At 36.5% G+C, this 288,358-nt stretch overlaps 5 protein-coding genes across 18 annotated transcripts; 3 read left to right on the top strand and 2 right to left on the bottom strand.

Moving 5' to 3' along the window:
• Positions 1–4,564: 4,564 nt before the first annotated feature.
• Positions 4,565–5,230, top strand: LOC147406080 (uncharacterized). The gene has a single exon (XM_086432484.1). It carries the CDS (start codon positions 4,565–4,567, stop codon positions 5,228–5,230), a length of 666 nt encoding a protein of 221 aa, XP_086288610.1.
• Positions 5,231–131,305: 126,075 nt separating this feature from the next.
• On the top strand, positions 131,306–151,589 carry LOC147406079 (uncharacterized). Of its 2 annotated transcripts, none has more exons than XM_086433998.1 (15): positions 131,306–131,463; positions 131,558–131,763; positions 137,587–137,661; positions 137,772–137,879; positions 140,881–140,913; positions 141,001–141,090; positions 142,174–142,299; positions 143,535–143,678; positions 144,128–144,547; positions 145,227–145,361; positions 149,266–149,487; positions 149,641–149,919; positions 150,470–150,607; positions 150,772–151,080; positions 151,204–151,589. In XM_086433998.1, the coding sequence occupies exons 2-15, from the start codon at positions 131,575–131,577 to the stop codon at positions 151,423–151,425; spliced, it is 2,490 nt and encodes an 829-aa protein (XP_086290124.1). In that variant the 5' UTR covers positions 131,306–131,463; positions 131,558–131,574; the 3' UTR covers positions 151,426–151,589. The 2 variants fall into 2 exon arrangements, with proteins under 2 accessions (XP_086290124.1, XP_086290125.1); XM_086433999.1 differs by having other exon boundaries at positions 131,309–131,463; positions 131,564–131,763.
• A 5,840-nt stretch (positions 151,590–157,429) lies between these two features.
• LOC147406078 (uncharacterized) lies at positions 157,430–158,110 on the bottom strand. Its single transcript, XM_086432483.1, has one exon. It carries the CDS (start codon positions 158,108–158,110, stop codon positions 157,430–157,432), a length of 681 nt encoding a protein of 226 aa, XP_086288609.1.
• A 30,130-nt stretch (positions 158,111–188,240) lies between these two features.
• LOC147406076 (caffeoylshikimate esterase-like) lies at positions 188,241–270,511 on the bottom strand. Of its 12 annotated transcripts, XR_015176271.1 has the most exons (11): positions 270,152–270,507; positions 269,835–270,031; positions 246,095–246,124; positions 233,922–234,048; positions 233,678–233,824; positions 225,033–225,163; positions 224,818–224,955; positions 224,125–224,223; positions 214,559–214,700; positions 212,766–213,777; positions 211,399–212,432 (listed from the first exon to the last, which is right to left on the bottom strand). XR_015176271.1 is itself a non-coding variant. In XM_086433992.1 (10 exons), the coding sequence occupies exons 1-10, from the start codon at positions 270,207–270,209 to the stop codon at positions 188,487–188,489; spliced, it is 1,098 nt and encodes a 365-aa protein (XP_086290118.1). In that variant the 5' UTR covers positions 270,210–270,504; the 3' UTR covers positions 188,241–188,486. The 12 variants fall into 12 exon arrangements, 10 of the variants coding, with proteins under 10 accessions (XP_086290118.1, XP_086290117.1, XP_086290116.1 ...); XM_086433992.1 differs by lacking the exons at positions 211,399–212,432; positions 212,766–213,777 and adding an exon at positions 188,241–188,515 and having other exon boundaries at positions 270,152–270,504; XM_086433991.1 differs by lacking the exons at positions 211,399–212,432; positions 212,766–213,777 and adding an exon at positions 201,302–201,454 and having other exon boundaries at positions 270,152–270,504.
• LOC147406077 (alpha/beta-Hydrolases superfamily protein) lies at positions 193,032–197,284 on the top strand. 2 transcript variants are annotated; one of them, XM_086433996.1, is made up of 8 exons: positions 193,034–193,451; positions 194,161–194,190; positions 194,301–194,430; positions 194,514–194,660; positions 194,764–194,894; positions 195,095–195,232; positions 196,286–196,384; positions 196,973–197,284. In XM_086433996.1, the coding sequence occupies exons 1-8, from the start codon at positions 193,134–193,136 to the stop codon at positions 197,189–197,191; spliced, it is 1,212 nt and encodes a 403-aa protein (XP_086290122.1). In that variant the 5' UTR covers positions 193,034–193,133; the 3' UTR covers positions 197,192–197,284. The 2 variants fall into 2 exon arrangements, with proteins under 2 accessions (XP_086290123.1, XP_086290122.1); XM_086433997.1 differs by lacking the exon at positions 194,161–194,190 and having other exon boundaries at positions 193,032–193,451.
• Positions 270,512–288,358: the final 17,847 nt, after the last annotated feature.

The following is a 288,358-nucleotide window of genomic DNA, read 5'->3' as shown; positions in this document are numbered from 1 at the left end:
CCCAAAAAGGCTATGGTAACGGACATTGGCCACATGACCAGATCAGGAAGATGCTACAAGGTGCCAAAAAAAGAAAAAAAGAGGCAGAACGAGGAAGAAGAAAAAAAGAAAAGAAAAAGGGAAAGGAAAACTTGTAAAGGAGGAACAAGTACTGCAAAAGGAACTAGAGAAGAAGAAGAGCAGAGTAACCGATAAGAAAGCAGTCGATCTCCTCAAACTTATTAGAAAAAGTGAGTACAACATAGTAGAACAATTGAACCGGATGCTAGCTCAGATTAGTATATTGGACTTACTATTAAATTCAGAGCACAATCGGGAAGCATTACTCAAAGTCCTTAGTAGTGCACACGTACCTGAGACCACCTCACCAGAAGAGTTGGAAAAAATGGTGGGACAGATCATGACCCCCAATCCAATCACTTTCATAGAGGATGAATTTATCAATGGGGGGCATGCTCACATTGAGCCATTGCACATCGTAGTAATGTGTAAAGGTATGATGGTAGCTAGTATATTGATCGACAATGGCTCAGCTCTAAATGTCTGTACTTTACAAACTCTGCATAAGCTAAATACGGACTTGTCTCACCTTAGGCCGACTAAGAGGACCGTCAGAGCTTTTGACAGCAGAAATACTGAGTCGCTAGGGGAACTAGATCTTCTTGTCACCATCGGATCATGTACATTTGAAGTAACGTTTGAAATCTTGGACATACCCTTGGCATTCAATCTTCTCCTAGGAAGACCCTGGATTCATATCGTTGGAGCAATTCCTTCTTCCTTACATCAACATGTCAAATTCAATATGGGACAGAGGGTAATCTCCGTTCTCGCAGAGAATCTCATACCCATCGATCGATTGTTAGATGTACCTTATATCGATGTGGAAATAACCAGAGAAAATGAAGGGTACTATTCCTTTCAGTTCACATATGTTAATCATATCCCAAGAGGAAAAGAGAAGGCAAGGGCAGAGTTGTCAAAAACAAATTTAATTATCGGACGAGTGATGAAGAATGCAGGATATCGTCTAAAACAAGGGTTAGGGCCTAAAGGAAAAGAAAGGGCCACTTTAATCAATACCCAAAAATACACTTCCTACTTTAGGCTCGGGTTCAAGCTTATAAAGAAGAACATCTCCAACATTAATGATAAGAAGAGGGATCTCTGACTTGCACGAAGATAAAATCGTGAGCCTAACATATGAAACTTGGGCAAGGTACCACATATCAGTGTTAGTTTCCCACAGTCGCAGAAAAGACCAGAGGAGCTATCAGAACTGCCATCAGCAAACTGCATGAGAGAACCAAAAGTTGTAAGTATTAAGCCCATTCAAGTACAAGAAGACTCATTTGTTGAGTCCCCACAATCCTTCATAGGCGACATGGACATCTTGTTCAAAGGGGATTTTGAATGGAGTTAAGAGGAAGAAGAAGGAGTGCCCGCTAAGGCGGAAGTCGCAATATGCGAAGAAGAAGAACCATTGTTCCCCTTTCAAATCGATTGGGGATTTGTCGTAATTCCACCCACCCTACAAATGCCTGTGCTTGGACTTGACGACGGTCACCTAGAAGTGATGGTCATATCTGAACCGGCAAGGGAGCCACTTCCCCGACTTATTTATCATGTAGAAGAAATGAAAGTCCTCAAAAATTGGGAGGAGTACCCAATCACTTATGAGACAGCCATGGGGTCCAGAATCCCTATGACCTCCAAAAAAAATGTCATTAGTAAAATCCCATTTGCCTGAGGACCATAATAAGCCCTCATCCTCGGAGCAAGACTATTTTGGGGGCTCACCTTCATTGCTAATGAATTTGCATGATTTTTGTTTATCTTGTTTTAGGAATACAGATAATCCACAACATTCAAATAAAAAATCTTTCAAAATTCAAAAAAATAAAAAACTTTGCAAAATTCAAAAAAATCAAATATTGTCAAAATTTTTAAAAAATCAAAAATTTTCAAAATATCAAAGATTTTCAAAGAATTTTCTCAGTTGAATGAACATTGTGACAGAACAGAGTATGAAAGAGATGAATACGACTTTGACCTCGAGCTTGACTTTGATCTCATGGGGATCGATGAAGAGTCAGAGAAAGAGATTTAGTATCCTCCAAAAGAAATTAAAGAACTCATAGAGCGTCACGAGAAGGGTGTTCAGCCAAATATAGAAGATACAAACTCAGTAAACCTAGACACCGAAGATGACCCACAGATTGTCAAAATCGTAGCCTTATTGACGATTGAGCAGAAAGAGAAAATGACAAAGTTCTGACAACTGTACTAAGATGTATTCGCATGGTCCTATCAAGACATGCCTGGGTTAGACAAAGATCTAGTTGTCTATAAGTTACCTATCAAATCGGGAAGCAAATCAGTCAAGTAGAAATTATGAAGGTTAATACTAGAGTGGACACTTAAGGTCAAGGATGAAGTAATGAAGCAGTTCTGTGCAGGATTTCTCGCGGTATTCACCTACCCTGAATGGCTTGCTAACATCTTTCTTGTACTAAAGAAGGACAAAAAAGTGTGCATGTGTGTAGACTACCGAGATCTGAATAGAGCTAGCCCTAAAGTTGACTTTTCATTACCACACATCGATACCCTAGTTGATAATACAGTGGGACATGGTATGTTTTCATTCATGGATGGATTCTTGGGTTACAATCAGATAAAAATGACTGAGGAAGACCAAGAGAAGACTGCATTCATCACACCTTGGGGTACCTGTCGTTATAAGGTTATGCCATTCAGTCTCAAGAATGTTGGGACAACTTATCAACGAGCCATGACGGCTTTATTCTATGACATGATTCACAATGAGATAGAAGTATACGTGGATGACATGATAGCTAAATCGGATCTCGATGAGGAACCTCTGGTGAATCTAAAGAAATTATTCGATCAATTAAGGAAGTATAGCCTAAGAATTAATCTGGCAAAGTATGTATTGGGGGCCACCTCAGGAAAGTTATTGGGGTTCATTGTCAGTAGAAGAGGCATCGAAATCAATCCAGCTAAACTGAAGTATATTATAAATATGGAACCACCTAGATCAGAGAAAGAAATCAAAGGATTCCTTGGGAGAATTTAGTACATTAGTAGGTTCATCACACAACTCACGCCAATATGTGAGTCAGTATTCAAGCTATTAAATAAAACAATGAGCCGAAAGAATGGAATGAAGACTGTCAGGAAGCTTTCGACAATATCAATAAATATTTGCATAACCCGCCTATTCTAGTTCCTCCTACAATGGGTCGATCTCTGTTGATGTAGCTCTCCATGCAAGAAAACTCCATGGGCTGTGTACTGGGACAACATGATGAAACTGTTCGAAAAGAGTGAGCCATCTATTACCTTAGCAAGAGGTTCACAAGTTACGAGGTGAACTATTCGACCCTCAAAAAGATGTGTTGTACCCTCGTCTGGGAATCACAACGACTACGCCACTACTTGCTTAGTTATTCGACTATGCTCATTGCTCAATTGGATCCTTTAAAGTATCTCTTTGAGAAGCTGGCACTCATAGGATGCACTGCAAAATGGCAACTACTATTATTTGAGTTTGATATTACCTATGTCACTCAAAAGGTCATTAAAGGACAAGCCATTACTGATCACTTAGCGGAGCACCATTTACCCGACTATGAGCCGTTAAAGGTAAATTTTTCTGATTAAGCCATTTTGTTTGTCGAAGTCGAAGACGATAACGAAGACAAAAGCTGGAAGATGTATTTCGATGAAGTAGTAAATCAAAAGGAAAACGGAATTGGAATAATCCTAGTCAAGGCAGACGAAACTCATATCCCCATTGCAGTCAGATTAAGGTTTCGGTATTCCAACAACGAAGTTGAATATGAAGCGTGCATTGTGGGGTTGAAAGCAACGATCGACCTCGAAGTGGATGGAATGGAAGACCCGAAAGCAGAGACTAGTTCCTTACCATGAGTATCTTGAGGATTTAAGTTCAAACTTTACTCGAATCTCATTCACTTATATGTCAAGGGCTAAGAACTAATTTGCAGATGCATTAGCCACTTTTGCTTCAATGATCAACATCTTCGAAGATACCATCGTCGACCCCCTTGAGATTGGTATTCAAGATGAACCAACATATTGTTTGCCAGTGGAGATTGAAGAGCCTGAGGAAAAATAATGGTATGCAGATATCAAGGCATTCTTAGAGGACCGAACTTTCCCACCCGATGCCACAACAACCGACCGAAAGACTATTCAGAAATTGGCAGGACAAATTTTCTTGAGTAATGGTGTTTTATATAAAAAGTCACACCACGAGGTCCTCCTCAAGTGTGTAATGGAAGTAGAAGCACAACGTTTACTCGAGACCGTACACGGTGGAGTCTGTGGACCGCACATGAATGGACATATACTTGCAAAGAAGATAATGAGAATATGTTACTAGTGGATGACTATGGAGAGCGACGGGTACCAACATGTTAGAAGGTATCATTTGTCTCAAATCTATGCCAACAAAATCAATGCGCCACCTTTAGAGTTGTACAACATGACTTCTTCCTGGCCCTTTTCACTCTAGGGCATGGATGTCATCAGGCAAATTAATCCTCAAGTTTCTAATGGGCATCGCTTCATTTTGGTTGCCATTGACTACTTTACAAAATGGGTAAAAGTCGCATCCTATGCCAATGTTACGAGGGGCAACCTCTTGAAGTTTGTAAAGAACAACATCATATGTCATTATGGCCTGTCAAGCGGGATAGTAACTGATAACGCCAAGAATCTCAAGAACAAAGACATGTCCAAGACGTGTAAGGATTTTCAGATCACCCATCACAACTTAGTCATTTCTAGATCAAAGATGAATGGAGTAGTCGAAGCTACTAACAAAAATATCAAAAAGATCATCGAGAAAATAGCCATCACTTATAAGGATTGGCACGAGATGTTACCATTTGCTCTACACGCTTATCGAATGTCAATCCGAACTTCGATAGGGACAACGCCTTATTCATTGGTTTATGGAATGGAAGCAGTTTTGCCCATTAAGGTCGAGATCTCCTCCCTTCGGATCTTAAAAGAAATTGAATTAGATGAGGCAGAATGGGTCCAAACCCGATTTGATCAGTTAAATTTAATAAAGGAGAAACGACTTTCAGCAATCTATCATGGGCAAACTTATGAACGAAGAATAGCACGAGCTTATAATAAGAAGGTCCAGCCTAGAGAGTTCTCACAAGGGACCTAGTTCTGAAGAAGATTCTGTCAATACAAGAAGATGAAAGAGGAAATTTTCATTCAAATTATGAGGGGCCATTTGTCGTCAGAAAGGTATTGTCTAGGGGAGTACTGATTCTCACAGAGATGGATGGGGAGGTCTTTCCACAACCGATCAATGCCGACACCGTCAAGAAGTATTACGCCTAAAATCATCCTTTGAAATGAAGAGAGGCCATCTTTCTACTACCTGAATAATTATCTACTCTTAGTTAACCCTTTTTGAGCCATCACATTCATTTTTTAACCTAGGATCGGGGCAAGTCACTACCATAAAAATAAAAAAAAAATTCAATCAAAAGTCAAAACAAAAATACCAAAGAAATCCTGGCCCGTATGAGGATAAACTGTGAACGGCTAAAAGTACAAAAAAATCAAAAAATTCAAAAATCTCGAATACTTGATCTCAAGCTCCACCCAAATCTCCCTCTTAAACGAGTTTGTGAGATGCTAGGAGGAGACATAGATCATATTTCTGAAACAAAAATAGACAAACACCGTGTCCATTCTATCCTTCAATAAATCCAGATTCAACCTTTCTTATCCTTTCGCAACTTAGCCTAAGCCTATGTTTCATCCTACTTAAAGTCTTCTCAGATCTGGGAATGATTCAAGGCAACTCAATCACGGTAGAAGCATGTCATGAAAAACATCGTCAGGGTATAGTTGATTTTTAACTCGGATTTCAAACCACCAAAGTCGTTGGAAGATCCGAGAAGTCAGGTCAAGTTAAATATTTGAAAAAAAAAAGTGACTCGAAGTGTAGAGTCATTGATCTCGAAGCTTAACTTGAGTCACCGCACCATAAAAATCGTCGGAGGAACTCGAGAGGGGAGTCCAAATCTATAATTCAAGGAAAAGCGCTACTAAAAGAGTAGAGTATTCGATCTTGCAACTTAACTTGACTCACCAAGCCACAAGGGGCACAAAGAAATCAAGAAGATATTCAAAGTAAAAAATCTATAAAGTAAGCATAGACTGAAAGGGCATGGTGAAAACCCGCAAGGGTGCTATGAGTAAAAGAATCAGTATATGACAATATCAAAATCAGCGGCACGATGAAAACCCAAAAAAGGTGTCGATGCGCAAAAATGTGAAAATCAGATCTGGAGAAAATTGTAATTGGCACCAGGGGAAAAATGAAAAAATAATAAACAAAAAAAAATAAAAAATATAAACTCATGGCCCGTAAGAGTATAAACTGTGAACCGCAAAAATGTCAAAGTCCTCAATATTCCAACGGTTACAACAAAGATAACTTAGTCAAAATTCACAGTCTCGAGGATGAGTCTAAAGAGGCTAAGGATTAGCTGACACTTGTATCCTCGACACTTGGCAAAGGCACCATGATCATTGACATTTAGAGTCGTCAAATACTAGTCTGTCACAGATTATTCGATAAATTCAATCTTTTAAAACCTAAAATAAAAAAAAAAATAACGAAAAAAAATACATCATCAAAATTACTATTTTTGGCCTATGACGAAGAATCTATGACTTTGCTTAAAATCAAGAGTTTTCGAAAGCAGTAGATATATTTGAGGCCACTACGTAAAAAACTTATTTCATTCATTTCAAATAGTGCTATATTATTCTTTTGAAAAACAGGGTACAAAAAGGAATAACGGGCAAAAAACCACTCAAGCATTTCCCTAAGAAGTGTAGTAGGCATCAAGTTTATCCTCTAAGGCTTTAATCTGAGCAGCTTGGTTAATGATTATTCTCTCCACATCCGAGGCACGATGACACACCCAATATCATACCATCATGCTAGTCTCTCTCAAGGACGGTCACGCTACGCTAAGCTCTCTCAAGACAATCCCGTAACTTCCATTAAGAGGAAACTAAGTTAGAAATTCAAAATCAATGAGGGAAAAAGAAAAAAAAATATTCCATTACATGATTTGAAGCATCAATCATTTTCAAAAATTAAAAAAAAAATTATATCCAAGATTTCAAAAGAGCTCCGTGCCACGAAATCAAGGGTTCAAAAGGTTAACCCTATCAGACCCCATGCTTGGGTAGTCACATCCTACAAAAAATTCCTCAATCCATCTGACATTTTTAATCATCATGCAATAAATTATTTCAGATTCGCTCAAATAAAGGGTCTAATTTATTCTTTGCAATTCTTTGCAAACATTTCCTGCAAAGTGGGACAGTTGTTGACACCCCAATTTGCACGAACCCATTAGAAAAATCCAAATTTCTTCGAATTAATTTTGATTTAGAACTCAAGCTTTTCGATGGACCTACACTGCCACTTGACATCATTTTCAGGCATACATGCATCATGTCATATAATTTTGTATGCTCAACCTTATCCCTAATCCACTATAATTTCCTACCTCCTATCATGGACCAACCAGGATCCATATCCCTTCCCCATTAACAGATCCATCACCCATACCCTAATCATAGTTCACTTCCTAACCAAATCTAGGCCCAAGATAAAGTCTACCTTTTAACCTAAAATTCAAGCCCATTCTCTAAATCAATGCCATTCTAAACCCATAACCTAAATCCAATTCATAGTCCAACCTAACCCAAGATAAAGTCCATTCTCTAAACCCTAAACCAAATCCACTCTAAGCCCAACACCAAGCCCATTCTCTCACACCCCCTCAAAAGATGATATATGTTGATCTCTCATAAGACCTCAATACCCAATGCATTATTTAATTGAAGAGTCAACTCCCCTTGTGAAAATCTAAGAATGTCCTTCCCAAAAAGGTTGGTCAAACCGAAAAGGTTATTAGGTCTTTGGTAATAATCCATAAAGTTAAGAGAACTTCCCATCATACTCTCAAAAGGTGGGAATCTTCAAGTATATACATGGAGTTCTCCCATTAGTACATTTCAAAATTATACTCTACCCTTACTTTATGTGTTATTTACAAATGAACCAATGTCTACTTTTAACCTACCACTTCACCTTTATACATGTCATTCTTCTACTCACCTTCACAAAAGTACTTTTGTTCTCCAATTAGTCCATTTCAAAAATATACTTCTACCCTTATTTTATGAGTTAGCTACAAATGAACCAAGGTCTACTTTTCACCTACCACTCCACCTTTACACATGTAACTCCTCTATTCATCCTCCAAAAAGTACTTTTTGTTCTCTCATCTTTATTTACCAAAAAACCAAAGATCAAATAATATTTTAGGGTTTCTTTACAAATGTCATCTTTACCCTCATACAAATGAAAAATTCAAAAAGAAATAACGTAAACCTCATGTCTATTCTATTTATTTTTAGGGTTAGACCACTTTATCCTCAAATGTTTTCAAAAAAATTTATAAATACCCTCATTTTCTATGAATAATTCATGCTCTCCAAGCCCCATCTCTCAATCTAAAATTTTATCAAAATTTTTACTCATTTCTTATCTCTTAACCTTCAACTCTCAAATTCATCTCTCAAGCTCAAGTTCATTCAAGACTACCAAGGGGACAAGGTGTGTTAGATTTAATTTGCTTTTAAGTTGCATCTTCTTCTCCTATCTCTCTATTTTCTTTTCTTTTAGTATCTTTTAGGATATAATGGAGAACCCTCCTTCATCCCTAGTAGATTGAACCTCAACCTTGGGCATGGAATGCTTGAGGCCATTTGGTTGAAAGGATGGAGGTTGAAATCCCTTTTTAAACCCATCTTATCTCATGCATCATAATGTACACTATGCACACACACCACACATGGTTGGCAATGATGAAGAATTGTGTAGCTCTCTCGATGGGACTAAAGCACTAAGTTTCTAGCTAAGCATGCATGCATTAAGATTATGGATCTAAAGGAACTCTATTCATGAAATTTTTCTAAAATCTTAAACAACATTTTATCTCATGCAAAAAAAATGTATTGGTTTCATAGGATCCTCTTCTATAGGATATTCCTCATGCCAATACAAACATTAAATTCTTTTTCAAAGAAGAACATATTTACCATGTGCACACACCCACGTCATGCATTTTCCTTGTTATGTTAGTCTTTTAAAAAGTGGTCAAATCTAAAAGTAAACCACTTTAGGTGGAGAGAATGTGGTGCTTAACACCTTTTCCATTATCTAACCGAATCCCCTTACTAAGATTTTAGGTAGACTATACCTTTTTCATGAATGAGAGTCACTACAATGCCATGAAAAAATGGTTTTCAAAAAAATTGATTCGGGTGCCCACTCACTCATTTCTAAAAAAGAATGATGACGACTCCAAACATTGTAGCATTGAAATTCAAAAATGAATATCTCATGTCTACACTAGTCCTAGAGAAGGGTGAATAAGATAGTTGAAATTTCTTTCGATTTATCCAATTTTAACTTAAATTGAATCATTTGGCTATGTGTTCTAAGTCATTCACCTAGCCTCAATTTTGCGTTCATGTTTCTAATTTGCATTTAATGAAAATACCCTAGAGATAAAAGCATTCATTTCATCATGTCGTTTAATGGTCCATTCATATAAGATATACCTATTCGACATTCATGGTAATTCATGACATACAAAGCATTTAAGTGTAAATTGCAGAATCATAAAACATGCATGAGACATAAGATTATAATGGTTCGGCAATGTGCCTATATCTATTCTTACAGCTCATCTTTAGTTTGCAAAGCAATTTAGGTTTACTTAGAGTCTAAACATTCATGGCATGTCATATATATCATAATATCCATTCGTTTCATGCATTCATCTAAGTATAGATTGATAGAGGCATTTTTACAAATATAAGACAAGCAGTTTTATAGTGGTTCGGCAACGCGCCTACATCCACTCTCAAGGTTCTTATCTACGGACTTGGTGTTTACTATCAAAGAGGTTTATGGTTTACCTCGAACCTTTTACATAGAATTTTTATACTTAGGCTAAATTTCAAAACCTTAAGATCAAGAGAACGCATTCTCTCGAAATTGTGAGTTTTGTTCCTCGGAAACTCACGAACCTCTACTCTTGTCAAGAATCATCGATTCTAATAAGAACTTGATTTTTGAGGGTTGAACCAAGTAACCACATACATATGTTTTTAAAATTAAAAATAAAATCAAAGACTCACTCAACTCTATAAGATTTGAAGATGGAGATCTTGAGTTTTTCGAGTCCTTGAGTCCACGAGAGCTTTTTGACGATACGATATTCTAATCACATTTTCAAGTTCTTCGGCTCTTCGTGCTTCACTCTTTCCTTCAACATCAACTCCTTACTCATATAGATGTGACAATGTGTGTGCAAGGTGAGGTTTGATGGTTGGAGTGGGATCAAATGAGAAGTTTAGGAAGGTTGAAGGGGGTCACCTAAATTAGACTCTCATCAGAGTAGAAAAGACTTCAAGGTGTAAAGAGAACAGAGGCAATCTTCTCTAAGATTTATCCAAAGGAAGGGCATGGGTTGAGAAGATTTTCAACAAATTTAAGGGCCTTCTATGGCTAGAGAGAGGGTTAAAAGTGTGTGGAAATGGGAGATTTTCTTCTCTCTAGCTTCAACCAACTCAAAGGAATGAGGTGGAGTTGGTATATATGAGAAGGGGGCTAATTCGTGGCTCAACAGTAAAAATATTGACCATTTGAGTGCTTGTTGACGGTGGCACCGTTAGGTCTTTACGGTGGCGTCGTCAACCACAAGTGAGGCACATCAATAAATTATAAAAATGCCCCCGCAGAGTGTTTTGGTCATAACTTTCATACGGTAGCTCTGTTTCGCATGCCATTCAGGGAGCTGATACATATCACTATTTAGAATATCTCTAGACTGCCACCAAGATGTAGGATATGATAAAAGTAGGCAAAATGACAAAAATACTCATTTTACCTTTTCGATTCAAATCGAGCTTTCAGGAAAATCGGTGCTGAAAGGGTTCGAAGGTGTGCTAGATATTATCTATATAATGCCACCTATATAGCACCAAGGACAGAAAATGGGTTTAGGGTGGTTAAATCTCTAATGTCCCCTCTGTGACCATTTTCGATTCCTAAAAAGTCCGATAAGAGAACGGGTCGAAGAATGAGTTTTCGTAATCACTACAGGTCGACTTATCACTCATCTATATATTGAAAAAAGGTATGAGGTGATCTCATTACCTGTTAGGCCTCAAGTACACACATTGGAGGTTTTCATCGAGGCACGTGCCATTGAACAACTTAATCGGAGTCTTCAATGGTAAATTGATCTAATACTCAACATATGTCTTGTAATTGACAAAATATGGAATTAACAAAAATGAAGGTTGGTTTAATTGAAATGTTATTACTTCCTAAAACTGTCAAAGAAATTAGGTCATTCCTAGACCATGCAGGTTTCTATCATAGATTAATTAAAGATTTCGAGAAGATCTTGAACCTTTATCTAAACTCTTAGGCAAGAATGTTCCTCTTAACTTCTCTAAGCCATGTCTTTTTGCATTTTACAAGCTTAAGTTCGAGTAAACCTTAGCACCCATCATTCAACCTCCAAATTGGATTGTTCCATTTGAGGTTATGTGCGATACTTTGGATTATGCGATAAGCATTGTTTTGGGTCAGTGAATCCATAAACATCCTTACGTTATCCTGTACACCAGTAAAAATTTTAGTGATGGTCAACTTAATTACTCTACAATAGAAAAGGAAATGCTAGCAAAGGTCTGACAAGATCGAAAGTTGTGGTTTACATAGACCATGCTACATTGAAGTACCTTTTATCTAGAAAAGATGCTAAAGCAAGGTTAATCCGTTGGATTCTACTCTTGCAAGAGTTTTATCTCAAAATTCAAGACAAAAATGATGCAAAAAATGTCGTAGTAGGATTGTTATTGAGTCATCTGATGAATCTTTACCCACTTCTGAATCCTTTCCTAATAAGTAACTTATGCAAATCTCTAATTTTAACATTCTGTGGTATGCTTACATTGTTTACCTAGCTACAAGTTAATTACCAATCTCAATGACTAAGCAAGAGAAACTCTATTTCCTTTCAAAAGTCAAATGGTATTTTTAGGACGAACCATACTTATTCAAGTATTATCCCGACTAGATTATTAAACGTTGTGTTCCAACCTATGAGCAAGCCAATTTCTTAGAGTTTTGGCATAATCATGCATGAGGAAGGCACTTCAGTGGTAAGAAGACCACTGTAAAAGTCTTGTAGTACGGTTTCTTCTGGTCAACCATTTTTTGAGATGCCCACAAGTTTAGTAAATCTTGTAGTTGATGATAGAAAATAGGAAAATTTCCAAGAGATATGAAATGCCTCAAAACCCTATTCTGATCATTAAGATTCTTGACGTTATGGGCATAAATTTTATGGGACCCTTTCCTATCTCTCGGGGTTTCTAGTATATCCTCATTGTAGTTGATTACGTATTTAAATGGGTAGAAGATGTAGCATGTGAAACAAATGATCATAAAGTGGTAATCAACTTTGTCAAGGAAACCATCTTAGCAAGATTTAGTATTCCATGAGCTATTATAAGTAATGGTGGCTCGTATTTCTACAATAAAATCTTTGCATCGATGATGAGGAAATACCTCATAACTTATAAAATTTCAATACCTTACCATCCATAAACATGTGGACAGGTAGAGATTTCTAATAGGGAAATCAATACCATTTTGGAGAAAACAGTTAATCTTTCACGAAAAGATTAGTCTTTGAGATTAAATGACACATTATGGGCTTATCGAACTGTTTTTAAAACACCAATAGGGATGTCTCCCTACCGATTAGTTTTTGGCAAGGCATGTTATCTCCCTATAGAGCTTGAGCATGGAGCATAGTGGACGATGAAGCTCCTCAACTTTGATCTAAAAAAAATCGGTGAACATCACAAGTTACAACTTGATGAATTAAAAGAGATCAGAAATAACTTTTACGATTGTGCTAAATGCTACAAAGAGCATACCGAATTGTATCACAACAAGCACATTCTTCGACAAAATTTTGAATCTGGTCAAAGAGTTTTATTTTACAACAACAGACTCCACGTATTTTTAGGAAATCAATCTCGTTGGACTGGTCCTTCTATCATCCAAACAGTTTACCACCACAGTGCTGTTAAAATCTTTAATCATAAAGACGGATGCACTTTCAAAGTGAATGGCTAGTGTCTCAAACCATATCTCGAGTGTGTACCCCGAAAGAAGTTATTCTTCTCGATGAGCCAATTTATCTGGATTAATAAAACTTTCATATGCTTGAAGACGTCAAACTTAACGTTTTGGGAGGCAACCCATTCCTTTTGTTTTTGTTTTTAGTAGATTTTAAAAGTTTTTGGATGAGTACTATAGTTTTTTGATTCAGTTAGACCTAGAACTTAACTATTTCCCTCATCAGGAATAGTAATCGGTTCGAAACCAAAGTAGTAGGTTCTAAAAGAAAAAAATCATAATTGGTCTCATATGTTTAAGGTTGCACAAAACTTGGTAGAAAATAATGAATGGTCTACCTGTCGATAGGTTTCTCCCTTGCTGGTTCTTTTCAAATAGTCACCGACGAATTGGGATGGCATATTTGTTGCACCCAAGCTCTATATGCTAATCCCTTATCACGTCAAGCCATACTTTTAACTACCTTTCCATCCAAAACTGTAGGAATTAAAATTTTTCCTTAGTATTTTTGTTAGATTCTCTCTTGTAGTTAATTAGTGTTTATTTTAGGATTGTTTTCGTTGCAAAAATTAGGATTTTTTTATCTGAAGGGTAATTTGGTAATTTTTCATATACCCTAAATTCAAATAACATGCCTAATCTCTAACTCATTTTCTCTATTTTCATTTTAAAATTCATCCAAATCAACAACCTTCCAAAGATCCAATTTGTAGATCAACATTCTCAATTGTGTTTGTGCAAATCTGAAGTGATCAATGCAGTCTACATGCAATTGCGGTCAGATTGTAATTACTGGATTTGTAAAGTCATCACCTTTACTGCATCACAGTCAATATTCACTGCGTCGTAGTTATCCTATCACAAATCACCTTTAGATTTTTGACACTCAATCATTTTTCCTTCTTAATTGCAGTAATACCTATGACTTCTTCCAAACAAACTAATTTTGAGGAGCTTATTTTCAGTCCCCACTTTCAAGGCATCAATGAGTCATGGTTTCACGAGACCATCGTCGAGCAAGGGTGGAGCAATTTTCTATACACCGATTCCAAAGTTTATTGCATGGAATTGGTGAGAGAATTTTATGATTTTGTAGTTTCTGGTAATCCCACCGTTCCATCGCTTACAATTGAGTTTCGTGGCATCACGTTTGTCATTGGTTTTGAAGATATAAATGTGATCTTAAGAATTATGGAGGTCGATAATGAAATTTACCAGACATATCATCCGTTTGAATTCTTTGTCACATGATTGGGTCTTGAGTCACAAATGCATCAACAAGAGGAGTGGAGAACTATTATCGAAAAACTTTTGAGCTAATCAGTATCTTTGTTGGCGATAGGTGGCATTTAACATCTTGGGGATACAGAACAATACTTTTCTTTTTGCAAAGCACATGTATATCATGCATGCGATCTAGACCAAGGATCCAACTTTTTGCGTGTCCTGTCTTATCTTAGAGACTCTGATCGATGCCTGCGTCAAGCCGAAGAAGGGTCTCTCACTAATTTTTTCACACTTAGTTTGTCAGATTCTTGAGAAGCGAATGAGAGTGCCAATGGCAGTACTAGTGCCCCAAGGCGAGATGATCCAACTTTAGGAATTAAAGGGTGCATTGTCTTTTGTAGAGTATGCCCCGGTTAATGGCAACCGATACCAGATCACTTTGAGAAGTACGGAAGCCTTCATGGTTATGAGTACCCAAGAAAAAAATTTGATGAGGTTGGAGCGAGCAAAGCTAGATCGTCTAGTCCAAATTTTGAGAACACCTCCTTCTTGGATGATGTCAAGTCATGTCCTCTGCAAAAGGCATTAACAAAAATTTTCAAGGGGATGGGAAAGCTGTATAGAGGACAGTAGACTTTAAAGCGACGACTTGATGCAACTAAACGTTGTGAGAAAATGCAAGAATTCGAGACAACCACTACTAGAGGCAAATATTGTAGAGATTAAACGCTTGAGTAGATGTTTTCATTAGGAGTTTTTATTTAGTTTTTATGTTATTAGGTTTACTTTACCTTGTTAAGTAGTTGTTTTTGTTTTATCTGAATGTTGTACAATCCATGTATTGTTCCAAAAATAATTTCTTATTGCAGTATTTTTCAGAAATTATGTTCTTTTTTGTAATTATTTTTGTCTTGTGCTAGTTTACACATTGTAGGTTGAAAATACTGGTATGTGTTTTCAAATATAGCTTAGGAACCAATTATATAATCTATGATCACTGTATCTTTTGTGGTGCTTCTGGCATCATATAATATGATCACGATTAATATGGCCTATACAATCAATACTGCAATAGTAGTGAGTGGTGTGTTGTCTCATTTCAGGAGACATTGTGTAATATTACAAGAGTGTAGTATCATTTTTAGGTGCTATCCAACCCACTTCATTTTCTTTTGTCAATTTCAGTTTTGCATTTGCATATGCATGCTAAAATATTGAGGATAATATTATTTTATTTTCTATTCAAAAATCATAAAAATTGGAATATTTTAAAAAATATTTTGATAACTTTGTTGTATTTTGTTCAAGATCCTAGCTTGTATCTTTAAACACATTAAAATTACTAAATCAATTTTTGGTTGGAAGCTTTGATTTGGAATCTCTATTCGCATTTCTCTTAGGCAAAAGTTAGAGCAAAGTCACCTTTTGTTTATGGTTACTTCTAATAAAATTACCAAGAGTTTAAGTTGAATTGAGTGAGCTTGTTACCTTCTTTCTATCTAGAGTATAAGGAAAACCCGGGTTTGATGAACTTTGACTTCTTTATTCATTTGGTTGGTTGATTAGAAGAAAAATATAACTGATTTGAATATGTCTTTAGCAACAACAATTGAATTAAACTAGGTACCTTTAAAAGGACTGCCTGATTTTCTTAAAAAAGGTAAAAAATGAGTAGAAAATAAAAAGAGAAAGAGTAATAAAGAAAGAAAAAAATCCTTTAAAGTGAAAAAAAATAAAGATTCGAAAGAATCAAGTTAAAAAAGTTTAGAGTTTCAGAAGGATGAAAGCCATCAAGTGTAAAAACGTGAATATGTTGGAATATCACAGATAAATTCCCTTAGAGGTATTAAAGTGAACATCCACACTTTTCACTATCCCAGACATAATGTTCAGTTTAGAATTAAACCTTAAGTTAATCCAAGTATTCCGGATTAGTTAGATTGTAAAAATTCATTTCTAGGAAACCAAATCTCTAAAGTTTTTAAGTTAGAATCACTATATCTTAAAGGTAAGCTTAAGTCTAAGTTTGGTCATAGAGAAATAAAAGTTGAAACTCCATACCAAGTATTACTTCCAAATGATTGACAAATCTTAAAAGAACTTGTGTAGATATAACTGTTGATTTTGACCATTATTACTTCAAAAGTTATTTCGAATTTTGTGGGTATATTTTCTACAAACCCTCACGTGTCAAACTCGTCTATTAGGGGTAACCTAAAGGTTTAAGGGCTTGCTACATTCACTAAATGTAGTCAAGATTCCTGCGAAAGTGATAAATTTATTTTCTAAGGGATTAGAAAAAGGTAAGTTTGGGAGTGTGATTAGTGTTTCAAAACACTAAATTATCTGTACTTTTTAAAGATATTTATCTCAATTTTTATTCTTATTTCATTAGTTGAGATGAATAAGTATGTTAAGTATCAAATTATCACATTTCATGTTATACCATGTTAATTAGGCTTAATTGCACAAAATAATTGTAAATATCGAAAAACTGATTACATATATTCATTGTATAGATCAATGATCAACTCATCTAGATGGACACCACATCACTTAAGCAAGAGTGCACTACAATCAAGAAGTCAAATCAAGCATCTAGTCAAAAGATGAGATCTTAATGTTTCCAAAGCAATGCGATGCAGTCAACTCTCAATGTAGTGTAGTCTACCTTGGTTGAATCACCCTAGAATTTCTCCATGTTGCTTCACTCATGAGATTATATGAAAGGGTGATAGCGATTATATTTGGATCATTCGAGAACACCTCAAGTCTATAAATAGATCATTTTACCAATTTATAAAGAGTCATTGGACTTTTATCTCTTCTCTTCTTCTCTCCCAATGCCCTTGGTATTTTCTCTATAATTTTCATTTTGTAGTTAGATTTTAATTCAATAACTTCTGTAATTTCTCAAAGAGATAGTGTATCTTGGTTATCATGAATACAAGTGTTGTTTCTCTTTTTTTCTTTTATATCTTAGTCATGACAATAAGCTACTCCTTCTATTAGTGAGAGAAGAAAATCTAGGAGTAAGCTTTAATTCTGTATTATTTCTCTAGCCTTCCATGTTCTTTATAATGTTTATAAGATTAACTTCAAGATTTTATCCAATTCTAATAGACCAAAGTTTTAGTTGAATCTCTACACTTTATATGCTTGACTTAGATGTTCTATGCTTAGATAAGATCAATATAGAATATACTTAAATTAGATATTTGGTGGTAGGGACTTCACACATTAGTGACTGAAGGAATCCTAACTATAGTGTTTTCTCAAAACCTTCATGTCATATCTTATAACTCAAGGAGTTTACACCAAGCCCTTGTGATTGAGTGCAAAGAAGGATAAACTCAAATACAAATTTATGTGCTAATCCTACATTACTATAATCACTAATGGATGTTTTATTTCTTCTGTTTACTCAGTATAATTTCCTCTTCTATTGTTTTAATTTCCAACAACATTCTACTTTCATTTTATTTCACAAAAATACAAAAATAGGTTTGAATTACAACTTAGATTAACTTCATTTCTCTCTAACTTGATAACATCTCCCCTTTCTATTAGGTTCAATCCCTCACTTGCCCAAGAGTTAAGGAGAGTATACATATTAATTTGATGACAACGACGACATCACTAACCGAGGATTAGAATCGTGCATTGACCATGAGTTGTTTGTATGATATCGTGGCACATCACAACAAGGTTCCCCGCAGTAGTTTCTATGTTCGATATCTTGAAATTTTCTCGTAATACTAGGTTAGCATTAGAAATAGCTTTGGTCGAAGTTTTGATCAAGAATAATGAGACACAACTTCTATTTACTAAGGAACTTTTGCAACCCTCAAAGCCAAAAGAGGTGGTTTTGTTGGTCGAGGTTAATTAAAGATTATATGAACTCGTGTCACGATCAACCAAATAATAGGTTTACACTGTTAATAGTTGAAAAGATAGGTGGAGTTTTATTTGTTTATCTGATAATGATCTCACAATGAAATTCTCGCATAGTAGACTATGGACACCCCATTTTTGTACTCACCTGATTAATCAATTTGTCAACCCGATCGCGACAATTCCCAATGATGGATGATTATTCCAATGCTCTATTTTATTGCTAGATATGTTTAAGAAATTTGGATGAGGTATCTCAAACTAACAAAACTGTAGAAACCACGTTACATTAGAAAAATATAACCCTAAAAACATAGAAATCATCATTTTGCAGATAAAAAGAAGCTTTACGATAAAAATCACTCAAAAATGACTAAATTATCAAAATACCCCTAACATCAAAACATCGTTAGAGCCCCCTTATGCTTAGGAAAACCTTTCGAACACATAAAATAACAAATTGAAATTAAATAAATCATTACGCCAATTTTCACCAAATTCAGTAAAATTATGAAAATGCCCCTCACAGGGTTCACAATCGTTTCATGCAAAAAATACGTAAATGACACAAACCCATAATCCCATTGAATTTCTTATAAAAAATCGATTCCAAAACATCCTAGAACAACGAAAAATGACTTGAAACGCAAAAGTTCTCTTCAGGGACAAAACAATAATTTTTCAATTTTAAAATTTTAAAATTTTAAAATTAATAAATTAAACATTAATTAACATAAAGTGAAACTATAATAAAATTAATTTAAAAATCTGAACTAAGAAAATTAATCAATCAAGCCCTCAAGCAAAATTGTTGATGGTTGCCCACTTATTTTAGTGGAGCCCCCTTAATATTTATTAAAAGACCCTTCCATCTGAGGGTTCAAATAATTAAAGATATAATTTGGGGGTTCTCTATAAAACTTAAAAATATATTCTTTCATTGTACACAAGATTAAAAAATATAATTTAAAAGAAACATAGTCAATCAAATAAGACTTAAGTCAAAACCCTAATTAAACAACCTTATCTTATATGAAAGGAAACCTAGTCAAACCCTAATTCTTCCAAAAAATTCTATAAATAGGAGCCTCCACAACCTAATTTCGCAGGTCAAAATAAATTTTAGAAAAAGTAAGTCAAAAAGTCTCCCTAGCCTTCTCCAAACCCTAATTTTGAAGTCCTAACTCCTTACATATCATCCAAATCCCAGCTTTTACTCAAAAAATACCTGGAAACCCTTCAAAAACACCTAGAAATCCATCACAAAATCGAGAAACACTCAAATCTAAGAAGAAGATACTTCATCTTGGAGATCAGAAGCGGATCTAGTAACAGAACAAAGTAAGGAATCTCATACGAGGAGTCTCTCCATCAGTTTTGAGGGAACAAATTATTGTGATCATCTAGGTATATTTTTTTTATTATTTATTTTATTTATTTAATGTCTTTGAACAATGTAATCCTTTTTTGAGAATTAGTAGAGACCGGCGTTTGCTGGGCGGGTTGGTGCCTAACACTTTCCAACCCCGTAACGTGATCCCCGAACCATAGTTTCTTTTTATTCATAGATTAGTTGTTTTTATTTATTTAGAGTTAATGCTCAGTTCGTAGACCGTAATAACTAGGTGGTGACTCCCAAATCTCAAAAATAAAAAACGGATCCGCACACCCCGTGGATCTAGGGCGCTTTCAATGGCCATTCCACTGGGGATTATTGAGGATCAGACTTGAAAAGTCTCAAGTATGGAAAGCATTGCCAGAACGATTTTTATTTTATATTTAGTTGTTTGTTTCTTTGTTTATTTTTTTTTTATCATTCTTTTTTGGCTCGATTGTTGATTACTTGTTTGAATGGTGAATATTTTATTTTAGCACATTTTTTTATGGTTCAATCTAGGGTCACTCAGAATGACCTTAAATAATGCAAGATATCAAGAGGATAATGATATGAAATAATGATTGTTGACCTATTTTTTTATCTAGTTTATTAAATATTTTTGGGTTATATTATCTTCTCTTGGTAATATTTGGATTGATTTTGTGTATGTTATTTTGGAGTATCACTTTCTATTATTTAATCTAGGGTCATTTGGGATGACCCTAAACAATGAAATATTCAAATTGACATATGAATTGAGGATAGAATGATGGTTGGGATGAGGAGCCATAGACTTTTAAAAGAATTTTTTTTTATGACAATCTTTTTTTTAGCACGTTAATATGCATAGGTGATAAGTTGTGAAAATAAATTATTTGTGAGTGATGTACTAAGAAATAAAAAAAAAATTTTTTTTTTAATGTTGTTTGTGATGAGGAGAGAATTCTAAGAAAAAAATTGCAAAAAAAATATTTTTTTGCGTGGGGTGCCAATATTGAAAACGTTTTTTCTATTTCTATCTTCTTTTCCAATGAGACAGAAGAGGACGAAAAATAGCAAATAAGGAGACAACGTTTCTCCTTCATCTCTCTCTCTCTCTCTTTCGTTGTGATTCTTGTTTTCTTCCTTTGAAAATTCTTTTAATCATTATCGTAAAACAATGGCAACGGAGACGGAGAGATAAAGAACGAAGAACAGTCTAGGTCTCTGTTTGGGATTTCTCTATTTGATAAATCGATTTGGCAAAAATTTCTCATCTGTTTTGCTGGGTTCTACTTCGGTTACCTCGTAAATGGTGTCTGCGAGGAATACATGTATAATCAGGTTCAATTCAGCCATACTCATGTTCAAATCCGATAAGATTATGCCGGTAATGGTAATAGGATTCGTCCTTTACCAGAGGACTTAGTATGATTTTCAGTTATACAAAATCCGGTTTATGAATGCTATAAAATCATGGAGATGAACAAGCCAGAGATTGAACAACTTCGCTTTTGGTGCCAATATTGGATTTTAGTTGCAACGTTGACAGTCTTCGTAAAGGTTGGGGACACTTTTATCTCGTTGGTACCGATGTACAGTGAAGCTAAGTTGGCCTTTTTCATATACTTGTGGTATCCTAAAACAAAAGAAACGACATATGTTCATAATTCCTTTTTTCGACTATATCTTGCAAAGTATGGATAGAAACTAATCAAAATTTGTTGGAACTAAGGTTGCTGGTGACATTGCTGTTCTATATTGTCAAAGGGCTGCAAGCTATGGTTAGACTAGGGTTTTTGAGATGTTGCAGTACGTTTCTGCTCAGCCAACATCAAGGCCTCCCCATCCTCCTTAAAATCCAATCTAACTCGATCGCCAATGTTGCATTGTTTGCTCATCATGAGCCATGAATTTGCTAGTTCTCGTAACGTGTCAACTGTAGAGCTTGTGATGAATCTCTTAATCTCATTAAGGAGAAGGCATACCAAGGCAGCTATCGTTGAAAAGAAAAAAAAAATACTCTGTGTCGTTTGAGAGTGATATGGCCACACCAATTTTTGCTAGCGCTGGTTTATGATTTTTTTTTAAAAAAAAAAAAAAAAAAGAGAGAGAGAAAAGGCTGGTGCGAGCGTTGTGTGTGTGTGTTTTAAAAAAAAATCCATTTGGTTTTTTTTTTTTTTTTAAAGGGGGGACCAAGAAACGAAAATTTTAGAAAGTTGTTATTAACACGACAACTTTACTTGTAACACACCAATCTATGTGTAAACAATTATTTATTTTCAAAAGGATTGGTGTGTTGTAAGTAAGCAATAGGTGTGCCAATAATATATCTCAAATGTTGTCTGTAGCTAAAGAGAAAATAAATTTTTTCTATTATCACACCAATTTATACTTATAACACATCACATCAGGATGTTTGCTAATTTTTTATTTGATTGCAAATAAATTGGTGTGACAATAAGATCTTTTTGTTTTGGGCTGTGTTTTTAGTTTTTTTTAAATAGTTAAAAAAAAAATTTCCTCGCTCTTTACAACCATCATTCTATCATCAATTCCATCATCAATTCAATATTTGTTGGAATCTTGATTTATTGTGGGTCACCCAAAGTGATCTTTGATTAGACCATGAAAATAAGATAAACAATGGTTTTGGTTCAATTTTTTCAACAAAAAAAAAATCAAAAATCAAAAATCAAAATTCTATGCCTGTTTCAATGTTGGATTTGATTGAATATTCAGTGATTGTCCATCTAGAGTGCCATGATCTCGATAGATATTTTGATGTGCTTACTTTGATCTTAATGTTGATGTGATAGGATTTGTATTGTTTTGATTAATATATGTGATATCCTTGCTTGTATAGTTTGATCTGGCCCACGGGCCCATTTATCTGAAAAATGCCTTGGGCGCACCCCTACCTGTTTTGCAGACACACTAGCATGTCTATTTTGTTACATTGCACGCTTGCATGTCCCTTCTAGCCAACGTGGTACTAGTGCGTGGCCCAGTCTCTTCGGAGATGCGACGTCATTCATGAAAACCACAACTCTAGTCACATACCTTTATGGTATATAAAACTTGGTCATCAGTACCGTTCGATCAGGTGACATTGAAAGGTATATCGATGCATCTAAGTTGGAATAACCCTGAGCCTTTGTCCTATTGTAAGCCACAAAGTCACATGTCTCGATCACTAACCCTAGACTCGTACCTATATGGTATATCAAAGTTAATGTAAGTTCACCAACTGCTCTTCTTGGTTAAAATCAGTGCCTAAGCAAAATCTTGCCCCGATATACTACGGTACAAAGGGGATAGACTACGTCTATTCTAGACAAGTGGTGATTTAAGAGTGCCCTTGCTCAGCATCGTGCACCACCTCTCAACTGGGGATTAAACTTGCTGCTTTTGACTTTAGAGATTTAAATTGAAGTCTTAAATTATCACCTATACGGTATATCAAACCAAGTCACCACGTACCGTCTGATTAAGTACACTCGAGAGGTATATAGGTGCACTTGGGCAAGGGTGGCCAGATAAATTGCATTGCACGTATTAAACCTCGAGTCTAGAAGCCTCCCAATAGGTCACGACTCAAACTTATCGTGGGTATTCCAGGGTTGCTTTTGAAAATGGAGATAACAAATTGTTGAGATCAGGAAGTTACCGTTTTGTTCTCAAGATAACCAAACTTTTTATTTAACCTGATTCAAAGCTATTATGCCAATGGGTGCACCAACCTAATAAAGAATCCATTTTAAATGTGGTAATGATCCATAATGATCCAGTCCATCTCGGTCCAACAACCGTGATGGGTCAGACCATTCAAATCAAAATGGTATTTAAACATTTTTCTAATTCAGGTCCCAACCCATTTTGAAAGAAGAAAAATGTTTTCCAAAAGAAAAGAAAATGAAGGAAAATTTATTTACAAAAGATCTATTTTTTGCATGGAGCTTGGAAAATTTCTAAAATATGTTTTTCTAAAGAAAAAAAAAAGATTTTTACAAAAAATCTATTTTTTGCATGGACCTTGAAAAATTATTAAAATATGTTTTTCTAAAAAGAAAATGATTGTAAAAAATAATAAGATTTGTGAAAGTTTTTATTCAATGAAAATATTATTTGTCAATAATTTTCAAGAATGCAATAGAACTATTTTCCTTCTGAATTTTCATTGTATGAATGGATTGTTTAATGGATTAGTGCACAGAATTTAATAAAACCTTAAGATTCATTAAAATGTTTTCAAGGGGGTAACACTGGAATTGATTAAACTATACGAAACTCAACTCAATGACTCCCTAAGATCATTTTCTGCTACCTTTCATTGACCAAATGTTAGAATATCTAGCAGGACATTCTCATTATTGCTTCTTAGATAGTTACTCTAGGTACAAACAAATACCCATTCCTCCCATCGATCAGGAAAAAATAACTTTTACTCGTCGTATGTCCTTTGGGTTGGACAATGCATCAGCTACTTTTCAACTGTATATGATGAGTATATTCTCAAACATGATAGAAAGATATCTCAAAGTGTTCATGAATGATTTTTCAGTATTAGGATCAAATTTTGAGGAATATCTCCATCACTTGACTTTGGTTCTCGTGTACTATAAAAAAGTTAACCTAGTTCTCAATTGGAAAAAATGTTATTTTATAGTAACATCCAGAATTGTGGTAGATCACATTGTTTCTGCTAGAGGAATTGAAGTAGATAAAACGAAGGTAGGTTTAATTGAAAAGTTATCACTTCCTAGAACTGTCAAAGAAATTAAGTCATTCCTAGGCCATATAAGTTTCTACCGTCAATTCATTAAAGACTTTGGGAATATCTCTAAGTCTCTATATGAACTCTTAGGCAATAATGTTCCTTTCAATTTCTTAGAATCATGTCATTTTGTGTTTAACAAGCTTAAGTCCAAGTTAACCTCGGCACCGATTATTCAACCTCTAAATTGCAACAGTCCATTTGAGGTTATGTGCGATGTTTCGGATTATGTGAAAGGTGTTGTTTTGGGTTAGCAAATCAATAAACATCTTCACGTTATCTAGTATGCCAGTAAAACCCTCAGCGATACTCAGCTTAACTACTCTACAATAGAGAAGGAAATGCTAGCAATAGTCTATGCCGTAGATAAATTCCACCCCTACCTAATAGGATAAAAAGTCATGGTCTACACAGACTATACTACATTGAAGTACCTTCTATCTAAAAAAGATGTTAAAACAAGGTAAATCCATTGGATTTTACTCTTGTAAGAGTTTGATCTCGAAATCCGAGATAAAAGGATGTAAAGAATGTCATAGTTGATCACGTATTTAGGATATTTACTAAGTCATTTGAGGAATCTTTAAATCTCCAATTTTAATATTTCGTGGTATGCTGACATTGTCAACTACCAAGTTATAGGTCAATTGTCAGTCTCAATGATTAAGAAAGAGAAACTATGTCTTTTTTTGAAAGTCAAATGGTATTTTTAGGACGAACCATACTTATTCAAGTATTATCCCGATCAGATCATTAGATATTGTATTCCAACCTGTGAGCAAGCCAATATCTTAGAGTTTTTTCATAATCATGTTTGCGGAAGGCACTTTAGTGGTAAGAAAACTACTACAAAAATTTTGCAGTGTGACTTCTTCTGGCCGTTCACTTTCCAAGATGCCCACAAGTTTACCAAATCTTGTAATCAATGTTAGAAATTAAAAACAAAATTGAAAATAAATAAAATGCCTCAAAATCCTATTATTATCAGTGAGATTTTTGATGTTTGGGGCATAGATTTTATGAGACCATTTCCTAGCTCCCAAGGTCACGAATATATCCTATTGTAGTTGACTACATATCCAAATAGGTAGAAGTTGTGGCATGTAAAACGAATGATCATAAGGTGGTAATCAACTTTGTCAAGGAGACCATCTTATCAAGATTTAGTACTCTATAAGTTATCATAAGTGATGGTGGCTTGTATTTTTGCAATAAAATATTTACATCAATAATGAGAAAATACCTCATAACTCATAAAATTGTAACTCCTTATCATCTACAAACATGTGGACAGGTAGAGATTTCTAACAAGAAAATCATGATCATTATAGAGAAAATAATTAATCCTTAAAGGAAAGATTGGTCTGTGAGATTAAATGATTCATCATGGGCCTACCGAACTATTTTAAAAATATCAATAGGGATGTCCCCCTGCTGGTTAGTTTTTGGCAAAGCCTGTCATTTCCCTGTACAACTTGAGCATCATGCATATTGGGCGATCAAGCGCCTCAACTTTGATCTAAATAAAGTCGATGAACATCACAAATTACAACTTGACAAATTAGAAGAGATTAGAAATGACTCTTATGATTGTGCTAAACACTACAAAGAGCATACACAATTTTATCATGATAAACACATTTTTTGACAAAATTTCAAACCTAATCAAAGAGTTTTGTTGTTCAACAACAGACTCCACATTTTTTCAAGAAAACTCAAGTCTCGTTGGACTTGTCATTTTATTATCCAAACAGTCTACCCCATGGTGATGTTGAAGTCTTTAATCCTAAGACCGGATCCACTTTTAAAGAGAATGGCCTATATTTCAAATCGTATCTCTAATGTGTACCTCCAGAGGAAGTTTTTATCCTCGATGAACCGATTTATCAAGGCTAATAGAGTTTTCATTTGGCTGAAGACACTAAACTTAGTGCTTCTAGGAGGTAAACCTTTCTTTTTTTCTTTTTGATAGATGTAGAAATTTTTAAATGAGTATTGTAGTTTTTCTCTTTAGTTAGGCCTAAAACTCGATCATTTCTCTCATCGGGAAAAGTTACCGGTTTGGAAGCAAAGTGATAGATTCTAAAAGAAAAATCATAATTGATTTTATATATTTAGGATTGCACAAAACTTAGTAGAAATGAATGATCTACCTATTAATAGGTTTCCCCCTTGCTGGCCCTTTTCAAATAGTCACAGACGAATCGAGATGACATACCTGATGCACCCAAGCTCTACATGCTAAAAGGTGACGAGCTGGTCCCTTATCACGTTAAACAATATTTTTAGCTACCTTCCCATCCAAAATTGTAGGAATTTGTATTTTTCCTTAGTATTTCTTTTCTTTCAATTTTTTAGATTCTTTCATTTAGCTTAATTAGTGTTTCTTTCATTTTTAGGATTTTTTCTTAAAATTTTAGGATATTCTTTAGACTTAAAGGGTATTTTGGAAAGTTTACATCAACCTTAAAATCAAATAATTAGCCCTAATCTCTATCTATTCTTCTCTCTCTCCATTTCCAAATTCGTCCAAATCCATAACCATCAAGAATCCAATTTGCAGATCTTTTTCTTCAATTGTGTTTATGCAAATCTAAAGTGATCAATGCAGTCAACATCAAATTACGATCAGGTCGTAGTTACTACGTTTGTAGATTCATCACATTTACTGCGTCGTTGTAGACACCCCATTTTTTCATATGCCTAATTCGACAATTCGTCATTCGATTGCGGTGAATTCCTAATAATGAGCACGAAAGACCCGAAGGCTTGAGAGTATTGTCCCCGATCTTTCAATTTCTAATCCTTCCAGTTCTTTTACTCGTCATGACGCAACATAGAAAATTACGCACGCTTAGGATTGTTCACCATACACTCGATTTAGCAAGTACGCACGATTAGGTTCGCCATGTATTTTGATAACTTAGAGGCCTTGCAACACTAGGAAAATGGGATCGTAAGACTTAAAAATAAATATATTGGGACTAAAATAAGCGTCACGCCAAAATTCACAAAAATTGATAAAAATCAAGAAAATGATGAAAATATCTCTCATGAATTTTAGACTTCTAAAAAGCCTTGAACGTACCTTCATTTCCTTCAAAATATGATTTTAAGTCAAACGAGACCCAAATTGATGAAAACGGAGAAATTTGCAAAAAATTAAGAAAATGACCAAAATACCCCTTGATGTTCAATTTAGAAACCTCACACTTAGGGAAATTAAAAATTTTCATGTGAAATGATGGAAAGTCCGAAAATCTTTAACTTCAATAAAACAACTAACTTGAAAATTTTTAAATCAAAATTAAAATTAAAATTTAACTGATCAACTAAAATGAAAATTAAAAATTACTTAACCAATCGAATTCAAGTTAAGATTCAATCAATAGATCAAATCTAAATTAAAAATTCAAACAATCAATTACTTCAAAAAATTAAAAATCAAATTGAAATTGAAATCCAATCAAGTTGAAATTAAAATTAAATTGATTAATCAAATTAAAACTTATTTCAAAATTTAAATTGCAATTCAATTGACTAATCAAATTCAATCTAAAATTTAATTGACCAATAAAATTGAATTTAGAACCCAATCGACAATCAAATTAAAATTAAAGCTTAATTGACCAATCAATGTGCAAATTAAAACACAATCGACCAATCGAATAAAAGTTTTAGCTTAATCAACTAATCAAAATCGTAAATTAAAATCAATTAACCCATCAAATTAATATTTTAACTTAATCAACGAGCCCAAATTGAAATCTTAACTAAATGGATCAATCAAAATCAAAAATCAAAAATTAATTATCATTCCAACTATTCAAAATCAATCGATAATAAAAAGGATTTGAATTAATCACCAATCACCCACCAACGTGCCATGAGTTGAGAAGTATGGGATCATACTACGGTTTTCTTTTAATTTTCGGTTAAAGAAGAAATCGATAAAGGAAATAATCAATAAAAGAAACATGTGAAATATAAATAAAAAAGGCTACAAGAAAAAACTATAAAAACTAATGTTTAGGGCCTTCTTTTGGCAATCATTCTCTAAGAAAGGGAATGGAAAGAAACATAAGAAGAGAGGAGGAAGAAGAAAGAAAAAATAGCAACTTTCTTTTTTTCCTCCACAACTGCCACGTACAACAACATCTTCTTTTCTTTCCAACACCTCACAGTAGCCCATCAACCCTCTCTTCTCCTCTTTCCAATGCCCCAAAGCAGTAACCTTTCTGCTTTATTTTTTCCAACACCCACAGCAACCCCTCAACCCTCTCTTCTCCTCTTTCTAACACCCCAAAGCAGCAATTTCTCCTCTTTCTTTTTTTAACATCAAGCAACAACCCTTCAGCCCTCTATTCTCGTTTTTTCAACACCCTAGCACAACCATATTTAACTCTTATTTTTAGACAACCATTGTTTTCTTTTTTATTTCTTCTCTTGAATACCAAATAGCAATAACTTTAGCCTTATCTTTTCTTCTTTGGGACGTCCCCAATAGCAGTGACTTCAGCGTCATCTCTTCTTCTTTTGGAATAGTCCACAAACCAGCAGCCATTCCTTCATTCTAAGCCTTCCTCTTCTTTCTTCAAAATAGCAATCATTCCTTCATGCGAAAGCTCTTGCTTATTTCTTCTCAGCTCCTAAAATAGCCCCCACTAATAGTACCTTCATTAGTGTTTCATTTTTGCATTTCATCACATCTTACTTCTTCATCTTTTTATCTATTTATTTATTTTTTATGATTACTATATAAGTGTTCTTTGTTATCTTTTTATTTTTTTCTCGAGATTACCACGCTTGCGATCTAGATTTTCTTTTCGCGAATTTATGAGTCCTATATTGATAATTCGTTGGTTTTAGGATTCATCAATCTTTATTTTGAAATCCATGCTCATACTTGCATATTGCTAATTTGGTGGTTTTATGGGTTATTGATTTCGTTTATTTGTTTGGAACTTCTTATTCATGATTTTGTAATTGGAAAACTCATGATTTTTTAATTTTGAAATTTCTTTTTTATTGTTTTATAAGTGGGAAATTTCTAAATTTCTAATTTAGACGTTTCACATGTTTCAGAATTTTATAACTTGGGAGTTTTGCAATTTTCTAATTTGACAATTTCATGTTCATGATTTTATAAGTTGGAAATTTATGTCTTTCTAACTCGAGAATTTCACTTTTTTTGTATAATCTCCTAATTTGGGAATTTATCATGTGTTCATGATTTTTCGATTTAAAAGTTTCACATTTCTTCATAATTCTTAAATTTGAAAATTTTGTGTTATTTGTTACTTCACAATTTGGGAACTTTGTGTTTATGATATGATTTGCTGATTTTGGGGATTGTGTATGTGTTTATCACTCTCCCATTTAGAAATATTGTGTCGCTAATTTTATTTGTTGAGTTGTTGTATTCATATTTTTAGTTAGTTGGTAATTTTATGCATGAATTTCCAATTCACTAATTTGCCACGTAAACTTTAGAACATGGGATGAATTAGGGTTTTTTCAAAATTTTCCCTTTTTGTAAGGAGTTCGAGAAATCATGTAATATTTGAGAAAATATTAGCCATAAGATTCGTTTATCACGTTCGATATAAATTGGTGATGATCGGACCTTAGCTTGACTTTAGTTTTTGCTCGTTGACCGTAGATAATTTTGGATCGGTCATCTCGATAGGACGAGTTCGTTCAGTGCCTAACACCTTTCGAAATTCGTAATCTAACCCCTTACTTATTTCACTTCCTTGTGGGCCAATCCGACCCATTTTTGGAGTTATCTATGGTTCCTAAACTTAAACTAGGTGGTGACTCCCAATTTCCTAAAAATCTCCTATTTATCAATCAGACTCCTTTTGTTAATTATTGAAAAAGGGTTGATGCAATTTCAGTGACGACTCCACTGGGGATTTTAGGGTCAAATTTGACCCAATCCAAGACTATCCCTAGGTTGACTTTTCACTCGAGTCAATCCAGTTGACTCAATGAGACTTTACATTAGGCTAGATTTTGTCATTTCTTTCATGGGTATATGATTGGATGTGATTGATTGTTTATTTCTCTTGATTGATTTGATGATTAGATGTATGTGACTTGTATAGTTAGATATTCTTGAAAAATGCCTCGGGCACACCCCACTCTATTTGCACACACCACTTCATGTTTAATTTATGATGCATTGCACGCTTGCATGTCCTTAAAGCAAACGTGGTACTAGTGCGTGGCTCGATCTCCTTGTGGGATGTGACGTCATTCATGAAAACTACAAGTCCAGTCACATACCTTTATGGTATATAAAACTGGAACATCAGTACCGTTTGATCAGGTGACCCTGAAAGGTATATTGATGCACTTACGCTGGAGTGACCTAAGCCATTGTTCTATTGTAAGCCGCAAAGTCACATGTCCCAATTGCCAATGTAGTACTAGTACGTAGTTGGTCCCCTTGTAGGACGCTAATCCATTTACGAAAGTTACAACCCTAGCCTCGTACCTATACAGTATATCAAACTAAGTCACCATGTATCGTCTAATTGGGTATGCCCGAGAGGTATATAGGTGTATTTGAGCAAGGGTAACTAGGGAAATTGCATTACATGTAATAAACCTAGAGTCTAAGAGCCTTCCCATAGGTTATGACTTGAACTGACTATGAGTGTTACCAGGTTGCTTTATTCAATTTAATCAATCGGTAAGTGGGTGGATTGACCTATGCCGTTCAAATTAAATCTACAATATCAGTCTGACCTAATTGCTAAAATATACCAATCAATTTAAATCAATTAAACCAATTGCCCCAATTGGCAAATTGATGTAACTGACTAATACTAAACCGGTTGGACCAATTGATTTTACTTTCAAATATTCAAATCATTTCAAACAAAAAATATTCGATCCTAGGGTCAAATTAATTTATCTGATCAAAGGTTCAACCCCAATTAGGGGTAGACCCGTGACTAACATTTCTCATCCTTATGATCACTATAAACTTATAATGCATTTTGATTCGATATTTGCCATCAAACTTGGGCTAATTTATATCAAAATTTTAATCATGTGGTTAAAATTCAAACCTTCAGAATAATAGTTAATCTTGGTTTACTTTGATCAGGTAATAATTGCTCTTAAACGTTCTAAACCACCACCTGTGTCACTTTGAGTACATGAAAAGAGTCATCTTGTCAAAGTACCATTGTTAAGCCCAAGTAGTTTACCCTTATCACAAGAAGAAACAAGTACCATGGATGAAATAACACTCCATCAAATTTTGGAATTATTTTAAGCACAAATTATTGTTTATATTCAAATGCAATTGATGCCCTAAAAAATGAAAAGAAAAAGGATAAAGCTATTGAACCTCAAGTTGTGTTTGACTTTTTCGAAGACTAAGAAGATAATTAATTACCCATCGACCATATCTTAACCCATCGAATAACTCAGGTTGAAAGTGTTTTGAAGAATTTCAAGGACCCCGATGATCATGCCCTTGGATTTGGGGTAATGACATTATTCCCTACACTCCGTCTACTAGAGAAATTTACAATGCCAAACATGGATAAATTTGATGGGATTGAATGCCTTAGGACTCACTTGAAAGTATATATCGACATCATACAATCTTAGGGTCTGAGCGAAGAATAGATGGCTCAACCTTTTCAGAGAACTCTAAGAGAACCTGTTTTATGATGATTAATGTTATTGAACTCATCTCGTGTAAGAACATGGCACAAATTGATAAAGAAGTTTATTGTTCGACATTCATTCAACACGGACATTGAACTCACAAGAAGAGATTTAGAAACGACCAAGTAGAAACTCAAGAAAACCTTCAATGAGTTCATTGCTCGATAGAGAGCGCTAAAGTCGCTCAATTATGAGAATGACCTCAAGAGAAGGAACAAGTCAAGATCATCCTCAAGAATCTTACTCCAAATTATGCCAAGTACTTGATGCCTCAATACATTCCTACCTTTTAGTCCCTCCTTGACATTGGGAATTAAATTGAGGGTGCCTACTCTTCGTGACTTTTTGGTAACTTTTGTCTGAGTCAAAACCTAAGAATTTCAAACTGTAGACACCCCATTTTTGCATTCGCCTGATTAATCAACTCGTCAATCCGATTGCAACGGTTCACAATGATGGATGTTTATTCCAATGCATTATTTTGTTACCAGATATGTTTCAGAAATTCGTATGAGGTATCTTAAACAAATAAAATTGTAGAAACCACGCTACGCTAGGAAAATATAACCCCAAAAACATAGAAATCATCATTTCTCAGACAAAAAGAAGCTTCACGATAAAAATCATTAAAATATGACCAAATTACAAAAGTACCCCTAACCTTAAAACATCCCTAGAGCCTACGTTACGCTTAGGAAAATCCTTTCAAACAAATAAAACAACAAATCGAAATCAAAAAAATAATTTTGTCAATTTTCATATAATTTGACAAAATTACGAAAATGCCCCTCATAACGTTCACGACCATTTTGCACAAAAAATTTCATAAATGATAAAAATCTACATTCCCATTGAATTCTTTATGAAAAACCGATTCCAAAATACCATGGAACATTGAAAATCGACTTAAAACGGAAAAAGTCCTCTTTGAGGGTAAAATGGTAATTTTACAATTTTAATAATTAAAATTTCTGAAATTAATAATTAAAACATTAATTTATGTAAAGTAAAATCTTAATTAAAATCTTAAAGTCAATCAAGTAAGACTAAAGTCAAGATCTTAAAGTCAATCAAGTAAGACTAAAGTCAATCAATTAAGACTAAAGTTAAGATCTTAAAGTCAATTAAGTAAGACTAAAGTCAAAATCTTAAAGTCAATCAAGTGAGACTTAAAGTCAAAATCCTAATAAAGTTCTAATTAAATAATAACTCTATTTAAAACAATCCTAATTAAATAATAACTCTAGTTAAAACAATTCTAATTAAAATATAACTCTACTTAAAATAATTATAATTAAACAATAACTCTCTCTAAAAGAATTATAATTAAACATTAACTCTATCAAAATAAATACTTAAAAAAATCTATAAATAGGGGTCTCTACAACTTATTTTCGTATCCAAGAATAAACCCTAAGAAAAGTAGGTCAAAAAGCTTTCCTATCCTTCCATAAACCCTAATTTTGAAGTCCCAACTCCTTACTTAACATCCATACCTCAACTTTAGCTCAAAAAACACCCAAAAACCCTTTTAACACACCTTAAAATCTATAAAAAATCAGAAAACTCACAGATCCAAGAAGAAGATATCGCAACTTGGAGATCAGAAATCAGATCTGACAACAAAACGAAGCGAGGAATACTGTACAAAGAGTTGTTCTATCAGATCTGAGAAAACAAAGCCGTTGCATTCGAAAAAGGTGACTATTTTTATTTTTTATTATTATTTAGGTCTTGTTAGTAATGTAGTTTTATTTGAAAATTAGTAGAGACCGACGTTTGCCAAGCGGGGTTGGTACCTAACACCTTCCAACCTTGTAACGTGATCCCCGGACCCGTATTTTTTAGTAGATTAGTTGTTTATCTATCCGTTTCGAGTTAATGTTCGGTTCCTAGACCGTAATAACTAGGTGGCGACTCCCAAACCTCAAAGGTCAAAAGCAGATCCGCCCACCCCGCGGATCGAGGGCGCTTTCAGTGGTGACTCCACTTGGGAGTATTGAGCATCAGACTTGAAAAACCCCAAGTATGGGAGCATTGCCAGGATGACTTAGTTTTTTTTTATATTATTTAGTTCGATTTATTTTATTTATTTATTTATTTTTGTGGCTTGATTGTAGATGATTTTGGGTATTGTATTTTTGTCTAATTAAGGGTCACTTTTTGATGACCCCTAAATAATGAAAGATTCAAATTGAAATATGAAAATGATGGAATGATGGAGGTTGGGATAGCAATGTTAAAATATTTTTACAGAACATTCTAGTGAGAATTAAGTTTAGGCACCTATTAATAAAACGTAGATCTCATTGAGTAGATTAATTTAAAACCTGAATTCATTCAATTTCGTTATCACGAGCCTTGGATATCATCGATGCAAGTTCAATCTGTAAATCTGGAATTGTTGCTGAATAAAGGTTGGGACAGCAATATTAAAATATTCTTACAGAAGATTCTAGTGAGAATTAAGTCTGGACACCCATTAATAAAACATAGATCTCACCGAGTAGATTAATTTAGAACCTGAGTTCACTCAATTTTTTTATCGGAAGCCTTAAATATCATCGATGCAAGTTCAATCTGTAAATCTGGAATTGTTGCTGAATGAAGGTTGGGACAGCAATATTAAAACGTTTTTACAGAACATTCTAGAGAGAATTAAGTCTGGGCACCTATTAATAAAACGTAGATCTCATCGAGTAGATTACTTTAGAACCTGAATTCACTCAATTTCGTTATCGAAAGCCTTAGATATCATCGATGCATGTTCAATCTGTAAATCTAGAATTGTTGTTGAATAAAGGTTGAGACAACAATGTTAAAACGTTTTTACAGAATATTCTAGTTAGAATTAGGTCTGAGTACCTGTTAATAAAACATGGATCCCGTCGAGTAGATTAATTAAAAACCTGAATTCACTCGATTTCGTTATCCGGAGCCTTAGATATCATCGATGCAAGTTCAGATTGTATTTTCCTAATTCACAGAAAATCTGAATTTATCTAGCGTTAATACAGTTAATGTTCCTGAAAGTGAGCTCATTTGACACTAAGATCTTTCTCTTTGATTTTTTTTTTTGGGATGTATTTCTAGTTTTTTCTTTATAATTAAAAAAAAGAAAGGGTTTTTCGCTCCTCATCTCAATAATTATAATTCTATCATCAATGTAACATCTATTGGAATCTCGATTTATTTTGGATCACCCAAAAGTGATCATTGATTGGACATTAAAAATTATAAAAATTATGCCTATTACAATATTTGGGTTTAATCAATTATTATATGCCATGCTCATTAATTAATTTGCCATTGATCTTGATCAGATATATAGTTGATGTGCTTATTGGTGATCTTAATGATGTTATTAGATTGGTATTTATTTTGGTTAATATTCATATGGTATCAATGTGTGATGGTATGATCAGGGCCATGGGCCCATTTATTTGAATAAGTCCCAGGCACACCCCACCTGTTTTGCACACACCACATGCACGTTTACTGTTTTGCTCGCTTGGATGTCCCAATATAGCCAACGTGACACTAGTGAGTGGCCCGGTCTCTTCGGAGATGCGACGTCATTCATGAAAACCACAACTCCAGTCACGTACCTTAGGGTATATTAAACTGGGGCATCAGTACCGTCTGATCAGGTGACTCTTAAAGGTATATTGATGCACCCAGGCTAGAGCGACCTAAACCTTTGACCTGGTGTAAGCCATACAGTCACATGTCCCGTTTGCCAACGTAGTACTAGTACGTGGTCGGTCCCCTCATGGGATTCCAAACCATTTATGAAAGCTACAACTCTTAACTCGTACCCATAGGTATATCAAAGATGATCGAAGTACATCAGTTGCACTTTTTGGTCAAAACCAGTGCCTAAGCAAGATCCTGCTTCGATGTACTACGGTACTAGGAGGATAGACTACGTCTATTCTAGAAAAGATGTGATTTAATAGTGCCTTTGCTCAAGCATCGCGCGCCACCTCTGATTTGGGGATTAAACTGGCTGCTTTTGACTTCAGAGAAGTGAGTTGAAGTTTTAGATTATCATCTATACGATATATCAAACAAAGTCACCACGTACCGTGTGATTGAGTACGCTCGAGAGGTATATATGTATACTTAGGCAAGAGTGGCCAGATAAATTACATTGCACGTAGTAAACTGGAGTCTAGAAGCCTTCCTATAGGTCACAATTCGAACTTACCGCGGGTGTTCCCGGGTTGCTCTAATTAATCCAACCAACAGGTAAGTGGGCGGACTGATCCAGACTGTTCAAACTAGACCTGCAATATCGGTCCGACCCAATCGGTGAAATGTACCGATCAATTTGAACCAATTAAACCAATTGGCCCAATTGACAAATAGATCAAACTGATCAATACCAAATCAGTTGGACTAATTGGTTTCACTTTTAAAGATCCAGACCACTTTATTATGTTTTAACCTGATCCCAAAAGAGTAAAGAAAAATTCGGGGTACATAAGCAACCTGAGAAGTTACTTCAAGCCCGGTTACGCCAAAATATATATATATATATATCCTCTTAAGGAAAATGTCATCCGGAAAGGAAAATCTCTTATTGAAAGGTTCGAAAGAATCCCTAACAAGGGGCATTAGAAAAATAGAGAATAAAAAAAATTGATAGAAAAAAAAATGCCTAACTAAGGACATTAAAAAAAGAGATTTAAAAGAATTGACAGAAAGAAGAGAATATTAGATTAAGAATATTTTGGGAAGTTGAGTCTTATACCTTTTCTTGCTAATTGATTTGGTGATGGTGCAAGGAGCCGAAAGGTTGTCGACTTGAATATTCGACACCATCAAAAAGAAAGAGAAGCTCGCTAAGTTTAAAATCAGAAAGAATAACTTGGGTAAAAATTAAGGCATAAATGAAAAAAAGAGCCTATTAGGTTGAAAACATGAAAGGCAACCTAGGCAAAAATTAAGGTACCTAAAAAAAAGCAAAGCCCGCTAGCTTAAAAACTCAAAAGGAAGCTTACGCAGAAACAAAGAAATTATTTAGGTCACAATATTCGATTTTTAGCCAAGAGCTCACATTCAACGAAGACAATATTGATGTCGAAGAAACTCAGAAGTCATCTTAAATATGTTGAATTATTCTCTGAAGGAAAATATAGAACCATCAACCACTTTGAAGAAAAAGATCTTTTATTCCAATAATTATGAAGATTTAAGTCTAGCTCAAGCATTTCTCAAAAGAAGTTCTTGAGTAACAAATAGCCGTGTGGATCCATTCGGGATCTGGACTTACGTAGGTCTTCTCTGCCCTCGTTGGCAAAGCAAGATGGCTGGTTGGGTCTTACTCTGTCATGAGCTTCGTGAATGTCTTAGTAGAATCTAGCTAGGATTCAAGCCTACGAGGGTCTTCTCTGTCTTCATTGGCAAAGCAAGATTGTTGGTCGGGACTCAGCTTTAGTATAAGTAACAATAGTCGTGTGGATCCAACTAGGGTCCAGACCTATGTGGGTCTGCTCTGCCCTCGTTGGTAGAGTAGAAGCTGGTCGGGGTCCTACTCTACCACGAGTTTACTAGTCGAAAAGTTAGTCGAATGATTATAACTGAAAGTATAAGCAGAATCAAAGCCTTTTTCAATGACAGTGACTCAGATAGTTGTTTGCAAGGTTAGCTCAGTACAGATTGTCTTACAGTTGCAAGTACGAGCATAGTCAGAGCCTTTTTCAAGGACAGTGACTTAGATAGCTGTTTGTAGGGTTAGCTCAGTATAGATTGTCTTACAGTTGCAAGTATGAGCAGAGTCAGAGCCTTCTTTAAGGATAATGACTTAGATAGCTGTTTGTAGGGTTAGGTTAGTACATATTATCTTACAGTTGCAAGTATGAGTAGAGTTAGAGCCTTCTTCAAAGACAGTGACTCAGATAGCTGTTTGTAGGGTTAGCCCAGTACAGATTGTCTTATAATTCCGAATATGAGCAGAGTCAGAGCCTTATTCAAGGACAGTGACTCGGATAGCCATTTGTAGGGTTAGCTCAGCATAGATTGTTTATAGTTGCGAATATGAGAAGAACCAAAGCCTTCTTCAAGGACAGTGGCTCAAATAGCTATTTGTAGAGTTAGCTCGCAATCAGGAACGTAAGTAGAATCAGAGCCTTCTTCAATAGCAGTGGCTCGAGAACCATTGACAACATTAGACTGAAAAGGTTCCACCAAAAGTAAACTTTACTTTAGATAAAACTTGGGGGGAAGTAAAGTAGAAGGGAAGTGTACTTGAGCAGTTTGTGGTGTACAAGTTTGTTTGAAATAATTAGCAGTATGCTTGGGCAATGTATAGTGTACAGAGTAGTTTGAGCAATTTGCAGTGTGCAAGTATGTTTGAAACAGTTTGCAGTTTACAGTATGCTTGAGTAGTATATAGTGTACATAGCAGTTTGAGTAATTTGTAGTGTGCAAGTATGTTTGAAACAGTTTGCAGTTTATAGTATGCTTGAGCAGTGTACAGTGTACAAAGCAGCATGCATAAGCAGTTTTGCAGTTGAATAGGCTAATCATTAAAGCAAAACAGTAGTAAGGTTCGTAAAAGCTTTATTATATAAGGGTTGTTTCAACCAGCATGCACACAAGCAGTATAGTCAGCAGAACAGATGTGATAAGACAAAGAAGAAATGGCAAAAGTCACCGTAAGTGCAAAATATTTTTCCATTAATAGTTAAGAGAAAGTAGAATAGAGAGATCCCAAAATAAGGGATAAGTACAGGGGGCACAAGTACAACAATAGAAAACAAGTTATCATTCAGAGGAAGGTAGTAGATTAGTAGAAGGCTGAGTAGGGCCAGCAGAAGGATCTGCTTCAACAGTGGTGCTAAAGGGACCAGTGGCTCCGTCTTGCTCCACATCAATGACAGGAATGGACGGTTGGACAGTTTAGACACCCAATTTTTGCATCTGCCTAATTCGACAATTCGTCACCCGATTGTTGTGGATTCCTAATGATGGGCATAAGGAACTCGAAGGCTGGTGAGTACTATTCTTAATTCCTTTTGTTTTTAGTTTTTTTTTCATCCCCCTACTCGTCACGACTAGACATTGAAATTTACGCACGCTTAGGATCGCTATATTTTACGTCCGACTTAGCAAGCACGTATGCTTAGGTTCGATACATAGTCCGATAACTTAGAGACTTCGCTACCCTAGGAAAATATGACTTTTAGAATTAGAAATAATAAGATAAAAACTGAAAGAAACCTCACGCTAAGATTTTTTAAAATCTGTAAAATCACTAAAATGATGAAAATACCCCTCATAAATTTTGGATCTCTGAAAATCTCGAAAGTACCTCCATTGCACTTAGAATGTAATTTCAAGTTTAACAAGATCCAACTCGACAAAAACAGAGAAATTCAAGAAAGATCATCAAAAAAATAAACAAAATGGTGAAAATACCCCTCATAAATTTCGGACTACCGAAAAATCTCAAAAGTACCGCCATTTCACTCAGAATGTAATTTTGAGTCTAATGGGACCCAAATTGACAAAAATAGAGAAATTTAGGAAAAATCATGGAAATGACCAAAATGCCCTCCAATATCCAACTCTAACATAGAGACCCTAATCCCTAGGAAAATCAAATTCAAACTGAAAATCAAAATAAAATTCAAATCGAAAATTAAACTAAAATTTAACTCAAAAACCAATTTAAAATTCATATCAAATTCAAACTGAAAATCAAAATAAAATTCAAATCGAAAATTAAACTAAAATTTAATCAAGAAATCAATTTAAAATTCAAATTAAATTCAAATCGAAAATCAAATTAAAATGTAAAATCAAATCGTAAATCAAAATTAAAATTATTCAACCAATTAAATTAAAAATAAAAATAACCAACCAATAAATTCAAATCGGAATTAAATAAATTCAAAATAAAAAATCGAGCGCAATTGATCAAACCAAACTGAAATTAAATCTTAATTAAACCACCAAAATTTAAAATTAAGTAAAAATTTAAATTTAAAATATCAAATTAAAAGTTAAATCAAAATGTCGACTCAAATAAATTTCTCTAATCATAGTCAACCAATCGAAATCAAAATCAAATTATCAACCAACGGCAACTCATCGACGAGGAACCATTAGTGAGGCAAGTAGCATGGAATCTCCAGCCCCCATTCAATAAAAATATTTAAAAAAAAAAGAGAAAAAAATGGGCATCTTCTCCTCAACGTCTCCAACTCCCCAATCTTCTTCTCCTCAATGTCTCCAACTCCCTCATCAACATCTCCACGTTCTTTCCCCTCTCTCTGATTTCTCCCCAATCTCCCCCTCTCACATTTTATGGAAAAACCAGCATAAAATAGTAAGGGAAGCTACCATTAAAAAAAACATTTTTTGGCAACCCTCCATTAAAAAAAACAACACCCCATCTTTTCCAACAAAAAAAAAAAAACAACAGCCAATGCAACCTCTTTCCATCTCTAAAAACATCCAAAAACATTAGCTATCGGGCTCTCCTCTCTCTCACAATCTACTCCCCTCTCAGCCCACATTTTTTTAAAGAAGAAATGGGAGAGTTTCATCTCTCACAGAGGCTAAACATCCCCCCCTTTCAGCCCCCTCTCAGCCCTCCTCTCTCTTCACTAAATCCTAAACGACCTCTTTGCCCCTCCACTCATATTCTACTCCATAACATTTATTTTTCTCTCCAAGAAGAGCCACATAACACAGTCCCAGTCCCTTCACCTTCTCCATTAACTTGCGGCAACACTTTTATCATGTTTTTCTACCATTGAACCTTCTTCTCCAGCAGCCCCATTCAGCGCATCATTTTTTTCATTTTTTTCACCATTAAACTCTTCTCCAACAGACATCATTCATCACTTTTTTTATGCCATTAAATTCTTCTCCAATAGCCACACCATCATCAGGTTGTCTATCATTAAACCTTGTTGCGCCCATCTCCATTATAATACATATACACAACCAACCTTCCAACGTCCCCACATTATTTTCGCAGCCTCTTTCTCAAATTCAGTCTCTCATAAACCATGGGGACAACAACCATGTTTTTATCTTCCTTTTCCTTGTGTATAGCTCGTAGGATCACGACACTACTTACAAGCTATTTCAGGTTTTTTTTAAGGGATCCAAGCATCCGAAATTATTCAGCAAATGTAATTTTCCTTTGTTCTTTTTATTTTTTATTTATTTATTTATTTTTTGTTTCTTGATTTTGTTTGCATTTGAACTAATTCGTCGATTTTTGGTATACGTGGCATAAATAGCAATATTTGAGTTTCTGAAGTATTAGTGGATCAATTTGTTGATTTTTAATGTCGATAGATCGATCAAGTTAAATTATATACAAAATTAAAGAGTCGATTTGTTGATTTTGTGTACATTAGAAATTTAAAATCGAAATTTTACATAAAATGGGCATGTGAGTCGACTCACTGATTTTTGTATGCATTAGAAGTTCCAAATCAAAATTTTCTATGAAATTGGGCATGTGAGTGAACTCACTGATTTTAATACACATGACGATTCAAAAAACCACATTTTTCTAATTAAAAATATGTGGACAAATCTCTTTGATTTTGATGCACGTGGCGATTTAAAAATCAAATTTCATTGATTAAGATTGTTGAGTCGACTCACTGATTTTGATGCACATGGTGGTTCAAAATCAAACTTCTTTGATTAAAAATGTGTGGGTTAACTCATTGATTTTGACGCATGTAGTGATTTAAGAAAATCAAATTTCTTTAATTAAAATTGATGAGTCAACTCACTAATTTTTGTATACGTGGCATTGAAAATCGATTCATATTCTTCAAAATGTGATCGAATTGATCCATTAATTTTGGTGCCATGTAAGCCTTATTAAATCGTGGGATTTCATTATGCAAAATTCGAGAAATAATGTAATTATTTTAGTCGTAAGATTTGCTTAGTAAATCTGGTGCAATTTAATGATGATTGGACCTTAGTTTGACCTTTAGTCTTTGAATGTTGACCATAGGATATTTTTGGATTGTAGTAGAGACTGTTCATCTTGATCAGGCGGATTCTGTACTTAACACCTTCCGAAACCTGTAATCTGACCCTTTGTCCGTTATTCGTGAACCAACCCGATCCATTTTGAAATTATCTATGGTTCCTAGACCTAAACTAGGTGGCGACTCCCTATTTTTAAAAAATCTCTGATTGGCGTAAGTGGACCCCTATTCACTATTTATCGAATGGTCGGGTTGAGGCAATTTAAGTGGTGACTCCACTGGGGACTAATTAGGGTCAAACTTGACCCGATCCAAAATTATCCTTAGTTTGACTTTTTCCTCGAGTCAACCTAGTTGACTCAATGAGACTCTTAGATTAGGTTTGTTATTTCTTTCATTAACATGTGATTAGATATATTAAATTGTTTATCTCTGTTGATTTGTTTGATGATTGAATATATTTAATTTGTATGGATGGATATTCGCGAAAATGTCCCGGTGTATTTTGTCCCTTTACATACACTCATGAGCATGCAAACTCATATTTGCATCATGTCATGTGCTTATAAACCCAGTAATCAGATCTAAGCTAACCTGGTCCTTCGGGACACGGGGGATAATCGTGAACGCTACAACTTTAGTACAATACCTTCGGGTATATCAAACTGGAATACCACGTACTGCTTAACCAAGTAAAACTAGGATAGTATATCGGTGTTTCAGGCGGAAGTGACCTATGCTTTCTCCTAACCTAGTCTCAATCATATAGTAAGCCTAGAACTTAAGTGCGTTCCCATTAGGCCATGACTTGAATTGACTATAAGTACTCCCGGATTGCCTTTCTTTAATCTAACCAAAAAGTAAGTGAGTGGACTGGTCCACATCGCTCAAATTAAACCTGTAATACCGATCCAACCCAATAAATGTAACTGATGAAACATGCCGATCAATGTCAAGTTAAACTTAACCCAATTGGTAAATGGATCTTATGGATCAACGCATGGACTGGTTGGACTAATTGGCTTAAAAATAATGGATGAAATGATTCAAGTAGAACATTCAGATCCGTTGGGTTGAATCGGCCCAAACTCAAATGGATATATAGTCCCAGTCATTTTTATTGGTTAATTTAATTCAATGGATTAAGTATTTTATAATCAACAAGATCGAGATTAGTAAAAAATTATATTAAAGACTGTACCAATTAATATAATTTGGATCTTACTTTTTGAAGGTCGTGCAATCCTTAATTATGATTTGAATTTGTTTTAAGATTCTTGATCAGCCAGCAAATCATCTTCATGCAATTCCTTGCTCATAATGTTTCATCAGTTAGAGACTTTGAATCTAGGTGGTTAATTTAATAAATGTTCTCAAGAGGGACATTTAGTTCTAATTGTTAAAACCTACCATCGGGTTTACAACGAATAATCCACTTTTGATGGGGTTTTAGGATACCATTATTCCTAAGCTTAAGCGTCCACCACCTAGCTGGAGTTGTGAGTCAGGTTGGTTAGGGTGGACATCAGTACCAAGTGAACCATCAGAAATAACCTCTAAATCTGAACTCGTGGAAATTTGTAAGATTTTGACGGTCTTTGAAATGGATATGAACAGCATAAAAAACAAAGTAGAAGTACTAGAACAGATCTCTGAGTCAACAAGAAACCACCCTGACAATCAAAGGGGCAAGGGACCGGAAGGTAGCATGGTCAGGAATCTGGATGAGGTCTATGAGCTTGATGAAAATGAGAAATCGATGTTAGCCAATAGAATGACTCAGTTAGAAATAGTCGTGAAGAACATAAAAGGCATTGATGAAATCGCGGCACGAATAGAGGCCTTTAATCAAATCCCTAAGATCCGTTTGCTCGAGAAGTTTGTAATGCCAGAAATGAAAAATTTCAATAAAGCAGGCTGCGCAAAAATGCATCTTTAGGTATATGTTACCAACATGCGCACAATGTGCCTCAATGACGAACAAATGACATTGTTGTTCCAAAATACTCTATCAGAATCTGCGCTACGATGGTTGATGTCCCAAGATCCAACTGTAATAGGGAAATGGAAAAATATGCCAAGGTTATTTTAGCACTAGTACAAGTATAGCACTGAGATAGAAACTTCTCGAAGGGATTTGAAATAAACTAAGAAGAAGAATTGAGAAACATTTACTGATTTCATTAGTCGTTAGAGAGCCAAGGCTGCACAAATGTGTGACAGACCATCAGAAAAGAACAAGTGGCTATCATATTGAAAAACCTCTCACAAGGGTACGCTTAGCATTTAGTCACCCAATACCTCCCCATATTCGAATCCCTATTACAAGCCGGAAGCCAATTTGAGGATGCTTTTACCTCCGGGATTTTGTCAACCCTTCCGACAACAAGTCTAAGAAGTCCTTCACTAATCCTAAACCTAACATCGACCATGCCTATATAGCCAAAACTTTCACCACCCCAGTTCAACCCCCAGCTAGGACCAATAATCAGGGAAATTCAGGTAGAGCCCTCCCTTGATAATTCACAAATCTAGGGATGACCCTCACCGTAGCCTTATAGAAACTACTGACAAAAGGGCTTCTCACCCCATCCAACCTCGACCTCTGCCAAACCCCCTACCAGCTTCACATAACTCCAACCTTATCCCCACCTCATCTTGATAACCCTACTTTCATCACCCATGTTTCAACTCAAAAGGACCTGGAAGAATCCAATTCCTTAAAAGATGAAAGTCCTTATATGTTAGACCAAGAATATGAACCTTTTTCCCTTTATTGCAATGAACGTGAACATACGACTGGGGAAAAAGAATTCTCAAAATATCTAGGCTTGATGTTGATAATCATACAACGTTGGTCAAGGAAGAGAAATCAAGTCTGCATAAGAAAATGGTAGAAAATGATAAAGAATCTGAAGAAGAAGTTCAAGACTGGCAAACTACCACAGAGCCTTTTAACATTGCCCAATTGTTCCTTGAAAATTACTATGCTTCAGTCCTACCGGTTGAAAGCGATGTCCTGAGTCCTCACTTTGTAATCAAACCCATTGTGGGTACTTGTCTTTAATTTTTCACGAGTCATGTGATTCAGTTTGAGTCTAGCTTTTTTATTAATTTCGTAGTATCTAGCCTTTTTATTCCTGTTGAGTCGAGTTAGTTTGTCAAGTCTGCAATGGTATCTGTCACTCCATCTGAATTTAATTGAATAAAAGAAATTTTTGAATGCCTCGAGCGTATTAACGAATTAACTAATAATCTTACTTTAGGAGAAGATTCTCTAATAAGGAATCCACTCCCGAATCAATCAAATTATTTGAACAAGAAGACAAAGGTCAGGTCATTGACCTCGAAGCAAAAAATAATTCCTGAGAAATTCAGATTGGAACTAACTTATCGTCAGAGGAATACGAGGAGCTGATGAATCTGTTCAAAAAATTCAAAAGACTTATTTGCATGGTCTTATGAGGATATGTTGGGTAAGCTTGGGTATTGTCCAACACGAGATAGATATTTGTCATTTATAAAGCCAGAACGTAATTACATAATTAGAGGACAAGTTATGAAATATATCAACATTGGATTTCTCGAAATAGCTAGACACCCAGAATAGATTACTGTTGAGGCAGCCATCACCATGAAAAGGTATAAGACACATCGAGATCGGATCGAGAAATTATCGTCCACACCTTCGACATGTCAAACTTCGACTCAATTTTCTATGCGGACTACTCAGGATTCTATGTTATGTGGCATGAAAGGAAGTTTTTGAAATGGAAAGTTCATTCCTTAAAGTGTGAATATAAAAAAATAATCATCAGAAGCAAATTTGATTTATCGTCATAAATCATTTGTGTTTTGATAAGAAAGTGAAGATGCAGGACATGCAAGACGAAGATTTAGCCTTCAAAGAAAATCGAGTAGTATCTCAAATCCGAAGAAAGAAAATTATAAATCCAACAGGGAGGTCCTTTCATCACCAAGATAAAACTGTTTGTAAAAGCTGTCATACTTCAAAGATCGTAATGTCGCCAAAATGCTGGAATCATTCAACCTTGGCCAAATCGAGCGGTACTATATTTAAGGAGGCCATCTTTGGCCGAACCAATTTTTCAGTTACCCGTCTTAATATCTCCTTCTTTAGCCCTTTGCAGCCTTTTTTTATAAAAAAAATTACCTTTTTTTTTCTCAACATGATCATCCAACTTAGGGAAAAGAATGTGTTCGAACTACGATTTGGTCTAACCCCAAAATTCTAGGGTACGTAGGCAACCTGAGATGTTACTTTAGGCCCGGCTAGTTCAAAAATTAAAAAATATATTACCCTGTAAAGAAAAAAATTCAAAAAAAAAAAAAAAAAAAATTATTGTCAAAATGGGGAAGAAAATCCAAAGAAAAATACAAAAAAATTTTTAATGCCACATAAAGAGCATTTGGGTTTTGAGCCTCAAGTCTCCTTTTTTTCTTAGCCTACTCCTAAGCCCTATGGAAGTCCTCCTAAGTAATGTACGGAAAAGTCGAAAAAAATAGCAAGCAAAATTAGGCACCCGCTTCAGAAGTACAGAAGGAAAGAAAAAAAAAGCTTGCTAGGTCGAAAATCCGAAAGGACGAGTTAGGCAAAAATTAAGGCAAGCTCGCAAGGTTGAAAATCTGAAAGGACGGTCTTGACAATAATTAGAGCAAAACAAAAAAAAATGATAAGCTCACTAGATCGAAAACCTGAAGAAGCGATCTAGGCAAAGGCTAAAGAACACTCGCTATATTGAAAACTTGAAATAGCGATTTAGGCAAAAACCATCAATCAAAAGGAAATCTCCGTCACATTGAGAATTTAAGAGGCGGTCCGAGCCAAAATATTGAAAGTCCGAATGGCTAAGCTGCATCGACTTCGGGACAAATAATTAATCATTGAACAGTCAATACCCAGTTCGAACCAAATATAGACTCAGTGGATACAAGTATCTCATCTATGATTAATCTGAAGAGCTTCACGTCTTTAAGTGAACCAACGGAGAGAAAGAACAGATTCTGTGATGAATTTCAAAAAGAAATATTGTGTTCCAATTTTTTTGAGCCTAATTCAAAATCTTCAATTAAAAGTTAAATCTTTATTGCGTTTGCGGTAATCAAAGATTTCAAACTTTCATAGCAGGGACACTTCCCTTTTTTAAAGAGTGCAGTTTCTCCCTTACACTAGGGGAATTATTTTTCAAACCTGTTCAATTATCCCCCATGCGACGTTCCCTATCAAACTAGGGGCATTTTGTTTTGAAGCTTGGTCAATTTCAACCCCAAAGGATAAAGTTAACTCTGAATTAAAGATTACCCTCTTGATAGCAAATTTTGAAAACCTCTGAGGTTCAAAGAAAGTTAAAATGTTGACCTGACCTTCATATAAAAAAAATGGTTCCTGTGGAGTGGGATTTTACTCCAAAATTTTGCTCAGACCCGTTAAGATTCTTTCTTGGATTTTGCTCAGACCCGTTGAGCTTCTTTCTTGGATTTTTCTCAGACTCGCCGAGATTCTTTCTCGAATTTTTGCTCAGACTTGCTCAGATTTTTTCTCGGATTTTGCTCAGACCCGTCGAGATTCGTCTGAGATTATACTTAGACCCACCTTATATTTTACTTAGACCTACTGAAATTATTTATCAAATTTTGCTTAAACCCACTGAGATTCTTTCTCAAATTTTTACTCAGACCTGTCGAGATTCTTTCTCGGATTTTGCTTAGACCCGTTGAGACTCGTCTTGGATTATACTCAAACCTGCCTCAGATTTTGCTTAAACCTGTCGAGATTCTTTATCGGATTTTGCTCAGACTCGCCGAGATCTTTATCGGATTATGCTTAGATTTTGCTCAAACCCATTGAGGTTTTTTTCAAATTTTTCTCAGACCCGTCGAGAATTTTCTCGGATTATGCTCAGATTTTTCTTAGACCTATTGTGATTTTTTCAAATTATTCTCAGATTGTTGCTCAGATCAGTTGAGATTCTTTCTCGAACTTTGCTCAAACCCGCTGAGATCTTTCTAGTATTATGCTCAGACCCTCCTAAGATTTTTTTTTAGAATATGTTCAGACCTTATGCTCAGTTTTTCTCAGATTATGCTCAGACCTTATGCTCATATTTTACTCAATTTTTTTTGATTTTTTTGAAATGTTGCTCAAATCTTATGTAACATTACACAGTTTTTTATTATTGAGTTTGCTATCCTCCCAGCATGAATGCGTAGAATGGAGGTGCACCTTTTCGAAATCATCACTACACAATGGCACACACGTGCACTCGCATTGCATTTGCGTTAGTCAAAGAGAATTTTTCAAAATCTAAGGATTTGACATTTTTAGTCTAAGGAAAGGTTACCCTCAAGGATCTGGACACTTCGACTAATTGTCGAATCAGGCTACAAAATGAGCTGTCACTAGCTTTGGCAATTGGATGTCGCACTATCTATCACAATAGATTGGGCGTCTAGTTTGCTTTCACCCTCTGCTAAAGAGGGGCATCTGTAGACACCCCCATACAGATGCCCCTATTCGTCACCCAGTTGTTATGGATTCCTAATGATGAGCATAAAGAACTTGAAAGCTTGTGAGTATTATTCTTGATTCCTTTTGTTTTTAATTTTTTTCATCCCCCTACTCGTCACGACTCGACATAGAAATTTATGCATGTTTAGGATCACTACATTTTACGCCCGACTTAGTAAGCACGTATGCTTAGGTTTTATACAAATTCCGATAACTTAGAGACTTCGCTACGCTAGGAAAATATAACTTTGAGACGTAGAAATAATCAGATAGAGACTGAAAGAAACCTCACACTAAGATTTGTAAAAATCTATAAAAATCACCAAAATGATGAAAATACCCTTCATAAATTTTGAATCTCCAAAAAACTTTGAAAGTACATCCATTACACTCAGAATGTGATTTCGAGTCTAACGGGACCCAAAACGACAAAAATAAAGAAATTAAAGAAAGATCATTAAAAAAATTAATAAAATAATGAAAATATCCCTCATAAATTTTGGACCTCCAAAAAATCTCGAAAGTACCTCCATTGCACTTAAAATGTGATTTCGAGTCTAATGGGACTCAAATCGATAAAAACAGAGAAATTTAGAAAAAATCATAAAAATGACCAAAGTACCCTCTATGTCAAACTCTAACATAGATGATGAGTATCTCGAAATACTGAATTATACGCACGTTTCCCAGACATTTATCTTGATTTTTGTCCTTATTTTTTCGTATTAAAGAAATAATCATGAGAAGCCTCGAAACACCATGTTACATGTAAATTAGGCTTAATTCTACATAAATAAATTAATTTACTAGATAAATATAATTATATGTGTTTCTTTTGCTGAAAATCAACATTTTGGAATCAAAATCTCAAGGCAAAAGCATTTGGACACACTTTGGAATGCTCTAATACTTAACTCATGTTCTCCTTTTTTGTCTTTTTGTGCAAAAAAAGTGGAGGCTACTTTTAGATTCTTTTACACACATTTTTCTTTATAAATAAAACTTCAATTTCTAGAGAAACTCTCCCTCCCTTCTTGGTTCTCTCATCCAAGACTCTTTTCATCTAAGGCTCTTAGCCTCTTCTCTTATATTTTTGTATTTTTATCTTCTAGTTTTTTTCTTTTTAGCTAAATAGTCTTGTAAGAAGTAGAAGAAGAAGAATTTGTAAGTTTCTCCATAAAATGAAGAAAAGTTCTTTCATCTCTTATCTTCCCTCTCTTGCAATGACATTAGGCTAAGCTCTCCTCCATTGGAGAGTAGAAAAGTCTAGAGCAAATTCTTGTGTAGTTTCTAGTTTCATGTCTTTCTTTTATCTAAAATGCTCATGAGTTCTCTTTAAGATTTCTTGCACTTTTTATTCTTAATGTAGATACTTTATGATTAGATTAGATCAATATAAAGTATGCTTAAACTAGATAATTGGTAGTAGGAAGTTCAAGGAATTCTACTTTGTTTATGTTCCCTTATTTGATTTCATTTGCTAAACTTTTCGATCTAAGGAGCTAATACCAAGCCCTTACGATTGAGTTATAAAAAGGCTAGAGACTAGAAATTGCTCATCAACATGTTCTAGGCAGAGATTAGAAATTGCTCATCAACATGTTCTAGGTAGATCCACTTCCAATGGTATTTTAATTTCATAAGTTTACTTACTTTTAACTTCATTTACTTTGGTTAATTTTCTACTAACTTTAAATCTTCTTGATAAGTTCAAAAATACAAAGAAAAATAATTTTAATTCTTTTTGGTTAATTCAAATTTTATCCTCTTAGTTTAATCTACTCCCCCTTTCTCTTGGGTTCGATCTCCTACTTACCCCACAAGTAAGGTAAAAGTAAGATTAATATTAACTCTGATGGGAAGAATAACGATAGTCCCACTAGAATTTTGGCGCTGCTACTGAGGAAAGGTAAAGGTAGTAGTGGTAAGTTTTGATTTAAAATTTAATTCTTTAATTTTTATTATTATTTTTTTATTTTGGTTTCTTTCTGTAAGTTCAAGTGTTCTTGAGGGTTTAAGAGAAAAGAAAGAAGAAAAAAAAATTGAAAAAAAAAATAAAGTCATTCTCATTTTTTTTCACCCCAGACAGTAGAACTTAACTTGATTGTAACTTTCTGCTCCGATCTCTGATTAACTATTATAGTATATCGATTTGGGGTAGAACAAAATTTTCTATAAAATATGACAAAGTCAATAAGATTTTGATAAGTCAGAATCAATTTTTGAATTCGTTTAGTATCATTTCTGCTAATATTTATGTCTTGCTCTTTGTAGGTGTATATATATTTTTTTCTTTTCTTTTAATTTCCTTTAATCTTTAGTTAGGTTTATTTTTCTGTTTTAGAAACTCTTGTATAGGATTCCTTTTAATTTTTTTAATTATCCAAGAAGGCTTGGATTGTAATAGACTAAGGAAGGACGACGGGTAGATAATACCGTCACAATTCCTTAGGTTCGCACACCAAAATTAGAATTGGTGGCCTAAGATGACTCAAACTGTTTTCACCCTGTCTAGTACGGCAGGTAATCCCGAAACACCCATACTTCTCTATGCTAGTGGGTTACTCCTTGCCTTTGTGTGTTATTTTTCTGATTTGACACACGTGGAATAGTTAATTTAATAGTAAAGAGCACCCTTCTCCTAAGGATGGCATGATAAGATAAGGATTGGAAGTCATTACCAATTCCTTGCTCTGATTAGGATAATCAACTCACTAGTCATCCAATCAAATTAAATAAAATCAATTGGACTTGACTATAGGGCCCACGAGCTCAATAGGAGAAATTCCGCTTCAAGTTGTGCCAATTGCGCTTCTTGGTCATCTTTTGTATTTAGTAAGATCTTTCCCTTTGAGGGGATAGACTCAGTCTATTTAAGAAAGGGAGGTGATTTAAGAGTGCTCTTGGTTATACATTGTGCACCACCTTCGATCTAGAGATCCGAATGATTCAAAATTGACTTCATAGAATCGAGTTGGAAGGCTGATAGCCTTATTTCTACCTAGTTAGGAGTTGTCTAGCTTTAGACAACCTATTTAGATCCAATATTTTCTTTTCGTGATTGTTTGATCGACTGTGTGATTTGCATGCTTGGTAGATGTTCAAAGAACAACGATAATGTCTAGTCCTAAGTACCCAATATCACATGCGAATTCCTCCCTCTATTGTGTGCAAATTAATAGTGTATAGATACAGAACCCCGAGGAAATTTTGCATCGTCATGAAGTTTAGGAGAGAATCTTGGAGCCCATGCGTCCTATGTGATAATTATAGTCATCCTCCTGAGTGTTGTCCGAGTCTACCCATGTTTTGTGCTACATAGGCCAATATGCATAATTTTCAACCAACTATACCACATAAATAATTGGTTTTTCTCGGATACCATACCTAATCAGAACGAGTTCACTCAGGATAGTTATTTTGGTAACCATGAGGATTTTTATATGCACGACACCTCGATGATGAATCCAACCATAATTCCCCAACAATCCTATGATTCTCAACATTTTTCGCATATAGAACTGTAGAGCTAGAGTCAACATTCAATGACTCATTTTTGTCCTCTTCTCCAACTTTATCATTAGAGTCCTTGATGATTGAGTTGTTAAATCAACAACAACAACAGTTTATCCAACAACAACAGACATAAGTCAAGCCTTAGCCAGCATAAGAATTCAATTGAGTCATATAGTGCTATCTTTAGAAGAAAGAAATTTTGATAAATTTTAAAATGAGAATATCTCCATCCTAGAAAATCCACCATTCTTTCAAAATAACTTTAGTGACCAGTTCTACTCTTTTGAAGATTTCGATGATTGTCCATCAATAATTGATAATCCCGTCTCAATTGAAGTTCACCAATGAGGTTACAGTTCCAACTGAAGCAATGATTGAAGTCCAACTAAGTCAGTTTACTGTGCCCTTAAAAAAAAGAATGGTAAATTTTCAAATAAGATGACCCCCGAGAGCCAACCAATGTTTCAAATTCCCAATGAGCTAACCAATTGTACAAATTTGACTAAGGAAATTGATCCAGCATTAGAGAAAACTATTGTTTAGGAAGAACCAAGGATGAACGCTAATTTGTTAGTTACACCAATTCTGACCACTACTGATCTAACCTTGTACCCTATCAAGCCTATCCGTTCACAAGATTGTAAAGACTCTACATGTCTTACAACTTCCTTTCTCTTGGGAAATACGATGGTTGAGAACTATTTCTAAAAGGTGATGACACTAAGAACTGAGGATAAACGAGGGATGTTGATCATTTTAAAAAATCATTTTCATATCCCAACGATGATCATAATCTGTCTGTTTATCATTTGGGGTGGGAAATCGATTGCCATGTCTGTCAAATTAGATGTTAGGAAAATTCTTATAAATTAGACCTTTTGATAGGTCTGACTGAAGACGTTAAGCTTAGTACTGCTTGGGAGGCAACTCATGTGCTTTTGTTTTAATAAGTAATGTAGTTAGGAAACAAATTTTCTCAAAAAAAAACTCCAACCATAACCCCTTTCTTATTTTCTGCCCTTTCAAGACAACTCTCAACCAAACCAATCAATCAACGCTACTAGGACTGTAGATTGGTCAGCAATTGTTGATTGAGTAATAGAGATAGATGTTGGCCTATATTGGGAGAAGAAGACATAGGTCACTGAAAGTTCGAATTCAAATTAAGATGAATTTCATTCTTAAATTAGGACATTTTTAGATTGTTTCTTAACTCTTAGGTAGGCTTTTATTTATGCAAAACTATTTCGAAAATTATAATTGTTATAATTTTCAATTTTTTCAGATCAGTTGTAACAAGATTTTGCACATTAATGCCCAATCCGTTTCAGGTGTGATCTAACATTTTTCTCTTTCCTTACTACGTGTATATGTTCATTTAGGTTTGAGGGTATTAGGTCAGCTCACAATTGCATTGCATATCATTCTAGTTTAGTTTCAAGTTTTTAGAAAAAAAATTTGAAAAAAAAAATATTTAACACTTTCAAAATATTTTCTTCAAAATCTTTGTATGTACTTTTTACATATGAATTTCGAATCTCAGGCTTATGTCCTAAAATTTGATCAAAAGTTCTTTTTTGTTGTTCGTCATTAAGAAAATCATGACAAAATTATTTTGAAAAATTCAGTTTTGATTGAGTACTTAGAAAAATAAGATTTTATGGAAAAAAAATTGACCCTCTTCTTTGTCTAGAGTGTTAGGGGAAACCTAGTCTAGTTAACTATGACTTCCTTGGCCTTTGATTGGCTGGTTAGAAGAAAAACAAAATTGGGGTTAATATTACTTGGACAGTAACCATAGGATTAGATTGGATACCTTGAAAATGACTACTTGCGTTTTCTAAAAAAAAAAATAGAAAATGGTGAAGTATGAAAAAGTTGAGAAAATAAAAAGCAGAAAGATGTGAAAAAGACCAAAGTAAAGCAAAAATGTTAAAACTGAAAGAATACAAAAATGAAAAGAGTCCAATGAGACAAATTAATCTAGTAGTGTGAAAGCCTTCAATGATAAAAACGCGAGTAAACTAGAATATCACAGATAAAACCCCTTAGAGGTATTAAAGTGAACATTCACACCTCTCACAATCCCAGACAGGATGCCTAGTTTCGAATTAGAACTTAGGAAGAACCGACCATTCTTAACAATTAGGAGGTGAAATCTTGTTCATAAAAAAATGTTATTTTATAAAGAAAAAAATCTAAAAAACGCACAAGCACTCAAGTTATCTTTGAAATCTTTTTAAATGAGGAATAAAAACCTAGAACTTTGTTCAAACGTAAATGATTTTTGACTTATTTGGGAAATATCATTATGTTTGCCTTACATACTTTGATCTTGATTTTGATATTTTTGTAAAGTGTTGGAATTTTGTAGGTATATTCTCTATAAACCCTCACGAGTCAAACTCGTCCATTAAGGGTAACCTAAGCGTTCAAGGGCTTGTTGTATTCGCTAAATGCAGTCAAGATGCTTGCGAAAGTGGTAATTTTATTTTCTAAAGAGTAGAAAAAAGATAAGTTTGGGCGGTGTGATGAGTGTCTTGAAACACTAAATTATACGCATGTTTCCCAAATATTTATTTTGATATTTTTTCCTATTTCTCCGTATTAAGGTAATAATCATGATAAGCCACGAAACACCATGTTGCATGTTAATTATGCTTAATTCTACATAAATAAATTTATTTATTAGATAAATCTAATTACGTGTGTTTCTTGTGTAGAAAATCGATATTTTGAAATCAAAATCTCAAGGTAAAAACATTTGGGCCCACTTTGGAATGTCCTAATCCTTAACTCATGTTCTCTTCTTTGTCTTTTTGTGCAAAGAAAAGTGAAGGCTACTTTTAGACTCTTCTACACACATTTTCTCTATAAGTAGAACTTCAATCTCTACCCTTCCTCCCCTCTTAGTTCTCTCATCCAAGACTCCTTTAATTTAAGGTTCTTAGCCTCTTCTCTTATACTTTTGTATTTTTATCTTCTAGTTATTTTCTTTTTGGCTAAATAGTTTTGTAAGAAGTAGAAGAAGAAGAATATGTAAGTTTCTCCATGAAATGAAAAAAAGTTCTTTCATCTCTTATTTTCCCTCTCTTGCAATGACATTAGGCTAAGCTCCCCTCCATTGGAGAGTTGAAAAGCCTAGAGCAAGTTCTTGTATTGTTTCTAGTTTCATTCCTTTCTTTTATATAAAATGCTTATGAGTTCTCTTTAAGATTTCTTGCACCTTTTATTCTTAATATAGATATTTTATACTTAGATTAGATAAAGATAAAGTATGCTTAATCTAGATAATTGGTAGTATAAAGTTCAAAGAATTCTATTTTGTTTATGTTCCCTCATTTGATTTCATTTGCTAAACTTTCCAATCTAAGGAGCTAACACTGAGCCCTTACGATTGAGTAATAAAAAATCTAAAGACTAGGAATTGCTCATCAACATGTTCTAAGTAGATCCACCTCTAATGGTGCTTTCATTTCATAAGTTTACTTGCTTTTAACTTCATTTAGTTTGGTTAATTTTCTAGCAACTTTAAATCTTCTTGATAAGTTCAAAAGTACAAAGAAAAACAGTTTTAATTCCTTTTGGTTAATTTGAATTTTATCCTATTAGCTTAACTCTACTCCCCCTTTCTCTTGGTTCGATCCCCTACTTGCCCCACAAGTAAGGTAAAAGTAAGATTAATATTAACTCCAATGGGAAGAACAACGATAGTCCCACCAATAGAGACCCTAATCCCTAGGAAAATCAAATTCAAACTGAAAATCAAAATAAAATTCAAATCGAAAATTAAACTAATATTTAACTCAAAAACCAATTTAAAATTCAAACTGAAAATCAAGATAAAATTCAAATTGAAAATTAAACTAAAATTTAATCAAGAAACCAATTTAAAATTCAAATCAAAAATCAAATTCTAATCTAACCAAAAATCAAATTAAAATGCAAAATCAAATCAAAAATCAAAAATCAAAAATAAAATTATTCAACCAATTAAATTAAAAATAAAAATAACCAACCAATAAATTCAAATTGGAATCAAACAAATTTGAAATCCAAAATTGAACTCAATCGATCAAACCAAACTGAAATTAAATCTTAATTAAACCATCAAAATTTAAAATTAAGTACAAATTTAAATTTAAAACATCAAATTAAAAGTTAAATCAAAATGTCGACTCAAATAAATTTTTTTAATCAAAATCAACCAATTGGAATCAAAACAAATTATCAACCAATGACAACTCATTGACAATGAACCATTAGTGAGGCGGGTAGCGTGGGATCTCCAACCCCCATTCTTAAAAAAAAAAGAAAAAAAAAAACGTGGTCATCTTCTCCTAACGTTTCCAACTCCCCCATCTTCTTATCCTCAACGTCTCCAACTCCCCCATCAACATCTCCATGTTCTCTCCCCTCTCTCTAATCTCTCCTCACTCTCCCTCTCTCACGTTTTATGGAACAACCACCATATAACAGCAAAGGAAGCTACCATTAAAAAAGATGTTTTTTGGCGGCCCTCCATTAAAAAACAACACCCCTACTTCTCCAACAAAAAAATAACAATCTAGCACACTTTTTTCTCCATTAAAAAAAAATAGCAGCCATTGCAGCCTCTCTCCATCTTTAAAAATGTCAAAAAACAGCAGCTATCAGGCTCTCCTCTCTCTCACAATCTGCTCCCCTCTCAGCCCATATTTTTAAAGAAGCAATGGGAGAGCTTCATCTCTCACAGAGGCTGAACGTCCCCCCTTTCAGCCCCCTCTCTGCCCTCCTCTCTCTTCACTAAATCCTAAACCAGTAGTCTCTTTTTGCCCCTCCACTCATATTCTATTCCATCACATTTATTTTTCTCTCCAAGAACAGCTACATAACATAGCCCCAATCCCCTCACCTTCTCTATTAACTTGCAACAACACTTTTATCATGTTCTTCTACCATTGAACCTTCTTCTCCAATAGCCCCAGTCAGTGCATCATTTTTTTTCACCATTAAACTCTTCTCCAGCAAACATCATTCATCACATTTTTTTACGCCATTAAATTCTTTTCCAATAGCCACACCATCATCAGGTTGTCTGTCATTAAACCTTGCTGCGCCCATCTCCGTTATAATACATACACATAGCCAACCTTCCAACATCCCCACATTATTTTCACAGCCACTTTCTTACATTCAGTCTCTCATAAATCATGGGGATAACAGCCATGTTTTTATCTTTTTTTCCTTGTGTATAGCTCGCAGGATCACGACACTACTTACAAGCTATTTCAAGTTCTTTTTGAAGGGATCCAAGCATTCGAAATTATTCGGTAAAGGTAATTTTCCTTTGTTATTTTTACTTCTTTTATTTTATTTATTTATTTATTTTTGTTTCTTGATTTCGTATGCATTTGAACTAATTCGTCGATTTTTGGTATACGTCGAAGTATTAGTGGATCAATTTATTGATTTTTAATGTCGATAGATTGATCAAGTTAAATTATATACAAAATTAAATAACCGACTCGCTCATTTTGTGTACATTAAAAATTTAAAATCAAAATTTTCCATGAAATGGGCATGTGAGTCGACTCACTGATTTTTTTGTGCATTGGAAGTTCCAAATTAAAATTTTCTATGAAATTTAGCATGTGAGTCAACTCACTGATTTTAGTACACATGGCGATTCAAAAATTCACATTTTTCTATTTAAAAATGTGTGGACAAATCTCATTGATTTTGATGCATGTGACGATTTAAAAAATCAAATTTCATTGACTAAGATTGTTTAGTCGATTCACTGATTTTGGTGCACATGGTGGTTCAAAGTCAAACTTTTTTGATTAAAAATATGTGGGTTAACTTATCAATTTTGGCGCACATGGTGATTTAAAAAAATCAAATTTCTTTGATTAAAATTGATGAGTCAACTCACTAATTTTTGTATACATGGCATTGAAAATCGATTTCATTCTCTTCAAAATGTGACCGAATTGATCCATTAATTTTGGTGCCACGTAATCCTTATTAAATCGTGGGATTCCATTATGTGAAATTCGAGAAACAATTTAATTATTTTAGTCGTAAGATTTGTTTAGTAAATTCGGTGCAATTTGATGATGATTGGACTCTAGTTTGACCTTTAGTTTTTGTATGTTGACCATAAGATATTTTTGGATCGTAGTAGAGATTTATCATCTTGAGGTGCCTAACACCTTCCGAAACCCGTAATCTGACCCCTTACCTGTTATTTGTGGACCAACCTGATCTATTTTTGAGTTATTTATGGTTCATAGACCTAAATTAGGTGGCGACTCCCTATTCTTTAAAAATCCCCGATTGGTGTAAGTGACCCCTATCCGCTATTTAGCGGACGACTAGGTCGAGGTTATTTCAGACAGGAGGTGGATCAATAGGCTGAGATGAAAAACTCGCTACTTGAGCAAGGTTCAATTCTAAGGTAGTACTAGCCTCCATGAGATCATCGGGGGCTCGAGTGAGGATGGTGATGGAATTCCCTTCCTCGTCCAATTGGAAGGGGGAGCACGCCCATAGCATCCAATCCAAGGAGTGTTTCGGGTAGGAAATACTACGGGAGCATCAACTAGGTCATCCTCGTCATCCCTATCTTCCTCTTCATCCTTATACTGAAACCGAGCAACCACGAAGCCTGAAAAAGACTCTTCCACTAGTCGGGAATATTGGGCCTACAGATGCCCCAGTAACTTCCTAGTCTCGACCTCATCCACTTTAGCCTGAGCAGCTCTGACTGAATTAGCACTTGTGCTCAGGGAGTTCAGCCCAAGTTCTTGTTGCTGAACCTTGTCTTGGAGCTCTGTTAACTCTACATCTCACCGTTGCACTCTCTCTTTGTAGCTGGCTAACTCCAGTTGTAGAATATCCTAGAGGTTTGTCAGCCTCTTATTGGATGTCTCCAAATCTAGGTTGGCCGTGAAGAATTGAGCTAGGTTAGCCTCCATCTCCTCTCTAGCCTCTTGGAAAAATTATTTAGAAGAGGCCAGCTCAACTTGGAGGACAATTATTTTCTCGTGTTGTTCTCTAATTATGGTAGTTGCCTGATTTTCAACCTCACGCCACTCAGGAAGGTCAAGGTTCCATAAACGTGAGCCTACGAAATAAGAAACAGTATATTAGAGCATAGATATTGAAAAGTAGTTGAATAGGATAGTTAGAGCAGTAGTTACCTGAAGCCCAGGTCAACGTTAGCCCGATTGGCAACGTCCCAATCCATAGGGGAAATGGACTAGGAGAGCAGGGAAGCAGCGGTTACAGGATCCTTAATCTCGTAACCTTTATTGTGGATGTTGCAAGGGGGTCGAAAGAGATTGCCTTCATTCCCGTCCGGGAGATAGGCTCCACGGCCCATCCAAGCAAAGGCAGCATCTTCCAAAGGGGTCTTGCGCAGTAGGGGGCACTCACCCTCAGATCCTTCAGAAGGGGAAGGGCTCCTCAGACTCTTCCTAATCAGTCGGCATTTTTTTGCTATCGAAGAGGAAGAACAGGGCTATCCTCCTTGGTGGTGGTAAAACTCTACACAGCCTCTGCCTGAGTTTCCTCAGAAAGACCTACAGAAATAGCAACAATGCCAGCAGTAGCCTTGGTAGTAACCGTAGTAGAGGCAGAACCAAAGACGGGAGCATGGGTAATAGGCTCCCCAGACGGCACAACCTCCCCAAAAAGGCCAGTACCATGGGAGGAGTGGCTTCTCTTCTTTATCCGTACCTTAGTTGGGACAGGTGGCAGGGCAACCTTGATGGTAGAGGAAAGAGGGAACTCCGAGAGGTCGATGTTCATGATGTTGAAGGGCCTAGGCAGAACCTCAAAAGTAGAACCGTGCCATTTAGAATAGGTCAAACGACCCGAGCCCTGTATTCTGGAGGGAGGAACCGGATGATTGGAATCCCTTTGTCGTGAAGCTAACAAAAGTGGATCAAGACCCTCCATGGCACAACCTGAAGGAGCTCGTCGACTTAGAAGATCGTCCACCACCATTCTCTCAGCAACCTTGATTCAGATATCCACCACCCCTAGCCTCCGATCTTCGGATGCTCTACAAAAGTGGATCAAGACCCTCCATGGTACAACCTGAAGGAGCTCGTCGTGCAAGTGGTTGAGGGACTTCACCTAGAAGATCGTCCACCACCATTCTCTCAGCAACCTTGATTCAGAGATCCACTACCTCTAGCCTCCGATCTTCAGATGTTCTACGCTGTATCTTCCTAGCCTCCGCAACCACTAAAGAAGAAGATTATGCACGAGAAGAAGAAAGGTAGTCGAGAAAGTAGTACTGAGTATGGATATAGTAAATGAAAGAGGTAACTTCAGCCAATAACCTAAAAGCAACATTACCCTGAAAGGTTTGATGGACTCTGAATCTCTCACGGGGAGTGCCAAGGGCCAATTCCTAGTCCCCAAAAATGTAGAAGGGATCTTTGTGCCACCCTTTATCAGAACTTGGGAGATAAGGGGTCAAAGCCACTACTGCACTCTTGGAGGACAGCGAGTAGAATCCTGGCCGATTAAGAATCGCTTTCAGGTTATACCAGAAGAGGAAGTCGTTCGGGGTTACACCCATTTTCTCCACAGCCTCCACCAGAGGGTAGAAGTTCCCGAATATTTGTCCAAGGGACCAGTTTATCTTACTCAATACATCTCTAAGGAAAATAGAGGGAGGGAAGCTAAGACTGGCCTTGATTTGGTCGGCATAGACAAAGATTTCTCCCTGACAATAGTCGTTAGGGGTATTAGAGCCACTACCAACCCGAAGTAGGAATGTACAGACTTCGTAGGAATTGGGATGCAGTGGCGGCTATGGGAAGGCCAATTGTGGAAAAGGAAGAGAGGAAATATAAATATGAAGAAATTACCTCGAAGAGAAGAGGTAACTATTGCGACAAAGTAAAATGAAAAAGGGAAAGAACTTTCGTAGAAAAGCATAAAAATAAATTTACAGAATTTCAGTACAATAGTAACGAAAAATGCATTAAGTCCCCTATTTATAAGAAAGAACGGAGGACTACATACACCCGAGAGGATGGCTTGAATCCAGTCGAAGCGTCGCAGATTGGGGGTAGTGCAAGGAGGCGAAGGGATACGTGGGCAGATACAGATGAAGAGGAATCCATCTAAGCCGTCAGTAGAGATTCAAAGCGACATTGCATTGAATGTGTCGATTTGGAAATAACAGTCGTAATCATAAAAGGTCAAATTAGCTAGTAGAAAAGTAGCGTTGCGTCTCGAGGAGACGAAGAGACCTTGTGCCTCCTCGAGAGGAGGTAGTTGTAAAAGAAAATAATTGCACATTAATCTTAGCCGTACACATGTCCATTCCACCCAGGAGGTACCTATCACAGACCAGTTGATAAGGCGCTATCCAGCAGGCAGGGCAGGTTAAAGTAGAGACCTCCCTAATCTGACAAGCAGGGTAGCACAACACTAAGAGGCCGACCCAACCAAGCAGGGCAGGTTAGGCCTCGAGAAAACTGCAATATTGTTGCATGCACGTCAATCTTGGAAATTCTGGAAGGGATATCTGTAGATAAGTTCGATCGATCCAGAATATCTTGATTAGGTAAACAACCTCGCTGAACCAGCAGAAATCCCATGATTGCAGCCTATAGAGGAAGAAACCCTAGGGTGAGGTACGGGGGTTAAATAACACAGTAAGCACTATTGAGAGGGGGATTGGAGAGATCGAGAGCCAACCAATACTGAATACTATTCCTATGTCGATCTAACTTGAGCATCAGAGTGTTTGTGGTAGGTACTGCGCCCCCGTGAGGGGGGAGGCACGATGAGCAACTATGGAACGGTGTGGGTTGGGGCACTCAAAGCCTACCACCGGATTCTGACCCACACAAGCTTGAAGCAGTCGAGGAGAAGATTAGAAGAACGAAGGGAAAGGACTTTGCAAACGGAATGAGGTTCAAAGATCTCTACCTATACTCGAATGCACCATTACCGCCAAAGATCAAGTGTCCTAACTTCGAGAAATATAACAGCATTGGATGCCCTCTGTCCCACTTGAAGCTTTATTGAGGATCCAGGTGCCAGTTTAGGGATGGTGATAGTCTAGCTCTTCCAAAGAAGTTTAATGGGGACTGCCCTCTCATAGTTCTCTTAATTAGATCACTTTTGAATTAAGAACTAGCAAGATCTGGCTACGATTTTCTCAAACGACTATAGATTTAACACAAATATGAGGTTCGACAGGAATGACATGGCGAAGATGACTCGGAAGCCAAAAGAAAGCGTGAAAGAATATGCCCAAAGGTGACAAGAATCAGCATTGAAGGTAAAACCACCTATGATGGAACAAGAGATGAATACTATATTCATTTCAACTCTGGGGCACTCCTTCTACATGCATCTGGTGAGTCATATCACTGTTAGTTTCTAGTCATTAGTCCAAGTGGCAGACCGAGTAGAAGATAGTATCCGGTTAGGAATGATCTATGACTTGTCCAATCTAAGGACGTTGACAGGGGGAACCACCCAACGAAAGTCGGTAATCGTAAACAAGAAAAAGGATGAAGCACACGTTAACAATGTGCAACCTATTCGTTCTTCTTTTCATCTCGATACCAATAATAAACCAGAGGCCACCAACTCTTCAAGTTCCTTTCAGAGTTAACCCACTTCAAACAATACCTATCCTACAAGCATTTCAATTTGGCCAGAACCCAGCATTGGGTCAAAACTCATAGTTCGCCCAAAATCATCAAGTCGAGCAATGCAAACCCAATATGGTACCTCGAGTCTTCACTCATCTACTTATGACTTATTAGAACTACTCCCAGCATTACTCATGGGAAAATATCTCACCAAGAAGGAACCAAACCCAGAGGTGATTAAGGAATCAGGGTATAATCCCAATCAGTTCTGTGAATTTCAATGGGTGCATCGGGGCATGCCACCAACCAATGTTGGCAACTCAAGTACCAAGTTTAGAATCTAATTGACAGGAAAACGATCATCTTGTATGGTTCGACAGCCCAAGTACCTCAATAGAACATCAACCAGAATCCATTAACAATGCACAACGTGGGAGGCAAAGGGCCTACAATGAATGCCATAAAAAGGATGAACCAAGCTTTGACCTTTCAGTTCTGATAACACCTCTATTGGCTCAAGGGTTAGAGTCAATTTAAGGAAGGAATCAACATCCTCAAGCATCAACGCTCTACCTCAAGACACAACCAACCAATCACGTCCCAACTGCCAAACAGAATGGCCAATCTCACTATTCATTCAAATCGCCCAGCCTCAAATCCTTCACGACCACCACTCATCATACCCTACAACCTTGCACTATACCAACTTCAGGCTCTTCATCTCGACCACCTCTTATCATACTCTACTTTGCACTGACCTCTCAAATTTCAAACTTTTCTCCCCGACCACCTCTCATCCTATCCTATACCAACCCACAAATCCCCGACGTCACTACACCAACCATCAAGCCTAATCCACCACCTCTTATCCTTCATTTAAAGTCGGAGCCTCAACCCATGACCATCATATCTCCTAAACCATTTTTGTACCATTCACATCAAACCGTCCCATTGAGTTATGAGACGATGATTGTGACATCAACAAGGATTGAAAAGTCGAAAGAGGCTATGGTCACGGACATTGGCCATATGACAGATTAGGGAGATGTTACAAAGTACCAGAAAGGGAGTAAAATAAAATTGATAAAGGAGGAGGAAAAAAAGAAATAAAAGAGAAAAAATTGGTAGAAGAAGAACGAACACCGCAAAGAGAGCCATAGAAGAAGAGTCGATTGACCAACAAAGAAGCAACTGACCTCCTCAAATTCATTTGGAGTGAGTACAACATAGTAGGGCAATTGAATAGCATGCCAGCTCAAATCAGTATCTTTGACTTATTATTAAATTTAGAGCACCATCGAGAAGTATTATTCAAAGTCCTTAGTAGTGCATATATACCAGAGACCACCTCACCAGAAGAGTTGGAAAAGATAGTGGGATAGATCATGACCCCCAATTCGATCACCATCATAGAAGATGAATTTATTAGTGGAAAGCGTGGACACATTGAGCCATTGCACATTATGGTAATATGCAAAGGCATGATGGTGGTATGGGTTTGATCGATAATGGCTCGACTCTTAATGTCTATCCTTTACAAATTATTTTGCACAAGCTAAATGCAGATTTGTCTCACTTCAGGCCAACTAGAAGGACCATCAAGGCTTTAGATAGTAGAAAAATTGAGTTGCAAGGGGAACTAGACCTCCTTGTCACCATCGGATCATACACATTTGAAGTGACATTTGAGATCTTGGACATGCCCATGATATTCAATCTTCTTCTAGGAAGACCCTGGATCCACATTGTAGGGGCAGACCACTCCTCCTTATACCAACGGGTCAAATTCATTATGGAACAGATGGTGATTTCCGTCCATGCAGAGAATCTCATACCAATGGATCGATCACCGAATGTGCCTTATATCGATGTAGAGATGACCAGGGATAAAGAAGGGTATCATGCTTTTCAATTCACATCTGTCAATCATATCCCAAAAGGAAAAGAAAATATAAAGGCAGAGTTGTCGAAAGCAAATCTGATGATCGGACGAGTAATAAAGAAGGCAGGTATTGTCTGAAGCAAGGTTTGGGACCTAAAGGAAAAGGCAGAGCAACTCTGGTTAATGCAAAAAAACACACTCCTTACTTTGGTCTAGGATTCAAGCCTACGAAGAAGGACATCTCTTTCATGAATGATAAGAAGAGGGAGCTCCAACTTGCACGAAGACAGAACTGAGAGCCTAATGCATGAAACTTGGGAAAGGTACCACACATCAACGTCAGCTTCCCTCAATCATTAAAGATGATGATCTGTCAACCATCGTCAACAAATCACATGAGAGAGCCAAGAGTTGTAACTATTGAGCCTATTCAAGTGCAAGAAGACTCATTTGTTGAGTCCCTATATTCCTTTACAGATGGCATGGACATCTTGTTCGGAGGGGATTCCGAAGAAAGTTAAAAAGAATAAAAAGAGCCCGCCAAGGCAAAAGTTGCAATAGGTGAAGGATCAAAATTTCTATTCCCATTCAAAATAGATTAGGGATTGTCACAATTCCACCCACCCTAAAAAGGTCTATACCCAATTTTGACTACAATCAATCGAAAGTGATGGTCATATCTGAACCATCAAGGGAGCCACTCTCCCGACTTACCTACCATGCTATGAAGGGAAAGTCTTCATGAATTGAGAGGAATACCCAATCACTTATGAGGCCGCAATGAGGTCTAGAATCTTTACGGCATCCAAAAAAATGCCATTAGTAGAATCTCATTTGCCTGAGGACCATAATGAGCCTTTGTTCTCGGAGCAAGACTATTTTGGGGGCTCACCTTTGTTGCTAATTAATTTACTAATTTACATGATTTCTTTTTATCTTGTTTCAGGAGTTTAGATAATTTACAAAACTCAAAAAAACAAAAAATCTTTCAAAATCCAAAAAAAAATCAAAAACTCTACAAAATTCAAAAAAAAAAAAAATTTAATTCAAAAAAATCAGAAATCTTCAAAATAAGGAAGGTCTTCAAAGAATTTCTTCAGTGTAATGATGCTTGTGATAAAACAGAGTATGAAAGGAATGAATACGACTTTGACCTCGAACTCGACTTTGATCTTATTGAGATTGAAGAAGAGTAAGAGGAAGAGGTTGAATATCCTCCAAAAGAAAGTAAAGAACTCTTGGAGTGTCATGAAAATGGTGTTTAGCCAAATATAGAAAATACAAACTTAGTAAACCTAGACACCGAAGATGACTCACGGATCGTTAAGATTGGAGTCCTATTGACAATTGAGTAGAAAGAAGAGATGACAAAGTTCTTACAACAGTACCAAGACATTTTCACATGGTCCTATCAGGACATGCCTAGTTTAGACACAGATCTAGTCGTTCACTACTTACCTATCAAATCGGGAAGCAAGCCAGTCAAGTAGAAATTGCGAAGTTTGAAACTAGAATGGATACTTAAGATCAATGATGAAGTAATGAAGCAATTCTAAGTAAGGTTTCTCACGGTAACCACCTACCCTGAATGGCTCGCTAACGTCATTCCTGTCTTCAAGAATGATGGGAAGGTATGCATGTGTGTTGACTACCGTGACCTTAATAAAGCCAGTTCTAAGGGCGATTTTCCATTATCACACATCAACATGATAGTCGATAATACAGTATGGCATGGTATGTTCTCATTAATGGATGAATTCTCAGGGTATAATCAGATAAAAATGTTGGAAGAAGTCTAAGAAAAGACTACGTTCATCATACCTTGGGGCACCTTTCACTATAAAGTCATGCCATTCGATCTTAAAAATACTAATGCAACTTATCAGCGTCCACAACTATTTTATTAAGCGACATGATTCACAAAGAGATAAAAGTATACGTGGACGATATTATAGCTAAATCAAATCTCAATAAAGATCATTTAGTAAATCTGAAGAAATTGTTTGATCGATTAAGGAAGTACAATCTAAGACTTAATCCAAGAAAGTGCATATTTGGGACAATGTTAGGTAAGCTGTTAGGGTTCATTGTTAGTAGAAGAGGCATTGAAATCGATCCAGCCAAGAAGAAATACATTATATATATGGAGTCGCCCAAATAAAAGAAAGAGATCAGAGGATTCCTAGGAAAAATTCAGTACATTAGTCGGTTCATCGCACAACTTACACTGATCTGTGAGTCAGTATTCAAACTACTGAAGAAGAATGAGCCGAAAGAATGAAATGAAGACTATCAGGAAGCTTTCAACAAGATCAAGAAATACTTGCTTAATCCGCTCATCTTGGTTCCTCCTACATCGGGTTGACCGTTGTTGATGTATTTCTTCGTGCAAGAAAATTTCATAGGTCATGTACTGGGGCAACATGATGAAATTAGTCGAAAAGAGCGAGCCATCTACTATCATAGCAAAAAGTTCACAAGTTATGAGGTGAATTATTTAATTTTTGAAAAAACATGTTGTGCCCTTGTATGGGCATCACAACGGCTACGCCACTACTTGCTTAGCTACTCAGCCATGCTCATTGATTGAATGGACCCATTGAAGTATCTATTTGAGAAGTCGTTATTAACGGGACGCACTGCACAATGGTAACTACTGGTATCTGAGTTCAACATCACTTATGTCACTCAAAAAATCATTAAAGGACAAGCCATTGTTAACCACTTAGAGGAGTACCCTCTACCCGACTATGAGCCATTGAAGACAAATTTTATTGATAAAGTCATTTTGTTTGCCGAAGCCGAGGATGATGACGAAGATGAAAGCTAGAAAATGTACTTTGATGAAGTAGTAAATCAAAAAGGAAATGGAATTAGGGTAGTCTTAATTAGGCCAAATGGAGCTCATATCCCCATTGCAGTCAGACTAAGGTTTCAGTGTTCCAACAACGAAGCCGTGTATGAAGTATGCATTATGGGGTTGAAAGCAGTATTCGACCTTAAAATAAATGAAATAGATGTATTCGGAGATTTGAGTCTAGTAGTCTACCAGACGACGGGAGAATGAAAGATTAGAGAGTAAAGATTAATTCCTTATCATGAGTATGTCAAAGTTTTAAGCTTAAATTTCACTCGAATCTCATTCACTTATATCCCGAGGGCTAAGAATCAGTTTGTAGACACATTGGCCACTTTTGCTTCAATGATCAATATTTCTAAAGACACCATTGTCGACCCTATTGAAATTGATATTCAAGATGAACCCGTATATTGCCTGTCTGTGAAAATTGAAGAACCTAATGAGAAACCATGGTATGCAAAGACAGTTCTTCTTGAGTAGTGGAGTCTTGTACAAGAAGTCACACCATGAGGTTCTCTTCAAGTGTGTAATAGAAGCAGAAGTTCAACTTCTAATCGAAACTGTACACGGTGGAATCTATGGACCTCACATGAATAGAGACATGCTCACAAAGAAGATAATGAGAATGGATTACTACTGGATGACTATGGAGAGCAACGGGTACCAACATGTTCAGAAATGTCATTTGTGTCAAATCTACGCCAATAAGATCAACGCGCTACCTTCAGAATTGCACAACATAACTTCTCCTTGGCCCTTCTCATTCTGGGGCATAGACATCATTGAACAAATCAATCGTCAAGCTTCTAATAGACATCACTTCATCTTGGTTGCCATAAACTACTTTACGAAATGGGTAAAAACTGCATCTTACTCCAATATTACAAAGGGCAATGTATTGAAGTTCGGGAATAACAATATCATATGTTGGTACGGCTTCCCAATAGGGATAGTAACTGATAATGCCAAGAATCTCAAGAACAAAGACATCTCCAAAATTTACATAGACTTTCAGATCACCCATCACAACTCAGTTATTTACAAACCAAAAATGAATAGAGCAGTCGAAGCCGCCTACAAAATATCTAAAAGATCATCAAAAAAATGACTGTCACTTACAAGGATTGGCATGAGATGTTACCATTCGCTCTTCATGCTTATTGAACGTCAATTAGAACTTTGACTGGAGCAACACCTTATTCATTGGTCTACGGAATGGAAGCAGTCTTGACAGTTGAAGTCAAGATTCCTTCCCTCCAAATCTTGAAAGAACTTGAACTAGACCAACCAAGAATGGGTCCAAGCCCGATTTGATCAGTTGAACTTAATAAAAGAGAAATGTCTTTTAGCAATCCGTCATAGTCAAACTTATCAGTGGAGAATAACACAAGCTTATAACAAGAAGGTTCAACCTAGAGAGTTCTCACCAGGAGACCTTGTCTTGAAGAAGATTCTACCAATCCAAGAAGACACTAGCGTAAAGTTTCGACCAAATTACGAAGGACCATTTGTCGTCCAAAAGGTACTATTTGGGGGAGCACTAATCCTTAAAGAGATGGACGGAGAAGTTTTTCCACAACCGTTCAATGCCAATATCGTCAAGAAATACTACACCTAAAGTCATACCTTGAAATGAAGAGTAGCCATCCTTCTAAACAATTGTCCACCCTTAGTAAACCCCTTTTGAGCCATCACATTCATTTCTTAACCTAAGACTAGGTCAAATCACCATTGTTGAGAAAAACGAAAAAAAGATTTAAAGTCAAAAGTAAATACCAAAGTATACTTTTGGCCTTCATGAGGATAAACTGTAAACGGCTAAAAATACAAAAAAAAATTAAAAACCTCAAATGTTTGATTTTAAGCTCGACCCGAATCTCCTACCTAAACAAGTTTGTGAGACGCTAGGAGGAAACATAGATCATATTTTCAAAACAAAAATAGACAAACCTCGTGTCCATTCTATTCCTCAATAAATCTAGATTCAGCCTTTCTTATCATTTCACAAACCTAGTCTAAGCCTACGTTTCATCCTACTTAAAGCCCATTCAGATCAGGGAATGGTTTAAGACAACTTAACAACTATGGAAACATGTCATGAGAAATATCATCAAGGTATATTTGATCCTGCTATTCAATTCGGATTTCAAGCTGTTAAAGTCATTGGAAGACCCGAGAGGAGAGGTCAGTCAAATATTTGAAAAAAAAAAGTGACTTGAAGTGTAGAGTCATTAATCTAGAAGTTCAACTTGAGTCACCAAACCATGAAAATCTTTGGAGGAACTCGAGAGGGGAGTCAATATCTGGTACTTAATAAAAAACACCACTAGAAGAGTTTCATTATCCACAATAGTATCCACAATAGATGTAGAAAAGTTAGTTTCATTATTAACTCTCCTAGGAAACAAGACAGTGCCACATCGTGTATGGTAGAAAAGTTAGAATTATCCACAATAGATGTAGAAAAGACAGTTTCATTATTAACTCTCCTAGGAAACAAGACAGTGCCACATCGTGTAAGTAAATCTTATGTTCTTAAGATAGGCAATAGTTTTTTTGAACTAGATTTGAAAATCTTAGACCTTTAGGATTTCGACATCATCCTAGGTATGAACTAGTTAGCAACGTACCATGCAGTTATAGATTATTATGCAAAAACAGTTCGGTTTGGTGCATCGGGCATTCAGAATTGAAGTTCAAAGGACTCCAAAATAGTATGGTCTGAATGATGGAACAATCTCGGAATGGTACTGATTTGGGTAGGATGTATAGCATGAATGTTACAGTTAGTGAGATGAACGAAGAATTACAAAAGATAGAGGCAATTCGAGTAGTATGTGAATATCCCGATGTCTTTTCAAAAAAGTTACTTAGGTTACCCCCAATTAAGAAGATTGATTTCTCAATCAAATTGATCCCAGGAACTAGACTCATATCAATTCCACCTTACCGAATGGCGCTAATAGAAATGAAGGAGTTGAAAAGCCAATTGGAAGAATTGATAGATTTGGGTTTCATTCATCCTACTAGATCAACTTGGGATGCTCCAATTTTGTTCGTGAAGAAGAAAGACGGGTTAATGAGGTTATGCATTGACTATCGAAAACTAAACCAGACGACTATAAAGAACAAGTACCCATTTTCCAAGATTAATGACCTATTTGATAAACTATGAGGTGAAAAATACTTCTCTAAGAGTGATCTAAGATTGGGATACCATCAATTGAGGATCAAGGAGGAATATATTTCGAAGACAGCATTCATAACGCAGTTAGGATACTTAGAATACCTAACAATGCCATTCGGTCTGACTAATATGCTTGCAGTGTTTATGGACCTCATAGAACGAGTGTTTTGGGATTTCCTAAATGCCTTTATTATTGTCTTCATTATGATATTTTGATCTGTTCAAAAATGGAGTTTGAACATGAGGATCACTTGAATATCACACTTCACGGGTTAGGCAAAGAAAAACTTTATACGAAATTCTCCAAGTATGAATTATGGTTAGATGAAATGAAATTCTTGGGGGATGTAGTTTTCAAGAATGGGATATCTGTGGATCCGTCGAAGATTGAAGTGTTCATGAACTGGCAAAAATCGACCACAGTTATTGAGATCAAGAATTTCCTTGGACTTGCAGGATACTACCGTAGGTTTGTAAAAGATTTCTCTAAGATAGTTTTGCCATTAACGAAGTTAACTTTGAAAGGGGTCAAGTTTGAATGGACCGACAATTGTGAAATAACATTCTAGAAGTTGAAGACGCGACTAACCACAACACCCATTTTGATAGTCCCTAAGCCAGGAAAGAAATATATCATTTATGTCGACGCTTTTCATACGGAACTTGGGTGTTTACTAATGCAGGGTAGTCGGATAATTGCTTATGCTTCAAAATAGTTGAAGATCCACGAGAAGAACTATTGGACCCATGATTTAGAGTTTGCGGCTATAGTGCAGTCACTCAAGGTTTGGAGACACTACTTGTATGGCTACCTTTGAAGTGTATTCAGATCACAAGAACCTCAGATATTTATTCTCGTAGAAAGATTTAAACATGAGACAAAAGCGATGGATAAAGTACTTGAAGGATTACGACTTGACATTGCATTACCATCCTGGTAAGGCTAATGTAGTGTAAATACTTTAAGTTGTAAGAAATAGGGGGTGCTTGCTCACATAAGAATTGAGGATTGGAAAATATTGGAAACCGCAACTAATTATGCATTTCACATTCCCTCAAAAACCAATGAATACAAATCTTATGTAGCTCAGATGTGAGTACAACCCCAGATCATTGAGAAGGTCATTGAAACACAGAAGATAGATACAGAATTGGAAATATATTAGAAAAAGATCAAGGACCTCGATGATCCAAGTTGGAGAATTCATGATGATGGTGGCATAAGATTCAAGAATAAACTTTGGGTTCCTCGTGATGTTTTATTAAGGGAAGACATAATGGATGAAGCCCATGAGTCCCATTTTTCTATTCATCCACGGAGTACCATGATGTATCAAGACGTGAAGAGGATCTTTTGGTATCCAGGGATGAAGAAGCATATTGTCCAGTATGTGAGTTGTTGTATGACATGTCAGCAAGTAAAAACTGAGCATAAGAAGTATGCAGGGTTGTTACAACCACTTCATATTCTGGAATGGAAATGGGAGCACGTGACTATGGATTTTGTTTGTGGATTGTCAAATGCCAGTGATGGGATTGATGTAGTTTGGGTGATTGTGGATAGACTTATAAATCCGCTCATTTTTATCAATCAAGATGACCTGCACTATAGATATATTGAGCAGGATTTATGTCTCAGAGATTGTAAAGTTACATGGAATCCCAGTTTTAATTGTATCTGATAGGGAACTACGTTTTACATCTCAATTATGGCAAAGTTTTCAAGTTGCAATTGGTACGAAGCTGAAGATGAGTATCGCATTCCATCCATAGACTAATGGGCAGTCGGAACATGTTATACAGATACTGGAGGATATCTTAAGGGCTTGTGTGCTAGATTTTCAAGGCAATTGGAAAATCACTTAGTCTTCGTCGAATTTACCAATAACAATAGTTACCAATCTAGTATAGGCATGGCACCATTTGAGGAATTGTATGGCAAGCCATGTAGATCATTGAATTGTTGGGCAAAAGTCAGGGACAATATTATATTGGGACCCAACATCGTCTCAGAGACTACTGTGAAGATTAGAACTATTCGAGAGAAATTGCAAGTCGCACAAAGTTGACAGAAAAGCTATGCAAATCACCGTCGACGACCATTAGAATTTGTGGTGAGTGACTTTGTATTTTTGAAGGTTTATCCTAGGAGAGGAATCAACAGGTTTGGGATTAAGGGTAAACTAAAGCCGAGATATGTGGGATCGTTTGAGATTATGGACAGAGTTGGCATGGTTGCATGCAAGTTGGCATCACCCACTCAGTTGGAAAAGATTCACAAAGTATTTTATGTATCAATGTTGATGAAGTATGAACTGGACCCATCCCTTGTTATTGATTGGCAATCTTTGAACCTAGAGGAAGACATATCATATAAGGAAGGGCTAGAGCAAATTCTTGATCGTAAGGAGAAGATGTTGAGATCGCGAGCTATCCCGTTAGTAAAAGTACTTTGGAGACATCATAATGTCGAGGAGGTGACTTAGGAGAAAGAAATGGAGATACGGACTAAATTTTCGAACTTATTCTTGGATTGAGGTATGTCTTAATTTCGAGGACAGAATTTTATTTAAGGGGGGATAATGTAATACCTCAAGTTACAATTCATATCTCGAGGAAACCAAATATTAAAATTTTGAGAAAAATTCTAATAGAAGAACTAAGGATAAATACTCATAATTTACTCTGTTCATTTTTAACAAAATTTGACTTCGTCATTGAACTCATAAGGGTCGAAAAACATACTTTAGCCTGCAAGCATGCTCAAATTCGAGTTCAAAAAGTCAAGTTATCATCAAAAATAAAAATAAAAATAAATGAGAAATACCAACTTTGCCCCTCAAGCCTTTAAATAAAAGAAATATGATTTCTTTTACTTTACTTTTATTTCTCTTTAATAACCCCCAAATCTTAGCTAATTGAGAACTAAGGGTTTCCACTCTTTTCCTTTCTAGATCCATCGAGGTCGAGGGATCGTTGAACTTCGACAATAAAAAAGAAGTTGGAGATGACGTCGGACTCTACAATCTCACGGTCTTGGAGCCTATTTTCTCTTTCGTTCTCTCTGTCCCTTACCAAAAATCAACGAATGGGTGTTGATACATCTCACTCGGGGTTTCATTTACTTGGGAAAAGATTCGTACTTCGTCATAGGAAAGAAAGGGACTGTCGTCACCAAGAGTATCGCAACCACCCGATCATATTGCATCTGAGACCACCAACCTCGTCCTTCGTGCCATTTCACCACCAATCAATCATTAAGATTTATCCAAGTAACATGTTTTCGTTTCAATCCTCAAATTATATAAGATTTTCAGAGAAAATGCATTAAATCTTGATTATAATAGTTTTTCTCACATTTAAAGTTTATTTCACTGAATTTATACATGTTTGAATGGATTGAATAGTAATGTTGTAGTTTCTTTCAATAGATTTTAGTTTATTAGGTGTGATTTAAATTTTTTAGGAATTGTATGATGTTTGAGAAACAATTCAATGCCTTATTTAATGATTTTGACATTTTTCAACGAAAAAAATTTGAAAACAAGAAAAAAGTTCGAAACCTACCGTCAGACCCAAAAACTTTCAGAATAGGAAAAATAGTTTCAGCACTATTTCCCCCACAACAAATACACTATTTTCATACCTTTATTTCATTAAAAAATGTCTTCTTTATTTTTATTTTTTTTCCATTTACTTTAATTCTTTAATGAAATTATGATTTTACCCCCCATTTGGAAACTTTGGAAATGGTTTTGAAATCCAAATCTCATCATATTAAAATGTAATTTCTGGTTTCAAGAACAAAACGTAAATTTCGATGCTTTTGTCCAATTTTCAAAACGTGATATCTTTAGCATTACTTGAAATTAAGGTATAAAAATTACATGGTGTTTCTTACTTTCGAGAGCTTTCATTTATAAAAACCCATTTTCAATTTCAACAACATTGAAAAATCACTTTTTCCAACACTTAGTCAAATTTTGACTATTTTTCCAATTTTTACGTTTTATGGTTTTTTATCATATTTTTTCAAGTCTTTCGACTCAACCAAAATCGTCAACTAGAATTGATTGATGTCCTATGGGTCTCGAATAACTTTTAAAAATAAAGATACTTTGATAGATATGTAGGAAGTTAGACAATGGATTGATCGATTGATTGATGAATGGATAGAGAGAACGTATGTTCTCAACTGAATGATGAGACAGTGCCTTTAGTCTTATGCAGTGGTCATGCCACGTAAGACATGATAGATAGATAGATGGATGGATTATAGATTGATAAAAAGACAGATGGATGTTACTGGAAGACACTACCGAACTTGCTAGTATTTTCTATAAAAAGAAACTAGTATATACTATACAAAACAAAATATTTTGTTTATCAGAAAAGAGTTGTAGAAAAGCTACAAAGAGTCATGCGTTGCTATATTTTTAGAAATAGTGGGTCAATATAGGATTAGCACTAGATGTCATATTCTCTTCGGTAGTATGGGATACCTTAGAGTATATTACAGCTTTTGAGATCTGGGAATTTCTCCTACTTCTTTTCTGGGGAACATTGTGTGTGTAAAGGTGGTTTTTGTATAGTATAAAGGTAGACAGGGTTTACATGCATTGCCTCTTGATAGGCGTCAATACAAGGGGTCTCCTAGGTTAGTTAGTGATCAATGTTAGTCTGTAGTCGTCAAATGGTCAATCTTACCGATAGTTGAACTCAATATTGGGTTCTTAGTCAATGACCAGTCTAAGCTAGATAAATGGTCACCTGACCGTGGTATCCTAGATCGGCCACATAATTAGATTATAATGACGGGATTTCACGTCAGATTTGAAGTTTAAAATATTAAATTTTCCAAAGTCGAGGCGGTTATATCGGCATGATCTTTCGCTCTCTTAGCGACCACATTGTCGTGTTCGTATTATGTACATTTTCATTATTTGCAATGCTGATAGACGATTTCCATTTGGAAGTTGTATATGCTACTTTAAATGATAAATTGAAGTTTATTACAATTTCTTACTAATTATGCTTAAACTATTCTCATATATTATATTATGAAAATTCTACATTATTTAACTGTTTAGATGATTACTCGGGCATATATGACTCATTGTTAGAACGGCATTCATCCTACTGAGTAACATCCCCCTATTACTTACCCTATCCTTCACCCTTTCAGATTGCCCAACTTTTGAGGAGCCTACTTACAAGGAACCATTTGAGGAGGTTCCCGTAGAAGATTATGTTGACGTTCTGCATCCCCCATCAATTTAAGGATCACTTTAGGGGTTTAGATCTTGTATTTAAATTTTGAATGATGGGAGATGATTATTTTTTTAGGAGTTGTATTTTGGGATATGGATATGATGTTGAGGATTATCATGGATTATGATTATGACTATTTAGCTTCCGCTACTTTGATTTAAGGTTATTCAATATAGTTTCCTCTACGTATATTTTTATCTCTTAGTATTATGTTTCTTGACTGCTTTATCAGGTTGTGTGTAAGTTTACCTCACACTACTACATTCTTACTGGTGAATCCTCGGGATTTGTGTTGGTATTTCGAGGCTTGACAACCTCTCTCTAGGTTACTTTCTCTCTCCATTTCATTCATTTTTTCCTTCTCCCTCATCTCTTTAACACCATGTTCGTCATGTTGTTCCTCCTTGCCTTTTTTCCTATCACCCTAGTAGCCATTTTAATGGCCAAAGGAGGCACCAATCCACCTCCTCGGAGCTCATCACGTGCTAAGAAAGCCAAGCATGCTACTTCTTCTACTCACTATTCTCCGTCTTCGCCTTCATCTTCCCAATCACTTGACGACGATTCAACTTCTAAAAAGGACTTACCAGTGGAGCATGCCAGTTATGTCTCTCATTGTGCTGTCTTCAAGAAATGTACTGTCATATGCGAATGTAACGTTCAAGAATCTATTGCCCTCAAATATGGCGTACTTGATATGCTTCATCGGATGGGGTGGGAAGAGTTGATCAACTTCGGTGGTGACACCAACGCAATGTGAGTGACAAACTTCTATGCCAGCGTAACGAAATCCACAACTAATCCTTTGTTCCTAGTAGTCACCGCGTTCCATCTTCGACCTCTCTTTCACATTTTGGTGACTCCTCACACCATTGGTCGCATTTTAGGGATTCTTGACACCGATGAGCCTATGCCTATGCCAGACCCCGACTACTCAATTCACCATGATCAACTTCAACAAGTGCTTGGTAGCCCTAAAAATCGGCTACGTTGGTCTACTGATGGTGCCATTCGCGCAACAAGTCTGCGTACTCCATTGCGTATTCTACATCAGATTTTTTTACGCAACCTATACCCTCGTGTTGGCAACTTCACCGAATTGGCCTCCAACCAATATGACATCCTATACTGTGTGACTTCATGTATGCCTGTATGCTTACCCACTCTTATCCTTCAGCATATTGTCACTACACTCCAGCTTAACTCCAAGAGAGGTTTAGGTTTTGGTCACCTTATTTTGTGTCTTGCCCTTGAATGTCAACTCAATACCAATCTTCCTCGTATGATTCTGGCTAAAACTTTTGGCAACACCAACCTGACCAAATTGCTCAGAACAACTTCAAATACACCTCTACCACCTTCACCTCTGGCAGATGCGGAGCCCCAACCTCATCATGATACTTCGGGGCCTCTACTAGATGACCTTGGGCAGGAATTTGACATAGAGGCTTTCTTGTCTAGTATTGAGCACCAGCAATAGGTACTTGGTGAGCAACAACATCGTATGCTTCGGAACCAAGAATGGATAGAACGTAACTTTGAGTCCCGCATGAAGAAAATCTAGCGCTATCTTCGTCGTCTCATCCAGTCGTGCAGACCAATGGCTCCTTTTCCCCAATGCGAACCCTGCTACCTTGAGTGACTCGGGTAACTTCTAGGTCACCCCAATGATGTTAGACTTTGGTTTGGTGTGTTTTGAGGTATAGTAGGAGTGCCTGTCTGTTTTGAGTCTTGTTCATGTAACTTCCGCTCACATTTTGTAAATCCAGACAGTTAGATATATGTTCAATAGTAAAATATTTGGTTTATGCTTCGTATACAATGGCTCGATTATTTGCATATCATTTAGTTTGTGCATGCTTATATGCATGTTCTAACACTGTTCTATTTATTTATTTCTTGTGTCATTTATCATGCCATGCTCATGCTTAATAGTCGTTCTATATTTGGCATGTTTCTATTTTCTTCCGTCATACATGTCGCTCTAATAGTCATATTAATTGCATGCATGTCTCTTTATCCCCTGCGCTTATTTGTATATATCTTGCATTGACATTGGGTTGATTATGTCATTTGTCAACTACTAACAAAAAGGGGGAGAATGTTGTTTCCCCCCATGTGCACTGTCTCAATTGACTTTTACAGGTAAAACATTCAGGGAAAGTAGTACCAAATGGGGTGTGAAGCAATTAAAATCTTAGGTTTTTATTTTTAAATAATTTTATAACATTATATTCAGGAATAAATTGTATTGGTCAGTCTGGGAATGTTTTCCAATCCTTTTGATCTAGTTTAGGGTTTTGTCTCATAATTGACAAATGGGGAGATTGTTAATTCCATATTTTGTCAATCTCAAGACATATATTGAGTGTCGGATCAATTTACCATTGAAGACTGATGAAGACTCCAGCAAAGTTGCTCTACCGCACGTGTCTCGACAAAAACCTCCAATGTGTGTACACGAAGTCCAAAAGGTATTGAGACCACCTAAGACCATTTTCCAATACTTAGATGACTGATAGGTCGACCCGTAGTGATTAGAGAAACTCCATCCTTGACCAATTCTCTCATCGAACTTTTCGATAATTGAAAATGGTCACAGAGGGTACATTAGAGATTTGACTATCCTAAAATCATTTTATGTCCTTGGAGTCTCTTTGGTAACATTATATAGGTAATATCTAGCTCACCTTCAACCCGTTTTAACATTAACCTTCCCGATAACTCAATTTGACTCGAAAAGGTAAAAAAGGTATTTTGTCATTTTACCCATTTATTCCATGATTCACCCTTTGGTGGCCATTTGGGTATGTTCCACATAGTAAGATGTATCATATCCTCAAACGGCATGCAAAACAGAGTAAAATGTGTGGGTTGACTCACTGATTTTAATACGCGTAGCAATTCAAAAATCAAAATTTCTTTGATCAATAAATGTGTGGGTTGACTAATTGATTTTAGGATGCACGTGGCCATTCCGAAATCAAATTTCTTTGATAAAATGTCGTCACGTGGCAATTCAAAAAATCGAATTTCTTTAATAAAATTTTGTCAATGAGCCAATTCACTCATGTTGTATACATGGCATTGAGAATCGATTTCATATTATTCAAAATGCGATCGATTTGATCCATTAATTTTTGGTGTCACGTAAGTCTTATTAAATCGTGGGATTCCTTTTATGCTAAATTCGAGAATCTATGTAATTATCTTAACTATAAGATTCGTTTGGCAAACCAGACATAAACTGATAATGATGATTGGACCATGGTCTTGATCCTAGTCTTATCCCGTTGACCATAGATTAGTTTTGAATCATAGTAAAGACCGATCATCTTGATCGGACGGGTTCGGTGCCTAACACCTTCTGAAACCCGTAACCTGACCCCTTACCTATCTCTCTGATCCGTAGACCGACCCATATCCATTTGGAGTTAATTTTGGTTCCTAGACCTAAACTAGGTGGCGACTCCCTATTCTTTTAAAATTCTCGAGATACGTATATCGGACCCCTATCCAGTATTTAGCGGACGGCTGGGGGTCAGGGACGATTTCAGTGGCAAATCCGCTGGGGATAATTTAGGGTCAAACATGATCCGATCCAAGACTACCCTTAGGTTGACTTTTTCCTCGAGTCAACCCAGTTGACTAAATGAGACTCTTAGATCTGGTTAGATTTTATCATTTCTTTCATTGGCATGTGATTAGATATATTCAATTATTTATCTCTATTGATTAATTTGATGATTGGATATATTTAATTTGAATGGTTGGATATTTATGAAAAACGCCTTGGGCGCACTTTGTCCCTTTGCACACACTCACGAGCATGCATACGCATATTTACGTTATGTCATGTCCTTATAAATCCAGTAGTCGGATTTAAGCTAACCTGGTCCTTCAGGACACAAGGGACGCCCGTGAATGCTATAACTTCAGTACTGTACCTTCGGGCATATCAAACTGGAGCACCACATACTGCTTGACCAGGTAAAATTGGAATAGTATATCGGTATTTCGGGCTGAAGTGACCTAAGTTTTATCCTAACCTAGCCTCAATCATATAGAAAGCCTAGAACTTAGGTGCGGTCCTATTAGGCCATGACTCGAATCGACCATAAGTGGTCTCGGGTTGCTTTTCTCTAAACTAATCAAAAAGTAAGTGGGTGGACCAATCCACACCGCTCAAATGGAACCCGCAATATCGGTCCAACCCAATAAATGTAATTAAAAAAGTTGTATTGGCCAATCATTTTCCAACCCATTAGCCCAATTGGTAAGTTGATCTTTTGGATCAATATACGAGCCGATCGAGTTAATTGGTTCAATTCAATGTCAAGAGGTGATATATTATTTTTTTGAATCCATTGGATAGAATCGGTCCGAATGTGGTAACTGAACTTCTTTTTCTGATCAATTCTATTCAATAGATCGGACCTTTCTTTAAATCAAAATGATTGAATCACATTAAAGATCGTACCAAAAAATAGATGTGGCTTGTTTTTAAATGTGCCAGTAATGAGAGTTAGTTTTTTTGTTAGATGGCTCATGATGATGTACAATTGTTGATGGAAAGAGCTTTAGATGCGTTCACTACTATCGAGAAGTACAATTTTGGTGCATATGGACTTTAAAGCGTATTCTCTCTCAAGTCAGTGACTGTCAATTGGAACCTCTTATGTGCCGCGGTCAATTTTTGGGACCCGAATTAGCACGTATTCCGTTTTGGTTCAGTCACACTTTGTCCAACTCATGAAGATTATTGTAATATTATGGGGATAAGCACATCGGGTCCAATGATTCGCCTTCCATCGAAATCCAAATTCATAAAAGAACTCTCAAAAGGATTAGGAGTTAAGCCAAAAAAAGCAAGAAGATTCACAGATCACGGTTTACTGAACATGCGGAGACTCCTAGAAGTACACCAAACTCCTGAACAAGAAAATCCTGGGGATTTCTCTTAAAAACCTCACAGGAAGGTCAGGGATTTTACTTTATGTCTGGGGTATTGTCAACATATTTTCTGGTTTCATTTAATATGGGTCATCAGTTGCCGGGCTTCTTCACAGATATTGCCGGACAATTTAAAAACAAGGTTAACCCAGTCCCCACAATACTCGTCGAGACTTTTGAGGGATTATCAAATGAGAATGCACCAGGAGGGACAGGATTTTGAGGAAGTCCACATTTGCTTTATCTGTGGTTATGTATCCGACTTCGCATCGCAGAGTTCTCGTAAATCAAGAAAAGTAAATGGGAAAAATTTACAAGAAAGGAAACATTGGTGGACTTTGCATCCATAGAAGACTGGAAGGACTGGCTCTCAAATTTGACTATACAATATGTAAATTGGGATAGATTGGGATCAAGAATGGATGAAGGCACCATGCTTGCTTCAAAAGGGTCTGATCATGTAATGCTCACTAGTCTATTGAATACATCTTTTTATTGCCCAAGGATGATACTAAGACAGATAGGATTCCCTTCATGGATCCCAATGCTCCCGAGGAATCGACATCCTATTAAGGAGCTGACTGTGCACTTGGTAGAACACATAGCTACCGCTTAGGACTATCGGTTACTTATTGAATCAAAAGATCAATAAGCATTTAAGAAACAGAAGAAAGAAGTAGAAGAGCATGTAGGGTCCTAGATCGAGTCATCTTTGCTTTAAGAGGAGAGTCTCCTCATTGCTTTTGTGTTAGCATTTGTCTCATTGGTACGATTTTTAATGAGAAGTCTCTTTCAATAAGGCCCTAATTAACAATAAATCATCTCATCAGACATAAGCTTGACTTGCACAATTCATCAATTATAATAAAATAATAAAAACAAATGCTATCAAAAGGGATCACTTACCTACCACCAATTCTTAATTTACCTTTGATGGGGTTTCAAGATATAATTGCTCCCAAACTTAAGCGTCTACCACCTAGTTGGAGTCGAGAGTCAGATCGTTTGGAAAGAACATCTGCGCCAAGCAAACCAGTAAAAATGGCTTCTAAATCTGAACTCGCGAAAATTCATAAGATCCTAGCTGTCTTTGCAATGGATATGAACAGCATAAAGAGCAAGGTAGAAGTGCTAGAATAGATCTCTGAGTCAACAAGACACCATCTTGACAATCAAAGAGGCAAGGGACCGGAAGGTAGCATGGCTAAGAATCTGGATGAGATTTATGAGCTTGATGGAAATGAGAAGCATTATAATGAGAATCCAATGTTAGCCAACAGAATGACTCAGTTGGAAACAGTCGTGAAGAACATAAAAGGGATTGACGAAATCACAGCAGGAATAGGGGCTTTTAATCAAATCCCTAAGATTCGTCTATCCGAGAAGTTTGTCATCCCAGAAATGGAAAAATTCAATAAAGTAGGCTGCGCAAAAACGCATCTCAAGGTATATGTCACCAACATGTGCACAAGGGGCCTCAGTGACGAACAAATGACATTGTTGTTCCAGCGTATTCTATCAGGATCAGCGCTACGATGGTTGATGTCCCAAGATTCATCTATAATAGGGACATGGAAAAATATGTCAAGGATGTTTTGGCACCAGTACAAGTACAACACTGAAATCGAAACTTCTTGAAGGGATTTGGAATCCACAAAGCAAAAGAATGGGGAAACATTTACTGATTTCATTAGTCGTTGGAGGGCTAAGGCTGCACAGATATGGGATAGACCATCAGAAAAGGAACAAGTGGCAATCATCTTGAAAAACCTCTTGCAGGGGTATGCTCAGCATTTAGTTGCTCAATATCTCCCTATATTCGCATCCCTTTTACACGCTGAAAGCCAACTTGAGGATGTTTTTGCCTCTATGATCCTTTCCAACGCTACTGACAACAAAGCCAAAAAACCCTTCATTAATTCCAAACCCAACGTCAACCATGTTTATATAGCCAACAATTCTACCACCCCAGTTCAACCCCCAGCTCGAACCAATAATCAGGCAAATTTGGGTAGAGTCCCCCCTCGATAGTTCACAAATCTAGGGATGACCCTCACTGTATCCTTCCAGAAACTATTGAAAAAATGGCTTCTCACCCCTCTCCAACCTCGACCTTTGCCAAATCCCCTACCAACTTCACATAACCCTAACGTCTTTTGCGAATTCCATCAAAGCCCTGGTCATCATACTGATCGATGCATCTCTCTCCGCCATGCCATCCAAAATCTCATCGATGAAAAAAAAGTCATCATTCCTACCCCAACACCGCCAAATGTCACTACCAATCCACTACCTGCATATCAACCTCCGCCAACACTGAATATGGTTTCAAACACCCAACTATCATTCAACCCAATCTCTCTCATCCATCCAATCTACGTCAAACCACCCAGTTATCCCTTTATCGGAATAGCTTTCAATGATGAGGTCTATGCCACAAGCCATGAGCCATTTGATCTAACTGAAGATGAATCATATTGTCTATCCCCACCTCGCTACGATAGCCCATCATATACTAGCTACCTCTTGGCACAAATGATCTCGAAAAACTTATTCTCCGTAACAGATGAAGATCCTTACCTATTGGCCGAAGAAGAGAGCCATTTTCACTCTCTTGTGATGAAGTCAAGCACATGACACAAGGAGGGAGAGTCTTTAAGCCACCGAAACTTAGCGTTGACAATCTAGCTACCTTAGCAAGGAAGAAAAAATGGATCCCATCAAAGAAACCATTGAAAAGGATGATGTTGTGATCAAACAGCTAAAAAAGACAGGTGCCAACATTTCAGTTTGGGGTTTGCTTATGGCCTCCACAGCCCACAGGGAAGCTGTTCCCAAAGCATTAAACGTAGCCCAAGTTTCGCTTGACACTTCCCCTGATCAACTGGCTAGTATAGTAGGGGCAACCTATGCTAAAAATAGTCTATCTTTTTCGGACTCCGACCTCCGAAAGAAGGGCCGAGCCACACAAAGCCGTTACACATTACAATTGACTGCAATGGAATGAGAGTCCTTCTAATCTTGGTAGATAATGGAAGTGCATTAAATGTCCGTCCTTTGAAGACCGCAACTTGCCTCGGGTTTAAGACAGAAGACTTCAAACCAACTAGCTAAGGCGTCAGAGCTTATGATAATATGAAAAGGGATGTACTAGGGACTTTGTAGCTACGAATATCCACGGGTATAGCAGACTTTCCTGTGGAATTTCAAATCTTGGATATTCAATTATCATTCAACTTATTACTAGGGAGACCATGGCTGCATCAGATCAAGGCCGTACCTTCTACTTTGCATCAGAAGATTAAATTCATCAAGGACGATTTAGTGATCACATTTCATGGGGATGCCGAAATTATGGGGATTATGAAAGAAATAGAAACCAAGGATAAGTCGCTACCTGAAATTCAACCCGAACAAAAAAAAATACAACTCAACGGGTTTGAATTTGAAAATATTCATGCTGTTCAATGGGATGATTCTGCGAAAGAACTGGTACCTATCAATAATACATTCAGTTGTTGTATGGCCAGCATGTTCAAAAGCATGAGATTCTTCCCAGGCATGGGTTTGGGTCATAAACAACAGGGGATCAAAGCTACACCAGCCATTCAAGAAGTAGTTGGGACATTCGGATTCGGGTACGAACCTGCCAAAGAAGACTGCGCCCGATATTGGAAGATAAGGAAGGTTAAGAGGCAGGGGCATGTCATCGATCTAATCAACATGAAGCCTTATCGTAAAACCCTTAATGGACACTTCGTGAAAGTAGGGGAAGATTTTCCTTATTGTGGTTTTTCAGAACCCTTCATCGACCATGTCACGGGTACTCGCCAACCAGGATTTGAGATTTTCTTTGGGATGAATTGGCCTGACAAGGAAGAAGACAGAGTATCTGAAGAACTTGAAAGAGCAAATGATTGGCAAACAACCGTGGATTCATTCAATATTGCTCAAATGTTTCTCGAAGAAGGAAACGTGTCAGTCCTGTCAGTCAAAAGTGATATTCAAAACTCACAGTCTGTAATTAAACCTGCAGTCGATTCTCTTTCCAATTACCATGTAATGAGTTATTTGTTGTATGTCGGGTCTGGTCATGTTGAGTCTGTCGAGTCTGCAGTAAGTCCAGTTACCCCATCTATCTTTAATGAAATAGAAGAAGTTTCTGATTATCCCGAGTGCAATAATGATTTAACTGATAATCTGACTTCGAAGGACGAATCTTTTGATGAAGAAACTCCTATGGAATTAATTAAACTACTTGAACAAGAAAATAAACGTCGGGCTCAACCTGTAATGGAAGAAACAGAGCTAGTCAATCTCAGGACTAAAGATAATCCTCAAGATATTCAAATTGGAATCACCTTATCTCCCGAGGAACACGAAGGGATAGTGGATTTGCTCAAAAAGTTCAAGGACGTATTCGCGTGGTCGTATGAGGACATGCCAGGAGTAAGTACAGATATTGTTCAACATCAAATTTCATTATATCCAGATGCTCGTCCAGTAAAGCAGAAACTCCGACGTATGAAGCCAGAATGGACTTTGAAGATTGAGAAAAAGTTCACTAAGCAGATCAATGCCGGATTCTTTGAACTGATAGAGTACCCAGAATGGATCGCTAATATAGTTCTAGTTCCTAAAAAAGATGGGAAAGTGAGAATGTGCGTGGACTTCAAAGATTTAAATAAGGTCAGTCCAAAGGATAGCTTTCCGTTACCTCACATAGATGTATTGGTCGATAATACAACAGGGCACGCCATGCTTTCGTTTATGGATGGATTTTTGGGGTATAACCAAATAAAGATGGACCCTCGCGACATGCAAAAGACGTCATTCATCACGCAATGGGGAACCTTTTGCTATAAAGTCATGCCTTTTGGCTTGAAGAATGCTGGTGCTACCTATCAGAGAGCAGCTACGACCTTATTGCACGACATGATACACAAGGAGGTCGAGGTCTATGTGGATGACATGATAGTGAAATCCAAAGAACGATCGGGACACGTCGCTGCACTAGAGAAATTTCTCACAAGGATTCAAAAATACCAGTTACGCCTTAACCCATAAAAGTTCGTATTCGAAGTGACTTCTGGAAAATTGTTAGGATTCGTGGTCAGTCAAAGGGGGATCGAAGTAGACCCTGGAAAAATCAAAGCTATACAAGAAATGGCACCTCCTACGACTGAAAAGCAGATTCGAGGGGGTTCTTAAGCAGAATTCAGTATGTCAGCAGATTCATCGCTCAGCTCACCAATGTGTGAGAAACTATATTCAAGCTTCTCAAGAAGAACGAGCCGACAGTATGGAATGAGTAATGCCAAAAAACCTTCGACCAAGTTAAGGAGTACCTCTCAAATCCGCCCATTTTGGTTCCGCCTACCCCAAGTGAACCTCTTCTCCTTTACTTGTCAGTCACAAAAGAAGCTATGGGATGCATTCTGGCACAATACGACAAAGATAATAACAAATAAAGGGCTATCTACTATATCAGCAAGAAGATGTTAGAGTATGAACGAAAGTATTCAGCTCTAGAAAAGACTTGCCTGGCACTAGTATGGGCTACTCAAAGGCTTCGACACTACATGCTCTCTCATTCTATCATTCTGTTATCTCGGATGGACCCCCTAAAATATCTCTTTAAGAAGCCAGCATTGACAAGTAGAACTGCACGTTGGTTGTTGTTGTTATCAGAATTCGATATTACACATGTTACACAGAAGTCTATCAAGGGGAGAGCAGTAGCAAAATACTTGGCTGATCATCTAATAGCAGAAGGAACAAGACCTACTGATCAATTCTCAGATGAAAATATCCTAAACCTTGAAGAAGAATCGCGAGATAGAGTATGACAGTTATACTTTGATGGAGCGGCGAATTAGAACGGGTATGGAATAGGGACAGTCTTGTTCTCTCCCGAAGGATGCCACATTTCGATTGCTGTTAAGCTAGCTTTCTCCATTATTAATAATACGACTGAATACAAAGCGTGCATCGTCAGGCTCGAGGCTGCTTTGAATCTGGGTATCACAGAAATTGAAGTATTTGGAGATTCAGCTTTGGTTATACATCAGTCATTGGAAGAATGGAAAATTAAGGACGTGAAACTGAAATCCTATCACGAGTATCTACTAAATTTAGTAAGGAAGTTCAAAGCCATCTTGTTCCAACATATGTCAAGGGAAGAGAACAGGTTCGCTGACGCTCTAGCTACTCTTTCTTCGATGATCCATATGCCTTCAGGCATGGAACTAAGGCCCATCACCGTCGAAATCAAAGACAAACCTGCTTATTGCCATCAGGTCGATGTCGCTGCTTGACTCCCTGACGGAAAGCCATGGTATATTGACATCCAGAAAGTATTGGAAAAATAAGAGTTCCTAGTTGAAGCGTCAAGGAAAGAACGACAAACCCTACAAAGATTCGCATCCCAGTTCATCCTGTGCGCAGGAAACTTATATAAGAGGTCTTATGATGGAATTCATTTGTCATGTGTTGAAGAAAATCAAGCTGAACGGATAATGGAAGAGTTGCATTCTGGAGACTGCGGATTGCATATGAGTGGAAAAATGTTAGCCAAACGATCATGAGACAGGGGTATTATTGGCCAACAATAGAAACAGATTGTTATCACTTGGTCAAGACCTGCCATAAATGCCAAGTACATGCTCACCTCATACATGAACCTCCATCTCAGTTAGTTGGTTTGACTTCGCCATGGCCATTTTCTGTGTAGGGAATTGACATAATTGGCAAAATCACACCTAAAGCATCGAATGGACATGAGTACATTCTCGTGGCCATTGATTATTTTACAAAATAGGTGGAGGCCACTTCATATGCTGTTCTCACTGCATCTAAAGTTGTCAAGTTCATCCAAACACATATTATTAGTCGATATGAGGTACCTTCTGAACTGATATCTGATAACGGGTCACACTTCAAAGCTGAAGTTATTGCTTTATGTTCAAAGTTCAAGATCCGGCACCACAGATCATCACCCTACCGTCCCCAAACTAACGGGGCAGTTGAAGCAGCCAATAAGAATCTTAAGATGATTATCAGGAAGATGTGTCAATCGCATAGGGATTGATCTAAAAAATTACCATTTGTGCTATGGGCATACCGTACCTCGATACGATCTTCTATCGGAGCCACGTCTTATTCACTAGTGTACGGAATGGAAGCTATCTTATGAGTTGAAATGGAAATCCCGTCTCTTAGGATTCTAATGGAAAGCTAGTTATCAGAAGTAAACTGGGTTTATCACTGGTATGAAGAGTTGAATTTAATTGATGAAAAACGACTTAGAGCTCTGTACCATGTATAAGCTTATCAGAGAAGAGTCGCTCGGGTATTTGATATAAGGGTTAAAGTTCGCGACTTACAAATTAGGGACCTAGTACTCAAAGAAAATCGAGCACCCATCTTCGACCCTAAAGGTAAATTCAAGCCCAATTGGGGAGGTCCTTTTATTATCAAAGAAGTACTGCCTGGGAAAGTCATCAAACTCCAAGATCACGATGGCGTCGAATTACCAGAACCGACAAACCTTGACCAGATCAAGCGGTATTATATTTGAGGAAGCCATCTTCGGTCGAACCAATTTTCCTGTCACCCAGTTAAATATCTCCTTTCTCAGCCCCTTGCAGCCATTTTAAAAAAATAAAATAAAAAAATCATTTTCTTTCTCAACCCGATCACCTAACCCGGGGGAGGGAAATGTTCGAACTACGTTTAGGTCTAATCCCAAAATTCTGGGGTACGTAAGCAACCTGAGAAGTTACTTCAGGCCCGACTAGTTCAAAAAAATAAAAATATATGTTCCCCGCAAAGAAAAAATTGTCAAAATGGGGAAGGAAAAGAAAACTATTTTAAAGGAATGCCACACAAGGGGCATTCGGATTGTTGAGCCTCAGGTCTCATTTTCTTTCTTAGCCTACTCCTAAGCCCACCTATGGAAGTCCTCCTAAGTACCGCACGTAAAGGTCAAGGAAAATAGCAAGCGTAATCAGATAGTAACTCCAAAAAAAAAAAAAACAAAAACAAAAAAAAAAAAAAAATTTTAAAAAGATAGCCTACTAGGTTGAAAACCCGAAAGGGCGGCTTGGGCAAAAATTAAGGCAAGCTCGCAAGGTTGAAAATCCGAAAGGACGGCCTTGGCAACAATCAGAACAAAAGAAAAGAAAATTATAAGCTCGCTAGATCGAAAACTTGAAAAGGTGGTTTAGGCAAAAGTTAGAGCATGCTCGCTAGATTAAAAACCTGAAAGGGCAATCTAGGAAAAAGGTAGAGTAATCGAAAGAAATCTCCATCGAACCGAGAATTTGAAAAGACGAGCTGAGTCAGAACATCAGAAGTCTGAATGACCAAGCTTCAATACCCAGTTTAAGTCAGGCAAAGACTTAGAAGTCACATGTATCTCGTCTACGATTGATATGAAAAAGTTTACGTTCCCAAACGAGACAAAGGGGAAAGAACGTGATCTCCAAGATGAATCTCAGAAGTGAATATTTATTTCCAACAGATGAGCCTGACGTAGTTCGAACAAGTGCAATAAGAATATTTAAAAGTGAATCCTTATTGCACTTGTGGTAATCTAAAACTTCTAATTGGGGGGCACTTCTCATTTTATTCTAAAGTATACTTATTTTCCCCCTACATTAGGGGCATGTCTTTTCAAAATTTGTTCTATTATCCCCAGTGTAAGATCCTATCAAACTAGGGGTATTTTTTTTCTTAAGCCTGATTAAATCCTGCCGCAAAGGATAAGGAAAATCTAAAATTAAAGGTTACCTTTTCGATAGTATTTTTTGAAAACCCCTGAGGTTCAAAGAAAGTTAAAATGTAGATCTAACATTTTCTAAATAAATATATATATAAAAATTGTGGTTCCTATGGAATGAGATTTACTCAGACCTGTCGAGATTCCTTCTCGAATTTTGCTCAGATACCACCGAGGGTCTTCTCGGATTTTGCTCAGATACCGCCGTGGGTTTCTTGAATTTTGCTCAGATGTCGCCGAGGGCTTTCTCTTATTTTGCTTAGATACCATCGAGGGTCTTCTCGGATTTTGCTCAGATGTCGCCGAGGGCTTTCTCAGATTTTGCTCATATACCACAGAGGGTTTCTCGAATTTTGCTCAGATACCGTCGAGGGTTTTCTCAATTTTTCTCAGATACCGCCGAGGGTCTTCTCGAATCTTGCTCAGATACCACCGAGGGTCTTCTTGGATTTTGCTCAGATACCGTCGAGGGTCTTCTAAGATTTTGCTCAGATACCGTCGAGGGTTCTCGGATTTTACTCAGATGTCGTCGAGGGCTTTCTTGGATTTTGCTCAGATACCGTCGAGGGTCTTCTCGGATTTTGCTCAGATACCGCCGAGGGTTTCTCAGATTTTGCTTAGATACTGCCAAAGGTTTTCTCGGATTTTGCTCAGACGCCACCAAGGGTTTTCTCAGATTTTGCTCAGACACCGCAGAGGGTTTTCTCGGATTTTGCTCAAAGGTCGCCGAGGGTTTTCTCGGATTTTTCTCAAATACCGCCGAGGGTTTTCTCGGATTTTGCTCAGATACCGTCGAAGGTGTTCTCGGATTTTGCTCAGACGCCGCAGAGGGTTTTCTCAAATTTTGCTCAGATGCCGCCGAGGGACTTCTCGAATTTTGCTCAGACCCGCCGAGATTCATCTCGGATTATTCTCAGACTTACTCAGACCTGCCGAGATTTTTTCTCGGATTTTGCTCAGACGCCGCCGAGGGTTTTCTCGGATTTTGCTCAGATGCCGCTGAAGGTCTTCTCGGATTTTACTTAGACCCGTCGAGATTCGTCTCGGATTATTCTCAGACTTACTTAGACCTGTCGAGATTCTTTATCAAATTTTGCTCAGATACTGCCGAGGGTTTTCTTAGATTTTGATTAGATGCCGCCGAGGGTCTTCTCAGATTTTGCTTAGACCCGTCGATATTCGTCTTGGATTATTCTCAGACTTACTCAGACCTGCCGAGATTCTTTCTTGGATTTTGCTCAAATATCGTCAAGGGTTTTCTCCGATTTTACTCAGACTCTACTCAGATTTTACTCAGACCCGCCGAGATTCTTTCTCGAATTTTGCTCAGACCCATCGAGATTCGTCTTGGATTATTCTCAGACTTACTCAGACCTGCCGAGATTCTTTCTCGGATTTTGCTCAGATACCGTCGAGGGTTTTCTCGGATTTTACTCAGATGCCGTCGAGGGTCTTCTCAGATTTTGCTCAGACCCGCCGAGATTCGTCTCAGATTATTCTCAGACTTACTCATACCTGCTAAGATTCTTTCTCAGATTTTGCTTAGATATCGCCGAGGGTTTTCTCAGATTTTGCTCAGATGCCACCGAGGGTCTTCTCGGATTTTGCTCAAACTAGTTGAGATTCATCTCGGATTATTCTCAGACTTACTCAGATTTTACTCAGACTTACCGAGATTATTTCTCGAATTTTGCTAAGATGCCGTCGAGGGTTTTTTCGGATCTTGCTCAGACCTGTCGAGATTTATCTTAGATTTTACTCAGACCTGCTCAGTTTATGCTCAGATTTTTCTCAGATTTATCTGATTTTATGAAAAAACATGTTACACAAATTTTATGTTGACCTTACATAGTTTGCTATCCTCTTAGCATGAATGTGCAGAATGGAGATGCGCATTTTCAAAATTATCACTACACAATACCACACACGTGCACTCGCATTAGTCAAGGAAAATTTTCAAAATTCAAGGATCTGACATTTTTCCAAGGAAAGGTTACCCTCAAGGATCTGGACGCTTCGACAAATTGTCGAATCAGGCTGCAAAATGGACTGTCACTAGATTTGGCATTTGGATGTCGCACTATCTACCACAATAGATTGGGCATCTAGTTTGCTTCCACCCTTTGCCAAAGAGGGGCATCTGTAGACACCCCATTTTTGCCTCTGCCTAATTCAACAATTCGTCAGTCGACTGTTGTGGATTCCTAATGATGAGCATAAAAGAATTCGAAGGCTTGTGAGTACTGTTAGATTCCTTCTGTTTCTAGTCTTTTCGTCCCCCGTACTCGTCACGACTCGACATAAAAATTTACGCACGCTTAGGATCGCTACACCTTACACCCGATTTAGCAAGCACATACGCTTAGGTTCGCTACACAGTTCGAGAACTTAGAGACTTCGCTACACTAGAAAAATATAACTTTGGAATTTAGAAATACTCACACAGTGACTAAAAGAAACCTTACACTAAAATTCAAAAAAATCCGTAAAAAATCACCAAAATCACCAAGATGACCCTCAATATCCAACTCTAACATAGAGACCCTGATCTCTAGGAAAATAAAATTTAAATCGAAAATCAAACTAAAATTCAACCAAGAAATCAATTTAAAATTCAAATCAAATTTAAACCAAAAATCAAAATAAAATTCAAATTGAAAATTAAACTAAACCAAGATCAAATTAAAATTTAAAATTTAACAAAAATTTAAAATTGAAAATCAAATTAAATTTCAATTAAAATACAAAATAAAAATTAAGTTTAAATTAAAAATCAAGAAACCAATTAAAATACAAAATCAAAATCAAGTTAAAAATCATTTAACCAATTAAAAAGTAAAATTAAATCGAATTTATTAACCAATCAAAATAAAATCAAAATTAAATTAAAATTGAATCAACCAAATCAAATTTTAAAATCAAATTGAAATACAAAATCAAAATCAAAATTTAAACATCAAACTTAAATATTAAATTAAAGTATCGAAAAAAATCAATATTAATTCAATTCAAAATCAAATTGAAAATCAAGTTGAAAATCATTCGAATCAATCAAATCGATCAACCAATCAAAATAAAATTAAAATCAAATTAAAATTGAATCAACCAAATCAAATTTAAAAAAAAAAATCAAAATCAAATCATAATCAAACAAAAGTCAAATTAAAATTCAATCGATTAAGCAAAGTGAAAATTAAAATCCATCAAATTTTCAAATCAAAATCCCATCCATCAATTAACCTTAAAATTAAAATCTAATCGACCAATTAAAATCGATCAACTAAATTCAAAACTAAAATCGATCAATCGAATTCAAAATTAAATTAATCAACCAAAAATAAAATTCACTCGATCAAATTAAAATCAAAATCGGATTGAATTAAAATCGAATTCCAATCGACCAATCAATTTAATGATCTATGAGAGATCATTAAGGCGAGTAGCGTGGGATTACCACCCCCATTCTTCAAAAATAAAAAAATAAAAAATAAAAAAAGAGAGAAAGAAAATACGTGGACACACATTTTTTTCCCCATGTCCTCTATCTCCCTCTCTCCAACTTCTCATAACTACCCATGTCCTCCACCATCACTCCCATTTCTCCCTCTCTCATGTTTGATAGTAGAACCACCATAAAAGAAGATTAAAGGAATCATAAAAAAGGAGAAAAAACATTTTTGAGGCTACCATTTAAAAAAAAAATTAACATTTTTTTCACCATTAAACTTACAACCTTCTTCTTCCTTCTAAACAAAAAAAAAAGTCACACCTTCTTCTCTATTAACATCCTTAATTCCTCTCTCCTTCTCTCTTTACCATAAAAAAAAAAATTCAGTCATAGTCGTACCTCCATTAACGTCTTCTTCGTTACCCTCAAAGAAAAAAATTTGATTTAAGAGAAATATTCATATATCAAACTCGCAAGATCACGTCATTATTCATAAGTTATTTCGAGTTTTTGTTGAAGAAATCCAAGCATCTGAAATCATTCGACAAAGGTAATTTATCTTTTTTTTTATTTACTTTTTTATTTCATTTATTTATTCTTGACTTCATAATTTTTTATGTACCCGAATGGATTCGTCAATTTTTGAGGTGTACGTGACACTAATGGGAATTTTTAAATTTTCTGAAATATTGATGGATTAACCAATTGATTATTAATATTACCAGATCAATTTTCTTATTTTGTAATATTAATGGATCAATTCGTCGATTTTGCGAAATATATAGGCGAATTCATTAAGTTTGGTGCACATGACGATTTTAAAAAATCAAGATTTCCTTAATCAAAATTGTTGAGTTGACTCACTAATTTTGGATACATTAGAAATTTGAATTGATTTTTTTCTCTATAAAATGAATATGTAAGCCAACTCACTGATTTTGTATACATTGAAAATCCCAAATTAAAACTTTCTATGAAATGGGCGCATGAGTCAACTCATTGATTTTTTGTGTGCATTGAAAATTCTAAATAGAGATTTTCTATAAAATCGAGTATGTGAGTCGACTCATTGATTTTAATACACGTGCCATTTCAAAAATCAAGATTTATTTGATAAAAAATTTATGGCTTAACTCACTGATTTTAATTTACGTGACAATTAAAAAAAAATTGATTTTCTTTGATTAATAATGTGTGGCTCAACTCATTAATATTGGTATTAATCAATTCATTGAATTTTTTAATACACGAAAAATTAAAAAATCGATTTTCTCAATGAAAATCAACGAGTCAATTCACTGATTTTCATGTGCATTAGAAACCGAAATTTCCTATGAAATTGAACAACGAGTTGCTCACTGATTTTAATACACGTGGCAATTCGAAAATCGGATTACTTTGATTAATAATTTGTGAGTTAACTCGCTGATTTTAGGATGCACGTGATAATTCAAAAATCAGATTTCTTTGATTAATAATTTGTGAGTTAACTTACTGATTTTAGGATGCACGTGGCAGTTCAAAAATTGAATTTCTTTGGTTAAAAATGTGTGGGTTGACTCACTGATTTTAATATGCGTAGCAATTCAAAAATCAAAATTTCTTTGATCAATAAATGTGTGGGTTGACTCATTGATTTTAGGACATACGTGGCGATTTCGAAATCAAATTTCTTTGATAAAATGTTGTCACATGGCAATTCAAAAAATCGAATTTCTTTAATAAAATTTTGTCAATGAGCCAATTCACTCATGTTGTATACATGGCATTGAGAATCGATTTCATATTATTCAAAATGTGACCGAATTGATCCATTAATTTTTGGTGCCACGTAAGTCTTATTAAATCGTGGGATTCCTTTTATACGAAATTCGAGAATCTATGTAATTATCTTAACCATAAGATTCGTTTGGCAAATCAGACATAAACTGATGATGATGATTAGACCATGGTCTTCATCCTAGTCTTATCTCGTTGACCATAGGTTAGTTTTGGATCGTAGTAAAGACCGATCATCTCGATCAGACGGGTTCGATGCCTAACACCTTCTGAAACCCGTAACCTGACCCCTTACCCATCTCTCTGATCCGTGGACCGACCCATATCCATTTGGAGTTAATTTTGGTTCCTAGACCTAAACTTGGTGACGAATCCCTATTCTTTTAAAATCCTCAAGATACGTATATCAGACCCCTATCCGTTATTTAGCGGACCGGCGGGGGTCGAGGTGATTTCACCAACATGGAGGTGCCACTACCAAGAAGCTGCTGGAATGTTCATTTCTATAAATGAGAAGTACTTGGCTTCATTCCCTATTGATCATTACCTCTCTTTCGAAGCTCAAGCACATAGGTAAACCTCAAGTGTCTCAACGAAGCTAAGAGACACTTGAGTGAATTCAAGACGATGTTCATCATGCCGAAGCATCAAGATATGTCAAGCTTCACTTCCCTCATCTTCCTTGCAACCGAATAAGCAAATCAAACCAAGCAAGGAGCGATAGACGACAGAAGAAGTGTATATCCAAGGACCGACAAACTCAACATACTCGATAGGCAAATCCTTTGATTTTGAGTAAGTCCTTGTTTTGTATAAAAGTTTCCTTGTTTTTATCTAAAATCGAGCGTTGGTTGAGTCGAAGACTCAAGTCAAGTAACTAGAGGTTGAGGATTTTTCCTAGGGAAAAAAACTTCATTTCGAAAGGATGCGGTTATCTCAAACTTAAGGTTTTAGTTTTTTTCCTAGCAAAAAATACCATTTCTAGTGGATGCGTTTCACTCGATCTTAAGGTTTAGGATTTGTCCTAGTGAAAATTTTTATTTCAAGTAGATGCGGTTTACTCGATCTCAAGGTTTTAGAATTAGCCTACAAAATTCTATGTACGGTTTGAAGTGAACAAAAAACCTATGTTTTAGTGATAGCTAAAGAATCATCGATTTGGTTTTCTTGGGAGTAGAAGTAGGCACAATTCCTGAACCACTATAAATAGTTTGTCTCATGCATCTTTGAATTTTGCCAACTTGTGCAAAATCTTGTATGTTGTCATGAATGGATATGCCTTGTATGGTTAAACCCATTGACATGAATGACATGTATTGAAAGCCCCAAATCAGATTTTGCATAATTTATCAAATTACATACATAAAACTTAGCATCAAATTGGGACCACGTGAATTGACACTTAGAACGTACTTGTAGGAAAATTAGAAATATCTAAGTGCACACATTTAAAAAGAATTTTAAATTTTCGTATTCACTTCCCTCTAGGACTTGACGTTCAAAGCACGTAATTTCAATTGGTATCAGAGCTGGTTACTCTAGAAAGGTCTAACAACCTTGAATTGATCCTTAACTTTGAATCATGTCTGGAGCTGACAAATGGTCCTCGGCTCATCCACCCATGTTTGATGGTATCAAGTATGTATTTTTGAAGAATAAAATAATGATATACATCAACTCCCTAAGTAAGGATATGAGGACCATGATTGAGGAAGGTTAGGTACCTCCCGTTGACACCGTCAAAGTAGATGGTGTCACTACTACAATTTCGAAACCATCAAAGAAATGGATAAAGCAAGATAAAATAGACAGTAATAATAACTTTAAGGCTCTTAACACCATTACAAGTGCCATTATCGATGATGAATATCAATGGATATGCATGTGTTAGTCAACCAAGCAAGCTTGGAAAATTCTAGAGGCCACGCACGAAGGCTCAAGTATTGTCAAGAAGTCTTAACTTCAACCCTTCCATACTCAATTTGAAAACACTAAGATGGAGGAAAGTGAAACTATCAAAAAAATTTATGCACGTTTGAGTGACATTTGTAACTTTATGTTTTATTTAGGGGAGACAGTCCCTCAGGATCTGTCAAAGAGGTTCACATCTAAGGTTACCTCAATCAAGGAATATCGAGATGTTGAGACCATGACTATTGAAGAACTCAAGGGTTCACTCACTACTTTTGAGCTCCATCTCAAAGGTCCTCCCTCAAAAGGGAAAATCATAATTGAGGAAGATGAGGAGACTGAATTGGATGATGAAAACTTGGCTTTATTAACCTCGAAGTTTCATAAATTCTTCAAAAGAAGAGGACCTAGTAATACCAGTAAATGCAGTCATCCAATTGATAGACATGTACCTATAGGTAAATCTTCATCTAAGCCAAGGGAAGACACTGAGTGTTATACGTGTAGTGACCGAGGTCACTTCCCGAATGTGTGCCCCACCAAACCAAAGTTTGAAGGTTCCTTAAGATCCAAGACTAATGGCACAAACATGGCTAAAGCCACGTGAGATGATTCAAATGAGTCAGAAGGTAAGGAAGAACAAGTTACGTCTTTAGACTCTGAAGACTACAACATCCTCCGGATCCTTATGGCATCCACTACATGTTCCATCCCAGAAGTAGATGAAGATGAGGTTGAAGAAGAGTTATATGAACCTACCTCCCCTCATGCCACCTCCTCAGATGAAGAAGAAGAGGATGGTGATGATAATGAATACATGGTTCTTCAGTCAGCTTATAACAAGTTAGTCTATGTCATGTCAAACTAATCAAAAAACAAGGTCAAGAAAAGTTGAAATCAGAACATCTTAAGACTGAATATGACAAGGCGATCGAAGACAAACGCTCCTTAGGGCTTGAATTGAATGAAATCAAAATACAACTTGAAACAACCCATGAAAGACAATATAACCTTCTCACACAATCTGAGAAGTTGTCTAATGAGAAAGATAAGGTCCTCTCAAGTATGAATAAATTAAGATCTAATCTAAACATGAAAAATGCCACTGTAGCTCGTCTAAACATTGAATTTTGTAGGACTCATGAAGAAAATGAGAAACTAAAGTCGGAAGTCAATGAGCTACAATCTCAAATGCTAGATTAGAGCATAACTATACTCAAGGTAGTGCAGAGCTTGAGAAACTCTTACAAGTTCAAAAGCCCTATGGGGATAGAGGGGGCTTGGGTTATGATAGGTATATAGCAACTATACCTCCTCCCCCCCACCCACTGGCTTTGTTCATAGAGAATTGTATGTTTCCAATGAAAAGCCTATTAAACTCGTCACGTGCCATACCTGTGGAGTATTGGGTCATATGAAGTTCAAATGTACCAATCCCAAGAACAACAACTCCAAGACCACCCAATCTCAGATAGGTAAATCTTCTATGGTCAAACAGGTTAGGCATTGCAAGAAGGAGATTCTTCCAAAAGGCAAGAACCACCTAAGTCCAAAAGGAAAAAGAAAGTCACTGCTCCCAAATTGGACAACAATATAAGGGATTTGCTTAAACAACTTGCCCTGAACATCTTTGGTTCAAGTAAGTAGAATTTTGTGGTGCAAAAGGACAACAAGTAGAAAATCAAATTGAAAGCACCCAACAAATGCAGATCGCCCTATAAAAACTCACCCAGGAAAGAAAAGGGCAAACGAAGAAGAAGAAAAGCTTCCACTCCTCCTAAACACAATCCTAAATCCCCAAAAGAAACCTTGATGTGGAGTATCAATTCTAGGAAAGAGAAGTTCCTCGTGATACAAACTGCTCTAAAAGAAGGAAGTGTCACTCAATGGTATCTAGATAGCGGATACTCCAGACATATGACTGGTGACAGGAGTCAGTTCAATTACTTTGTTGAGTTTGATGGAGGCTTTGTCATTTTGGTGATGAAAACACCGCTAGGACTGTTGGGTGAGGCACGGTTAATAGACCAAGTATGCCCAAGGTTGAAAATGTGTTCTATGTAGAAGGCTTAAAACGTAACCTCTTGAGCATATCACAGATATGTGACAGAAATCATATGGTGAGTTTCAACCGTAATGCGTGTGATATTTCCAATCCTAAAAGAAATATTTTGATGAAAGGTCTCCGCACATCCGATAACCATTATGTTATAGAAGACATCGGAAAACCCATTATTCCGTGTGTGAGTAATGTGGCTCAGGTTGATAAGGTCCAATTGGGACATAAACACCTTGACCACGTTCACTGTAAAAACCTATCTCAACCAGCCTCAAAAGATTTAATCAGAGGATTAACCAAGTTGGATAAATAAGCAAGAGATGTTTGTGGGGAATGCCAAATAGGTAAACGATGTCAATCTACCCACAAAAAGACAATTAATCTTGCTACCTCAAAACCCCTAGCTCTACTACATATGGACCATGTTGGTCCCACTAAAGTCAGAAGTCAAAGTGATAAGAGACATGCTAACACCAAACCATTAGATTCCATGAAGAAGTCCATTGGAGTCTGTTCTTTATGAATAGGTCAATTTTGAGAAGTTGCAAAGTGCATGAGTACACTCGATGAGCAAGGTTACTCCCCATTTCAATCCTTTATTGGAAAATCTTTTGCAAGGACCATTTTTTCGTACCAACATTGGTAAATCTAAGGAATAGCCTCATTTTCATGCGAACTTGACACATTGGCATGTTTTGTGTCTCATTGAGCTGGTTTAACTATTTTATCTGAAAACGTGCATTATTCAATAACTCGACCCTTATTGGTCAATTTGAGAATTTTAATCCCTATTGTTCTTAAACAAGTCAAAATGCATATGAAAAAGTCATTTGGTTCATTTTTGTTGAAAATTGGCATATGCGCATGTTGGCATGTCACCTGATTTTGACTTTCGATTTTCACGTGTATTTTTTAAAATTCTTTGTGCAAAACAATTGGAGGTGTTTTTATAGGCATATTTGAGAATTTGTAGCCTCTTTTGAAATAATTTTCAGAAAAAAAATTTCTAAAAAATTTCTAGCAACAAGTGGAGATGCTACTACCAGCACATGAAAAATTGGGTATTTTTAGGGTTTCTCTCTCTTTTTTTCATCTCTTCTTGCATCCTTTTGGTTTCTCATTCCCTTACTCCATCATCTCTTAAATTTGAGTGTATTTCATTGCAAATCATCATAACTATGATGATGATCAACAATTTTCTTTTTCTATTTTCTTTTTTCTTGTTGTTTTTAGCAGTTGCTATGATAGCCAAGCGAGGAACTCAGATTTTGCCTCCACCCAATCGATGATTAATGCTTCCCCTGCTCATCCGCACCCAACTCGTTGTGCTCTGGCTCCAGCTCCACATCCTTTAGTCAAGCCCGTTCCTCCTCCCACTGCTGGTTTTGACATTGCTCAATTTTTGGTCATGACTCAATTTTTGCTAAATGATTGTGTTTGACTATGCTCTGTATTGGTAAATTTCAAGGTTCAATTCATATTCATGCACCTATTTTGAATACAATGTACTTGATTGTCATATTTTACACCGTGCATTCTCTTAACATGTGTTCATACTCTATATAGGTAAATCTATTTTTGAACATTATGGTATGCCTTTGCCATGCATAAGTTGCTCTTATTGGTAAATCTAGCAAAATGCATGTCTTTTCTTTCACTTGTGCTTATAGGTAAATTTGTGTTTTGGCATTGAGTTGATTACACCCTTTGTCAAGTACTGACAAAAAAGGGGGAGAAACAATCCCACCTATGAAACAATGTTTCATGCGGTGACACATGCAGATGTAACTCAGACACATCGACACGTACGCACCTCATTAACTATCATTTTGTGTGCCAAACCCAATCAGGTATATGGACCACCCCTTAACCCATTAGACATACATGTGGGACCTTAGAACATGTCCATACAAGTTCAACATTGCACATTCAAGTCCCCTTCCCCTTTGAGCATAATTTTCATTGAAATTATGGCCGTCGACATGTGTGGAAGTGCCCCCAAAGTCAATGAGTCATTTCGAATCACTTTTGTTTTTGGAAGTGGCAGAACCACCATTCTGGTGGTGCCATTGCCAATGATACCTCCATCGTCCAACTATTATATTTTTTACCACTATGACACAAACGGTGCCACCGCCAAGATGAAGGTAATATCGCCAAGAAGCCATTGGAATGCTCATTTCTATAAATGAGAAGCACTTGGCTTCATTCCCTCTTGATCATCCCCTCTCTTTCGAAGCTCAAGCACATAGGTGAACCTCAAGAGCCTCAACAAAGCTAGGAGACACTTCGGACAAATTTGAGAAGACGTCCATCACACCGAAGCATTGAGATTGATCAAACTTCATTTTCCTCATCTTTCTTGAAATCGAATAGGTAAATCAAACCAAGCAACTCCAAATAATTCAAAATCATTTCGGGTTCCCATTCACACCCATTTTCAAAAAAGAATGGTGGCAACTCCAAATAACATAGCATTGAGGTACCATGATGAACATTCTCATGTCTACACCAGGCTATGACATTTCGAATTTTTACTGGTGCCTTTCAGTCTAACAAATGCATTAGAAACATTATGGGTCTTATGCACCAAATATTTTGGGAATACCTCGACAGGATGTCATATATAAACACCATGTCATCTATGGATGATATTTTAATTTATTCTAAGTCGAGGTAGGACCACAAGAGACACCTCATAATCACACCATAGATTTTACGAGAACATAGGCTATATGCCAAGTTCAACAAGTGTGAGTTCTAGCTTTGTAAGATAAAATTTTTAGGGCATGTGGTTTCAAGTGAAGAGATACTAGTAGACCCTTCCAAAGTTGAAGTCATGTTGTCGTGAAAATAACTAAAGACAGTTTGTAGTGTATTTATAAGTGATGTAGGAGTAATAAAGTATTTGATATCGCGATGTTGTATTATATTAATAATAAAAAGTGCATCATATTGTAGTTAATTTGTTGCAGTGTGTATATTGTGGTTTATAAGTTGGTATGATGAGATCTTGTATTTAATATTGAGAAATAAGTTATTGGATGTGATTAAAGAAGATGGGTAGATTGGTTGATGTTAGGTAGAAGGGGAAATATATATATCTTTGATTAGAGTCGATTGAAAAAATGGTTGGAATGTAGGATTTATCCTCTTGAGTAAGATTTTAAATCATAATGGTTTTGACAAAAGCCTTGAGGAAATGTCATGATAAGTAGAATATAGAACGAAAGGTAGAGATATTGAATTCAATATGAATATCAAGCATAAAGATTATTTGACGAATAGGATGCGATATTGAAATTTCGAGGTTGAAATTTTTATTAAGGGGGGAGAATGTAAAATCCCAAGTTTTAATTTATATCTCAAGGAAAAATCAAATAGTGAAATTTGAGAAAATTCTGAAAGTGGGACTTAAGGTAAAACATTCAAATTTTGTTTTGATAACTTTTAATGAAATCTGACTTTTTTATTGGATTCAAAATGATTGAAAAACATACTTTAGCTTGTAAGTAGGCTCAAATGAAAAAGTTAAGAAATACTTGATTTTCATGTCGAACGAGGTCTAAAAAGGTGAATTTTTGTTAGAACGATAATTGATAAAATCTGATCTCACCATTAGGACCGCAACAAAAAATTATAAAGAATGGAGTATTCATTCGTCGATTTTTAAGCCCGAAAAGTCGAACTATCGCCAAAATAGAAACAAATTAAAAATTACCAATTTTGTCCCTACATGTGGTTTATATATAAAAGAATAAGTCTTTTTTTTTATTCTCATTTTCTTCTCTAAAAAGTCAAAATTAGTCGATTAGACAATTTGGGATCTAATGGTTTCAACCTTCTTTGCACCGAGATCTATCGTGAATGAGATTTCGTTGGTCATTGATGAAGAAGAGAAAGTTATAGGCGTCGACAAGCTCTACAACTTCACGGTCTTTGATCCTCATTTTCCTTTCTTACTTTTTTATTTTTCATCAAAAATCATCAAGTGGGTTTCAACGTGTTCCACTTTAGGTTTGATCGAGTTAGAGTCAAATCGCCCTCCATCGTAGAAGGGAAAGAGAACGTCACCATCGAGATCTTCGCAAACTACCCAACTGTTTTCACACATAAACCACATCCATCCTTTATTTTCGTAGATTTTGAAAATTACATTTAGGATTATTATTGAACTTGTGATGTGTTTAAAGCATAGATTTTTCTTCTTTGATTTCAAATTCATGTGAGACGTACATATTTGATGTGTTTTAATTGTGTTTTTAATAATTGATACATGGGTAGGGGTAGTATAGCGAAGAACCGACGAAGAACTTAAAGAATTGAATGAAAATCCAATTTTTGCATAGGTTGCCTAGTACTGTCAGCAACAGTGGCGGTACCACCGCCATCTATCGCATGCCATTCTGCTGGTGCCACTACAAAATCTAGTTTTGACAGTTTGATTTTGTGCATCAGCTCGGACCCCGTTTTAGTCCTAATTTTATAATATTTTCAATTTCAATGATCAAAATGAACCTGAAAGTGAAAAAAATATTTTAATGTTCAATGAAGTTATATTGAATTGGTAAATATCGAAAAAAAGAATTTGTGTTTAAGAAGTTGAAAAGTGCCAATATTGAAAAAAAGGGATGGAATGGTAAAATGTCAGAATCACACCCATTTTACATTATTGTGTTATGTGTGGGTTGATGAACGAATATCCAAGAGTAATTTACTTTCGATTGCATGTTTATCCCTGATTATGTTAACACAAGAGCTAGTTTAATTTTTGTACTGTAGATACATGATCCTTGATTACGAGTACCATACCTACAAAGGTTTGGAGTCACCACCATTCATATTGTAAGAGGGTGTGAATGGTCACCCGATGTACATTTTCAAAAAAGTGACATTTTGGCGTTTTAGTGACTCACGATGGATAAGGTACTAATCAAACCTTGAAATCGGGATAAGCGGCTCGTCTGGAAAAAAATGGAAGGTGTTAGGCAACCTTTTCTCCTCGCCAAGTGTTGGTAACCTCAACATAATTCAATCATTTTTTAATAAAATTGCAAACAAAATAAAGTGCAACGTGTTGGTGACTTGTATCCTAAGTAAGGGTTATTTTCGGCTTAGGCTTGTAAGGATCATCTCATTGAAGGAGATGATACTAGAGGGCATTAGCCTTGGACATAATCAATTTTGAAGAGTGTTGGCTATGGCTACGAATCCATACTCATGAGTTGAGAAGGATTCAAATATCGTTGCCTTAAAACAGTTTAAAGGCTTTAAAATTGATTTTGTTTGAAAAGTGGTTACAACCCTTATACTTTCGACCGAACCAGAGTCCAATCTACCGGAGATAAGAGAAGGGGAGCATTTATCCTAAGTTCGTCTAAAAAATAAAATAAAGAGATGAGGGGACAGTAGAGAGGGAGGGTGGAGAGGGTAAAGAGAAAAAAAGATGGGGGGATTTCTTTGAACCCACTTTGAAGCTTCAATCTTCTTCTTCTTCTTAGATTCTTCTTTTTTATGTCCTTAATAGCTTATGAGAACGTTACCTTTTTTGAGGAGAGATGATGAGAGAATTTGAGTTGAGGGTAGTATTTTTATGTGAGACTTGAGGAGAGAATTGGTAAGGAGAATTGGTAAGACTTGGTAAGGGAGAATTGGTAAGACTTGGTAAGGAAGAATTAATAACCATTTTTGGAAGGGGATGGGGGGTATTTATAAGTGTTGGGAGTATATTTTAAGGATATAATGGAGTGAATTCTTAGGAGAGTAGAGAATGACATAGGTTTTAAAAGTGAAGGGTATGAAATTTAGAGTGTAGGAGAGGGTAATTGTGTAATAAGTAAAAATAAGTAGTGTTTGGATCCAAATGATTTGGATCTTACCCAATCTATTTGGGTGAAGTATTTGGTGAGATGAGATGAGTGATGTGTGATGGTGAGAATGGGGGTGTAAGATGTTAGGTGTTTGATTGAGTATTAGGTTAATTGAAGAGGTAAGGTGTTTAGATTTAGGAGAATGAGTAGTGTAAGTGGTTAGGTGTTTGAGTTTTAGGAGGTTTAATGAGATGATGAATGTGTTAAAAGGATGGGGAGATGGGGTGATTAGATGAATTGATTAGTGAGAGTAAATATTTGATTGAAGAGAAGGAGTGTTGGTTAGGTTTATGAGAATGGGTTTTTGTAAGAAATGATTCGGGAAGGTGTGGGTTGTGGTGTGAGTTCGTGGAGTGTTTAGAGAAAGATGATAGGTTAGGGTGTAAAGGATATGGGTTGTGATGTGAGTGGTTGATTGTGTTAGAGAAGACTGAGGTGGGTAAGTTAGGGAAGGGTATGTGTTGAGGTGATTTTTGGAGAGAAATGATGTGGGTAGATGGATTGTTAGAGAAAGGTGATGGGGGTAGGTAGTTAAATGAGGGAGGTGAGAGTGGAGGATGACATTTGGCATTTTTTATGATAAAAGGGTGATTGGTTGATGTGGGTTGTGGTTTATGGGCTATGATAATGGGTTGGATGTGAATTGGATATGGATAAGGGCTTAGGGGTATTGGGCTTGGGTTTTAGGAATTGGTTGGGGTCATTTTGGATTGGATTTTGAGGGGTGGGTATGTCTTTAGGTAATGTGGGATTGGATTTAGGTTAAGGGGTAAGATGAGAGACGTATTTTTAGTGAATTGAAGGTTCGTGGGCTTTGAACGGGCTTAGGGCTTTTTCGGATTCGGAGGTGGAGCGGTGGAGAGTAGTGGGTATCCCAAGTCTCATTTTACATTTTTTATCTTTGTAGGGATTTTTAGAATCATTGGATTAATCAAAATGCCACGTGTTGGCAAATTGGACTTTTTAGACCCGTTGGCGACTTTTATTGAAAATCAGGTATTTTTAATTTCGTGAGCGGGACAGTGAAGGTGGGGTGCACCAAATCTTTTTGGGTGGGCCCACTAGGCTCTTAAGGAGTCTTAGGATCTTCCAAATCAATTAAAATGTCGTTTTTCAATGATTTGGGCCTTTAAGGCCCGTTGGCAACTTTTGTTGAAAAATCTGTATTTTTAGGCCCTTTCAAGTGGGAGCCCATTCAAATTGGGGTAACTACAGCTGTCCTTCTTTGCAGGAATTGCGTGCAAAGAATTGTAAAGAATAGATTAAACCCTTATTTGTACGGGCCAAAAAAATTCTGCAAAAACACGACTTTGAATTATCAATTCTATTGATGACTTTTGTAGAAAATGGTTACTCAAGTACGAGGTCTGACAGAGTTTTACTAGGGGTGCACATGGTTCGAATTGGTTCGAATTTTAACAAAATTGGAACCGAACCAAACATGATTGGTTCTACAAATTTGAAACCGAACCAATCCAATCCAACCTTGGTTCGGATCGGTTCTCGGTTCTCATACTTTCAAAATAGAAAAACTAGTATTTTTTCTTTCAAAAGAGGAACCCTTTGGATCAAATCATAAATATTGCCTATTTTTAAAATAAAAATAATTTTATGATTAAATTTTGACTGAAATCTATATAAATTGAAAATTAGAGGAAGCTCAATGAGACTAAAAAAAAATTACAATTTAAAATTGGTATTTTGGATGGATTAGTGAGGAAACTAATCCATAAATGGTAGATTAACAAATCTAAGCCTAGGTTTGTATAGTATATTTCATCTAACAAATACAGCATAAAGGTTCTCATAAAAAAATAAGAAATCAAACTCTTTGAAAAAGTTTTTCCATAAAAGGATTGATCAATTTGAGAGTTGAAAGAGATATTTGTGTACATTTTTTATGAGTTTTTATTAGAAAAAAATAGAGGAGATAAAGTTGAAGACTTTGATGAGTTACCTTTTCGTAACATACTAACATAGTTGTGAAAGAGAGAAAGAGAGATGGGTAACCTTTTCGTTTTCCGACTAGGTGAGGGAGACGAACGACGACTAGATTTTCTTCAAACTTGAAGAAGAGAGAAATAGATAATAGATCAACGAAACTAAGAAAGAGTTTTATTTTTAAATAAACATATATATATATATTATAATAGATATTTCAGATTAGTTCGGTTCTCGGATTAGTTTGGTTCTATTATACCCCTAATCCGGAACCGAACCAAATAAATCAGATTTTTTTATGTACAATCCATACCTGAACCAAACCATGCTCAATCCGAACCAATCCAATCCAAAAGGCTTCAAATTGGTTTGGTTCTCGGATTTACCCAATCCAATGTATACCCCTAAGTTTTACCTTATTAATTCCTTGATCTCGATGGCGTGGAGCTCGTGTGAGATCTCAGATTTTGACAAAAATTCGATGAGTTTTGAAATTCAGATATTTCTTTGAGACTGCTTTGACAAATCGGAGTTGAGTGCAACTCGAAAATGTTTTTTTGAAATTCTATTTGATTTTTTTTTATTTTTTGATTTTTGATTTTTGATTTTTTTATTTTTTTTATTTTTTTATTTGAGTGTTTTTATTTTTGATTTTTGATTTTATTTTGTATTTTTATTTTATTTTTAAATTCTTTTGATTTCTTTGATTTTTTATTTTATTTTATTTTATTTGTGAGAAGGTTCAATGGGGTTTGAATAAGCTGGTGTACACACTCTCCTTGCCTAAGGTCCCATTGCAATGGAGTTTGATCGAGGCTATGTTAGGGTGTTGAGTTCCCGAGCTCAACCTCTTTCGATTTGGAGAGCACGAAATGACTCCCACCATTGAAAAGTTTGAAGTATTGTTAGGTCTCGAGATGTCGAGTATGGTTGTTGTTCCGCCTTTGCGTGGTTACCGAGGCAAGGCTTCCAACTTTGAAGACAATGTTTAAGTCATTCTTGGTTGAGCGTCTTACGGATCCCTCGAGACCGTTGGTTCATTTTAATGCCCTTACTTTAATGGTGGCGAGTCAACTCTTATTTCCGGGTAGTGGGGAAATTCATGTGATACAACAAATTCGGGAGGAACGCCGGTTAGCATTGATGCTTTTGAGTGAAATGTTCCAATCCCTCACGGCTTGTTTATCTGGTCATGATCGAATATTTTGAAGATGTGCTCCACTCCTACAGGTAAACTCCAAACTTAACATAGATTTGAATTTAAATTTACTAGTTTTTCAAAAGTTTAGAATGCCCCTATTTTTGTAGTTTTGGTTTATGGACCACGTGGTTTCAATCGAAACCGTTAACCACCTTTTTGTGTTAATGCCAATCTCGTGTTCATGATGTTGAGGCGAGTAGCTCCCTTGGCTTCAAGTGGTAAAGAAGAGTGATATGCCTTTATTTGCAACCTTGATGATGAAAGAGTGCGATGGGTTGGTGCATTCCAACCTCAAGGGTCTCCCGTGATTGCAATTGATGGGGCCCGTTTCCTTGTTTTGATTGGTCTCTAAGGGCGACTCATTATGTACCCCTCCAGGTCCTTCCAAATTTTGGTTATGATCAAGGTGTGATCATCCCTGAGAATTTTGGTGAACTGATTGGTCCCTTATCAACCGTCTTTTTGAGTTGACTTGTGAAAGAATGGGGCCGAGTTGAGGTTTTGAGTCAACCCATTTTTGCATCTCACCTATTCCTGTCATACTTACATTAGATTCGAGAACTCATATCTAGAAGGCTATTGCTGATAGTGCCTCGAGCACGTCCTGGTGCTTCATTCTTCTTTGATTATCGAGGTCAAGTGGAGGAGTCCCAAATTGCACGATCGAGATCTAGTGATAGTGGCGAAATGACTAAGCTTCGAGCCGAAGTTGCTGAGTTGAGGGACAAACTTGCCCAATGTCCTCATTTTGATGATTTTACAGCATATTTGGTGAGTCGTGATGCTTAAAATGCTGAAAGAGTGATGACAAGCCAAGCTGCCTAGATTCATGCTTTGGAGGAACGCCTTGACTCTTTTTTTATATCTTACCATGATGTTTGACGAGCTACGTGTTGTATTCCCATTCTTTTTTTTTGTATTTTCTTGACATTATCTGAATGTATGCAAAATGTTGAAAGATTTAATGCAAAGAAAATAGGTTTTGACTTACTTGGCCTTAGGTGTATCTATTATTCCTAACAACACGAAGTTTTGTTGAATGAAACCTAGATTTGTCTTCATTGGCCAAAATAGTAGTTTTTGAAATCTAATGAAATGTATTTATCAAATAAGTATGATAAATTCAAAGTTTGTAAAATCTTTAATTGTAATGGTCTTGGTATTTTTGCCAACCATAGAGGATACGAGCATCAAGTATCATTTTGGTTCCTTTAGAGTCATCCCCATTGCCCTGGTGTTGGAAAACTATTATCTGCTTGGACCATTGGTTTTTGGGATAGATTTTTATCGTTCATAGTTTATACTCTTGCGGGCCAGGAGTTCTTTTTTTTTTCCATTTATTGCTCCTGGTGCCAATTATGATTTTCACCAGACCAGGTTTCCAGATTTTTGCGTATCGACGCCCTCTTTTAGGGTTTTCATCATGCGGTGGATTTGATCTTTCCATAGTCTAATTCTTTGATTCATAGCGCCCTTTCGGGTTTTCACTATGCCCTTTTCAGATTATGCTTGTACTTTTTTTTGGATTTTTATATCACAGTTCTTACTCAGAGTCTTTGCGTCTTTGTGGCTTGGTGACTCAGGTTGAGCTACGAGATCGGCGACGCTACTCTTGTAGTGGTACTCTTTCATGAGTAATCTATCTAGATTCTCCTCTCGAGTTTGCTGACGACTATTCGTGGTTGGCAACTCAAGTTGAGCCGCGAGATCAGCTACTCTACACTTCAAGTACTCTTTTTTTTTAATATCCGACCTAGATTCCCCTCTCGAGTCTTCCAACGACTAAAAAGGCTTTGAGGTCTGGACCAAGTCGCAAAATTATTGGTGTTGCCATTGTCATTGTGTTGTCCTAGAACATTCCCAGATGAGAAAAGACTTTTAGTGGGACGAAACGTTGGCTTAGGCTTATGGTAGTGAAAGGATACAAAAAGGTTAAGGTCTGGGTCTTAGTTTATCTAAAGTGGGCTAGACATGGGTTTCATTTATTTTTGTTTCGAAAAGGTGATCTATGTCTCCTCCCAGCGTCTCTCGAGCTTGTTTAGGCTGGAGATTTGGGTTGAGCTCAGATCAAGTGTCCGAGTTTTTAACTGTTTTGATTTTTTGTATTTTTTAGTTGTTCACAGTTTATCCTCATGCGGGCCAGGAGTAATTTGATACTTTCTTCTTGATTTTCTGTTTTTCTCTTCTTTTTTTTCTCTTTTTCTTTTTTTGTTATGTTTTGTTATGTTGACTTGCCCCAGTCTTAGGTTAAGAAATGAACGTGATGGTTCAAAAGGGTTGACTAGGGTTGATAGTTAGTTTATGATAGCAAAGACGGCCTTTCATCATCTCAGTCTCGGCTCTCAAGCATAGTATTTCTTGACAATGTCAGCATTGATCAGTTGCGGGAAGACTTGTCCATCCACTTCTGTAAGGATCAGAACTCCTCCCGTCATTACCTTCTGTACAATGAATGGTCCTTTATAATTTGGTCAAAATTTTCCCCTAGCGTCTTCTTGGATTGGTAAAATTTTTTTCAAAACAATGCCTCCTAGTGAGAAATCTCTAGGCTTGACTTTTTTATTTTAGGCACGAGCTATTCGTCGTTGATAGATTTGTTCATGGCAAATGGCTGCAAGACGCTTCTCCTCTATCAGATTCAGTTGATCAAATCGAGCTTGAATCCATTCAGTTTTATCTAATTATGCTTCTTTTAAGGTTCGAAGAGAGGGAATCTCAACGTCGATGGGTAAGACTGCTTTCATTCTGTATACCAGAGAATATGGCGTTGCCCCGGTTGAAGTCCTGAACTAATTTAGATAGGCGTGAAGAGCAAAAGGTAACATGTTGTGCCAATCTTTGTACATAACTGTCATCTTCTCGATAATTTTCTTGATATTCTTGTTGATTGCCTCGACTGCTCCGTTCATCTTAGGTTTGTAGGGTACAGAGTTGTGATGAGTGATCTGGAAGTCTTTTCACATCTTGATCATATCCTTATTCTTGAAGTTCTTGGTACTGTCCGTTACTAATCCGCTGGGAAGTCCATATCTGCAGATAATGTTGTCTTGACAAACTTCAGGATATTGCTTTTAGTGACATTGGCATATGAAGCAACTCATACCCATTTAGTGAGTAGTTGATAGTAACTGAGATGAAGAGATGCCCGTTTGCAGCTTTTGGCGAGATTGCCCGATGACGTCCATGCCCTAAAGTGAGAAGGGCCAAAGGGTGGTCATATTATGCAGTTTTGAAGGTGGAGCATTGATCTTGTTGGCTTATATCTGGCATAGATGGCATTTGCGAACATACTAATAGCAGTTACTTTCCATTGTCGACCAATAGGTCTAGATCAGTCGTTTTGCTTCTGCTTCTACCACACATCGGAGCAGGACTTCGTGATGTGATTTATTGTACAAAATACCATTGCTCAAGAAGAATTGGCCTACTGATTTCTGAATGGTCCTGTGATCATTTGGCGTTGCATCAGATGGGAGGGTTCGATTTTCGAGATATGCCTTAATGTCCGAGTACCAAGGCTTATCTTCGGGCTCTTCCATTTCTACAGGTAGACAATAGGTCGGTTCATCTTGAATTCCAATCTCAATGGGGTCGATGACTAGATCTTCTAAAATACTTATCATTAAAGCAAGCGTAGCTAGTGCATCTACAAATTGATTCTTAGCTCTCAGTATATATGTGAATGAAATCCTTTTTAAAGCTTGAGCTTAATTCTTCGAGATACTCATGGTAAGGGATCAATATTTGTTCTCGAGTCTTCCATTCTCCAATCGTCTAATAGATTACTAAGCTTAAATCTCCAAACACATCAATTTCATCTACCTCGAGCTCTAGTGCTGCTTTCAACCCTACTATGCATGCTTCGTATTCAGCCTCGTTGTTAGAACATTGGAACTTAAGTCTGATTGCAACTAGCACGTGAGACCCATCTGGTTAAATCAAGACTGTCCCTATTTCGTTTCCTTTCTGATTAGCTGCTCCGTCAAAGTATATTTTTCAGTCCGGTTCTTCGTCATCGTCCTCAATCTCGGTAAATGATATGGCTTCATCGGGGAAGTTTGTCTTCAATAGCTCGTAGTTAGGCAACGGGTGCTCAGCTAGGTGGTCGGCGATGGGTTGCCCTTTGATGACTTTTTGAGTGACATATGTGATGTCAAACTCAGATAATAATAGTTGCCATTTTGCAGTGCGACCTGTTAGCGTTGATTTGTCGAAAAGGTACTTTAGGGGGGTCCATCCTGACAATAAGCATAATCGAGTAACTAAGCAAATAGTGATGTAGTCATTGAGATGCCCAGACTAATACACAACAAGTCTTCTCAAGCGTTGAATATTTTGCTTCGTACTCGGTGAATTTCTTGCTGAGATAGTAGATGGCATGTTCCTCCGTCCTGATTTATCATGTTGCCCTAGCACACACCCCATTGACATTTCTTGTACTGAGATGTACATTAGCAAAGGTCGTCTTGGAGTAAGAGGGACCAAGACTGGTGGATTGAGCAGATATTGCTTAATTTTATCAAATGCTTCCTGATAGTCTTTATTACATTTCTTTGGTGTATCCTTTCTGAGTAGCTTGAAAACTAGCTCACAAATAGGCGTGAGTTGAGCAATGAAACGACTGATATACTATATCCTCCCCAAGAATGCCCGAACATCTCTCTTTGAAACGGGTGCCTTATTGCGAGGATATATTTAGTTTTTGCCGGATATATCTCGATACCTCTTTTGCTGATGATGAAACCCAATAGCTTGCCCGATGTTGCCCCGAATACACATTTTGTTGGGTTAAGCCTTAAACTGTACTTCCTCAGCCTGTCTAACAACTTATTTAGATTCACCAGATGAACTTTTCAATGTCGGATTTAGCGATCATGTCGTCTACATAGACCTCCATTTCCTTGTGAATCATGTCATGGAATAAAGCGGTCATTGCCTGTTGGTAAGTCACCCCTAAGTTATTCAGCCCTAATGGCATGACTTTATAGTGGAAAATACCCCATGGTGTGATGAATGCAGTCTTTTCCTGATCTTCTTCTGTCATTTTTATCTGATTATAGCCTAAGAAGCCGTCTATGAACGAGAACATGTCTTGCCCTACTGTACTATCAACTAGAGTATCGATGTGTGGTAGTGGGAAATCATCCTTAGGACTGGTCTTGTTCAAGTCTCGATAATCAACACACATGTGTACCTTTCCATCTTTCTAGGTACTGGGACAATGTTAGCCAATCACTCGGGGTACGTAGAGACTGTGAGGAACCGTGCTTCGATCTGCTTCATGACCTCATCTTTGACTTTGAAAGGTCCATTCTAACTTCAACCTTCTCAGTTTCTACTTGATCGACTTACTTTAGGGAGCAATGGGTAGTTTGTGGACAACAAGATCAGTGTCTAACCAGGCATATCTTTGTATGACCATGCAAAGACGTCTTGATAATTTTGTAAGAGTTTGATCATTTCTTCCTTTTGTTTCTGTGTCAGTAAGGCTCTAATTTTGACGATTCGTGAGTCCTCTTCGGTACCAAGATTGATTGAATCTGTATCCTCAATGTTTAGCTAACACCTTTCTCGTGACGTTCTACCAAGTCTTTGATTTCTTTGGGTGGGTACTCCATTTCTTCTTTAGACTCTTCTTCGATCCCCATGAGGTTGAAATCGAGTTCAAGATCAAAATCATACTCGTCCCTTTCAAATTTCATTTTATCTGGATATTCATTTGATCGAGACAAATCTCTTGAAATTTTTTTTTTATTTTTAAAAAATATCTATTTTTTTGAAATTTTGAAGGGTTTTTTATTTTTTTGATTTTTGATAAATTTTGATTTTTTTGCCTTTTGAGTGATATTTGTTTTTTTGTGATTTTCGGATATCTAAAATAAGAAGAACAATCATGCAAATTCATTAGTAAAAATAGGGAGCCCTCAAAATAGTATTTTCCCGAAGATGAAGGCTCGTTATGATCATCGGGCAAACTAAATTTGTCTAATAGCATTTTTTTTAGGCCTCAACAGCCTCGAGGGTTAATGGGAATTCCTCCAAATTATTCAAAGTTTCCCCTTCTCTAAGGGGGCAAATGAGATGAGAAAGTGATTTGTTGGGTGGTTTGGTCAGTGGTTTGGAGATGACCATGATCGATGATTGATTATTGTCAAAGTAGGGCATAGTTCCCCCCAAACTTGGCGGGATGATGACTGATGCCCAGTTGATGCTAGTAAGGAATGGTGATTCATTCTCTTGGCTCGTGATGATTTCCACTTTTACCGGCTCTCAGGTAGTTTTGATTGACTTTCTTTGGAATCCCCATCAAATAAGACATCAATGCCTTCCATGAAGGAGGGTTGGGACTCAACAACAGAGTCTTCTTGAACATGCTTAGGTTTGAAACTTACTATTCTCGACTTTCTAGATGGCTTTGTTGGTAGTTGTTTGGATAAACTATCGGGTCTGGCTTGAGATTTTGCGAAGCTAACGTTGATATGAGGGACCTTGCCCAGATTCCAGACATTTGGTTCACGATTTTGTTTTCTAGATAATCGGAGTTTTCTTTTTTTATCATTCATATCTGATATATCTTTTTTCGTGGGCCTGAACCCCAAACCGAAATAAGGAGTGTGCTTATTTGCTTCCACTGGTGTAGCTTTCCCTTTTCCTCCCGGTCCCAACCCTTGTTTGGGTCAATAACCTATTTTTTTTAAAACCCGTCCGATCATTAGATTTGCCATTGATAACTCTACTCTCTCTTTTTCTTTTCCCTTTTCAACATGATTAACAACGGCAAATTGATAGGAGTGGTACAGCGCTTTGTCCTCCGTCATCTCTATGTCGATAAAGGGCACGTCCAGAGCTTTCCTAGTCGAAATCAAGTTTTCTACTAGTACAGTTATCATCCTCTATCCCATGATAAATTTGACTCTTTGGTGTAAAAAGGAAGACACTGCTCCAGCAATATGAATCCATGGCCTGCCCAACAATAAGTTGAAGGTTGTCGGTATTTCCATGATCTCAAACGTTACTTCGAATGTACAAGGGCCTATGGTGATCGATAAATCCACTTTTCCCTGAGAATCCATTTTCGAGCTATCGAAACCTCGAACGACCTTATTGTTAGGTTTAACATGCAACCAGTCTACATTGAGTTTTCGGAAGGTTTCAAGAGGACGACATTGAGGGTCGAGCCATTGTTGATTAGTACTCTAGCAACCATCATGTCCTTACACATGACCATGATATTCAAAGGTTCGACGTGCCCTCGTCCCTCTGGCACGAATTCACTGTCTGTGAAGATAATGGGATTGGGGGCCATGATCTAACCTTCTGTTCCAACCATGTTGCTGAGGTGGTCATAGGTACATGTGATTTTCCCAGAATTCTTAGTAGTGCTTCTTGGTGTTCCTCTGACTTTTGTAAAAGACGCAGAATACTAATATGAGCCAGTTGTTTGTTCAACTAGTCCACTATATTGTGCTCACTCTTGCGAATGAGCTTAATGAAGTCTGCAACCTCTTTATCTGATACCTTAACCTTATCTTTTTTTGGTCATTTTCATACATCTTGCCCTTTCCCTTTACTTTCATTTTCTCCTCGTCTTCTATATATTTTGTTGTTTCTTTCCTCTCTTCCTTGATGTTAACCCCTTTTGCTTGCAACTTTTGGCACCTCCTTACCTTTGTCATATGACCAATGTCAGCCACCATTGCTTTCTTCATGGTCTCAACCCCTATGGTTGTGGTGATGGTGGTCTCATAGCTCCTGGGAACTACTTGGTTGGAGCTATAAGGGAATGGTTTAAGTGAACATATGGTCATTGGAGGTGGATTAGGTTTTACATTAAGAATGAGGGGTGATTGTGATGATTTGGATGTGGTGGTGATAGGAAGAGTTACGTAAGGAGTTAATAGAGTGTATGGAATGATGAGTGGTAGACGTGAGGATGAGGTGTATGGTATATGAAGGGGGGTCGAGTCATATTTTGAGGACTTGGCAATGTGTAAGGTATGATGAGAAGTGGTTGGGTAGCGGTATTTTGATGAGTGGGATGGATGGTGAGATCAACCATTCTGAAAGGTAATTGGGTGTTTCGAGGTGATTTGTCGTGTAATGGTTGATTGTGTTGACCGTGGGCATTCCTGCTTTCTTTATTAAGTGGACCCTGATTTTTGTCCCGATAAGGGCTATCAAATCTAATAGATTGAAGTCGAGTTCCCGTAAATGATATGCACTCTATGCCCATTTTCCCCTCCATTGTAGGTGGGTAGAGGGTTTTGATTGATGTTTTGCTACTGAGTGGGTTTTGTCGACCCGTCCAATATGAGTGCCTTCTTGTTTATCAAATTCTGCACCTAGTGCTTGAGCTGTTAGCATTGATCTGTTGAGTGCCCTAGTGCTCCCATATGAAATTCGTAGAACAAATTGGGATTGTACCCTGACCCTTTAGTAGCCTCAGGATTTGGTGGGCGTTTTATAAGATATTCACCCCTGAGTAAGATTGGCAGTAATTCTGATAATGTCATAGGTAATCTGGTAAATACTCTATTTACCCTATTGGGTCGTGCTTGCTGATTCTGCCCATATAGCGGTGCCTCCTGTGCGATTGGTGGAAGATTTGCCCTGAATTGGTTTTGAGGTGCAGGGTTCCAAGCTGGTGGTGGTGTCGGAGCCCATGAAGTTGACAGCGCTTGTGGTCTTGGTGCTGGTGAAGGGATGAAGAGGGGTCGGTTTGGCTGTACATTGTTGACCTGTGTTTCTTCCTTCTTCTTTCTCGTAGGCACTAGCTTTCTCTGAGAAAGGATTCCTGCTGTTACCCCTAGACTTGTAAAGTCAAATATCAGACCGGTTCGGATCCCATCCTCAACCCGATCTGCTACTTGTACCAGATTCGAGAATGTGCTGTGGTGTGCCCCACCAAATGAGTATAGAAGGTGTGCCCTAGTGTCGAGATAAACGTGGTGTTCATCTCTTTCTCGATCATTGCAGGCCTTACTTGTGAGGCTGACTCTCGCCACCTCTGTGCATACTCTTTTACCATTTCTCTCTATTTTCTTGTCATCTTAGCTATGTCATTCCGATCTAGACCAATATCCGTTTTGAATCAGTAATTCTGCCAGAATATTTCTGCCAGGTCTTACCAATTCTTTGGAACAACTGCACCAATAACCTGTCGTCCTCGCCATATTGGCACATAGATCCGCAGTATAATTTCAAGTGTGACAGTGGGCACCCACTCCATTATACTTTTCGAACTCCGGACATTTGAACTTGGCTGGTAATTGAGCATTGGGGTAGAAACAAAGGTCCTTGAACCGAGTTCCACTCATAGTATTGAAGCCTTTCATTCTCCTCATTTCTTCTTGTAAAGATTCGATTTACTGAGCCAATTTTTCATCTGTTGCACTTTTGGCCTCTGTGGCCCTGTACTCGCATTCATCATCAGGAATGACCACACGGGGTAGTCAATTCTGTGGAATATAGAGTGGGGGCCCTTGGTATTCCGGCACTGCGAGAGGCATAGTGGGTTGTGGTCCCTACAGAGGTTGCTCGGGTAGATCCTGATTTGACCCTGACGTACAGCGCTGCAATGTCTGGGCTTGTATGATGCTGGCGTTGGCTAACACAGCACTTAACATCTTTTCTTGCCTCTCAGTCATCTTTAATAGTGCTGCTATTCTTGTATTCAGCATTTAACATTTCGACCACTATGGGCTATGCTGGTTCGAAAGAACTCATGGTAACGGTGGAAGATCTGAGAAAATACGAAGGTACCTCTGACTGCTTATATTTCTTTCGTTTGGCCACCTGTGGGTACAGAAGACCAAACGTTATTATCTTATTTACAAAAATGAAGATGCATGATGTTTTTATTAGGTCGGGTCAAGTTATTTATTATAAGGTAAACAATTTTTAAAGAAAAGGGTTTCTCAGCGCGGAGCTGGCATCAACACGAAGTTGGCACAGCACGGAGCTAGATTGTGTATTTTTTAAAATAATTAGATCAACACAGAGCTGGCATCAACACGGAGTTGGCATCGGCACGGAGTCGATAAAAAAATTTTGAAAAAAGAATTATCTCAGCACGGAGCTGGCATCGATAAGGAGTCGGCATCAACAAGGAGTTAGCATCAGCACGGAGCTGGCATCGACACAAAGTCGGTAAAATATTTTTAAAAAGTAATTACATCAACACAGAGTTTGCATCGATACGGAGTCGGTGAAATATTTTTGAAAAATGAATTATCTTAGCACGGAGCTGGCATCGACACGGAGTCGATATCAACACGGAGTTGGCATCAACACGGAGCTGGCATCGACACGGAGTCAGTGAAATATTTTTGAAAAGTGAATTATCTCAGTACGGAGCTGGCATCGACATAGAGTCAATAAAATATTTTGAAAAAGTAATTATATCAGCACGAAGCTAGCATCGACACGGAGTCGTAAAATATTTTTGAAAAAAGAATTATCTCAGCGCGGAGCTGGCATCGACTCGGAGTCAGTATCAACATAAAGTTGGCATCAGCACGGAGCTAGCATCGACACAGAGTCGGTAAAATATTTTGAAAAAGTAATTACATCAGCACGGAGATGGCATCGACACGAAGTCAGTGAAACATTTTGGAAAAAAGGAATTATCTCAGCACGGAGCTAGCATCGACATGGAGTCGGCATCAACACAGAGTTGTCATCAACACGGAGCTGACATCGACACGGAGTCAGTAAAATATTTTGAAAAAGTAGATTACTAAGATAAATTGAGTTGGAATAACCTATATTTTTTGTTAGCCTCCAATTCAGTTCTCTGAAACCAAGGTCGACCAGTCAGATCCCTAGGGAAGAGGCGGTACACAATGCTTTCGTAGAGGCACTCTTAAATCACCTCATTTCCTTGAATAGACGTAGTCTATCCCCCTCGTATCAATAGGGCCAGATCGTTTCTAAGCACCAACCTTGATCAAGGACTGCAATTGGTGCTTTTAAATCCTTTTTTTTTTTAAATACACTTTATTGGATAAAGGTTGAGTTCATTTGCATTGATTGATCGGTTGTCAACCTCGTTGGATTAAAGATGGATCATGGACTTTGTTCGAAATTGGATATGGATTGTGAACCCATTTTGAAATGGATATAAGTCGTAGACCTGGTTGTAGTGGATCTGGGTTGTGGACCCGATTGAAATGGATCTGGTCGTGAACCCAGTTGAAATGGATCTGGGTCGTGAACCCAATTGTAATTGATCTGGGTCGTGGACCTAGCTGAAATGGATCTGGGTCATGGATTTGGGTCGTGGACCCGGTTTGAATGGATTCGAATCGTGGACCTAGTTGAAATGGATCCGGGTCATGGACCCAGTTGAAATGGATATGGGTTGTGGACCCAGTTGTAATGGATTTGGGTCATGGACCCAGTTGTAGTGGATCTAGGTTGTGGACCCAGTTTAGATGGATACGGGTGGGGGGCCCAATCTAGTTTGGATATGGGTCGGATCATAAGATTGGTTTGATCGTAGAAAATCCACACATTCTTTTATTTATTTTTTTTTGTTTTAAAATGGTCGGTTTGAAAGTAATACACCCTGCTTGTCCGCGAGTTTCGAGTTGGCTTGGTTGGTCAAATATTTTTCCATGGTTGTCCAAAGTGCCATGTGCCCGTTTGAGGCCCAAGGTCTTGACTTTGGTTTGGTTTGGTTCAGCTCATCAAATTTTACTTTTTTTGTATTTTTGAAAGTGCCATTGGTGTTTAAACAGCAAATGAGCGTTTCCATGCAGGTTTCATACTGGTCCGTATCTAGAAAACAGGTAAAATTGTCACTGTCTCATCCGTTTTTTGAACACGGTTGAAACATTTACGATTTCATTTGTGTTTTCAAAACGGAAGGGATATGAGTTGTTTCATCTGTATTGGAGGCACGGATGAAACATTCACTATTTCATCCGTGTTTCTAAAACGGATGAAACACATTTTTGTCCATCCATTTTGTGGACACGAACTAGAAAGAAATCCAATTTCTACCATTCACAGAAACTAGTTTCTTTACCGTTGTCTTCAATGTTCCCTCACTGTTTTTCATCCTTCACTGTCTTATATATATATATATATGATGCAACACGCTTCCCTCATCTTACCAAAGGGAAGGAAAATAAGAAAAATAAAAATACCCTATGATCTATATAAACATGCCTTTTTGGGCTTACAATGTGAGCTTCGAGGCCGACAACAACTAAACAAATACAACTTTTGTGCAGGGGTCGATTCCAACTTGAGAACACATGTCCTAGCTCATCTAATCGGGCATATGCATGCGGCTAATAGGTTTTTTTACGGTTACCCGATCTTCAAACCTCAATGCATACCGGTGTACACATATCGTTGGTTGGTGATCGGATTTGAAGTGTTCATCATCGACACTTGAAATAACGATCTCAAGCAGTAGAACTACTAGGCATCGGAGCTAAATATATTGAGGGTGGGGTGGTTGTGCAATGGGGCTATGCTCGCAAGTGCATGTGCAATTTTTCATTTTTTTTATCGACCCCCTTACAAGTACCTTGAAATAAAGCAAAAAACGTAAATAAATATTACAACATGGATATACACATAAGAATAAAAATAAGAAAAATGAGAAACACAAACAACAATCAACAAACAATGTTAGTAAAATAAAATAAAATAAAAATCTATTTTTTTCCTCTCAAAATGGCCGAGTTGACACGAGGGATGAACCTTGCTCCCCAGCGGAGTAGCCAGATGTAGATATGTGATCCTCGATTATGAGTACCATACCTACTAAGGTTTGGACTCGCCACTATTCATATTGTAAGAGGGTGTGAATGGTCACCCAATGTACATTTTTGAAAAAGTGACATTTTGACATTTTAGTGACTCACGATGGATAAGATACTAATCAAACCTTGAAATCGGGGTAAGCTGCTCGTTTGGAGAAAAGGAAAGGTGTTTGGCACCCTTTTCTCCCCGCCAAGTAGCGGTAACCTCAACACAATTTGATCATTTTTTAATAAAATTGAAAACAAAATAAAGTGCCACGTGCCGGTAACTTGTACCCTAAGTAGGGGTTTATTTTCGACTTAGACTTGTAAGGATCATCTCATCGAAAGAGATGATCTTAGAGGGCATTAGCCTTAAACATAATCAATATTTGATGAGTGTTGGCCATGGCTATGGATCCATTCTCATGAATTGAGAATGATTCAAATATCATTGCCTCAAAATAGTTTAAAGGGTTTAAAACCAATTTTGTTTGGAAAGTGATTACAACCCTTATACTTTCGATCGAATCGAAGTTCAATATATCGGAGATAAGGGAGGGGGAGCATTCATCCTAAGTCCATCTAAAAAATAAAATAAAAAAGGAGGGCATAGTAGAAGAGAGAGATGGAGAGGGTAAAGAAAGAGAGAGGGGATTTCTTTGAACCCACCTTGAAGCTTCAATCTTATTTTCTTCTTCTTCTTCTTAGATTCTTCTTTTTTATGTTCTTAATGGCTTATGAGAATGTTACCTTTTTTGTGTGATTGAAATAGTAAAGAAAAGATGATGAGAGAATTTGAGTTGAGGGTAGTATTTTTATGTCAGACTTGGGAAGAGAATTGGTAAGGCTTGGTAAGGGAGAATTGGTAACCATTTTTGAAGGAGATAGGAGGTATTTATAGGTATTGGAAGGATATTTTATGGATATAATGGGGTGAATTCTTGGGAGAATAGATAATGGCATAGGTTTTGAAGGTGAGGGGTATGAAATTTAGAGTGGAGGAGAGAGTACTTGTGTAATGAGTGAAAATGGATAGTATTTGGATCCAAATGATTTGGATCTTACCCAATCCATTTGGGTAAAGTATTTGGTGAGGTGAGATGAATGATGTGTGATGGTGAGAATGCGGGTGTAAGGTGTTAGGTATTTGGTTGAATGTTAGGTTGATTGAAGAGGTAAGGTGTTTAGATTTAGGATAATGGGTAGTGTAAGAGGTTAGGTGTTTGCATTTTTAGGATGGTTAATGAGATGATGACATGTGTTAAAAGGATGAGGAGAAGGGGTGATTAGATGAATTGATTAGTGAGAGTAGGTGTTTGATTGAAGAGGATGAGTGTTGATTAGGTTTAGGAGAATGGGTTTTTGTAAGAAATGATGAAGGGAGGTGTGGGTTGTGATGTGAGTTGGTGGAGTGTTTAGAGAAAGATGATGGGTTAGGGTGTAAGGGATATGGATTGTGATGTGAGTGGTTGATTGTGTTAAAGAAGGGTGAGGTGGGTAGGTTAGGGAAGGGTATGGGTTGAGGTGATTTTTGGTAAGAAGTGATGTGGGTAGATGGATTGTTAGATAAAGGTGATGGGGGTAGGTAGTTGGATGAGAGAGGTGAGAGGGGAGAATGACATGTGGCATTTTTATGATAAAAGGGTGATTGTTGATGTGGGTTGTGGTTTATGGGTTATGGTAATAGGTTGGATATGAATTGGATATGGATAAGGGCTTAGGGGTATTGGGTTTGGGTTTTAGGAATTAATTGGGGTCATTTTGGATTGGATTTTGAGGGGTGGGTATGTCTTTCAATTTTAAGTGATATGGGATTGGATTTAGGTTAGGGGGTAAGATGAGAGACGTATTTTTAGTGAATTGAGGGTTCGTGGGCTTTGAACGGGCTTAGGGTTTTTTCAGATTCGAAGGTGGAGCGGTAGAGGGTAGTGGGTATCCCAAGTCTCATTTTACATTTTTTATCTTTTTAGGGATTTTTAGAATCATTGATTGATCAAAATGCCACGTGTTGGCAAATTAGGTTTTTTAGGCCTATTGGCGACTTTTATTGAAAAACAGGTATTCTTGATTTTGGGAGCGGAGCGGTGAAAGTGGGGTGCACAAAATCTTTTTGGGTGGGCCCACTAGGCCCTTAAGGGGTCTTAGGATCCTCCAAATCGATTAAAATGTCGTTTTTCAGTTATTTGGGCCTTTAAAGCCGTTGGCGACTTTTGTTAAAAAATCTATATTTTTGGGCCCTTTCAAGTGAGGCCCGTTCAAATTGGGGTGTCTATATGTATTATTATTAAATTTAGGTCACAATTGCATGGTAGGAAATTGGATATCCATTCTCAACTCTGAAATGTTAATTTTTTATTTATTTAAAAAAAATGATATATATATATATATAGGGTAGTGTTCAATGGCTAACTTTTTGGCAAAACATTTTTCAAAACATGAGTTAGAAGTTTTGGAATGGGCTGAGTTTTGGTGAGGATGATCTCTACGGTGAGGAGATCATCCTCACCAAAAATCAACCCATTCCAAAACTTCTAACCCATATTTACAAGTTGAAAAATCGTGGACTGTCCATTTTTTGTAAACTATTTTTGATGGGGTTAGAAGTTTTGGAATGGGATGATTTTTGGTGATGATGATCTCCTCACCATAGAGATCATCCTCACGAAAAATCAGCCCATTCCAAAACTTCTAACTCATGTTTTGAAAAATGTTTTGCCAAAAAGTTAGCCATTGAACGGGACCCATATATATATATATGTGTGTGTGTGTGTGTGTGTGTGTGTGTGTGTGTAACTATTTTGTGAACTGTTAAAAAACTTGTGAATATATGAAGGGATAACCCATCATGTTATTCAGAGTGATATACTATCTTGGGATGTACGGTAGGAACAACAAAGTTAATACATGATATGGGACACGTATGAGAGTGGAGTCACAATGAATTCAAGTTTATTTTTTTTTTTTATCTTTATTAGTGAACTTGGAATGTAAAGGTACACGAAGGAAGATGTATAATGGGAATCACAAACACACCTGATATGCATAAATGAAGATGGCTAGTTAGTGATCAATAACTATCTATAGTAGTTAAGCGTCTTGACACGTTGAAAAGAGATTTATTGCTTACGGTCATGTCAAACGACCAGCCTAAGCCGAATGAATGGTTTCGCAAGTGTAGTAATGTATGACCAGCCACAAAATCAGGAACTAACACTTTACTATTAGAACACCATGTCCCGACTGAGAGCGATCCTGTTGTAGAATCCCAACTTTTTAATTCCACTACTCCACCATTGTATCTTATGTGTTTGTTGGATTATTATGAATTATAAAATGAAAAGCATGTTTAATGTTTCAATTTTATCTATTAGAATTGTATAAAAGAAAATGTTATAGTATGAGTACTACAGATTATCATAACATGAATTTTAACTGTTTAGTTGCTCAACCCTAGTTATATATACCAGTTAATCCTAGTTTATCTTGCAAAACTGTACATAAATTGAAATGATTGAGAATGCTTATTCATTCATGCTAGGAGAGGTTATTAGTCAAAATTGTTTGTTTACTTATTGGGTAACCATTGTTACTCACCCTTTCCTTCTCTATTTTTTTAGTTTCAGGTTCTACACTTGACGAGGCCAGTGTAGAGTGTTAGTGAGGATTATCTGGTTTATCAAATAAAATATCAGAGTTCGTGATCTAGTGAGTATTGGGGCTATACTTACTAGCCACGTCAGTCTGTCCAGGTTGTATATAGATTTTGGGTAGAGGGTTAGGACTATGTTAGTGGGAAAGTATTTTGTAAATCATGTATATTTTTTACTTCATTCGCACTCTGATCTAGTTTATGTTATTAGAGGTATTTAGTCTTTCGCTGCTTGTTTATTTTGTGTATATATAGTTTGGATATAATGTAATTAGTTTAGCAAGATTTTTGAGTGCCTTGGAATGCTAACATAAATAAAAGAGACCATGCCGAAGTCTCTAAACGCCATCTAGTACCTCAAGATTTGACATGGGGAGTTGTATTAGTGTTCCCAAAGTGCCACATACATAATGAGTATGTTCTTGGAAACATGTAGGGAACTACATTTATTAATCAAGCGGGGAGACTGGAATCATTATATGGTGATATAACGGTTTGAATACAGTACCCTATTTATGTAGCGATTTGGACAACATCATTGCTTCTTCACCAATCGGTATTTGATTTTCTTATTTTTTTTGGTCAATTCTTTGAATTTCGAAATCTTCAACTCTTGATTTCTTTACACATGGTGCTCATAGGACTCTGATCATCCATAATGGTGTTTGAATCATTGATTATGATTCATGATGTGGGTACATTTTGGCCTATAGTAGTTTGAAAATTCAAGAGTTGCAGGACTACTCAGACTCCCAACTAGTAGTTGAATAGTTCAAAAGGGAATATCAAGCAAAGGATGAGAGATTGTCTGAGTATGTAGAACTCGTTCAGGAGGAGATGTCAGGGCTCAAGAAGATGAAAATAATAAGGATATTCAGGGATGATAACCATCATGCAGACTCGTTGGTATATGTAGAATTAATGCTTAGAGATATAGAGACCCAAACTATAACAGTTGAATTCCAAGACAAAACGAACATCGAGCTTGAGAAGGTAAGATATTGTATGTAGATAGATCCGAGGCTAATTGGAAAGATGAGATAATAATTATCTCAAATCGGGAGTGTTACTCGAAGACAAGAAGGAGGCATGGAAATAAAAAAGGAAGGTGGGTCAATATCTTATAATAGATAGAAAGATCTACTGGATATCCTATGGAGGCCCGTACTTGAGGTGTCTAAGTTCAGATGAGGCACAACTAGTCTTGGGAAAAATACACAAAGGGGTTTGAGAAACCACTCAAGAAGAAAGTCTTTCGCCCACAAAGCCAAAACTCAAGGATACTAGCCATACATGAAAAAGGATGTTAATAAGTGTGTTTAGAAATGTGATAGGTGCCAACGACATGCTCAGATGATACACCAACCATCCGAGGAACTCCACCCTATCACTAGTCCGTGGCCCTTCACCATCTAGGGACTGGATATCATGGGGTCATTTCCTCGAACTAGTTAAAAAAAAGAATTCTTGTTCATAGGGATGGATTACTTCACCAAATAGATAAGGGTTGTGCCGTTAGCTCAGATCAAAGAGGAAGACGTGATCAAGTTCTTATGGGAACAGATTATAACAAAGTTCGAGATACCCTATGTTGTGGTAACTTACAACAAGAAGCAATTCAAAGGGAGGTAGGCACTAATCTACTACTAGGAGTACAAAATCCGAAGACTGAACTCCACATTTAGGTAACCCCAAAAGAACCGACAAGCAGAGGCATTAAATAAGATGATCTTGGATAACCTAAAAAATAAGTTGTATGAGCGGAAGGAAAGATAGGTTAACGAGCAGTATAACATGTTATGGGCTTACTGAACTACCACTCGTAGGGGCATGGGTCTGTCCCCATTGGCCTTAACTTACGGGATGGAAGCCATAATCCTATCAGAAATACAAGTGCTTACAAGATGGACACAGGTAACTGGGGATATCATCAACAAAGAACTTATAGCTCAGAATCTTGACTGGATGGATGAAATGAGAGAGTGAGTATTGAAATGGCTTGGAAGGTACTATTAAGAATTGAAAAGGTTTCACAACCGGATGATGCACAAAAGAGTATTCAAATCAGGAGATTTGGTTTTGAGGAACGTCTTCCAGAATACACAGGTCTTGAATAGTGGTAAACTCGTAGAAAACTAAGAAAGTCCTTACATGATAAAAAAGCTCAAGAAAATAGAAGCCTACCACTTGAAATCAACGATTGGTGATTCAATTGAGTCACCCTAAAACGTATTTAATTTAAAAAGATAATATTAGTAAAAGGATATTAGTTTCATTAGTAGGATTTATTTTTAACTATCAGTAGGAGTTTATTTTCTTACTCAGTAGGATTTGGTTCAAGTTTTGTTTATAAGGATTTAAAGGGGAAAAACCCCAATTTGTCTCAATTATTTTTAATAAAAGGTTTTATTGCTTAATAATACTTCACATTTGCAAATGGATTCTTTGAAATTATATAAGGCAAAATGGTTGGTTCGTGAATAAATCGAGCTCCACTCGATGAGGTGAGTGAACCAAAATCTATATAAGGAAAAAAAGGCTAATTCGTGAAAGAACCAAGCTTCACTCTATGAGGTGAGTGAAACAAAAATGGTACAAAGCAAAAAAGGTCAATTTGTGAAGGAACTGAGCTTCAATCTATGAAGCGAATGAACCAAAATCTATATAAGGCAAAAAGGTATGTTCGTGAGAGAATTGAGCTTCACTCCATGAGGTGAGTGAAGCAAAAACTTTTATAAGGAAAAATGGTCGGTTCTTGAGGAAACCGAGCTCTACTCTATGAGGTGAGTGAAACAAAAATTATATAAGGCAAAAGGGTCAATTCTTGAGGAAATCGAGCTTAATTCTATGAGGCAAGTGAAGCAAACTATATATATAAGGAAAATGGGTCGGTTCATGAGGGAACCGAGCTTTACACTATGAGGTGAGTGAAGCAAAAAAAATTATAAGGCAAAAGGATTGGTTCACTAAAGGAATAAGCTTAACTAAGTGCATAAGAAAAAGGGAAAAGAAGTAAAAAAAAAAAATTACATGTTAGAGGTCGGAAGTTAAATAAAACAAACAAGAAAAGGTTATCCAAAAAATATTTTTCACTAATATGAAAGGAAAGATTACAAAGGCTTAGACTTTGAACGTGTTAGTAGGCAAGTTAGCCCCCTCAAGGGAAATTATATTAGAAGAGTTGGAATAGGGGAGAGTAGAGTCAACATAGATAGAGGTTAGAGGGATGGAAGAAGTAGATGTGGTCAGAGCGTCCTTCGAGGATATGACCAGACTTTGCCCTAAGCACAACAAGTTTAGCATCGAGCTTAGTAGTAAGAGCTTTTTTTCTTCTAGAGCTTCCTCCTACTCCTTAACATTCTCATCGAGCTGGCATTGGAGTTTCACCTTTTGGTCCTCCAAAGCTTTTTTCTTCGCTTCTTCATTCTCCTTGACTAGCTCTTTCAATTTCTGGTTCAATCGATTCACCCCGCCTTCAAAATCCATGATGCTCTGGATCAACTTCTCCTCCAAACTCTAAGATTTCCCTAAAGGTCCTCCACCCAACCTTTCAGGCTAGAGACCTTTCTCTTTTTGGCCTCCAAAGATGAGCAATAAGAACACAAGCTCTAGAGTGCATCAGTTCACCCCCGAGCTTTGGGAAAGATGTCGTGCTCCACCTGGGAGGCAAAAACAAACGAATAATTATATGAAAGATAAGGTGAAAAAGATAAATAAGATAGGAGAAAAATGTCAAATGTATCTGAGCTAAGTAGTTGTAGAGCTCATCAAGAAAGGACACTTGGTCCTTCTCGAGGAAATCGGCAACCGCTTCTTATCGGAAGGGAGAAAGCTCCCTTCTAACAAGCACAGATAATGCCGAGGCACCCCTCGGGGTCCTCAAAGCGAGGACCTTCTCTTTTGATAGGGACCCTTGCGCAAAGGAGCCTCTGGCTCCATGGGCCATGTAAAAGGGATGAGGGTCACTTCCTGATCCCTTAAGGAAACATTGCGCTTTTAACTTTTACTTGGAGGCTACCCCTCCAAGCTAGTTTTGGTTACCTGGCCAGCCAGTTCACCTTCCCAAGGTTGTGTATTGAGTTGGGTAAGGTTGGGGGCAAACAGTGGAGAAGGATTGGTTGGGGAGGGAAGGCACGAAGAGGTTGGTGGAACACTTCCTACGGCTGGGTTTGTGGGCTACCAACTGAGAATACATTTCCTCGTTTGTCTCAGTATCGAAGGAAGACTTGAGGTTAAAAAAGAAATGAGGTTGGATTGAAAGGGTTAGGAAGAACCCTCTCCTAGTTGAAGAGAAGTAGTGATGAGGAGAGCAAGAGACAGGGAGGTCAACCTCTTCATAAACTCTCTGTCATGAAGGATGGTTGAGAACATGAGCAGGAGGGGGAATCTTGTCCTTAACAACTGCAAAATGACCAAAATTAGTAAGGCTAGAAAAAGGTAAAAAGAGAAAAACACATGAAAAATATAAAGAAATGAGGTCAGGTCAAGGCAATAGGCCTTACCAGACCAATTGAAATAAGGGTTCTTGAGAGCAAGAGAAAATTACCCCTGAACATACTATCAAAAACCTACAAGTCAGACGGGGTCGGGAAACAACTCCTTATCTGTCTGGGGGAGTTGAAGCAAGGTCTATCGTCCTTGCTTCTTTAGCAAATAATAAAATCTAGGCCTCTTTGGGGGTCCAAGAGAGCCTAAATTAGGCTCAAATATCCACCAAGCCAAGTTTTTGACCCACGGGGAGCCGAGAGTTCATCAACTCAACCATATAGATCAAGCGAAAGAAGTTCCCAATCATCTTACTTGGGGCCTTTTGTAGTAATTTAGGACCTCTCGAATTAGAGGAATAAGAGGTATTCTGAGGCCAGCTCAAAATTGACCCTAGAACATAGTAGTGATGTCCTTATCCCAAGTTTCCTTGAGATTAGGTTCATCACACCACTCAGTGGCTACGAAATAAGGGATATCGAAAGTAGACCTGAAATATTCCATATAAGGCTTTTTTTCCCATGTTTTTTTTAAGGCAACAGAAGAAGAAAAAAAGGTCCAAAAAAGGAAAAATAGATATAAGAAAATGAAAAACAAAAGGAGAAATGAGTACCTAAGGCAAAGAAAGAGAAAGACGAACAGAACTTGGTCGAAGAATCGAGTAGAGGAAAGCTTGAAGTTCTCAGAGAGGAAACAAGGAAAAAATGGCAGCATTTCAAAAGAGAAATGAAGAAAAATAAAAAATGGGAAAGGGAAAAGGAGTTTTTATAAGAAGGATAACCTCAAGATTTGTGGCCCATCCAATGGCCAGGGTTGCCTAGAACATATGGCTCATAATAGGTTGTCCTCTCCATTAATATGCCCCAAAATCGAGGAGATGGACCACAACGCGCCTCGTACCAAACCAATTAGGGAACGCCATGTGGAAAGAAATGACCATTTGAAATACCAAACGCTAGCATTGAATGAACACTCATAATGGAATGACGGCTCAAGCTTGCAGACCAATAAGGAAAGGACATGTGGAACGATTAATTAATTAGGAACACGTAACTAACTTGACTTATGTTGTTTCAGAGTCTCGAGGTCAAGAATTTTCGAGCTCAAAGATAAGGTAATATAATTTCTCGAAAGGATGGGATGCTCCTGACCTTTTTAAAGGGAGCATTGTGGAGGGATAAATTTCCTAATCTCCAAGATAGTGATACGTGTCAGTGGAAAATGAGAGGTTCCACAGGGGACAGTATTCTTATCTAAATATAGATAACACTCGGGTAATGTACTGAGGGAAGGGGTTCAAATGACTATCAGGGAAATGGAGTTCCGTGAACAAAAAGAGTTCTAATACCTCAATTCTCAGGATTTGAGCATCACAATTTAGGACAGACTCTTAGATAATGATTTCACACGATTCTCATCCCAAAATAGAAGGAGAGAGAAAAGGAAAACGCATAAAGGAAGGCTTATTTCCCTATAAATAGAGGATGAGCCTCACACTGAAAGGTATGTAGTTCCTCTCTCTAAAAAGGGATATATCTTTTTCTATTTTCTGACTTTAGCATCAGAGGCTTCGTGGAACAAGGAACATCAAGACCCCAAGGAGTTACAGATCAATCAAGAGCTTGAGAATCTCGAGGTGATCACAAAAATCACATCCAAGTTTTAACTCATGCCAAGTCAGAGGGTGTATGGGGGTGTGTGTTAGAGGGGGAGTCAAAAATCATGACTCATAACTTATTTATCAAAAAATGCGGTATCCAAATGTCTTAGAGCTTACTAAGGGGTTTGAAATGTATATTGTTTTGATGATTTACCCTTAATAAAATCAAACTTATTTAACTTTTAAAATTTGGGATGACTCGTTGGAGTTATATCAATTTGAGGTGACTCTTAAAATTATGATCAATGCTCACAGAACACCAATCAAAATTCAAAAAGATTTGCGGATGAGGATCGATAGACTCATAAAATTACAACGTTTTTTGTCTTATATGGGCAAAAAGGTTCGGAATAGACTGAATTTTTGTGAAGAGATCATACTCACCAAAAATCAGCCCATTTTGAAATTTCTAACCTTATATTTACAAGTTGAAGAATTCTACACTATTCATTTTTTGTAAATTACTTTTGATAAGATTAAAAATTTCAGAATGAATTGATTTTTGTCCTCACTAAAAATTAATTCGTTCCCATACCCATGTAAGATAAAACACGTTGTGACTTTATGAGTAGTTTTATGTGTCTACGGATCCTGACCCGTTTATTATATATATTTGTTTTTGGTTACTGATAGACGTGTAATAAATATTTAGTATATGGTAGTCTGAAAAGTATGCCTGATAAAATCATTTCCATCATAAATTGGAACTAACTATATTTCTGGCGTTTTCTGGTTGTAGGTTGTTCCGTCTCTCTTAATTCTCTCAAACCTTCAGCTTCCTTTCCTTTGCTGCTCTTCTTCAAAGAAAACTGATTCGCTTCTCTATCAAGTTCAGAGAAGGTATCTAGAGCTACATTCCTGAAAACCATTGTATCTGAAACTTTCTTCTTTCTTTTCTTAGAGCAATCCATGAAGGACTGACTATTAGTAATAGTTGCAGAGATAGAAGAAATGTCGGTAAAATCAAAGAGGGATTTATACGTTAAAGAGGCTGAAAAATTCTTGAGCCATGTCATGGTGGATAGGCCTCTGTTTCCCTTTTTAGTTTCTATAGTTTTAGTTGCTTGGGTTATCGAACGATGGCTCCTGCCACTCTCCAATTGGGTTCTGCTAGCTGTCTCAGTGTGGGCAACAATTCAGGTCTTTCTTCTCTCTCATTAATTTTTTTTTTGCTCTGTTATTTAGTTATTAATTTTTATTTTTATTTTTTAAAAATTTATTCCTATTTCTGTATTTTTATTTGAATTTTTAGAATATTCTTTATGCAAAATGTTTAGCTTATGTGAAGTGACTTACGTGAAAATCTGTTTATCGGTTGGATTTTGTTAATGGGTACTTTAAATTTGGTTGTTCTGGTTTCAATTCAATCTGTATTTGACATTTTGGTTCAACACTAGTTCATGTCTATTTGTTAATTGGCTTTTTTTTTTTCATCCTATTTCTGTATTTTTATTTCATTTTTTAGAATATTCTGTATGCAAAATGTTTAGCTTATGTGGAGTGATTTAAGTGGAAATCTGTTTATTAGTTGGATTTTGTAAATTTGGTTGTTCTGGTTTCAATTCAGATGGGTATTTGACATTTTGGTTCAGAATTTTTTCCATTTTTTGATCCAGTACTAAAGCTTGGTTCTGAGACTTTTTCTTCCTTTACATTTTATGAAAATTTAAAAATTTTCATTTCTCTTTTATTATGCTTTTCAAATGGTGATTCAAATGTTCTGCCTTTTGTTTGGTTGCTTTTGCTTTAGTATTGATACATTTTTTTTAGTGTGAAGATTAAATTCATGTGGGCAATTCATTTCTCTCTGTTATGGAATTTTCTGAAATTGCTTATTATGAATCATTATCTGGTTGTAATTCTGGTTAAGTGGACCTTCGGTTGAATTTAAGTGTGGATTGTCTTCTAGGAGGGAGGAGTTCATGTGAGTAGTGCTTGACACTAGCTTTTAGTCTATAACGGTGCCCTTTCCACTCAAATTGGCTCAAGTTCTGTTGCTTTTTTCCAGCTTTTAGGGTTAAATTCTAGTTTGTTTAATTTTAATAGTATTATTTTATTTCTTTGTTTGGTAACTGATTTTATCTAGTTTCCTTTTCATTCCAATGCTATAGCTTTATGGGCAGCCTTCCAGATGAAGAGGGTATGGTTTGTTTCTTCCAAGTCTTTTGGGACTTGGTCCCTTCTACAAGGGGATTCTACTGATTGGTTGTAGTTTGTCCTACCGGCACTACTATATACTACATGAAGGTTAAACAATATATTCATGTTTTAATCAATTGTACGCATTGAGCCTCTCCCCAATATTTATGGTCCAGTACACAATTTCATTTCGAGTCCACGCCCCTCCCTCCCCACCCCGGCAGCACCCAGAAACATGGGAAAAAAAGAAAAGTTGTTGGATATCCTTCGTGGTATGTGTTACAACTTCTTCCTGTGCTATGAGTTGTTTTTGGTGGTCTTGTAAAATACAGATTGAGGAATACCTTTAGGAACCACCAGATAAGTCATTGTTAGATGATGCTTCTATTGACGAAAGATGGATGGAAAGCACAAATCTTAAATGATTGTGTCAAGGAGGGCATAACAAATACTGCAGTTCAAAATGGGATCTAGTGAATATCCCCACAAATCTAATAGACTTTCCCTGGGAAGCAAATGACAATGGGTGCGTGTTCAAGTATTTGGAATGAATTAAAAGCTCCATAGCATATTTGGAATCAGAAAGAAAATGGTCGACAAGATTGGAGGTAGCCTGAAAGTCCTAAACAGAATAAAGGGCCGGAAATCATTCATTTCAAAATTATACTCTAGAAGGTTGGTAGGAGCATGAGGAGACTCACTTGGCCGCCAATTCCAATGATGTTTCCTATAATAACTTGACTAGGGAAAAGAGAGATCAAAATCTTGGATGGGATAGGTTCACTATGAAAATATCCAATCTGAAGCTTATCTATAGTGAAGTACAAAGAAGAATATTATCAAACTTCCTGAAACATGTAAGAAGAGTTTGAGTTTAAATGATGTTGTGTTGGGGGGACATGCTTTATACCTTTCCATTGCAATCACCATGAAGAAATGTGTGTGCGTGTGTGTTTATTTTTTTCCATACGTCCAATTGCTGAATTTGCAAATGAAGTGAGTGGCAAGCAGGGGAGGATTTACAGTTGGGGCAATGGGGGCACTTGCCCGCACAAATTTTTTAAAAACTTGCATTGTCCTCTTGATAATTTGATATATTTTGAGTTTTCATCATGTTAATAAACTTTTGGCAGTTGCCTCCACACCCACTCAAGTTTTTGGGTTTATTAGAACTCCTCTATTTAGTTAATATTTGGCAGTTGCCCCTACCCCTATTGATGACATTGTCCTTTGACTTAGGTGTTCTGTTATGGACTAATAAGAAATGACCTAAATGCCTTTTCTTCAACCTTTAACAAAAAACCCTTGAATTTTCTCCTTAACAACACTCATATTCATGTTCTTCAACCTTATCGGACAACTATAGTTTGTTCCCTTTATAAGAAAATCATGGCTCCGCTCCTGGTGGCAAGGGACATAATTCAAATTCAAACGAGAGAAATTAGGCTAAAGGTTTGTCTGAGTCTCTTCCATATTAGTTGTAGCCCTGGTGATTGTACATGATTTTTTTTTTTAGAACTTTCAAGGGAACTATCCAAATGAAATATGAAAATATCAGAAGTACTACAGTTAACTCCTTTTGTGGAAACAGGGTTAAGGACAAGTGCCCATAGCATATTGTGAAGAAAACTGATTCTTCTATGAAAACTTTCTAGAAAAATTATTATCTTGGATCGAAAATTGGCAACCATTATTCATATCATCGTAATGAAGAAACTTACACTCAATCAGTAGTGGGATTTGATAGCGTGGACATCTTAACTCATAGGAAGCCATGTTAAAGTTTATTTTTTAGACAAAATGAACAGGGAATGGTTTTTGTAGCACAGTTGTCTACATTCAATTAATAAGGTTTACAAAGGTGAGAAAGGCCTAGTCGAAACGAGCTGAAGAATAAGGCATGAGGATGAGTCTTCCTATGTGTGAGATATTGTCTCAATCAGTCTAATTGTAGGTTGGAAGCTTCTTTTTCTGCAACATTATGCACAATGCTCACTGGGCTGATATATCTCATCCACAAGCATCAACCTTCTACCCATTTGGTTGTCCCAAAGCTTTGGTGATTTCTTCAACCTTCTGAAAAGAATAAAAATTATTCATTAAAGCAAGAAGAAGGCGATTTGTGACCTTTCAGTTTTGGAGTGAAACCAGGTTCTAAAACTTTGTGAGAGAATGGAAGAACTCTTCCTAGGGTTCTAGCTCTTGTTTTGGGTGAACCAAAGCATTTTAATGCCCGTAAGAAGAAGTAAAAGCCTTTATATCACTTAATAAGGTGAAAGTTTGATAAAAAAGAATTTGAGTGTCCTTTATTGAGCCAAGTATTAATTCCTTTCCAACCATTGTGTGGCAAACATTGATGTAAGTTCAAGTTACCCCAATTGGAATTACAAGAATCCAAGTGAATGAACAACCAAAGAGAATTGATGAAGGGATTCGAGTGAAATAACAATACTAAAAATTGAAATAAGTTAAAGTATTACTGAAGATACATTGAAGGAATTATATATATATATATATATATATATATACACTAAAGTTCACCCATGCCTATGGCACAGACATCCTCTCTCGGGTTAAGGGAGTAAAAGAAAAAAAAAACATTCGAGTTAGTGGAGACAATTTTAACACAACTTGAGAATGACACGAAATTAGTGGGTTTGGGGTATTATTGAAAATTTTTAAGGTTAAAAGGGTAAAAGATGAAAAACAATAAAGTGGGTTAAAGGGTAAAAAAGGAAATATAGTAAAGTTATAGGAGGTAAAGTGTAAAATAAATAAGGTGGATACCACCAAACTATAGTTTGATGGGATGGTTAAGGGCATAAAAGTGAAAAAAATAAAGTTAGAAGGGTTATTAAAGAATTTTGAGTTTAAAGGGGTAATAGACGAAAAACAATAAAATGGGTAAAAGATGAAATATAATAAAGTTAGTGGAGTGAAAATAAAGTTGAGGTGGTAAAGAGAAAAAGAAATAAAGTACTTAATGTGGGTCCTACACAAAGGTTTGTGTCTCACAACTGTATCAATTCAGTTGTGTTTTATTATATAAATGTACTAGAGTTCACCGATGCCTAAGACACAGGCATCCCCTATCGGATTAAGGGAGTAAAACAAAAAAAAAAAAAAAATTGGAGTAGGTGGTGGCAATTTTAACACGACCCATGAACATAATTGGAAATCAACACGAAATTAGTGTGTTTAAGTCAAAGCCTAATTGAGTTTAGGGTATTATTGAAATGTTTTAAGGTTAAAAGGGCAAAAGACGAAAATAATAAAGTGGGTTAAAAGGGTAAAAGAGAAAATATAGTAAAGTTATAGGAGTGAAGTGTAAAAGAAATTAAGTGGGCCCCACAAAACTATAGCTTGATTGTAGGGTTTAGAGTATAAAAGTGAAACAAATAAAGTTGGAAGGGTATTATTAAAGAATTTTGAGGTTAAAGGGTAAAAGAGAAAATATAATAAAGTTAGAGGAGTGAAAAGAAAGTTGAGGGGTAAAGAGAAAAAACAATAAAACGGGTTCCACACAAAGGTTTATGTCTCACAACTGTAGCAACTCAATTTGTTTTATTATATATATATGGATCATGATCCCTTGACTCCTAAGAATTCATGAAAAAAAGACATGATCCCAACCCTTTAAATCCAATGGTTGAGATTTATCCTTAGAATAAGTATCTTTGAGATTTGTGTTATCACGATACTAATAAATCAACCATCAGATTTTGTGTTTAAAGGGTTGGGATCATGTGTTTTTTTCATGAGTCATTCTTAGGAGTCAACGGATCCTATATATATATATATATATATATCTTTTCCTAGACAAGCAAGGTGGTTAGTAGTCAATGTGAAAGTGGGCTCAATAAACATGTAAGGAATATCACAAAATTTCAAATTCTCAATTTCAAAACAGAACTCTAAATCTTACAATATTCATAAGTATGTAAAATGGTTATATGCAAAAACATACACTATCCCTCTTGCTTTTATGGGCAAAGTTACATAAAGAGGGACACTTTCCCTTCAAAATTTTGCTTGGGCCAATGTACAGTATTGCCAAAATAATGACATGTAAACTAGAAACTACTATCGAAGCATGGGGGCTCAATCCTATTAAAAGATGAATTCTTCTGATGCACCTAACACAAACAAGAATGAGTACTAATGCAACTAACCCTCCTTGGAAGGGTAAGTGCAACAAAGACTTAGTTTGACTCCAAAAATCAAAGAAGAAATACCATGACTACACTCCGACAAAATTATTACTTGTCCCTTTTATGAACTTTCTCATTATGCCCACACTTTAGATTGGTAAATTGCTGAAATAGCTTCCTCTTTGCCAAGGTATAAGTTGTCTTCATCTTCTTGTACTCATGAGACTACATCACAATAAATAGCTTTGTATTTATGATGCTTGTAAAGACTCATGTATATTTTACTTCAGTCATCTTCCATCTGTAAGTATCTGATTGAGTCCATGCTCAATGAGGGAAGGTCCCAAAATATCAATGAATAACTTCAAGATGAACAACATGGATAAATATGGAGTTTTTCATATAATGAAAATTTTGATTGAGTGGGTGTTTTGGTCTCTTAAAATTATACATTGGAGTAGATGTTAAGAATAATCTGAGTGTGGTTATCAATTATAACATGGTTTTGTTACTTCCCCAACTTCATTTGCTAACCACTACCCCTATACCTATCAAAAAAAAAAAAAAAATCCAAAAGATAGAATAAATAGGGAAGCTAAGTTTGTTAATTTCTTCTGCAATCTTAGGAAGCTATTTGGCATAAATCATGAGACACAAATCTTCTTATCTGCAGTATGGCAGGTATCAACGTCAGCTTCTTGTAGAAGACTTGAACAAAAGATGGAAACTAGTCATATTGAGCACCTCGGTAATTTTTCTTTTTAATTGCACATCTTATGTAAATGGAGACGATTTATCAATGTTATGTTTAATTTCATTCACATAGGGATGTTTATAATGTTTTTGCTCAATTTACAGCCTGTAACACCATTAGAGCAGTGTGAGTGGTTGAACAAGTTTTTGATGGAAGTTTGGCCCAATTTCCTTAACCCAAAATTTTCAAAAAGGTTTTCCTCAATTGTTGAGGTAAGCTTCCTCTACTTTATTACACTATATGGTTGTTTTTAATTTTCTCACTATCCATTACTTCTTAATATATTTCCCTTTTTTTACAAGTAAAGATGTAGTTGTACTGTCAAAAGTGAAAGCGAAAACTTCACTATATAAGAAAGCTAAAAGAAATGAAAAAAGAAAACATGGCCTGTAAGAAAGGCCCTGAATATAAGGTTGAAAAAGGGTGCAACTTGGGCAGGTTGGCTTGGGTTAGAGTCCATCTGAGTCCAACCTGGGCTTGATCCCTATGTGTTTCGGACTTGAGATGCTAAGCCTAATCCCAACTTGAGTTGGTTGATATGTCTACAGCTAGAAGACAAGTTTTGTGGGGGTTGGGGGGATTCTTATCCTACAACATCAACCAATACATTAATCTACCAAAACAAAATGGAAAAATAAATTAATTCCTAAACTCTGTGTGATAAAAACTTTTAAATATAAGGAAGATATACTAATACTGCAAACATATATCAAAATTCCCAAATAAAAATTAGTAAAAGCCTCAAAACCAAAATCCATAAAATCGCCAAAATCTCCAAAACCTAAACTTCCAAATACCAATTAAGTGAAACCCTTGAAAACTATCAATTTATTGATTTGATACCTCTTGCTCCTTCATCTCCCTCCTTTTCCTCCCTTTCATCCTTGACTTTGATGGTGGTGCTACTTGTGCTAGAGATGGAGTGTTAGAGAAGAAGACAAAAACAGTTTCTAATTAACTTGAAGAGAAAGAGAGGGAATTTGAACTCTTTCTATAATGGGGATGAAGATATAGAAAGAGAGGTTGTGAACTTTATGTCAAAAAACTTATAAAACATCATAGTGGTCAGGCTTGGGTTGCCCGAGGCTCTACTATTCTGCTCAAGCCTAACCTGTGCAAGGCCCAAATTAGGCCCAAGGTTGTGTTGATCCTATTGGGCATGAGTTCAGTGTGTAATTTGTACCCCGTACTTGTATATATGTACGTATGTATGTATGTATGTATGTATGTATGTATGAGAGAGAGAGAGAGAGAGAGAGAGGGTTATATAGGCCAAAGGACCATCTATCTATATGGACTGAACGTCCATGTGGCACCCAAAAACATGATTGACTGCCTTGTGGATATTGAGTATAAAATTTTATGAAGTCTAAAAAATTGGCACTTTTTCACTGTAAGATTTGAATTTTAAATTTGTGAGTTTAGTGGCCATCCATTTTCAAAATCCTAGATCTGCCCCAAAAAGGTTTTTTTTCAAACCTAGACCATGAGGTGTAGAGGGTCCACATAACCTTTTCCATTATATAATATAATATAAAATAGCTTGCAAGATCCACATAATCTTCAATTAACATGCACTTGAATTCTTTGAGGATTGAGGAGAATTGATAGATCAAGGATTTAGCCTTCACAATAATTGAATAAAGTTACCGACTTCCTATAAGAAGTGGATGTTTCTTTTTCTCCAAGTAATCTAAGGACTAGACAAATGAAATATTCTCTGAAGCATGGGATAGTGGATGGTAAATGACTTAGAGGTCGAACGTTAAAGAAGCACAATCATGCATCCAAAGGGCTGCTCACTAAACTTGTAGAACAACAATGGAGAAGCAAATGCTTCTTACACTCTCCAATTTTCTTTTGAAGGAAGTATATGTGTGGATGATCTTTCTTCTTAATATTTAAATGATCTATTATAAGGGTTCTAAGAAAATCCATCTAAAGAAAGAAAAAGATTTTATAAGGGTTCTATGAAAATCTATCCAAAGAAAGAAAAAGATATCACCTACGATAGGATTGGGATGCTCTAGACCAACCTAACCCTAGAAGTGGATTATGGAATTTAAGACAAAAAGAAAAGATTGCACTGTGTAAATTGTGTAAAATAGGAGGTGATACACATGATACACCTCTTGGCACCAAAATGACTTGTGTCAAGAGGTTTACACCTTTCGGACTGAATTTCCCTGCTAACACACATCACAAGATTAACAAGATTTACGTTTGGAGACTATGAGGAGTGACCCCATCAATGGTTCTTGGCCTTGCTTACATGCTTGGTCCGCCTCCTAAGCGAATGCCTAGAAGTTGAATAGAGGTGATAAACCCTAACCATGAAAACATTAAAGTTAGATTTCCCACCCAATTGGCAGGTAGGTGATGACAATGTACGTCCACTATGTGTAGACTCTTTCAATGATGGTACGATTGTACGAGCTCAACCAATTCTATGACTTGGCATCTGCAACATGACACTGTTGCAATTCCCTACCTACTTCTCTCATAGCTATGCGTAAACCAATGACTTAGCATTCCTCACCTCTCCTTCCCCCTGAGCACTAAAACTCAGAGCTTGTATAAAAGGGGAACATTTCCTTGGGGACATAGGACATATTATAGACAAACACAAACAAAGGATCATGGAGGACGACTGTAATTAATATCCTTCATGCTGCATCATCATTGCTACTGCTAGAATTTATGAATGAGTTCAATCTACTTAGTTCTCTATTTTTGTTTTCAGTACTTTTGGTTGTTCTTCTTTGTAGTGGCTGTCTGACGATATAGAAATTACAATGTTTATCCTGAACCACTGACATTTCTAGAAATTACAATGTGGCACTTTCTTTTTCTATTCAAACATTGTTGTTTCTGTTATGATGATGTTAAATACAGTTTGGAAGAAAGTTAAGGCATTATAAATGTCAAAAAAAACAAGCTTGTTATAAGTTATAACTAATAGGTTAGGTTTTTTGTTTTTTTGCTAGGCAATAGGTTAGGTATTATAACGAGTGTTGTCAAGTATTAGATAATAGTAATATGGAACTGACTGGAACGTTATTAAGTTCATATTTAGTTCATGGAATTAGATAATGTTACATATTTAGTTCATAGCTATGGGATTGAACTTTCTGACTTTTTTCTGTCCTATTTTATGCTACCAATCTCAAGTTCTTATGTGGCTACAATTATTTACTATCTTTGTTGGTGCAGAAATGCTTAAAACACCGGAAGGCAAGGCTTATAGTAAGTCTTCATATATATATATAACTAATATACTTCTATGTCAAGCACGAGTCATACATTTTATTGAGAAAAAGTATTTTATTGTAGGAAAGAATTGAATTGCATGAGTTCTCGCTAGGTTCATGCCCACCCAAGTTGGGACCACATGGGACATGTTGGTCAACTTCAGGTGACCAGGTAAGTTTTCTGGTTTTACTTTTGAGATTACGTTAAAAACAGTTGTTCAATGGACTCAAGATAGGAGGGATAATACCACTGGATTAGCTACAAAAAACAAATATATGGAAGTTGCATTTAAAATTTCTAGGTCATGAAATCAAACTTCTTTATAACCACGATTGAAAACATCATGCTGAAAAACCTTAATCCACAATGACTTTACTTCTTGGGTGTGTTTGGTTGCGAAGTTGGTCTAGATTGAGTGATAGGACCCTACTAATTAATGTCAACTGGCACACACCCATACATTATTTTTCCTTTTGATTGGTGAAAAGGAAAAAGATAATGCGAAGAAGGACGAGAGGCCTACCTTCGAACAAATCACAACCAAAAGACAACCTTAAGAATTACAATCGATTCCCGCTTAAAAAGGAAATCTTGAAAAGAAACAACTAATCAGGAAATTATTCTTGAATTTATATATTCCTTGCTACTTTACTTTCAAACTCCAACTTTTCTCTATGCATCTCTCTTATGTGACCTTGTAGTCTCTTGTAAACAAGCAATATCCCAAGGGGTAGGGAATGGGTTTTTTGAGATTGAGCCACCAAGAATTTTTAATTGGAGGAGTGCTGCTAGTTGGCTTAAATTCCTGTGACAATGTGATCTGACTTTAAGAATGTGTCCAATTGCTTTCTTATTGGAAACAAATGGCCCAATCTGAAACTTCTAAATCCATCAAAGTGGTTTACAAATTATTGGTAAAAAATCAACGGTCCACAATTGTAATCACTTTTGATGGGGTTAGAAGGTTCAGATTGGGCTGATTTTTTGCGAGGATGATCTCCTCATCATAGAGATCATCCTCACAAAAAATCAGCTCAATCCAAAATTTTTAAGCTGTATAGGACAAATCGTTGGCTCCGTGTTGGCTGCCGAACCTGACCCATATATTTGTATATTTCCATTTCCAGGCTGACTGAAAAAAGAAATTGAAACTGAAATTTAATACCTAGTTTTCTAGGGATAATGGATTATTGTATTCTTGACTTTCTACTATCTTAATTTTATTTGTAATCATCACTTTGTATACGTTGACAGCGAATCATGCATATGGGTTTTGAGTGGGACACAAATGACATAAATATCATGCTGCTTGCTAAGTTGGCAAAGCCTTTACTCGGAACTGCCCGGATTGTTATCAACAGCATGCATATTAAAGGAAATGTATGTAAAGTCGATTTCTTTCCAGTACTAGTATGCTTTCCTTGTTTTACTTTTATTTTTTATTTTTTTAATTTATCTGATGAAGTGTAAGAAAGATATTTATGGTTTCATTTGATTATCCTATTGTGGTTGTGCACACTGTAAGGTAATTAGAACTTTGTTTCTTAGTTCTTCTACTGACTCTTATTCATGAAATTTGGTGTCTATTCTTGTGCCCACCATATTATCTGTGACAATTCACTTTGCTTTCCTTAGCATGGCCTGTGGAGAAGTATTTCTTTAGCTTTGATCTGAATTAAGTATCTCTACTGTCACATATTTCTGAGTAATTAAACTAGCCCTTAGAATAGCACTATAGTGTCTTCACTGTACCAGAGCTCTTGGATGATGGTGACTTTATCTCATAATGAGTGAACAGGCAACGATAGGAAAATATGGATCAACAAGAGGGACACTGTTGTCAGATTTTTGTTCTTTCTACTACATTATTATGTTTTTTTGTGTTGTATATTAGTCTTCCTATACAATTTATTATTTCCATAAACTTTAGGAACAATCAATTAGTGGGGGTATTCTTGTGTATTAATACAGGAAAGGATATAAGAAGAAAAAGGGGGAACTAGAAACAGCTAGGAGAATAAAACTAGGGAAAAATTAGATCAGATGTATGGGTCATTCGTCCCATGTTGATGTCCTCTGTAAAACTACTGCTTAAAAGTGGATCATGATTATGTCATTGTCTGTTCTTATACCAAATTGTCTGTGATACCACATCAAGTTTTAGCACTGTAAGTCATGAAATAATGTGTAATTTGACCAAATAAATCATCTTTCAAAGTTTGTAGTGTTGGCTAAACAATTATTCTTCATTTGAACAACTCTGTTCTCGTACTAGCCTATTTCTTTAAAAGTCTGGCATGTTAGACATGGTGCATAGTGGCTTCCTCATATTTTAAGTAGAGAGCTTCTATTGGCACACCAAGTTTTGCTAATGCCACCCCAATTCATTTGTAAATCACCAAAGAATTAGCACACATATAGGGTTGGCATTAGTAAAGATTGGTGTGGTAATAGAAGCTTTCTTTTAACTATGGTGCCATATTTCAGAATTACTTGGTGGTTGAGATAAGAATGATTCTGATTGTCATGCTCTAGTTGGTGTATATGAGATTTCTGTTGATGTGTAATATCTTTGTTGCTGTATTTATATTTCTCAAATTTATAATGTTACACAGCTTCTCTTGTTGCCAATTCTTGATGGACAAGCTGTTCTGTATTCGTTTGAATCAACTCCTGAGGTGAGAATAGGGGTTGTCTTTGGAAGTGGTGGGAGCCAATCACTTCCTACAGCAGAACTTCCAGGTGTTTCATCTTGGCTGGTGTGTTTCTCTACTTATTTCTCAACTTTCTAAAAGCACCCTGAGAATATCAGGATAGTTTGCAATTGTGTCATGAAGCCTTTCGAATGACATCCCAAAAATCCGATTAACTTAAAATAAGAGAGCTACTAATTGGCACCCCAACTTTTCCTTATTACACCCCAATTAATAAAAAAGTCAATGACTGAAAATTCGTAAAACAAACTGTTGAAGTTGTTTGAATGTGTTATAATGCTTTATGTTGAGGTAATAACATGAACCAAACTTTTGTAATGTTTGAATGATATGTTTTAATCTTTAATTAGGGTGTGATGAATAATTTAAGAAATTGGGGTGTAATAAGTAAAAGTTGGGGTGCCAATAGCAGCTCTCTAAATATAATTTCTAAAATATTGTTGATCCATATACTTTAATTTTTTTACATAGAACATGATCTCTTTCTTACACAGGTCAAGCTTTTCAATGATACCTTAGTTAAGACAATGGTTGAACCCCGCCGACAGTGTTTCTCTTTACCTCCAATAGATTTAAGGAAGAAGTCTTTTGGGGGCACACTTTCTGTAACAGTCATTTCGGCTAGTACAGTGGCCAAGGGTGACATGGAAGGAAGCAATTCTGGAAGGCAGCAGAGCTTTATAAGAAATGGTACTTTAGAAGGGAACGCTAGCAATGGACTACCCCAAGCATTTGTTGAAGTCGAACTTGGAGAATTAACAAGGAGAACTGATGTGAGTCAGGGTTCAAGTCCTAGATGGGATACTACTTTCAATATGATTTTGCATGAAGAAACCGGAACTCTTAGATTTCATCTTTATCAGTGGGTTCCAAACAATGTGAAGCATGACTATATAGCCAGCTGTGAAATAAAGGTGATGCCGCTAATGTTGGGTTTATTGACTATGCTATGGCCACTTAATTGTAGGGGTGCAACTTGGTCCGGTTCAAACCGAGAACTGAACCAAACTGGTAGCTTTGGGCTGGTTTGGAACAAGTTGCGGTTTGGTTTTGGGTTAAGAAAATAGAGAACGGATCAATTTGGTTCGGTTCTCTGTTCAAGGCTTTTATGGAACTGAACCATAGCCCCATGCAATAAATAAATAAATATATATTAATTTATTATGAATTATTTTAGGAGTTAGGACATAGATTAATGACTTATTTTTTATGAATAAATTAATGACTTTTATTGATAGCTTAATGATTTATTATATGAAATTTTATGTTAATTATATATTTGTTCTTTTTTTTTTCAATTAAAAATATGTTGCTTCCAAGAAAATATATAGAATATTGACAACCCATAGAACCAATCCGACCTTAGTTTGGTTTGGGTTGATTTGGTTCTATTGTCATTTCAGTTCAGTTTTGGTTCTTATGTAGTGGAACCCACCTATGTTGGTTCGGTTCCAATTTGGCCCCAAACCGAACCAAGTTGCAGCCCTACTCAATTGTGTAACTTAGGTATTGTCAGGCAATATATTTTCTGTTTTCAATTTTAATATCTCTTCCTGGTTTAATTAATTCAATAGCTTCTGCTGATAAATACAGGTAAAATATGTTGCGGATGACTCAACAATATTTTGGGCAGTAGGACCTGGATCCAGTGTACTAGCCAAAAGGGTTGAGTCTGTGGGACAAGAAATTGAAATGGTTGTGCCCTTTGAGGATATTAATTTAGGGGAGGTATCTTCAATTTTTGTCTTACCATATTCTTTTATTTTGCATAAACGTTATAGTGTTGTATCATGTTTTATGTTTTCTTTTATTTTTCTGCATGAACAGTAGTAGATTGTTAGATCAAAGTCCTTTTGTTGAAATTCTCTAGGCAATATTTTTCTTGAAGTTGAATTAGGTAACGATAGTTAGGAATTACTTTCACAACGGCAACACAAGAGAAACATTTTAACCTAGGAATCGTGGAATATGGAGGTGAAAAAAGATGACTGAGTTCATTGGTTTGATATGGTGTGATACTGATTCGGAGAAAGAAAATACTGAGATCTAAAATTGAAAGTTTACCTTATTTTTTTAATATGCAAGAATATTAATTAAATTAATATAAGCATGAAGTACAAAAATACAAGGGCATACCCCTTACAAAAACTTCTAATCCTAGAAATAAACACTAACTATTAATTAACTCGGACTATCTACACTGCTCCTCTTCAAGTGGGACCACAACTTTTTCTTCCTCGGTCTTCCTATTTTGATCGCAATAGAAAAGAAAGAAAAATCTTATTATTCAGAGATATCCAATTGAAATATGCTCTAGCAAGATTTAGTGTTTAAAATATGAAGTAAGAGAAGGAAAAAAAAATAAAAAATAAAAAAAAAGAAGAAGAAGAAAAAGAAAGAGAAGAAAAAGGGAAACTCTTGTGTGTGTATACAATCCCCTATTGGTGTTATTTAAACAAAATATAATCCCACTGCTGAAATAATGCCCTTGTGATATAACTACCAAAGAAGACAATAGTAATAAAATGGCTAGTTTCACAAACTCCCCCTCAACTTGGAGCAAACATACTAATTATGCCCAACTTTCACATAACTTACTCCTCTAGTGAACATGACTCCCAATTGAAGCTCCAATTCAATGTTAGAATGCAAATCTGATCAACTCTAAGCTTTTCCCTAATAAAGTGGCGATATGGTTCAATATACTTGATTCGTTCATATTGGACTGGATTATGACCAATACCTATAGCAATGACCTTGTTATACAGATTCATAGGACTTTAGTGTTGAATCCTGCCAAAAAACTCACAAACATCACAAACATCACTTTCCATAGAATGATACTCAGCCTTTGCACTTGATCGAGTAGCCATTGACCATTCATTACTTTTCCATGTCACCAAATGACCAAGATCCAGTGTTTGTAATATATAGATGAATAAGAGATTGATAGATCAACTGACCTAATAACCCTTGAAATCTACCAGTATCTAAGAGGTTACACATCCTCATCATTCAAATGATTATTTTGATCTATCAGAGTGTCAGAAGGTTTGGCACCAAGATTTATAGTCTCATTGAATACATCTAGTATGGAATCCACTTTGATTGGATCGGGATTTCAGTTCATTTCACGCTCTTAAAGCTTCATGAAGAAGTGTTAAAAGATGGAGGATCAAGTATGAAGGACGATTGGTGTCGTTATGATTGCGTACATTTAAGAAGCATGGCGGAAAGTGGAGCTGTGCCTGGGAAAGACGCGATTGATTGACTAGTGAAGAAGGTGGGCCCAGTCGGCAGTTTTCACTTTTCTGCTTTGTAGTGATCCTACAGTCGCACGTGTGATCAACTGCCGGCTTTGCACCTCAAATCACGCTGTGCCCTGGCACACTCACTGTCGCTTTCAATCGTGCACAAAAAGTGTATCTGTATTTCTCTAAGAGATGAAGATCTCTTTTCTTGATCTAGCAACTTTTATTTCAAGAAAGTCATCAAATCCTTGAAGTTCTCTTCCCAAGTACTCTAAGTTGTTGAATTTGTTTTTGATAATCTCATCACAACTATGTCATCAACATACACTATAAAGCCATTATGCCACACTCTGAGAGCAATTAACGAGTTGCGTATAATCAACTAGACTCTGTTCATGGCACACCATTTTCAAGATTCTACTGAACATGTCAAACCATGCCCTTGATGACCACTTCAATCCATGTAATTCTTTCTTCAGTCTGAAAACTTTCCTGTTATTGCTACTGAGCTAGAAATCAAGTGGGACCTTCGTTTATACGTCCTTTTGTAATTCTTCATTGAGGAAAGCATTCTTGACATCTAATTGATAAAGTGGCCACGAAAGATTTGTTAGCAGAGAAAACCCACTCTAATGGAGTTTATCTTTGCAACTAGAACAAACATCTCCCAACTGGAGCGAACACCTCCTGATAGTCTATCTTGTATAGTGTGTATGCATGTAGCCTTTGCCTACAATTCTGACTTTGTACCTATCAACTGACCCATCAGCATTATACTCATAGACTTATGTACCTTACTTCACGTGTAGTGTGTGCAATTGTTGCTTGAGTTACAACCATAGTATTAAATTTTGACATATTTCCACGACATATACCGAAATATTTCCATTTCCACAAGTTCCGAAACGAAATTTAAGAGACAATTTATTTTTGTATATATTTCGGTGGAAATCACTATTCATTTCGTGAAATATTTCGATGAATAGTGAATTTCGACCGAAATTATCTAATCCTAGATAATAAAAAATGCAATATTTCGATGGAAATATTTCAATGAATAGTAAATTTCGACAAAAATATTCTTGTTTGAGAAAACTTATAATTGCTTTTAGAAAAACTTATAAGTATTTACTACTAAAAAATTGCATAAAACATCCATCTGTTAATATAAATGAATTATGATTAATTATTTATCCATATCATCTTATTTTAATATATTCTAAGCATATTAGTACATTTATATAAGCACACATGCAATCAACCATGTTTCAATTAGTTGGATACAGCTCCTCTGATGACTCATGCAGAGTTGGTTTCTGATTCCCTGGCCTAGGCCTAGGTAAGCGTGCTTTCGCTTTTGATTTTAGAAATTTATTCCTATACTTATTCAAAAAATATGAGAAATATAATAATGCATGAATGCAATACTTAATGGTTTCTTCATTTTAATGTCTTACATATTAAGTTGTATGTAGGTAATGCAACATTATTATTCTTATTTCCACTGTCAGCCTCTCAATACATGTGTGTATGTGTAACAAAATGTTTTTGATATTCAATTTCATGATCCATTTGGTAGTTTATTGTATTTTGATTGCTTGGTGAGTATGTTTTAATGCCTATTTTATCATTTCCTACGGGTTCAATGAAAATTTCTTCAATATTTCTATCATTTCCAAAAAATTTGTTCATTTCCACACTGATCGAAATGTTTTCATTTCCAGACCAACCGAAATGGACACCGAAATCGAAATTTAATACCTTGGTTACAACCAATTTGTGAGCTTATGTTTTCAGGCTCTTTGGATCCATCCTGAAAATTCAAAACTTTGCAATCTTCCGAAGGTACCAATTGTTAGTACCAGGAAATGACTTACACGCAGTCCAATAACAATTATTGGATCAAAACACAACAAGATAATATCGGAATAAGCAAGAAAATATAAAAAAATAAAATAGAATAAAGAGAATCAACAACGAAGAGGTATGATACTTATTTGGTCAGCCACTAAGGCCTGCGCCCACTAGTGACTGTGGTTGAGAACTTCCACTTACCAATTTGAGCAAAATCAGAGAGACCACACGAAAATTTTTAGAAAGCAAGAGGTTACCACTTTAAAGAATGCCGAAGTCGTTCTTCACTTTTATGCCTTGTAAATTTTTGAAATATGATCCATTCAATAATAATTTTTTTTATCATATGGGTTTGCTGACAATTGGTTTCTTTCCCTTACTTTACATTATTCAGAATGTAGAAACCAAAGTTACCTTTATATTATTTGTATCTCTAACAGTGGAACTTAAAATTTGTTGAGGAATAATTATAGTTTTACTAGACACTGCTGTAACTTTACTGATTTTTTCTTGTTCTTAATTGACAGTTAACAGTTAGGCTTGTACTGAGAGAATGGCAATTCTCTAATTGTTCAAGTAGCTTGAAAAACCCGTCTGTTGTTGAATCTCAACGATCTAGACATGGCTCGCCAAATGTTCAGCCAAAGACAGGAAGGAAACTCATGATTACTGTTTTAGAAGGGAGGGATTTGTTTGGGAAAGATAAGATTGGAAAATGTGATCCATATGTGGAACTTCAGTACAAGAAGGTCTATCTTCTGTTTCCTCTGACATTCAACTTTTTCTATGGATATTATTTATCCGATTGAGATTAAATAATATGTAATTGGAATTCTTAATGATTGTATGTTGAAGTCCATACACACAAATACAACTGACAAAGCTATATTAATGTTTTTCAGGCCCTCCGTAGAACAAGGACCATCTCAAATGTCTTGAATCCCATGTGGAATCAACGGTTTGAATTTGATGAGATAGGAGGAGTTGAGTATCTTAAGATAAAATGTTATTGTCAAGACACTTTTTCAGATGAAAATATTGGAAGTGCACGAGTAAATTTGGAAGGACTGGTAGAAGGCTCATTGAGGGATATCTGGGTCCCTCTTGAAAAAGTGAATACAGGACAATTGAGACTTCAAATAGAAGCACTGAAGAATGAGGACGACTCTGAAGGATCAAGGGTATGCTTTAAAATCCATCATGTACTCGAATAAAACAAGAGAGCTGTTATTGGCACCCCAAATAAAATAAAAATAAATTGTTAATGGCTGAGAATAAGTAAAAGTTGGGGTGCCAAAAGATACTTCTAATTGTTTAGATTTAGGATTTTATATGAGCCTAATTCTAATTGTAAACAACTTTTGAAGTTGTTTGAATGAGTTATAATGCTTTATAACAATTTTTTGTGATGCTTGGATGGTGTGTTTTAATCTTTAATTAGGGTGTGATAGATAATTTAAGAAATTGAGGTGTAATAAGTAAAAGTTGGGGTGCCAATAGCAACTCCCTAAAACAAAGTCGACAATCGAAATGATTTCACACAGAAAAATTTTCACTTTCAACTGATAGAAGTTAATTTTCTTTTTCATACATGGTGATCTGTTGGACATGTGAATGGTCTTCTACTTGGTTCTTGTTTTACTATTGTTTGTTTTTCTAATTAAGTATGTTTGTTTCTTCTTGACTGCTTATATATTTTCATGCCAAGATTATCCATTAAAATCTGTGCAGAGTTCAAATGGGGGATCAGGGTGTGGTTGGATTGAACTAGTTCTCATTGAGGCAAAAGATCTCATTGCTGCTGATTTGAGGGGAACAAGTGATCCTTATGTGAGGGTACAATATGGAAATATGAAGAAAAGAACAAAGGTCAGAGACAACTATTATAGATATTTAATATTTTTCTAATTATGTTGAAAATTGAAAACTATTGGATGTTAAGAGTAACACTTGTATTTTCTTTTACAATAGGCATTGATTTTAGCTCCATTGGATTTTACCATAATAACACTATGAAACTCCCTGCCTTGCAGGTTACATATAAGACTTTGAATCCTCAATGGAACCAAACCTTAGAGTTTCCCGATGATGGCAGTCCCTTAGTGTTGTATGTGAAGGATCACAATGCTGTGCTGCCAAAATCAAGTATAGGTCATTGCATCGTAGAATACCAGAGCTTACCTCCAAACCAGATGGCTGACAAGTGGATACCACTCCAAGGAGTCAAGAAAGGAGAGATCCATATAAAACTAACAAGAAAAGTTCCAGTAGAACTAGAGAAGAAGTTCAGTTTGAATTCTAACATGTCAGCTTTAAGTAAAGCCCATCAAATTTCTTGTCAGGTAAGAAGACGAATTGCACATGTTGTTGGTCTTCCAAAAGTCATTTTAATCTACATGGCGATGGCGCATGAGTGACATTAATTTTTCCAGTCTAGGTAATATATTTTGCTTGAAAATGAACAGATGAGACAAATTAAGACAAAGTTTGAAGCCTTAATCGAGGATGGGGACCTCGAAGAACTATCAATGGCTTTGAGTGAGATAGAGAGACATCAAGATGTGCAAGAGGAATACATGGTACAACTTGAGACAGAGGTGGCACTGCTGGTGAACAAGATTAGTGAGCTTGGCCAGGAAATTTATAAATTCTCACCCTCCCCAAGCAAGAAAACTTATGGTAATTGAATCTTTTCACGTGGAATTATATTTCTACAGGTATGTATCCATTGTTGGTAGAAAAGAGTTTTTTAAGGTGGTTCAAATTGAAACGTCCCTTTTGGCACGCTTATGCATTGTGTTTGTTTGAAATACTAATCTTCAAAGTAAATAATATATATCACCTCAGGTAATGAACTTGTCTAATGAAACTAGAAAAGGCCAACCATTAATTGTCAGATCAAAATCAGATATGAGGTTAGCAAGACTGGTCAAATTTGAAACATGCTTATTATTTTTGTATGCTCCTTCAATCCAAAGAAAATATTAGAAAAAACAACCTTCGCACCATAGAACTTGCTCTTGAATAGAATAATATGCTGAAGTGACCTCATTTCTTCACATTTTTCCAAAATCATAGATGTTTTTCATCGAGATACAAGTGAAAAGCATCTATGTTTTTCATCGAGATACAGGAAAGTGGGAAATGAGGTAATTCCATCACGACACGATTGAATATTTATAACAAGAGCAAACAAATTAACATGATATCCCTGTTGTGGCAATTGTAAACAGGAAATCATTCATACATGTCAAACCCAAAATATAGAGTTGAGTTTGTTTGACCTTCATCTTCTGATATTGTTGGGGGCTTCACCACCTCTCTTAAGTTTTATTTTGTCCTTTGGGCCTTAACTCCAGTTCTGATGTCAAAATTGTGGCATACCCCCCTTGACACGTTTTTTTATTCAAGAGTAATGAAAAATGACTTAAATAATACCCTCTTGCCAAAAACCCCTCTATTTTTTCCTATAAAAAAAAAAAAAAAAATTCCCAAAAGCCCATCATTGTCAATGTCCCTGCAGTAGCCAAATAATTCGATGACTAAGAAAATAAATAAAGGTTTTACAATGGAGAGAACTTTGCCAAATGAGAGATTTTTATGTGGCATTTTCTGTTAGTCTCTCATAAAAGACCATAGTCAAAAGGGTATATGCCATAAGTTTTGAATTCGGTAGATTTTCAAATATACTCTAAAAGATGAGAGATATTTCTAAATTACCTTAATACTTTTATACATCTGGAAGGTTTAAAATATTATTTTGAGGAAATGGGGCTCCAATCAAGAGAAAAACCAAAATATTCATCTTAGACATTTTAAGACAATCCAAAACATTGAATGTTTTATTTTGATGTAGGGCCATAATTGGAATATACATTTCCTAGACGTGTGGTGGTGTGAGGAAGGGTTTAAGTCCATGAAGGATTCAGTAGATACTATTTCTCCATTCATAGAGATAGACAGAGGTATTATTGATGAGGTAGAAAAAATAAAAAATAAAGATTTTAATTAACCATTTATCTAAGGGGTTTAAAAACGTTTAGAATATTGAGAGAGAGAGAGAGAGACTGATGCCATATCCAATATTATTGAGAAAGTGGTCAAAAACGTTTCATCTCTTTTTTCTACCTCTCATAAAAAGCCCTGGATTTTTTTTCCTTTAAACCAGTAGATATCTTCAATCTCCTTAGATAATATATACATATATATTGCAATGGGTTAATGCTAGTTGAAACTGATGAATCAAGTATCAGGTTGAGCTAATATTAATAAAAGAAAAAAATAGATATCATGGATGATGAAAAGTTTATCGATGCCTCGTTTTGATAGGGGTTGAAAACTAAAATAGTGGGTTTATAGTAGAAGTTGAAGATGAAGGCCAAGTGGGGTTTCTAAATGCAAAAAAAAACTTGCATTACCTCGAGATTCTCATTGGATGAATAGTTTTTGCCTGCTTGCATTCTTAGGTGTGCCTGCAACAACACCAATCCGACGTTCAAGTCAGGATTTTTAGTACAAAAGTAATGTAGGATATTTAGAGAGAAAATTGCATATATTTTAATGCCTTGCACCCACATATTCATAGAGGTTTCCTCCCTTAGATCTTCTCGGATTTTCTCCTTGATTTTTGTTTGAATGATTTCATCCTTTTAGGGACTTCCTTTGATTTCTGCAAATATAGTTAAATTCCTAATTTTAAGAGATTCGGTTTTTTCGAACTTTCGTCTTATACCCTTAGCAACTTGGTTGAACATACCAACCGACCTTTCTTCCTTCAATCTTTTTTGCTAAATCAAATACTTGGCAAGATTGTCTTGTGATTGCCACGTGTCATTTTTCAAAAAATGTTTTCCACAGGGTTTATGATAGAAAAGTTAGTTTATGTTTGATTTTAAAAAGTGGTTAAAATTAAAGCAGTGGCTTTATGTTAGAAGTTGAAGAAGGCAAAGGGGGTTTGTGGTAGAAGTTGAAGACAAAGGCAAAGGCAGTATCTCTAATAATTACCAAAATGTGGGGAATATATCTAAATCATCATCCCTTTTTTGTCAAATGTTTTTTAGTATCTCATTTGTTTTGTGGGAGATTTCCGAAATATCAAACGAATCATTGTGAATCAGTATCACCGTCAAAATCCATCTCGAGCGATATTTAAAACCATGCTTCCCAAATCTTTTTTATCTCAGTTTTGTTGTATACTTTTATATTTTCTTTTAGGAATCGATGGCCAATGCTTTTCCATTAGAGCGTCCCCCATGCATAAGAAACAGTTCCAATTTTTCAATGAGCGTCTTATATACATCCAAAAATTGTAAAAAAAAAAAAAAACATTTCAAAGAGTTTTTCTTTTTGTTACGGAGGTTATCCCAACTTACTTCCAACTAGTGGGATCGAGTGAACTAGGGCATGGACCAAGGCATCTGTGTCCATCCCATGGGCATGTGCAACACTCACACATCACACAAGCCAGGTAAGTGACGGTACATCCTTGCAGGTGGCCTTTAGAGAACATTATTTATGCACAACCTTTGGCTTCACAAGCAGAATGGTCATTAAAGCCCTGTATGATAAGATTGTCAATTTTTGCGATTAGATTATGCTATTGGAAAAAATCTAAATTTTGTTGTTGGAGAAAGTTACTGGGAAAATATTGTTTGATACAACAGTGCAAATTATCAGAATCTCATAACTTATATTTGATATAGCTACTAGATTCTATTGTATTTTTATAAAATGATTAAAAAAAACCCTAGATTCTACTGTATAATAGAAACAAGATTAAAACTAGTTTGTTTGTTGTTTGAAAAATAAAATAGAAATTAAAATGTTAGAATTAAAATGAAATCAAGATAGAAAACCCATTGAAGATATGGATTCACCTAAAGTAAGTCAACTACACAATTTAATTGCAACCTCTTTGAAACTCAACCTAAGAGCATGCTAATGCCTTAAATTGGAAGATATAACTTTGAAAACCAAGATTGGGATATTAAAGCTAGGATTCCTTTGCGTAAAGTTGTAAATCCCTACTACCCAATATCTAAGTTAAGCATAAACCATCTTGAGTCATATCTAGATTAAGAATAAAGGGTGCAAGGTATTCAACTAAGAATTTAATCCATAGGAGTTGGATAAACCTTGAAGATAATTCATTAAATAATATATTTCTAATTTAAAACAATTTTAAAAATGGTTATGTAGATTGGAAGGGCTCAAAACCATTTTATTTAAAAAGGGTCTAAAGTTGTTTCAAACATTCGTTCCTATAATTCACAAGTTTCTTTTCGTGAGATGATTGCAAATTACACAATGTAATTCTCCTATTGAAGAACTCAACATTTCATTCGAAGGCGCCGCATATCGATATCAAGTATCAATTTATATGTTCATTTCTAGATGATGAAGCAATTATTTTTTATAAGATTCAAACAAGTATGAATCCTACAGAAATGTTCACCAAGGTGGTTACTATTGAGAAGCAAAAGACTTATTCAGTTTATGCCGATTTACAAGCTTAGAAGGTGATGATGATTCACATTGAGTATTTTATGGAGGTGGTTCTTCTTTGATGCAACTATTTAATGGATGTACCCTTGACTAGTCTCCAAGTGAGATACTGTCATTGTTTGTAGAGCTTGATGGTATTGTCAGCAAGGAGTATTGTTCATCATTTAACACTTGCCCGTCGATCTAGCTTAGTGTTGAGCTTGCTGGGGGCTTGAAGGGTATTTTCATGATTTTCAATGGTATTATGTAATTTTCCCTAGATGAAGTAAAAGAATAAAATAAAAAGAGATTCTACTACCACACTAATTTTTGCTAATGCTACCCCAATTCATATGTAAATTACCAAAGATGGGGTGGCATTAATAAAAGTTGGTGTGACAGTAACAACTCTCTACAATAAATAAAGACTTCACATTCTCGTTGTTATCATGAGTGCTTGCCTGATGATGATATTGATCAAAAAGGTCTATTGTTCACACTATAATGGATTCTTCAAAAAAATAAATTCTTAAAGGTATTTTCATAATTTTTATTGATATTATGTAGAATCCTTGTTACATATTTCTGGGGTATATATTTCTCTTTTTGATGTAAGGGTATAATATATAATTGTGATTTTTTTTTTTCATAGTGGAATTAGTGTGATCCATGAATTTACCTTAATCTTGAGGTAACCACGTAAATATATGTGTTCTCTGTGTGATTTATTTATTTATTCATGTCTTGGTTTGATGGCCTCCATTTTCTTAACACTCTTTACATTCTAATTTTAGTTAAAATGTATATTAATATTTAATTAGACTATTTAATGTTGTTATAAATAAATTTTAAATATAACTCTCAGAAATAAACTATAATTTAAACAAATCCATTAGTCGGGGATTGAGATGACTATCCAGGACCAAAACGAAAAATTAATTGTGTTTTAAGGCCCAAAATCAATTGGTCAGTCCAACGACTAATAAACTTGTGCCGTGTCCATCACATAGACTTGAATATACCCTTTTCACTATAGAGCACGCTTGGTTTTGGCATAAAATATATCTATTTGCGTGCGATGATCGCTCGCACACCGCACCACACATGACATGGGTCGCATGTGCCGGGAGAAGATGGTGGACTTTCTATCTCTAATAAATAGGGATTGAGGATTAGTCGCATGTAATTGATGACGTCAGATTTATTGCATGTTTAATAATAGAGTGAGGCTAAATGGACGCAATTTTTTGTTTTGGGCTTGATGGTAAGACTGGGTGTGCTCCCCAGGTCTTGTCTTCGAATCCCCTTCCCACCACCTTGTGTGGCACTTAAATGGGTTTAGGTTAGTCCCTTTAAATCTCGTATGGGGTTGATCATGCAGGGCCCCCAAGGGAGATTAGTCTGTCACGCTTACGTGAGAGTGTTGATGGGATACTCCCTCGGTTACAAAAAAAAAAAAAAAAATTGTTTTTTTTTTGTTTGCCAACGCTCCTTTCTCTCTCCTGTAAATAAAAAATAACAAATAACAAAAAGCAAATTTTTTGATTTAATAACCTTGTGACATTCAAAAACATGATCCAATGCAATGAAATTGTAGAGGATAAAATTATATGAACTTTTAAAAAAATAATTATTTTTTTTTATCTTTGAATTTTATTTTTAAATTTGGGTTCTCGGTGGCTATCCACTTTCAACATGTTGGATCAAGCTTGAAAAATAATTTTTAATTTTTTTTTAATTCTTTTATTTGAATATGAATATTTTCATGAAATCTAAAAGGCCGTGTTATTGGATTGTCAATGTGGAGACCCAATGACCTTTTTTAAGATTTGAAATCTAAAAAAATAAATATGTGGGCAACGGGTAAGGGAGAGAAACTCTCTCTATTGTTGATGTCATTGTGTTACACGTCAAACGTTTATTGGGCTGTGAGACAATACATCATAGGGTGTAAGGAAGTGCATCAAAAACAACAATCATTTAACATTTCTCTTAATAATAATAATAATAATATATTATTATTATTATTATCATGTTTTCTTCTGCTCTCAAATAGGACCTGAGGATAATAACATAGGCACTCATATTGGGCACATGGTGATAATATGCTTCATAATCCATAATGATTCATGGGCTCGATAAAGATTTTTTTTTTTTTTTTTGAGGTTAAGAGGGGGTTAGGCAGACCCCTAACCAGAAGAAAACAAACTACATTCTTACATACACATGCCCATTGGCATCCTCACATGAAATTTCTCTGAGTTCCCTATGAAGGTCTAATGGATCTAGCATCAAGTTGCCAGGAGAAGTGAGGTAGGAGGCCAAGAAATCTGTAGCTTGGTTGTTTTCCCTATAGTAGAAAGAGAAATTTATGGTGTCGAATTGTTGCACTGTTGTTTTGATAGCCTTGGGAGTTCTTTCTTCTGTCCACGGCACTATGTTTTCCCCATTGATGATGTTAACTGCCTCTTTTAAGTCTGCTCTAACAGTGATGTGTCTTATGTTAAGGCTCAATGCCATAGTCAATCCTTTTTTAATAGCTTGTAATTCATGGTTAAGGATCGATTTCCCTCTGGTGTTAATGGCAAGGGCACCCACCGTGTCTCCATTGTTTTTTCTGATGATTGCTCCTTCTCCTCCATCATTACCTCTGAAAGAGCCATCCGTATTTATAACATAGCTTCCTTCTGAAGGCTTAGCCCACGAGCATTTCAATGGGTTACTCAGAGTAAATTTGGGGTTGAGCTCCCAAGAGTCCATGAAGGCTCTAGTGGAAGGTGATTCTACAGTACAACCCTCCAAGCTATGAGCTCTGAGGTAGACATCGCAAATTATCCTATTTTCCAATAGATCCAAAGGAAGGTAGCAATCTGAAATAACTGTCTGCATCTTTCCAACCATAGGTGGTGGACAAAGGCATTGAATGCAAGTTTCTTTACCAAAGAGCTCAGAGAATTCCCTCTAGCATTGTTGTATACTGTAGACACCCATTTTTGCACTCGCCTGATTAATCAACTCGTCAATCCGATTGCAATGATTCCCAATGATGGATGTGTATTCCATTGCTTTATTTTGTTACCAGATGTGTTTCCGAAATCCGGATGAGGTATCTCGAATTGACAAAACCTTAGAAACCACGCTACGCTAGGAACATACGACCCCAGAAACATAGAAATCATCATCTTGCAGACCAAAAAGAAACTTCACGATAAAAATCACTAAAAAATTACCAAATTACCAAAATACCCCTAATCTCAAAACAACCCTAGAGCCTACGTTACGCTTAGAAAAACTCTCTCGAACACATAAAATAACAAATCGGAACCAAATAAATCATTTCACCAATTTTAACAGAATTTGACAAAATTACGAAAATGCCCCTCCTAAAGTTCACAATCATTTCACATAAAAAATTTTATAAATGACACAAACCAACATTCTCATTGAATTCCTTACGAAAAACCGATTTTAAAACATCCTAGAACATTAAAAACCGACTTGAAACGTGAAAAGTCATCTCCAAGGGCAAAACGGTAATTTCACAATTTTTATAATTAAAAAATTCGAAATTAATAAATAAAATATTAAATAATTAAAGTGAAACATTGATGAAATTAATTTAAAATTTTGAACCTAAAAAATCGATCAATCAGACTTTCAGGTAAAATTGTTGAGGGTTCGTGGGATATTTCTTTAAGGACCCTTCTATTTGGGGGTCCAAAGAATTAAAGAAATAATGGAAGGTGGTTCTCCAAAATTTAAAGTCAATCAAACAAGACTGTAGTCAAAGTATTAAAGTCAAAATTAAAGTCAATTAAGCAAGACTGAAGTCAAAATATTAAAAGTCAATCAATTAAGACTAAAGTCAAAACATTAAAAGTCAATCAAATAAGACCAAAAGTCATAATAGAATTCTAATTAAATAATAACTCTATCTAATAGAGTTCTAACTTAAAAACAATTCTACCTAAAACAATTCTAATTAAAACACAATTCTACCTAAAACAATTTTAACTAAAACACAACTCTAATTAAAAAATCTCTATCCAAATCAACCTTAAAAAAATTCTATAAATAGAGGTGCTCACACCCTATTTTCGTATCAAATCATAAACCCTAAGAGAAGTAAGTCTAGAAGCTCCCCTAGCCCCCCATAAACCCTAGTTTTGGAGTCCCAACTCCTTACCTAACATCCTTCCTTCAATTTTAGTCTAGAAAACACCTAAAATCCCTCCAAAAATACCCCCAAATCCGCAACAAACTTGAAGAGTTCAGATCCAAAAACAAGGAGATACCTTGATTTAGGAGATCCGAAGTCAAATCCGGAGACAGAACGAAGCAAAGGGAGTACAGTACAAGGAGCTCTTTTTGTCAGATCTGATGGAACAAAATCCTTGCTATCGGAAAGGTATGTAATTTTTTTTATTTTTATCTAGGTTTTTAGCAATGTGATATATTTGGAAAGTTAGTAGAGACCGGCTTTGGCCGGGCGGGGTTGGTGCCTAACACCTTCGAACCCCGTAACATGATCCCCGAATTTAGATTTGTTGTGGTAGATTAGTTCTTTTTATCCATGTTAGAGTCAGTTTGGTTCCTAGACCACAATAACTAGGTGGCGACTCCCAAACCTCAAGAGGCAAAAGTGGATCCGCGCACCCCGCGGATCGAGGGCGCTTTCAGTGGCGACTCCGCTAGGGACTATTGAGGATCAAACTTAAAAAACCCAAAGTATGGGAGCATTGCCAAGATGACCTAGATTTTTTTTTATTATTTAGTTGGATTTATTTTATTTATTTTTTCTGTTTATTTATTTTTTGTCTTGATTGTAGATGATTTTGGGTATTGCATTTTTTTTTCCAATTAAGGAACACTTTTTGATGACCCCTAAATAATGAAAAATTCAAATTGACCTATGAAAATGATGGAATGATGAAGGTTGGATAGAAATATTAAAATATTTTTAGAGAATATTCTAGTGAGAATTAAGTCTGGGAGCCTTTAATAAAACATAGATCTCGTCGAGTAGATTAATTTAGAATCTGAGTTCACTCAATTTCGTTATCGGAAGCCTTAGATATCATCGATGCAAGTTCAATCTGTAAATCTGGAATTATTTCTGAATGAAAGTTGGGACAGCAATGTTAAAACTTTTTTAGAGAATATTCTAGTGAGAATTAAGTCTGGGAGCCTCATAATAAAACATAGATCTCGTCGAGTAGATTAATTTAGAATCTGAGTTCACTAAATTTCGTTATCGAAAGCCTTAGATATCATTGATGCAAGTTCAATCTGTAAATCTGAAATTATTTCTGAATGAAAGTTGGGACAGCAACGTCAAAACGTTTTTACAGAACATTCTGGTGAGAACTAAGTCTAGACACCTATTAATAAAATGTAGATCTCATCGAGTAGATTAATTTAGAACTTGAGTTCACTCGATTTCGTTATCGGAAGCCTTAGATATCATCGATGCAAGTTCAGATTGTATTTTCCTAATTCACAGAAAATATGAATTTATCTAATGTTGGCACAATTAATGTTCTTGAGAGTGAGCTCATCTCAACCATTGTCATTCTATCATCAATGTAACACCTATTGGAATCTCGATTTATTTTGGATCACCCAAAAGTGATCATTCATTGGACCTTAAAAATTATAAAAATTATGCCTATTGCAATGTTTGTTTGATCATTATCATATGTCATATTTATTGATTAATTTACCATGATCTTGCTTGAAATACATGATTGATGTTGATCGTAATGTTAATGTGCTTATGTGATGGGAATAATGTGATCTTAATTGAATATTCATATGATTTGAATGATTTTGGTTTTGATTAAATGTATGATTGATTTGATTGGATCCATGGGCCCATTTGTTTGAAAAAGGTCCCGGGCACACCCCACCCTGTTTTGCACACACCACATGCACGTTTACTGTTTTACTCACTTACACGTCCCATTTAGCCAACGTGGCACTAGTGCGTGGTCCGGTCTCTTCGGAGATGCGACGTCATTCATGAAACCCACAACTCCAGTCACGTACCTTAGGGTATATCAAACTGGGGGCATCAATACCATCTGATCAGGTGATTCTGAGAAGTATGTTGATGCACCCAGGCTGGAGCGACTTGAGCCTTTGACCTATTGTAAGCCACACAGTCACATGTCCCGATTGCCAACAAAGTACTAGTACGTGGTCGGTCCCCTCGTGGGATGCCAAACCATTTATGAAAGCTACAACTCTTGACTCGTACCCGTAGGTATAAAAGATAGTCTAAGTATATCAATTGCACTTCTTGGTCAAAACTGGTGCCTAAGCAAGATCTTACCCCGCTGTACCCTACTGTACGATGGGGATAGACTACGTCTATTCTAGACGAGAGGTATTTAAGTGGGCCCTTGCTCAGCATTGTGCGCCACCTCTCAACTGGAGATCAAACTGGCTGTTTTTGACTTCAGAGAAGTGAATTGAGGTTTTAGATTATCACCTATACGGTATATCAAACCAAGTCACCACGTATCGAAAGGTATATAGGTGTGCTTGGGCAAGGGTGGCGAGATAAAAATGCATTGCATGTAGTAAGCTTAGAGTCTAGAAACCTTCCCAGTAAGTCACGACTCGAACTTATCGTGGGTGTTCCCGGGTTGTTTATTGAATGAATGCATGTGATTGATGAATGTATGTGAGTGATGTGAATGGTGTAGATCATAGTGTATGATTGTCCTCAAGGATCAAATGTTGTTTTTGAAAATTAAAATGGGTGCACCGACCCAATAAAGAATCCATTCTTTTACAATAATGACCCAATCCATCTCGATCCAAAGATCATTATGGGCCGAGCCATTTGAATCAAAATGAAATTCAAACTTTTTCCTGATTCGAATTTTAAACCTATTTTAAAAGAAGAAAAATATTTTCCAGAAGAAAAATATTTTTCAGAAGAGAAATGCTTTTCAAAAGTGAAATATTTTCCGGAAGAATAAGATTTTCCAAAAGGAAATGCTTTCCCAAAAATTTTTCTAAAAGAAAATGTTTTCTAAAAAAAGAAAAAAAAATATTTTTCAGAAAAAAATGATTTACAAAAAAATCTATTTTTGCATGAAAAATTATTGAAATATGTTTGTGGAAGTTGTTATTCAATGAAAACATTATTTGTCGATATTTTTCAAGAGTGCAATAAAATTATTTTTCTGAATAATCATTACATTAATGAATTGTTTAATGGATTGGTGTACAAAATTCAATAAAATCTCAGGGTTCATTTAAAATGTTATCAAGGGGGTGACATTGAAATTGGTTAAATTCACCTTCAAAGAGGTTTAAGGGTTATCATTGTGTCTAAGCTCAATCGTTCATCGTCTAGCTAGGGTTGTAAATCCGGTCAGTTAAAGTAAACGTCAATATCAAGTCAAACAGTCAGAAATGACCTCAAAATTTCTCAACATCGTCCAGTTGTTCTTTAAAGATCATAGTGCTTCAATCCTACCGGTTATAAGCAATATCTAAGTCCTCAGTCCTAATCAAACTCGTGTGAGTACTTATCTTGAGTTTTCAAGAGTCATTTGGGTTAGCTCGCGTCCCTTTTTCCAGCAAGGTCATGTCTTCCTTAGATTGAGTCTTCTCTTTCCTATTGAGTCAAGTTAGTTCATCGAGTCTATAGAGATGTCTGTTGTCCCATCTGAAATTGATCGGATAAAGGAAATTTTTGAATACCTCGAGCGCATTAACGAATTAACTAATAATTTGATAGATTTCATTTCTGAACAAGAAGATAAGTGTCGGGCTCAATCTTTAATCGAGAAAGGAAGGTCTTTGACCTCGAAACAAAAAATAATTCCTAAAGAGATTTAAATAGAAACCCTCCTATCCCTAAAGGAACACGAGGGGATAATGAATTTACTCAGAAATTTCAAAAGACTTGTTCGTGTGATCTAATGAGGATGTGTTAGGTGCAAGCTTGGGTGTTGTTCAACACGGAATAGATACTCGTCTATATCGATGGAATTAAAGAAGATGTTATAAAATATATCAGCACTATCCTTACTACATCTTGAGTTTCAAATCACATATTATCAGTCGATATAGGGGTACCTTTTGAACTGATCTTTGATAATGGGTCGTACTTCAAAGCATAAATCATTACTCTATGTTTAAAGTTGAAGATCCGGAAGCACAAATCATCCCCCTACCGTCCTCAGATCAATGGAACGGTTGAAGCAGTTAGTAAGAGTGTCAAGACTGTCATCAGGAAAATGTGTCAATCACATCGAGATTGGTCAGAAAAATTATCATTCACGCTATGGACATATCGAACTTCAATTCGATCCTCTATTGGAGCTACTCCCTACTCCTTAGTGTATGGCATGGAAGCAGTCTTGCCAGTTGAAATGGAAATTTCGTCTCTCAGGGTCTTGTTGGAAAATCATTTGTTAAAAACAGATTGGGTTCGTCAGCAGTATGAAGAATTAAACTTGATCGAAGAAAACGAGTTAAAGTCCTGTACCATGTGCAAGCTTATCTAAGAAGAGTCACCCGTGCATTTGACAAAAAGGTCAAAGCTCATCATTTACAAGTCAAGGATTTAACTATCAGACTTCAAAGAAAATTGAACACTCCTCATCGACTATAGGAGAAAGTCTGAACCCAATTGGAGAAATTCATTCATTAAGGAAATACTGTCTAGAAAAGTCGTCAGACTTCAAGATCATGATGGAAGTGAACTACCAAAGTCAACCAACCTTGACCAAATGGTACTACATTTAAGGAGGCCATCTTTGGCCGAATCAATTTTCCTATTACCCAGTTCAACATATCCTTTCTCAACCCCTTTGCAGCCTTTTCAAAAATAAAAATTATGCCTTTTTCTTTCTCAGCCCGATCACCTAACCTAGGGGAGGGAAGATTCGAACTACGTTTTGGTCTGATCCCAAAAATTCTGGGGTACGTAGGCAACCTGAGAAGTTACTTCAGGCCCGACCACATCAAAATAAAAAAAAATGTATTTCCCACATAATATTAAAAAAATCAAGAAAAAATTCAAAAGAAAAGAAATATCATTCAAAGTGGGAAAGAAAATTCAAGAAAAAAAATAATTTAAAAGGAAATGCCACACAAGGGGCATTTGGGTTTTTGAGCCTCAAAATCCTTTTCTTTTTATACCTAGTCCTAAGCTTACCCATGAAAGTCCTCCTAAGTACCGTGCGAGAAGTCAAGGAAGATAACGAAGCATGATCAGACAGCAACTCCAGAAGTTCAGAAGGGAAGAAGAAGAAAAAAATCTGCTAAGTTGAAAACCCAAAAAGGGCGGTTTAGGCAAAAATTAAGGTAAGCTCGCAAGTTTGAAGATCTGAAAGGATGACCTTGGCAACAATCAAAGCAAGGAAAAAAGAAAAAATTGTAAGCTCGCTAGATCGAAAACCTAAAAAGACGATCTAGGCAAAAGCTAGAGCATGCTCGCTAGATTGAAAACCTGGATAGGCAATCTAGGCAAAACTTAGAGCTATCAAAAAATAAAAGAAAATCTCCGTTGAGTTGAGAAGCTGAAAAGGTAGCCCGAACAGAAATATCAGAAGTTCGAATGATCAAGTTTCAATACCCGGTTTGGACCAAATATAGACTCAATGGATACAAGTATCTCGTCTATGATTGATCTGAAGAGTTTTATGTCCCTAAGCGAACCGACGGGGAGAAAGAACAAATTCTATGATGAATTTCAGAAAGAAATATTTTGTTCCAATGTCTTTGAGCCTGACTCAAAATCTTCAATATAAAAAGTCAAAATTAAAAGTTAAACCTTTATTGCGCTTGCGGTAATCAAGGATTTCAAACTTTCATAACAAGGACACTTCCTTTTTTCTAAAGAGTACAGTTTCCCCCCTTACACTAGGGGCATTTATTTTCAAATTATATTCAATTATCCCTAGTGCAATGTTCCTTGTCAAACTAGGGGCATTTTTGTTCTGATGCCTGGTCAATTTCAACCCCAAAGGATAAGGTTAACTTTGCATTAATAGTTACCCTCTTGATAGCAATTTTGAAAACTCCTCAGATTCAAAGAGAGTTAAAATATTTACCAGACCTTCATAAAATCCAACTTTTTATTTAAAAAAAAAGTCAAATGCGAGGTTAATCCCCCGTTTGTTCCTTCAAAGCTTAGTTCATTATTCTTGCACCCTGGGCAAGTAGATAGAACTTCCTAAAAAAAAAAAATTAGTTCATTTCTCTTTCACTCCGAGTAGGTAGAGTAGAACTTCCCAGAAAAAATTGGTTCATACTCTTTCACTTTGAGTAGGTAGACTAGAACTTCCAAAAAAAAAAATTTAGTTCATTACTCTTTCACTCCGAGTAGGTAGAGTAGAACTTCCAAAAAAAAAATAGTTTATTACTCTTTCACCCTGGGTAGGTAGAGTAGGACTCCCAAAACAATTAGTTCATTACTCTTTCCCTCCGAGTAGGTAGAGTAGAACTTTCCAAAATAATTAATTCATTACTCTTTCACCCTGGGCAGGTAGAGTAGGATTCCCAAAACAATTAGTTCATTACTCTTTCACTCCGAGTAGGTAGAGTAGAACTTCCCAAAATAATTAATTTATTACTCTTTCACCCTGGGCAGGTAGAGTAGGACTCTCAAAAAGCTTAGTTCATTACTCTTTCACTCCGAGTAGGTAGAGTAGAACTTCCCAAAATAATTAGTTCATTACTCTTTACTCCGAGTAGGTAGAGTAGAACTTCCCGAAATAATTAGTTCATTACTCTTTCACCCTGGGCAGGTAGAGTAGGACTCTAAAAAAACTTAGTTCATTACTCTTTCACTCCGAGTAGGTAGAGTAGAACTTTCCAAAAAAAAAAGATTAGTTCATTACTCTTTCACCCTGGGCAGGTAGAGTAGGACTCCTAAAAAGTTAGTTCATTACTCTTTCACTCCGAGTAGGTAGAGTAGAACTTCCCAAAAAATTAGTTCATTACTCTTTCACCCTATGCAGGTAGAGTAGGACTCCCAAAAAGCTTAGTTCATTACTCTTTCACTCAGAGTAGGTAGAGTAGAACTTTTTTCAAAAAAAAAAAAAAATTAGTTTATTACTCTTTCACCCTGGGCAGGTAGAGTAGGACTCCCAAAAAAATTAGTTCATTACTCTTTCACTCCAAGTAGGTAGAGTAGAACTTCCCAAAAAAATTAGTTCATTACTCTTTCACTCTGAGTAGGTAGAATAAGACTCTCAAAAAAATATAAATTTATACTCTTTCACCTAGAGTAGGTAGAGTAGGACATTTAACTTTCTCCCAACTTTGCTCAGATTTGTCTCAAATATCATTCAAATTTTCTCAAGTTTTTTGTTTTACTCAGATTTTACTCAATTTCACACAGTGCACACACTTGCACTTTTTAGTCAGGGAGAATTCTCTAAAATTCAAGGATCTGACACTATCAGTGAGAGCTCTCGCTCAAGGACCTGACAATCTTTTAATTCGGGGAGAGCTTTACCCTCAAGGATCCGAACACCCCGACGAATTGCTACATCAGGCTGCAAAATGAACTGTCACTAGCTTTGGCATTCAGATATCGCACTATCTACCAAAATAGATTTGCTATCTAGTTTGCTTCAACCCTCTACCAAAGAGGGGCATCTGTAGACACCCCATTTTTACACTCGCCTGATTAATCAACTCGTAAATCCGATTACAATGATTCCCAATGATGGATGTGTATTCCATTGCTTTATTTTGTTACCAGATGTGTTTCCGAAATCCGGATGAGGTATCTCGAATTGACAAAACCTTAGAAACCACGCTACGCTAGGAACATACGACCCCAGAAACATAGAAATCATCATCTTGCAGACCAAAAAGAAACTTCATGATAAAAATCACTAAAAAATTACCAAATTACCAAAATACCCCTAATCTCAAAACAACCCTAGAGCCTACGTTACGCTTAGGAAAACTCTCTCGAACACATAAAATAACAAATCGGAACCAAATAAATCATTTCACCAACTTTAACAGAATTTGACAAAATTACGAAAATGCCCTTCCTAAAGTTCACAATCATTTCACATAAAAATTTTCATAAATGACACAAACCAACATTCTCATTGAATTCCTTACGAAAAACCGATTCTAAAACATCCTAGAACATTAAAAACCGACTTGAAACGTGAAAAGTCATCTCCAGGGGCAAAACGGTAATTTCACAATTTTTATAATTAAAAAATTTGAAATTAATAAATAAAATATTAAATAATTAAAGTGAAACATTGATGAAATTAATTTAAAATTTTGAACCTAAAAAATCGATCAATCAGACTTTCAGGTAAAATTGTTGAGGGTTCGTGGGATATTTCTTTAAGGACCCTTCCATTTGGGGGTCCATAGAATTAAAGAAATAATGGAAGGTGGTTCTCCAAAATTTAAAGTCAATCAAGCAAGACTGTAGTCAAAGTATTAAAGTCAAAATTAAAGTCAATTAAGCAAGACTGAAGTCAAAATATTAAAAGTCAATCAATTAAGACTAAAGTCAAAACATTAAAAGTCAATCAAATAAGACCAAAAGTCATAATAGAATTCTAATTAAATAATAACTCTATCTAATAGAGTTCTAACTTAAAAACAATTCTACTTAAAACAATTCTAATTAAAACACAATTCTACCTAAAACAATTTTAACTAAAACACAACTCTAATTAAAAAATCTCTATCCAAATCAACCTTAAAAAAATTCTATAAATAGAGGTGCTCACACCCTATTTTCGTATCAAATCATAAACCCTAAGAGAAGTAGGTCTAGAAGCTCCCCTAGCCCCCCATAAACCCTAGTTTTGGAGCCCCAACTCCTTACCTAACATCCTTCCTTCAATTTTAGTCTAGAAAACACCTAAAATCCCTCCAAAAACACCCCCAAATCTGCAACAAACTTGAAGAGTTCAGATCCAAAAACAAGGAGATACCTTGATCTAGGAGATCCGAAGTCAAATCCGGAGACAGAACGAAGCAAGGGGAGTACAGTACAAGGAGCTCTTTTTGTCAGATCTGAGGGAACAAAATCCTTGCTATCGGAAAGGTATGTAATTTTTTTTATTTTTATCTAGGTTTTTAGCAATGTGATATATTTGGAAAGTTAGTAGAGACCGGCTTTGGCCAGGCGGGGTTGGTGCCTAACACCTTCCAACCCCGTAACATGATCCCCGAATTTAGATTTTTTGTGGTAGATTAGTTCTTTTTATCCATGTTAGAGTCAGTTTGGTTCCTAGACCACAATAACTAGGTGGTGACTCCCAAACCTCAAGAGTCAAAAGCGGATCCGCGCACCCCGCGGATCGAGGGTGCTTTCATATACCCATTCCACCTTCCTCTTCCATTCCCTGTTTGAGCTATGAAGGTTGGATCTTCTCAAGAGTTTTTGCATTAGCTTGAAGGCAAAGTCACATCCAAGGAAAAGGTGATCTTCATTCTCATTAGCATTCCTACAGAAGTAACATCTAGATAGTTGAATTAGGCCCATAGCTTTTAGCTTGTCTTGATTCTTCAACCCTTTACAAAGACTCAGCCATGTAGTTTCATTGTGTTTGTTTATGTTATTTGAGAACCAAACTAATGAATGCCATCTAACCTGAGTATTTTCCTGATGAAGGGCCTTGTAGGCTATTTTTATAGAGAAGGTTCCCCTTGTATTGGGCTTCCACATCACTTTATCTCTTTATGAGCTATATTTTTCCAGTAGCTTGATGTGCTCCCATCTGTTGCCTAAACTAGTTGCCAAGTGCATAGGAAGAACCCAGTTGTCTTGACTAATGAGGGCGCTCACCTTAGCTTCACTGTGTACTCTGGATTCATAGATGTCCTTCTGCATAAGATTGTTCAACAACACTCCTTCTTGGGACCAAGGGTCATGCTAGATAAAGGAATCCTTCCCATCCCCTATTCTATGAGTGATTAGGTCCTGTATAGGTCCTCTAGTTTGCAGCACCTTTCTTCACATCCAAGATGTATCAGCTGGGATAGGCATGGTCCAGAAGTGTCCTTCTTTGATTAAGTTCATTTTGGTCTAAGAAACCCAGATATTATCCTTGTCGGAAGCTATGTCCCAGATTTTTCTGGCTATCCCAGCCTTGTTTTGGGTCTCCAAGTCACAAAAGCCAAGGCCACCTTCTCTTCTATCTCTAGTAGAGACTCTCTTCCAACTTATGCAGTGCATTTTGTTGGTCATACTTGGTCCAGCCCATAGGAACTTAGAACAGATTTTTTCAACTTCTTTGAGGACCTTCTTAGGAAGCATTAGTACACTAATCCAGTACACTTGCATGCTGCTAAGAACTAACTTAATCAACTCCATTCTTCCAGCTAGGGACAAGAATCTTGCTTTCCAAGTTTTAATTATGTTTGTGAGCTTGGAAAGTAAAGGTTGGCAGTCATTGACTTTGAGCCTAGAAGAGATTAGGGGCATTCCTAGGTAAGTCACAATGAGGGTTCCTTCTTGGATTTGCAGGGCTTGCACAATCTTCATTTTCTCGTTGGCCTTAATCCTAGAGCAATGGATACTACTCTTACTACTATTAATTTGAAGACCAGATACCTTGGCGAACCATGTCAAGGCTTCATTCACAACTGTAGCTGAGGAGAGGGTACCCTTGAAGAAGATCATAAGGTCATCCACAAATATTAGGTGGCTTAACTTAGGGTCCTTGCAATTCTTCAATAGTTCTAGGCTTCCCATGGTAGTGAGGTCCTTGAGTTTTGCATAGAGGAGCTCCATGACTAGGACAATGAAGTAAGGGGAAAGGTGGTCCCCTTGGCAGGTACCTCTTCTGCCAGCAAAGTAGTCTTTGAGACTGCCATTGATGGATATGGAATACATAGGAGTTGAAATGCAACCCCAAACCCATGCTATAAAGGCCTCAGGAAATTTCATCTTTTCTAAGCAGTGGATGATAACTTCCTAGGAGATCGAGTCGTATGCCTTTCTGAGGTCTATCTTGGCAACACATTTGGGTGGATCATTGTTTCTATGGAAGTTCCTGACAAGCTTATAAGAGAGCATGACATTATCCTTGATGGATCTTCCTTTAATGAAGGCAGCTTGGACGGGGCTTACCAAATCATTCAAGGTCTCTTTAAGTCTGTTCGCAATCATTTTCGAGATGTACTTATAGAGGACATTGCAGTAGGCAATGGGTCTGAAATCTTCCACCTTAATTGGTCTCTCAACCTTGGGGATAAGGGTGATGGCAGTGGCATTGACTTCTCTCACCATTTTCCCTCTATGGAAGTACCAACTAATAGCAGCTAACATGTCTCCCTTGATAATGCTCCAAGTCTTTTGGAAGAATTTGGCTGTATACCCATCTAGGCCTAGGGCTTTATCTCCATCCATGGAAAATAGGGCTGCTTTGATTTCCTCCTCTCCCACAGGCATAATTAACTTATTGGCTGCTGCATCTTTTAATTCATTTAAATTGACCTCCTGGCTGCCATCATCTACTTCTTGGCTCCTACCATAATGGCCCCTATAAATAGGATATGATTTCTTCATCAATCTCCTCCTCTTTTCCTAGCCAGTTCCCACCGCTGTCTTGCAAGAACACAATCCTATTTCTAGCTCTCCTAGCCAACAAGGATTTATAGAAGAAGGGAGTATTTGAGTTTCCCAGTTTTAGCCATTGTATTCTAGACTGTTGTCTTGTGGCCGCCTAATCTCTTCTAGCAACGTCTTGGTACACCTTGACTATCATTTTCTCTTCTTTAACTAGGTCTCTATTGAGAGGTTGCTCTTGAATAGCTCGTTAGATTGCTTCCAACTGTCTAAAGGTCTGAATGGAGGTTCTCTTGTCCTCTCCAAACTGATATTTGCTCCAATCTTTTAAGGCCTGCTTAAACCTTTTGAGTTTTAAGACCATTTTGTACATGCAATTCCCTCTCATTGGCTCCTCCCAGCTAGCCTTCACGACCTCTAAGAATCTTTTGTCTTCAGTCCAGAAGTTAAAGAATCTAAAAAGTCTTAGTCTGGTAAACTTACTTGTCCTCCCCAATAGTGACAGTCATAGGGCTATGGTCCGAGATTTCTAGGGGGTGAAACTCCACTTCAGAACAACTGAAAGTTTCAATCCAGTTAATATTGGATAGGACTCTATCAAGCTTGGAAAATATCTTTCTATCATCTTGTTTGTTGCTCCATGTGAATTGACATCCTTTCGCTTTCATGTCCATTAGACTAGTCCTCTGCAGACTCTCCGCCAGATCTTTTGTATTTGCAATGGTAACTCTTCTCCCTCCAATTTTCTCCCCTACTGAAGTGATTGAATTGAAATCTCCCATCACCAACCGTTGTCAATATTTTCAGCAATGCACTCCAACTCCCTCCAAACTCGTTTTCTTTCTTGCTTCATATTTAGCCCATAAAGACTACTGTGAGCAAGAATTGAGGCCCTTCCAGGTAGTTCCCTTTCAAGGTGATCATCTGGTTGAAAGCGCCCTCGATCCACGGGGTGTGCGAATCCGTTTTTGACTTTGAGGTTTGGAAGTCGCCACCTAGTTATTACGGTCTAGGAACCGAACATTGACTCGAAACGGATAAACAAACAACTAATCTACTAAAAAATACTGAGTCTGGGGATCACATTACGGGGTTGGAAGGTGTTAGGCACCAACCCTGCCCGGCAAACGCCGGTCTCTACTAATTCCCAAATAAAACTACATTGCTAAAAAAACCTAAATAATAAAAAATAAAATAAAAATATTTACCTTTACAAACACAACGATTTTGATTCCCTCAGATCTGGAGCAAAGATCCCTTGACTGTGATTCCTTGCTTCGTTTCCGTCACTAGATCCACTTTTGATCTTCTAAGATAAAGTATCTTCTTCTTACATTAGTGAGTTTTCTAATTGATTTTTTTTAATGGATTTTTGGGTGTTTTAGAAGGGTTTCTAGGTATTTTTTTAGCAAGAGTTGGGGTATGGATGTTAGGTAAGGACTTAGGACTTCAAAATTAAGGTTTATGGGAGGTTAGGGAAGTTTTTTGACCTATTTTCCTTAGGATTTATTTTTTCATACGAAAATAGGTTGTAAGGAGCCCTATTTATAGATTTTTTAAGTACGTATTTTGATAGAGTTAGTGTTTAGTTATAATTATTTTAGAAAGAGTTATTGTTTAATTATAATTATTTTAGGTAGGAATATATTTTAATTAAAATTATTTTAAATAGAGTTATTATTTAATTAGGATTATTTTAAATAGAGTTATTATTTAATTAGAATTATATTAAGGTTTTGACTTTTAGTGTCACTTGATTGACTTTAAGATTTTGATTTTAGTCTTACTTGATTGACTTTAATATCTTGACTTTACTCTTACTTGATTGAATTTAAGATCTTGACTTTAGTCTTACTTGATTGACTTTAAGATCTTGACTTTAGTTTTATTTGATTGACTTTAAGATCTTGACTTTAGTCTTACTTGATTGACTTTAAAATTTACTTAGGATTTTACTTTACATTAATTAATGTTTTAATTATTAATTTCTGAATTTTTAATTATTAAAATTATAAATTACCATTTTACCCTCGGAGATGACTTTTTGTATTTTAAGTCGATTTTTGGTGTTCCAGGATATTTTGAAATTGATTTTTCGTAAGGAAGTCAATGGGAATATTGATTTGCGTCATTTATAAAAGAAAATTTGTGTGAAATGGTCGTGAACCTTATGAGGGGCATTTTCATAATTTTGTCAAATTTTTTGAAAATTGGCGAAATGATTTATTTGGTTTAGATTTGTTATTTTATGTATTCGAATGGGTTTTCCTAAGAATAATGTAAGCTCTAGGGATGTTTTGAGGTTAGGGGTATTTTGATAATTTGGTCATTTTTTAGTGATTTTTATCGTAAAGTTTGTTTTTGTCGAAAAAATGATAATTTCTATGTTTTTGGAGTTATATTTACCTAGCAGAGCATGATTTCTAAGGTTTTGTTAGTTTGAGATACCTCATCCGAATTTCTGAAACATATCTAGTAACAAAATAAAACATTGGAATAATCATCCATTATTGGGAACCATTGCAATCTGGTTGATGAGTTGATTAATCAGGCGAGTGCAAAAATGGGGTGTCCACAGATGTCCCTCTTTGGTAGAGAGTTGAAGCAAACTAGATAGCAAATCTATTTTGGTAGATAGTGTGATATCCAAATGCCAAAGCTAGTGACACTTCATTTTGTAGCCTAATTTAACAATTCGTTGGGATGTTCGGACCCTTGAGGGTAAAACTCTCCCCGAACTAAAAGGTTGTCAGGTCCTTGAGCGCGAACTCTCACTGACAGTATCAGATCCTTAAATTTTAGAAAATTATCCTTGACTAATGTGTGCAATGTGCACGTGTGTGCATTGTGTGAAACTGAGTAAAAATTGAAAAAATACTAAGCATAATCTGAGCAAAATCCAAGATAACCCTTGGCGACAACTGAGCAAAATCCAAGATAACCCTTGGCAGCAACTGAGTAAAATCCAAGATAACCCTTAGCGGTAACTGAGCAAAATTCAAGATAACTCTTGACGGCAACTGAGTAAAATCTGAGCAAAACATAAAATCGAGGAAAACCTGAGAAAATTTTTGACTTTAAACAAAATTTGAGAAAAATTTGAAGTTTGAAAAAAATCTGAGCAAAAGTTGAGAAAAAGTTGAATGTTATACTTTACCTGCCCAGGGTAAAAGAGTTAATGAACTAATTTTTTTTGGGAAGTTCTACTCTACCTACTCGGAGTGAAAGAGTAATGAACTAATTTTTTTGGAAGTCCTACTCTACCTGGCCAGGGTGAAAGAGTAATGAACTAATTTTTTTCGGAGTCCTACTCTACCTGCTCGGGGTGAAAGAGTAATGCACTAATTATTTTTTTGGGAAGTTTTACTCTACCTACTCGGAGTGAAAGAATAATGAACTAAGCTTTTTGGGAGTCCTACTCTACTTGCCCAGGGTGAAAGAGTAATGAACTAATTTTTTTAGGAAGTTCTACTCTACCTACTCGGAGTGAAAGAGTAATAAACTAATTTTTTGGGAGTCCTACTCTACCTGTCCAGGGTGAAAGAGTAATGAACTAATTTTTTTGGAAAATTCTACTCTACCTACTCGGAGTGAAAGAGTAATGAACTAAGCTTTTTGGGAGTCCTACTCTACCTTCCCAGGGTGAAAGAGTAATGAACTAAGTTTTTTTGGGAAGTTCTACTCTACTTACTCGGAGTGAAAGAGTAATGAACTAATTTTTGTTTTGGGAAGTTCTACTCTACCTGCTTGGGGTGAAAGAGTAATGAACTAATTTTTTTGGGAATCCTACTCTACTTACCTAGGGTGAAAGAATAATGAACTAATTTTTTGGGAAGTTCTACTCTACCTACTCGGGGTGAAAGGCTAATGAACTAATTTTATGGAGGAAACAAACGGGGGATTAACACCGTATTTAATTTTATTTTTTTAAATAAAAAATTGGATTTTATGAAGGTCCGATAAACATTTTAACTCTCTTTGAATCTTAGGAGTTTTCAAAATTGCTATCAAGAAGGTAACCTTTAATTCAAAGTTAACCTTATCCTTTCGGGTTGAAATTGACCAGACTTCAGAACCAAAATGCCCCTAGTTTGACAGGGAACATTGTATTGGGGATAATTGAACATAATTTGAAAATGAATGCCCCTAGTGTAAGGGGGGAAACTGTACTCTTTAGAAAAAGGAAGTGCCCTTGTTATGAAAGTTTGAAATCCTTGATTACCGCAAGCGCAATAAAGGTATAACTTTTAATTTTGACCTTTTATATTAAAGATTTTGAATCAGGCTCAAAGAAATTAGAACAAAATATTTCTTTATGAAATTCATCATATAATTTGTTCTTTCTTCCCGTCGGGTCGCTTAGGGATAATGAAACTCTTCAGATCAATCATAGACGAGATACTTGTATCCATTGAGTTTATATTTGGTTCAAACTGGGTATTAAAACTTGATCATTTGGACTTCTGATGTTTCGATTCGGACCACCTTTTCAGCTTCTCAACTCAACAGAGATTTTCTTTTTTTTTTGGTTGCTGTAAGTTTTGCCTAGATTGCCTTTTTAGGTTTTCAATCTAGCGAGCATGCTCTAACTTTTGCCTAGATCGCTTTTTTAGGTTTTCGATCTAGTGAGTTTACAATTTTTTCTCTTTTCTTTGCTCTGATTGTTGTTAAGGTCGTCCTTTCAGATTTTCAACCTTGCGAGCTTGCTCTAATTTTTGCCTAAGTTGCCCTTTTGGGTTTTCAACCTAGCAGGCTTCATTTTTCTTTTTCTTCCATTTTGAACTTCTGGAGTTATTGTCTGATCATGCTTTGCTATCTTCATTGACTTTTTCGCTCAGTACTTAGGAGGACTTTTATGGGTAGGCTTAGGATTGGACATAAAAAGAAATGAATTTTGAGGCTCAAAAACCCAAATGCTCCTTGTGTGGCATTTCCTTTTAAATTATTTTCTTTTTCCTTGAATTTACTTTCCCATTTTGGATGATATTTCTTTTTATTTGAATTTTTTTTCTTTTTAGATTTTTTTCTTTGTCAGGAAATCTATTTTTTTATTTTGATGTGGTCGGGCCTGAAGTAACTTCTCAGGTTGCCTATGTACCCCAGAATTTTGGGATCAGACCAAGACGTAGTTCGAATTTTTCCCTCCCCTAGGTTGGGTAATCAGGCTGAGAAAGAAAAATATATTTTTTTTTTTTGAAAAAGCTACAAAGGGCTGAGAAAGGAGATAATGAACTAGGTAGTAGGAAAATTGATTTGGCCAAAGATGACCTCCTTAAATGTAGTACCGCTTGATCTAGTTAAGGTTGGTTGACTCTGGTAGTTCAATTCTATCATGATTTTGAAGTCAGACAGTTGAATCATTGACTTGTAAGTGGCGAACTTTGATTTTCTTGTCAAACGTATGAGTGACTCTTCTCTGATAAGTTTACACTTGGTACATAACTTTTAAGTTATTTTTCTTTGATCTGGTTTACTTCTTCATACTGCTGACGAACCCAGTCTGTTTCTAACAATTGACTTTCTATCAAGACCTTGAGATACGGGATTTCCATTTCAACTGTTAACTCTACTTCCATATCATATACTAGATAGTAGGGAATAACTCCAATGGAAGACTGATAGGCCCATAGTGTGAATAGTAATTTCTCTAACGGATCCTAGTGCGATTGACACATTTTCCTGATGATTATTTTGAGAATTTTTTTATTGACTGTTTCAACTTTTCCATTAATCTAAGAACGTGGGGAAATGATTTGTGATGTCAAATCCGGAACTTTGAACACGGAGTAATGACCTAAGTTTTGAAGTACGCCCCATTATTAGAGATCAGCTCAAAAGGTACCCCCATATCGATTGATAACATGTGCTTAAATAAACTTTTCAACTCGAGATGTAGTGGGGATATCAGTAATATATTTTCTAACATCTTCTTTGATTCCATCGATATAGACGAGTATCTATTCCATGTTGAACAACACCCAAGCTTATACTTAACATACCCTCATATGATCACACGAACAAGTCTTTTGAAATTTTTGAGTAAATTCGTTATCCCCTCGTGTTCCTCTAAGGATAGGATAGTTTCTATCTGAATTTCTTAGAAATTATTTTTTGTTCTAAGGTTCAATGACCTTTGCTTTCTGATTGAAAGTTGTTGAGCCCGACCCTTATCTTCTTGTTCAGGAGAAAAATATATCCTTAAAGTCAGATTATTAGTTAATTCGTTAATGCGCTCGAGGTATTCAAAAATTTTCTTTATCCAATCAAATTCAAAAGGGGCGACAGACACCTCTATGGCTCGACAAACTAACTTGGCTCAATAGAAAAAGAGTAGACTTGATCTAAAGAAAACATGATATTGATGAATTGAAAAAAAACTTGATTCAAAACTCATAAAAAATAATTACCCACACACAACAGACTTGACTATAGGCTAAGGACTCTAGATATTGCTTACAACCAGTAGGATTGAGGCAATGTGATCTTCAGGGAACAACTGTAATTTTGAGAGATTCCAAGGTCATTTTTTATTGTTGACTTGGTACTAACGTTTCTTCTAGTTGACCGGACTTTCAACCTTAACTAGGCGATGGACGATTGAGCTTAGGTACAATGATAACCCTTAAACCTCATTGAAGGTGAATTTAACCAGTTTTAGTGTTACCCCCTTGATAACATTTAATGAATCCTGAGATTTTATTGAATTCTGTGCACCAATTCATTAAACAATTCATCCATTCAATGATTATTCAGAAGGAAAATAATTTTATTGCACTCTTGAAAATTATTGAAAAATAATGTTTTTATTGAAATAATTTTCACAAATCTGATTATTTTTTACAATCATTTTCTTTTTAGAAAAACATATTTTGGTAATTTTCCAAGGTCCAATGAAAAAATAGTTTTTTGGTAAAAACATATTTCAAAAATTTTCTATGTAAAAAAAATATAATTTTTTTCTTCCTTTTCTTTTCTTTTGGAAAGCATTTTCTTTTAAAAAATATTTTTTCTGAAAAATATATATATATTTTTAAAGAACACTTTTTCTAGAAAACACTGTCACTAGAAAATACTTTTTTAGAGAACACTTTTTTTCTAAAAAATACTTTCCTTTTGGAAAATATTCTTTTTAAAGATGGGTTGAAACTCGAATTAGAAAATACTTTGATTTTCATTTTCATTTAAATAGCATGGCTATCATGATTGTTAGATTGAGATGGACTGGGTCATTATGAATTATTACAAAAAATGGATTATTTATTGGGTCGGTACACCCATTTTAATCAGGTAAAACAAAAAACTTTAATCTTTAAGGACAACCATACATTTTGATCTTATCATTCCCATACATTCTGATCTCATTATTCACATACATACATCATTCACAATGTCCCATTCAATAAACAACCCGGGAACACCCATGATAAGTTCGAGTCGTGACCTACAGGGGAGGTTTTTATACTCTAAGCTTACTACGTGCAATGCATTTTTATCTGGCCACCCTTGCCCAAGTATACTTATATATCTCTTGAGCGTACTCAATCAGACGGTACGTGGGGACTTGATTTGATATACCGTATAAGTGATAATCTAAAACTTCAACTCACTTCTCTGAAGTCAAAAGCAGTCAGTTTAATACCCAGATCAGAGGTAGCGCGCGATGCTTGAGCAAATGCACCCTTAAATCACCTCTTTTATAGAATAGACGTAGTCTATCTTCTTAGTACCGTGGTACATCGGGGCAGGATCTCGCTTAGGCACTGGTTTTGACCAAGAAGTGCAACTGATGTACTCGGATCATCTTTGATATACCTATGGGTACGAGTCAAGAGTTGTAGCTTTCATAAATTGTTTGTTATCCCACACAGGGACCGACCACGTACTAGTACTACGTTGGCAATTGGGACATGTGACTCTGTGACTTACAATAAGTCAAAGGCTCAGGTCACTCCAGCCTGGGTGCATCGATATACCTTTCACAGTCACCTGATCAGACGGTACTGATGCCCCAGTTTGATATACCCTAAGGTACGTGACTGGAGTTGTGGTTTTCATGAATGACATCGCATCTCCGAAGAGACCGGGCCATGCACTAGTGTCACGTTGGCTATATGGGACGTGCAAGCGTGCAAAGCAGTAAACGTGCTAGTGGTGTGTGCAAAATAGGGTGGGGTGTGTCCAGGGCCTTTCCAAACAAATGGGCCCATGTGTCCAATTAAACCAATACAAGTAAAGGTATTAAACCATACAAGTAAAATGTATACATTGATCGAGAAAGATTAAAAACATATCTATATGGTTCAATGCATATTTCATGTATATATTAATGACAAATCAATCAATGAATATGGCATAAAATAATTGATCAGATCCAAACATTGCAATAGGCATGATTTCTATAATTTTATGGTCCAATCAATGATCACTTTTGGGTGATACAAAATAAATCGAGATTCCAATAGATGTTGCATTGATGATAGAATGATAATTGTTGAGATGAGGAGCGATGAACCCCTTTTTTTTTTTAATTATAAAAAAGAAATTAGAAACACATCCCAAAAGAAAATCAAAGAGAAAGATCTTAGTGCAAAATGAGCTCGACAAAATAAATCAGGAACATTAACTGTGCTAAACACTAAATAAATTCAAATTTCTTGTGAATTAAGAAAATACAATCCGAACTTGCATCGATGATATCTAAGGCTCCCGATAATGAAATCGAGTAAATTCAGGTTCTAAATTAATCTACTCGATGGGATCTACATTTTATTAATAGATGCCCAGACTTAATTTTGACTAGAATGTTTTGTAAAAACGTTTTAATATTGCTATCCCAACTTCTTTCAACAATAATTCCAGATTTACAGATTAATCCGAACTTGCATCGATGATATCCAAGGCTCCCAATAACGAAATTAAGTGAATTCAGGTTATAAATTAATCTAATTGATGATATCTACATTTTTTAAAGGTGCCCAGACTTAATTCTGAATAGAATGTTCTGTAAAAACGTTTTAACATTACTGTCCCAACCTTCATTCAGCAAAAATTCCAGATTTATAGATTAATCCGAACTTGCATCAATGATATCCCAGGCTCCCAATAACGAAATTGAGTGAACTCAGGTTCTAAATTAATCTACTTGATGAGATCTACGTTTTATTAAAGGTGCCTAGACTTAATTCTCACTAGAATATTCTATAAAAATGTTTTAACATTGCTATCCCAACCTTCATCATTCCATCCTTTCTATATGTCAATTTGAATCTTTCATTATTTAGCGGTCATCAAGAAGTGACCCTTAATTGGATAAAAGTACAATACCGAAAATCATCCACAATCAAGTCATAAAATAAATAAATAAATAAACAAATAAATAAATAAAATAAATCGAACTAAATAATAAAAAAAATTAAGTCATCCTGACAATACTCCCATACTTGGAATTTTTCAAGTCTGATCATCAATAGTCCCCAGTGGAGTCGCCACTGAAAGTGCCTTCAATCCGCGGGGTGTACGGATCCGCTTTTGACTTTGAGGTTTGGGAGTCGCCACCTAGTTATTATGGTCTAAGAACGAAAATTGACTCGAAACAGTTAAACAAACAACTAATCTACTAAAAAATACTGGGTCCGGGGATCATATTACGGGGTTGGAAGGTGTTAGGCACCAACCCCGCCCGGCAAACGCCAGTCTCTACTAATTTCCAAATAAAATTACATAGCTAAAAAGACCTAAATAATAAAAAATAAAATAAAAATATTTACCTTTACAAACGCAACGGTTTTAGTTCCCTCAGATCTGGCGAAAAGATTCCTTCATTGTGATTCTTTGCTTCGTTTCCGTCACTGGATCCGCTTCTGATCTTCTAAGATGAAGTATCTTCTTCTTACATCTGTGAGTTTTTTGATTGATTTTTTTTATGAAATTTTAGATGTTTTAGAAGGGTTTTTTGGTGTTTTTTGAGCAAGAGTTGGGGTATGGATGTTAGGTAAGGAGTTAAGGCTTCAAAATTAGGGTTTATGGGAGGTTAGGGAAGTTTTTTGACCTACTTTTCTTAGGATTTATTTTTTCATACGAAAATAGGTTGTAAGTGTTTATTTTGATAGAGTTAGTGTTTAATTATAATTCTTTTAGAAAGAGTTATTGTTTAATTATAATTGTTTTAGATAGAGTTATATTTGAATTAGAATTATTTTAAATAGAGTTATTATTTAATTATGATTGTTTTAAATAGAGTTATTATTTAATTAGAATTCTATTAAGGTTTTGACTTTTAGTCTCACTTGATTGACTTTAAGATTTTGACTTTAGTTTTACTTGATTGACTTTAATATCTAGACTTTAGTCTTACTTGATTGACTTTAATATCTTGACTTTAGTCTTATTTAATTGATTTTAAGATTGACTTTAGTCTTACTTGATTGACTTTAAGATTTACTTAGGATTTCACTTTACATTAATTAATGTTTTAATTATTAATTTCAGAATTTTTAATTATTAAAATTATAAAATTACCGTTTTACCCTCGGAGATGACTTTTTGCGTTTTAAGTCGGTTTTTGATGTTCCAGAATATTGTAGAATCGATTTTTCGTTTGAAATTCAATGGGAATATTGGTTTGTATCATTTATGAAATTTTTTTTGTGCGAAATGGTTGTGAACCTAATGAAGGGTATTTTCATAATTTTGTCAAATTTTTTGAAAATTGGCGAAATGATTTATTTGATTTCGATTTATTATTTTATGTATTCGAATGGATTTTTCTAAGAGTAATGTAAGTTTTAGGGATGTTTTGAGGTTAGGGGTATTTTGGTAATTTGGTCATTTTTTAGTGATTTTTATCGTAAAGTTTGTTTTTGTCGAAAAAATGATAATTTCTATGTTTTTGGAGTTATATTTTCCTAGCGTAGCGTGGTTTCTAAGGTTTTGTTAGTTTGAGATACCTTATCCAAATTTCTGAAACATATCTAGTAACAAATAAAGCATTGGAATAATCATCCATCATTGGAAACCGTTGCAATCGGGTTGACGAGTTGATTAATCAAGCGAGTGCAAAAATGGGGTGTCTATACTGGTCTGACTTGTAAACCAACTCAAGGTGAACTTGACTGCTATTCCATCCTATCCATATTCTGCCTTTCAATGCACAGTTATAGTTTTCCTCCATCTTCCAATGAGGTCAAACTTCCCTAACAACTTTCACTTTACTTATTTATCTTACCCTGGTTTTCATAACCCCCATGATATCCACATGGTTCATGTTGATAAACCTCCTAACTTCCTGTTGCTTGAGGGGATCATTCAACCCTCTAATGTTTCAAACAACACACTTCATTGGGACTTATCAGTTCCCCCACCCTCTTCACCTCTTTCTCCCTCTTGAGTTTTTGGATTCTTGTTGTGGTTGTGCATAGTTCTCATAGCATCTTTGATGTGTTGGAGAGTAAGAAATCTATTTGTTTTCTTTATAGCTATTTCATCTACTTTTAGTTTGTTGAAGTCTTTATCCCCCCATTTCTATATTTCCACATTTCTGATGTCCTTCTTTTCCTGCAGCACTTGGAACTTATTGTTGGGAAGGGTGTTGTTGTCGTTGGGGGTGTTGCTGGTTGGATTGTTTGTACCTACCTCAAAATCGAGTCTTTCTCGATGTGGGCCCATGTTTTTATGCTTGTGATTGTAGTTCTTCTTGTTTGGTTCTCCTGCCTCATTAGCTTGTTTTCCTTCAAATGGAGGTTTTTCCCATTCCATGCCTTGGGAAGTTGAGTTGGTGTTTCTAATCGTGGACTTGTGCTTATCTTTGTAATTGCCTGTCATCTTATGATTGGATTCTCCTTGCTGTTTGGTTCTGTTAGAGTTTTTATGGCTCACTATAGCCCATACATTTTCCCTTACTAAGTTGTCTGCTACTTTATTCCTGCTGTCCTCCCTAGTTCCCTGTTCAGTTTCCCTTGTTACTGGTAAGTTTGCCATTGGAATGCAGTTTCCTTCAGCATGACCAAAAGTGCAGCATTTTAAACATTTGGGTGCCATCCAATCATATTCTATGGATACTTCTGCCAGCGCATCATCCTTTACTTGAACAAATAACCTGCTTGGTAATTCCTTGGTTGCTTCCACTTCTATGTAGACATGAGCATATGACATTCTGAACAGCCCTTTCGTAGCATTATCCATAAAGAGGGGCTTGCCTATGGAGCTGGTGATGCATCCTAGTGTTTCTGGGTTCCAAAACTGGTTTGGGAGATCATGAAGTTTCACCCAGATGGGTACAACTGCTAATTCTAGCTTTTCCAACTCTATGCTAGCTCTCCACTCCTTGATCACCAAGAGTCTATTGGTAACAAACCATGACCCCTCTTGCAAGACTCTTCTCCTATCTTCCTCATCTCCAAATTTGAAAAAGTAGAGTCTATTTCCCTTCGAGAAGATCTTAAGACTTCTTCTTGGCCTCCACATTCTTTCCACTGCATTCTTCACTGTCGCATAAGAGATATTGTGCTCTAGGAAGTGCCCAACTAGGCTCTTTTCCCATTCTTTCTCCCCTTTTCTAACCATCTCCTTTGGGCATGATATGACTACACTGTTTCCCTCTAGCGCTTGTGGGTGGAAGGTCAGTTTGTTGTGTCCTCTAGCTGAATCTCTTGTAGAGCCCAACAGGGCTGCCCATGAGTGAGCCTTAGCTCGAGTGTCTCATCTAATGCCAAAGGTCTTTGTTTTATCCTTTTGGTGTTCCTTGGCTTTGGTCTTTAGTTCTTCTATGTCATTTGCCTTTTTGTTTGGTGTTTTCCCATTGGAATCCTCATCTGGGATGGTTCTGTCTTCATTCATTTGTTCTCCATTATCTGCTCCATTAGGTATTAGCTGATTGCCCATGTTCAAGTCAGTGGACTTGGCAGATTTTCCTCCCTCAGATTCTTCCCTAGCACTACTTCCTGATGCTTCCTCTGTGCCAGGGTCATTTTCCTTTCTTCCAAGCATTTCTTTGGTCTTCTTTTATGGTGTGCTTACTAGTGCTGGGAACTCCTCAGAGTATAAGAAATTCCGCCTCTCCAGTATCTCCATTGGGCTTCCCGGAGAATGGTTACCCCCTCTACCTCCAAAGTGACCTCTTCCTTGGTTCAGTCCACTCTTACCCAGACTTCCTCTTGGTCTCAGACTGATGCCATCAAAGCTGGTCCATTTTTGACCGAAGTCCCCGATACTTGGTTCCTCCTCCGTACCTACTAGCTCAATGTCGAACTCCCCTCCTTTGTGTTCGATTCTCCTCTATTTAATTGAGTTTTCCATCCGTGCCGAACTCCCCGACTCTGCCTTTCAAATTCGAGTTGTCATTCTTACTAGACTTTCATCAAACACTCCATGTTCACACTTGATGTTTTTCAATAGTTCGAAATTTGCGGAGTCTCAATAGAGTAGCTCTGTCATGTAAATCATCTTGGTTTCAACTCTTTCATGGTCGCTGGTTTCAGTTGGTTCTGTTATGGTCTTGATTCAATTAGTTTCTATCTTTTTTTAACTTAAGTTTCAGTTGGTTCTGTTATGAGAACAGACAAGGGGCGAAGTTCAAAGTCAACTTGGCCTTGCTTGTACTTACTCCATTGTTATTAAAAATGGGTTCTCTCTCTCTTCAAGTATTCTCTTAGTTTGTTACATTACTAAGTATTATCATTTATGTCATTTGCTCATTATTGTAATTGTTATTGTTAGTGGTACTAGGTGGCGTGTGCAAATGCACATGTACTATACAAAATATATCTTAAAAAGTTTAAATATTATATCATATTTTATTATGAATAATTAATATACTGTAAGGGTTGTTTTGTAATCTTTTTGTAATTTAAAATATTAAGTTTTTACAAAATAACTTAATAAAAGAATATTTTTGTAAATTTTAGAAAGAGTAATGCTGGGGTGACACAGGCCTTCTATCGTGATTCTCACAATTCTGATGTGGTTTGGTATCCACGTCACCCACTTAATGAATCAGTGGCCACGTCATCTTTTATTAAAAAAAAATTCAAAATTTGGATTAACCCCAGCATTACTCTAGGGTTTTTCATTTACAAAGAGAGAAAGAGAAAAGATGAGCAGCAAAGATTGCCCCAAAGGGAAGAAGAAGGGAGTGAGTTTCGTGATTGATTGTGCAAAGCCAGTTGAAGACAAGATCATGAACATCGCATCCTTGGAGAAGTTCTTGCAGGAACAAATCAAGGTTCGAGGCAAAGCTGGTGCCCTAGGTGATTCCATCACCATCTCTCGCGAAAAGAGCAAGATCACTATTACCTTCGAAAACCCTTTCTCCAAGATGTATATCTAGTCTCACCCATAGATTTTTTTCTTCAATTTCTATTTTTTTTTTCATTTATGTTTCTCATTGATTCTCTTTGTTTGGGTCTTTCAATTCTAATTATTTTTATTTAAAAAATTAATCTTTTTTTTATATCAATTGGACTGTTATTAGTGAATGTTGAGGCATGTTTTGATATTTGTGTAGTTTTAAAAATTATGGTTTTGATCTTAAAATGGAAATAAGAACTTACAAATATGTTTAGATGTTGTACTTGATTCGATGCCGAAAGTTGTGAGAGTTGGTGTTTAATAATGTGGGTTGTTCCTTATCAGCTAGTTGGGTAAAAATTTGAGTCCTTTTTGAAGGGCTTAAGTTGGATTCTTCGACAGGAGTTAATAGTGATCAAATTTAAGTTAAATGATGATAGTTTAATTTAACAAAATATGCTGAATTTGGCAAAATTTTGAAAAATCCCTTGAAAGTTGGATTATGCCGAAGGAATAATTGTTGAATCCGAACTTGGTTACTGTGGTAGTAGTTATCAACATTATTGGTTAACAAATTTATCTTAATTCAGGGAATTACTAGTCATGAAATGAACAAATTGTCGAGGAAGTTGCACATTTGACTAATTTACAAAATTTTGAGGACTTCTAGTTAGCAAGTCTCAATTTGTTTTGAAGTCTAGATCTATTTTTTGTATTATAGGTGATTCTCTCACTCATAAGTAGGTATGGTATGTTTGATATATTTTCAAAATTTATCTTAATATGTTTTCAACAAATCCACTTCTCTCTGTGGTGGTATTGAGAATCTTTGTTGCATAGTGATAATTATCTGTGGTGCGAGTTGATTGTCATTCTAGTTCTTCGTGCTGATGCTTATGAAAAAAAAAATACCTAATTGATTCACAATCAAACAGTGAATCAATGACAATGTGAGTAAGCTCCTTTCTATCTTATGTTTCACTTTTTGTTATTATATGCTCTACCTAGTCCCTTTTAAGCATTCTTCTTGCAATTTTCGTTATCGACCAAGCGTGTAAGAAGACAATTCTTTGCAACGAACGATCAACAGAGCTAGAAATCTTTCAACACCACATGGCTTAGTCACTACGAAGTACCACTATACTCTATGTATCAATCACCAAATTGTTCTCTGCTACTGTTTTTGGATTCGATTTTGAGAAGAAAAAACAAATCATTTTTTTTTTTAAATCAGCATGTCTGACTCTGCTACGTTTTTTTAATTGGATAGATATTACCCTCCGTAACTAGAGTACAAGAATATGGGACACATGCAGGTAAACCAAGCTACCATCAATGGGTTCTTAGAGAGATCTAAGTAGAGGGCTTAGAACCATAGCTCTGTTGGTTGGACACATTACAAAGAACTTTGAGGTCTTGGGTTCAAGTCCAGCTTATCCATAAAAAATAAAAAAAAAAAGAGATCTTGGTAGAAACTCGATCTGATCGCATGATTACAAGCATCAATCTATTGGCTAATGCACCATTTGTTGTGATATATCATATAGTGACCATAGCTTTGCTGCCTACTTTTACTTGGCTAACATACTTTATGTAAAAAATGTGCTCAATGGAAATTAACAAGCAATTGATAACTAATTTCAGACTTTTTATTAGTATTTCTGTTTGTAAATTATAATTGTTTAATAACTTATAATTGTAAATTATAATTGTTTCATTCAGATATTTAAAGCAACAATCGTATTCGAAGACATGATCAAGACGGAATACTTGAGGAATGGATGGTGGTATTGGTCATCATTATCAGCTGCAATCAGGACCTCCACCATCTCCTCCTTAGCCTTCCGCATGTACACATTGGATGCCTCCATAATTTACAAAAAGACTCCACCAGGTTTGGATGCAAGTCATCCAACAGACAACAATCCAAAATCAAGCAAGAAAAGGAAGGACACCGAGAGTTGATCTTTGAATGAATGCATCTCCAATTTTGCGAGGAATCTAATCAATTATCAGTTCCAATCCTGGTGGCAATGCCAGGAAGAAACAACTCGACTTATCCTGTTAAATACTACAGTGACCCTCTGTAGTTTGACCCTGTTGTGGTGGTGACTCGTCCATCTGTTGTAGAGGATGTTGTATGATGGATAGAAGGAGACATTGATGGAAAGTTGCTGCCTCCACGTGTATATGTAAAGCAAGCTGACATGCTGACACAGATGTTGGATTGAGAAGCATTGTTCATTTTGGAGGTTTTCATGGAGAGTTGAAGAAGAAGAAGAAGTATAGGGAGGGAAGAAGAGGAGAGCGGGGTACGAGAATGTTTCCTATTTTGAACATTTGCTTCCCATTGGATTGAGAAGAATTGTTCATTTTTTAAAATTTTGCTCTATGGACAAAATACATTACAAAATAGGAAACATTCTAAACATTTTAAACATTTGCTCTATGGATAACTTGATCGTCAGAGTGGCCTTGTAACAGGCTGCCCACCGAGCTACGAGCTTTCAAGAGATATCTTGAGGTAGAGCGAAAAACGCATCTACACTTATCATATATTTGGTTGAATGTAATCATCCCTTTTTTAAATTATAAATTCATAAATATATATATATATATATATATATATATATATATATATATATATATATATATATATATATATATATATATAAATAAAAAAACGACTGTCATTAACAGTCGTTTTGCCGACTGTTAAAAGCAGTCATTTTTTTCGACTGTCTAAAATCGTCGTTTTTCCAACATTTATTAGCAATCACAAATAAACGCGACTCCTTTTAAAACAACTGCTTTTGCCACAGCAATAACAGTCGTTATTTTCAAAAACAACTATTTAGATAGTCATTTATTGCACATTATGACGTAGTGCAATGTAAAATTTATGTTCCTTAGGATTTTGTTTTTTTCCTCTCGCAATTGTATCTTTTGTTAGGCAATACCTATTGCTTCTTATCCATGCATTCCTTTGGGTTAGGCATAAGATGATGCTTGAATATACAAATAGAGACATTATAATGGGTGACACACATTGACTTTTGTATCAAATACTCAAACTATAAATTCAACAATTGGAACAAAAAAATGGACTTGGAATCAAAGAAATTGAAAGAAAGATGAGTCTACCCTCTAAGTATAAATTGAAGACCAATCCATATGCGTATAATAAAATCAAATCATTTTTTACAATAATAGAACTGACCCACTTGAAACTACCAAAACCTACAAGAAGATGACGGAGGTGAAGATATAAAAAGTAACCCATCTCCATTTAGGCCAGTTGGAGAATTGACAACTAGGATAATGTTGATGATATATTTACAAAGGAGGATTAGTTAATTAACATTAAAGAAGGTCATTGCTTGTGAAGATGGGCTAACTAACAAGATGAGAGGCAGTGACTAGAGCTACTGCTTGTGCCCACATTTTCGGTCAAGCCTTCACATCTCTTGAATCATCATCTGCATCAATTAATTAACAAATTCATTAGTTTTGAAATCTCTTTTAGCCAAAATAGAATAACTTATGACCTTTACATACAACAACAATAAAAACAAGAAAGAATTATCCAAATAGAGAAACAAAAGAATAAGGAATTGAGCAATCTAATCAAGAAATTAGAACTATGGATATTCTTCTACCAATATTTTTTTTTTAAAACACCAACATAATTATCTCAACAAACAAATATAACCCATTTCTTAGATCAATTATTAGATTCTCATTCAACAATCCTTAACTACCACCCAATTAAAACAAGGAAACGGGCCCCATCAAATGTAATCACAGGGGACTCTCGAGGTTGGAATGCACCAACCCATCTCACCTCCTCATCATCAAGGTTACAAATGAAGGCATACCATACCTCTTTACCACTCGAGGCCAAGGGAGCAACTTGCCTCGACATCATGAGCCTGAGATCGACATTAACGCAAAACGGGTGGTTAACGGCTTTGGTTGAAGCCACATGGTCCATAAACCAAAGCTACAAAAACAGGAACATTCTACACTTTTGAAAAAATGGTAAATTTAAATTCAAATTTATGTTAAGTTTGGAGTTTAACAGCAGAAGTGGAGCACATCCCTAGAAAATTCGATCATGACCGGACGAACAAGTCTTGAGGGATTGAAACATCTCATACAGAAGCATCGACGCCAATCGACGTCCATCCTGAACTTGTTGTATCACATGAATTAGGAAAAAGTCCATAATGTCCCCACCACCCGGAAACAAGAGTTGACTCACCACCATTAAAGTGAGGGCATCAAAATGAATCAACGGTCTCGAGGGATCCGTAAGATGCTTGACCAAGAAAGATATTAACATCGTCTTCAAAATCGATCCACCATCCGAGATCTTCAAGAACTTGCGGTTTATCCCCAAGAAGTCGGAAGCTTCGCCTCAATAACATATCACAAAGGCGGAAAAACAACTATACCCGACATCTTGAAACCCAACAACACTTTAACCTCCTCAATGGTGGGAATCATTTCATGTTCCCCAAATCAAAAGAGGTTGAATTCGGAAACCCAACACCCCAACATTGCCTCAATCAAGATCTATTGCAATGGAATTTTTGATAAGGAAAGTATGAATCTCGATTTATTCAAACCCCATTGAACCTTCTCACAAAAAAAAAATCAAATAAAAAAAATATAATAATAATAAAAAATACAAAAATAAAAAATCAAGAAAATACAAAAAATCAAAAATACAAAATACAAAAAATACAAAAAGGTTAAAAAAATCAAAAAAATAAAAAATAAAAAACCCTTTCGAGTTGCACTTAACTCCGATTTGTCAAAGTACGATCGAAGAAATATTTGAATTTCAAAACTCATCAAATTTTCACAAAATCCGAGATCTCACACGAGTTTCGTGCTATCGAGATCAAGGAATTAATAAGGTAAAACTCTGTCAGACCATTTTCTACAAAAATCATCAATGTAATCGGTAATCCGAAATCGTGTTTTAGTGAAATTTTCTAGCCCGTACAAATAAGGGTTTAGTCTATTCTTTGCAGTTCTTTACACGCAATTCCTGCAAAGAAGAGCAGCTGTAGACACCCCAATTTGAAAGTGCCCTCACTCGAAAGGGCCCAAAAATATTCAATTTTTCAATAAAATTTGTCAATGGGCCTCAAAGACCCGAATAAATGAAATGTGACATTTTAATATATTTGGACGATCCTAAGACCTCATAAGGGCCTAGTAAACCCACCTAAAAAGATTCGGTGTACCCCCCCCCCCCTTCACCGTTCCGCCCCCGAAATCAAAGAAAGCTTTCCAACGGGTCTAAAAAGTCAAATTCGTCAACACGTGACACTTTCATCGATTTAAGGTCCTTAAAACCCCATAAAGGTTTAAGGTATCCACCAAATGAGACTTGGGACCCCCCATTTTCCAACCTTCACCGCTCCGCTCCTGAAACCAAAATACTAAATTCTTAATAAAATTCACCAACGGGCCTCTATGGCCCAATTTGGTGAAACATGACATTTTGATTGATTCGATGATTCTCAAAATCCCTAAAAAGATAAATAAATGTAAAATGAGACTTGTGATACCCACATCTTCCATAACCCTCACCGTTCCACTTCCGAATTCGAAAAAAAACCCTAAGCCTACTTAAGGCCTACAAATCTTCAACCCTCCAAAATTAATTTCTCACCTTATTTCTGAACCTAAACCCAATCCCACACCACCTAAAACCTAAAACATACCCACCCTAAAAAATCCAATTCAAAACAAACCCTACCCAATCTAAAATAACCTATAATCTTCCCAAAATCCAAGCCCAATACATTAAAAAGTCCACAAACCATTATCCATATCCAATCCACCTTCATACCCATAACCCTAACCCACTAACCATTATCTACATCAATCAATCACCATTTTGATCATAAAAAATGACACATGTCATCACCCTATCTCACCTCCATTATCCAACTACCTACCCCCATCACCTTTCTCTAACCATCTATCTACCCACATCATTTCTCTCCAAAAATCACCTCAGCCCATACCCTTCCTAACCTACTCACCTCTAACATAACCAACCACCCACATCACAACTCATATCCCCTACACCCTAACCTATCATATTTCTCTAAATACTCCACCAACTCACATCACAACCCACACCTCCCCTTATCATTTCTTACAGATCCACTTCTACAAATAAAGCTCACACCCCTCATCTCCAATCCAACACTCATTCTCTCCAATCAATTCATATAAATCACCTCATCTCTCCTTCTTTTTGCCACATGTCATCATCCCCTCAACCCTCCAAAAAACCCAAACATCATTATCTTCATCTAAACACCTCACCTCTTAACCCAACCTAACACACAATCCAACACCTAACTCCTTACACCCCCATTCTCTCCATCTCACATCACTCATCTCATCTCACCAAACACTCTACCCAAATGGATTGAGTAAGATCCAAATCATTTGGATCAAAACACTACCCGTTTACCTTCATTACACAACTACCATCCTCTCCACTCTAAATTTCATACCCTTCACCTTCAAAACGTATGTCATTTTCTACTCTCATAACAATTTACCTTACTATATCTCTAAAGTAACCCCTAAACATCTATAAATACCCCCTTCATCTTCCCAAAAATGATGACCAATTCTCCCACCAAGTCTTAAAAAAAAAAAAAAAAAATCTTCTCTCAACTCATCTCTATTATTTACTCTCTTCTACTTCACTCTCAACCTTCTCACATTACTTTAAAATACATAGTCATATTTTACTAATGACTCAAAGAAGAAGACATAGAAGAAGAATAAGGAAAAAAAGAAGAAAGACATTAAGGTTTTAAGGTGGGACACACCCCCATCTCTCCCTTCTACTCCCCTCTCACTTCTTTTTAATTTTTCTTTTAGAAAATTTCTAAGATGTGATGTTCCCCTTCCGCTATCTCTGGTAGATCGGACTTCGGTTCGGTTGAAAGTATAGGGGTTGTAACCACCTTAAAAAATAAAATCGTTTTATGAAAATCGATATTCGGATTCTTCTCGACTCATGATAATGGATCTATAACTAAAGCCAACACTTTTCAAAAATATGATTTCCAAGGTTAATGTCTATTAGGATCATCTCCTTCGATGAGATGGTCCTTACGAGCTAAAGTCAATAATAAATCCCTACTTAGAGTATAAGTTATCGACATATGACACTTTTTTCTATTCGTAATTTTTTAATCAAAATAACCGAGTTGAGTTAAGGTTAATACCACTTGGTGGGAAGAAAAGGGTGCCTAACATCTTTCCTTTTCTCCAATCGAATTGCTTACTCCGATCTCAAGGTTAGATTGGTATCTTATCCATTAAGAGTCATTTAACGTCAAAATGACAACTTTTTTCTAAAAATGAACATCGGGTGATCATTCACACCTTTTTTCAAATATGAATGGTGGCGACTCCAATCTTTCGTAGAACTGATAATCATGATTGAGAATCACGTATCTACAACTACAAATGAAGGACTTTTATTTGTATTGAAAAATAGATTTTTATGAAAAAATCTGCAATCAAACACTTGAAGTTAAGATTTTTCGTAGAAACTCAAATCCTTACTATTTTCCATGCCTAATCAAATAGACCCTAAATGACTATCAAACTAGCCCCAAAAAGTTAAGGACGATTTAGAGAAGAAGAAAAGAAACCTCTCATAGGATCTAGTAACAAAATTTTACTCACTGTACCATAAAGCTACCTTCCATAAGTTAGGTAGGGTGGTGCACTAGAAATAATACACCATATATGAGAGTCCAATAATTAACAAAAGCTATTTGGTCCCTCGCACCGACCAATTTGAGAAAGAGACGTGCTGGAATGTGCGATGGGCACCTTAGACGTGATGGATGTTGTGAATCTCTAGGATATGGCAATGCTGACGACAACATTGTCAAGCGAGTTAAACGTGCAGAGGCAAGGTAGACTGGTAGAGAGTAATATGTTAAGACAATTTTATACCTCGTTTGGATTTAGTGGCTTTCGCTGCTCACGCGCAACCTGCTCTTCCCTCAATCCCTCTCAAATCTCAAATCTCAAATCATGGAGCTCTCTCTCACCCAACAACCTTCGAATTCGTGTCTGTTTCTCCAAAAATCTTACTTTCTTCCTAAAAACTTCAAATTCTCTAAGATACCCATTTCTTCGCAACATAGATTCTCTGGAGAACCAATCGTTTTCATTCCCGAGAAACATCGATCGATCGTTGTTCTTGCGAAGAAGAAATCCAAGATGATCGAAGAAGTAAGCGAAGAGCTCAACTCGATTGCTTCCCAAAACAAGGATTTCGCTCACACTCGCAGGAGGATTCGATCGGCTTTCGTAGATGTCCAACTGCAGCTCGATCATCTCCTCTTTAAGGTTCGTTTCATTTGATCAAATGGGGTATCCTCTGTTTCAATTTTCAACGTATCAAAAGTATTTTTTCCTTTTCCAAATCAGCAGCTTTTTTGTAATTTGTATTGGTTTTTTTTTTTTCTTCTTAAAATTACTTTGATACCCCTTGATTTATAAGTAAAATAACTTAAATGCCCCAGTCTTGATTCTTGAAGCTATCACCATAAAAACCCTTTAGGTTTTCTTCCCAAAATCAACAAATTTTATCTACCAAAGGGCAAGATGGTTTTTGAAGTAGAAGATGAAAATATTGATTCATTTTTGAAATTTTGGATAGATAGAAAAAACAAATGGTTTTTAAAATGGGTTTATTAAGGCAAGGTTGAAAAGAAAGGCTTCAAAGATGAGGTTTAATAGATTAAAATAATTTACCATATACCAGGTTTCAGAGTACTAGTTTAGGGAAAAGAGAAGTTGAGGGTTTTAGGATGTTAGGATGAAGGTTGAAGAAGAGAGTATATAAGGTCATTGGTCATCAGTCTATGAGAGTAGACCTTGGTCAATGAGAAAATTTTACTGGTTTCGAAAAAAAAAATTTAATTTTCAATACGGTTAATTTACCGGTTTGATAAAAAATTTTAAAACATAATTTTCTAAAAACTTTGTGCTATTATGGTAATTTCGCCTTTATTTTTTATGTTATCTTATTTACTCTGTTTGAATTTTGGGATAGATGGCTCCTTCTGGGATCATAGCAGAGGAGGTAAGCAAAAAAAAAATAAACAATGATGTTCTTGTTACCATTAGATTTTTTTTTTTTTTTTCCTGGAGAAATTTGTGGAATTTAAAAGTTCAAATATGTTCATTTTGTAGTGGTTTGAAAGGAATTCAAAGGGTCTAGAGATATTCTGTAAAAGCTGGTTACCGAAACGGGGTGATCAAATTAAGGGTATAATCTGTTTCTGTCATGGATATGGTGATACATGCACGTTCTTCTTTGAAGGTATGATTTATTGTTCTCGAAAAATTACTACTTTCAATCAATGTAGAAGTCATGATTGATATTTGAGGATCTTAATTTTTCAGGAATCGCAAAAAGAATTGCTGGTTCAGGTTATGGAGTTTACGCTATTGACCATCCAGGTTTTGGGCTTTCTGAAGGCTTGCACGGATACATTCCAAGTTTCGATGACCTAGTCGATAACATTATTGAACGGTACACAAACATAAAAGGTGTATTGTTGGTCATGATCTTTACAGGTCATTTTGTTATCTGTTGTTAATCTCTTATGGTATTATTTTTATTGGTTTAATTCGCTTTAATGATTGGCTGCAGGAAGGCCAGAAGTGAGTGGATTGCCTCGCTTTATATTGGGACAGTCCATGGGAGGAGCAGTTGCTCTAAAGGTTCATCTAAAGCAACCAAATGAATGGGATGGAGTGATTCTAGTAGCCCCAATGTGTAAAGTAAGACCTCTAGAAGCATACTCAATAGTAAAATGTTTTCGAAGGGCTATATATCATTAAAAGCCTTTCTGTGCTATATTCAAAGAGATTAAAAAACCTTACTCCTTATGGCTCCTTTCGATTAATTTGATGTACATAGAAAAATAATTTCTTCCCAAAAGATTGAATGACTCCTTTGTTGACATTGTGCTGATACCAAGATTGCAGAGGAATTGAAGCCCCCACCAGCAGTTTTAAAGGTCTTGACTCTCATTTCCAATGTTCTACCAAAAGCAAAGCTCTTCCCACAGAGAGATTTAGCTGAGCTGGCATTCAGAGACCCCAGGAAAAAGAAAATGGTTGGTATTTTCCGCATTATTAATACATGGGTACAAAATTAATTGGTGGCATATATTTAAAAATGTAAAAAAAAAAAAAAAAAATTTCCCTCGGATTTAGTCTACTTTCTTTTTTTCCATTACAAATTTTTATTAGACTTGGTTGAGCAAAAGTAATTGCCGTTTCTGATAAATGACCCATAACTTGTATTCCACTCCTGTTCATTATAACTCTATTTCCAGTATGACTTAAAAACATCCTTCTGTTTTGTTATTCTGTATTAAGTTCTTGTAATTTGTTTATATGTATAAGTTCTTGTAACTTGGTCCTTTTAACATACTAATACCATGATTTTTTTCAAGCTGCTTTTTTTATGTCCTGAAATAAGCTTTTGACATAATCCAGACATCCAAACTACTCTTGAGAATGCTTTATATTCAAGAAATTTTATGCAACCTATAATGATCCAATTAAATAGTGAAAAAACCAACCTTTTATAAGAATTACTAGCTTTTTATTTTTAATTATCATATTTCCCATACTAGAAAATCCTAAGATGCTTAAAAATTCAATATTAGTTTCTATTTCCATAATTACATTGTTTGATTGCTTGCAGTTTAAATGCAAATGTACAATATTTTAATTATTGGACTTGTTAAATTCTTTTCTGTTCAGCTTTAACAAATGTTCTTTGGCTTAACCTTTCCCACAAGATTACTTAAGCACAAAGTCCATTTTTAGAGGTAGGGAGTTGAAAAAGACTTTTGTTCTTTTAATTAAGGTACTCTTCTTTAGTGCCTGATTTCTATTATGTTTCTTACTACAAAAAAATACAACTTTTATTTTTCTGTCAATGTTCTCTTCAGTTTAGACAAAATTTCAGTTTATAATGTTTTTATGGAAATGCAAGAAGTCCAGTGTCAGATCCTATACTGTTGACTAACTTATAAGTATCAATTATCAAGAAACACACAAAGTCTGACTCATCATATCTCCTTTCCTATTTGTTTATTTTGCTTTTTTCTGTGAAAAATTATTCTTTGATACATAACTAAATATCCCTTTCTATTTAGGCTGTCTACAATGTGATATCATACTCTGATCAAATGCGACTGAGAACTGGGCTTGAACTTTTGAAGGTCACAAGTGATATTGAATCACAGGTGGAGAAGGTCAGTTGGAATACACACACACACGCACACACAATTTGTCTTTAAATTACTCAAAGCCGGTTGTTCGTTGACCAACCCCGTGGTCCTTAATAGGCTAGTACACTTGGCACATGTTGGAAAGGGTGACTCACGTGTCCATGGGAATAGTCGGACTAAGTCTGGATACCCATGTATCAAAAAATTTAAAAGAAAAAACGGGGTGTGTATTATATGGCTCATTTTAGCATTAGAGACTGTAATCCAATTGATTGAGTCCTAGCTTTAAGATCACACAAAATCCCCACCGATGATGTGGGTAGTTGAAGGGGAAGGCCATGGTGAGGAAATGTTGAAAGTTGGGAATGAGAAATGGATCAATCAAGGTCATATAAATTAGCTAAGACGATCAAGACCATTGAATTGTTTCTGAATTAGATTATGATTAGAAAGAACTTTGAGTGGTGGGAGATCTGTCATTATTTACTTAAACTTTTGCATAATAAGTAAGGTTTATTTGTTTTGTTTACCCAAACAATTTTATTTCAGTATTCCACATTTTGCAGACTTTTTATTTGTTTGTGTGTGATTGCTTCTATTTGTTTTTTCCAGGTTTCATCTCCATTGCTAGTCCTGCATGGAGCTGCAGACAAGCTGACAGATCCCTTAGTGAGCAAATTCCTTTATGAAAATGCTTCAAGCAAGGACAAGACTCTAAAGCTTTATCCAGAAGGTTATCATTGTATCCTGGAAGGGGAACCTGATGAGAGGATCAATACCGTTCTAGACGATATCATCTCATGGCTTGATTCTCGTTGCCTCACCAAGTAGAATTAACATTTTATCTCATGGCTTTCCCTTATAACTTGTGTGTACTATTATTTCCTTATGTTCTAAATAAATGTCAAAGCCACGGATTGCAGATTTCCTACTTGTTCAACAATAGTTTTTTTTTCAATTGATAAGGGAAAAAAAAAGATACCAGGGGAAGGTCGAGGTGAACCCTCCTGAGAAAAAACGAAAAAAAGAGCAAACTTCAAACAATTAAGGAATTTCAATACTACAAATGTTCTCCCACCATGCCAAAAAAATCTTAAAAAATTACCACTTGGATTTCTTTGAAGATTTTGCACCAAAAGAATAGGAGCCTAAGAACTGAAAAAATCAACTCTTGTGTCGATTGCACCTTTCCTTGATTATTGCATTTATTCTTTCCAAATGCCCCAAAAGATCGCAAATGGGGTTAGCCCCAAATCAACTTCTTGGCATGGTGAAAGCTCAATTTCGATTGAATCAATTTCCCAAGGACACCTCTATATGATCCCAAAACATAACAATCCACCCTGACCAAGGCAAAAAAAATGAGCCCACACCACCTTTGCTACCTAGCAATGAATGAGTAAATCAATTGAATCCATTCCCCAAGGACACCTCTATATGATCCCAAAACATAACAATCCACCCTGACCAAGGAAAAAAAAATGAGCCCACACCACCTTTGCTACTTAGCAATGAATGAGTAAATGATTGGTGAATTTCTCATTTGACAAACACATACAACACCTGTTTAGGCAACAAAAACCACTTCTCCTTAGAAGATCTTGTGCTTGAATTCTTTCCCCCATTATCATCCAAACAAAAAAAGCTACTCTGAAAAATTGATTGTTGGACAAATAGGGAAAGAAATGAGACAGAACTGATCTTTCAAGCTTTAACTGTATTGCTGAAGACATTATTGTGTTTAGCTGCTATTCTTTTGGTAGTCCAACAAGTTAATATGGTTAGGTAGTTGATGAAAACTCAGTTTGTTCTATCAACACTTACCAACTTTGCATGCATGTCTACATTAGATCAAACCTTGGTGATGCCAATTAGATCAAATTTTGTCAATGAAGATAACCTGACCAGTTATTTGAGACCAAACCACACATGTATTTCTGTTTTAGACTATTACGTATGGAATTCAATGTCTCCAACTCAGAAATGTTCGAAGTCTTTGTAATTTTAGAGAAGAAAATAATTGTTCTTCTTATTCAACATAATGCTTGAGTACAAGGTAATTGAAAATTAGAGAGAGAAGTTTTGATTAATTAACCCTAATTGGGCTTTAAAGCATTATATAGTATGAGATGAGAAAATGACTAAAAAGGACACACAGACTTAGAAACATAATAATAACAAACTTATTTAACACTCTCCCTCAAGTTGGTGCGTGGATATCAACAACACCCAACTTGGACAAGACATCTTCAAAAAATATTTTGCTAACTCCTTTAGCAAGAATATCAGCGAGTTGTTGAGATGTAGGTACGAAGGGAGTACAAATCTGTCCAGAAACAATATTTTCTCTAATAAAATGACGATTAACTTCAACATGTTTCGTTCTGTCATGCTGAACCGGATTTGCTGCTATGTTAATGGCTGATTTATTATCACAATAAAGTAAAGACGGGACTAGCACAGAAAGACACAAATCCGCTAATAAGATCTTGAGCCACAACAACTCACACACTCTAAGTGCCATCGCTCTATATTTTGACTCAGCACTTGATCGAGAAACCACATCCTGCTTCTTACTGCGCCAAGTTATCAAGTTACCACCAACTTTAGTACAATACCCAGAAGTGGACCGTCTATCAGTCACCGAACCAGTATAATCTGCATCTGTCCATGCCTCAACGCGAAGATGACCATGATTACCGAACAAAATGCCTCGACCAAGACATCCCTTAAGATATCTAAGAATGTGATATACAGCAGTAAGATGAGATGTTCGAGGCGAGTGCATAAACTGATTGACAACACTAACAGCATAGGCAATGTCGGGGCGAGTCATAGACAAGTAGATCAATTTGCCCACAAGACGCTGATACTGGCCAATATCCGACACACACTCCCCCTCAGAATCAGTCAACCTGTGATTCTGCTCAATAGGAGTATCAGCTGGACGAGAACCAAGCTGACCAGAGTCACTGAGTAAATCGAGGACATACTTACGCTGAGAAATAAATATACCAGAATGGGATCGCGCAACCTCAATACCTAGAAAATAACGAAGATGTCCCAGATCTTTAATCTCAAATTGACGTCCTAAGTAAGTTTTGACTGCGGTAATGTCATCGTTATCATCTCCAGTAAGAACAATGTCATCGACATAAACAATTAAAGCAACGATTTTGCCGTGGGAATGACGCAAGAAGAGGGTGTGATCAGCAAAACTCTGATGGAATCCAAACTGCTGCATGGCCTTAGTAAAACGCTCAGACCATGCACGAGGAGACTGCTTTAGACCATAGAGAGAACGACGAAAGCGACAGACATGTGCAGGAGAAGCAGATGTAAGAAACCCAGGAGGTTGGATCATATAGACTTCTTCCTGAAGATCACAATTGAGAAATGCACTCTTCACATCCAACTGAAAGAGAGGCCACCCTTTAATGGCGACAACAGAAAGGAGAACGCGAATGGTGATCATTTTGACAACCGGAGCAAACGTCTCCTGATAATCAATCCCATAAGTCTGAGCATAACCCTTGGCCACCAGACGTGCCTTATAACGAGCAATAGAACCATCCGGATTATGCTTAAGTGTGAAGACCCAACGACAACCCACAGCTTTCCTTCTAGGTGGAAGATGTACAATTTCCCAAGTTTGAGTCTTTTCTAGAGCATTCAATTCATTAATCATAGCTGCTCGCCACTCAGGATGGGTAATAGCATCTACAACAGTAGTAGGAAAAGAAACAGTAGAAACAGAGGCAAGAAAACTCCGATAGGAGGGTGAGAGGACAGAATCAGATATATAATTAGAAATAAGATAAATACAAGTGCGCTTACCCTTACGAGTGGCGATAGGATGATCATCACAAGGTACAGACGGAGGCGAAACTGGAGGCGATGAGGAGAGCTGGTCTGGCATAGAAGTTATGGTAGTATCGCGTGGACGCCGAAAGTAAACCTGTAGTGGAGGAGGTGATAAACTAACAAAGGGTGAAGAAGGAGGAACGGGCATGGGAAGAGGAAATAAAGAAGGTAAGGGATCATCAAAAGAATCTAAGGGAAACCACTCAAATTGAATGCCAACAGACCCATTGTAGTACGGAGTATGCTTAAAAAACGAAACATCCCGAGAAATGAAACGCCGTCGAGAAGGAGGATGGTAACAACGGTATCCTTTCTGGGTAGAGGAATAACCCAGAAAGATACATTTCATGGCCTTAGGGTCAAGTTTAGTACGAGTTTGGTCAAGAATTTGAACAAAGCAGACACACCCAAACATGCGTGGAGGAAGTGAAAATAATGGACGATCTGGACGTAGCAGAGAGAGGGGCGTGGCAAACTGAAGAGCTCGGGAGGGGGACAGATTAATAATGTAAACAGCAGTAAGAACTGCATCGGCTCAATAGGATTGTGGCACGTTCATGCCAATATAGAGGGCACGGGCTAACTCCAGAATATGACGATTTTTTCTTTTGGATCGACCATTTTGTTGAGGAGTCTTGACATTGGACATTTGGTGCTCAATGCCAGACTTTAAACAAAGTTTCACAACCTCACTATAGGTGTACTCCGTACCATGATCAGAACGGAAGGTTTTGACAGTGCGACCAAACTGGGTATGAACCATAGCAAAAAATTGCTTGAAGATCCCATAAGCTTCACTTTTGTGTTTCATAAGATAAACCCAAGTAGTACGACTGTGCTCATCAATGAACAAGACAAAATAACGAAAACCAAAAGTGGATGTGATAGGGGAAGGACCCCACACATCAGAATGAATTAGGTCAAACATAGCAGGTGCAGTAGTATTCATGCTAATAGGATATAAGAACGCACATGTTTAGCTAATTGGCAGGTTTCACAAGAAAAATCAAGCAAATTATTATTATTAAATAAATCAAGGAACATGTGTTTCAAATAGCCAAAGGAAATATGGTCTAAGCGTAAATGCCAACGCATTACAAGAGCCTTATTAGACTGACTACTACTACTAAACTTAGAGAGAGAATGAGTGCTAGGTGAACTTGGTACGTCCAAGATATACAAGCCATTCACTTCACGTCCAGTGCCAATCGTCCTCTTCGACCCCAGATCCTGAAAGACATGATGAGAAGGATAAAAGATTACACTACAATTCAAATTTTTGGTAAGACTACTAACGGAGATAAGATTAGTAGTAAGTTGAGGAACATGTAGTGTGTTAGTTAAAAATAACAAAGATGTAACATGTAAATGACCTTGACTAGCTATAGAAGATAAAGAACCATCCGCAAGGTGAACCTTGCGATGACCAGAACACACACTATAGGTTTTAAATAAGGAGGACATACCAGTCATGTTATCAGAGGCACCAGAATCAATGATCCATAGTGAGGAAGTGGTGGAAACACTGTGTGCAGATGCAAAGGTACCTGATTTAGCGAATATAGAGACTGGATGAGATGAAGTCTTCATCTGATTGAAGAAATTCCTGAACTTGTCAAGTTCGGCTTGGGACAGAGATACCGAATCTGAGGAGAAGGTAGTAATTACAGAAGGTGCTAAGTCAATAGTTGGCTAAGAGACTACATGAGCTGAAGAACGTTGAGACTGGTGTCGCTGTTGGTGAGGAGGAAGACTATGAAGTGCATAACACCGAGCCTTCTCATGACCCAACTTCCCACAATGATCACACTTATGTCGCTGATGAGTAGGTATAGCCCCACTAGGAGGCTGTGGAGAAGGTAGGCGAGCAAACATAACTGAGTGATCTCCTGAAGAATGAGGTAGTACAGCTGCGCGACGACTCTCATCAGCCAAGACATAAGAATATGCAGTCTGTAGGGATGGAAAATGATCCATACCCAATAAATGAACTCTCGTATACTTAAACTCATCCCGTAGTCCGGCTAGAAACTGAAATACTCGATTCTTATTTAGAATCGATGCATATAATTCCTCATCAACAGAGTCCTTCCAAGCATAGGACGAGGAGTAGAAGGATAACTCTTCCCATCGAGGACGTAACTGTGATATATAGAAGGTGACTGAAGAGTCACCCTGTGAAAGGCAAGAAATCTCATGCTTCAAGTTAAAGATCCGGATATTGTTTTGACGTTGCGAATAGATATTCTTTGCGGAATCCCATATCTGTTTTGCTGTTGTGGAGAACATGAAACCAGCTGCAATGTGTGGTTGCATAGATGTAACTAACCAAGACCAGACCATAGAGTCATTAGCAAACCATTGGGGATAAGTAGAGTCAGTTGGTGCCGGTTGGTTTGTCGCCCCTGTGAGGTAACTGATCTTTCCTTTTCCACCAATAAACATTTCAACCGATCGAGCCCAAAGAAGATAATTAGGGCCATCTAACTTCACAGTGATAATTTGGATGCCTAGAATGTCGGTCGAATGAGAGGAATGACCTCCGGAACCAGCACTATCACCGATGAGCGAGGAAGAAGACATGTCGGAGGCCATAAAAAATATATATATATCTATGTGTTTTGGCTTGAAGGGAGGTCAAACTAAAAAATAAGATTTTTTTTTCTTCTTCGACTGTTGTTCTCAAACACCAAGACAAATGTGAACGTAGCTTCCAGCCAAAGAATTTGAAGTGATCGCAACCTCCAAGAAAATAAAAAAAGAAGGAAAAACAAGGTCTGCAGTGATCGTAGCCACCCAAGAGTAAATCTGAAGTGATCTCAGCCTCCAAAACAGGTTCTGCTATGATCGTAGACCCCTAACTGCACCTCTGCAGCGATGATAAACCTCAAACAAGGGTTCTGCTATGATCGCAGCCTCCAAAACTGGGTCTGTTGTGATCGTAGACCCTTAACTGCACCTCTACAGTAATGGTAAATCTCAAACAAGGGTTCTGCTATGTTCGCCAGCCCCAAACTGCACCTCTGCAGTGATCGTAGGTTCAAACACACCCTTCTGTTGTGGTCGTAGAGGTCATAACAGCAATCTGCTGTGATCGTAAGCTTCTAAACAGCCTAACACTAGCATCGCAGGTTCAAACTGTGGTCGCAAAGCACTTTGGAGAAGTTGCAGACTTGATCTTCAGCAAACCAACACTATACCATCATGTTGTTGTTATCGTGAACTCCAACCAACAGCCTTGCTGATAGAACAGCCTGATCACAGGCTCCAAACAGATTTCAAACTCTTATCGCATACTGCGATTAGGGTGTAGAGTGGAAGAGAACCCCCGTAGGGGTGATAAGGATTGAAGACGAGAGGTGTGTGAAGGTGATTTAAGAAAAAAAAAGATGATAAAGTTATAGCAGACGAAGCAATGGTTGAGGTCGAGAGAGCCTAGCTCTGATACCAAATTGAAAATTAGAGAGATAAGTTTTGATTAATTAACCCTAATCAAAGGACACACAGACTTAGAAACATAATAATAACAGACTTATTTAACAAAGGTATATATAGCAAAGAATACTAACAAATCTATAACTTACTTTCTTATAAAAGAGGAAAATCTAATTAGAATATTAACAAATTTGTAACTTACTTTCCTATAAAAGAGGGAAGTCTAATTATTGTAAAAAATAGAAAAATATGCCTAATCATAATCTGAGATATTAACTCAGATTTTATTTGATAAAAAATAAAATATCCTAACAGTTTTCCTAAAACTTCGACACCCCCCTCAAGTTGGTGCATAAATATCAATCATGCCCAACTTGCTAACAAGAAGTTCGAAGTTAGGTCTAAATAATCCCTTGGTGAGGATATCAGTTATTTATTGCATTATTGGAACAAAGGGCATATAAATAGCTCCATCGTCAATTTTCTCTTTTATGAAGTGTCTATCAATCTCCACGTGCTTTCTACGATCATGTTACATTGGATTCTGTGCAATGTTGTTGACAGCTTTGTTGTCGCAGTACAATTTCATTGGCTTATTAACCGATATTCTCAACTCTTCTAGTACCCTCTTTAGCCATAACATCTCACAAATTCCGCGAGCCATAGTACGATTGTAATGACCTAAAAATCTTAATATGTATCTCGAAAAAAGAATTTTAAATTTTTACGTTGATTCAAAAGTATGGATCCTTAATTTTTAATATTTGAGGAAAATTAATTCCACCAATAGATTCAGAAGGGTCGAAAAACATACTTTAACCTGTAATCACGACTTAATCAAAAGTCGATCGAAAATGTTACTAAATCCTCGAGTTTCACATCAAGTAATTCCAAATTAATAACGACACTTTGAGATATAATTTGAGGAATCCGATCATACCATTAGATTCATGCCGAAAAAACACTTGAAATAGAGTATAAGAATGTCCAAATCAGCCTTCGGGAAAAATAATTCCTGAAATGACGCGTACGTCTCAACTTAAGCTATAAATATCAATCCCTAATTAGAAAAATCTGATTTATCTTATTCTCCTTTCTAAATAAAACTAAATCATTTTTTCTTGTGATTTTCAACTCAGATCTACGCCAAACGAAAACGATCCGAGATTTACTGCAAGAAGGAAAGTTGTTCATCTCGTCGAGGGTTAAGCATAGATGCTAGAAACATCGATTTTCGTCAGAGAAAAATCTTTGAGATGGGTCAGAGGTGATCCTTAGACTCCGTTGAGCCGTAGAGAATAACCCAAAGTAGGTTGCTTTCCCTTCTACCTTCTAGTCATAGAATAATTTCATAAAAAATCCATGTGATCTTCGATAGATTGATCGTTTCATTACATTTATACATATTTGAACGTATTAGATCATGTTTGCATGATTTGTTTTTATTTATTTTAATTCATTTGAAGTATTTTATGTATTTTATAAGTAGTGTAAGGTTTGGATCTATTTTAATCAACTTTCGACGAAAAATCAGCAATTCGAAAAAAAAAATCCAAATATTTAGTTTAGTTTCAATTTATTTATTTATTAAGGTTCATAGAAAATCCATAAAGAGTGACGCGTTGCCGTGTATTTGGAAGCAGCGAGTCAATCTATGATAGCGTTAAATGTCATATGCTCTTCGATAGTATGGGATATCTTATAGAGCATATTACAGTTTATAAGATCCAAAAATTTCTCCTACTTATTTCCTGGGGAACGTTATATGTAAAAGCGATCTTTGTATAGTGTAGAGGTAGGCGGGGTTCACATGCATTGCCTCTTGATAGGCTTTAACGCGAGGGGTCTCTTGGGCTAGTTAGTGATCACTGTTAGTTTGTAGTCGTCAAACGGTCGACTTTACCGTTAGTTGAACTCAATATTGGGTTTTTAGTCAATGGCCAGTCTAAGCCGGATAAATAGTCATCCAACTGTGGTATGCTAGACCGACCACAAAATCAGATTATAACAATGGGATTCCACATCAGATTGAAAGTCTGGAATAATGAATTGCTTTTAGCCGAGGTGGTTATATTGGTGTATTCCTCTGTTCTCTTATCGACTACACCACCATATTCTTATTATGTATATTTTCCTTATTTTGTAACGTTGATAGATGTTTTCATTTGAAAGATACGTACGTTACTTTAAATGATTTAAATGATAAATTGAAAACTTTTATAACTGTTTATTGAGTATGCTTAGACATTTATCGTATGTTAAATTATGAAAAACTTGTATTATTTAACTGTTCTGGTGATTACTCGTGCATGTATGACTCGCTGTTAGAATAACGCTTATCCTACTAAGTAACACTCCCTTATTACTCAACCTATCATTACCCTTACAAATTATTCAGCTATTGAAGAGTCGTTCTTTGAGGAGTCTTTTGAAGAGGTCCTTGAGAAAGATCAGATTGATGTTTTACTACCGCTATGTCTTTGAGGATTAGTAGAGGCTCCTAGCGATTTTTGCTTGTAGATAAAGAACATGTTAGTTTAAAAATTTTTGTAATCTAATGTATTATGAGATTGAGGATTTTAATGATATCAGTGCTTGACAATTGTTCCGCTTACTCTAGACTCTTGTATTGATGTCAGTCAAATGTTTTTCCGCTGCGTATATTTTCTTTTTGTATAAGTGTTATTGCTTGTGAATGTTGTAGCTACGTGGTTTTCGTCGTCATGACGACCACAACTACTAAATATTGGAGTCGCCACCATTCAGATTGGAAATGGGTGTGAATGGTCACCCGGTGTGTGCCTTGTCGAAAAATTGCCATTTTTGACGTTAGTGACTCGCAACGGATAGGGTTGATCAAACCTAGAGGTTCGGGTAAGCGGCTCCGTTGGAGAAAAGGGAAGGTGTTAGGCACCCCTTTCTCCCCGCCACATGGCGGTAACCTCAAATAACTCGGTCATTTTGATTTTTTAAAAGAAAGTGGAAGGTGTGTCCCATGGGTATATTTGTTCCCTAAGTAGGATTTAATTTTGGCTTGATCATAGGATCATCTCATCAATGGAGATGATCCTTGTAGATCCAAGCCTTGAGGTCCATTCATGCTCAACTCATTTAAAGTGAAATGAAAAGAGGGGGAAGATAGAAGAGGGAAGAGGAGAGGGTAGAGAAAGGAAAAAAAAGGGGGGGGGGGTGTTGATTGCTCCCACCTTGTACTCTTGGATTCCTTCTTCTTCTTTTTCTTCTTCTTCTTCTTCTTTGAATTCTCTTTAGTCTTTGGTGAGTTGAGTGAAGTTATTTCTCTTAGAGTGTGTTATAAGAGAGTAGTGAGGAGGAGTAGATAGAGTAGATTTTTTTCTTATGGAAACTTGGTGTGTGTGTCTACCCCTTTTTGGGGTGAGAGGGGAGGTATATATAGGTGTTTGGAGGGGGTTTGGGGGTATAATGGGGTTGAAATGTGAGAGAAGGGGTAATGGTATAGGATTTAGGAGTGAGGGATGTGAAATTTAAGGTGAAATGGAGGGTAAATGTGTAATGAATGAAAATGGGTGAGGTTTAGACCTAAATGGGTTGGATTCTACCCAAACCCATTTGGGTAGAGTGTTTGATGGGTTGACATGAGTGATGGTTGGTGGTGGAGTGGGGGTGTAAGAGAGTGGTTTAGAGAATGAGTGTTAGGTTGGTTGATGAGGTGAGGTGTGTAGATTTAGGAGAATGGGTTGTGTAAGAGGTTGTTAAGTTAGTTTTTGGGAGGAGAAAGGAGATGATGCCATATGGCAATCATGATGAGGGGGTGAGGTGATGAGATTGGTTGATTGGTTGATGGGGGTTGTTTGATTAGAGAGAGAGAAATGGGTTAGTTGATTGATGATGAAGGAAGTATGGGTTGAGTTGATTTTATTGGAGTGTTTTAAGGAAGATGATGGGTAGAGGTATGGGTGATGATGTGGGTGGTTGATGATGTTAGATAATGGTGATGGGTTAGGGTATGGGTGAAGGATGGTTGGTTATTGATGTTAGAGGATGGGGGTAGGTTAGGTTAGGGTAGGGTATGGGTTGAGGTGATTTTAGATGGGTTGTTTAGAGCATGGTGATGGGAGTGGGTGATTGGATGAGGGAGGTGAAGGATGGTGATGACAAGTGTCATCTTTTGATGTTGAGGGGTTGATTGGTTGATGTGGGTAAGGGTTGATGGGTTGGGTGGTGGGTTGGATAGTGAATGGGGTATGGATAGTGGTTTATGGGCTTTTAATGTATTGGGCTTGGGTTTAGAAGGGTTGTGGGTTGTTTTGGATTGGATATCGGATTTGGAGATGGAACGGTGAAGGTTGGATGAAGGGGTAGGCATCCCAAGTCTCATATTATTTTTCTTTTGATTTTTTTGATTTTTTTGATTTTGAAATCATTGATTTAATTAAAATGCCACGTGTTGGCGAATCGGGCTTTTGGGCTCGTTATCGGTTTTTGCACGCGAGTGCGGAGCGACGACGTTGAACAACTGTAGGATGGGTCACCACCCTTTTTGCGAGTCCTCGAGACCCTGGGGTGGTCTTAAGAACATTGATTTGACCGAAGTCACCACCTTTGATGTTTTTGGGCCTTAGGGGCCCGTTGGCCCCTTTTGTTGGAAAATCGATATTTTGCAGGGAGCGGGGTGGATGGGAGTGTGCCGAGCCCTTTTGGTGGACCTACTTGTAGACACCCCATTTTTGCATCCGCCTGATTAATCAAGTCGTCAACCCGATCGCAAAGATTCCCAATGATGGATGTCTATTCCAATGCTTTATTTTGTTACCAGATATGTTTCAGAAATCCGGATGAGGTATCTCAAACTGACAAAACTTAGAAACCACGCTACGCTAGGAAAATGCGACTCCAGAAACCTAGAAATCATCATCTTGCAAACCAAAAAGAAGCTTCACGATAAAAATCACTAAAAATGATTAAATTACCAAAATACCCCTAACCTCAAAACAACCCTAGAGCCTACGTTACGCTTAGGAAAACTCTCTCGAACACATAAAATAACAAATCGGAACCAAATAAATCATTTCACCAATTTTAACAGAATTTGACAAAATTACGAAAATGCCCCTCATAAAATTCACAATAATTTCACATAACAATTTTCATAAATGACACAAACTAACATTCTCATTGAATTCCTTACGAAAAACCGATTCTAAAACATCCTAGAACATTAAAAACCGACTTGAAACGTGAAAAGTCCTCTCCGGGGGCAAAACGGTAATTTCACAATTCTCATAATTAAAAAATTCGAAATTAATAAATAAAACATTAAATATTTAAAGTGAAACATTAATGAAATTAATTCAAAACTTTGAACCTCAAAAATCGATTAATTGGACCCTCAGGCAAAATTGTTGAGGGTTCGTGGGATATTTCTTTAAGGACCCCTCCATTTGGGGGTCCAAAGAATTAAAGATATTTTAGAGGGAGGTTCTCCAAAAATTAAAAGTAAATCAAGCAAGACTGAAGTCAAGGTATTAAAGTCAATCAAGTGAGACTGAAGTCAAAATTAAAGTCAATTAAGCAAGACTAAAGTCAAGATATTAAAAGTCAATCAATTAAGACTAAAGTCAAAACCCTAATCTAAACTAATCGAGTCAATCTCATAAGACTAAGGTCAAAACCCTAAATCAAAACCCTAAATCAAAACCCTAATCAAGTCAATCTCATAAGACTAAGGTCAAAACCCTAAATCCAAACCCTAATCTAAAACTAATCAAGTCAATCTCATAAGACTAAAGTCAAAACCCTAAAACCCTAAAGACTAAGTCAAAACCCTAATTGAAACCCTAAAAGAAACCCTAATCAAACCCTAATGCTTCTAAAAAACTTTATAAATAAGAGCCTCCACACCCCATTTTCGTATAAAAGAAGAAACCCGAGAAAAAGTAGGTGAAGAAGCCTCCACAACCTCCCCAAAACCCTAATTTTGGAGTCCCAACTCCTTCCCTAACACCCCTACTCCGATTTTAGCCTAAAAAACATCCAAAAACCTTTCAAAAACACCCCAAAAATCCACCACAAATTCAAAGCATCCAGATCCAAGAAAGAGACACCTTACCTCGGAGATCAGAAATCAGATCCGGAGACAAAGCGAAGCAAGGAGTACGGTACAAGGAACTGCTTTTCAGATCTGAGGGAATAGTACTTTTGCAGATCGAAGGTAAGGTTTTTTATTATTTTTTTAATCTAGGTTTATCATTAGCAATGTAGATCTATTTGGGATAAGTAGAGACCGGCATTGGCCGGGCGGGGTTGGTGCCTAACACCTTCCAACCCCGTAACATGATTCCCGGATTCAGATTTCTATAGTAGATTAGTTCTTTTTATCCATTGTAGGGTCAATTTGGTTCCTAGACCGTAATAACTAGGTGGCGACTCCCAAACCTCAAGGGTCAAAAGCGGATCCGTGCACCCCGCGGATCGAGGGCGCTTTCACTACTAACCCATTGAAAGGTGTTAGTGGCTTGGGTTTCGGCGAAAGTATCATTTTTCGATGATTCGGGCCATTGAGGCCCGTTGGTCGAACTTATTGAAACCCTACTATTTTTGGGCCCTTTCAAGTGAGGGCCCGTTCAAATCGAGGTGTCTACAAATGTTATAACAAGTTGTGTGATTGGTTATCTCATACCTCAAGATTTTGACTGATGAATCATAGGGATTCATGTTGAGATTTCGGGGCATGACAACGATACTCTCCTTAGACACTACTTCTCCTAACCACGTTTTGTTTTTTTCTTTGCCACATGACCAAGTTACCCCATACATATGTGCAACACTAAGGGGGTGCATCCATATATACATCTTCCTCCAAGTCACCATTAAGGAAAGCATTTTTCACATCTAATTGCTGTAGAGGCCAATCAAGATTTGCTGCAAGTGACATGAGAACTCTCACAGTATTTAGCTTTGCTATAAGTGCAAAGGTTTCCAGATAGTCAAAACCTTAGGTCTGAGTAAATCCTTTGGCAACTAACCTAGCTTTATACTTTTTAAGTGATCCGTCTGACTTGTATTTAACTGTGAACACCCATTTACACCCCACTGTTGTCTTCCTTCTTGGTAGATTCACTATTTCTCATGTCTTGTTTTTCTCAAGAGCCTTCATCTCCTCAGAAACAACATCTTTCCACTCAAGAACCTTTAGAGCATCCTGCAAACTTTTTAGAATCTCCATACAAGACACTTGTGAGGTAAAAACACAGAAATTGGATGAGAGATTTTTGTATGACACATAATTTGACAATGGGTGTCTGATACATGACCTTACACCTTTCTAGACAACAATGGGAATAGTAGAATCGGTGGACTCACTAGACTCAAACCTATGACTCATGGACTTGGGACCAAGATCAGAATTAGACTGAACTAGTTGTGCAGACTCAGAAGAAATGTTACCTGGAGGATTTGTGGACTCATGGCAGTGCAAGAGATCAGTTGACTCTTTCCTTTGAGTTGTATTCCTTAACGAATAGACAAATATCAAAGGGTATTAACCCTGTGATTTTGGTACCTGTTTATTTCCTATTTGTTTCTTTAGAATCATGATCATCATGAGACGACATTATAGATGGACCTTCAATTTCATTATTTAAAGAACTTGATTCACTCAAATCTGGTACAATAATGTTTGGACTCTCAAAATAAACTAAGGGTGTGGGAGAATGAACAACTGGTATTTCCTCAAGTTGAAAATATTCTAGATGGTCCGAATCTTCATTTTTCCTCTCCCTGAAGATGAGTACTAAAAAAAAGTGTTTTTTTTTTTAAAGTTACATCCATGATGACAAATAGTTTTTTAGAAACTGCGTCAAAACATTTGTATCTTTTTTTATTATAAGCATAACCAACAAACACACATTTCCTAGCACGGGGTTCCAAGTTGTCCTCGGTTGTGATCATGAATGTGAACAAAAACAGTACACCCAAATATTTTTAGAGGCAAAGATGATAAAAGTCTATTTGTCGGATAAAACTTGTGGAAAACATTAAAAGGAATTTCAAAATTTAAAACCTTACAAGGCATTTGATTTATGAGGTAAGTTGCAGTAAGAATGACTTCACCCCAAAGATATTTAGGTACCTTATTTGTAAAAAGTAATGCCCGAGCCACTTCTAACAGGTGTTTGTTTTTTCTCTCAGCTATTCCATTTTATTGAGGAGTGTCATTACAAGAGCTTTGATGAACAATCCCTGTTTCCAAGAAAAAAATTCCTAAAACTTTATTAAAGTATTCTTTGTCATTATCGCTCCTAAAGATCTGAATTTTCTCATGAAATTGTGTCTGCACCATAGTATAAAACATTTTAAAAATAGTTTCCATTTCAAATTTTTCTTCCATTAGATAAATCCAAGTTAACCGTGTATGATCATCAATGAACGTAACAAACCACCTTTTTTCAGAATTTGTAAAAACCCGACAAGGTCCCCAAACATTACTGTGAATCACAGTGAATGGTTTAGAGACCGTGTAAGGTTGTGGAGAAAAAGATGCACAATGATGTTTAGCAAATTGACAAATCTTGCATTCAAAAGAAGATGGACAATTTTGAAAATTTTTTGGAAACAAGTACTTTAAATACTGAAAACTTGGATGGCCTAGCCTATAGTACCATAACATTATTTCACTATCCTTAGAAACAGAAATAGAATTGAAACAGGAACGGTGGTCTTGTCTACTTGAGTTGGTCCCATCTTCAAAGACATAGAGTCCAACATTGCCCATCGTCCTCCTCGAACTCAACTCCTGAAACTCACAATATAAAGGATAAATATAAGCACGACACTTATGATCATAAGTTATTTTACTGATGGACGACAAGTTGCAAGACAGGTTAGGAACGTGAAGAACATTATGAAATATTAAGGAAGGAAAAAAGATGGATAGATCTGGTTCTAGCTATAGCAGAGAGGGAATCATCTGCAATTTTGACCTTTTTGTTGCCTGCACAAAAACTGTAAAAGACAAATAACTTTGAGCAACCTGTCATGTAGTTGATTGCTCCAGAATCGATGATCCAAGAATTTTTTGAATTTGGAAAAACAAATTCACTAAGAAATGCAGAATTGAAAGAATTACCTTTTTGAGCCAAAGAACAAGACGGGTTTACAAACAATTTTGGAGATTGAAAAAGTTTATATAAATGCTCTAACTGCTACTTCGTGAATGGGACAGTTTCTGAATTGATTTAGTGCTCATGAGATTCGTCTGTTATAGTGTGAAAAGCACGCCCTTCTCTACCAGAATTCTTCTTCCAATTTGGTAGTTTACTATGAAGTTTCCAGCAGGTCTCCTTTGTGTGTCAAGGTTTTTTGCAATGCTCACACCATGGCTTCTTTTGCTCATCTCCCTCGGAATCTGATCCCTTAGTAACAAAGGCTGAGCCCTCAGGTTCTTGGTTTAGACTATGCTCTGGATTCCGCAACATGATTTTTTTTCGAGACTCCTCACGTTTGACTTCAGAGAAAACTTCACGAGTGGAAGGCAATGGTCGTTGACCCAGAATCCGTCCCCTAACTTCATCCAGATACCAATTGAGACCTACGAGGAACATGTAGTCCTGATTATTCTCTTCCCTTTTTGGTGACGAGCACAATCATTGGGATTCTCCCAATCATCATCATAACATTGATCTAGTTCTTGCCATAAAGTCACCATCTCATTGTAATAAATGGTAACCTCACGGCCCCCTTGCTTGGATTGCCAGAGTCGTATATTCAAATCGAAGATTTGGGAAGAATTCTCCAAGTCTAAATAACAATCTCGCACAGTCTCCCAAACTTCCTTGACTATCGGTCAAAAAAGGTAGGGCTTCCCAATCGTTGGCTCCATAGAATTGATAAGCCATGCAAGGATAAGGGAATTTCATATCACAATTTTTTCAGGAACGGATCATTTGAAGCAGGTTTTGTCACTTCTCCTATTAAATGCCCCAATTTCCCTCTTCCATTAATCACCAATTTCACAGACTGTGCCCACTCGAGATAATTTTTCCCATCGAGTTTGTGAACTACGAGTTGCAGGTTGGAAGTTTGCGAGAGATAATTGCCATTCGATGTCGAAGCAACAGATTTGATGCTTTCCGATGAATCTGTAAAGGCAGTAGGATTTCTTGTTGCATCAGTCATCACCGTTTTCGCTATGAAAAAAAAACTGGATTGAGCGCACGAGACTCTGATACTATGTAATTTTAAAGAAAATAATTGTTCTTCTTATTCATCATAATGCTTGAGTACAAGGTTATATATAGCAAAGAATACTATCAAATCTATAACTTACTTTCCTATAAAAAAGGAAAATCTAATTAGAATACTAACAAATCTGTAACTAACTTTCCTATAAAAGAGGAAAATCTAATTACTGCAAAAAACAGTAAAATATGCCTAATCATAATCTGAGATACTAACTTAGATTTTATTTGACAGAAAATAAAATATACTAATAGTTTTCCTAAAACTTCAACAGTCTTATATGTCCAACTATCAGGAAACATAAACTAAGGCATGGTTGCTAATCCTCTTTTGTGTGATTGATGCAAATTTGCAAACCTCTCAGTGAAATTTAATTAAAGTACCATGTGCACATCAATCAAATTGCTGCAACGATATTATGAATTAATTTAATTATTCAGCATAATACAGAGAGACCTTGTAATATAATATTGACAGGTCAGTAGCAATGAAACTGAAGTGTGATCACAATTTATTTCTATCTTTTGCATCTCCAAAAAATAATATTAGCCTCAACTAATACTATAGTACAGAAATCAAATGAAAGAAAAATTTATCAACATGGGGCATTTCTGATGCTGCGCTCATCAAGCCAAGATAAGATATCATCAAAAACTCGAAATATCATTTCATTTGTTTCACCTTCAAGAAGTGAATGATAGGCATCTTTGTAAAGGAGGAGCTTCTTGTCTGAACTGCACGCCTTCTCATACAAAGCCTTACTCACTGATGGGTCAGTTACAACATCAGCCTCTCCGTGCAGGATCAATAATGGCAAGGAAACCTGTAATGTATCACAGATTTTCTAAGTTAGCCAACACTAAACAAAACAGTTGGACACATGTAATGATGATGACGCGGATACACGTCCGCTTTCAAGCACAAGAAACCCAAAATGCTGATACATCAATACACATGTATTATATTTTATTAAAATTTAAATTTACAATTTAATAAGTACATAAATTTATCATCATCGAAGCCTTTTTCCCAAAGATTTGGGGTCAGTTTAACGAATCCCTTTTCATATATTCAATTTTTTCCAGAGCCACGCTTTTTGTTATTGAAAGTGTGTCCATATTCACTTTCAACATCTCAATCTACATTCTTTTGGGTCTTCCTCTCGCTCTATTAGAACCTTCAAATAGCATCTTTTTTATTTATTTTTTCTCTAACTGGGGTTGTAATCATTGAATGTGCCCAAATCATATTAAGCGATTTTCTCCTAGTTTTTATCTCCTATTGTAGCTATTACTATATTTTTCCAAACGGGTTCATTTTTTATTTTACCACTGTTAGTCTTTTCACTCATCCATCTCAGCATCCTCAACTTTGCGGTCTTATCATGTCAACTCCTTCTCTAGTCTCATAAACTAATATTGTATGATCTGTAAATAGTGTACACTAAGGTATGTGCTACTGAATATGAGCAATTACTTCATCTCTAAATAGAAATACATACAGACTCAAAGTCGATCCCTGATACAAACTAATTATAACTGGAAACTCATTTGTTTTCTCTTATATATCCGTAATTATATCAATACATCCATTTTTCACTCCTTTCTTTCCCAATAACTGCCAAATGAACTCTCTAGGTCCTTTGTTATATGCTTTCTCTAAGTTAATAAAAATCATTTGGAGTTTTATCTTTTTCTGAACTTCTCTATCATTTGTCAAAGTACAAAGATTTCCTCGATAGTTGATGTAACTAGCATAAAATCAGATGTTTTTTTGTCTTAACCTTGTTCAACACTCTTTCCTATTGTTTAATAGTGTGGCTCATGAGTTCAATACCTTGATAGTTGGTGCAATTTTTTGTCTGTTTTATTCTTAAATATAGATACTACAATATTTTTCTCCGTTCATTCAACATCTTTTTAATCTTTAAACTATCATTGAATAGCTTAGTTAGTGAAGGCAATCTAAAAGTTCCGATGCATTTCTAAAATTCTATCAAAATACCATCCAATCCAAAAGGCCTATATGTTTTCACCTTTGCTAGTGTTTTTATTTCTGAAATCCTAATAATATGGAAACATACATGCTCTTGGATTTCTCATATATCTCTTGCATTATGCACTCCTCATTTGATAAGTTTTGAAAACAACTCCACCAGGATTCCCCAATTTCTTCATTTCTTACCAAGAATCTCTCATCTTGACCTTTAATTTCCATTCTGTGATTCACCTTCTCATGTACCCATATGTTAAATAGAGCATAGTATGCCTTATATCTAACTTCACTTACCCTCTTTTTTGGCTTCTTTTTAGCAATCAGAAATCAAATTTATGGAAATGAAAGAAACATAGAACACAAAAAGAGGAAGACTAAAGACAACATAAAGTTAGTTAATAAGGGAAAATTTGAAGACATTTGAACTAACAGAAATCAGAGCTGTTTTCTTTTGATAGAATCAAATCGAGGGAAAGATTCGTTAAACAGATCCAAATAGTTGGGATAAAGCTTTGATGATAATGACGATGATGATTAATAAGTGTAAAGTCTATCATCAACAACAGTTGTATTTAAAAACTTGATAAAATAGTATGGAGGATGGCACACACCAGCGGTCTTTTAGAATCATTTTTTAAGAGAGCTTTTATTACTACAGAAACTTTTCTATAACACCCCAATTAATGAAATTATATATAACACACTAAAGCAGGGTATAGACACCCAAATTTAATTAAAAAAAAGTTGGACAACCTTGCATGCATCCCAGTAAAACACTAACAAATTTGAAGGAAACATCCATGTTTCCTTTATTTAGATGAACATAATCACTGGGATGGAATGAATCCTCATGTGAAGATGTTTGACCAAGTCCTACCCACATTGGTTGAACAACATGAGTCATCATACAAAATCTGCCACATAACATCAATTGATTGTTGACAGTTGGGTGGGGTTCGTTCCTGTTGTATATTTTCAAAATAAAATAAGAATTTTTATAGTTTTTTGGTTTGTTTTTCTTAAGTTAGATTTTGAGGTTTTTTGTGTATATAAGGTTTAGTCCCACATCGCTCACAAGTTAGAAAGTGGTGTACCTTATAAGTAATAGCCAACATAGTTAGTTGTATTTGTGTCACACCTTTAGGCTTTGATCCAGTGCTTCGAGGTGGTGCGAAGCACCACCCGCGCACGCGCACGCCCACGTGCACGTGCGAGTGCGAAAGGGCGATTGGGCGTTTAGGGCGCATTGGGCGCTTTGAGGCGCACTTGGCACTTCGCACGTACGCATCGTCGCGAGGAGCTGGGGAGCCTTAAAGTTTTCGGGATACGAAACCATCCAACGGTGGTGGTTGATCCATCACGTGTGATGGATCGGGTGCGATCAGCACCGCACGATCAAGTTAGTATCCGATCGGGAACCGATCGGATACGATGGATCGAAATAATACCGAATCGAGAACGATCCGATGCATTGGATTAAGGTAGTACCTGATCAGGATGATCAGATGCGATGGATTGATATAGTAACGATCGGATCCGTTAGATCAAATGGCAACTGATTGGACGCGATCAGAGCCACTAGATCAAACAGATTCAATTAAAAAGTATTAATTAAAGGACATGAGACACATTCTTTCGATAGGGTGCAATCTAGATCGTTAGATCTCAGATAAGGCACAATCTAACGGCTATTAGACCAAGAGACATTATATCATGACTCATGGTCAACAGACACAGAAATGGCTATAAAAAGCCAACCAGGATTCAGATTTCTTCACCGAAAATTTCTGTATTCTCCTCTCTCTAAGCTTAAGATATAGGCATCATCAGTTTGTTAATTTTCCGAGTGTTCTAGGCTAAATCAGATCGTACATAATCTGATTTAGTGTATTGAGTGTAAGGCTTCTTTGTATCCTGAAGGCATTTGTTCGTCAATCCCTTGTGTACTTTGGTTCAACCAGTAGGGGAGAATATTTGTCTAAAAGAGATCGAATCTTTTCGAGCCTAGAAGTTAATTTTCTTCCTCCTTCGTCAGAATTCCAACAGTTTTAGACAAATATCCTCTTATTCGATGGAGGCTTCGACATTTCATTCTCTCCAAATGATGAATCAAGACATGTCTCGTCTTGACCGATTTGATGGACAACACTTTACTAGATGGCAACAGAAAGTGTTGTTCTTTCTAACTACACTAAACATAGCCTACGTTCTAGATGATGATCTAGAACTCATTCCTGAGGCTACTCCAGAAGACAGTACGGAATTGAAAGAAAGGCGTAAGAAACAAAAGGCGGATGATTTTCTGTGCAAAAACTACATTCTTAATGCTCTCTCCAATTCGATTTACGATATCTACCGTACGATCAACTCAGCCAAAGATCTCTGGAAAGCCTTGGAGAACAAATACAAAATAGAAGAGGCAAGTAATCAAAAATTTCTTATTAGTAATTATTTTGAGTTTAAGATGTCCAACGATAAACCAGTTCTGTCCCAAGTACATGAACTTCAATTAATCGTTGGGGATCTTAAGATTGCCGGTATCGATCTTCCAGAAGATTTTCAAGTGGGAGCTATCATATCAAAGCTTCCTCAATCCTGGAAAAGTTATAAGAAGAAGATGAAACATGAGGAGAAGAAGTATACTTTGGAATCTCTACAACGTCACCTTCGTATAGAAGAAGATGTTCGTAATAGAGAACATAAAGATGAAGAAATAGAGAAAACCAAAGTTAACTTTATTGAGGGTGATAAGCCCAAAAAATTTGATTTTAGGTTAAAACCTAAGAAAACTTCCTCCTTTAAGAAGAATTCTGATAAAAACAAGAAGAAAAACAGCAAGTGTTTTTATTGTAATAAGCCTGGTCATTATGCACGAGAATGCCGACATCGAAAGAAGGAATTCAAGAAAGAAACAAATACAGTGGTGGTAGAGGAACCAATGATTGCAACAGTTTCCCATACTCGTTCACTTGCACATGTTGTGTCAAACAAAAGTGGTTGGTGGGTTGACACTGGAGCAACAGATCACTTCTGTAATGATAAAATTCTCTACACAAGATATGAACCTTGTGGTGAAGGTACAAAAGTGAAAATGGCAAACGGTTCACTTTCCAACATTCTCGGAGTTGGGACTGTGGGTCTTAGATTCACTTCTGGGAAAACTGTACTTCTTTTCAATGTTTTCCATGTTCCAGAACTCTCTAAGAATCTCGTGTCAGGAGACTTGCTTAATAAATCAGGTTTCAAGCTTGTATATGAATCGGATCGACTTACCTTGTCCAAGAACAATGAATTTGTGGGACATGGTTATTCTTGTAATGGCATGATACGCCTAAATTTAGATAATGAAATTTCTTCTGTTTTGTATGTTGTTGATTCATTATGTTTGTGGCATGGTAGATTAGGACACGTTAATTATGGTTCAATTAAACGTATGATTAATCTAGGACTTATTCCTAAGTGTAACTTAGAGAATATTTCTAAATGCCAAACCTGTGTTCAATCTAAGATAACTAGAAAATCCTTTAAATCCGTTGAAAGAACATCTACTATCTTAGAGCTTATTCATAGTGATGTATGCGATCTTAATAGTAAAACACGTGGAGGCAATAGATATTTTGTTACCTTCATTGATGATTACTCAAAGTACGCATATATTTATTTAATGAAAACTAAAGATGAAGTTTTTGAAAATTTCGAATCTTTAAGGCAGAAGTTGAAAATCAACTTAACCATAAAATTAAGATTCTACGTTCTGATAGGGGTGGTGAATACTATCCAAATGAGTTCATTAAGTTTTGTGAAACTCATGGCATTATCCATCAAGTTACGGCTCCTTACACGCCGCAACAAAATGGAGTTGCAGAAAGAAAGAATAGAACTTTAATTGAAATGGTAAATGCTATGATAATTAGTTCAGGATTATCTTACTCGTTAGTGGGAGAAGCAATTTTTCTGCTTGTTATATCTTGAATAGAGTTCCAACAAAGAAAAATAATGTAACCCCCTATGAACTCTGGTTCAAAAGGAAGCCTAATCTTAATCGTCTCAAAGTGTGGGGGTGTCTTGCCTATGTAAGAAAACCCAATCCTAAGAGACCAAAGTTAGGAGTTAGAACCTACAAGTGTGTATTTATTGGTTATTCTCATAATAGCCTAACTTATCGTTTTCTAGATCTGGAAACTGGTGATATCATTGAATCTGTAGATGTAGAATTTTTTGAGGATTTGACTAAGTCAAGTTCTCATGATCCAATTTCTGAAAATTCTATTCCTAAACAGATTCATCAACCTGTTCAAAATAACACTAGTGGTGACCCAGGTCCTGATCAACAAGATCCTGAACCTAGGAGAAGTAAGAGAGCTAGAGTTGAACGCACATTTGGACCTGACTTTCTAGTTTATCTTGTTGAAGGAGATAAATATGAAGTCAAGAATATTACTAGGTTCATATTAAATGTAGAGAGAGATGAACCCTCTACATTTTCTGAGGCTATGAACTCAAGAGATTCATTATTTTGGAAAGAAGCCATTAATGATGAGATGAATTCGATTATTTCTAATCAAACTTGGGTTCTCTCAGATTTACCCCCAGGTGCGAAACCTATAGGGTGTAAATGGATTTTTAAGAAGAAATTGAACGCAGATGGATCAATAAATAAGTTTAAAGCTAGATTAGTTGCTAAAGGCTTTAAACAAAGACACGGGATAGACTATTTTGATACATATGCTCCAGTAGCTCGGATATCATCTATTCGACTACTAATTTCTCTTGCTTCCATTCATAAAATGGTTATCCATCAAATGGATGTAAAAACAGCTTTTCTAAATGGTGATTTAGAAGAAGAATTTATATGGAACAACCGGAAGGTTTTGTCAAACCTGGTCAAGAAAAGAAAGTTTGCAAACTAATTAAATCACTTTATGGTTTAAAGCAAGCTCCTCTTCAATGGCATGAGAAATTTGATAAAATAGTCTTATCTTATGGTTTCAAAGTAAATGATGCTGACAAGTGCATTTACTGTAAATTTGAAAATAATGTTGGTGTCATTATTTGTCTCTATGTTGATGACATGTTAATATTTGGAACTAACATTGAATGTGTAGAAGAAACCAAAAAGTTTCTATCTACTAATTTTGATATGAAAGATTTAGGGGAGGCTGACGTAATGCTAGGAATTAAAATCCTAAGGAAAGACAATGCAATGGTTTTGTCACAATCTCATTATATTGAGACAATTTTGAAAAAATATGGTCATTTTGATCATAAACCAGCCCCTACCCCTATGGATCCTAGTATCAAATTAATCAAGAATACTGGTCGTGCTAAAGCTCAATTAGAATATGCCAGTGTTATTGGGAGTCTTATGTATGCTATGCATTGCACAAGACCTGACATTGCACACGTAGTAGGTGTGTTATGTCGTTTTACTAGTAATCCAAGTACCGAGCATTGGAATGCTGTATCTAGAGTTTTAAGGTACTTGAAGGGGACTTTAGACTATGGACTACATTATCAAGGATATCCAAATGTACTTGAAGGGTACAGTGATGCAAGTTGGAATAATGTTGAGTCAAATTCAAAGTCTACAACTGGCTGGATCTTTACGTTAGGTGGAGCTGCTATTTCTTGGGCATCTAAGAAGCAGACTTGTATTTCGGACTCTACCATGATATCAGAAATGATAGCATTGGCAGATTCATGTAAAGAGGCAGAGTGGCTTAGAAATCTATTAATGGATATACCATTATGGAAGAAGCCCACTCCAGCTATAATGATCAACTGTGATAGCCAGGCAACATTGTACAAAGTTAAAAGTAAAGCGTACAATGGAAAATCAAGGCACATAAGCCTTAGACACAATTTTGTGAGACAATTACTCAAAAGTGGAGTAATTACAGTCGACTATGTGGAATCCAATAGGAATTTAGCGGATCCTTTAACTAAAGGACTTCCAAGAGATATGATATCTAAAACTTCAAAAGGAATGGGGCTAAGGTCTATAAAATAAATCAATCACCTTTGATGGGAACCCAACCTTTGTCTTGAAATAGATAGACAAGGTTCAATGGGTACAAACAAGTCAAATAAGTGGTTTAGCAGGACACTAGAACTAATTTACCCCACTTTCTAAATCTAGTGTTGGTTTCTGCAAGATAAAGGATGGATGCAAATCCTTAATAAGTTCTAAAATTTTAACTAGTGACTCGCAGAATCACTTCAAGTGAACTTACCTATATGAGTGAGGAAATCAGGCCGTTTCCTATGAAAACTAGACCGTTTCTAAAAGCACTCATGAAATTAGGATATAGCGCATGGCCAGTAATGTGCAAAGCAAATAGAACACTCAACCTCATGGAGAAAAGTATGTGTGAAGAATCCGGCTCGTCTTTAACGGTCCTTGGTTCAAGATACGTTCACCACAGCACCTTGACAAAGCTCTGATTGTTTATACTAAGTGAAGGTTCAAATCCAAAAGATACCTCTCATCTATGTACTAATCTCTACGATGATGCCAAATTTTTAAAAAAAAAATGATATAATCGTTTAATCGTTCTTTAGTTGTAAGAACTACGGAAGCTTGATCCCTATTTGGGTACGTAGGCAGCCATTTAATGGTGCAGCTATTTTATTATTTATATATATATATTTTTCAACTATTTATATTTTGAAATAGTGGGGGATTTGTTGTATATTTTCAAAATAAAATAAGAATTTTTATAGTTTTTTGGTTTGTTTTTCTTAAGTTAGATTTTGAGGTTTTTTGTGTATATAAGGTTTAGTCCCACATCGCTCACAAGTTAGAAAGTGGTGTACCTTATAAGTAATAGCCAACATAGTTAGTTGTATTTGTGTCACACCTTTAGGCTTTGATCCAGTGCTTCGAGGTGGTGCGAAGCACCACCCGCGCACGCGCACGTGCACGTGCGACGTGCGAAAGGGCGATTGGGCGTTTAGGGCGCTTTGAGGCGCACTTGGCACTTCGCACGTACGCATCGTCGCGAGGAGCTGGGGAGCCTTAAAGTTTTCGGGATACGAAACCATCCAACGGTGGTGGTTGATCCATCACGTGTGATGGATCGGGTGCGATCAGCACCGCACGATCAAGTTAGTATCCGATCGGGAACCGATCGGATACGATGGATCGAAATAATACCGAATCGAGAACGATCCGATGCATTGGATTAAGGTAGTACCTGATCAGGATGATCAGATGCGATGGATTGATATAGTACCTGATCAGTAACGATCGGATCCGTTAGATCAAATGGCAACTGATTGGACGCGATCAGAGCCACTAGATCAAACAGATTCAATTAAAAAGTATTAATTAAAGGACATGAGACACATTCTTTCGATAGGGTGCAATCTAGATCGTTAGATCTCAGATAAGGCACAATCTAACGGCTATTAGACCAAGAGACATTATATCATGACTCATGGTCAACAGACACAGAAATGGCTATAAAAAGCCAACCAGGATTCAGATTTCTTCACCGAAAATTTCTGTATTCTCCTCTCTCTAAGCTTAAGATATAGGCATCATCAGTTTGTTAATTTTCCGAGTGTTCTAGGCTAAATCAGATCGTACATAATCTGATTTAGTGTATTGAGTGTAAGGCTTCTTTGTATCCTGAAGGCATTTGTTCGTCGATCCCTTGTGTACTTTGGTTCAACCAGTAGGGGAGAATATTTGTCTAAAAGAGATCGAATCTTTTCGAGCCTAGAAGTTAATTTTCTTCCTCCTTCGTCAGAATTTCAACAGTTCCCACATTGCACAAGATACACTATAGGGTGTCAATAAAAATTAAGGACACTGCCATATGTGTCAGGATGTATGTCCATACGTGTCAAAGCACATATAAATGTCAACATTTCAAAAAGGTTTGAAATGCATTGTCATTTTAAATAGGTTTGGGTTCTGTTGACCAAGAAAAAAGCACAGTATTTCGATCATGTAAATGTGAAATCCAACGATTGGGACATAATTCCTCGAGATAAATATCTATGGGATATGTATTGTTGGAATATGTATAAAATCCTAACCATTGGATTTCATACTTACACAGTCAGGATTGTGTATCTTTTCTTGAGTCAGATTTCTTAAGTTAATGGAACCCAATCCTTAAAATAGATACATATATGCATACAAAACAAATGCTTTTAATTTTAATCGATGCCGACGACATGTAAGACGATCATGTGAACAATTTAAGAAAGAAAGTAAAAAAGAGCAGAAAATATGTCAATACTTCTTCCAGTCGATTTTCTATTTCTTTGGTGGTTTTGAGTAACTCCACGGCAGTCTGCAATCGTGGCTTATCCTTGTATGCAATAACATTATAGGCTGTCTGCATTCATCAGAGAACATTTAGCCATGTAATCAATAGTATGAAGAATCACAAACTCATGACTGAAAATTATATACTCATTGTTTTAAATCTCGTCTGAGAATTAGATGACTCGACCAAGTCATCTCAGTATCGTTCAACAGCCACATGGATATACACCGTATCTCACAAGATAAACGAGACGAGTCGGATGATATTTTGAAAATCATGGCCAAGTCAACTGGGATAAGACAATTAATTGTTTTAGAAATGAAATATTTATCATATAAATAAAACATAATTTTATGAATAAACATCTTCGACTATCCCTTATTGTATTAAAAAAAATTATAATTATTTTCATCTAAATATATATAGAAAAAAATCATTAGAAACCGAGTTAAATGGTTTATCTTGTCCAAGACGAGTTGACTTGTTCAAGACAACTCGATCTCGTCCATGGACAAGACGAGATGTCAAACCGAGTTTTATAACCATGCCAGTATGCCACTTAGATTTGACATAATGACATCAAACATCCAGAGTTTTGTGCTACAAACCAGGATGAGCCAAAACATTCAACTTTGGAAGTCTATTAACAGTAGAGTGACAAACCAGCTTCCTCTTTCTTGAGTCTCTGAATGCCATCTCTGCCATATCCTTATCTGGAACTAATTTTGCTTTGGGAAGAATCTTAGCTAAACCAATCAGAAGCTGTGTCACCAACAGAGGTGGAACCATATCATCTGAAATCTACTTGAAAAAATTTCAGTTAATTAATGCTTTGAAATCTAGGCCTCCAAAGTAAAATTCCAGGGTCAGGAGAATACTTTGCACATAGGTGCAAGAAGAACAGCACCATCCCATGCATTAGGCTCCTTTAGGTGCACCTTCAGAGCAACTGCCCCACCCATAGACTGTCCAAACAGGAATCTTGGGAGGCTTTGGTACTCCGGGATTTCTGTCATCCAAACAGATCCAAGGCAAGGAGATATGTTTTATGATTAGAAAGTATTTCAATATTTAGTGTAGTAGTTATCTATAGAAATCTTCAATTAGTTGGAAATTGCAGTTAAACAAATTCATCATTTACATATCAGGAAAAAGTAGCATGCCAATTATGAGAAGTGTGTATCGAGTTGTTGTTTCTTTCTCCCCCCCCACCACCACCACCACCACCACCACCTTGATGGTTGGTTGCCGCATAATATTTTTGTTTTGGTGATGGAGAAGCAAATAGCAATCTTCATGTTAGGCTTATTTGACTTCTTGTCAGCAAGGTATTAAATTTCGGTTTTGGTGTCTATTTTGAGACAGCCTAGAAATAAAAATATTTCAATCAATGTGAAAATTAATACAATTTTCTTGAAAATGATAATACAGATATGAAAATACATCCACAAATCATCAAATTACGATAAATAACCATTTAAGGTGTGAAAATAAAAATTATTCTATTAAACGTTGGTGTAGGCATCTAAAAGTCTTACAGCCAAAAACTATGAACAATAAAACTTTGGATCGAAAGGAGATCTCCCGTAGTAGTACTGTCGAAGGCCAGCAACAAGGACAAAAATCAATGGCAGCACCTCTGTTGCTATCGTATACCACCAAAGACCCACCTAGCTGCTGTCATAGGGTTAACACAATCCCAAAAAAGTCACCTAGTTGTCGGCAGCACCAAATACTAGCCCAGTTGCTGTCGCACACACCTAACCAGCCACTGCTGCTATCATAGAGCAAAAACACTGCTAATGGGGGCTATCCCAGGGAATACTACCTCCCAACAACACTACCAATTACTGTCTCAGGTCAGTGACTGCTGTCACAGGGTTAACACTAGCCCAATTGCTGTCGCACAAACCTAAGCAGCCACTGCTACTGTTGTAGGGCAGAAAAACTGCTGATGGGGGCTGTCGCAGGGCAGACTACTTCCCAACAACACCACCAATTACTGTTGTTGGTCAGAGATCTGTCAATAGGGACTGTCATAGGCCACAGGTCTTCGCAACAACACTCATATTGTTGTCGAAAGACAGAAAACTGTCAAATTGTTGCTATCGCAGGGCACAAAAACAACCTAATTGGATGAACAAACCCTAATGTAAGCTAGAAACACAATGCAGAAAAATTATCGCATCATGTAATTATATCCCTATCGCAACATGCGATAAAGAGAATAAGAAATAAAAGACTCCCTAAGAGGAAAGGTCTAATGAAGCTGCTCTAGGTTAGGGTTTAGTGAATAAAGAGGAGAAGAAAACAAGGAAGGAGGAGAATCAAAGAGAGGGGACAAAATTCCTTGGCTTTGATACTAAGAAGAATTTGAGAATAATAATTGTCAAGTCTCTTTGTGAGAGCATGACAAAAATTTATATTAATAAAAGAGTCAAAAGACAAAAATGCCCTTACATATAAGAAATAAATAAAAACTATTACTAAAATAACAACTAGATTATTTCCAATAGATTGAAGCCTTCAATGAGAATATTCAAATCCGGTAAAAAGGACGACACGCGTTCTTTCAGTTTGAAGAAAAAAACTAGGATTTGCAGTATTTCTACAACAAACGTATTGGCAGAAAACGGAGCCAATGATTTGTTGATTCTAGTAGCTTTCGATCGTATAGTGGAAATATTCATAAGTAATATTTTGAAATGTATTGTTGCCGACTTTAATGTGCATACTATTAAAAGATTACGGATTGCAAAAATGGAATCCTTAATCGACTTTGAACTAATAATGCAACTAATCAAATCCTAGACATTAAAGTCTACAATGCAGCAAGGAGTGTAAATAGGGCATGGCTTTTTGTATAATGCAACAAAGATAACTTGACAGGGGCCTCAAGGTTGAACCTCTAGGATTGGGTTAGTGTTCTTAAATTAGGGTTACTACGAAACAAACAAGAGAAAAGGAAGGGGAAAGATGAAATGCTAAGTGTGGGATGCAAGTGCTATAAAATATAAGTGTGCTAAAGGACAAGTGATAATAACTAATGTAGACTAAGAGTTTGAGAAGGAGAATAGAAGAATATATTGGAGAAACCTGGGAGGAGTAGAATTAACTCCAACCCTAGCAGCACAATGTATTATATATCGTAAGTAAAATAACAAAAGAAAGAAAAGACAATACAACCCCTACTAATAATAACTTATTACTCTTAAGACTCCCCCTCAAGTAGGAGAATATATATTATATAAGCCCTACTACAACCCAATGACTTAGTAAACAAATCAGCAAGTTGATCTTCAGAAAATAGCAATTTCACCATTCAGGAGTTTATTATGAACAAAGTCACAATCAACTTCTATATGTTTTATCCTCTCATGAAACACATGATTAAAAGTTGTGTATGACTGCATAGTTATCACAAAAGAGACTCATAGGTAGTTCCACTATAAAGCCTATCTCCTAAAGAAAATGTCTTAACTAGGTTAACTCACAAGACATGTATGACATAACTCTGTACTTAACCTCCACACTAGATCTAGCAACAACTGTTTGTTTCTTGTTTTTCCATGTCACAACATTACCACCCAAGAATGTATAATACCCAGTGCTAGACCTTCTATCTGACGGAAAACCTGCCCAGTCTGCATCTGTGTATCCTTTTATGCGAGTATGACCATTTGACTTGTATAACAAACCACGTCCTAGGGAACCCTTCAAGTACCTAACAATACGCTGCAATGCTACCCAATGAGGTTCTTTAGGAGCTTCCATAAACCGACTAACAATACTCACAGCAAATGAAATGTCCAGCCTGATAATGGTGAGGTAGTTTAACTCCCCAACAAGTTTCCTATACCTACCAGGATCATCAAAAAGATCTCTTTGATCAATAGTCAATTCTGTTTTGGATCCACGGGAGAATCCACAAGTTTAAATCCAAGTAAACTAATCTCATCTAATAAATCTAGGGTATACTTTCTTTGTGAGAAACTAACACCATCAGCTAAATGTGCAACCCCAATACCAAGAAAATATCTTAACTTACCCAAATCCTTAGTATGTGTAAAAATGACTTTAATTTCTCAATCCCAACATCACTCCCCTATCAATACAATATCCTCCACATACAACTTGAAGAACATACCCACTAGTGGAGTGAATGAAAAACAGAGACTAGCACCTCGACATCCCAAACTCAAGTATCGCATTGCTAAATTTTCCAAACCATGTTCGCAAAATCAAGGGATGAAGGATAGGGCATTAGATTTGGCCCAAACCTTCCCTCTTTAGTCCTTCTAAAGTACAACCTAACAACGGTGAGGATAACTAGAAAATTTTCCCACCCAAAAAGATATATCATTGAGTTCAATTACTTAGGCTAGAAAATTAGGATTTTGTCCCTCCAAGGTATTACAACTTGAAAGTGCAAGTATAAATGAGGGAGAGAACTTAATTTGAAACTAAAGTATCAAATATACAAGGCATAAAAGATCAAAGGAAGCTACACTAAGGATAACACAAAATCATGATAAAACACCTCATTAGATTCATTAACTTGTAAAGAAAACAATAATTTATACATTATATACACTTAAAATCAAAACACAAGTACATGGAAATGGTGAAACAAACCCACAGAAGATGATATTGATGCCATGAAGTGAACTCCAAGAAGTCCCAAATATAAGAGGGAGAGACCTCTTCCTACCCCTAGCAAGGGTACTTAGAGAACCAAGATGTGGGAGGGCATAAAAATGACCAAGGAATGAAGAAGATGGAAGAACGTCATAGTGTAAATGGACGCAACTCCACAAATGCTATATCCCATAGTATTATGATATGGAGTGAGGTGGAGGATTGATTGGATGAATATGACAGGTAATTCTAGTTTGTTGTCTTTTTTTCGTTCTTCTACCTGTCAAAGTGTGAAACTGGCAGATGGTTCATTTTCTAAAATTGTTGGTTTGGGTACCTCTCGAACTCATCCTGATATTTCTGTCTTTTGTTTTTTATGACAGGTAATTCTAATTTATTGTCTTTTTTCCGTTCCTCTACCTATGAAAGTCTAAAACTGGCAGATGGTTCATTTTCTAAAGTTGTTGGTTTGAGTACATCTAAAACTCATCTTGATATTTCTGTCTTTTGCTTTTTTTCATGTCCCTAAATTTCCTTTTAACCTTTTATCTGTTAGCAGCTGACAAAGAAATTGCAATGCTCAGTAACTCTCTTTCCTAATCGTTATATTTTTCAAGATCTAAAATCGAGGAAGACGATTGGTGGCGGGTGTAAAGTAGATGGCCTTTATTAATTGGATCGTGCTTCTACCAATTCAGCACTTAATTCATCTACTAGCTATTTTCAGTGGCATTGTCAACTCGGTCATCCATCTTCTTGCATTTTACGCAGTTGAATTCCTAGTTTGAGTCATGAGTCTCTATGTAGCTGTGAAGCATGTCAGTTAAGTAAACATCATTGTGTTTCTTTTCCACCTAGTGTTAGTAGTAGAGAGTCTAGTCCTTTTTGTTTAGTTCATTCCGATAAGAATTACATCACATCTTGGTTTTAAGTATTTTGTTACATTTGTGGATGATTTTTCAAGAATGACTTGGTTGTTCTGAATTGTTTATTATTTGTAAAGCCTTTCATATGGAAATACAAACTCAATTTGGTTTGCTAATTTGTGTTTTACGATTTAATAATGCTAAAGAATATTTTCTTGGTGATTTTAGTATTTATCTTCGTTATCTTTGCATTATCCATCAGTCGTCTTGTATACATACACCTCAACAAAATGGCATTGTCGAACGAAAGAATCGTCATCTTTTAGAAATTGCCTTCGTTTTAAGGTTTCAGATGAATGTTCCCAAATTTTTTTGGAGTGATGTCGTTCTTACCATTTGTTATCTCATTAGTCGGATTCTGCCACCTATTCTTGATGGAAAATCTCCACAAAAGATTTTATTTCCTAATAATCCTTTTCACCTTTCTCCTCGTGTTTCTGGTTGCGTTTGTTTTGTTCACCATTTGGGACCAGGAAGAGAGAAGTTGGATCCCGAAAGTCTAAAATGTGTTTCTCTTGGGTATTCACATACATAGAAGGGTTATAGATGTTACAATCCTACTTTAGGCAAATATTCCGTATATGCAAATGTTACCTTTTTTGAGTCAGTTCCTTTTTTTTTTTTTTTTGAAGGTTAGTTCCTTATTTTTGTGATAACTCTTCTAATGACTTTACTAGTGGTCCTATAACATTGCCTATGCCTATTTCTCCAAGGATTCCATTGCATGTTTCTGCCATTCCTCGTCTCAAGGTATAGTCCAAGATAAGGGCCACTACAACACCACCTACTCCAATTCCCTCCTCTTCTGAAGATTCAGTTCCCTTCTCCTTTGAAGATCCAGTTCCATCGCCAATTCTTCATTCAAAAGAGTTGCCTATTGCTCTTCGTAAAGGTACTCATTCTTGTGTTACCAAACATCCAATTGCTAATTTTGTTTCATACAATTTGTTATCTTCTTCATTGTCTTTTTTTTTTTCTTCCATATCTTCTATTTCTATTCCTACAAGTCACCAAGATGCTTTATCTAATCCGAGTTGGAGGACAGCAATGGAAAAGAAAATGACTGCTCTTCATAGTAATGGGACATGGACTCTGGTTTCTCTTCTACCAGGGAAGAATGTTGTTGAATGTAGATGGGTGTATATTGTTATGTTTCAACCTGATGGCAAAGTGGAAAGACTAAAGGCACAACTGGTTGCAAAGGGTTATACATAGACTTATGGCATTGATTATGCAGAGATCTTCTCTCCAGTGGCTAAAGTTTCCTCAATGCGTGCAATTATTTCTTTAGTTGTTATGTCAGGGTGGCGTTTGTACCAATTGGATGTGAAGAATGCCTTCTTTCATAGTGACTTACATGAAAAGGTTTATATGGAGCAACCACCTGAATTTGTTGTTCAAGGGGAGATAGGTAAGGTATGCAAGTTGGGAAAGGCACTCTATGGTTTGAAACAGTCTCCAAGAATGTGGTTTGGGAAGTTCAGTGATGCAGTACTTGAGTTTGGCATGTCGAGATGTCAAACAGATTACTTAGTTTTTCATTTCCGTTCTACTAGTGGGTTTATTCTACTAGCTGTTTACGTAGATGATATTGTGTTGATAGAGAGTGATGCTAAGGGAATTGAAAGGCTAAAGTCATTTTTGCAATTGAAGTTTCACACTAAGGACTTGGGTAAATTGAGGTATTTTCTTGGTATTGAAGTGACTCATTCAGAAAGTGGTATTAGTGTGTGTTTGGTAACACTTTTGAAGTCTGAATGGAGGTGGTCCACCTTTAAAGTTCAGACTTTAGAAGCTTTATTTCCGTTTGTTTTGGTTCAGATTTTAGACTTTAGAATCAAAATTCAGAAGTTTTTAACCAGTGATGGAGGGATGTTGGATGAAACTTCTGAAATCTGATTTTTTTTTATTCTTAAAATACCCTCCTCAAAATCCTAATTTCTATCACTTATCATTTCTTTATACGAACCCTAAAACCCTTATTTTTAACTTTTCTATCTCTCCTTCCTTGACAACACACCTCTACAACTGTGTTGTCAAGGTCTCTCCCTTTTCTCTCATTTCATGTTCGAAAATCCTATATTTTTATACGAACCCTAAAACCTTATATTTTTCAACTAGAAAACAAATGATTATTTATTGTTTGAGTATTACTTTGTTGGAATATAATTTTTCAAGTATAAATTCAAATTGAAAGCAATGCTTTTCGGGTGTTTAATTTATTAGAAATCGAAATTAAATGTGTGGATGGTTTCATTATGCATAATATATTATGTTTTTTGGATAACAACTTATTAGAATTACAAGAGGGTAATATTGTCAAAATAACTATTACGTTTTAAAATTCTATTTGTAACCAGAAGCTCTTAAAAATGATAAACAAACAACTTTTCCAAAATAAGATTTCAGATTTTAGATTCCAAATTTCAGAAAACAGACTTCAGACTTCAGAAGTGTTACCAAACATACCCTTAGTCTTTTCCAAAGGAAATACACTTTGGACCTTCTAGATGAGACTGGTTTACTTAGTTCTAAGCATGTTGATACACCCATGGATCTTAAGCAATAGTTGACTATTGATGAGGGAGACTTGTTGGATGATCCAGGAAGGTATAGGAGGCTAGTTGAAAAGTTGAATTACCTCACTATTACTAGACTAAATATCTCATTTGCAGTTAGTACTATTAGTCAGTTTATGGAAGCTCCTAAAGTACGTCACTGGGTTGTAGCGTAACATATTATCAGGTATTTGAAGGGCTCCTTGGTTGTGGATTATTGTATAAGGCCAATGGTCATAATTATGTAGAGGGTATACAGATGTAGATTGGGCTGGTTCTCCTTCTAATAGGAGATCCACCACTGGGTATTGTATCTTCTTGGGAGGTAATCTTGTGACATGGAAAAGTAAGAAGCAGATAGTTGTTGCGAGATCTAGTGTTGAGGCCGAGTATAGAGTCATGTCTCATACGTCTTGTGAGCTAGTATGGTTGAGACATTTCCTTCAAGAGCTTGGTTTTACAGTGAATACACCTATGAGACTTTTTTGTGATAACCAAGCAACCATACACATTGCATCTAATCCTGAGTTTCACAAGAGGACTAAACATATTGAAATAGATTGCCACTTTGTTCATGACAAACTGCTTAGTGGGGAAATTACTACTTCGTTTATGAAGTCTGAAGATCAGCTAGCTGATTTGTTCACAGAGTCATTGAGTTTTAGTAAAGTGGAGTATATTTTAAACAAGTTAGGATTATATGATATATATTCTCTAGCTTGAAGGTATATTACGAGTAATTAATTATTAGTAGTAGGGTTACATGTGTAATTTCCTTTTATGTTAGACTTAATATATATATGAGCTGATGGTAAGGCTTGGAGTCACTTTTACTCCTCCCACATTTTCTCCACTCTTCTCTTCTCTCCTCAAACTCTTATTCTACGCTATTTAATAACATTGGTAATAGCACAAAATTTTGAACTATGGTGGTAATTTTTTTTCTTTTCGATGTGTGTAAAGGTTATACATTTTCCAAGTGGACTTTTTTAATGCTTATAAAAGTTTATAGTGGTAAATAAGGAATTCTAACATCAAATATAAAAAAAGTTGAGAAAATTCAGATTAAGATGGCACTCAAATCCAAGATCAAATACATGGTCCTTATAAACATCATATGTCTACTGGAATAAAAATTCTTCTGCTCAAGTTTTAGGAAAAAATAACACTAAAGCAAATCCTTGACTGAATATATACATAATAATATTTTTTCTTTTTTGCAATCCTATTCCCTATATCATGCTTTTCAATAAAGTTTTCACATTGATAGCGAAAACATTAGTTTGATGTTAACTATAGCGAAATAAAATCATTTAATATTAAATGTGAGACATTGATGTAAATTGTAGGATTAAAAGATAAAATGCACCCAATTCCTACATGCAAGTGGTGGTATCACACCTTTGACTTTGGAGAACTGCTCAACAACATCGTTTGCTAGCTTGTCAAAGCTTGGAATATAGCCATGAAGACCTTCTGAAAGACCAAATCCGGGGTAATCCATTGCAAAAACAGCATATCCTGATGATGCTAACTTCCTAGCAATCCCTACAAATAATCAATATGAATAACTAAGTTTCGATCATTTCCAGGATACCAAGAAAAAATAAAATTCTCTTGCCAAATATTGTTAATAGTTACATGCCTTCAACGAAAAATGTGCAAGTGTCTCCATAACCATGACAGAAACAAACCACTGCTTTTAGTGGAGAAGTCTTCGGAAGCCAACTTTTAGAGAAAATTTCCAATCCTCGAGAGTTCACCTCATACAACTGCATAGAAGAATCTAAAAATGATTATCTTTGCATGAGAAGTTATTGTACAGTATTATCGCAAAGATCATAAAAGGAAGCCATGGCATTAATCAAAGGCTAGCATATATCATCAAAATGAATGGACACCTCTAGAAAGCCCTTGTCATGCCATCTTCATAAGATAGAACCAAAAATAAATAAATAAATAAATCATGAGTAAATTCTAATATCAAAGAAAGAAGAGGTTGAGTTGACCAACCAAATACAAAAAACAGTAGGAATTAAGAACCCTACCCACAACCTACTAGGTTCTAATGGTACAGACCCAATCCCATCTACCCAAGAAATTTTCAAAAAAGACTCCCTTAAATTCCTTAAAGATTGTAAACTAAGGGTCTGTTTAATTGCATGGACATTCCTTTTCCCATGGACTTTCAAATCTATGGGAAAAAGTTTAAGGTGAAAAATACAAGTTTTGTTGTTTGATTGAACTGGGAAACATACGACAAAAAAAATTCAAAAGAGGGGAAAAAGAAGAGAAAGAGAGAGAAAGAGAGGGTGGAGGAGGTGTTGGGGGTGGAGCATGTAATGACCTGAAATCCTAAAATGTATCTCGAGGAAAGAATTTTAGATCCGTGCATTGATTTAAAAGTTATCAAATCCTCGAGTTTCGCATTAGATATTTTCCCAATAGGTAAACGACACCTTAGAGACGTAATTTGACGAAACCGATCATACCATTAGATTCGTGTCGAAAAATCACCCAAAATAGAGTATAAGTTTGTCCAATTTGGCATTCGGGAAAAACAATTCCCAAAATGACAAGTATGTCCCAACTTAAGTGATATAAATATCTAAATTCTATTAGAAAAATCAGATTTTTCTTATTCTCCTCTCCAAACAAATCTCAACCCTTTTCCTTCAATATTTGAAACTCAGATCTACACTAAACGAGAACGATCCGAGCTTAGGCGCAAGAAGGAAAGTTGTTCCTCTCGCCGAGGGTTACGCGTGGACGCAAAGAAATCCGATTTTCGCCGGAAGAAAAATTTGAAGATTGGCCGGAGGCGATTTTAAAGTCCGTTCAACCGTTGAAAATAGCTTAATGTAGGTTGCCTTCCCTTCTACCTTCTAGTTATGCTATAATTTCATAGAAAATCCATATGATTGTTGATAAATCGATTATTTCATTAAGTTTATACATATTTGAACAATTTAAATCATGTTTGCATGCTTATTTATGATTGGTTTTAGTTCATTTGATGTAACATAAGCATTTTATAGTTAGTATAATATTTGAATCAATTTTGGTTGAGTTTCAATGAAAAATAACGAAAAATCAGCAATTCGGAAAAGTATCCGAATGTTGAGTTTGGTTCTAATTTGTTTTGTGTTGCTTCCATATAGTATGTATACCCATTTCCTACATTTATTTCATTAAAAACAATTAAGTATTACTTTAAGTTCTTTAATAAATAAATAAATAATTCGTTTTCAAGTTCGACTTTGAAAAATCATGTTTTCAACACTTAGTTAAATTTTCACAGATTTCAGCTTTTATGTCTTATGGTTTTATCTTTGTTTTCGAGTCTCTCAACTCAACCAAAACTATCGAATGGAATTGGCTGATGCTTTATAGATCTCGAATTACTTTAAAAGTAAAATTACTTTAATAGATATGTAGGAAATTAGATGATAGATTAATCGATTTAATTGATGGATGGATAGAGAGAACGTATGTTCTCGACTGATTGATGGGACAGTGCCTCCAGTTCTACGTAGTGGCCATGCCACGTAAAACGTGATAGATAGATAAAGGGATGAGATGGTTGATGGATGGAAATGACAGATAACTGTCACTGGAAGGCACTACCAGACTTTGTTTGTATTTTCAATTAAAAAGAAATGATATATTATATACAAAATAAATTATTTTGTTTACCAGTAAAGGTTTGTAGAAAACCCATAAAGAGTGACGCGTTGCTGTGTGTCCGGAAGCGGCGAGTCAATCTAGGATAACACTAGATGTCATATGCTCTTCGGTAGTATGGGATACCTTAGAGCATATTACAGCTTATGAAATCCGGGAATTTCTCCTACTTATTTCCTGGGGAACGTTGTGTGTAAAGGCGGTCTCTGTATAGTGTAGAGATAGGCAGGGTTCACATGCATTGCCTCTTGATAGGCTTCGACGCGAGGGGTCTCCTGGGCTAGTTAGTGCTCACTTTTAGTCTGTAGTCGTCAAACGGTCGACCTCACCGTTAGTTGAACTCAGTATTGGGTTCTTGGTCAACGGCCAGTCTGAGCCGGATAAATGGTCATCCAACCGTGGTATGCTAGACCGGCCACAAAATCAGATTATAACGATGGGATTCCACATCGGAGGTTAAGTTTGGAATATCGTATTGCCATAGCCGAGGCGGTTATATCGGCGTGTTCCTCTGCTCTCTTATCGATTACACCGCCGTGTTTTTATTATGTATCTTTTTCTTATTTTGTAATGATTGATAGATGTTTTCATTTAAAAGATGCATATGCTACTTTAAATGATAGAAATGATAGGTTGAAATTATTTAACTGTTTATTGAATATGCTTAGACATTTATCGTATGTTACATTATGAAAAACTTACATTATTTAACTGTTCTGATGATTACTCGTGCATGTATGACTCGTTGTTAGAACGGCGTTCATCCTGCTGAGTAACATTCCCCTGTTACTCACCCTATCCTTCCCCTTTCAGATTATTCAACTTTTGAAGAACCGTTCTTTGAGGAGTCTTTTGAGGAGGTCCTTGAGGAGGATCAGATTGATGTCTTGCTGCCGCCATGTCTTTGAGGACTAGTAGAGGATCTTAGCGGTTTTTGGTTGTAGATAAGAAACATGGTAGTTTAGAAATTTTTGTAACCTGATGAATTATGAGATTAAAGATCTTGACTTATATCAGTGTTTGTCGATTTCTTCTGTTTACTCTAGACTCTCGTTTAGATGTTAGTTAAATGTTTATTCCGCTGCGTATATTTTCTTTTCATAAGTATTATTATTTATGAATGTTCTATCAGATTGTGTGATTGATTACCTCATACCTCGAGATTCTAACCGATGAATCATAGGGATTCGTGTTGGGATTTCGGGGCGTGACAGAGCATGGGTGGAGGCCGAGAATGAGAATGAGGAGGAGGGAGAGAGAGAAGAGGAGACTCACCAACAACGTTGGAGGAGATCTTCAACGATGGAACGTTGGTGGAGGTGATGGTAGGGAAGAAAAAGAGGAAAAGGGAAGATTGGGACTTTTATTTGGGGTAATTTGAGAGTGGATTTCATTGTCCCATAGGTATAGGTGAGAAAATGAAATCCAACCTTTACTGGATTTTTTTTAGGGTGGATTTCCATTTTCCGTGGAAAATATCCAATCAAACAATGGAAAATACAATTTTCCTTGGAAAATAAAAAGCCACCCATTTTTCATGGGCAATCAAACACACCCAAAATGAAAGGTAACCTCAAAACTAAAATGATCTCCTGAAGTGAAGGCTCCAACCCTCAAAGATTTGGCCATTCCTCTCCTTGCTTTCCCAACACATGGCAAAGAGAGCTAGACACCATACAATCCTTTTGGAAGAAGAAAAGGAAGAACCAATGACAACTAACCTCATTTTTAATAAACACACCCAAAATGAAAGGCAACCTTAAAACTAAAATGATCTCTTGAAGTGAGCGCTTCGGCTCTGAAAGATTTTTTCATTCCTCTCCTAGATTTCCCAACATACGACAAAGAGAGCTAGACACCATAAAATCCTTTTAGAAGCAGAAAAGGGAGAACCGAGGGACAACCAACCCTCAAAAACGGAAAAGAGCTATCTAGGAAAGCACCCAAGGATATTGAAAAGAAACAAAAAATGAAATTGAATTTCACGAGTTAGCGTGCAATAGATGAAAATATGGCCCACAAACTCCCCATCAACCTTGTCAAATGAACAAAAATTCAAACTGATGAAACATCGGTAAATGACATGGTCTATCGTAAAGATTTTATTCAACAATATGGACCAAATGAAAAAAGAGATTTTCAAAAGGACTTCGAACCCTTGACCACTAGAGTTGGAAACAACGAGTGAAGTGCCTGAACTAAGGAATGGCAAAAGACTTAATAAAAACAGCTCACATCATACATCCTGTAATGACTTGAAAATAAAAATTATTAAAAAATAATAATCATAAATATTTTTAATTATTTAATTAATTAAAGTACTAAAATAGATTAAGTTTTTAAAACTATGGGTTAATATGTAATTATGTCGGAGTAGTGGTGGTAGTGTAATTAGGAATAGAAGGAGGGGGGTTGTCTTTTATATTAAAAAATTATGTGGTTGTGGGTGGTGTCATGTGTCACACCACCCACCTTTCCTTTTCTTTGAGTTAAAGAAGAAGGGGTTGAGCCCATTTGATTCTTTAAAAAAACAGAAAAAAAGAGAAAGAAAGGGAAAAAGAAAGAAAGAAAGGAAGGAAAGGAAAGAAAAAAAGGAAAAAGAAAAGAAAGAAAGAAAGAAGAAAGAAAATAAAGAAAGAAAGAAGAAATTAAGGAACAAGGAACAAGGTAGGGAAACTTACACTTCTCCATAATAGTCTTAGTTTTTTTTTTCTTGGTTAAAAAAAATATAATAAATAGATTTCTATTTTTTTCTATATCAAAGGTAGTTGTAGTGTATTTATTTGATTTTATTTTGATATTTGAAAAATATACATAGTATTAGTTTTTTTCTTTTTATGACTCTTGTAATCCATAAGATGAGAATCCTATTATTTGGTTTGAAGAGCATACATAGTATTAGAATCCAATTGATTCTAAATTTTAAGTGAATTTGAAAAGCATGCATAGTATTAATTTGTTCTCGTTTATGATTTCTATTATATATGGGATGAGAATGCTTTGATTTAGGTTATTTAAAAAATAAAATAAAATGAATTAAGTTTTGATTTAGTTTTATGAATTTAAATATGATTAATGTTACTAAGTTATTATAAGGTTTCTAAATACCAAGTTTAGGCATTGATTATTAAAAGAAAATTTTAATTGTATGTTATGTAAACTTCTTTGGACCAAATATAATATCTTTTTATTATAAAACATTGATTTTAAGTAATTTTCAAGCTAATTGGGTATTTAAAATTTAGTGCCTTTAACATTATTGAAAATGTTTCAAAGAATAGGTAGTTTTTCTAATTTTAATTTGAAAAAATGGATGATTTAATTGAAGATGTAATAGTTTTCGTGTGATAAATACTAAAGAATGAGTTCTCAGTTGTATGCGTATCAGTGAGTACCTAATTATGGTGAGAATGCCTCGGCATACGCCATGTAAATCACAAATGTTTCGATCTGAGGATTGTGTAAGACACGGAAGGACAAAAAAAATGAGTGCAAAATTCTTCTGCTATTTGACGTGTAAGACGAGAAGAAAAAGAAGAAACAAAAAAGGAAAGTGGATTTATTTATGTCTTGAGAGTGGACTAGGTATTCTTGACACTTATATATCTATATATATATATATATATGTATTGTTATTGCCTCTATAAACATCGTCACTGAATAATCCCAACAAGTTATGTAAGGCAGATATTGTATAATTGTTCGATTTTCTGCAATTTTTTCCATTCCTCTGTGTAAATAACCCAATATGGGTTCACAGTCAATAACATCTTCACCATCGAGAGTAACGATGAGTCGAAGAACACCATGCATTGATGGGTGGTGAGGACCCATATTGACTATCATGAGGTCTTTTCTTGTAGCTGGTACAGTCATATGTTTTTTCCCGATTCATTATTCCATGAATTGCTGAAAACGAAACGAAGTTCATCCAAATTCAAGATCTAATAAATATATAGGGTCAAGATCCCTTGACTCTTAAGAATAACTTATGAAAAAAAACACATGGTCCCAACCCTTTAAACACAAAATCCAATGGTTGAGATTTATGAGTATTTTGATAACACAAATCTCGGAGATACTTATCCCAAAGTTAAATTTCAACCACTGGATTTTGCATTTAAGGGGTTGGGATCATGTGTTTTTTTCATGAGTCATTCTTAGGAGTCAACAAATATATGTATTATTTTAGTTATCTATTAAAGAGATTGAGAAAGCCTACAAAGAATAACGTGTTGTGTCATTTCCGAAATGTTGCGTTATTCTAAGATAACAGTTGTATTGTTTGAGTTCTTATGTAGTATGGGATGCACAAGAACACAACGTCACAACAGGAATCCGGAAATTTCCTTTCTATTTTAATAGAGAATAAGATGTAAAGATAGTTGTATAAATGCTAGAATTTTTATTGAGGGTCACATGCACGCCAGATTGGCATAGACGAAGATGACTAGTTAATGATCATTAATAATCTAGAGTAATCAGAAAAGAATGACCCACTTAATTAGCTCATTTCTTAAGGCCTTGGTCAACGGCCAACCTGAGCCGAGAACTCAGTCACCCAAATATGGTAGAGGCTGACCATAGAATCAGGAACTAATGGCGAGGTTCAACACCGATGAAGTATTAGATCAATCTTATCTTGATTGAGTTGTTCACATCAGTTGTGACCCTCAACTCTCTATTATAGTACTCTGTCATTGGATATTATATTATAAGTTATTTATGTTTCAGACATTTTAAATTTGTTTCAAGTATTTACTCTGCTTTACATTTTAAATGTTTAAGAATTTCCAATTATTTTTTTATTATCAAAAACTACGGTGGTGTTTGATTCAGCTTCAAAACATAGATTTTAGTGCGTTTGCACTAAAAATCTGCGTTTTGATCATAATTACCGTTTGTTACAGATTTGCATTACGAAATTGCGTCACGAAATTGCGTTTTTAAACGCAAATATGAAAAGCGGAATTTTGGAGCTTTTCTAAATTGCGTTTGCGGGAGACGCGAATTACCGAAAACGGCTCATGCAAAAAGTCGTAAATACCCCCCTCTTCTCTTCTTCTCTTCTCTGTTGTTGACGAAACCCTCGCTCTCTCGCACAGTTCTCTCTCACTCAGCTCTATCTCTCTCTCACACACAACACACACACATACACTCTCTCTCTCTCTCTCTCTCTCTCTCTCTCTCTCTCTCTCTCTCTTCTGCTTTTCTTCTCTTCTCTTCGTTGTCAACAGTTTTTTAATGGGAGTTGGGTCCCATTAACAATTCCTTATCATTCCAGTTTTTTAAAGGTTCAAACTTCAAAGAGAGCCCTTCGCCTCTGTAATTTTTTGTTGTTGAGAGACAGAGAGAGAGATGAAGACATCTGCATCTCCATACCGACCGTCGAATAATGAAGACATCTCATCTCGAGAGCTTCGTTTGGTGTATAAACCCTATAACATTTGATTCAAAAGGTTGGTTCTATGGAGTTACAATCAAATAACGCACAATTGATTTTCGATAAAATGCCTAACTCGCAATTGTTTGTTTTCTGTCTCTTTGATGCATAATTGTTTTCCCCTTTGTTTGTAATTGGTGTGTCCATCTTAATGTGCAGATTGGAGGGAAAGTTCTTTGATCTAATCTACATTTTATTGGAAATCTCTGAATTCTAGTGCTTCAAGTAGAGTTGTTACTTATGAGGTGTTGATGGAAGGTAGTGTAATAGTTATAATTGTATTTGAAAATTAAGCTAATTGAACTGCTGGATTTGTACACTTCTTGGTAGTTTTGTCATTTAAAGGCACCTTAGTAATCCAAGGGTTTAATTGGAAACTCTGCAATCTGCACCTTTGAGGGTAAAAATATCATTGGTTGACATAACCATACTAAGCAAGTTTGGGATTCAGCAATTATTCAATAGGACTAGCTCAGTTTAATTTCAGAAAAATTCAGAGGTTATAAAAAAAATGTTGTCTTTAAGCAATAGAATAGGTGCATTACGGAGTTAGGTTTTTGAGAGATGAAAGAGGTAGAAGTTAAGGTCTTAAGGATGATTCTATTGATCAAATATATATTTCGACTCAATGATTTGCTGATTAATTTCGTGAATTAATTGGGCAACACGTTACTTGGTGCTGAATTTTTTGGAGGAAAAATTCTTCAACTAGGGTTTGAGGAACATTCTAATGTAGCTTGAATCGAATCAAATATTATCGGGTATTTGATAATCAAATCAAATACCCGATAACATTTGATATACTTCGTAACATCCATTGAATTTCAAATTCTAATTGGGAAAAATAAAATCGAAATCTTAATGTAGCTTAAATTGAATCGAATATTATCAGGTATTCGATAATCTAATCGAATACCCGATATTTTGATGTAATTAGTAAGATCCGTTGGATTTCAAATTTGAATTGGAAAAAATAAAATCAAAATCCTATATAGCTTTGTTTATTATGATTTATCTGTCATTAAGTTTGATGTAGTTCGTAATTTTTGTATGTTTTTGGAAATTATTTATTTGGCTTGATTTATGAAAATATCTGAAATTTGATAGATTATTGAAGTTTAATTGATAAATTTGAAATGTAGTGTATTATTTGGTTTGATTGATGAAAATATATGATATTTAGTGCTTAATTTCCTTATGTGGATTTGTTATGTATATATGATGTAATGTGGATGTTGGATTGCGTATTATGCAGGTATTTTGTTTATCAGAAAAATTTCATGTCTATTTTTAAGAAGAGATGCTGCCGAAATTTATATAGAATTATAAATTTTTTATAATTAAAATAATTATTTTTATATAAATTTATTATATTTATATATATTTAGTGTAATTATATATTTATAAGGGTATTATGATAATTTTTTATGCATTTTGGGTGCACTATCAACCTTAAGGGTATTCTGGTCATTTTACTCTAATTCAGCAGATTTTAGAGCTGTATCAAACAATAATTACCAGATTCTGGTAAACAGCACAGCACTTTTACAAAGCTCTATCAAAAAAGCTTTTCAGTGTTTTAGCTTTTGACAGCAGATTTTGACAGCAGAAGCTGACAGCAGATTCAGGCAGCTGAATCAAACGGGGCTACATAATTTACCAATGTCTAGAATGCTTAGCGTGCATGTAGGTGACTATTATTTAGAATTGTAAGATTTCTTGCTAGGTAACTCCCCTGTTACTCATCCTACGAAATAAAAATTTCAAGCGTACCTATCTTGGATTACTTATCTGAGGAGGATCAGTTCCAAGGTCAGATAGATGATGGGTCCAAGCCTCCAAGAAAGGAGTTCGGGTATTTTTATTAAGAGTCCTGATACTAGAGTTAGGTTAGAATGTTTTGGAGTTGTCTTTGTATATATGGACATAGTACGTGTTGCTATTCTTTTTATGTATGTATATATGTCAGGTGTGACGATGTTTGAGGACAAATGTTTGTTTTCAGTTCTTTTTGGACAATGATCAAGTATGACATATGGTTATGTTGTTTTTAGATTGCTTTAAATGTGTTATTTAATTATCATTGCCAGAATTTTGTCTCTTATATATTGTAATCATTCTATGGGGTAGATATCATGCTTCTAGATTCAACTTGGGAATCATGCGGATTCGGGTTGAATTTACGGGGCGTGACACATCCATTGGTCATTCTCTTCCAGATGAATAATATCATGGGTCAAAGTGCGTGAAAGACATGAGATAGAATCGTTCTCCCAATTGTTGAAGGCTCTTCAAAAGTTGAAATCAAAATATGCAACCAAACTAGACCGCACTATGAAATTGACTATCAACATAGCTTTCTTATGAGACAACACAAATAGATGGGGAATTACGCCTTAAGAATTGATGGCCCATGTCAATGGTCTTCCTACAGCCAAACTCAACACAAATAGATGGGGAATTACGCCTTAAGAATTGATGGCCCATGTCAATGGTCTTCCTAGAGCCAAACTCTATTACTTTCAACCTTGAAAACAATTATATTTTGAAAAGCCGGAAGAACTTTGAGGAATCCTTTCCAAACCCCACATCTGAACAATGCGAACCATCTCACTTTCCCATATGAACTCCGCTTCACTAATTTTTTTTCCTCTAATGACACTTCTCCACAAGCTATTATGGTCCAAGCAAAACCACCACAATTATACCCCACCAAGAGAACTGAATTCACACATCTCAATCTTTGAAATCCAAGACCCTGATGCTTCTCACAAAGCCTCCAATTAACAAGGTGGAACTTTCTTTTCTTCTTAATCATGCCAAAGGAAATCTCAACACAGTTTGTCCAACATTTTTTTTTTTTGATAAGTATAAATTTGTTCAATAAGAAGAAAAAGAATATACTAAGGTGGTCGAGGTGACCAACCAAAAGACACAGACAGAAAAGTTTGTCCAAAATTGCTTCCACATTTATGGGAATTGTAAACAGGAAAAGAAAGTAAACAAGAATGCTTACATGGGTGTTATTAATCAAGGAGGGTGAGCGGGCTTATTAAGGCTATCATTTTACCTTTTCAAGAAATATATCTTCTTCCAAGAGATTAACCTCTTTCCCACTATCATAGCAGCAGGATCCCAAATAACCTTGCTATTATAAACGGTCCTCAACAATAAACCAAGATAAGCGGAGGGAAAGAGGCCTACCTGAAAACCCAACGCCCTAACAAGGATATTAAAATTTGGAGGATATCTTACGACAAGCGCCTTACATTTCTGAAGATTAACAGCCAATCCGAACACTACCTCAAAACAATAAAAGACCCTACAAAGAAACCTTAATTCATCAAATAAAGCAATGAGGAATTCTAAGTTACTCTGTCTATAAATTGAAGATGTGACACCACTGAACTACCAAATCCTACAGTAAATCCCCAAAAGTGCCCATTACATACAGCCCTCACCAACATTCTCCTTAAGACTTCCGTGACAATGATAAACAGGATGAGAGATAGTGGGTCTCCTTGCCTTAGGCCTTTTGAGCTCTTGAAAAAAATCAATCGTGGACATATTAACTAAAATGGATTAGATTGAGAAAGAAACACACTTCATAACCAATTGGATCCATTTCTAAAAAAAACTCATATGACCCAGCAAGAATCTCAAAAATCAACTAGCGTGATCATAAGCCTTTTTCAAAGTCAATTATGCAAACTTCCTCTAGAACACCAAATCTTAATTTGGAATCAATAAACTCGATTGCAATTAAAACTCCATCCAAAATATGCCTCCCCTTAATGAAGGCTCCTTGAAAAGGCCCAATAATCCCCGATAAAACCATTTGATCCTAGAAGCAAGCATTTTCAAAATGATCTTATAGGTGACTCCAACAAAACTAATAACCTCAAATCAAATATATTCTCTGCACCTAATTCTTTGGGATCAACACTACAAAAGAATACTTAGAACTATAATCCAAAAACCTTCATTAAAATTTCATAAATCATGACCATCAAATCATACTTAACAGCCTTCAACAACTCCTGGAGGAAGCCATTGAGAATCCATCAAGACCTGCAGCTTTGCCATTGCTCAGACTTGCTATGATTTGACCTCTATAGCCAAATTCGTTGATCTGGGGAAATGAAATCGAAAGCCAACTAATCTAGAGAGTGCCAATAGTGATGATCCTCTGAATATACTTTCCTATAGAACTCCACCAACCATACCTGATGTTCTCCTCACCTTCAAAACACACCCCGTTAACCTTTAATTTGGAGATGAAATTTGACCTTTTATGATTGCTAGCTATGGGCCCTTACTTCAACCATTTTATCATAGATATTTTCCACCAACTAACCACCTCCATGGCCAATATTCTCTGAATTTTCTCCTTGGGATTGATAATTTATGGATAAAAGCAAAAGTAGGGGTAATTTTTTCATGCTGATTGCATGGTGCATGTTATATTAAATTTTTGGATGCATCTAGCTTGCTTGACTGCTACCTTATTTTATAAGAATGTTATCAGCACTACATTTTTAAGAGAAACAAATGTATACGTAAAGCAAATTATGACAGTTCAAATATATGTGATAGTGTAAGAACTTGACTTTAGAAAATTGATCATTTACCATCAGAACAAGAAGCTTAATGAAATAATACAGGCTGTAATTAACTCATAAGTTGTGTACCTCCTTCATTTTCAACCCATCATACGGAACCTGCAACACAGCCAAAACCAAAACCTTGATTATCAATCCGTTGTAATTCTAAAGAGCAACAGTAGCAATTGGTGAAAGAACCAAAATCTTGTAACAAGAAATAAAAAATTTCAAAAGGTCTCGCAAGTAACAGAATCATCTTCCGCTTCATATTAAATAATTCAGAGATCTGAAGAAGAATAATTTAGATATACTAGTAGAAAAGTGTTCACTTATGCAGAGGTCAGTATAAGTGACAGGGTTACACCTCTGCTCAATTAACACAGTGCAGTGGGTACTTGCAAGTTGGATTAATTGAACTTGAGTCTTTGTGGACTCTTAGCGGTGAAGACTAGGAAGAGAGATGGAATTTTTGAGCATATTATAGAAGGAACATGGATCACCGTAGGCTGTTTTCATCATTTGAGTTGAGCAAGAACAGTCATAAATAGGGATTCTCATGCAGGTAGAGAGCAGAGTGGTTTACATGATCCTCAAACTTAACAAGCAATCATGAGATTGTTGACTTCGATAAACTAGTGGACAGTTGAATGTTCTTCACAATCTGGGACACACACGTGTGAGTGCTTTAACCCGGAATTGTGAAGGGCATTCAATGGTCCACTTTATCAAATTATTTTTCCAGCAATCCCATGACTTACCATACTTGTGATACTGGTACTGTGTACGTAACTTCCAAACTCACTGATTATAAGAAATTGGCAAACATTCAAATCTGAACTCCAAAGAGAAAAATAAACATCTTGGAAAACCCTTATTTGAGTTTTGAGATATTTGAGACACCACCTGTGTTATTAAAAGATGACATGCTATTTGTGACTCTGTTGCCCTCTCCCCCAGTTTTTTGGGTGATCTAGACATCCCTGGTGAATATTTGAGATACCCTGTGTTTTAAAATTGAGAACATGCCACTAACAAGAAATAATATAAATACCCTCATTTTCAACCTATAACCAAATTAACCTTTCTGCCTAAAACCAATCATCTTCAAGATCTTCAACCTCTATAGTAAATTAATTTTTAATCCATTTCATCTTATCCTCAATTCATCGTGGAACCTCAACTTAATCCTTGTAAAAAACAATAGAATTTTCTATCAACAAATTTCATCATCTTTTTCTTCAAAATACTATCTTGTTCCTTAAGTTTGAAGGTAGAGTAGATTAATGTTTAGGTTGAAGATTAGGGTAAAAATGTTTACCCAAGAGGTTAAAGATTACTGGTTTCAGGAAGAGAAATCAAAGGGTTGGTATTAAGTTGAAGATAAGTGCAATGAGGCTATTGTGCATCAATCTGCCAGAGAAGATAGAGGTCAGGGGGCATTGTATGCATTGGGTGTGATTTGCCATCCCACTACAAAAATTTTGTGAAACACCGTCCTTGAGTTATACATGGCCTATTAATATTTGAAATTGATGACATACCCATCTACCTATTTGTGAATATTTGAGATACCTCGTTGTGGATGACTGAATCAGATTGGGTGATGAGGTGGCAGCATGAAATGTACATCATGACATGGAAAAATGAGATGAAGTCAAAAGGATACCATATAATCCTGATGTGGACATAAAAGACAAGGCTTTCGGGGGAAATGGGTGTTATCTGGAAAGAGTGGGGGAATCTTTGGAAATCCTGATGAAGGAAAGAAGAGGACAAGTGGCGTGAAGTGATTCCCTCCCTATCGGCACAAAAAGGGTATAAATAGTAGCAGTAATGACGAAAGAAGGGTCTTCTCTCCACATTCTCACATTTCCCAAGAGGATCATAAGTCTAGGTCTAGAAGAAATTTAGAAGAGAAAAATCAAGTCTCATAATGAGATCTTGGTATATATTTATAATCAATAATAAGGGAATGGACATAAATGCCCTTACAAAGAAATAAAACTAAATAAACTAATTTTAGTCAAACTAGAACTCTAATATTTCCAATACTCCCCCTCAAGCTGGGGCAAATATATCAACTAGACCCAGTTTGGCAAGGTGAGAGTTAGTGACAGAAGGTCCAACAGATTTTGTAAGCATATCGGCCAGTTGATCTGAAGAAGGAACAAAGACTATCTTAAGAGCACCAGATCGAACTTTCTCCCTAAGAAAGTAAACATCAACCTCGATGTGCTTAGTTCTTTCGTGAAGGACTGAATCAGATGCAAGCATAATAGCAGACTTGTTGTCACAGAACAACGAAGAGGAACTAGCAATAGGAAATCCCAATTCTGTCAGCAAAGATCTAAGCCAAAGAAGTTCACATGTGCCAAGAGCCATAGCACGATACTCAGCTTCAGCAGACGAACGGGAAACCACACTATATTTCTTACTTTTCCATGAAATAAGGTTACCACCATAGAAAGTGCAAAAACCAGATGTAAATCTCCTATCTGTAAGAGAACCCGCATAATCAGCATCAGTGAAACAAGACAAATGTGGCTGAGTAGTAGATGAATAAAATAAGCCTAAACCAGGACGAGACTTCAAGTAGCGAAGAATACGATACACAGCTTCAAAATGAAAGGTACGCGGAGCATGCATAAACTGGCTGACTACACTAACCGCAAAGGTCAAATCAGGTCTAGTATTAGTCAAATAAATTAGACGGCCTATGAGTCTCTGGTAAAATGAAGGATTTGATAATAGTTCCCCAAATTCAGTATGAAGACGATGGTTCTAATTCATTGGGGAAGATGCAGGACGACACCCAAGCATACTGGTGTCCTGAAGAAGATCCAATGTGTATTTGCGTTGAGATAACGAAATACCACGATATGAGCGGGCTACCTCTATCCCCAAAAAGTACTTGAGGAGACCTAAGTCCTTAACTTCAAAGGCATTACCCAATTGCCTCTTAACTCTATCAATCCATTGTGTATCATTTCCAGTTACTATAATATCATCCACATAAACCAAGACAATAGTATTGCGACCATCTACTCCTCGTCGAGTAAAGCAAGTATGGTCAGAGTGGCATCTAAAAAACCCCATAGATAGAATGACCTTAGAGAAATGCTGGAACCAAGCTCGCGGAGACTGCTTTAGGCCATATAAAGATTTGAGAAGGCGACATACTTTCCCAGAATACTCCCCCTGAAGACAAAATCCCGGAAGGTTCATATAAATGACCTCTGTCAGATCACCATTAAGGAAAGCATTCTTCACATCAAACTGGTGAAGAGACCATGAATGACAAGCCGCTAAAGAGATAAGTAAACGGACAGTCGACAGTTTGGCTACAGGTGCAAATGTGGCTCCAAAGTCTTTTCCCGGAGTCTGCGTAAATCCCTTAACGACTAGTCAAGCCTTGTAGCGATCAACAGTACCATCTGCAAGGTACTTGACTGTGAAAACCCATTTACAACCAACAGTCCGCTCCCCAGAAGGAAGAGAAACAAGATCCCAAGTATGATTCTTTTGCAATGCATCCATCTCAGTAGTCATGGCTCTAGTCCACATTGGATCACGTAAAGCCTCAGATACAGATTGAGGAACCCGAATAGAGTCTGTGGTGGCAAGGTAGGCTTGATAGGAAGGAGAAAGACCTTGATAAGAAACAAACTGGGCGATAGGGTGATTAGTAACACACCCTCGCTTACCTTTGCGAAGTGCAATAGGTAAGTGAGAGTCAGAAATAGACGGAATAGGTGTAACCGTAGAAGGGGATATACCTGAGTCCAAGGAAGAGGTTGGCAAAGTTTGAGAAGGGGGGGCTGACGAAAGTAAACTTGCAATGGTGGCGGCGAAGATGAAGATAAAAATGGAGCGAAAACTGGAGATGGTAGCACTATTGGAGAAGAATCCTGCAAAGGAGAAGAGTCCTGCAAAGAAGATGAAGTACGAAAATATGGAACATTTTCAAAAAATGTGACATCCAAGGAATGAATAATACGATGAGAGAGGGGATCATAACACCGATACCCCTTTGACATAAAAGAGTAACCTAAGAAGACACAACGGACAACTTTGTCATCTAGTTTGGTGCGATGAGGAATCCTATCATGAACAAAGCAAGTACACCCAAAAACTCTAGGTGTAATAGGGAAGAGAGTGCTATCAGGTCAAAGAACGTGAAGAGGCACCTGTTCCCCTAAAGTGCGGCTCGGAACACGATTCAGGAGGAAAGCAGCAGTAAGAACAGCCATATTCCAATAGGACTTGGGAACATGCATCCCTCGCAGAAAGCAACGGACGATGTTCATGAGGTGGCGACTTTTACGTTCCGCCACCCCGTTTTGCTCAGGAGTGTATGGGCAAGTTAACTGATGAAGCATACCACGTTCATGGAGATGGGAACGGATCCCATCAGAAATATATTCCCCACCATTATCTGTTCTAAGAGATTTGACAGTAATGTTGTATTGAGTTTGAATCATTTAAGGAAATTAACAAAAATAGGGAACACCTCAGAACGAGAACGCATTAAATAAACCTAAGTACAACGAGAATAGTCATCAATAAATGTAACATAATATCTATGACCATTAAAAGTAGTAACAGGAGAAGGTCCCCAAACATCAGAATGAACTAAATCAAAAATAGCATTAACTCTATGCATGCGAGGAATATAAGAAGTACGTGTGTGTTTAAAAAGCTCACATACAGAGCACTGAAATTTGTGTCCACTACAAGAGTTTTTTGAAGCAAGAAATAATGAACATAAGTGTTGAAAATTAGCATGTCCTAATCGAGCATGCCATAAGACTAAAGTCTGGGAAGAAAAAATATGAGTTCCAGTGAGTGGGAGAATAGAGGCTGGAGCAGCAGTAGGAGGAGCTCCAAACATGTACAGCCCATCCCTCTCATACCCCTTGCCAAAAATCTTCCTCGAAGTCAAGTCCTGAAAGACACAATGAGTAGGAAAAAATGTTACAGAGCAATTTAGAGATTTTGTTATACTACTCACAGACATAAGATTAAGAGATAGGTGAGGAACATGAAGAACAGAATCAAGAGAAAAAACAGGGGTTAATAAGATAGTACCCTTGCTGTGAATAGGGGTAAGAGACCCATCAGCAAGGCGAACCTCCTAGTGAGTAGTAGGAAAAGTGGGAGAAATAAAATGATTAGACTCACCGGTCATGTGATCAGAGGCACCTGAATCAATTACCCAAGTCAGAGGAACTGAGCCAGACTGAAAGGCATGAAATGCAGAAGAGGTAGCTGGAGGTGTGGTAACAGATGCGACTGTTGAGGATGAGGGAGTCTGAGCCTGGAGCTGATCCCGTACAATAGCTGTAATCTGCATCTGTAGATGTTGCAAATCCATAGTTCCAAGGGACGCAGAATCAACAGAGGTAGATTCCACAATAGCAGCACGGGGTTGTCCCCCAGAAGATCTCAACAGGTGGGGATAAAGTTGAAAACAACGGGCCTTTTCATGGCCAATCTTCCCACAGTGGCTACACGTAAGACCACTACTTTTACCACATCCACGGATCCCACGGCCTCGATTTCCGGATCCTTGAGTACGAGAGTTAGAGAAACCCGAGTTGACTGCAAGAGCCATCTGATCTGTGTCTGGAGTAGGGAGAATGACAGGGGACTGAGTCTGGGAAGGAACTACACGGCGACGACGCTCATCACTATCAATTGTCGCAAATGTCTCAAATAAGGACGGTAGAGGCGTGGTATTAAGGATTTGGGTCCACAATGCCTCAAACTCAGGGCGTAGACCCATGAGGAACTGATATGTCTGATGTCGAGCAATTCGCTTGACCACGTACCCGACTGCCTCAGTAAACAACTCAGTCAGAGACTCATAGTGCGAGAGTTCTTCCCAACGGCACTGAAAAAATTCAAAGTAATCTGCAACACTCTGATTTCCTTGTGTAGCCTGAGCAATATCCCGGTAAAGTTCATAAATTCGCGAGTCATTACGAGTATGTGCATATATTTGAGTGAGAGCGGACCACAAAGAAGAAACTGTCTCGTGATACATAAACATAGTGTAGATGCGTTGCTCCATGGAGTTAAATAACCATCCAAGAATTGTGCAATTATCAATTTCCCATTGTTCAAATTTAGGATCAGTGAGAGGTGGCTTAGGAACAATGCTGGACAGCCAACTAGATTTTCCTCTACTACCCAAATAAAGTCGTACCGACCGATACCAAGACTGAAAGTTACGCCCATCGAGAGGGGCATTAGTTATACGTTGGACTAAGAAATTAGCCCCAAGGTTTGAAGTAAAGTCCTTGGTTTCGTGAGTCGTCATGGCACACTATGAACAGGAAGAAACTTTGGATTGAAGAGAGATCTCCCAGAAGGCAAGATAATACTATTGATTGTTGTCGACAACACTCGAAATAGCCACTATTGCTGTTGTTGGGATTTCGGTAACCAAAGTAGATGGCGTAGATCACAGAAACAACCTATGCTATTATCGTAAGACCTGTAGGCTGATCACAAGGGCAACGAACACTTGACAGCTGCTGTGGCAGGGCCTGTAGGACTGATTTCACCCAGTTGCTACTGTCACAGGTCCTGTAGGATGATCGTAAGAGCACTAATACTTGGTTGTTGCTGTCGTAGGGCCTGTAGGGTTGATTAACTCTTGCTGTTGATGTCGCAGGACCTCTAAGACTGATCGCAGGGCACCAAAACCCTTGTTGTTACTGTCGTAGGGCCTCTAGGGCTGATCGCAGGGCACCCAAACCCTTGTTGTTGTTGTCTGTTGCTGTCGTAGGGCCTCTAGGGCTGATCGCAGGGCACCCAAACCCTTGCTGTTGCTGTCGTAGGGCCTCTAGGGCTGATCGCAAGGCACCCAAGAGCTGGCAACTGCTGTCGCAAGGCAGTTTCAGGCCTGTAGACTGATCGGAGTTCACCCAAAAACTGGCAGTTGCTGTCGCAAGGCAGTTTCAGGTCTGTAAACTGATCGGAGTTCACCCAAACCCTTCTTGTTGCTGTCGTAGGACCTCTAGGGATGATCGCAGGACACCCAAAAGCTGGCAGCTGCTGTCACAAGGCAGTTTTGCGCCTGTAAACTGATCGGAGATCACCCAGCCCTTGTCTGCTGTTGTCGCAGAGAAGATTATGGCCTGTAGGAATGATCGCAGCGCAGGTAGGAACTGTAAAAAGCAACGAATACCTAGAGGGATGATCGAAGTTCACCCAACAACACTAGGGCTAATCGCAAAGAGAAACCTTAACGTAGGGTAAAAAACACAGCGCAAATCTCTATTGCAGCATGTGATCCCAAAAAAAAATTAATGAATCAGAAAAAAAAAAATTTGCCCCCGAAGGGGAGAAACTTCGGATGAGACTACTACTAGATGATTGCGATGATTAAAGAGAAGAAGAGAAAAAAATTGTTGAAGAGGGTGGTGTTTTTGGCTCTAATACCAAGAAGAAATTTAGAAGAGAAAAATCAAGTCTCATAATGAGATCTTGGTATATATTTATAATCAATAATAAGGGAATGGACATAAATGCCCTTTCAAAGAAATAAAACTAAATAAACTAATTTTAGTCAAACTAGAACTCTAATATTTCCAATAGGTCTCTAGGCCACCTCCAAAACAAAAAAGAAAGAAGTTTCTCTTGCCAACTCGGCATCTAGTGCTTCATGGGTTGGAAAGCTACCTTTGATCGGCTGCTGACATGGCTTAGGCATTGGTAAGGGACTACTATACATGTAAATCTATAATACATTTAAGACCTTATCCACCGTGTACGTTTTACATTTACTGTCATCGACATTTTGGCAACTTCGCTGGGGAATTACTTAAGTAGTCTATATTTCTCTCAACCATGCGTTGAAGTACTAGAAGTCACACAAAGGCCACTCGAAGCAGGACGAGCCGGACCTGATCCACAATGATATGATGAACCAGGAACCCACATCCAACACTGCCACAGTGCCAAAACAAGCAACTATAGGCGTCGAAAACACGTCTGAGGCCCCTTCGGCGGAGACTCTCGTAGAGGTGTTGCACAACTTCGCAGAAACTAATAAGGAATTGCTGACCTTGTTAAAAGGCCGAGAGCAGACAACGTCGAAATGTCCCAACGTGCCCACCAAGTTCTGAAGATGGTAGAATTCGCAGGATGTATGCCTCTGTGGTGGATAGGGTGCATGAGGAAACCCAACCAAACGCTGATGAAATGTTGAGATCATCTACTAAGAATTCGTGGGATGTTCCGGCGTACCCCCTTTCCCTACTAATTCAATCATTCACTGGGAGGCCAGACTCTCCTATGGGAAAGTTGGCTCACAAGCACCATGCCCACGTTCGTCATATACGACGGGAGCAAGAATGCTCGAGAGCATGTTTCACGCTTCTTGGAGGCATTGGGAGAATGAGGGGAACGCGAACTTACATTTGCACGAATTCTCAAAATCACTAACAGGACGGGCATATACCTGGTACAACAATCTGCCCGCCGCCTCAGTGGGTTCTTGGTGCTAGATGGTTGACCTTTTCTATAGAAAATAATTCCTTGTAATGGAGCAAGTCACCCTTGCGGACCTTGGGAGATTGCAACAAAGACAAGGGGAATATATGATAGACTTTGTACGGCATTTTCGAAGTATCGCAATGGATTTTATCGTCAAATCCCGTTTGGTGGAAATGTGTTAAGCGAAATGTTCATTGCGTATAGAGCGTTGCTAGAAAATTTACAAATACCAAGCTTCTCAGGGCTCCACGAGGCAACCAAACACATAACGACCTGTGTTCAACCTGAGTGAAATGAGAATCAGTGGAAGATAAAATGGCCCTGTGCAGAGAAGTAGGTGGCACCCCAAGCATATGCCGCAAGGACGGTGAAATGGAGATATGAGGAAGGTAGAACAACCATAACACAAGGCACCAAGAAAAGAGAGGGAGATCTTGACACACCTGACTTCCCCTGCAATATGGAAGAACTCGAGGAATTGCTAAAGACCTGGATTCAGTTTGGTGTGATGTGTCTACCTTCAGCTCGGCATGAACCATCCATAAAAGAACAAAGCCACCCAAGATTTTGTCATTTCCACAGGTTTGTGGGTTACCCAACTAAAGAGTGCAAGGCTCTTCGGAGGATTTTCGCTGAAAAACAAGCATCTGGAGAGCTACATATACCAATTGTCCGCCAAGAGGCTGCCATGGTGGGAGGTAGACCTATTGTTTGCATGGCTACTAGAAAGGGAGAAGACGGGGGAGATTTAGAATCTATCGCGAGGCGTTTGCAAGAGACAACCCTTTTTAAGCACTTTTTCGAGCAGCTTGACTTTTTGGATGATAAATGATTTAAGGCCATTGTTGCCTTAACCGCCCTCATCGACCCTAGCTCAGACCAAGCGAACTTGATGCTTGAATGCCACAACAAGGAAACCAAGCAACCAAACACTATAGTCTTCTCAGACACAGACATACCCGAGAGGGTTGATTACTTGCGTCCCTTATATGTTACATTGGTTATCAACAATATTGAGCTCAAAAGAGGTTTTGTCAACGCTGGGGCCTCTTTAAATTTAATGGCACTTTCCATGTAATGACTTGAAATCCTAAAATGTATCTCAAGGAAAGAATTTTAGATCCGTACATTGATTTAAAAGTATAGATTCTTAATTTTTAATATTTGAGGAAAATTAACTTCACCAATGGATTTAGAAGGATCGAGAAACATACTTTAGCCTGAAGTCGGGCACGCCGAAATCTGAAGTCGATTGAAAAAATTATCAAATCATCGAGTTTCGCATTAGATATTTTTCCAATAGGTAAACGACACCTTAGAAACGTAATTTGAGGAAACCGATCATACGATTAGATTCGTGTCGAAAAATCACCCGAAATAGAGTATAAGTTTGTCCAATTCGGCATTCGGAAAAAAAAACAATTCCCAAAATGACAAGTATGTCCCAACTTAAGTGATATAAATATCTAAATTCTATTAGAAAAATCAGATTTTTCTTATTCTTCTCTCCAAACAAATCTCAACCCTTTTCCTTCAATATTTGAAACTCAGATCTACACTAAACGAGAACGATCCGAGCTTAGGCGCAAGAAGGAAAGTTGTTCCTCTTGCCGAGGGTTACGTGTGGACGCAAATAAATCCGATTTTTGCCAGAAGAAAATTTTGGAGATTGGCCGGAGGCAATTTTAAACTCCGTTCAACCGTTGAAAATAGCTTAAAGTAGGTTGCCTTCCCTTCTACCTTCTAGTTATGCGATAATTTCATAGAAAATCCATATGATTGTTGATAAATCGATTGTTTCATTAAGTTTATACATATTTGAACAATTTGAATCATGTTTGCATGCTTATTTATGATTGGTTTTAGTTCATTTGATGTAATATAAACATTTTATAGTTAGTATAATATTTGGATCGATTTTGGTCGAGTTTCGACGAAAAATCAGCAATTCGGAAAAGTATCCGAATGTTGAGTTTGGTTCTAATTTTTTTTGTGTTGCTTCCATATAGTATGTATACTAATTTCCTACCTTTATTTCATTAAAAACAATTAAGTATTACTTTAAGTTCTTTAATAAATAAATAAATAGTTCGTTTTCAATTTCGACTTTGAAAAAATCATTTTTCAACACTTAATTAAATTTTCATAGATTTTCAACTTTTATGTCTTATGGTTTTATCTTTGTTTTCGAGTCTCTCGACTCAACCAAAACCATCGAATGGAATTGGTTGATGTTTTATGGATTTCGAATTACTTTAATAGATATGTAGGAAATTAGATGATAGATTAATCGATTTAATTGATGGATGGATAGAGAGAACGTATGTTCTCGACTGATTGATGGGACAGTGCCTCCAATTCTACGTAGTGGCCATGCCATGTAAAACGTGATAGATAGATAGAGGGATGAGATGGTTGATGGATGGAAATGACAGATAACTGTCACTGGAGGGCACTACCAGATTTTGTTTGTATTTTCAATTAAAAGAAATGATATATTATATACAAAATAAATTATTTTGTTTACCAGTAAAAGTTTGTAGAAAACCCATAAAGAGTGACGCGTTACTGTGTATCCGGAAGCGGCGAGTCAATCTAGGATAACACTAGATGTCATATGCTCTTCGGTAGTATGGGATACCTTAGAGCATATTACAGCTTATGAAATTCGAGAATTTCTCCTACTTATTTCCTGGGGAACGTTGTGTGTAAAGGCGGTCTCTGTATAGTGTAGAGCTAGGCATGCATTGCCTCTTGATAGGCTTCGACGCGAGGGGTCTCCTGGGCTAGTTAGTGATCACTATTAGTTGTAGTCGTCAAACGGTCGACCTCACCGTTAGTTGAACTCAGTATTGGGTTCTTGGTCAACGGCCAGTCTGAGCCGAATAAATGATCATCCAACCGTGGTATGCTAGACCGGCCACAAAATCAGATTATAACGATGGGATTCCACATCGGAGGTTAAGTTTGGAATATCGTATTGCCATAGCCGAGGCGGTTATATCGGCGTGTTCCTCTGCTCTCTTATCGATTACACCGCCGTGTTCTTATTATGTATCTTTTTCTTATTTTATAATGATTGATAGATGTTTTCATTTAAAAGATGCATATGTTACTTTAAATGATTGAAAATGATAGATTGAAAGTTATTATAACTGTTTACTGAGTATGCTTAAACATTTATCGTATGTTACATTATGAAAATTTGCATTATTTAATTGTTATGATGATTACTCGTGCATGTATGACTCGCTGTTAGAACGGCGTTCATCCTGCTGAGTAACATTCCCCTGTTACTCACCCTATCCTTCTACTTTCAGATTATTCAGCTATTGAAGAGTCGTTCTTTGAGGAGTCTTTTGATGAGGTCCTCGAGGAAGAACAAATTGATGTCTTGCCACCACCATGTCTTTGAGGATTAGTAGGGAATCCTAGTGGTTTTTGGTTGTAGATAAGAAACATGTTAGTTTAGAAATTTTTGTAACCTGATGAATTATGAGATTAAAGATCTTGACTTATATCAGTGTTTGTCGATTTCTTCTGCTTACTCTAAACTCTCGTATAGATGTTAGTTAAATGTTTATTCCGCTGCGTATATTTTCTTTTCATAAGTATTACTATTTATGAATGTTCTGTCAGATTGTGTGATTGATTACCTCACACCTCGAGATTCTAACCGATGAATCATAGGGATTCGTGTTGGGATTTCGGGGCGTAACATTCCACTCTAGATGCAGTGGGGATTCCATTGCATAAAATCACATGCTCAAAGATTGGCATTTAGGGATTCAATGGGTTCTGTGCAAAGACACTCAACTACATAAAGTTGGACTTGGAAGTAAGATCGACAAAAGCATAAACAAAATTCAATATACTAGACTCGGATACCACATACCACGTGCTCCTTGGTCACCCTTGGCTACATCGACATCAAGCAGTTGGATCCACATACCACCAATGCGTTAAAACATGGGTCAAGGGAAAAGTTGTTAAGATCTCGGCATCAAAAACTCCCTTTGCCCTAAAGGAGGCACACTTAGCTGAAGCAACCTTCTATACTAAAAAGGTTGATCCCGAAGAGACTAGCTGAGACACTAATGCTATCTCGCTTCCCAAGTGAAAGGAATTTGAGAGCTCTTCTCTACAGAAGTGCAAAGCTTTCCAAGGGAAGGAAACACCCCGTAAGGGGCGTGTCACAAAGGTAACCCTCCCGGGAGGTAAAATAGTCTACAGGTTATGACGGTTAAAGGGGGGTTCGGGGAAGAAGTCCTAGCCACTACGTCTCACGAATAAGCAAAAGAACCCCCCTCCCCCCAAGAGAAGATGAATAGGATGGAATGGATGAAACAAAATTACGGAATGATTTGCAAACAACGACCGAAGTTTTGGAGGAAATAAACTTGGGAACTACGGAATGCCCGCGCTCGATCTTCATTGGACAAACCTTATCGCCAGGAGAGCGAACTGCATTAATCGCTTTACTTAGGGAATTTGTTAATATCTTCGCTTGGCAATACATGGAAATGTAAGGATTGGGAACGAGGCTCAGCACCTTAGGCACGACGTTGAAAAGCGAATTAAAAAGGAGATTGATAAGTTGCTACAAGTAGGGTTTGTTAAACCAATCCAACACCCAGCATGGCTTGTGAATATAGTCTCGGTACGGAAGAAGAATGGGAGTATACGGTGCTGCGTAGACTTTCGAGACTTGAATCACGCATGCCCAAAAGACATCTTCCCTTTACCAAACATAGACCTCTTAGTTGATTCAACAGAGGGAACAAAATATTTTCCTTCATGGACAACTATAGCAGTTACAATCAAATAAGGATGGCTGAGGAAGACGTAGTAGACAAAACAGTTTTTCAAACACCGGTGGGCAATTTTTATTTCATTGTCATGTCATTCAAGTTGAAAAATGCAGGCACGACATATCAACGGGCTATGGCTACAATCTTTCTCGACATGTTACACAGAAATCGAGGATTACGTAGACGATATAGTCATTAAGAACAGGATTGGGGAGAGCATCTAACAACTTTGAGAAAAGTGTTTCTGAGGTGCCGTCAATTTAAATTACGGATGAATCATATTAAGTGCGCTTTTGGGGTCTCTGTTGTCATTTTCTTGGGGTTTGTAGTGAGCGAGAAAGAGATCTATGTCTATAGCTCTAAATCAGCAATGATAGCCACAATGAAAGCCCTGTCCAACCTTAAAGAATTAAAGAGCTTCCTTGGGAAAATATCATACATCCGGCGTTTTATACCAGGACTGGCACAACTAGTCCCCCTTTTTTCTCCATTACTTAAAAAGAATGTCTGCTTCGTGTAGACACCCGAATTTGAGCGGGCCCTCGACGCAAAATACCCCAAAAAAACCAAAAAAATTGGGATGGGCCCCAAAGCCCAAATCTACATTAATAAATGTTCGAGGCCATTTACGTGGCCCATGGACTCGCACACCTCACCACCCTCCTACATTCCTAAATCCAACCCTATACTATTCTACCAAGCCCAATCACTCTTCTTAAAACCCAAGTCCATCCTCATCACTATTCAATCCCCTATCTAAGTCCAAAACCCTACCCAATCTACTATTAAAGCCCAAAGCCCAATCCACTACCCAAATCCAATCCAATCCAACATATCATCATCACATCAAACCAATCACCAAGAGATGACACATGTCATCATCTCCTTCCACCTCCCTCATCTAATCAACTCAACCCATAACCCTACCCTAACCTAACCTATTCCCCATCCTCTCATCATCAACCACCAATACCACAACCCATACCCTACACACCCTAACCTATTACCCATCCTCTCATCATCAACCACCAACATCACAACCCATACCCTACATACTCTAACACTATCAACCACCCACATCACAACCCATATCTCCCACACCTCAACCATCACTTTCCCTTAAAACACTCCCATAAAATCACCTCAACCCATACCTCCCATACTCTTCTCTCTAATCATCCAACCACCATCACCAATCAACTAATCTCTTCATCCCAACATTTGCCACATGTCATCATCCCTTCAATCCTCTCAAAATCAAACCAATCACTACTCATCTCTCCAAATCAAACACCATACCTCTTCAACCATCTCAACACTCCTTCTCCAAACAACTCCCTTACACCACCATTCCTCCCATCAACCATCACTCATCTCACCCCACCAAACACTCTACCCAAATGGATTTGGGTAAGATCCAAACCATTTGGGTTAAAACACAACCCATTTCCCTCATTACAAAACTACCCTTATTTCTCCCTCAAATTTCATACCCCTCTCCTCTCAAACCCATGCCATTATCCATTATTCTCTTCATTCACCCCATTATACCCTCAAAATACCTCTCCAACCTCTATAAAAACCCCTCCATTCTCCCCTCACCACAACTAATGAAAATTTAAAAAATAATCCTCCAAAAACTACAACTCTCTACTTTACTCTACTCTCAACACCTCACTCTCAACTCAACTCAATCTTCTACAACCTCAAGCAAGTTCAAGTCAACTCAAGGGAAGACATATTTGAAGATCAACTCAAGGACAAGGTGGGTTCAACAAAAGGAACACCCCCCACATCCCCTCTTCTACTCTCCCTTTTCCCACACATTTGCACACACCACCATGGGATAAATCACCAAAGGGCCCCTTCTATATAAGGGTGCCCTTAATGATTGAAGCCAACATTGAAAGTCCCTCACACTTGAGGGCACACATCGAATTTTTCTTCGATTTTATTTTATTTTTATTTTAAGAAAACTGAATCCGAGGTTACCACCTATGGTGGGTGGAATAGGGTGCCTAACACCTTCCCTACTCCATAAATGGACCCCCTTACCTTGAATCAAAGGTTGGACCACGTGCATTATCCAACGAGAGTCATCACATCAAAAATGATTTAATTTTCAAAAAATGAGACATCGGGTGACCATTCACACCCTTTTACCAATTTGAATGGTGGCGACTCCAAAACACCCCAAAATGGAGGGATGTTTGAAGAATGTTTAAAATCCCGTGTCCACACTTCGTATAGGGCCCTCTGCAACAACAAGTGTTTGTTAACATCCAAAAGACTTTGGGGTCAACACCAGTAATGGTGCCACCGGATTCAAGCAAAACATTACTATCGACCAATCTAGCAATGGGCGCGTTGTCAACACAAGAGTACGATGGTGTCGAACATTTGGTTTACAATCCCAGTAGGGCCCTACATAGTTCCAAATTACGCTATTTAATGGTAGAAAAAATATCTTTCATTAATGTTCGATGTTCAAAAGCTTCAATACTACTTGTTAAAGGGGAAAGTACATTTCATTACTAAAGCCGGCCCACTTGGGCACCTCTTATTGAAGCCATATTTGGCGGGACGCACGGCCAGGTGGTTGTTGCAGTTGTTAGAGTTTGAAATTATGATAATTCACCTAAAAGAAATAAAGGGACAAGCCGTAGTGGAACTTTTAGCAGCCTTTCCAAGATCAGACCAATCTCTCATGCACGAAGAAGTACCTAGGAATTACCCAAGGGAAGTGGCAACAGCCGAAGGACCGCAAAGATGGACAATGTACTTCGATGGCTCATCAACAACTAATGGTAGAGGAATTGATCTAGTTAAGACAAAGTCACCCACCGAAGAGCGAATTCCATTTTGGCCCTCCATGATGCCTAATTCAACCAATAGTGCATCCTTTTCGGCACAAAAAAAGGAGACCCGTTCCTTAGAAAGCGCCAAATACGTCTCCAAGTCGCAAACCTCGTGTTCAGCTTCCACAAGAGTCTTATTTTTCACTTCAATCTTAGACCTCACCTCTAATAGGATCGTATTTAATTGGGAGCGTTCCCTAAAGAGCTTGGCAACGTGGTCGAAAGTCATTCGCAACCACGTCACATTAAAATCAAGCCTCTCAAAAGTACAAATCTAATCCTCCCAAAGGTCAAGTAAAGTTGGCGATAGATCAACCACAAGGGCGGAATGCATCGCTTTCACAACTTGCAAAACCTTGGACACGGCCTAATGTAATAAGCTGGAACAAGATTTGATAACAGTGATCCGGGCAACATGCCCATGCACGTCATAAATCTCTCTATATAACTCAGTGTCTCCAGTGGACAATTTGAACCCGGCAACCTCTGACCATGTTAGAGTGGACGGCTTTCCACACTGAGTAAAAGAAGCCGAAGAATCTCCTCCGATAACAAAGGGCTTGCATACATTTGAGCCCATAATATTGAGGACAAGTGAGTATGGCACTCAACACACCTATCTTCTGTTACATCCTATCCCGAAGCCCCATCAAAATGGACTGCATGCCCAGCATCGCCTCAACACCCAACCACTCCCTCGGTGCCAATATTTTCAGTTGGCATTGTATTCGTCTCCCAGTCGTTGTAAAAAGTGTGTATTACATGAGCCATTTGTGAAGCAGTCAAGCCATGAGCAACGTCTTCCAAATTATCCCTCAGCATAGGCAAAACTCTACCTTCTTCCCCCTAAACAGCATGCCAAACAGTGTCCCCCGCATGTTTCCTTTGGGAGGATTGATGTGAAGCAAGGAAGGCACACTATGATCGATGGAGTTAACCGAAACATGACAAGTAGTATCTTACAAAAAAAAAAAAAAAAAGGTACAAGTGAGGAGATAATTATACTAATAGAAAAGTAAGTGTGAGAAGAGTACAGGGCAAGAATTTATAAAATTTGTCGGACGAAGACCCAATAAATGATCGACCGCATTTCCAAACTCACTATTACCCTAACCCTTGTTTTTAAGACTCTCCAAGACACTCTTAGCCGCCATTGAGTCCAAGGAGCTATTACAGTTTGCACAAGCTAGGATAGGATCCTCTTCTGATAGAGGGAAGATTGGAGACATTGGAGACCCACACTGAGGTGAATTTGAAGATAACAATAACCCATCTTTTTGTCGTTTATAACATTTTTTGAACCTGCGACGGCGGGCCAATTTCACGGGGGACTATGTGTCGGTCTTTGAAGAACCTGCACGCTCTAGTTGGAGAGGTAACACAGTTGGCGTGGGAGATGCCGAAGTCACATGGGGGCTATCTAGGGATGAAGGTGAAGATCCCTCCCCTTTTGACGGTTTTGAAAAAACTTCTACTCTACGCCGAGGCCTCGACTTTACAAAAGTATTCTTACCAGTCCTCTTTATGGGTGGTGTAGACAATGAGGTACGCTTGGGGTTGCTTGTTGGCCGAACCTCATAAGCTCACTTAGCCTTTTTGTGGACTGCTCTATACTTGGAAAGAGAATCTTGTTCAACTTGATGCTTCCGTTTCTTTGAAGACACTTTCGGTACCTTTAATCGAGGAAATAAAGCCAACTCGTCAAAAGGACGCGCGGCAAAGCATGTCGGAGGTCGACTTATGAACTTTAAGGCAGATATCATTTCACACCAAAAGGCTTGAACATCGAGGTTCACATAGCATAACCTCCCACCCTTGGGAAAGGGAAAACACCTTTTCTTTGATAAGATGTGCTTGGCATGATGGGTTATTGTATAGCATGTTATGACCTACGAAGAATGGGGACGCTCAAGGACGAAACTTGGTAGTCCCTATTAAAAATGAACTCTGCCGAGCACACCTACATGGAAGGTAATACTGAACAGACCAATGCCTTCCAAAGAAAGAAAGTAAGAAGCCGTTGTTTGCACTATAAAGGAATGCATCACGACCACGCCTAATGAGTCCCTTATTGGTAAAATCGATGTCCTTACCCGGCTTGGTAGCAAACATAAGCTTTTGAGTGATACCGGGGAGGAGGGGATGATACGGACGATGGACTACCATCTCCTCGAAATCTAGAAATGTCAAGAGATTCCTCGTGGGGGCCTAGACCCACACCAGCACCATGCCCTCGGAATGGAGGGGAAAAAACCGATCGTCTTAACTGTTTTTCCTCTCTTTGAAGCGCTAATTTTCTCGATGATTACGAAGGTTCGGTAAATGTTGGAGCATAGCGAGGGAAATTCTCCCATAACCATAGTTGTAAGAAAGATGCGTTTACAAAGGTCGAGACAGAATATACACCATTTGCAAGCTTCAAATTTTCTTCAAGGTGAGAAACTTGATGTATAGCCCGTAGAGGAATATAGGAGCAAGAGGCACGCGGCGGCCTTGAGCAAGTTTAATTGCAAGCGGAAAGAAGAATTTATGCACCTTCTTTTGCGGCTCACATTCGATGATTTGTCGGGAAAGCCAATAAGCAATAAGGCCCTCTACACAGCAACTAGCATTCCTACCCTTACCTTCGACAAGACCATTGTTGCCTAGTGTACCCCAAAAATAACGGACCCATCCAACAAGATTTGGCCTTTTTGATTGTTCGTTCTTAGGATGCTTGCTAACGCTAGGGTTGGGATTGTTCCTCGCCGCGAACTGAACGGCTACTAAATCATCGGCTATGGCTTGTTCGACTTCGGATAGAATAAGATCCTCTTTTCAAATGCTGCCAATGATCAGTAACCCCAAAAGAATATGAACATTCTATAGCATGACGGTAATCTCTCCCCATGAGCACACAAAGGTGTGGGTGCTACTACACCACCGAGATACTAAGCTCACCAAGCTAGATAGATCCTTCTCAACCTTGAGACAGGTCCAAATGTGCAAGGCATCGAAGATACCCGTTGATTTTAATCTCTTAGCCACATAACCATCCTCTAAAGTATGAGCCACCTAATCGGCCCAATGCTCGAAGGGTTGAGAATGTGAAAGGAAGAAAATAGGCAATGGCGTCATATCGCCCCTCTACAAGGGAAGGCGGTTTGTGTAGTCAGGGTTGGGCCTTTCAGGGTCCTCATCAGTCTCGTTAGTGAGTAACCATTCATGACTGGTTGGCGCTTCCTTAAAGTGCTAGGAGTTAAGGCTAGCAACGAAGAGGTCATCACTATTTGGAGTGTTCTTAACACTCTTATTAGCATTCACTTTGGGCATAGTAGACGTCGAATGCAAGCTCTCGACGACCTAATTAAAGACCTTGCCCCTGCTCATGAATCAAGTTATAATCTTGAAGGGAAAGATGGATTTTAAATTAGACACCATAAAGAAGCGGTTTCTCCTCCTCCTACGATGAAGTTCTACAAAATCATTTTTTTAATATTTCGTTTTATAGACTTTGACTGTTTCCAATATAAATCAAGTTGGTCCAAGATCTTTTAACTTGATGTATTTGGGATTTGATAAACAAATGGACATAATACAATCCTCAATCAAGTAAATCAAAGAAGTGATTCAAATGAGATGGAAGCTGAAACAAGTTCAACAAAGAAGATGCCAAACCCACTCGAGGTCGAACCCACCCGAAGAGAGGGTGCCGAACCCACTCAAGAATAACACCAAACCCGCTAAAAAGGGAGACGCAAATAAGGCAGGTTGATTGTAAAGGACTCTTCTCCCTTTGTTTAGTTCTCTGATCATGAAATTGAATGTTAATCCTTGGATGTTACAAATGACTAAGATGTTCTATACAACTCATGGAAGAATATTTGAAGACATTTCAAGTTGTGAACAGCTATGTTGATTATTGTAAATTATGTAAGGAGATCTAAATCTATTCCTCAATCAAACCAAGCTATTATAAAAAAAAACGGGGGGTGGGGGGAAGAGAAAAGAAATGAGGAGGCGCTGAAACTTACTTGTAGGTTGGTGGGATGCCGAAGCAAAATCCATTGATAGATCCTTGGGGACTTGCGGACTAAGAAGGAAACCAAAGTCAAGTCGCCAAGGAGGAAATCAAACTTGTTATGCTTTGGCGTGAAAATGTTGAACCTTGGGCCCTTGAAATGAAGCCTGGGAGCAGGGGGGTTTGACCTTGGGAGCAACAACTGTTGAACCAAGGAGATGCCAAGTCTAATTGCAAACAGGGGAAGAAAAGAGGTGATGAGGGCTGCTTGGAGAGAGGTTGAACCCAAACCTAATTTATAAAGAAAGTGGGGCACGAATAACGACGCAATCTCTACCCTTCACCCCACATCAACAGTGATAACATGGAGCAAAACTCAAGGAAAACAGGGCCCTTGGAAAGAAATATATAAAAAAAAAAAAAGGGGGGGGAGAAAGAAAAAAAATTTGGAAAAGGGAAATTTAAAAAGGATACCTATTCAATGGAATACATGAGCAATATTGGTACTCCAACTCACAGGTAGGGGACTAAATGTGGATGATTGAATCAGATTGGGTGATAAGGTGGCAGTATGAAATGTAAATCATGACATAGACAAATAACATGAAGCCAAGAGGACACCATATAATCTTGATGTGGACATAAAAGACAAGGCTTTTGGGGGAAATGGGTGCTATCTAGAAAGAGTGGGGGTATCTTTGGAAATCCTGATGAAGGAAAGAAGACAGGTGGCGTGGAGTGACTCCCTCCCTATCATCACAAAAGGGGTATAAATAGTAGAAGTAATGATGAAGGAAAGGTCTTCTCTCCACATTCTCACACTTCCCAAGACAATCATAAGTCTGGGTCTTTGGGCCACCTCCAAAACAAAAAAGAAAGAAGTTTTCTTGCGAAATCTGTTGGAATTTAGAGGGTTGAATTGGAAAACCCTTTAATATTCAATTAGTTTTAACCATATGGTAAATCAATTATTAACCATAGGGTATTTCAATCCCATGTTTGCTTTATGCTTTATGCTTTATGCTTTATGCTTTTTACTTTATTACTTTAAGTTTAGTTGATAGTTTTTTTTTTGTCTTGAGTAAGTTTTAGTCCCACATCGACTAGGAGAAGAATTGATTTGCAATTCTTAAATAGTTGTGCTTCTAATAGCTTTAAAGCGGATAAAAGTAGTAGGTGGGCTCACGCGCGCACACGGGGGCCCAAGAAGAAAACCCAAGGTTTCAATTGGAATTTGGATCCACTGGTCCGAAAACCTTAATGCGTGTGCGCACGTATGACGTGCGCGCAGGGGGGGTGCAAAATCCGAGATTTACACCTCAAGTGGGTGCGCGCAAATGCCCGTTTTTGCTTTAATTTTCAAGGCCCACTTTTATTTAAAAAATTCTAGACGTTTTTAAATTTAAATTCTGTTTTGAACCATTGTGTTTATTCTGAACCAACACAATGTGTCTGTTTGGAATAGGTTTGTGACTGTTCTAAATAGCCACTTTCTCTTTTATTTATATCAAATTGTTTAGTCGATTTTAACCACTTAATTTTCTCTGCTATTTTATATTTTCGAATATCAATAATTTATTATTCGTTGTGAGAGCACACAACATCGTCGAGTTCGAAGTTACGTTCCAATTTAGAGTACCCTTTTGGATACGTGGGTTGTTGAATCCTACAGAACGAACGCCTACAGACTGTGGTACCGTAGCAGGGGCGAATTTCGTTTTAGGACAGTGCTTTGTGCACGCCTCAACCTTTTCTTTTAGGTAATAATTTTCTATTACATTCGATTTCAAAATTAAGATTTGTTATAACTTCTTCTCTCTCTGCTATAAGAAATCAGTATTCAGAAACAACAAACTCAACATCTAGTGCTTCATGGGTTGAAAAGCTACCTTTGATCGGCTATTGACGTGGCTTAGGCATTGGTAGGGGACTACTATACATGTAAATCTGTAATACATTTAAGACCTTATCTATCATGTGCATTTTACATTTACTGTTATCGACACTCGTTATGTTTTCAAACCAATGACATGTTTTTCCTGACTTTGGTATTCTCTTATGGACTAATGGAAAATGACCTCATTTCCCTCACAATCCTAGTCATTGTTGTCATCATTACCATCACTGTTACCATTATGACCACCACCATCATCATCTCATCATGAAGATGACTAATTTTGGGGAAAAAAATCAAGCATTTTTAAATCATTTTTCATTAATTCATACGAGAAGACAAAGGTCAAGGGGCATGTCACCAATTTGAAAACACAGATATCTCAAATATTCACCAGAATGTAGAAGTGCCACATGTCATGAAAATGGGAGGGTTCCTCCAAAATTTTGAGATACCATATGTTTTCAAACGGAAGATATTGCCCCCATTACCTGAGGTCTTCACTCATAAACTAATAATAAATGACCTAAATGCCCTTCTTCTCAACCTTCAATATAAAAAAAACTTGAATTTTCTCCCCAAAACAAGCCATCTTGAAAACACAGATATCTCAAATATTTACCAGAATGTAGAGGCCGTCATGAAAATGGGAGGGTTTCTCCAAAAAGTTGGAAGTGGGAAGGCTGCTTTAAAAAAAATCGATTTTGGTGAATATTTGAGATACCCTATGTTTTTGAACGGGTGATATTGCCCCCATTAACTTAAGTCTTCACTCATATACTAATAAGAAATGACCTAAATGCCCTTCTCTTCAACCTCTAATAAAAAAAAACCTTGAATTTTCTCCTCAAAACAAGTCATCTTCAAGCTCTTCAACCTTACCAGTTACCTATACCCCCCCCCCCCCTTCTCCCTCCTTCCCCTCTTTAACCTCTAATAAAAAAACCTTGAATTTTCTCCCCAAAACAAGTCATCTTCAACTTCTTCAACCTTACCAATTACCTATAATCCCCACCCCCACCCCGTCATGAAAATGGGAGGGTTTCTCCCAAAGTTGTAAGTGGGAAGGCCACTTTAAAAAAAATCGATTTTGGTGAATATTTGAGATGCCCTATGTTTTCGAACGGGTGATATAGCCCCCATTAACTTAAGTCTTCACTCATATACTAATAAGAAATTACCGAAACGCCCTTCTCTTCAACCTCTAATAAAAAAAAACCTTGAATTTTCTCCCCAAAACAAGTCATCTTCAAGCTTTTCAACCTTACCAGTTACCTATACCCCCCCCCCCTCTCTCCCTCCTTCCCCTCTTCAACCTCTAATAAAAAAAACCTTGAATTTTCTCCCCAAAACAAGTCATCTTCAAGTTCTTCAACCTTACCAGTTACCTATAATCCCCACCCTCCCCCCTCCCCTCCCCACACAAAAAATTCCTAGCTCCGCCCCTTCCTCTAATATCTTTTATTCATGGTTTGCACATCTAGTGATAAACATAGAAAACAATGGATTTTGAGAGTATTTCTAATACTTTTAAATTATAGCATAAGCAACACTAATAAATAAATGAGACCTGAATTAGCATCTCTAGCATAAATAAAACCTCAGCTAACACCTTCTTTCCATTGAAGCTGAACATTATAAAAATTCCTTAAGAGAAAACTTAAAAGAATCAATAAAGCTAAAATCCTCCTCAATCCATTTTTAAGAAATAAAAGTTAAATCATTCAGTTACAATGAATTACTGAAATCTGAACCAAACCTTCAACAAACAATGATCGATTCCAAGCTGGATTTCCTTAAAGGCTTCACGAACACGGCGCCTTGCAGGAACTTCATCTATATTAGCACTAATGATCTTCTGCAACTCATCCTCGATGCCTTCGATCCTAATTGCAGACGCCATTGTTCCTCTCTTCTTCCTCTTCTTCGAAAGGAGACAAACCTGATTCCTAGTCCCTAAAATTTAACAAAAGTTCAAATTTCTTCCCTTTTTTAAATCCAAAAATCTCTGAAAATTCAAAGTTGCAGAAGACAGAGGAATAATGATGCATTTATGTATGTATGTGATATACCAACCATACGATGATGGATGTCTCCAGGAAATCTTAGCGAAAGTCAGGGGTTTCGACGCCATCCTTTACTAATTTATTCGATTGTGAGTGGGAAAGAGAATTTTAGAAAAAGATGCCTTTTGGATCGCAAAAGAAACCGAATGGAGACAAAAATGAATCTGACTACCTCAAATATATATAATAAAAGATATGATGTACTAGTGTTGGAGGAAAGTTTGCATTTAAAAAAATTTGAAATCTATAGAAAAGTCTAGTGACCTACGAAGTTGGACACTTTTGTCCAACGGAAAGATAATTAAGAGAAGAAATTTCCTAGGGATCAAACCGCCCTCACTGTCTACTACATATGTTTGCTATACCCCGCCCCGCCCCATCCCGCCCCGCCCCGCCCCATCCAAATAGGAATGGGAACGCATCCACTCATACCTCCGCTTGTAGCTTTGAAGACTAAGTTTCGTGTGCTCCCTTCAAACCTGACAACCCTATATCACTCTCATTTGTGGATTTTTTTCATGGAGACATTATACCCTAGCACTAGATAAAGTCTATAACAATAAGTACACCTAATTTTACACTGTCCATCTTTGAGACAGCTCTTTGTATTTTGAAACTGACAATTAGTCCATCTTGTAATCTATATTCTTAGGGTGCGTTTGGATACCAGGAGCAGAACAATTGTTCCAAAGAGCAGGAGCTGGAGTACTCTGTGAAGGAGTTGGAAAAGTAATTCTGTGCAGAGAGGGCGTTTGACAATCAACTCTGTGAAGTACTAGCAGAAATACTTTTGTACTGGAAGTCTGTTTGGGAACCATACTGACTTCTCATGACTTCTAGAAAAAAGACCAGAATACCCTTATATTATACTAGTTACTATTTTTTGTTTTTTAATATCATAATATGCCTTCAAACTATACTGTTTTTGACATTTTAACTATAAATATTAATATAATATAATATGATATAATAATTATTAATATAATAAATATTATAATAAATATTAATATTAATATTAATATAATATAATATAGTATTTTAAATATTAAATATTAATATAATGTGTTTAAAATGGGGGTATTTTCGTAGAAAATTAATAAAACGGGGTATTTCGGTAAAATTAGGGGTATTTCGTAGAAAATTAATAAAGTTAGGGGTATTTCGGTAAAATGAGCCGTTAGAATATTACTCCCCGCAAGATGCGAAATTGAGAAGTAGGTTTTAGCGACTTTTTCATAAAGAGCAATTTTTTGCTCTTGCGCGGAGTAATTCTTCGAAAGAGTTATTTATCTAAATTATCCAAATGACTTCTAACTCCCCACAAGAGTCAGAAGTAGCCAAGGAGTTCTATCCAAACGCCATCTTAATTTCTTATATGAAAATTGACTTCAATGCCCTCGTCATAATCAATATCATATCACTATCATTGTCTTCTGCTTTATCATTAAAGATGTTGATTCAAAAAGAGAAGTAAAGGATTTTGTGGTCTTCTTCTTAAAGAGCTATTATTGTCACACCAACTTTTGTTAGTGCCACACCAATTCTTATGTAAATCACCAAAGAATGGTGAATCTCCATATTGTGTGTTTAATACGATGAAATTTCGAGTTCGGTACACTGTTCATCTTAATTCCTAAAACATGCATTCGTCAAAGTTCATCGCTTTTAATATCTACAAATTCATAGATATACCAGAGAATTCATTGATTATTAAAGTAATGAATTCACTCAAAATGCATGTTTTGGGAATTAAAATGAACAATGTACCAAAACTGAAATTTTGGCATAAATTGTGCACATTTTAAGAAAAAACTCCTCAAAGAATTGCACACAGTTAGTGTGACATTAACAAAAGTTGGTGTGACAATAGCAACTCCCTTTTTCTATTCATTTGGACTTAAGGATCAAGATCAAGAAATAGATCACTAATTTAAAATTATAAAAAAATTCCTTATATCCACATGCATATAAAGATAAGGATTCCACAAAACTTTGAAGCTTCTCCCATCTTACCTGGCATTTTAACTTATCAATTGGTACAACCAAAATAGGATCTCAAACTATGTTTGACATTTTCTATCAAAACATGGTTGAGATCATAGTTTTAAAACTCGAAAATCCTACTCGACTCGAAAGCCCATTGGGTGGAGTAGACTCAAAAACTCAGGAGTTGACTCGGTCGAGTTGAATAAATAATTTTTAAATAAAAATATTTTTATAAAAAAGATTTAAAAAAATAATCTAGTTAATGCTTTATTACACCAAAAATTGGATAAATAAGGTTGTTCAATTAAAAAAAGTGTTATAGGCCTTACTTGTTTGCTCTTCAAAATTCTACAAACAAAAAACTTTGTGTTTGTGGTGATGTACGCTCTTTTACGACTAAGATGCTTAGTAGTAACAACAGGAAAGCATCGCGAAACTTTTTGTCTACTTGGTTGTCAAAGGAAAACGCAAAAAAATAAATAAATAAATAAAAATAAAAATAAAAAGATCATTTGTTTCCCAAATTCATCAAAGTTGATAGAACGATTTGCAATCATAGGAATTCATCATTATCATCGGTGGTGGCATTCAAAATTCATCTGAATCATTACGTTTTGTTAGCTTCATTTCTAGTTTCCAACATTAACCAATTTTCAATAAGAATAATGTAAGGGTGACATTGGGATTTATTACGCTTCTCACATTTCTAACGTGGCTCTACTATCTACATCTCTCACTTAATGAATCAATGGCCATGTCATCTATTGTAGATTAATTAGAAGAACAAATAGAGAAAAACCTTGGTTTGGACAAAGTTTTTCATCTTCTCCTATGATATTTTCTTCACTTTTCTTTGGTAGAAACCCTAGATGAAGAAATAAATCAAACCCTAAGTTTGGATTGAAATTATTTCTTGGATTGGAAGTTAATTGAACCCTAGGCTTCAAGAAAAGGGTTTCATTTTTCTTCTTTGCCAAGCCAAAATCCTACTACAAAAAAGTACGAACCCTACGCTTCAAAAAAAGGTTTCAATCTTTTTATTTAGCAAATCAAAATCCAACAACAAAAAATGTATTTCTCTGGTCAATTTCTTAAGAAAGATTTGGTCTTAGAGATTTAAAACACTTTCAAAAAATTTTAGGAACCAATTTCTATAGACATGAGAAGTTCGTATGGGAACCTCAATGCTATGTTGTTGGAGTCGCCACCATTCCTTTTTTGAAATGGGTGTAAATGGGCACCTGAAATATTTTTGAAATTGATTTTTGCCATTGTAGTAACTCTCATATATGAAAAAGGTGTGGTCTACTTAAAATCTAGGTAAAGGGGTCTGGCTAGAGGATGGTAAGAGTGTTACGCACCCCATCCTCTCCACCAAAGGTGGTTACCTTGCTTGGCCATTCTTTTCTTGTAAAAAAATTAAAAAAAAAAATGCATGAGAATGCATGCTAGAGTGGTATGTGCATTGAGTGAAATGTTCCCTTAGAGAAGGGGTTTTTATTTTAATATGACATTAGGGGCATCCTATGAAAAATGATGACCCATGTAGCCACATTATTTTTTATGAACATGAATGTTGGTTTGGGCTTTTAAAGGGACTCCATGATGGAGTTCTCTTGCAACCACAACCTTGATGCATGTATGTATGGCTAGAAACTTTGTGTTTCACCCCATCAAGAAGGTGACACACTTCTTCATCATTGACATGCATATGTGAGTGTGTGTGTTGCGTACAACATGATGCATGATATAACAAGAGAAAACAAGGCTTCAAGCCCCACCCTTTCGATCGAACCTTAGACCAACCTAACGGAGATGGGGAAGGGTATGCATTAAATCCTAAAGATCTCTAAAAATAAAAATAAAAATAAAAGAGAGGATTAAAAGAAGAATGTGCAACTTAAAAATGATCTTAAACTATACCTACATTATCCTTTGAGGTTTTTTTAATGGGCTTGAGTCTTGAAGTGGTCTTGAGAATTGAGTGCTTGGGTTGATGGTTAGATAGAAGGGAGTTTGTTGATTGAAGGTTGAGAGGTGGATGAAGGTTCTTGAGTAGGAACTTGAATTGAGAGAAGATTGAAGTGAGTAGAAATTTAGATAGAGTTTAGGGTAGAGAAATAGGGGCTTGAGAATATGAATTGTTCATAGAAAATTAGGGTATTTATAGAATTTTTGGAAATCTTTTGGAGATAAAGTAGTCAAACCCTAATTTTTTTTTTGTAAATAAAGGTGAGAGAACAAAAGGAACTTTTTGGAGGATGAGTAGGGTAGTGACATATGTAAAGGTGGAGTAGTAGATGAAAAGTAAACATTGGTTCATTTGTAAATAACTCAAAAAGTAAATGTGGATGTATATTTTTGAAATTGACCAATGAGAAAACAAAAATACTTTTGGGAGGGTGAGTAGGAGAGTGACATGTGTAAAGGTGAAGTGGTAAGTGAAAATTAGACCTTGGTTCATTTGTAAATAACTCATAAAGCAATGGGTGAATGTATGTTTTTGAAATGGACTAATGGGAGAGTTCTATGTATGTACTTGAAGATTCTCACCTTTTGAGGGTATGATTGGAAATTCTCTCAACTTTATGGATTATTACCAAATATCAAATAATCTTTTTTTATTTGACTATACTTTTTGATAAGGGTATTCTTGAATTTTCACAAGGGGGAGTTGACTCTCCAATTAGATAATGCATTGAGTATTGAGGACTTATGGAAAATCAACATATGTCACTTTTTGAGGAGGTGTGAGAGAATGGGCTTAGAATGAACTTGGTATTGGGCTTAAGTGATGGACTTCGGCTATAGACTATGGGTATTATGGTTATGGACTTAGTTTATAGATAATGGGTTTGGAGATAGACTTGGTTTATGGATAATGGGTTATGGATTTTGGGTATTAACGCTAGGTTTGAGAGTGGGTTTAGTAGGACTTAGCTTATGGATTTAGGTTATGAATAATGGGTTAGTTAATGGAGAGGAGATACAAAATTGAGTTGGTCCATGATTAGGAAGGTGGGTTAGGTATGGATTTATATTGGATTAGGGAAGTGGTAAGGAATTAGATTGGATTAAGGACAAGGTCGAGCATGCAAACTATATGACATGATGCATGTATGCATGTATGTATGAAAATGATGCCAAGTGACAATGCGGGCCCGTTGAGAGGCTCAAGTTCTTAATTGAAATCAATTCTAGAAAATTTAGATTTTCTTAATGGGTTCATGCAAATTGGGATGTTTATAACTACCCCTCTTTGCAGAAGTTGCTTGCAAAAAAACTACAAAGAATAAACTAGACAATTATTTGTATGAACCGGAAATGATTCATCGTAAAATGATTAAAAACGTCGAATGGATTGAAGATTTTTTTGTAGAATGTGACTACCCAAGCACAGGGTCTGACAGAGTTAGCCTTTTTGAAATCTTTGACTTCGTGGCATAGAGCTCGTTTTGAAATCTTGGATAATTTTTTATGATTTTTGAAAGTGATTGACATTTTAAACTATGTAATGAAATTTTGAGATATTTTTCTTTTCCCCTTGTTGATTATGAATTTTGAACTTATTTTTCCCTTTTCATGTAATTTAAGGGATCCTCTTGAAAGGGCTTAACGTAGCGTGGCTGTTCTTAAAAGAGACTTACTTTAAAGATGTATGACGACATGATATTTGATTATTTGGTGAGTCCTACTTAAGATGCGAAAGAATCATCATTGACCAGACTGCTCAAATTAAAGCCTTAGAGGATAGACTTGATGCCTACAATGCTTTGCATGAAAATGTTTGAGTAGTTCTTCCTTTGTTGTCCCCTTTTGTACTGTACTTTCAAGAAGAGCTGTGTTGTACTCTTTCCAATAAATGAAATAAAAAAATAGGTTTTTTTACATAGTGGCATTAGATATATCTACTGCTTTTAAAAACTCATGGTTTTGAGAAAGTCCTAGATTTTTCATCACAGCTTAAAAATAGTAATTTTGATGATGCATTTCTTTTTGTTTTAGATTTTGAAAGATTGCATTTGTTTAATAATCTATGACAGACCAATGTTTGCCAACTCTGAACTTTGACAATTATGGTGTTTTTGTCAAATGTAGAGGATGCAAGTGTCAGCTAATCCTTAGCATCTTTAGAGTCATCCTCGAGGCTAAGAATTTTGATTGAGTTATCTTCGATGTATATATTGGAACATTAAGGACTTCGAGATTTTTGTCGTTCATAGTTTATACTCTTGCAAGCTAGGAGTTTTTTTTATTTATTTTTTATTTATTTATTTATTTTTTTGTTATTCTCATTTTTTTCCCCTGGCACCAGTTACGATTTTCACCAGACCTGGTTTCCACGTTTTTGCACATCGACGTCATTTTCAGGTTTTCATTGTGCCAATAGTTTTGATATTGCCATAGATTGATTTTTTTTACTCACAGCACCTTTGTAGGTTTTCACCATGCCCTTTCAGTCTATCCTTACTTTATAGATTTTCCCTTTAAACTCTTTCTCAGTTTCTCTATACCCCTTGTAGCTTAGTGACTCAAGTTGAGCTGCGAGATCAAACACTCTACTCTTCTAGTGTCGTTCTTTCTTGAATAACAGATCTAGACTCTCTTCTTGAGTTCCTCCGACAATTTTCATGGTGTGGTGACTCAAGTTGAGCTTCGAAATCAATGACTTTACACTTCAAGTCATTCTTTTTTTCAAACATTCGACCTAACCTCCCCTCTTGGGTCTTCCAACGACTTCAGCAGCTTGAAATCCGAATTGAGTAGCAAGATTGACTACACTTGACAATATTTCTCATGACATGCTTCTATCGTGATTGAGTTACCTTGAACCATTCCCTGATCTGAAAGGACTTTAAATAGGATGAAACGTAGGCTTAGGCTAAGGTTGTGAAAACAAAAAGGCTAAATCTAGATTTATCCCTGAAAATAACTTTTGTGTTTCAAGTCATTTTTTGATGTTCTGGGATGTTTTGGAATCCATTTTTCCTAAGGAATTCAATGGTGTTATGGGTTTGTGTCATTTACGAATTTTTTGCGTGAAACGATTGTGAATGCTATGAAGGGCATTTTCGTAATTTTATCGAATTTGGTGAAAATTAGCCAAATGATTTATTTGATTTCACTTTGTTATTTTATGTGCTCGAAAGGGTTTTGCTAAGCATAAGGGGGGCTCTAAAGATGTTTTGATGTTAGGGGTATTTTGGTAATTTGATCATTTTTTAGTGATTTTTATCGTAAAGTTTCTTTTTGTTTGTAAAATGATGATTTCTATGTTTTTTGGGTTATATTTTCTTAGCGTAGCATGATTTCCACAATTTTGTTAGTTTGAAATACCTTATCTGAATATCTGAAACATATCTAGCAACAAAATAGAGCATTGAAATATTCACCATCATTGGGAACCATTGCAATCGGGTTGATGAGTTGATTAATCAGGTGAGTGCAAAAATCGGGTGTCTACAAATGCTCCTCTTTGACAGAGAGTTGAAGCAAACTAGATAGCAAATCTATTTTGGTAGATGGTGCGATATCCGAATGCCAAAGCTAGTGACAGTTCATTTTGTAGTTTAATTTAGTAATTCGTCGGGGCGTTCAGATCCTTGAGGGTAAAACTCTTCCTGAACTAAGAAATTGTTAGGTTCTGGAGTGTGAGCTTTCATTGACGGCGACAGATCCTTGAATTTTAGAAAATTCTCCCTAAATAAAAATGTGCAAGTATGTGTACTTGAAATCTGAGATAAGTCTTAGAGGGTCTGACCAAAATCTAAGTAAAATCTAAGCATAAATTGAGTATAATCTGAGCATAAACTAAGCATAACTGAGCAAAATCTGAACATAAACTGAGCAAAATCCGAGATAACCCTCGATGGCATCTGAGCAAAATTCGAGAAACCCTTGGTGGTATCTGAGGAAAATCTGAGATAGTCATCGGCGGCATCTGAGCAAAACTGAGCAAAATCAGATAAAATCCTTGGTGGTATCTTAGCAAAATCCGAGATAACCCTCGACGGCGTCTGAGCAAAATCTGAGAAACCCTTGGTGGTATCTGAGCATAATCCAAGAAACCCTCGACGGTATTTGAGCAAAATCCGAGATAACCCTCGGCGGCATTGAACAAAACTGAGTAAAATCAGAAAAAACCCTCAGCGACATCTTAGCAAAATTCGAGAAATCCTCGGCGGTATCTGAGTAAAATCCGAGAAACCCTCGACGGTATCTGAGCAAAATCTGAAATAGCCCTCGGCGGCATTTGAGCAAAATCCGAGAAAACCTTCGACGGTATCTGAGCAAAATCTAAGAAACCCTCAACGGTATCTAAGCAAAATTTGAGATAGCCCTCGATGGCATCTGAGCAAAACTGAGCAAAATATGAGAAAACCCTCGACGACATTTGAGCAAAATTCGAGATAACCCTCGGCGGAAATTGAGCAAAATCTGAGAAACCCTCGACATTATCTGAGCAAAATCCAAGATACCATCGGTGGTAATTGAGCAAAATCCAAGAAAACCATCGGTGGAGTGAATCTAAGAAGGAATAAATCTAGGAAAGAATGAATGAATCTGAGAAAGAATGAATAAATCTGGAAAGAAATTAATGAATCTGGGAAAGAATGAATGAATTTGGGAAAGAAATAATGAATCTGGGAAAGAATAAATGCTCTATCTCCTACTCTAGGTGAAAGGGTAATGAGTTATTCTCTAGGCAAAATCAAATATGAGATCAGAAACTCTTCTATTTGAACCTCAAGAATTTTTTTTTAACTTCTTTGTACCCCAGGGGTTTTCAAAAAATTACTATCGAGAGGATAACCTTAAATTCGGGGTTCCTATTATCATTTAAGATTAACATTGATCAAGCTTGAGAACAAAATGCCCCTAGTTTGATAGGAAACATTACACTGAAGATAATTGAATACAGTTTTTTTTTTTTAAATGCCCCTAGTGTAAGAGAAAAAATTACATGCTATAGAAAAAAGAGAAGTGCCCCTTATTACGAAGGTGTGAAATATTTGATTACTACAAGTGCAATAAATATTCTACTTTTAATTTTGACTTTTTATATTGAAGATTTTGAGTCAGGCTCAAAAGAACAAAACATGTCCTTTTGAGATTCATTGTAGAATCCACCATTTTTTCCTTTCAGTTCACTAATGGAAACAGAAAATTTTCAGATCAATCGTAAACGATACCCATGACTTCTGAGTACTTGCTTGGTTTAAGCTGGGTACTGAAACTTGGTCATTTGGACTTCTGATGTTTCAGCTTAGACCTCCTTTTAGCTTTTCAACTCAGCGAAGATTTTCTTTTATTTTTTGATTGCTCTAATTTTTGCCTAGATTGCCTTTTCAGGTTTTCAATCTAGCGAGCATGCTCTAGCTTTTGCCTAGATCGCCTTTTTAGGTTTTCAATCTAATGAGCTTACAATTTTTCTTCTTTTTTTTGTTTTAATTGTCGTCAAGTGTAGACACCCCATTTTTGCACTTGCCTGATTAATCAACTCGTTAACCCGATCGCGACGATTCCCAATGCTGGATGTTTATTTCAATGCTTTATTTGTTACAAGATATGTTTCAGAAATTCAGATGAGGTATCTCAAACTAACAAAACTATAGAAACCACGCTACGCTAGGAAAATATAACCCGACAAACATAGAAATCATCATTTTACAGATAAAAAAAAGTTTCACGATAAAAATCACTAAAAAACGATCAAATTATCAAAATACCCCTAACATCAAAACATCCTTAGAGCCCTTCTTACGCTTAGGGAAACTCATTTGAATACATAAAACAACAAAATGAAATCAAATAAACCATTTTGCCAATTTTCACCAAATTCAACAAAATTATGAAAATGCCCCTCATAACGGTTGATAATCATTTCACGCCAAAAATTTCATAAATAACACAAAACAATAATCCCATTGAATTTCTTACGAAAAATCGATTCCAAAACATCCCGGAACATCGAAAATTGACTTGAAACGCAAAAGTTCTCTTCGGGGGGCAAAACAATAATTTTTCAATTTTTTAAAATTTTTAATTTTGAAATTAATAAATAAAATATTAATTAACGTAAAATAAAAATTTAATAAATTTAATCTAAATAAACCAAGTCAATCTCATAAGACTTAAGTCGAAACTGTAATCTAAAGAAACCAAGTCAATCTCATAAGACTTAAGTTAAAATCCTAATCTAAAGAAATCAAGTCAATCTCATAAGACTTAAGTCAAAACCCTAATCTAAAAAGATCAAGTCAATCTCATAAGACTAAAGTCAAAACCCTAATTAAAACCCTAAAAGAAACCTAATCAAACACTAACTCTACCCAAAAAACTCTATAAATAGAGAGCCTCCACAACCTAATTTCGTAGGTCAAAGAAAATCCTAGGAAAAGTAGGTCAAAAAGCCACCTTATCATTCCTAAAACCCTGATTTTGAAATCCTAACCCCTTACCTATCATCCAAACCCAAACTTTTATCAAAAAAACTCTCAAAACTCTTCAAAAATCACTTAGAAACCCATCACAATACTAGAAAAAACTCATATCTAAGGAGGAGATACTTCGTTTTGGAGATCCGAAGTAGATCCGATGATAGAACAAAGCGAGGAGAATTTATACGATAAGTTGTTCTACCATATCTGAGGGAACAAGTCGTTGCGGTCGTCACAGGTATAATTTCTTTGTCTTTTTTTATTTATTTTAGGTCTTTAGCAATGTAATATTCTTGAAAATTATTAGAGACCAGCATTTGCTGGGCGGGGTTGGTGTCTAACACCTTCCAACCCCATGACATGATCCCCAGACTTAGTATTTTTTGTAGATTAGTTATTTTATTCATTTTGAGTCAATGCTCGGTTCCTAGACTGTAATAACTAGGTGGCGACTCAAAGTCAAAAGCGGATCCGTACACATCGTGGATCGAGGGCGCTTTTAGTGGCGACTCTGTTAGGGAATATTGAAAATCAAACTTGAAAAACCCCAAGTATGGGAACATTTCCATTTAGACCTAGTTTTTTATATGTTTTTTTTGTTTATTTTTTTTTGTTTATTTGATTCGTTTATTTTTGGGATGGTATTATATTCTCTCGGCATTATTTTTTAGTGTATTATTATGGAATATTATTTGCTATGATTTAACTTAGGGTCGTTTGGGATGACCCTAAATAATGTAGGATATTGAGAGGATGATGATGTGGAAAAATGGGTGTTGACCCATTTTTTATTTGAATTATTTTTGGGTTTGTATTATCTTTTATTGGTATCCTTTGGCACGATTTTGGATACTTTGTTTTGGCACATTTTTTTTATGATTCAATCTAGGGTCATTTTGGGACGATCCTAAATAATGAAATATTCAAATTGACATATGAATTGAGAACGAAATGATGGTGGTTGGGATGAGGAGCCATAGACCTTGAAAATAATTTTTTTTTTATGAAATTTTTTTTAGTATGTTAATATGCATGAGTGATAAGTTGTGAAAATAAATTATTTGTGAGTGATGTGCTAAGAAATAAAAAATTATTTTTTTTAATATTGTTTGTGATGAGGAGAGAATTCCAAGAAAAAAATCGTAAAAAAAAAAATTTAATTTTTTTATGCGTGGTGTGCCGTTAGCAGAAAATGATTTTTTATTTTTTATCTTCTTCTCAAATAAATTATTTGCGAGTGATGCGTTAAGAAATAAAAAATTTTCCTTTTTTAATGTTGTTCGTAATGAGGAGAGGATTTCAAAAAAATAAAAAAAATAAAAAAAAATCGAATTTTTTTTTTTGGTGCCAATAGTGAAAACATTTACTTTTATTTCTATCTTCTTCTCCACATATCCAAAGAAGAGGACAGCAAAGAAAAAAAAAGAAAGGGACGTCTCTCTCACTTTTCTCTCTCTCTCTTGTTCTCTCTTTTATTCCCCTATTCGATTCTCTTCTCAAAGAGACTACCCAAGCAAATGAACCCACCATGATGTTTTTGTTAAATCGAAAGCCCTCACAAAAAAAAAAAAAAAAAAAAAACTAATCCTTGAGATCTGGTTTTCGTTTTCAATCAAGAACTTTACTGTCTAATGTTATCAATCAAGCCTGCAACGTGAGAGATCTCGTGATTATCGAATCGATAATGGAGGAGAGCGGAAATCGTGGTTTATAGAATTTGTGGAGGCCGTTCCATGAAATGTTTTTGCTTTAGTTTGAGCTCTAACAGAGCATTAATGGCGGACGGATTGATTTTTTCTCCCAAAACCTGGTTTTGTTTTAAAGTTTACGAGAAAGAGGGTTCTTTAGCTTATTTTTTTTTCTTGCTGTGTTTTTTGTTTTTGAACTAGTAATAATTACAAATATATATATATATATATGGGGACGGTTCAGCAGCCCTAAAGTTTGCCAAGTTTGGTGCCAAACATTTTTCAAAATATGGGTTAGAAGCTTTGGAATGAGCTGATTTTTTGCGAGGATGATCTCTATGATGAGGAGATCATCCTCACCAAAAATCAGCCTATTCCAAAACTTCTAACCTCATCAAAAGTGATTTACAAAAAATTGGACGGTCCACGATTCTTCAACTTGTAAACTAGGGTTAGAAGTTTCAAAATGAGCTGATGTTTTGTGAGGATGATCTCTTCACCGTAGAGATCATCCTCACAAAAAATCAGCCTATTCCAAAACTTCTAACCCCATCAAAAGTGATTTACAAAAAATGTTTGGCACCAAACTTGGCAAACTTTAGGGCTGCCGAACTGCTCCCTATATATATATATATATATGTGAGCGTTGGTGGCAGCAACACAATAAATAAAGTTGAGCTTTGGGTGGTAGGCTCATAAAGAAATCAAATTTGTTGTGATGATTTTCATCAAATCAGATGTGAAGCCAACCATTGTCCTCTCCTCTGTTGGAAGAGAGATTCTTGTCACACTGTAAGACACAGCTGAATGTTACCTTCTTGAAAATCCCACGTTTGAGCAATTTTGGGCCAACATTAACATTTTACTATTTGATCGATCTCTTCGTGATTTCTATTTACTAATTTGGATATCTTTTGATACTCAAGTCTAAAATCTTTAATCAATTTGATTTTTTATGCGCATTCTACCAAGAGATTAGTGGATCAGTGGGCCCAAAAAAAAAAAAGTGCCAAATGACTTTTTTTTCGTGGGGTGACATCAAGCATTCTGTGTTACACTAGAACACCAGAAATGTACCTAAACTCTATTAACTTGATTGGTGAAACATGTGGCTTGTTGTGGGTGGCTTAACATAGAATTTGATGTAATGGTCTCGCATTAAAGTGGAATTTATGGAGACAAGGGTATATTTTACTTTGAATTGTTTTACACAGTAAACAAATGTGGGTTGGAACCCACTTTATGAGCCATGCTATCATAACTCACTTAATAAGATATTACATCTTACTTAATGTCGTAGATTGTCAAATAAAGAAATTATGATGTAATGGCCCTCTAGATTTTGAAAAAAAAAATCTATATTTTTTTTTGTATAAAAAAAAAATGTTCATCGCTCCTTATCTCTACAACTATCAATCTATCATCAATTCAATATTCATTGAAATCTCGATTCGTTTAGGATCATCCAAAATGAATTTTTTTTATTGGACCATTAAAAAAAATTGTTTTGGTTCATTTTTATCAAAAAAAAAAAAAAATTTGCCTATTTCAATGATCTGATTGATTATTCTTTGTGTTGTACCCATTGATTTCCTATCTACTATGCCATGATCTTAGTTGATATATACATGAGATGTGCATGCTTTGATCTTGAATCGAATGTTATGGATATATTTTTTCTTGATCAATATTTATTTCGTGTCCATATGTTAATGATTTGATCAGGCCCTTAAAAAAAGGCCACGGGCACACCTCACCCTGTTTTGTACATACCACTAGCACGTTTATTGCTTTTCACGCTTGCATCTCCCATATAGCCAATGTGCCACTAGTGCGTGGCCCGGTCTCTTTGGAAATACGACGTCATTCATGAAAATCACAACTCTAGTCACGTACCTTAGGCTATATTAAACTAGGGCATCAGTATCGTCTGATCAGGTGACTCTGAAAGGTATATCAATGCACCCAGGCTGGAGTGACTTGAGCCTTTGACCTATTGTAAGCTGCATAATCACATGTTCCGTTTGTCAACGTAGTACTAGTACGTAGTCGGTCCCCTCGTGGGATGCCAAACCATTTATGAAAGCTACAAATCTTGACTCGTACCCATAAGTATATCAAAGATAATATAAGTACATCAATTGCACTTTTTTGTCAAAACAAGTACCTAAGCGAGATCCTTCTCCGATGTACTACGGTACTAAGAGGATAGACTACGTTTATTATAGAAAATATGTGATTTAAGAGTGCCTTTGCTCAAACATCGCACGCCACCTCTGATCTGGGGATTAAACTGACTACTTTTGACTTCAGAGAAGTGGGTTGAAATTTTAGATTATCACCTATATAGTATATCAAACCAAGTCACCACGTACTGTCTGATTGAGTACGTTTGAGAGGTATATAGGTGTACTTGGGTAAGGGTGGCTAGATAAATTATATTACATGTAGTAAACCTAGAGTCTAGAAACCTTCCTATAGGTCACGACTCGAATCGATTATGGGTGTTCCCGGTTGCTCTATTCAATCCATCCAAGAGGTAAGTGGGTGGATTGGTCCATACTGCTCCAATTGAACCCACAATACCGATCCAACCCAGTAGATACAACTGATGAGATATGCCGATCAATATGAAATTAAACTAATTAGCCCAGTTGGTAAATGAATCTTAGGATCAACACATGGACCAGTTGAACTAATTGGCTTAAAAATATTGGAAGAAGTGATTCAAGAACATTCAGATCCATTGGATCGAGCCGGTCCAAACTCAATCGGGTACATAGTTCCAATCACCTTGTATCGGCTAGTTTAATTCAATGGATTAAATATTTCACAAAATTGGAATCAGTAAAAAAAATCATATTAAGGGATGTACTGATTAGTACAATCTGAATCTTACTTTTAGAAAATCGTACAACCCTTAATCATGATTCAAAATTTTCTAAGATTCATGATTGATCGGTAAATCATCTTCATGTAATGTTTTTTTTATCGGAATATTGCATCGGTTAGAGTTTTAAATTTAGGGGTTAACTTAACCAATGCCATCAAGAGGGACCTTTATTTCTAATTGCTAATAGCCAACTTCACCTTTGATGGGGTTTCAGGGTTATCATTACGCTCAAACTCAAGCGTCCATCTCCTAGTTGGAGTCGTAAGTCTAGTCGGTTAGAAAGAATGTTAGTGCCAAATCAACAGTCGAAAATGACTTAAGAATCTAAGCTTGTAAAGATCCGTAAGATTTTGGCAGTTTTTGCCACTGATATAAATAGTATAAAAGACAAGGTGGAAGCCTTAGAACAGATTTCAGAATCAATAGGCGATCCCCTTAACGATCCAAAAGGAAAAAGGGTAGAAGAAAATGCAACGAGATGTGCACATGAGATTTTTGAACTTGACGGGGATGAAGAACATTTTGATGAAAATCCTGTGTTAGCCAACAGGTTGTCTTAATTAAAGTCAGCTCTGAAGAATATAAAGGGTACTGATGAGATTACAACAGGTATTGAAGCTTTGAATCGTATCCCTAGGATTCAATTGCCAGAGAAATTTGTAATGCCTGAAATGGATAAGTTTAATGGAGTAGGTAGCACAATAACCCATCTCAAAGTATATGTCACTAACATGCGCACTATGGGGATTAGCAACGAATATATGACATTACTATTTCAGCGAACTCTATCAGGATCAACTTTACGATGGCTGATGTCTCAAGATCTAGCTACAGTAGGTGCATGGGAGAATATGTCAAAGGCTTTCTTGCACCAGTACAAATACAGTATTGAAATTGAAACTTCAAGAAGGGATTTGGAGTCAACTAAACAGAAGAATGGGGAAATATTAAATGGCTTCATCGGTCGTTATAGGGCCAAGGCTGAACAAATGTGGGATAGACCTTCAGAAAAAGAACAAATGGCTATTATCTTAAAAAATCTCTTGCAAGGGTATGCCCGACATCTAATCTCCCAATACCTTCCTACATTCGAGTCTCTGTTGCAAGCCGGTAGCCAAGTGGAAGATGCTTTCGCTTCTGGAGTCTTTTCCAATCCTTCTGATAGCAAGCTCAAAAAGGCTTTCACCAATTCCAAGTCTAGCACTGATCACACCTATACAGCCAATACGTCTAATACACCCGTCCAATCTACTATCCTGCCTAGTAACCAAGTTAACCCTAATCAACCTCGACCATGTAGGAAATTCATCAATCTTAGGATGCCCTTGAGCATTGTCTTTCAGAAACTTTTAAGTAAATGGCTCATTGCACTTCTCCAACCTTGACCATTATCAAATCAACTCCCCACTTCTCACAATCCAAACCTATTTTGTGAGTTTCACCAAAATCCCGGTCATCTTACTAATCGTTGCGTCGTTCTTCCTCACACAGTTCAAGACCTCATTGATGCCAAAAAAGTTACTGTCCCCGCTCTTGAGCAATCAAATGTTACCACCAACCCTCTACCGACTTACCAACATCCTTAGACTTTGAACATGGTATCCAACACTCAACTCTCGTTTGACCCAATCCTTCTCATCCGCTTAGTATGCCTCCCAGCCCCCCTCTTACTAGAGTGATGGTCCCTAATGAGTTTTTCGCCACCAAATGCAATCTTGGCCAAGGGAGAAAAAATAAGTTTGAACAAGGCAAAGATTTCGAAGAAGAAGACTCAGTCCTACTACTTGGAAACGGTGTCTCGAGTTCTCAGTCTATAATCCAACCCATTGTGGGTAATTATCTCTAGTTTTTTATGAGTCTTGAGTTAAGTTTTTTTTATCAATTCAATAAACAAGTCTATTTTTTTTAATCTTTTATTAGTCAAGTTAGTTTGTTGAGTCTGCAATGGTGTCAGTCGCCCCATCTGAATTTAATTGAATAAAGGGAATTTTTGAATACCTTGAGCGCATTAACTAATTAACTAATAAACTGGCTTCAAGGAGAAATTCATCTAATAAGGAACCCCCTCTTGAATGAGAAGATAAATGTTTTACTCGAGGAAGCAAAGGTCATTGACCTCGGAACAAAAATAATTCCCAAGAAATTCATATTGGAACTAACTTATCCCCAAGGAACACAAAGAAATGATGAATTAATTAAGAAAATTCAAAAGACTTGCTTGCGTGGTCCTATGAGGATATGTTGGTTAAGTTTGGGTGTTGCTCAACACGAAATATATACTCATCTAATGGGAACACCACATGTACAAACCAGAATGAACTCACATAATCAGAGGAGAGGTTACAAAATATATCTACGTTGGACTTCTCAACATGATAGTGCTCCTAGAATAAATTACTATTCTCATACCAATGGAGTAATTAAAACGGCTAGCAAAGATCTTGAAACTATCATCATAAAAGAGGTGTCGGTCACACTGAGATTGTTCTAAGAAATTATCTTTCACACCCTTAGTTTGTCAAACTTCGACTCGATCTTCTACAAAGTTGTAGTGCTCTGTTATCTGACATGAAAGGAAAGTCAGTTGTCAGAAATAGATTAGATCCGTCAGTGGTATGAAGAACTAAACCTGATCGAAGAAAAATTACTTAGAGATCTTTACCACATGCAAGCTTATCAAAGAAGAGTTGCTCATGCGCTTGACAAGAAGATAAAAGTTCGCCACTTACAAGTCAATGATTTAACCATCATACTTTAAAGAAAATTGAACACCCCTCCTCAACTACAGGAGGAGGTCTGACCCAGTTGGAAATATTCATTCATTAAGGAAATACTGTCTAGAAAAGCCATCAGGCTTCAAGATCATGATGGAATTGAACTACTGGAACCAACCAACCTTGACCAGAGCAAGCGGTACTATATTTAAGGAGGCCATCTTTGATCGAAACAATTTCCTATTATCCAGTTCAACATCTCTTTTCTCAACCCTTTGTAGTTTTTTTTAAAAAAAATACATTTTTTCTTGCTCAACCTGATCACCTAACCCAGGGGAGGGAAAATTCGAACTACATTTTAGTCTGATCCCAAAATTCTGGGGTACGTAAGCAACCTGAGAAATTACTTTAGGCCCGACTACATCAAAATAAAAAAATAGATTCCCCGACAAAAAAAAATTGTCAAAATGAGAAAAGAAAATTCAAAGAAAAAGA

The sequence above is a fragment of the Akebia trifoliata genome, chromosome 3 (assembly GCF_017979445.1).
Source record: "Akebia trifoliata isolate Shusen 1 chromosome 3, ASM1797944v1, whole genome shotgun sequence".
NCBI lineage: Eukaryota > Viridiplantae > Streptophyta > Magnoliopsida > Ranunculales > Lardizabalaceae > Akebia > Akebia trifoliata.
The sequence above is the reverse complement of the archived record's forward strand: the minus strand, read 5'-3'. Positions and strand labels throughout refer to the sequence as shown.

Excerpts from the sequence above, each read along its gene's own strand:
- LOC147406077 (XM_086433996.1), top strand. The coding sequence starts at position 193,134 with ATGGAGCTCTCTCTCACCCAACAACCTTCGAATTCGTGTCTGTTTCTC. Across the intron at positions 194,661-194,763 it reads ACGGTACACAAACATAAAAG|GAAGGCCAGAAGTGAGTGGA; the intron begins GTGTATTGTTGG and ends GATTGGCTGCAG. Across the intron at positions 194,895-195,094 it reads TAGTAGCCCCAATGTGTAAA|ATTGCAGAGGAATTGAAGCC; the intron begins GTAAGACCTCTA and ends GCTGATACCAAG.
- LOC147406079 (XM_086433998.1), top strand. The coding sequence starts at position 131,575 with ATGTCGGTAAAATCAAAGAGGGATTTATACGTTAAAGAGGCTGAAAAA. Across the intron at positions 143,679-144,127 it reads CAGGTGTTTCATCTTGGCTG|GTCAAGCTTTTCAATGATAC; the intron begins GTGTGTTTCTCT and ends TTTCTTACACAG. Across the intron at positions 151,081-151,203 it reads CCCATCAAATTTCTTGTCAG|ATGAGACAAATTAAGACAAA; the intron begins GTAAGAAGACGA and ends GAAAATGAACAG.
- LOC147406080 (XM_086432484.1), top strand. The coding sequence starts at position 4,565 with ATGGATGTCATCAGGCAAATTAATCCTCAAGTTTCTAATGGGCATCGC.
- LOC147406076 (XM_086433985.1), bottom strand. The coding sequence starts at position 270,209 with ATGGCGTCGAAACCCCTGACTTTCGCTAAGATTTCCTGGAGACATCCA. Across the intron at positions 233,825-233,921 it reads TTGCACATTTTTCGTTGAAG|GGATTGCTAGGAAGTTAGCA; the intron begins GCATGTAACTAT and ends GATTATTTGTAG. Across the intron at positions 224,224-224,817 it reads ACTCAAGAAAGAGGAAGCTG|ACAGCCTATAATGTTATTGC; the intron begins GTTTGTCACTCT and ends TGATGAATGCAG.
- LOC147406078 (XM_086432483.1), bottom strand. The coding sequence starts at position 158,110 with ATGCAGACAGTTATTTCAGATTGCTACCTTCCTTTGGATCTATTGGAA.